The 244,235-nt window shown below is 49.6% G+C and overlaps 6 protein-coding genes across 7 annotated transcripts in view; 3 read left to right on the forward strand and 3 right to left on the reverse strand.

Annotated features, from left to right (window-relative positions):
* PSMB5 (proteasome 20S subunit beta 5) overlaps positions 1 to 2,014 on the reverse strand; it is a 14,958-nt gene extending 12,944 nt beyond the window's left edge. The window contains exon 1 of the mRNA XM_082299540.1: positions 1,778 to 2,014. Within this exon, the coding sequence (XP_082155666.1) occupies positions 1,778 to 2,008 (231 nt within the window). The 5' untranslated portion in view covers positions 2,009 to 2,014. The remainder of the gene's footprint in view (positions 1 to 1,777) is intronic.
* Positions 2,015 to 15,402: 13,388 nt separating this feature from the next.
* Positions 15,403 to 35,585, forward strand: LOC309583745 (dehydrogenase/reductase SDR family member 4-like). Of its 2 annotated transcripts, none has more exons than XM_082299536.1 (9): positions 15,403 to 15,558; positions 20,241 to 20,358; positions 23,429 to 23,488; positions 25,169 to 25,270; positions 26,866 to 26,936; positions 27,280 to 27,331; positions 32,178 to 32,324; positions 33,322 to 33,377; positions 35,413 to 35,585. In XM_082299536.1, the coding sequence occupies exons 1-9, from the start codon at positions 15,437 to 15,439 to the stop codon at positions 35,525 to 35,527; spliced, it is 843 nt and encodes a 280-aa protein (XP_082155662.1). In that variant the 5' UTR covers positions 15,403 to 15,436; the 3' UTR covers positions 35,528 to 35,585. The 2 variants fall into 2 exon arrangements, with proteins under 2 accessions (XP_082155662.1, XP_082155663.1); XM_082299537.1 differs by having other exon boundaries at positions 32,190 to 32,324.
* A 7,170-nt stretch (positions 35,586 to 42,755) lies between these two features.
* Positions 42,756 to 83,626, forward strand: MMP14 (matrix metallopeptidase 14; the record flags this gene model as incomplete). Its single annotated transcript, XM_082299484.1, has 11 exons — positions 42,756 to 42,830; positions 53,867 to 53,911; positions 54,614 to 54,762; positions 58,626 to 58,748; positions 59,531 to 59,841; positions 63,404 to 63,565; positions 65,928 to 66,070; positions 72,268 to 72,406; positions 80,695 to 80,845; positions 82,495 to 82,607; positions 83,277 to 83,626. The coding sequence occupies 11 exons, from the start codon at positions 42,756 to 42,758 to the stop codon at positions 83,624 to 83,626; spliced, it is 1,761 nt and encodes a 586-aa protein (XP_082155610.1).
* Positions 83,627 to 86,852: 3,226 nt separating this feature from the next.
* On the reverse strand, positions 86,853 to 93,205 carry MRPL52 (mitochondrial ribosomal protein L52). The gene is made up of 6 exons (XM_082299538.1): positions 92,955 to 93,205; positions 92,580 to 92,649; positions 91,570 to 91,622; positions 89,677 to 89,741; positions 88,824 to 88,945; positions 86,853 to 88,569 (listed from the first exon to the last, which is right to left on the reverse strand). Exons 1-5 carry the CDS (start codon positions 93,154 to 93,156, stop codon positions 88,838 to 88,840), a joined length of 498 nt encoding a protein of 165 aa, XP_082155664.1. The 5' UTR covers positions 93,157 to 93,205; the 3' UTR covers positions 86,853 to 88,569; positions 88,824 to 88,837.
* Positions 93,206 to 94,832: 1,627 nt separating this feature from the next.
* Positions 94,833 to 131,138, reverse strand: OXA1L (OXA1L mitochondrial inner membrane insertase). Its single transcript, XM_082299485.1, has 11 exons — positions 131,063 to 131,138; positions 130,876 to 130,959; positions 125,733 to 125,981; positions 123,578 to 123,722; positions 121,513 to 121,656; positions 112,330 to 112,415; positions 102,153 to 102,317; positions 100,867 to 100,971; positions 98,192 to 98,363; positions 95,086 to 95,166; positions 94,833 to 94,973 (listed from the first exon to the last, which is right to left on the reverse strand). The coding sequence occupies exons 1-11, from the start codon at positions 131,117 to 131,119 to the stop codon at positions 94,873 to 94,875; spliced, it is 1,389 nt and encodes a 462-aa protein (XP_082155611.1). The 5' UTR covers positions 131,120 to 131,138; the 3' UTR covers positions 94,833 to 94,872.
* A 322-nt stretch (positions 131,139 to 131,460) lies between these two features.
* RNF31 (ring finger protein 31) lies at positions 131,461 to 190,610 on the forward strand. The gene is made up of 21 exons (XM_082299474.1): positions 131,461 to 131,498; positions 132,100 to 132,147; positions 135,522 to 135,674; positions 140,261 to 140,419; positions 142,097 to 142,252; positions 142,572 to 142,625; positions 143,035 to 143,086; positions 145,433 to 145,566; positions 147,837 to 148,271; positions 149,630 to 149,905; positions 152,705 to 152,887; positions 156,754 to 156,984; positions 168,739 to 168,912; positions 172,143 to 172,241; positions 172,875 to 172,964; positions 179,725 to 179,839; positions 180,328 to 180,446; positions 183,733 to 183,846; positions 184,950 to 185,007; positions 188,326 to 188,422; positions 190,331 to 190,610. Exons 2-21 carry the CDS (start codon positions 132,103 to 132,105, stop codon positions 190,572 to 190,574), a joined length of 2,988 nt encoding a protein of 995 aa, XP_082155600.1. The 5' UTR covers positions 131,461 to 131,498; positions 132,100 to 132,102; the 3' UTR covers positions 190,575 to 190,610.
* Positions 190,611 to 244,235: the final 53,625 nt, after the last annotated feature.

Genomic DNA, 244,235 nt, shown 5'->3' on the forward strand with positions numbered 1-244,235 from the left:
ATGGGGAGGAATGGGGAAAAAATGGGGAGAAATGGGGGAGGAATGGGGAAAAAGTGGGGAAAAAATGGGGAAAAAATGGGGAAAAAGTGGGGAAAAAGTGGGGAAAAAAACCAGAAAAAAATGGGGAGGAATGGGGAAAAAATGGGGGAAAAAAACCAGAAAAAAATGGGGAGGAATGGGGAAAAAATGGGGGAAAAATGGTGAAAAAATGGGGAAAAAATGGGGAAAAAATGGTGAAAAAATGGTGAAAAAATGGGGAAAAAATGGGGAAAAAAGGTGAAAAAATGGGAAGAAATGGGGAAGAAATAGGGAAGAAATGGGGAAGAAATGGGGAAGAAATGGGGAAGAAATGGGGAAGAAATGGGGAAGAAATGGGGAAGAAATGGGGAAGAAATGGGGAAGAAATGGGGAAAAAATGGGGAAAAAATGGGGAAAAAATGGGGAAAAAATGGGGAAAAAATGGGGAGGGATGGGGGGAATGGGGGGGAAAAAATCCAGGAAAAAATGGGGAGGAATGGGGGAGAAATGGGGAAAAAATGGGGAAAAAAGGGGGGAAAATGGGGGAGGAATGGGGAAAATGGGGGAAAAAAACCAGGAAAAAATGGGGAGGAATGGGGAAAAAAAACCAGAAAAAATGGGGAGGAATGGGGGAAAAATGGGGGAAAATGGGGAAAAAAGGGGAGAAAAAGGGGGGAAAAAGGGGGGGAAAAGGGGGGGAAAAGGAAAAAATGGGAAAAAGGGGGAAAATGGGGGGAAAACCAGAAAAAATGAGAAAAAAAGAGGAGAAACGGGGTAAAAATGGGGGGAAACGGGGAAAAAAGGGACAAAATGGGGAAAAAGGGGGGGAAAGAGGGGGAAAGGGGGGAAAATGGGGAAAAAATGGGGAAAAATAGGGGGAAATGGGGGATAAATGGAGATTTTAGGGGGGAAATGGGGAAAAAGGGGGGAAAATGGGGTTAAAAGGGGGAAGAACGGGGAAAAAAGGGGGAAAATAGGGAAAAAAATGCAGGGAAGGGGGAAAATGGGGGAAATGGGGAAAAAACGGGGAAAAACACGAGAAAAACGGGGGGAAAACGGGGAAAAATAGGGAAAAATGGGGAAAAAATGGGGAAAAATGGGATTTTAGGGGGAAAATGGGGAGAAATGGGGGGAAATGGGGAGAAAAGGGGGGGAAATGGGGAAAAAAGGGAAAAATGGGGGGTTTAGAGGGGGAAATGGGGGAGAAATGGGGATTTTAGGGGGGGAAGAAGGGGAAATGGGGAAAAGTGGGGGGAAAAGGGGATTTTAGGAGCGAAATGGGGAAAATTTGGGGATTTTAGGGGGGAATGGGGGAAAAGAGAGGGAATATGTGGATTTTAGGGGGAGAAAAGGGGAGAACATGGGATCAAATTGGGAAAAAATGGGGTTTTAGGGGAAGAAATGGGATTTAGGGAGGAGAACATAGAGATAGAAAAAGAGAGAAAAAGAAGAAGAAATTTTAAAGTGCCTCACGCGCTTTTAGGGAGAGCCCCTCGGCCTCCGAGACTTCAGGATCCCCCCTAAAGGATTTGGGGTGTCCCAAGTGGGATTTTGGGGTCTCCCAAAGGCATTTTGGGCCGCTTTATTGGAATCCCGGGGTCCCCCAGCAGGTCCTGAGGACCCTCAATGGGATTCTGCCCCCTCCCAAATGGACTTGGAGGTCCCCCAACGGGATTTTAGGGTCCCAACCGGAACTTTGAGGCGCCCAGACGGGATTTTAGGGTCCCACACGGAATTTTGGGGGCGTTTTCCCCCTCACCTTAAAGGCCAGCGTGGTGGTACCGTGAAGCATCTCCAAGCCGGGCCCATCCGGCACTGCCTGAACGCCCCAAGGCGGAGCCGCCAGAACCCTCGGAGGACCCGGAGGATCCCGCAGGATTTCAGGGATCTCCGGGAAAGCCTCGGAGTCGTCGGGAAACGTTTTGGAGAGCGCCGAGAAGGGTTTGTGGAGCTCCGGGAGCTCGGAGCGGAGGACGCTGGCGAGCGCCATCTTGGATCCGGGCGGCTGAGGGAGGCGGCGCCCACAAAATGGCGGCGGCGACGGCGGCGCGGCGCCATCTTGGTTGAGGGCAAGGCGGGCGAAGGGCGCGGAACGGCGGCCGCGCGTGCGCAGAGCGGCGGAGGCGGAGGCGCGAAGGCGCGGGCGCCATTTTGGTTGAGGGCAGGGCGCCCAAAGGGCGCGAAATGGCGGCGGCGGCGCATGCGCGGGACGGGGCGCGAAAAGGGCGGGAAGGCGCGGGCGCCATTTTGGTTGAGGGCATGACTTGGGGATGGAGCTGGAGGGGGATTAAAGGCTTAAAATGAGGAGAAAAAAGGGGTTTTCGGTTAAATGCGAAGGCGGGAGTTCAAATAAATGAAGTTGCGAATCGGCGGGAAAGGGTTTGGGGGGAAAAAGGGGTTTTGGGGGGGGGTTCGTGAGGGGGTTTGGGGTGAAATTTCACAGGTTTGGAGCGGCCGGAGGAGAGGCCTGAGGAGATTTGAGGTGAAAAATGATTTGGGGGGATTTGGGGTTAAAAATGACATTTTGGGGAGTTTGTGAGGGGGTTTGGGGTTAAAAATGACATTTTGGGGAGTTTGTGAGGGGGTTTGGGGTTAAAAATGACATTTTGGGGAGTTTGTGAGGGGGTTTGGGGTAAAAATGACATTTTGGGGAGTTTGTGAGGGGATTTGGGGTCAAAAATGTCATTTTGGGGAGTTTGTGAGGGGGTTTGGGGTCAAAAATGACATTTTGGGGAGTTTGTGAGGGGATTTGGGGTCAAAAATGACATTTTGGGGAGTTTGTGAGGGGATTTGGGGTTAAAAATGACATTTTGGGGAGTTTGTGAGGCGATTTGGGTTTAAAAATGACATTTTGGGGAGTTTGTGAGGGGGTTTGGGGTTAAAAATGACATTTTGGGGAGTTTGTGAGGGGGTTTGGGGTCAAAAATGACATTTTGGGGAGTTTGTGAGGGGGTTTGGGGTTAAAAATGACATTTTGGGGAGTTTGTGAGGGAGTTTGGGGTTAAAAATGACATTTTGGAGGAGTTTGTGAGGGGGCTTGGGGTCAAAAATGACATTTTGGGGAGTTTGTGAGGGGGTTTGGGGTTAAAAATGTCATTTTGGGGAGTTTGTGAGGGGGTTTGGGGTTAAAAATGACATTTTGGGGAGTTTGTGAAGGGATGTGGGGTAAAAAATGACATTTTGGGGAGTTTGTGAGGGGGATTGGGGTTTAAAAGTGACATTTTGGGGAGTTTGTGAGGAGATTTGGGGTCAAAAATGACATTTTGGGGAGTTTGTGAGGGGATTTGGGGTTAAAAATGACATTTTGGGGAGTTTGTGAGGGGATTTGGGGTCAAAAATGACATTTTGGGGAGTTTGTGAGGGGATTTGGGGTAAAAAATGACATTTTGGGGAGTTTGTGAGGGGGCTTGGGGTTAAAAATGACATTTTGGGGAGTTTGTGAGGGGGTTTGGGGTTAAAAATGACATTTTGGGGAGTTTGTGAGGGGGATTGGGGTTAAAAATGACATTTTGGGGAGTTTGTGAGGGGGTTTGGGGTCAAAAATGACATTTTGGAGAGTTTGTGAGGGGGATTGGGGTCAAAAATGACATTTTGGGGAGTTTGTGAGGGGGTTTGGGGTTAAAAATGTCATTTTGGGGAGTTTGTGAGGCGATTTGGGTTTAAAAATGACATTTTGGGGAGTTTGTGAGGGGGTTTGGGGTTAAAAATGACATTTTGGGGAGTTTGTGAGGGGGTTTGGGGTCAAAAATGACATTTTGGGGAGTTTGTGAGGGGGTTTGGGGTCAAAAATGACATTTTGGGGAGTTTGTGAGGGGGTTTGGGGTTAAAAATGACATTTTGGGGAGTTTGTGAGGGGATTTGGGGTTAAAAATGACATTTTGGGGAGATTGTGAGGGGGCTTGGGGTTAAAAATGATATTTTGGGGAGTTTGTGAGGGGATTTGGGGTAAAAACGACATTTTGGGGAGTTTGTGAGGGGGATTGGGGTTAAAAAATGACATTTTGGGGAGTTTGTGAAGGGATTTGGGGTTAAAAATGACATTTTGGGGAGTTTGTGAGGGGATTTGAGGTAAAAAATGACATTTTGGGGAGTTTGTGAGGATATTTGGGGTCAAAAATGACATTTTGGGGAGTTTGTGAGGGGATTTGGGGTAAAAAATGACATTTTGGGGAGTTTGTGAGGCGATTTGGGGTAAAAAATGACATTTTGGGGAGTTTGTGAGGCGATTTGGGGTAAAAAATGACATTTTGGGGAGTTTGTGAGGGGGTTTGGGGTTAAAAATGACATTTTGGGGAGTTTGTGAGGGGATTTGGGGTAAAAAATGACATTTTGGGGAGTTTGTGAGGGGATTTGGGGTTTAAAAATGACATTTTGGGGAGTTTGTGAGGGGTTTTGGGGTCAAAAATGACATTTTGGGGAGTTTGTGAGGGGATTTGGGGTAAAAAATGTCATTTTGGGGAGATTGTGAGGGGGTTTGGGGTTAAAAATGACATTTTGGGGAGTTTCTGAGCGGGTTTAAGGTCAAAAATGACATTTTGGGGAGTTTGTGAAGGGATTTGGGGTAAAAAATGACATTTTGGAGGAGTTTGTGAGGGGATTTGGGGTTAAAAATGACATTTTGGGGAGTTTGTGAGGGGATTTGGGGTCAAAAATGACATTTTGGGGAGTTTGTGGGGGGATTGGGGTTAAAAATGACATTTTGGGGAGATTGTGAGGGGGCTTGGGGTTAAAAATGACATTTTGGGGAGATTGTGAGGGGGTTTGGGGTTAAAAATGACATTTTGGGGAGTTTGTGAGTGGATTTGGGGTCAAAAATGACATTTTGGGGAGTTTGTGAGGGGGTTTAAGGTCAAAAATGACATTTTGGGGAGTTTGTGAGGCGATTTGGGGTCAAAAATGACATTTTGGGGAGTTTGTGAGGCGATTTGGGGTAAAAAATGACAGTTTGGGGAGTTTGTGAGGGGATTTGGGGTAAAAAATGACATTTTGGGGAGTTTGTGAGGGGATTTGGGGTCAAAAATGACATTTTGGGGAGTTTGTGAGGGGATTTGGGGTCAAAAATGACATTTTGGGGAGTTTGTGAGGGGATTTGGGGTCAAAAATGACATTTTGGGGAGTTTGTGAGGGGGATTGGGGTCAAAAATGACATTTTGGGGAGTTTGTGAGGGGATTTGGGGTCAAAAATGACATTTTGGGGAGTTTGTGAGGGGGTTTGGGGTCAAAAATGACATTTTGGGGAGTTTGTGAGGGGGTTTGGGGTTAAAAATGACATTTTGGGGAGTTTGTGAGGGGATTTGGGGTAAAAACGACATTTTGGGGAGTTTGTGAGGGGATTTGGGGTCAAAAATGACATTTTGGGGAGTTTGTGAGGGGATTTGGGGTTTAAAAATGACATTTTGGGGAGTTTGTGAGGGGATTTGGGGTCAAAAATGACATTTTGGGGAGTTTGTGAGGGGGATTGGGGTCAAAAATGACATTTTGGGGAGTTTGTGAGGGGATTTGGGGTTAAAAATGACATTTTGGGGAGTTTGTGAGGCGATTTGGGTTTAAAAATGACATTTTGGGGAGTTTGTGAGGCGATTTGGGGTAAAAACGACATTTTGGGGAGTTTGTGAGGGGATTTGGGATTAAAAATGACATTTTGGGGAGTTTGTGAGTGGATTTGGGGTAAAAAATGACATTTTGGGGAGTTTGTGAGGGGATTGTGGTTTAAAAGTGACATTTTGGGGAGTTTGTGAGGGGATTTGTGGTTAAAAATGACATTTTGGGGAGTTTGTGAGGGGGATTTGGGGTCAAAAATGACATTTTGGGGAGTTTGTGAGGGGGATTGGGGTTTAAAAATGACATTTTGGGGAGTTTGTGAGGGGATTTGGGGTCAAAAATGACATTTTGGGGAGTTTGTGAGGGGGTTTGGGGTTAAAAATGACATTTTGGGGAGATTGTGAGGGGGTTTGGGGTTAAAAATGACATTTTGGGGAGTTTCTGAGCGGGTTTAAGGTCAAAAATGACATTTTGGGGAGTTTGTGAGGGGATTTGGGGTTAAAAATGACATTTTGGGGAGTTTGTCAGGGGGCTTGGGCTAAAAAATGACATTTTGGGGAGTTTGTGAGGGGATTTGGGGTCAAAAATGACATTTTGGGGAGTTTGTGAGGGGATTTGGGGTCAAAAATGACATTTTGGGGAGTTTGTGAGGGAATTTGGGGTAAAATATGACATTTTGGAGGAGTTTGTGAGGGGATTTGGGGTTAAAAATGACATTTTGGCGAGTTTGTGAAGCTATTTGAGGTAAAAAATGACATTTTGGGGAGTTTGTGAGGGGGATTTGGGGTCAAAAATGACGTTGTGGGGAGTTTGTGAGGGGGTTTGGGGTCAAAAATGACATTTTGGGGAGCTTGTGAGTGGATTTGGGGTTAAAAATGACATTTTGGGGAGTTTGTGAGGGGGATTGTGGTTTAAAAGTGATATTTTGGGGAGTTTGTGAGGGGATTTGGGGTCAAAAATGACATTTTGGGGAGTTTGTGAGGGAATTTGGGGTCAAAAATGACATTTTGGGGAGTTTGTGAGGGGATTTGGGGTTAAAAATGACATTTTGGGGAGTTTGTCAGGGGATTTGGGGTAAAAAATGACATTTTGGGGAGTTTGTGAGGGGATTTGGGGTTAAAAATGACATTTTGGGGAGTTTGTGAGGGGATTTGGAGTTAAAAATGACATTTTGGGGAGTTTGTGAGGGAGTTTGGGGTAAAAAATGACATTTTGGGGAGTTTGTGAGGGGGTTTGAGGTAAAAAATGACATTTTGGGGAGTTTGTGAGGGGGTTTGGGGTTAAAAATGACATTTTGGGGAGTTTGTGAGGCAATTTGGGGTCAAAAATGACATTTTGGGGAGTTTGTGAGGGGATTTGGGGTAAAAAATGATATTTTGGGGAGTTTGTGAGGGGATTTGGGGTCAAAAATGACATTTTGGGGAGATTGTGAGGGGGTTTGGGGTTAAAAATGACATTTTGGGGAGTTTCTGAGCGGGTTTAAGGTCAAAAATGACATTTTGGGGAGTTTGTGAAGGGATTTGGGGTAAAAAATGACATTTTGGAGGAGTTTGTGAGGGGATTTGGGGTTAAAAATGACATTTTGGGGAGTTTGTGAGGGGATTTGGGGTCAAAAATGACATTTTGGGGAGTTTGTGAGGGGGTTTGGGGTCAAAAATGACATTTTGGGGAGTTTGTGAGGGAATTTGGGGTCAAAAATGACATTTTGGGGAGTTTGTGAGGGGGTTTGGGGTAAAAAATGACATTTTGGGGAGTTTGTGAGGGGATTTGGGGTCAAAAATGACATTTTGGGGAGTTTGTGAGGGGATTGGGGTTAAAAATGACATTTTGGGGAGTTTGTGAGGCGGTTTGGGGTTAAAAATGACATTTTGGGGAGTTTGTGAGGGGGTTTGGGGTCAAAAAGGACATTTTGGGGAGTTTGTGAGTGGATTTGGGGTTAAAAATGACATTTTGGGGAGTTTCTGAGGCGGTTTGGGGTAAAAAATGACATTTTGGGGAGTTTGTGAGGGGATTTGGGGTAAAAAATGACATTTTGGGGAGTTTGTGAGGGGGATTGGGGTTTAAAAGTGACATTTTGGGGAGTTTGTGAGGGGATTTGGGTTAAAAAATGACATTTTGGGGAGTTTGTGAAGGGATGTGGGGTAAAAAATGACATTTTGGGGAGTTTGTGAGGGGATTTGGGTTTAAAAGTGACATTTTGGGGAGTTTGTGAGTGGATTTGGGGTCAAAAATGACATTTTGGGGAGTTTCTGAGGGGGATTGTGGTTTAAAAGTGACATTTTGGGGAGTTTGTGAGGGGGTTTGGGGTAAAAAATGACATTTTGGGGAGTTTGTGAGGGAGTTTGGGGTAAAAAATGACATTTTGGGGAGTTTGTGAGGGGGTTTGGGGTTAAAAATGACATTTTGGGGAGTTTGTGAGGCGATTTGGGGTTAAAAATGACATTTTGGGGAGTTTGTGAGGGGGATTGGGGTCAAAAATGACATTTTGGGGAGTTTGTGAGGGGGTTTGGGTTTAAAAGTGACATTTTGGGGAGTTTGTGAGGGGATTTGGGGTCAAAAATGACATTTTGGGGAGTTTGTGAGGCGATTTGGGGTAAAAATGACATTTTGGGGAGTTTGTGAGGGGGTTTGGGGTCAAAAATGACATTTTGGGGAGTTTGTGAGGGGATTTGGGGTCAAAAATGACATTTTGGGGAGTTTGTGAGGGGGTTTGGGGTAAAAAATGACATTTTGGGGAGTTTGTGAGGGGGATTTGAGGTCAAAAATGACATTTTGGGGAGTTTGTGAGGCGGTTTGGGGTTAAAAAGGACATTTTGGGGAGTTTGTGAGTGGATTTGGGGTTAAAAATGACATTTTGGGGAGTTTCTGAGGCGATTTGGGGTAAAAAATGACATTTTGGGGAGTTTGTGAGGGGGTTTGGGGTCAAAAATGACATTTTGGGGAGTTTGTGAGGGAGTTTGGGGTTAAAAATGACATTTTGGGGAGTTTGTGAGGGGATTTGGGGTTAAAAATGACATTTTGGGGAGTTTGTGAGGGGGATTGGGGTTTAAAAGTGACATTTTGGGGAGTTTGTGAGGGGATTTGGGTTAAAAAATGACATTTTGGGGAGTTTGTGAAGGGATGTGGGGTAAAAAATGACATTTTGGGGAGTTTGTGAGGGGATTTGGGTTTAAAAGTGACATTTTGGGGAGTTTGTGAGTGGATTTGGGGTCAAAAATGACATTTTGGGGAGTTTCTGAGGGGGATTGTGGTTTAAAAGTGACATTTTGGGGAGTTTGTGAGGGGGTTTGGGGTAAAAAATGACATTTTGGGGAGTTTGTGAGGGAGTTTGGGGTAAAAAATGACATTTTGGGGAGTTTGTGAGGGGGTTTGGGGTTAAAAATGACATTTTGGGGAGTTTGTGAGGCGATTTGGGGTTAAAAATGACATTTTGGGGAGTTTGTGAGGGGGATTGGGGTCAAAAATGACATTTTGGGGAGTTTGTGAGGGGGTTTGGGTTTAAAAGTGACATTTTGGGGAGTTTGTGAGGGGATTTGGGGTTAAAAATGACATTTTGGGGAGTTTGTGAGGGGGATTGGGGTTTAAAAGTGACATTTTGGGGAGTTTGTGAGGGGATTTGGGGTCAAAAATGACATTTTGGGGAGTTTGTGAGGCGATTTGGGGTAAAAAATGACATTTTGGGGAGTTTGTGAGGGGGTTTGGGGTCAAAAATGACATTTTGGGGAGTTTGTGAGTGGATTTGGGGTAAAAAATGACATTTTGGGGAGTTTGTGAGGGGATTTGGGGTTTAAAAATGACATTTTGGGGAGTTTCTGAGGGGGTTTGGGGTTAAAAATGACATTTTGGGGAGTTTGTGAGGGGATTTGGGGTCAAAAATGACATTTTGGGGAGTTTGTGAGGCGATTTGGGTTTAAAAATGACATTTTGGGGACTTTTTCAGGGGGTTTGTGGTTAAAAATGACATTTTGGGGAGTTTGTGAGGGGGTTTGGGGTCAAAAATGACATTTTGGGGAGTTTGTGAGGGGGTTTGGGGTTAAAAATGACATTTTGGGGAGTTTGTGAGGGGATTTGAGGTAAAAAATGACATTTTGGGGAGTTTGTGAGGGGATTTGGGGTAAAAAATGACATTTTGGGGAGTTTGTGAGGGGGTTTAAGGTCAAAAATGACATTTTGGGGAGTTTGTGAGGGGGTTTGGGGTTAAAAATGTCATTTTGGGGAGTTTGTGAGGGGGTTTGGGGTTAAAAATGACATTTTGGGGAGTTTGTGAGGGGGTTTGGGGTTAAAAATGACATTTTGGGGAGTTTGTGAGGGGATTTGGGGTTAAAAATGACATTTTGGGGAGTTTGTGAGGGGGATTGGGGTTTAAAAGTGACATTTTGGGGAGTTTGTGAGGGGATTTGGGGTCAAAAATGACATTTTGGGGAGTTTGTGAGGGGATTTGGGGTCAAAAATGACATTTTGGGGAGTTTGTGAGGGGATTTGGGGTCAAAAATGACATTTTGGGGAGTTTGTGAGGGGGTTTGGGGTCAAAAATGACATTTTGGGGAGTTTGTGAGGGGGTTTGGGGTCAAAAATGACATTTTGGGGAGTTTGTGAGGGGGTTTGGGGTCAAAAATGACATTTTGGGGAGTTTGTGAGGGGGTTTGGGGTCAAAAATGACATTTTGGGGAGTTTGTGAGGGGGTTTGGGGTCAAAAATGACATTTTGGGGAGTTTGTGAGGGGGATTGGGGTCAAAAATGACATTTTGGGGAGTTTGTGAGGGGGTTTGGGCTAAAAAATGACATTTTGGGGAGTTTGTGAGGGGATTTGGGGTTTAAAAGTGACATTTTGGGGAGTTTGTGAGGGGATTTGGGGTCAAAAATGACATTTTGGGGAGTTTGTGAGGGGATTTGGGGTCAAAAATGACATTTTGGGGAGTTTGTGAGGGGGTTTGGGGTAAAAAATGACATTTTGGGGAGTTTGTGAGGGGGATTTGAGGTCAAAAATGACATTTTGGGGAGTTTGTGAGGCGGTTTGGGGTTAAAAATGACATTTTGGGGAGTTTGTGAGGGGGTTTGGGGTCAAAAAGGACATTTTGGGGAGTTTGTGAGTGGATTTGGGGTTAAAAATGACATTTTGGGGAGTTTCTGAGGCGATTTGGGGTAAAAAATGACATTTTGGGGAGTTTGTGAGGGGATTTGGGGTTAAAAATGACATTTTGGGGAGTTTGTGAGGGGGATTGGGGTTTAAAAGTGACATTTTGGGGAGTTTGTGAGGGGATTTGGGGTCAAAAATGACATTTTGGGGAGTTTGTGAGGGGATTTGGGGTCAAAAATGACATTTTGGGGAGTTTGTGAGGGGATTTGGGGTAAAAAATGACATTTTGGGGAGTTTGTGAGGGGGTTTGGGGTCAAAAATGACATTTTGGGGAGTTTGTGAGGGGGTTTGGGGTCAAAAATGACATTTTGGGGAGTTTGTGAGGGGATTTGGGGTCAAAAATGACATTTTGGGGAGTTTGTGAGGGGGATTGGGGTCAAAAATGACATTTTGGGGAGTTTGTGAGGGGGTTTGGGCTAAAAAATGACATTTTGGGGAGTTTGTGAGGGGATTTGGGGTTTAAAAGTGACATTTTGGGGAGTTTGTGAGGGGATTTGGGGTCAAAAATGACATTTTGGGGAGTTTGTGAGGGGATTTGGGGTCAAAAATGACATTTTGGGGAGTTTGTGAGGGGGTTTGGGGTAAAAAATGACATTTTGGGGAGTTTGTGAGGGGGATTTGAGGTCAAAAATGACATTTTGGGGAGTTTGTGAGGCGGTTTGGGGTTAAAAATGACATTTTGGGGAGTTTGTGAGGGGGTTTGGGGTCAAAAAGGACATTTTGGGGAGTTTGTGAGTGGATTTGGGGTTAAAAATGACATTTTGGGGAGTTTCTGAGGCGATTTGGGGTAAAAAATGACATTTTGGGGAGTTTGTGAGGGGGTTTGGGGTCAAAAATGACATTTTGGGGAGTTTGTGAGGGAGTTTGGGGTCAAAAATGACATTTTGGGGAGTTTCTGAGGGGATTTGGGGTTAAAAATGACATTTTGGGGAGTTTGTGAGGGGGATTGGGGTTTAAAAGTGACATTTTGGGGAGTTTGTGAGGGGATTTGGGTTAAAAAATGACATTTTGGGGAGTTTGTGAAGGGATGTGGGGTAAAAAATGACATTTTGGGGAGTTTGTGAGGGGATTTGGGTTTAAAAGTGACATTTTGGGGAGTTTGTGAGTGGATTTGGGGTCAAAAATGACATTTTGGGGAGTTTCTGAGGGGGATTGTGGTTTAAAAGTGACATTTTGGGGAGTTTGTGAGGGGGTTTGGGGTAAAAAATGACATTTTGGGGAGTTTGTGAGGGAGTTTGGGGTAAAAAATGACATTTTGGGGAGTTTGTGAGGGGGTTTGGGGTTAAAAATGACATTTTGGGGAGTTTGTGAGGCGATTTGGGGTTAAAAATGACATTTTGGGGAGTTTGTGAGGGGGATTGGGGTCAAAAATGACATTTTGGGGAGTTTGTGAGGGGGTTTGGGTTTAAAAGTGACATTTTGGGGAGTTTGTGAGGGGATTTGGGGTTAAAAATGACATTTTGGGGAGTTTGTGAGGGGGATTGGGGTTTAAAAGTGACATTTTGGGGAGTTTGTGAGGGGATTTGAGGTAAAAAATGACATTTTGGGGAGTTTGTGAGGGGATTTGGGGTAAAAAATGACATTTTGGGGAGTTTGTGAGGGGATTTGGGGTCAAAAATGACATTTTGGGGAGTTTGTGAGGGGGTTTGGGGTCAAAAATGACATTTTGGGGAGTTTGTGAGGGGGTTTGGGGTCAAAAATGACATTTTGGGGAGTTTGTGAGGGGGTTTGGGGTTAAAAATGACATTTTGGGGAGTTTGTGAGTGGATTTGGGGTAAAAAATGACATTTTGTGGAAGTTTGTGAGGGGATTTGGGGTAAAAAATGACATTTTGGGGAGTTTGTGAGGGGATTTGAGGTAAAAAATGACATTTTGGGGAGTTTGAGGGGATTTGGGGTAAAAAATGACATTTTGGGGAGTTTGTGAGGGGGATTGGGGTCAAAAATGACATTTTGGGGAGTTTGTGAGGGAATTTGGGGTCAAAAATGACATTTTGGGGAGTTTGTGAGGGGATTTGGGGTTAAAAATGACATTTTGGGGAGTTTGTGAGGGGGTTTGGGGTAAAAAATGACATTTTGGGGAGTTTGTGAGGGGATTTGAGTTCAAAAATGACATTTTGGGGAGTTTGTGAGGGGATTTGGGGTTAAAAATGTCATTTTGGGGAGTTTGTGAGGGGATTTGGGTTAAAAAATGTCATTTGGGGGAGTTTGTGAGGGGATTTGAGGTCAAAAATGACATTTTGGGGAGTTTGTGAGGGGGATTGGGGTTAAAAATGACATTTTGGGGAGTTTGTGAAGGGATGTGGGGTAAAAAATGACATTTTGGGGAGTTTGTGAGGGAATTTGGGGTCAAAAATGAAATTTTGGGGAGTTTGTGAGGGGGATTGGGGTTTAAAAGTGACATTTTGGGGAGTTTGTGAGTGGATTTGGGGTCAAAAATGAAATTTTGGGGAGTTTGTGAGGGGGATTGGGGTTTAAAAGTGACATTTTGGGGAGTTTGTGAGTGGATTTGGGGTCAAAAATGAAATTTTGGGGAGTTTGTGAGGGGTTTGGGGTTAAAAATGACATTTTGGGGAGTTTGTGAGGGGGTTTGGGGTCAAAAATGATATTTTGGGGAGTTTGTGAGGGGGTTTGGGGTCAAAAATGACATTTTGGGGAGTTTGTGAGGGGGATTGGGGTTTAAAAGTGACATTTTGGGGAGTTTGTGAGTGGACTTGGGGTTAAAAATGACATTTTGGGGAGTTTGTGAAGGGATGTGGGGTAAAAAATGACATTTTGGGGAGTTTGTGAGGGGGATTGGGGTTTAAAAGTGACATTTTGAGGAGTTTGTGAGTGGATTTGGGGTCAAAAATGACATTTTGGGGAGTTTGTGAGGGGATTTGGGGTCAAAAATGACATTTTGGGGAGTTTTTCAGGGGGGTTGGGGTAAAAAATGACATTTTGGGGAGTTTGTGAGGGGATTTGGGGTCAAAAATGACATTTTGGGGAGTTTGTGAGGGGGTTTGGGGTCAAAAATAACATTTTGGGGAGTTTGTGAGGGGATTTGGGGTTAAAAATGACATTTTGGGGAGTTTGTGAGGGGATTGGGGTTAAAAATGACATTTTGGGGAGTTTGTGAGGGGGCTTGGGGTTAAAAATGACATTTTGGGGAGTTTGTGAAGGGATGTGGGGTAAAAAATGACATTTTGGGGAGTTTGTGAGGGGATTTGGGGTCAAAAATGACATTTTGGGGAGTTTGTGAAGGGATGTGGGGTAAAAAATGACATTTTGGGGAGTTTGTGAGGGGATTTGGGTTTAAAAGTGACATTTTGGGGAGTTTGTGAGGGGATTTGGGGTCAAAAATGACATTTTGGGGAGTTTGTGAGGCGATTTGGGGTAAAAAATGACATTTTGGGGAGTTTGTGAGGGGATTTGGGGTTAAAAATGACATTTTGGGGAGTTTGTGAGGGGGTTTGGGGTTAAAAATGACATTTTGGGGAGTTTCTGAGGGGATTTGGGGTAAAAAATGACATTTTGGGGAGTTTGTGAGGGGGCTTGGGGTTAAAAATGACATTTTGGGGAGTTTGTGAGGGGATTTGGGGTCAAAAATGACATTTTGGGGAGTTTGTGAGGGGGTTTGGGGTCAAAAATGACATTTTGGGGAGTTTGTGAGGGGATTTGGGGTCAAAAATGACATTTTGGGGAGTTTGTGAGGGGATTTGGGGTTAAAAATGACATTTTGGGGAGTTTGTGAGGGGATTTGGGGTCAAAAATGTCATTTTGGGGAGTTTGTGAGGGGATTCGAGGTCAAAAATGTCATTTTGGGGAGTTTGTGAGGGGATTTGGGGTCAAAAATGACATTTTGGGGAGTTTGTGAGGGGATTTGGGGTTAAAAATGACATTTTGGGGAGTTTGTGAGGGGGTTTGGGGTTTAAAAGTGACATTTTGGGGAGTTTGTGAGGGGGATTTGGGGTCAAAAATGACATTTTGGGGAGTTTGTGAGGGGGATTGGGGTTTAAAAATGACATTTTGGGGAGTTTGTGAGGGGATTTGGGGTCAAAAATGACATTTTGGGGAGTTTGTGAGGGGGATTTGGGGTCAAAAATGACATTTTGGGGAGTTTGTGAGGAGATTTGGGGTTAAAAATGACATTTTGGGGAGTTTGTGAGGGGGATTGGGGTTTAAAAGTTACATTTTGGGGAGTTTGTGAGGGGGTTTGGGGTCAAAAATGACATTTTGGGGAGTTTGTGAGGGGATTTGGTGTAAAAAATGACATTTTGGGGAGTTTGTGAGGGGGATTGGGGTTTAAAAGTGACATTTTGGGGAGTTTGTGAGGGGGATTGGGGTTTAAAAGTGACATTTTGGGGAGTTTGTGAGTGGATTTGGTGTCAAAAGTTACCTTCTCAGGCCCTTTTCGGACTCTTTCCCTCACGGACAGCGCGGGACTCTCCGAGCACCGGTAACACCAAAAACCTCTCCCAGTTCCCTCCCAGTCCCTCCCAGTTCCCTCCCAGTGACCCTCAGGCCCCTCCCAGTCCCTCCCAGTTCCCTCCCAGTGACCCCCAAGCCCCTCCCAGTCCCTCCCAGTTCCCTCCCAGTGACCCCCAAGCCCCTCCCAGTCCCTCCCAGTTCCCTCCCAGTGACCCCCAAGCCCCTCCCAGTCCCTCCCAGTTCCCTCCCAGTGACCCCCAAGCCCCTCCCAGTCCCTCCCAGTCCCTCCCAGTGCTCCCAGTGCGGGTCAAGGTCCGTCTGAGGGGCGCGGATGTTCCGCGGGGGAGGCTCCGGGCGGCTCCGGGCGTTTTTTGGGGGGTCCGCGATGAGTTCGGGAGGGTCCCCGAGAGCCCTGGAGGGGAAAGTGGCGCTGGTGACAGCGGGGACGGACGGGTGAGTGACCCCGAAACCGCCCGGATTCACCCCAAAACTCGAGCGCGGGGTCCGCCGCCAGGAGCGCCGATGTGAACCCGAAATAATCCCCCCCCGAAATCCCCTGGAATTAACCCCAAAACTGAGCCAAAATGAACTCAAATTAACCCAAAATTAACTCAAAATGATCACTGGGCTCGTAACTCTGCCGAAATCCCCTGGAATTAACCCCAAATTGAGCCAAATTAACTCAAATTAACCCAAATGAACCCAAAATAATCACTGGACTCCCAAACGCCCCGAAATCCCCTGGAATTAACCCCAAATTGAGCCAAATTAACTCAAACGAACCCAAAATAATCACTGGACTCCCAAACCCCCCGAAATCCCCTGGAATTAACCCCAAAACTGAGCCAAATTAACTCAAATTAACTCAAATGAACCCAAAATAATCACTGGACTCCCAAACGCCCCGAAATCCCCTGGAATTATCCCAAAATTGAGCCAATTTAACGCAAATTAACCCAAAATGAACCCAAATTAATCCAAATTAACCCCGAATGAACCCAAATTAATCCAAAAGTAACCCAAATTAACCCCAAAATGAACCCAAAATAACCCAAATGAACCCCAAATTATTGTAAAATTTACCCAAATTAATCCGAAATTAACCCCAAATTAACCCAAAGTAACCCAAAATAAACCCAAATTAATCCCAAATTAACCCCAAAATAACCCAAAATTAACCCAAATTAACCCAAAATGAACCCAAATTAATCCCAAATTAACCCCAAATTAACCCAAATTAACCCAAAGTATCCCAAAATGAACCCAAATTAGTCCCAAATTAACCCCAAAATTAACCCAAATTAACCCAAAGTAACCCAAAATGAACCCAAATTAACCCCAAATTAGCCCCAAATTAACCCAAATTAACCCCAAATGAACCCAAATGAACCCAAATTACCCCAAAACTAACCCAAAACAACTCAAAATATCCCAAATTCCCCCAAACCCTCCCCAGCCTCGCCCAAAATCTCCCCAAAATCCCCCCCCCCCCCTTCAGGTGCCCCCAGTTGCCCCCAGTTGCCCCAGTTGCCCCAGTTCCCCCAGTTGCCCCCAGTTGCCCCAGTTGCCCCAGTTGCCCCAGTTCCCCCAGTTGCCCCCAGTTCCCCCAGTTGCCCCAGTTGCCCCAGTTGCCCCAGCTGCCCCAGTTGCCCCAGTTGCCCCCCAGTTGCCCCAGTTGCCCCAGTTCCCCCAGTTGCCCCCCAGTTCCCCCAGTTGCCCCAGTTGCCCCAGTTGCCCCAGCTGCCCCAGTTGCCCCAGTTGCCCCAGTTCCCCCAGTTCCCCCAGTTGCCCCAGTTGCCCCAGTTGCCCCAGCTGCCCCAGTTCCCCCAGTTGCCCCCCAGTTGCCCCAGTTGCCCCAGTTCCCCCAGTTGCCCCAGTGCCCCCAGCTGCCCCAGTTCCCCCAGTTGCCCCCCAGTTGCCCCAGTTGCCCCAGTTCCCCCAGTTGCCCCCCAGTTCCCCCAGTTGCCCCAGTTGCCCCAGTTGCCCCAGCTGCCCCAGTTGCCCCAGTTGCCCCAGTTCCCCCAGTTGCCCCAGTTGCCCCAGTTGCCCCAGTTCCCCCAGTTGCCCCAGTTGCCCCAGCTGCCCCAGTTGCCCCAGTTGCCCCAGTTGCCCCAGTTCCCCCAGTTCCCCCAGCTGCCCCAGTTGCCCCAGTTCCCCCAGTTGCCCCCAGCTGCCCCAGTTGCCCCAGCTGCCCCAGTTGCCCCAGTTGCCCCAGTTGCCCCAGCTGCCCCAGTTCCCCCAGTTGCCCCAGTTGCCGCAGCTGCCCCAGTTGCCCCAGTTGCCCCAGTTGCCCCAGTTGCCCCCAGTTGCCCCAGTTGCCCCAGCTGCCCCAGTTCCCCCAGTTCCCCCAGTTGCCCCAGTTCCCCCAGTTCCCCCAGTTGCCCCAGTTCCCCCAGTTGCCCCAGCTGCCCCCAGCTGCCCCAGTTCCCCCAGTTCCCCCAGTTGCCCCAGTTCCCCCAGTTCCCCCAGTTGCCCCAGTTGCCCCCAGTTCCCCCAGCTGCCCCAGTTCCCCCAGTTCCCCCAGTTGCCCCAGTTGCCCCCAGTTCCCCCAGTTGCCCCAGTTCCCCCAGTTGCCCCAGCTGCCCCAGTTGCCCCAGCTGCCCCCAGCTGCCCCAGTTCCCCCAGTTCCCCCAGTTGCCCCAGTTCCCCCAGTTCCCCCAGTTGCCCCAGTTGCCCCCAGCTGCCCCAGTTCCCCCAGTTCCCCCAGTTCCCCCAGTTGCCCCAGTTCCCCCAGTTGCCCCAGTTGCCCCAGTTCCCCCAGCTGCCCCAGTTGCCCCAGTTGCCCCAGTTGCCCCAGTTGCCCCAGTTGCCCCAGTTCCCCCAGTTGCCCCCAGCTGCCCCCAGTTGCCCCAGTTCCCCCAGTTGCCCCAGTTGCCCCAGCTGCCCCAGTTGCCCCAGTTGCCCCAGCTGCCCCAGTTCCCCCAGTTCCCCCAGCTGCCCCAGTTGCCCCAGTTGCCCCCAGTTGCCCCAGTTGCCCCCAGTTGCCCCAGTTGCCCCAGTTGCCCCAGTTGCCCCAGTTGCCCCAGTTCCCCCAGTTGCCCCCAGCTGCCCCCAGTTCCCCCAGTTCCCCCAGTTGCCCCCAGTTCCCCCAGTTGCCCCCAGTTCCCCCAGTTGCCCCAGTTGCCCCAGTTCCCCCAGTTGCCCCAGTTCCCCCAGTTGCCCCAGTTGCCCCAGTTCCCCCAGTTGCCCCCAGCTGCCCCCAGTTCCCCCAGTTCCCCCAGTTGCCCCAGTTGCCCCAGCTGCCCCAGTTGCCCCAGTTGCCCCAGTTGCCCCAGCTGCCCCAGTTGCCCCAGTTGCCCCCGTTGCCCCCAGTTGCCCCAGTTGCCCCAGCTGCCCCAGTTGCCCCAGTTGCCCCAGTTGCCCCAGTTCCCCCAGTTGCCCCAGCTGCCCCAGTTGCCCCAGTTGCCCCAGTTGCCCCAGCTGCCCCAGTTGCCCCAGTTGCCCCAGTTGCCCCAGTTGCCCCAGTTCCCCCAGTTGCCCCCAGTTGCCCCCAGCTGCCCCCAGTTCCCCCAGTTCCCCCAGTTGCCCCAGTTGCCCCAGTTGCCCCCAGTTCCCCCAGTTGCCCCAGTTGCCCCAGTTGCCCCAGTTCCCCCAGTTCCCCCAGTTGCCCCAGTTGCCCCAGTTGCCCCCAGCTGCCCCCAGTTCCCCCAGTTCCCCCAGTTGCCCCAGTTGCCCCAGCTGCCCCAGTTGCCCCAGTTGCCCCAGTTGCCCCAGCTGCCCCAGTTGCCCCAGTTGCCCCCGTTGCCCCCAGTTGCCCCAGTTGCCCCAGCTGCCCCAGTTGCCCCAGTTGCCCCAGTTGCCCCAGCTGCCCCAGTTGCCCCAGTTGCCCCAGTTGCCCCAGCTGCCCCAGTTGCCCCAGTTGCCCCAGTTGCCCCAGTTGCCCCAGTTCCCCCAGCTGCCCCAGTTGCCCCAGTTCCCCCAGTTGCCCCAGCTGCCCCAGTTGCCCCAGTTGCCCCAGTTGCCCCCGTTGCCCCCAGTTGCCCCAGTTGCCCCAGTTGCCCCAGTTGCCCCAGTTCCCCCAGTTCCCCCAGTTCCCCCAGTTGCCCCAGTTGCCCCAGTTCCCCCAGTTGCCCCCCCAGTTGCCCCCAGCTGCCCCAGTTGCCCCAGTTGCCCCAGCTGCCCCAGTTCCCCCAGTTCCCCCAGTTGCCCCAGCTGCCCCAGTTGCCCCAGTTCCCCCAGCTGCCCCAGTTGCCCCAGTTGCCCCAGCTGCCCCAGTTGCCCCAGTTGCCCCAGCTGCCCCAGTTGCCCCAGCTGCCCCAGTTGCCCCAGTTGCCCCAGTTGCCCCCAGTTCCCCCAGTTGCCCCAGCTGCCCCAGTTGCCCCAGTTGCCCCCGTTGCCCCCAGTTGCCCCAGTTGCCCCAGTTGCCCCCAGCTGCCCCAGTTGCCCCAGTTGCCCCAGTTGCCCCAGCTGCCCCAGCTGCCCCAGTTGCCCCAGTTGCCCCAGTTGCCCCAGTTCCCCCAGTTGCCCCAGCTGCCCCAGCTGCCCCAGTTGCCCCCAGCTGCCCCAGTTGCCCCAGCTGCCCCAGCTGCCCCAGTTGCCCCAGTTGCCCCCCAGTTGCCCCAGTTGCCCCAGTTGCCCCCCAGCTGCCCCAGTTGCCCCCAGCTGCCCCAGTTGCCCCAGTTGCCCCCCAGTTGCCCCAGTTGCCCCAGTTGCCCCCCAGCTGCCCCAGTTGCCCCCAGCTGCCCCAGTTGCCCCAGTTGCCCCCCAGCTGCCCCAGTTGCCCCAGCTGCCCCAGTTGCCCCAGTTCCCCCAGTTGCCCCAGTTGCCCCAGTTGCCCCAGTTCCCCCAGTTGCCCCAGCTGCCCCAGCTGCCCCAGTTGCCCCAGTTGCCCCCCAGTTGCCCCAGCTGCCCCAGTTGCCCCAGTTCCCCCAGTTGCCCCCCAGTTGCCCCAGTTGCCCCCGTTGCCCCCAGTTGCCCCCAGTTGCCCCAGTTCCCCCAGTTGGCCCCGTTGCCCCCAGTTGCCCCAGCTGCCCCAGTTGCCCCAGTTGCCCCAGTTGCCCCAGTTGCCCCAGTTGCCCCAGTTCCCCCAGCTGCCCCAGTTGCCCCAGTTCCCCAGTTGCCCCAGTTGCCCCAGTTGCCCCAGTTGCCCCAGTTGCCCCAGTTGCCCCAGTTGCCCCAGTTGCCCACTCCCGCAGCATCGGGCTGGCCGTGGCCGCGGCTCTGGGCGGGGCCGGGGCCCGGGTGCTGCTGAGCTCCCGCCACGCCCCCAACGTGCAGAGAGCGCTGGAGCGCCTGAGGGAGCGCGGCCTGCAGGTGACAGCGCGGGGGAACGGGGGGTTCGGGGGATTTGGGGGGATTTGGGGGGATTTGGGGTCACCTGGGTGGGGTTTGGGGGGATTTTGGGGGGTTTGGGGGGATTTGGGGGGCATTTTGGGGGGATTTGGGGGGATTTTGGGGGGGTTTGAGGTCACCTGGGTGGGGTTTGGGGGAATTTTGGGGAGGTTTGGGGGGATTTGGGGGGGGGTTTGGGGGGATTTTGGGGGGGTTTGGGGGATTTGGGGGGGATTTTGGGGGGATTTGGGGGGATTTGGGGGGGGGTTTGGGGGAATTTTGGGGGGTTTGGGGTCACCTGGGTGGGGTTTTGGGAGATTTTGGGGGGGGGTTGGGGGGGTTTGGGTTCACCTGGGGGGGTTTGGGGGGATTTTGGGGAGGGTTGGGGGGATTTGGGGGGGGTTTTAGGGGATTTTGGGGAGGTTTGGGGTCTCCTGGGTGGGGTTTTGGGGGATTTTGGGGGGTTTGGGGTCACCTGGGGGGATTTGGGGGAAGTTTGGGGGGATTTTGGGGGGGTTTGGGGTCACCTGGGGGGGGTTTTGGGGGATTTTGGGGGGTTTGGGGTCACCTGGGGGAGGTTTGGGGGATTTTGGGGGATTTTGGGGGGGGTTTGGGGGGATTTTGGGGAGGTTTGGGGTCTCCTGGGTGGGGTTTGGGGGGATATTGGGGGCTTTGGGGTCACCTGGGGGGATTTGGGGGAAGTTTGGGGGGATTTTGGGGGGGTTTGGGGTCACCTGGGGGGTTTGGGGGAAGTTTGGGGGGATTTTGGGGAGGTTTGGGGTCACCTGAGTGGGGTTTGGGGGGATTTTGGGGGGATTTGGGGTGGCCTGGGGGGGGTTTGGGGGGATTTTGGGGGGGTTTGGGGGGATTTGGGGGGGGGTTTGGGGGGATTTTGGGGGGTTTGGGGTCACCTGGGGGGGGGTTGGGGGGGTTTGGGGGAATTTTGGGGGGTTTTGGGGGGATTTTGGGGGGGTTTGGGGTCACCTGGGGGGGGTTTGGGGGGATTTTGGGGAGGTTTGGGGTCTCCTGGGTGGGGTTTGGGGGGATATTGGGGGGATTTGGGGTCACCTGACTGGGGTTTGGGGGGATTTTGGGGAGGTTTGGGGTCTCCTGGGTGGGGTTTGGGGGGATATTGGGGGCTTTGGGGTCACCTGGGGGGGTTTGGGGGAAGTTTGGGGGGATTTTGGGGGGGTTTGGGGTCACCTGGGGGGGGTTTTGGGGGATTTTGGAGGGGTTTGGGGTCACCTGGGGGGTTTGGGGGAAGTTTGGGGGGATTTTGGGGAGGTTTGGGGTCACCTGAGTGGGGTTTTGGGGGATTTTGGGGGGATTTGGGGTGGCCTGGGGGGGCTTTGGGGGGATTTTGGGGGGGTTTGGGCACACCTGGGTGGGGTTTTGGGGGATTTTGGGGAGGTTTGGGGGATTTTGGGGGGTTTGGGGTCACCTGGGTGGGGTTTTGGGGGATTTTGGGGGGATTTGGGGGATTTTGGGGGGGCTTTGGGGGGATTTTGGGGGGTTTGGGGTCACCTGGGTGGGGTTTTGTGGGATTTTTGGGGGGGTTGGGGAGGCTTGGGGGGATCTTGGGGAGGTTTTGGGTCACCTGGGGGGGTTTGGGGGAAGTTTGGGGGGATTTTGGGGGATTTTGGGGTCACCTGGGTGGGGTTTGGGGGATTTTGGGGAGGTTTGGGGGGATTTTGGGGAGGTTTGGGGTCTCCTGGGTGGGGTTTGGGGGGATTTTGGGGAGGTTTTGGGGGATTTTGGGGAGGTTTGGGGGGATTTTGGGGGGTTTGGGGTCACCTGGGGGGGGGTTGGGGGGATTTTGGGGGGGTTTGGGGTCACCTGGGGGGGGGTTGGGGGGTTTTGGGGGGATTTTGGGGGGTTTTGGGGGGATTTTGGGGGGGTTTGGGGTCACCTGAGTGGGGTTTGGGGGGATTTTGGGGGGATTTGGGGTGGCCTGGGGGGGGTTTGGGGGGATTTTGGGGGGGTTTGGGGGAATTTGGAGGGGGTTTGGGGGGATTTTGGGGGCTTTGGGGTCACCTGGGGGGGTTTTGGGGTCTCCTGGGTGGGGTTTGGGGGGATTTTGGGGAGGTTTGGGGGGATTTTGGGGGAGTTTGGGGTCTCCTGGGGGAGGTTTGGGGGGATTTTGGGGAGGTTTGGGGGAATTTTGGGGAGGTTTGGGGGGATTTTGGGGGAGTTTGGGGTCTCCTGGGTGGGGTTTTGGGGGATTTTGGGGAGGTTTGGGGGGATTTTGGGGGGGTTTGGGGTCTCCTGGGGGAGGTTTGGGGGGATTTTGGGGCGGTTTGGGGGGATTTTGGGGGAGTTTGGGGTCACCTGGGGGAGGTTTGGGGGGATTTTGGGGAGGTTTGGGGGGATTTTGGGGGGTTTGGGGTCACCTGGGGGGGGGTTTGGGGGATTTTGGGGAGGTTTGGGGGGATTTTGGGGAGGTTTGGGGGGATTTTGGGGGGGTTTGGGGGGATTTTGGGGGGGGTTGGGGGGATTTTGGGGGGTTTGGGGTCACCTGGGGGGGGGTTGGGGGGGTTTGGGGGAATTTGGGGGGGGTTTTGGGGGGATTTTGGGGGGGTTTGGGGTCACCTGGGGGGGGGTTGGGGGGATTTTGGGGGGTTTGGGGTCACCTGGGGGAGGTTTGGGGGAAGTTTGGGTGGATTTTGGGGGGTTTTGGGGGGATTTTGGGGGGTTTGGGGGGATTTTGGGGGCGTTTGGGGTCACCTGGGGGAGGTTTGGGGGGATTTGGGGGGGGGTTGGGGTCACCTGAGTGGGGTTTGGGGGGATTTGGGGGGGGGTTGGGGTCACCTGAGTGGGGTTTTGGGCACACCTGGGCACACCTGGGGGGGTTTTGGGGGGGTTTTGGGGGGATTTTGGGGGGATTTTGGGGGTTTCTGGGCACACCCGGGCACACCTGGGGGGGTTTTGGGGGGATTTTGGGGGTTTTTGGGCACACCCGGGCACAGCTGGGGGGGTTTTGGGGGGGTTTTGGGGGGATTTTGGGGGTTTTTGGGCACACCCGGGCACAGCTGGGGGGTTTTTGGGCCCGCAGGTGAGCGGTGTCACGTGCCACGTGGGAAACGCCCGGAGCCGCCAGGAGATGGTGGAGGCGGTGAGGGGGGGCTGGGGGCACAGCTGGGCACAGCTGGGCACAGCTGGGGGCACCTGGGACACACCTGGGGGCACCTGGGCACAGCTGGGACACACCTGGGCACAGCTGGGCACACCTGGGACACACGTGGGCACAGCTGGGGGCACCTGGGCACACCTGGGACACACCTGGGCACAGCTGGGCACACCTGGGACACACCTGGGCACAGCTGGGCACAGCTGGGGGCACCTGGGCACAGCTGGGACACACCTGGGCACAGCTGGGACACACCTGGGCACACCTGGGACACACCTGGGCACAGCTGGGGGCATCTGGGCACACCTGGGGGCACCTGGGCACAGCTGGGGGCACCTGGGACACACCTGGGCACAGCTGGGCACAGCTGGGCACACCTGGGCACACCTGGGGGCACCTGGACACACCTGGGACACACCTGGGCACAGCTGGGGGCACCTGGGCACACCTGGGGGCACCTGGGCACAGCTGGGGGCACCTGGGCACAGCTGGGACACACCTGGGACACACCTGGGCACAGCTGGGCACAGCTGGGGGCACCTGGGCACACCTGGGACACACCTGGGACACACCTGGGCACAGCTGGGCACAGCTGGGGGCACCTGGGCACACCTGGGACACACCTGGGACACACCTGGGCACAGCTGGGCACACCTGGGCACAGCTGGGGGCACCTGGGCACAGCTGGGAGGGGTCTGGGGTGGATTTGGGCAGATTTTGGGTGGATTTGGGTGGATTTGGGTGGATTTGGGGTGGATTTGGGTGGATTTGGGGTGGATTTGGGGTGGATTTGGGTGGATTTTGGGTGGATTTGGGCAGATTTTGGGTGGATTTGGGCAGATTTGGGTGGATTTGGGTAGATTTTGGGTGGATTTGGGTGGATTTGGGCGGATTTTGGGTGGATTTGGGTGGATTTGGGGTGGATTTGGGTGGATTTGGGTGATTTTGTGTGGATTTGGGCAGATTTTGGGTGGGTTTGGGTGGATTTTGGGTGGATTTGGGCAGATTTTGGGTGGATTTAGGGTGGATTTGGATGGATTTTGGGTGGATTTGGGTGGTTTTCAGGCTGGATTCAGGAGGTTTTGGGCCGTATTTTGGGTGGATTTGGGGTGGATTTTGGGGCGGATTTGGCTGGATTTGGGTGGATTTTGAGTGAATTGGGGTGGATTTGGGTGGATTTGGGGGTTTTGGGGCAATTTTGGGGGGTTTGGGGGGTTTTTGGGGTGGATTCGGGGGGTTTTGGGGTGGATTTGGGTGGCTTTTTAGGGGGGGTTTTTGGGGCAGATTCGGGGGGTTTTGGGGTGGATTTGGATGGATTTTGAGTGAATTTGGGCATTTGGGGGGGTTTTGGGGGTTTTTGGGGTGGATTCGGGGGTTTTGGGGTGGCTTTGGGTAGATTTTGAGTGAATTGGGGTGGATTTGGGGGCTTTTTGGGGTGGATTCGGGGGGTTTTGGGGTGAATTGGGGGTTTTGGGGTGGCTTGGGGTGGATTTTGAGTGATTCGGGGTGGATTCGGGGGCTTTTTGGGGTGGATTCAGGGGTTTTTTCGGGTGGATTTGGGGCTTTTTAGGGGGGGTTCGGGGGGTGGATTTGGGGGTTTTTTGGGGTGAATTGGGAGCTTTTTGGGGGGCTTTTTTGGGGTTCACCTGCCCGCCCCCCCGCCAGGCGCTGGCCACGTACGGTGGCATCGACATCCTGGTGTCCAACGCCGCCGTCAACCCCCACTTCGGGCCCATCCTGGAGGCCGACGAGGCCACCTGGGACAAGGTGAGGCCACCTGGGACCAGGTGAGGCCACGCCCACCTGGCCACGCCCCCCCTGGCCACGCCCACCCCCCAAAATCCCCGCGGAATTCCCCCAATTTCCCGCCCTTTTCTCGCCCGTTTGGCCCCGAATCCGCTGCCATTTCAACGCTTTCGCCCCAAATCCCCCCCAAGTTTCCCAAATTCCCCTTTTTTTCCCCCAATTCTCCCTTTGCTTTCCCCAAATTGCCCCCAATTTCCCCCTTTTCCCCCAATTGCCCCCTTTTTTCCCCCTTTTTTCCCTAATTTTCCTCATTTTTCCCCTTTTTTCCAAAAATTTCCACCAATTTCCCCTTTTTTCCCCAAGTTTCCCCCTTTTTCCCCCTTTTTTCCCCAAATTCTCCCAATTTTCCCCTTTTTTCCCCAAATTCCCCCAATTTTCCCCCAAATTTTCCCCTTTTTTCCCCAAGTTCCCCCTTTATTCTGCAAGTTTCCCCTTTTTTCCCCCTTTTTCCCCCAAATTCCCCCAATTTCCCTATTTTTTCCCCAAATTTCCCTTTTTCCCCCCCAAAATTTCCCTTTTTCTTCCCAATTTTCCCCAAGTCCCCCAATTTTCACCTTTTTCCCCAAATTTCCCCCGAATTCCTCCCAAATTCCTCCAATCTTCCTCTTTTTCCCCAAATTCCTCCAATTTTCCCCTTTTTTCCCTAAATTCCCCCAATTTTTCCCTTTTTTCCCCAAATTTCCCTTTTTCCCCCATAATTTTCCCCAAATTTTCCAAGATTTCCTTTTTCCCCTGAAATTCCCCAAAATTCCGCTTTTTCTTCCCAATTTCCCCAAATTCCCCCAATTTACCCCCTTTTTTCCCCAAATTTCCACCAATTTCCCTCGTTTTTCCCCAATTTTCCCCTTTATTCCCCGTTTTTTCCCCAATTTTCCCCCCAAATCCCCCCATTTTCCCCAAATTCCTCTTTTCCCCCCAAATTTTCCCCAAATTTTCCAACATTTCCCTTTTTCCCCTGAAATTCCCCTTTTTCTTCCCAATTTCCCCCAAATCCCCCAAAATTTCCCCTTTTCCCCCATTTTTCCCCCCAAAATCCCCTGAAATCTCCCCTTTTCCCCCAAAATTTCCCCCAAATTTCCCCAAAACCCCCCAAAATTTCCCCTTTTCCCCCAATTTTTCCCCCAAATTTCCCCAAAACCCCCCAAAATTTCCCCTTTTCCCCCAATTTTTCCCCCAGATTTCCCCAAAACCCCCCAAAATTCCCCCTTTTCCCCCAATTTCTCCCCCAAATTTCCCCAAAACCCCCCAAAATTCCCCCTTTTCCCCCAAATTTTCCCCCAAATTTCCCCAAAACCCCCCAAAATTCCCCCTTTTCCGCCAAATTTTCCCCCAAATTTCCCCCAAATTCCCTCAGGACTCCCCGCCCCTTTAAGCCCCGCCCCCTTTAAGCCCCGCCCCTTTAAGCCCCGCCCCTCCCCTCCCCGGCAGCCATCTTGCTGGCGCTAAGCCCCGCCCCCTTTTAACCCTTCCCACCCCAACCCCGCCCCTTCCTGGCCACGCCCCCACTCGGCCACGCCCCCTTCGGGCCACGCCCACCTCTGGCCACGCCCCCTCAGGTGTTCCAGGTGAACGTGACGGCGGCGGCCATGTTGGTGCGGCTGGTGGTGCCCCACATGGAGCGCCGCGGGTGAGGGGGCGGGGCCTGTGGGGAGGGGGCGTGGCCTCAGGGGTGAGGGGCGGGGCCTGTGGGGAGGGGGCGGGGCCTGTGGGGAGGGGGCGGGCCTGAAAAGGGGTGGAGCCTGTGGAAGGGGGCGTGGCCTCAGGGGTGAGGGGTGGGGGCTGGAAAGGGGCGGGGTCTGTGGGGAGGGGGCGTGGCCTCCCTGATAAGATGGCGGGGCCTGGGGTGTGGGCGGGGCTTGGGGTGGGGTGAAGGGTGACATCATTGTGGGCGTGGTTTGGGGAGCGGGGTGGTGACGTCATTGTGGGCGTGTCCTGTGGTGGGCGGGGCTAAAGGGGCGGGGATCTTGTAGGGGCGGGGCCATCGTGCTGATGTCATCGATTGCTGGGTACCAGCCCATGGCGGTGAGACTGGGAGGGACTGGGAGGGACTGGGAGGGACTGGGAGGGAACTGGGAGGGACTGGGAGGGGACTGGGAGGGGACTGGGAGGGACTGGGAGGGACTGGGAGGGAACTGGGAGGGACTGGGAGGGGACTGGGAGGGACTGGGAGGGACTGGGAGGGAACTGGGAGGGACTGGGAGGGAACTGGGAGGGAACTGGGAGGGACTGGGAAGGACTGGGTCGAACTGGGTCATGCTGGGAGGGCACTGGGTTATGCTGGGATGAACTGGGTTATACTGGGGCGTGTCCTGTGCATGCTAATGAGGGTGCGTATGCTAATGAGGGGCGTGGCCAGGGGCTGGGCCCGTACAGTGTCAGTAAGGGGGCGTGTTCCGTGTATGCTAATGAGGGGCGTGGCCAGGGGCTGGGCCCGTACAGCGTCAGTAAGGGGGCGTGTCCCGTGTATGCTAATGAGGGGCGTGGCCAGGGGCTGGGCCCGTACAGTGTCAGTAAGGGGGCGTGTCCCGTGTATGCTAATGAGGGGCGTGGCCAGGGGCTGGGCCCCTACAGTGTCAGTAAGGGGGCGTGTCCCGTGTATGCTAATGAGGGGCGTGGCCAGGGGCTGGGCCCGTACAGTGTCAGTAAGGGGGCGTGTCCCGTGTATGCTAATGAGGCGCGTATGCTAATGAGGGGCGTGTCCAGGGGCTGGGCCCGTACAGTGTCAGTAAGGGGGCGTGTCCCGTGTATGCTAATGAGGGCGCGTATGCTAATGAGGGGCGTGGCCAGGGGCTGGGCCCGTACAGTGTCAGTAAGGGGCGTGTCCCGTGTATGCTAATGAGGCGCGTATGCTAATGAGGGGCGTGGCCAGGGGCTGGGCCCCTACAGTGTCAGTAAGGGGGCGTGTCCCGCGTATGCTAATGAGGCGCGTATGCTAATGAGGGGCGTGGCCAGGGGCTGGGCCCCTACAGTGTCAGCTAGGGGGCGTGTCCCGTGTATGCTAATGAGGCGCGTATGCTAATGAGGGGCGTGGCCAGGGGCTGGGCCCCTACAGTGTCAGTAAGGGGGCGTGTCCCGCGTATGCTAATGAGGGGCGTGGCCAGGGGCTGGGCCCGTACCGTGTCAGTAAGGGGGCGTGTCCCGTGTATGCTAATGAGGGTGTGTATGCTAATGAGGGGCGTGGCCAGGGTCTGGGCCCGTACAGTGTCAGTAAGGGGGCGTGTCCCGTGTATGCTAATGAGGCGCGTATGCTAATGAGGGGCGTGGCCAGGGGCTGGGCCCGTACAGTGTCAGTAAGGGGGCGTGTCCCGTGTATGCTAATGAGGCACGTATGCTAATGAGGGGCGTGGCCAGGGGCTGGGCCCGTACAGTGTCAGTAAGGGGGCGTGTCCCGTGTATGCTAATGAGGCACGTATGCTAATGAGGGGCGTGGCCAGGGGCTGGGCCCGTACAGTGTCAGTAAGGGGGCGTGTCCCGTGTATGCTAATGAGGCACGTATGCTAATGAGGGGCGTGGCCAGGGGCTGGGCCCGTACAGTGTCAGTAAGGGGGCGTGTCCCGTGTATGCTAATGAGGGGCGTGGCCAGGGGCTGGGCCCGTACAGTGTCAGTAAGGGGGCGTGTCCCGCGTATGCTAATGAGGGGCGTGGCCAGGGGCTGGGCCCGTACAGTGTCAGTAAGGGGGCGTGCCCCGTGTATGCTAATGAGGCGTGTATGCTAATGAGGGGCGTGGCCAGGGGCTGGGCCCCTACAGTGTCAGTAAGGGGCGTGTCCCGTGTATGCTAATGAGGCGCGTATGCTAATGAGGGGCGTGGCCAGGGGCTGGGCCCCTACAGTGTCAGTAAGGGGGCGTGTCCCGTGTATGCTAATGAGGGGCGTGGCCAGGGGCTGGGCCCGTACAGTGTCAGTAAGGGGGCGTGTCCCGTGTATGCTAATGAGGCGCGTATGCTAATGAGGGGCGTGGCCAGGGGCTGGGCCCCTACAGTGTCAGTAAGGGGGCGTGTCCCGTGTATGCTAATGAGGGGCGTGGCCAGGGGCTGGGCCCGTACAGTGTCAGTAAGGGGGCGTGTCCCATGTATGCTAATGAGGGTGTGTATGCTAATGAGGGGCGTGGCCAGGGTCTGGGCCCGTACAGTGTCAGTAAGGGGGCGTGTCCCGTGTATGCTAATGAGGCGCGTATGCTAATGAGGGGCGTGGCCAGGGGCTGGGCCCCTACAGTGTCAGTAAGGGGGCGTGTCCCGCGTATGATAATGAGGGTGCATATGCTAATGAGGGGCGTGGCCAGGGGCTGGGCCCGTACAGTGTCAGTAAGGGGGCGTGTCCCATGTATGCTAATGAGGGTGTGTATGCTAATGAGGGGCGTGGCCAGGGTCTGGGCCCGTACAGTGTCAGTAAGGGGGCGTGTCCCGTGTATGCTAATGAGGCGCGTATGCTAATGAGGGGCGTGGCCAGGGGCTGGGCCCCTACAGTGTCAGTAAGGGGGCGTGTCCCGCGTATGATAATGAGGGTGCATATGCTAATGAGGGGCGTGGCCAGGGGCTGGGCCCGTACAGTGTCAGTAAGGGGGCGTGTCCCGTGTATGCTAATGAGGCGCGTATGCTAATGAGGGGCGTGGCCAGGGGCTGGGCCCGTACAGTGTCAGTAAGGGGCGTGTCCCGTGTATGCTAATGAGGGGCGTGGCCAGGGGCTGGGCCCGTACAGTGTCAGTAAGGGGGCGTGTCCCGTGTATGCTAATGAGGGGCGTGGCCAGGGGCTGGGCCCCTACAGTGTCAGTGAGGGGGCGTGTCCCGTGTATGCTAATGAGGCGCGTATGCTAATGAGGGGCGTGGCCAGGGGCTGGGCCCCTACAGTGTCAGTAAGGGGGCGTGTCCCGCGTATGCTAATGAGGGGCGTGTCCAGGGGCTGGGCCCCTACAGTGTCAGTAAGGGGGCGTGTCCCGTGTATGCTAATGAGGCGCGTATGCTAATGAGGGGCGTGGCCAGGGGCTGGACCCGTACAGTGTCAGTAAGGGGGCGTGTCCCGTGTATGCTAATGAGGCGCGTATGCTAATGAGGGGCGTGGCCAGGGGCTGGGCCCCTACAGTGTCAGTAAGGGGGCGTGTCCCGTGTATGCTAATGAGGGCGCGTATGCTAATGAGGGGCGTGGCCAGGGGCTGGGCCCGTACAGTGTCGGTAAGGGGGTGTGTCCCGTGTATGCTAATGAGGGGCGTGGCCAGGGGCTGGGCCCGTACAGTGTCAGTAAGGGGGCGTGTCCCGTGTATGCTAATGAGGGGCGTATGCTAATGAGGGGCGTGGCCAGGGGCTGGGCCCCTACAGTGTCAGTAAGGGGGCGTGTCCCGTGTATGCTAATGAGGGGCGTGGCCAGGGGCTGGGCCCGTACAGTGTCAGTAAGGGGGCGTGTCCCGTGTATGCTAATGAGGGGCGTGGCCAGGGGCTGGGCCCGTACAGTGTCAGTGAGGGGGCGTGTCCCGTGTATGCTAATGAGGGGCGTGGCCAGGGGCTGGGCCCCTACAGTGTCAGTAAGGGGGCGTGTCCCGTGTATGCTAATGAGGGGCGTGGCCAGGGGCTGGGCCCCTACAGTGTCAGTAAGGGGCGTGTCCCGTGTATGCTAATGAGGCGCGTATGCTAATGAGGGGCGTGGCCAGGGGCTGGGCCCCTACAGTGTCAGTAAGGGGCGTGTCCCGTGTATGCTAATGAGGGGCGTGGCCAGGGGCTGGGCCCGTACAGTGTCAGTGAGGGGGCGTGTCCCGCGTATGCTAATGAGGCGCGTATGCTAATGAGGGGCGTGGCCAGGGGCTGGGCCCCTACAGTGTCAGTGAGGGGGCGTGTCCCGTGTATGCTAATGAGGCGCGTATGCTAATGAGGGGCGTGGCCAGGGGCTGGGCCCCTACAGTGTCAGTAAGGGGGCGTGTCCCGCGTATGCTAATGAGGGGCGTGTCCAGGGGCTGGGCCCCTACAGTGTCAGTAAGGGGGCGTGTCCCGTGTATGCTAATGAGGCGCGTATGCTAATGAGGGGCGTGGCCAGGGGCTGGACCCGTACAGTGTCAGTAAGGGGGCGTGTCCCGTGTATGCTAATGAGGGGCGTATGCTAATGAGGGGCGTGGCCAGGGGCTGGGCCCCTACAGTGTCCGTAAGGGGGCGTGTCCCGTGTATGCTAATGAGGGCGCGTATGCTAATGAGGGGCGTGGCCAGGGGCTGGGCCCGTACAGTGTCGGTAAGGGGGTGTGTCCCGTGTATGCTAATGAGGGGCGTGGCCAGGGGCTGGGCCCGTACAGTGTCAGTAAGGGGGCGTGTCCCGTGTATGCTAATGAGGGGCGTATGCTAATGAGGGGCGTGGCCAGGGGCTGGGCCCCTACAGTGTCAGTAAGGGGGCGTGTCCCGTGTATGCTAATGAGGGGCGTGGCCAGGGGCTGGGCCCGTACAGTGTCAGTAAGGGGGCGTGTCCCGTGTATGCTAATGAGGGGCGTGGCCAGGGGCTGGGCCCGTACAGTGTCAGTAAGGGGGCGTGTCCCGTGTATGCTAATGAGGGGCGTGGCCAGGGGCTGGGCCCCTACAGTGTCAGTGAGGGGGCGTGTCCCGTGTATGCTAATGAGGGGCGTGGCCAGGGGCTGGGCCCGTACAGTGTCAGTAAGGGGGCGTGTCCCGTGTATGCTAATGAGGCGCGTATGCTAATGAGGGGCGTGGCCAGGGGCTGGGCCCCTACAGTGTCAGTAAGGGGGCGTGTCCCGTGTATGCTAATGAGGGGCGTGGCCAGGGGCTGGGCCCGTACAGTGTCAGTGAGGGGGCGTGTCCCGTGTATGCTAATGAGGGGCGTGGCCAGGGGCTGGGCCCCTACAGTGTCAGTAAGGGGGCGTGTCCCGTGTATGCTAATGAGGGGCGTGGCCAGGGGCTGGGCCCCTACAGTGTCAGTAAGACGGCGCTGCTGGGCCTGGTGGCGGCGCTGAGCCCGGAGCTGCTCCCCCGCGGCGTCCGAATCAACGGAGTCGCCCCCGGACTGGTGAAGACCCGGTTCAGCCGGGCCGTGAGTACTGGGAGGGACTGGGATAAACTGGGAGGGGACTGGGAGGGGATTGGGAGGGAAAAAAGGGGGAAAAATGGGGAGAAAAGGGTTAAAAATGGGGGGGGAACGGGGGAAAAGGGGTTTGGGGGGGAGTGGGAGGGACTGGTTTATAATGGGAGGGACTGGGAGGAGATTGGTGGGGACTGGGAGGGACTGGGAGGGACTGGGAGGGACTGGGAGGGGATTGGGAGGGACTGGGAGGGACTGGGAGGGGATTGGGAGGGACTGGGAGGGACTGGGGGGGATTGGGAGGGAAAAAAGGGGGAAAAATGGGGAGAAAAGGGTTAAAAATGGGGGAGAAATGGGGAAAGAGGGGTTTGGGGGGGAGTGGGAGGGACTGGTTTATACTGGGAGGGACTGGGAGGAGATTGGTGGGGACTGGGAGGGACTGGGGGGGGATTGGCAGGGACTGGGATGGACTGAGAGGAACTGGGACGGCATTGGGAGGGACTGGGAGGGACTGGGACGGGACTGGGAGGAGATTGGTGGGGACTGGGAGGGGACTGGGAGGGAACTGGGAGGGGACTGGGAAGGACTGGGAGGGGACTGGGAGGGAACTGGGAGGGGATTGGGAGGGACTGGGAGGGAAGAAAGGGGGAAAAATGGGGAGAAAAGGGTTAAAAATGTGGGGGGAACGGGGAAAAAGGGGTTTGGGGGGGAGTGGGAGGGACTGGTTTATACTGGGAGGGACTGGGAGGAGATTGGTGGGGACTGGGAGGGACTGGGAGGGGACTGGGAGGGACTGGGATGGACTGGGAGGAACTGGGAGGAGATTGGTGGGGACTGGGAGGGGACTGGGAGGGACTGGGGGGGGATTGGCAGGGACTGGGATGGACTGGGAGGAACTGGGACGGCATTGGGAGGGACTGGGAGGGACTGGGAGGGGACTGGGGGGGGATTGGGAGGGACTGGGAGGAACTGGGAGGAACTGGGTTATACTGGTTTCCCCCCCCCGCAGCTGTGGGAGGACGAGGCCATGCGGGAGCAGGCACTGGGAGCACTGGGAGTGGAGAGGTGAGAGCCCAGTACAGACCAGTACGGACCAGTATAAACGTGGACAGACCAGTATAGACCAGTACAGAGCAGTATGGACCAGTATAAACCAGTACAATCTAGTACAGACCAGTAAGGACCAGTAGGGACCAGTATGCACCAGTACAGACTAGTACAGACCAGGGGGGACCAGTAGAAACCAGTATGGACCAATAGGGACCAGTACAGACCAGTATAGACCATTATTGGCCACTCCACACCAGTACAGCCCAGTACAGTCCAGTATACACCAGCACAGCCCAGTATAGACCAGTGCAGACCAGTACAGACCAATATAGACCAGTACAGCCCAGTACGGACCAGTATAGACCAGTACAGCCCAGTACGGACCAGTATAGACCAGTACACACCAGTACCCTCCCCTATCCTGTCCCAGTTCCCTCCCAGTTCCCTCCCAGTTCCCTCCCAGTCCCTCCCAGTCCCCTCCCAGTCCCTCCCAATCCCCTCCCAGTTCCCTCCCAGTCCCTCCCGATCCCTCCCAGTCCCTCCCAGTCCCCTCCCAGTTCATCCCAGTCCCTCCCAGTCCCCTCCCAGTCCCTCCCAGTTCCCTCCCAGTCCCTCCCAGTCCCCTCCCAGTCCCTCCCAGTCCCCTCCCAGTCCCTCCCAATCCCTCCCAGTCCCCTCCCAGTCCCTCCCAGTCCCTCCCAGTCCCCTCCCAGTCCCTCCCAGTCCCTCCCAGTCCCCTCCCAGTCCCTCCCAATCCCCTCCCAGTCCCTCCCAGTCCCTCCCAGTCCCCTCCCAGTCCCTCCCAATCCCCTCCCAGTCCCTCCCAGTCCCTCCCAGTCCCTCCCACTCCCACCCAGTTCCCTCCCAGTCCCTCCCAATCCCTCCCAATCCCCTCCCAGTTCCTCCCAGTCCCTCCCAGTTCCCTCCCAGTCCCTCCCAGTCCCTCCCAATCCCTCCCAATCCCCTCCCAGTCCCTCCCAGTTCCTCCCAATCCCTCCCAATCCCCTCCCAGTCCCTCCCAATCCCCTCCCAGTCCCTCCCAATCCCCCCCCAGTCCCTCCCAGTCCCTCCCAGTCCCCTCCCAGTCCCTCCCAGTCCCTCCCAGTCCCCTCCCAGTCCCTCCCAATCCCCTCCCAGTCCCTCCCAATCCCCCCCCAGTCCCTCCCAGTCCCTCCCAGTCCCCTCCCAGTCCCTCCCAGTCTCTCCCAATCCCCTCCCAATCCCCTCCCAGTCCCTCCCAGTCCCCTCCCAGTCCCTCCCAATCCCCTCCCAATCCCCTCCCAGTCCCTCCCAGTTCCCTCCCAGTCCCTCCCAATCCCTCCCAATCCCCTCCCAGTCCCTCCCAGTCCCTCCCAGTCCCCTCCCAGTCCCTCCCAGTTCCCTCCCAGTCCCTCCCAGTCCCTCCCAGTCCCTCCCAATCCCCTCCCAGTTCCCTCCCAGTTCCCTCCCAGTCCCTCCCCAGTTCCCTCCCAGTCCCTCCCAATCCCCTCCCAGTCCCTCCCAGTCCCTCCCAATCCCCTCCCAGTCCCTCCCAGTCCCTCCCAATCCCCTCCCAGTCCCCTCCCAGTTCCCTCCCAGTTCCCTCCCAGTCCCTCCCAGTCCCTCCCAGTCCCCTCCCAGTCCCTCCCAATCCCCTCCCAGTACAAACCAGTTCCCTCCCAGTTCCCTCCCAGTCCCTCCCAGTCCCTCCCAGTCCCCTCCCAGTCCCTCCCAGTCCCTCCCAATCCCTTCCCAATCCCCTCCCAGTCCCTCCCAGTCCCTCCCAATCCCCTCCCAGTCCCCTCCCAGTCCCTCCCAGTCCCTCCCAATCCCCTCCCAATCCCCTCCCAGTCGCTCCCAGTCGCTCCCAGTCGCTCCCAGTCCCTCCCAGTCCCTCCCAATCCCCTCCCAATCCCCTCCCAGTCGCTCCCAGTCGCTCCCAGTCCCTCCCAGTCCCTCCCAATCCCCTCCCAATCCCCTCCCAGTCCCTCCCAGTCCCTCCCAGTCCCTCCCAGTCCCTCCCAGTCCCTCCCAGTCGCTCCCAGTCGCTCCCAGTTGCCGCTCGTTGCAGACTGGGCTCCCCAGACGAGGTGGCCGCGGCCGTGCTGTTCCTGGTCTCCCCCCAGGCCTCCTTCGTGGCCGGGCAGACGCTGCTGGTGGCCGGAGGGGCCCGGCCGCGCCTCTGACCCCGCCCCCTCCGCCGCATGCAAATGAGATGCAAATTACACGCAAACAAGATGCAAATGAGAAGTGTCTAATATGCTAATGAGATGCGAAGGAGTCGGAAAGCAGCGAGCGGCTTTATCGGAGCGTCAGCGGCGGCGGAAAGCTGGGGGGGGACTGGGAGTTACTGGGAGGGACTGGGAAAGGACTGGGAGGGGATTTGGAGTTACTGGTTTGGACTGGTTTGGACTGGCTTGGGGTTTTTCATTACTGGTTTGGGGTTTGGGGGTTAGTGGGAGGGACTGGGAGGGGACTGGGATGAAGTGGGAGGGGACTGGGAGGGAACTGGGAGGGGATTTGGGCTTACTGGTTTGGACTGGTTTGGGCTTTTGCCTTACTGGTTTGGGGTTTCGGGGGACTGGGAGGGAACTGGGAGGGGATTTGGGCTTACTGGTTTGGACTGGTTTGGGCTTTTGCCTTACTGGTTTGGGGTTTCGGGTTACTGGGAGGGACTGGGAGGGAACTGGGAGCGACTGGGAGGGAACTGGGAGGGACTGGGAGGGAACTGGGAGGGGATTGGGAGGGACTGGGAGCGACTGGGAGGGAACTGGGAGCGACTGGGAGGGAACTGGGAGGGACTGGGAGGGAACTGGGAGGGGATTGGGAGGGACTGGGAGGGAACTGGGAGGGGATTGGAAGGGACTGGGAGGGAACTGGGAGGGAACTGGGAGGGGATTGGAAGGGACTGGGAGGGAACTGGGAGGGAACTGGGAGCGACTCGGAGGGAACTGGGAGGGGATTTGGCATTACCGGTTTGGACTGGTTTCGGCTTTTTTGTTACTGGTTTGGGGTTTGGGGTTACTGGGAGGGACTGGGATGAACTGGGATGAACTGGGAGGGGATTGGGAGGGACTGGGATGAGATTTGCAGTTACTGGTTTGGACTGGTTTGGACTGGTTCGGGGTTTTTCCTTACTGGTTTGGGGTTTGGGGTTACTGGGATGAACTGGGAGGGACTGGGATGAGGTTTGGGCTTACTGGTTTGGGATTTGGGCTTACTGGTTTGGACTGGTTTGGGCTTTTTTGTTACTGGTATGGGCTTTTTTGTTACTGGTTTGGACTGGTTTGGGCTTTTTTGTTACTGGTTTGGGATTTGGGCTTACTGGGAAGGGACTGGGGGTTACTGGGATGAACTGGGAGCGACTGGGAGATTTGGCTTTACTGGTTTGGACTGGTTTGGGCTTTTTTGTTACTGGTTTGGGGTTTGGGGTTACTGGGGTGAACTGGGAGGGAACTGGGAGGGGGTTCGAGGTTACTGGGCTGAACTGGTCTATACTGGGCTGAACTGGGATTGGGGGTGGGGCCCGGCCTTAAAGTGGCAGCGGCGCCTTCAAAGGGCAACGAAGCCCCGCCCCCCTCCCGCAAACCCCGCCCACTTCCGCCTCTAATCACCCCGGCCCTTAATTAGCGGCGCTAATTAACGAACCCCGAAAGCTCCGCTAATTCCTCCCCAAAATTCCCTCCGCCCAAAACAATTCCCCAAAAAATCCTCTCGGGACCCCCCCCCAAAAATCCCGAAAAAACCCTAAAAAAACCCCCAAAGAAACCACCCTCAAATCTGCCCCAAAAAAGTCCAAAATAACCCTAAAACCCCCCCCAAAATATCCCCGAAAAACCCAAAGAAAAACCAAAAAACCCCCAAAAAGAAACCTCCAAAAGAAACCCCCAAAAAACCCCCAAAAAACTCCCAGAAGAGCCTCCAAAAAGACCCTAAAAATCCCCAAAAGAACCCCAAAAAATCCCCAAAAGAACCCCAAAAGACCCCAAAAAAATCAATAAAACCCCCTAAAAATACCACCAAAAAAACTACCAAAAAATCCCAAAAATACCCCAAAAAACCCCAAAAATACCCCAAAGAAACCCCCCAAAACCCCCGAAAAATACCCAAAAAACTCCCAGAACCTCCAAAAAAACCCTAAAAATCCGCAAAAGAACCCCAAAAAATCCCAAAAGAGCCCCAAAAATCCCCAAAAGAACCCCAAAATACCCCAAAAAAATCAATAAACCCCCCTAAAAATACCACCAAAAATACTCCCAAAAACTGCCCAAAAAAACCCAAAAAATACTCCAAAGAAACCCCCAAAAAACCCCGAAAACCCCAAAAAACTCCCAGAAGAGCCTCCAAAAAGACCCTAAAAATCCCCAAAAGAACCCCAAAAAACCCCAAATAAATCAATAAAACCCCCTAAAAATACCACCAAAAAAACCCCCAAAAATACCCCAAAAAAAACCCAAAAAATACCCAAAAAAACCCCAAAAATACCCCAAAGAAACCCCCCAAAACCCCCGAAAAATACCCAAAAAACTCCCAGTACCTCCAAAAAAACCCCTAAAAATCCCCAAAAGAACCCCAAAAAATCCCAAAAGAGCCCCAAAAATCCCCAAAAGAACCCCAAAAGACCCCAAAAAAATCAATAAAACCCCCTAAAAATACCACCAAAAATACTCCCAAAAACTGCCCAAAAAACCCCTAAAAATCCCCAAAAGAACCCCAAAAAATCAAAAAAAACCCCGAAAAATACCACCAGAAAAACTCCCAAAAATATCCCAAAAAACCCCAAAAAATACCCCAAAAAAACCCCCAAAAATACCCCAAAGAAACCCCCAAAAGAAACCCCAAAAAACTCCCAGAAGAGCCTCCAAAAAGACCCAAAAAATCCCCAAAAGAACCCCAAAAATCCCCAAAAGAACCCCAAAAAAACCCCAAATAAATCAATAAAACCCCCTAAAAATACCACCAAAAAAACTACCAAAAAATCCCAAAAATACCCAAAAAAACCCCAAAAATACCCCAAAGAAACCCCCCAAAACCCCCGAAAAATACCCAAAAAACTGCCAGAACCTCCAAAAAAACCCTAAAAATCCCCAAAAGAACCCCAAAAAATCCCCAAAAGAACCCCAAAAAATCCCAAAAGAACCCCAAAAAATCCCAAAAGAACCCCAAAAAAACCCCAAATAAATCAATAAAACCCCCTAAAAATACCCCCAAAAAAACTCCCAAAAATATCCCAAAAAACCCCAAAAAAAGCACAAGAAACCCCAGAAAAAACCCCAAAAAAGCAAAAAAAACCCCAAAAAACTCCCAGAAGAGCCTCCAAAAAATCCCCAAAAGAACCCCAAAAATCCCAAAAGAACCCCAAAAACCCCAAAAAACTCCCAGAAGAGCCTCCAAAAAGACCCAAAAAATCCCCAAAAGAACCCCAAAAATCCCCAAAAGAGCCCTAAAAAAACCCCAAATAAATCAATAAAACCCCCTAAAAATACCCCCAAAAAACCTCCCAAAAATATCCCAAAAAACCCCAAAAAATACCCCAAAAAAACCCCCAAAAATACCCCAAAGAAACCCCCAAAAGAAACCTCAAAAAACTCCCAGAAGAGCCTCCAAAAAGACCCTAAAGATCCCCAAAAGAACCCCAAAAATCCCCAAAAGAACCCCAAAAAACCCCAAATAAATCAATAAAACCCCCTAAAAATACCACCAAAAAACCTCCCAAAAATATCCCCAAAAAACCCCAAAAATACCCCAAAAATCCCCAAAAGAACCCCAAAAAACCCCCAAAAATAATAAAAAAAAACCCTAAAAATACCACCAAAAAAACTCCCAAAAATATCCCAAAAAACCCCAAAAAAAGCACAAGAAACCCCAAAAAAGCCCAAAAAACCCCAAAAAACTCCCAGAAGAGCCTCCAAAAAGACCCTAAAAATCCCCAAAAGAACCCCAAAAAATCCCCAAAAGAACCCCAAAAAACCCCCAGAAATAATAAAAAAGCCCCCTAAAAATGCCACCAAAAAAACTCCAAAAATATCCCAAAAAACCCCAAAAAAAGCACAAGAAACCCCAAAAAACCCCCCAAAAAAGCCAAAAAAAACCCAAAAAACTCCCAGAAGAGTCTCCAAAAAAACCCTAAAAATCCCCAAAAGAACCCCAAAAAATCCCAAAAGAACCCCAAAAAATCCCAAAAAATCAATAAAAAAAACCCCTAAAAATACCACCAAAAAAACTCCCAAAAATATCCCAAAAAACCCCCCAAAAAGCACAAAAAACCCCAAAAAAGCCCAAAAAACCCCAAAAAACTCCCAGAAGAGCCTCCAAAAAGACCCTAAAAATCCCCAAAAGAACCCCAAAAAATCCCCAAAAGAATCCCAAAAAATCCCAAAAGAACCCCAAAAAATCCCCAAAAAATAAAAAAAAGCCTAAAAATACCACCAGAAAAACTCCCGAAAATATCCCAAAAAACCCCAAAAAAAGCACAAGAAACCCCCAAAAAATCCCCCCAAAATCCCCCAAAATCTCCAAAAACCCGAAAAAACCCCAAAAATATCCAGTAAAAGCCCCAAAAAAATCCAAAAATCCCCCACAAAACCCCAAAAATCCCCCAAAAATCATAAAAAAACTCAAAAAACCCCTCCCAAAACCCCCCAAAAAACAAAAAAAATCCAAAAAAAAAAAAAATCTCCAAAAAATCCCCCAAAAATCCCAAAAAAACTGGAAAAAAACCCAAAAAACCCAGAAAAAATAAAAAAAAAACCCAAAAGAACACAAAAAAAGCCCCAAAAATCCAGAAAAAAATCCCCAAAAAATCCCAAAAAACTCAAAAAAACTCCCAAAAAATCAAAAAAAATCCCCAAAAAAATCCCCAAAAAAACCCCAAAAAACCCAAAAAGCCCAGAAAAAATCCCAAAATATCAAAAAAAAAATCCAGGAAAAATCCCCCAAAAAACCCTCAAAAAATCTCCAAAAAATCCCCCCAAAACCCCCCAAAAATCCCAAAAAATTTCTGAAAAAAACCCAAAAAATCTCAAAAAAGCACCCCAAAGAAACCTCAAAAAATCCCCCAAAAAACCCCCAAAAATCCAGAAAAAATCCCAAATAATCCAGAACCCCCCCCCAAAAAATCCTAAAAAATCTCCAAAAAATGCCCCAAAAATCCAAAAAAACCCAGAAAAAGAATCCCCAAAGAAACCCCCCAAAAATCCCAAAAAGTCCTAAAAAAATCCCCAAAAAATCCCGACCCCCCCCAAAAATCCCCAAAAACCCCCCCAAAAAAAAAAAAAACCGAGAAAAAAACCCTCAAAAAATTCGTCAAAAATCCCAAAAAACCCTCAAAAAATCTCAAAAAAATCCCAAAAAACCCAAAAAAAATCTCCAAAAAATCCCAAAAAATCCCAAAAAAAATCCCAAAAAAATCCCCAAAAATCCCCAAAAAATCCCCAAAAAAATCCCCAAAAAGCCCCAAAAAATCCAAAAAAAACCGAGAAAAAAACCCTCAAAAAATCCGTCAAAAATCCCAAAAAACCCCAAAAAATCCCAAAAAAATCTCCAAAAAACCCCAAAAAAATCTCCAAAAAATCCCAAAAAATCCAAAAAATATCCCAAAAAAATCCCCCAAAAATCCAGAAAAAATCCCCAAAAAACCCCCCAAAATCCCCCAAAACCCCAAGAAATCAAAAAAAAACCGAGAAAAAAACCCTCAAAAAATCCGTCAAAAATCAAAAAAAACCCAAAAAAAATCTCCAAAAAATCCAAAAAATCCCCAAAACATCCAGAAAAAAAACCCAAAAAATCCCCAAAAAACCCCAAAAAATCAAAAAAAACCCGAGAAAAAACCCCTCCAAAAATCCGTCAAAAATCCCAAAAAAACCCCAAAAAAATCCCCAAAAAATCCCCAAAAAATCCCCAAAAATCCCCAAAAAATCCCCCAAAAATCCCAAAAAATCAAAAAAAAACCGAGAAAAAAACACTCAAAAAATCCGTCAAAAAACCCAAAAAACCCTCAAAAAATCCCAAAAAAATCCCGAAAAAATCCCGAAAAAATCCAGAAAAAAACCCCAAAAAATCAAAAAAAAACCGAGAAAAAACCCCTCCAAAAATCCGTCAAAAATCCCAAAAAAAACCCAAAAAAATCTCCAAAAAATCCCAAAAAACCCCCAAAAAATCCAAAAAAAATCCCCAAAAAATCCAGAAAAAATCCCCCCAAAAAAACAAAAAATCCCCCAAAAACCCCAAAAAAACCAAAAAAAAACCGAGAAAAAAACCTTCAAAAAATCCCCCAAAAATCCCCAAAAAATCCCAAAAATCTCAAAAAAATCCCAAAAAATCCAAAAAATATCCCAAAAAAATCCCCAAAAAATCCAGAAAAAATCCCCAAAAAATCCCCAAAACCCCCAAAAAATCCAAAAAAACCGAGAAAAAAACCCTCAAAAAATCCGTCAAAAAACCCAAAAACCCTCAAAAAATCCCAAAAAAATCCAGAAAAAAACCCCAAAAAATCTCCAAAAAACCCCAAAAAATCAAAAAAAAACCCGAGAAAAAACCCCTCCAAAAATCCGTCAAAAATCCCAAAAAAACCCCCAAAAAATCTCCAAAAAATCCCAAAAAATCCCCAAAAAATCCCAAAAAAATCCCCAAAAAATCCCCAAAAAAATCCCCAAAAATCCCCAAAAAATCCCCCAAAAATCCCAAAAAATCAAAAAAAAACCGAGAAAAAAACCCTCAAAAAATCCGTCAAAAATCCCATAAAACCCTCAAAAAATCCCCAAAAAACCCTCAAAAAATCCCCAAAAAACCCTCAAAAAATCCCCAAAAAACCCTCAAAAAATCCCCAAAAAATCCTCAAAAAATCCCCAAAAAATCCCCAAAAAACCCCAAAAAATCCCCAAAAATCCCAAAAAATCCCAAAAAATCCCCAAAAAACCCAAAAAATCCCCAAAAATCCCAAAAAATCCCCAAAAAATCCCCAAAAAATCCCCCAAAACCCCCAAAAAATCTAAAAAAAAACCCGAGAAAAAAACCCTTCCAAAAATCCGTCAAAAATCCCAAAAAATCCCAAAAAAATCTCCAAAAAACCCCAAAAAAATCCCCAAAAAATCCCAAAAAACCCTCAAAAAATCTCCAAAAAATCCAAAAAAATCCCCCAAAAATCCCAAAAAAATCCCCAAAAAACCCTCAAAAAATCCCCAAAAAATCCCCAAAAAACCCTCAAAAAATCCCCAAAAAATCCCAAAAAACTCTCAAAAAATCCCAAAAATCCCCAAAAAATCCCCAAAAAATCCCCTCTCCCCCCCCCCTTTGTGCCCCTCCCCCCCTTGGGGCCCCTCCCCCCCTCGGCCCCTCCCCCTTTTCCCTCCGCTCCTTTTTTCCCGTTTTTTCCGCCCTTTTCCTGCCCCGGAGCCGCGCGCGCCGCTCCCGGAGATGCTCCTGGGGCTCCTGATTTTGGGGGGGGTCCTGCCCCCCCCCGCCGCCCCCCAGCCCCGCTTCTCGCCCGAGGTGAGACCCCCAAAAACCCCCCAAAAACCCCCAAAAAAACCCCCCCAAAAAAAACCCCCAAAAAACCCCAAAAAAACCCCAAAAAAACCCCAAAAAAACCCCGCGGTTTTACCCCAAAATTCCGCTTCTCCCCCCCCCCCCCCCCCCCCCCCCGCCAAATTTGGGGTGGAATCGCCCAATTTTGGGACTCGACCCCCCCCTGGATTTTGGAGGGGTCGGGAGAGGGAAGCCCCAAAATTTGGGGGGGGGGGGGGACACCCCGATTTTGGGCTGAAATCCCCGAATTTTGGGATCAAATCGCCCGAGTTGGGCTGCGGAGCCCCGGATTTTGGGCTGAAATCTGCGGATTTTGGGCTGAAACGCCCAAATTTTGGCGCCGGACCCCCCCAAATTGGTTCGAGACCCCCAAATTTTGGGCTGAAACCCCCAAATTTTGGCGCTGGACCCCCACATTTTGAGCTGAAACCCCCGAATTTTGGCTCCGGACCCCCGAATTTGGCTGAAATCGCGAAATTTTGGCTTCCGACCTCCAAATTTTGGCTCCGGACCCCCAAATCTGGGCTGAAATCCCCAAATTTTGGCTCGGGACCCCCAAATTTGGGGCTGAAGTCCCCAAATTTTCACTCCGGATCCCCGAATTTTGGGCTGAAATCCCCAAATTTTGGGCTCAGATCGCCCAGTTTGAGCGCCGGACCCCCCAATTTTGGCTCGGGATCCCCAAATTTGGCCCCTGATCCCCAAATTTTGGGCTGAAATTCCCGAATTTTGACTTCGGACCCCCCAGTTTTGAGCAGAAATCCCCAAATTTTTACTTCCGACCCCCAAAAATTGGCTCGGGACCCCCAAATTTGAGCTGAAAACCCCGAATTTGGGCTCCGGACCCCCAAATTTGAGCTCGAGCCCCCCGGATTTGGGCTGAAACCCCCAAATTTTGGGCTCAAATCGCCCCATTTGGGCTCCGGAACCCCGAATTTGGGCTGAAATCCCCAAATTTTGGACCCGGACCCCCAAATTTGGGCTGAAATCCCCAAATTTTGACTCCGGACCCCCAAATTTTCGCTCGGGACCCCCAAATTTGGGGTGAAATCCCCAAAGTTTGCAGCCGGGACCCCAAATTTTGGCTCCGGACCCCCAAAAATTGGCTCGAGACCCCCAAATTTGGGCTGAAATCCCTCAATTTTGGCTCCGGACGCCCAAATTTTGGGCCGAAATCCCCGAATTTCGGACCCGGACCCCCAAATTTTTGGGCCGAAGTCTCCCAATTTTGGGCCGAAATCCCCAAAATTCACCTCGGGCTCCCCAAATTCGCCGCGGGCGGGTCCCAAATTCGGGGTCCGAGCCCAAATTTCGGGGCTGGGGGGGGGGGGGGGGCTCCTCTCCCCTCCCCCACCCCCGCCACGTCTCCCTCTCGCCCCTCCCCCACCCTTTTTTTTCCCTTTTTTCCGCTTTTTCCCGGTTTTTCTTTTTTTTTCGGGAATGGCGCCGAAACTTCCGCTTTTTCCGCATTTTTGCTCTCAAAAAAAAAACCCGGGGGGGGGGTGGGGGAGGGGCGAGACGTGGCCGCTCGTTCCCCTCCCCCCCATCCCCTTTTTCCCTTAAAAAATTCCCGGGTTTTTGGGGGGTTTTTCTCCAATTTTTGGGGTTTTTTTCTCTTTTAAAGAAATAAAGGGTGGGGGAGGGGCGGCCACGCCCAAAGTTTCCCAAAACAACCCAAAAAAAGCTCCCGGAAAAGCCCAAAATGACGAGGTCGGAGCCACGCTGGGGGTGGGGGAGGGGCAGCGAGGGGGGGAGGGGCCCCAAAATTGGATTCGGGAGCATCAAAATCGGCCCAAAAAAGGCCAAAATTGCCCCAAAAAGTGACCCCGAAATCCAGGCGGGACCCCCCAAAATCCAACCGGGACCCCCCAAAAATCCACCCCGGACCCCCCAAAATCCCTCCTGGAACCCCCAAACCCAACCCAGGACCCCCCAAAATCCACCCAGGACCCCCCAAAATCCACCCAGGACCCCCCAAAATCCACCCGGGGCCACCAAAATCCACCCAGGACCCCCAAAATCCATCCCAGGACCCCCCAAAATCCACCCAGGGCCACCAAAATCCAACCGGGGCCCCCAAAATCCACCCGGGACCCCCAAAATCCACCCAGGACCCCCCAAAATCCCCCCAGGACCCCCCAAAATCCACCCAGGACCCCCAAAATCCATCCCAGGACCCCCCAAAATCCACCCAGGACCCCCCAAAATCCACCCGGGACCCCCAAAATCCATCCCAGGACCCCCCAAAATCCCCCCGGGGTCACCAAAATCCACCCAGGACCCCCAAAATCCACCCAGGACTCCCCAAAATCCCCCCAGGACCCCCCAAAATCCACCCGGGACCCCCAAAATCCATCCCAGGACCCCCAAAATCCACCCAGGGCCACCAAAATCCAACCGGGGCCCCCAAAATCCCCCCAGGACCCCCCAAAATCCCCCCAGGACCCCCAAAATCCACCCAGGACCCCCAAAATCCACCCAGGACTCCCCAAAATCCCCCCAGGACCCCCAAAATTCACCCAGGACCCCCCAAAATCCCCCCAGGACCCCCCAAAATCCCCCCAGGACCCCCCAAAATCCACCCAGGACCCCCAAAATCCATCCCAGGACCCCCCAAAATCCCCCCAGGACCCCCAAAATCCATCCCAGGACCCCCCAAAATCCACCCAGGACCCCCCAAAATCCCCCCAGGACCCCCCAAAATCCACCCAGGACCCCCCAAAATCCACCCGGGACTCCCCAAAATCCACTCGGGACCCCCAAAATCCATCCCAGGACCCCCAAAATCTCCCCAGGACCCCCAAAATCCACCCAGGACTCCCCAAAGTCCCCCCAGGACCCCCCAAAATCCACCCGGGACCCCCAAAATCCATCCCAGGACCCCCCAAAATCCACCCGGGGCCACCAAAATCCACCCAGGACCCCCCAAAATCCACCCGGGGCCCCCAAAATCCCCCCAGGACCCCCCAAAATCCCCCCAGGACCCCCAAAATCCACCCAGGACCCCCCAAAATCCCCCCAGGACCCCCCAAAATCCACCCGGGGCCACCAAAATCCACCCAGGACTCCCCAAAATCCACCCAGGACTCCCCAAAATCCACCCAGGACTCCCCAAAATCCATCCCAGGACCCCCCAAAATCCACCCAGGACCCCCCAAAATCCATCCCAGGACCCCCCAAAATCCACCCAGGACCCCCCAAAATCCATCCCAGGACCCCCCAAAATCCACCCGGGGCCACCAAAATCCACCCAGGACTCCCCAAAATCCACCCAGGACTCCCCAAAATCCACCCAGGACTCCCCAAAATCCCCCCAGGACCCCCAAAATCCACCCAGGACTCCCCAAAATCCATCCCAGGACCCCCCAAAATCCACCCAGGACCCCCCAAAATCCATCCCAGGACCCCCCAAAATCCACCCGGGGCCACCAAAATCCACCCAGGACCCCCCAAAATCCATCCCAGGACCCCCAAAATCCACCCAGGACCCCCCAAAATCCCCCCAGGACCCCCAAAATCCACCCAGGACCCCCCAAAATCCACCCAGGACCCCCAAAATCCACCCAGGACCCCCGAAAATCCCCCCAGGAGCCCCAAAATCCATCGCAGGACCCCCCAAAATTCACCCGGGACCCCCCAAAATTCACCTGGGCCCCCCAAAATCCACTCGGGACCCCCAAACCCAACCCAGGACCCCCAAAATCCTCCCAAAAGATGCCAAAATCCATCCCAGGACCCCCCAAAATCCATCCTGGGACCCCCCAAAATCCCCCCCCTAAGATCCCAAATCCCACCCAGGACCCCCAAAACCCCTCCTGGAACCCCCAAAACTCATCCAGGACCCCCCAAAATCCACCTGGGATCCCCAAATCCCCCCAAAAGATCCCAAAATCCATCCCAGGACCCCCCAAACCTCACCTGGGACCCCCCAAATCCATCCCAGGATCCCCCAAAATCCACCCGGGACCCCCCAAATCCCCCCCTAAGTTCCCAAATCCCACCCGGGATCCCCCAAAATCCACCTGGGATCCCCAAAATCTTCCCAAAAGATCCCAAAATCCCCCCTGGCACCCCCAAATCCCCCTCAAAAATCCCCAAATCCAACCCGGGACCCCCCAAAATCCACCTGAGACCCCTCAAAACCCATCCAGGAGCCCCCAAAATCCACCTGGGATCCCCAAATCCCCCCCAAAAAATCCCAAAATCCACCTGGGACCCCCAAAATTCATCCAGGACCCCCCAAAATCCACCTGGAACCCCCAAATTCCCCCCGAAAGATCCCAAAATCCAACCCGGGATCCCCCAAAATCCACCTGGGAGCCCTCAAAACCCATCCAGGACCCCCCAAAATCCAAGTGGAACCCCCAAATCCCCCCGAAAAATCCCCAAATCCACCAGGGATCCCCCAAAATCCACCTGGGACCCCCAAGAATCCACCCCAGACCCCCCAAAATCCCCCCTGGTACCCCCAAATCCATCTCAAAAATCCCAAAATCCACCAGGGATCCCCCAAAATCCACCTGGGACCCCCAAAATTCATCCAGGACCCCCCAAAATCCACCTGGGACCTCCAAACCCCCCCAAAATATCCCAAAACTCATCCAGGATCCCCCAAAATCCACCTGGGACCTCCAAATCCCCCCGAAAAATCCCAAAATCCACCTGGGACCCCCAAAAACCCCCAAATCCCCCCCAAATCCAAGCAAAAACTGCGAATAAAGGAACAGAATCCAGACAAAAATTAAAAAAAACGGCAAAAGTGGAACTGAAAACGCAAAGAAACGGGAAAATCCCGAACACGGAGCGGGACCGGGTCGGAAGCGTCCAAAGGCACCAAAAACCCATCAGGAAACGCCCCCAAAAGGCAAAAAAAAAGCCAAAAACGCCCCAAAAGTGCCGAGAATCCCCCAAAACCCCCCCAAAATGCACCAGAAAGGGTCAAAAATGCAAAAAAAACCCCCAAAAAGGCCAAAAAATGCCCCAAAAGTGCTGAGAATCCACCCAAAACCCCCCAAAATGTACCAGAAAAGGTCAAAAATGCAAAAAAAAAGAGGCAAAAAAAGCGCCAAAAATGCCCCAAAAATGCCCCAAAAATGCCGAATCCCCTGAAAAACCCCAAAAATGCACCAGAAAGGGTCAAAAATGAAAAAAAAAACCAAAAAGGGCAAAAAATGCCCCAAAAGTGCCGAGAATCCGCCCAAAAACCCAAAAAATGCACCAGAAAGGGTCAAAAATGAAAAAAATAACCCAAAAAGGCAAAAGAAAAGCCAAAAACGCCCCAAAAGTGCCGAGAATCCCCCCCAAAACCCCAAAAATGCATCAGAAAGGGTCAAAAATGAAAAAAAAAAACCAAAAAGGCAAAAAAAAAAGCCAAAACCGCCCCAAAAGTGCCGAGAATCCCCTGAAAAACCCCAAAAATGCACAGGAAAGGGTAAAAAATGTCCCAAAAAGGTAAAAAACCCAAAAAAACCCCCAAAAATGCCCCAAAAGATCCGAGAATCCCCCACAAAAAACCCCAAAAATACCCCAAAAGGGTTAAAAAATGCAAAAGAAGCCCCCCAAAAATGTAAAAAAACCCCAAAATGCCCCAAAAGCCCCAAAAGTGCCAAGAATCCCCCAAGAAAAACCCCAAAAATGCCCCAAAAGGGTCAAAAATGAAAAAAAAAAACCCCAAAATGTAAAAAAAATCCCAAAAACTCCCCAAAAATCATAAAAAAAACAAAAAAGGGGGGAAACTGAAAAAAACCTCCCAAAACTGTAAAAAATCCCCAAAAATCCCCCCAAAAATCCCCCCAAAACATAAAAACCTCCAAAAAAAACCCCCTGCAAATCCCCCAAAACTGTAAAACCCTAAAAAAATCCCCCCAAAATCCCCAAAACCATAAAAAACCTCCAAAAAATCCCTAAAATCTGTAAAAAAACCCCCAAACCCCAAAAACCATTAAAAAACCCCTAAAAAATGCGTAGAAAAACCAAAAAAATCCCCAAAAATGTGGGAAAAATCCCCAGAAACCGTAAAAAAAAGGCCCCAAAAACGTGTCAAAAAAACCCCTAAAAAATCCCTCAAAAACCGTAAGAAAAAACCCAAAAAAACCCCCAAAACTGTGAAAAACTATTAAAAAATCCCCCAAAACTGTAAATAAACCCAAGAAACCAAAAAAAACCCCAAAATGTGGGAAAAAATCCCTAAAAAACCCCCAAAAAAGTGAATAACCCCCCCCCCAAAACTGCTAAAAAGCCCCAAAAAACTGCTAAAAAGGCAAAAAAAAACCCTCAAAAAATGTTAAAAAACCTTAAAATTAAGCCCCAAACCCCTAAAAAACCCCCAAAAACATAAAAAAACCTAAAACCCCCCCAAGTCTCCCAAAAAATGTGTTCAAAACCCCCCAAAATCCCCAAAAACTGTAAAAAACACCCCCCAAAATGCAAAAAAAATCAAAAAAAATCTCCAAAAAACGTAAAAAAAGGTCAGAAACCAAAAAAAAAAACCCCATAACACCCAAAAAACCCCAAACCACCCCAAATTCGCCCTTCCCCCGTTGCAGGCGTGGCTGCAGCAGCACGGGCGTGGCCCCAAAAACCCCCAAAATCCCCAAAAATCCCCCCAAAACCCCCCCAAACTGTAAAAAACCCCAAAAAAGCAAAAAAACCCCAAAAAAGCAAAAAAAACCCCACCCCCCGCAAAAAATGCAAATAAAAAACCCGAAAAAATCCCCAAAAATGAGGAAAAAAAATCCTGAAAAAAACCCCAAAAATGTGAAAGAAAAACCTGAAAAAACCCAAAAATGCAAATAAAAAACCCCAAAATAACCCCGAAAATGCGGAAAAAATCCCGAAAAAACCCCAAAAACTGCAAAAAAAATCCCGAAAAAAAACCCCCAAGAAAGCGAACAAAAATCCGAAAAAAACCCCCAAAAATGCGAAAAAAAAATGCAAAAATAAACCCCAACAATGAAAAAAAAACCACCCTAAAAAATGTGAAAAAACCACCAAAAACTGCTAAAAAGGCGAAAAAAAGCCCTCAAAAAATGTAAAAAAACCTTCAAATGAAGCCCAAAATCCCTAAAAACCCCAAAAACATAAAAACCCCCCAAAGCCCCCAAACCTGTGTTCAAAAACCCCCAAAACTGTAAACAAACCCCCCCAAAAATACAAAAAAAATCCCTAAAAAATCCCCAAAAAATCAGCAAAAAATCTCCCAAAACCGTAAAAAAAGCGGCAAAAAATCCCCAAAAATCCCCAAAAATCCCCCAAAATCCCCAAAAGCCCCAAAAAGCCCCAAACCGGCCCAAACTGGCCCGTTGCAGGCGTGGCTGCAGCAGTACGGGTACCTCCCCCCCGGGGACCTGCGGGCGCGGCCCCAAAAATCCCCAATAAAAAACCCAAAAACGGTAAAAACCCCCAAAAAACCGAAAAAACCCCTCCAAAAATGCAAAAAAAAAATCCTGAAAATCCCCCAAAAATGTGAATAAAAAACCCGAAAAAATCCCCAAAAATGAGGGGAAAAAATCCTGAAAAAATCCCCCAAAATGCGGAAAAAAACCCCGAAAAAACCCCAAAAACGTCAAATAAAATACCGCAAAATAACCCCAAAAATGCGGAAAAAATCCAAAAAAAACCCCAAAAACTGCAAAAAAAATCCCGAAAAAAACCACAAAAAAACGAATAAAAAACCCGAAATAAACCCCAAAAATACAAAAAAAACACCCTAAAAAATGTGAGAAAACCACCAAAAACTGCTAAAAAGGCAAAAAAAAGCCCTCAAAAAATGTAAAAAAACCTTAAAATCAAGCCCAAAATCCCTAAAAACCCCCAAAAACATAAAAACCCCCCAAAGCCCCCAAACCTGTGTTCAAAAACCCCCAAAACTGTAAACAAACCCCCCCCAAAAATACAAAAAAAATCCCCAAAAAATCAGCAAAAAATCAGCAAAAAATCTCCCAAAACCGTAAAAAAAGCGGCAAAAAATCCCCAAAAATCCCCCAAAATCCCCAAAAGCCCCAAAAAGCCCCAAACCGGCCCAAACTGGCCCGTTGCAGGCGTGGCTGCAGCAGTACGGGTACCTCCCCCCCGGGGACCTGCGGGCGCGGCCCCAAAAATCCCCAATAAAAAACCCAAAAACGGTAAAAAACCCAAAAAAACCGAAAAAAACCCCTCCAAAAATGCAAAAAAAAAATCCTGAAAATCCCCCAAAAAAATGTGAATAAAAAACCCGAAAAAATCCCCAAAAATGAGGGGAAAAAATCCTGAAAAAAGCCCCAAAAATATGAAAAAAACACCCCAAAAAAATCCAAAAACGTCAAATAAAAAACACAAAATAATCCCCAAAATGTGGAAAAAATCCCGAAAAAAACCCAAAAACTGCAAAAAAAATCCCGAAAAAAACCCCCAAGAAAGCGAATAAGAATTCAAAAAAAAACCCCAAAAATGCGAAAAAAATGCAAAAATAAACCCCAACAATGAAAAAAAAAGCCACCCTAAAAAATGTGAAAAAAACCACCAAAAACTGCTAAAAAGGCGAAAAAAAGCCCTCAAAAAATGTAAAAAACCTTAAAATCAAGCCCAAAATCCCTAAAAAACCCCAAAAAACATAAAAACCCCCCAAAGCCCCCAAACCTGTGTTCAAAAACCCCCAAAACTGTAAACAAACCCCCCAAAAATACAAAAAAATCCCTAAAAAATCCCCAAAAAATCAGCAAAAAATCTCCCAAAACCGTAAAAAAAGCGGCAAAAAATCCCCCAAAATTCCCAAAAATCCCCAAAAGCCCCAAAAAGCCCCAAACCGGCCCAAACTGGCCCGTTGCAGGCGTGGCTGCAGCAGTACGGGTACCTCCCCCCCGGGGACCTGCGGGCGCGGCCCCAAAAATCCCCAATAAAAAACCCAAAAACGGTAAAAAACCCCCAAAAACAGAAAAAACCCCTCCAAAAATGCAAAAAAAAAATCCTGAAAATCCCCCAAAAATGTGAATAAAAAACCCGAAAAAATCCCCAAAAATGAGGGGAAAAAATCCGGAAAAAATCCCCTAAAATGCGGAAAAAAACCCCGAAAAAAACCCAAAAACGTCAAATAAAAAACCGCAAAATAACCCCAAAAATGCGGAAAAAATCCCAAAAAAACCCCAAAAACTGCAAAAAAAATCCCGAAAAAAACCACAAAAACCTGAATAAAAAACCCGAAAAAAACCCCAAAAATACAAAAAAAACACCCTAAAAAATGTGAGAAAACCACCAAAAACTGCTAAAAAGGCGAAAAAAAGCCCTCAAAAAATGTAAAAAAACCTTAAAATCAAGCCCAAAATCCCTAAAACCCCCAAAAAGCATAAAAACCCCCCAAAGCCCCCAAACCTGTGTTCAAAAACCCCCAAAACTGTAAACAAACCCCCCAAAAATACAAAAAAAATCCCTAAAAAATCCCCAAAAAATCAGCAAAAAATCTCCCAAAACCGTAAAAAAAGCGGCAAAAAATCCCCCAAAATCCCCCAAAATCCCCAAAAGCCCCAAAAAGCCCCAAACCGGCCCAAACTGGCCCGTTGCAGGCGTGGCTGCAGCAGTACGGGTACCTCCCCCCCGGGGACCTGCGGGCGCGGCCCCAAAAATCCCCAATAAAAAACCCAAAAACGGTAAAAAACCCCAAAAAACAGAAAAAACCCCTCCAAAAATGCAAAAAAAAAATCCTGAAAATCCCCCAAAAACGTGAATAAAAAACCCGAAAAAATCCCCAAAAATGAGGGGAAAAAAATCCTGAAAAAATCCCCCAAAATGCGGAAAAAAACCCCGAAAAAACCCCAAAAACGTCAAATAAAATACCGCAAAATAACCCCAAAAATGCGAAAAAAATCCAAAAAAAACCCCAAAAACTGCAAAAAAAATCCCGAAAAAAACCACAAAAAAACGAATAAAAAACCCGAAATAAACCCCAAAAATACAAAAAAAACACCCTAAAAAATGTGAAAAAACCACCAAAAACTGCTAAAAAGGCGAAAAAAAGCCCTCAAAAAATGTAAAAAAACCTTAAAATCAAGCCCAAAATCCCTAAAAACCCCCAAAAAGCATAAAAACCCCCCAAAGCCCCCAAACCTGTGTTCAAAAACCCCCAAAACTGTAAACAAACCCCCCAAAAATACAAAAAAAATCCCTAAAAAATCCCCAAAAAATCAGCAAAAAATCTCCCAAAACCGTAAAAAAAGCGGCAAAAAATCCCCCAAAATCCCCCAAAATCCCCAAAAGCCCCAAAAAGCCCCAAACCGGCCCAAACTGGCCCGTTGCAGGCGTGGCTGCAGCAGTACGGGTACCTCCCCCCCGGGGACCTGCGGGCGCGGCCCCAAAAATCCCCAATAAAAAACCCAAAAACGGTAAAAAACCCCAAAAAACAGAAAAAACCCCTCCAAAAATGCAAAAAAAAAATCCTGAAAATCCCCCAAAAACGTGAATAAAAAACCCGAAAAAATCCCCAAAAATGAGGGGAAAAAAATCCTGAAAAAATCCCCCAAAATGCGGAAAAAAACCCCGAAAAAACCCCAAAAACGTCAAATAAAATACCGCAAAATAACCCCAAAAATGCGAAAAAAATCCAAAAAAAACCCCAAAAACTGCAAAAAAAATCCCGAAAAAAACCACAAAAAAACGAATAAAAAACCCGAAATAAACCCCAAAAATACAAAAAAAACACCCTAAAAAATGTGAAAAAACCACCAAAAACTGCTAAAAAGGCGAAAAAAAGCCCTCAAAAAATGTAAAAAAACCTTAAAATCAAGCCCAAAATCCCTAAAAACCCCCAAAAACATAAAAACCCCCCAAAGCCCCCAAACCTGTGTTCAAAAACCCCCAAAACTGTAAACAAACCCCCCCAAAAATACAAAAAAAATCCCCAAAAAATCCCCAAAAAATCAGCAAAAAATCTCCCAAAACCGTAAAAAAAGCCGCAAAAAATCCCCAAAAATCCCCCAAAATCCCCAAAAGCCCCAAAAAGCCCCAAACCGGCCCAAACTGGCCCGTTGCAGGCGTGGCTGCAGCAGTACGGGTACCTCCCCCCCGGGGACCTGCGGGCGCGGCCCCAAAAATCCCCAATAAAAAACCCAAAAACGGTAAAAAACCCCAAAAAACCGAAAAAACCCCTCCAAAAATGCAAAAAAAAAAATCCTGAAAATCCCCCAAAAATGTGAATAAAAAACCCGAAAAAATCCCCAAAAATGAGCGGAAAAAATCCTGAAAAAATCCCCTAAAATGCGGAAAAAAACCCCAAAAAAACCCCAAAAACGTCAAATAAAAAAACGCAAAATAACCCCAAAAATGCGAAAAAAATCCCAAAAAAACCCCAAAAACTGCAAAAAAAATCCCGAAAAAAACCCCCAAAAAAGCGAAAAAAATGCAAAAATAAACCCCAACAATGAAAAAAAAAGCCACCCTAAAAAAATGTGAGAAAACCAACAAAAACTGCTAAAAAGGCAAAAAAAAGCCCTCAAAAAATGTAAAAAAACCTTAAAATCAAGCCCAAAATCCCTAAAAACCCCCCAAAAACATAAAAACCCCCCAAAGCCCCCAAACCTGTGTTCAAAAACCCCCAAAACTGTAAACAAACCCCCCAAAAAATACAAAAAAAATCCCTAAAAAATCCCCAAAAAATCAGCAAAAAATCAGCAAAAAATCTCCCAAAACCGTAAAAAAAGCGGCAAAAAATCCCCAAAAATCCCCCAAAATCCCCAAAAGCCCCAAAAAGCCCCAAACCGGCCCAAACTGGCCCGTTGCAGGCGTGGCTGCAGCAGTACGGGTACCTCCCCCCCGGGGACCTGCGGGCGCGGCCCCGCGCGGCCCCGGCCTCGCTGGCGGCGGCCTTGGCGGCCATGCAGAGCTTCTACGGCCTCCGCGTCACCGGCACGGCCGACGCCGACACCATCCGGTGAGGAGCCACTTTGGGGGCACTGGGAGCCATTTTGGGGGCACTGGGAGCCAGTTTGGGGTCACTGGGAGCCGGTTTGGGGGAACTGGGAGCCACTTTGGGGGCACTGGGAGCCATTTTGGGGGCACTGGGAGCCATTTTGGGGGCACTGGGAGCCATTTCGGGGGCACTGGGAGCCATTTTGGGGTCAATGGGAGCCATTTTGGGGGCACTGGGAGCCACTTTGGGGGCACTGGGAGCCATTTTGGGGGCACTGGGAGCCATTTTGGGGTCAATGGGAGCCATTTTGGGGGCACTGGGAGCCACTTGGGGTCCCTGGGAGCCATTTTGGGGTCAATGGGAGCCATTTTGGGGGCACTGGGAGCCATTTTGGGGGCACTGGGAGCCGGTTTGGGGTCAATGGGAGCCATTTTGGGGTCAATGGGAGCCATTTTGGGGTCACTGGGAGCCGGTTTGGGGGCACTGGGAGCCATTTTGGGGTCAATGGGAGCCATTTTGGGGTCACTGGGAGCCATTTTAGGGTCAATGGGAGCCATTTTGGGGTCAATGGGAGCCATTTTGGGGTCAATGGGAGCCATTTTGGGGGCACTGGGAGCCATTTTGGGGTCAATGGGAGCCATTTTGGGGGCACTGGGAGCCATTTTGGGGGCACTGGGAGCCATTTCGGGGGCACTGGGAGCCATTTTGGGGTCAATGGGATCCATTTTGGGGTCAATGGGAGCCATTTTGGGGGCACTGGGAGCCGGTTTGGGGGCACTGGGAGCCATTTTGGGGGCACTGGGAGCCATTTTAGGGTCAATGGGAGCCATTTTGGGGTCAATGGGAGCCATTTTGGGGGCACTGGGAGCCATTTTTGGGGGCACTGGGAGCCATTTTAGGGTCACTGGGAGCCATTTTGGGGGCACTGGGAGCCATTTTGGGGGCACTGGGAGCCATTTTGGGGTCAATGGGATCCATTTTGGGGTCAATGGGAGCCATTTTGGGGGCACTGGGAGCCATTTTGAGGGCACTGGGAGCCATTTTGAGGGCACTGGGAGCCGTTTTGGGGGCACTGGGAGCCATTTTGGGGGCACTGGGAGCCATTTTGGGGTCAATAGGAGCCATTTTGGGGGCACTGGGAGCCATTTTGGGGGCACTGGGAGCCATTTTGGGGGCACTGGGAGCCATTTTGGGGTCAATGGGAGCCATTTTGGGGTCAATAGGAGCCATTTTGGGGTCACTGGGAGCCATTTTGGGGGCACTGGGAGCCAATTTGGGGGCACTGGGAGCCATTTTGGGGTCCCTGGGAGCCATTTTGGGGTCAATGGGAGCCGCTTTGGGGGCACTGGGAGCCATTTTGGGGTCACTGGGAGCCGCTTTGGGGGCACTGGGAGCCATTTTGGGGGCACTGGGAGCCGCTTTGGGGTCACTGGGAGCCATTTTGGGGGCACTGGGAGCCATTTTGGGGGCACTGGGAGCCATTTTGGGGGCACTGGGAGCCGTTTTGGGGGCACTGGGAGCCATTTTGGGGGCACTGGGAGCCATTTTGGGGTCAATGGGAGCCGCTTTGGGGGCACTGGGAGCCATTTTGGGGGCACTGGGAGCCATTTTGGGGGCACTGGGAGCCATTTTGGGGTCAATGGGAGCCATTTTGGGGTCACTGGGAGCCATTTTGGGGGCACTGGGAGCCACTTTGGGGGCACTGGGAGCCATTTTGGGGTCAATGGGAGCCATTTTGGGGGCACTGGGAGCCATTTTGGGGGCACTGGGAGCCGTTTTGGGGGCACTGGGAGCCATTTTGGGGTCACTGGGAGCCATTTTGGGGGCACTGGGAGCCGCTTTGGGGGCACTGGGAGCCATTTTGGGGGCACTGGGAGCCATTTTGGGGTCAATGGGAGCCATTTTGGGGGCACTGGGAGCCATTTTGGGGGCACTGGGAGCCATTTTGGGGTCAATGGGAGCCATTTTGGGGGCACTGGGAGCCATTTTGAGGGCACTGGGAGCCATTTTGAGGGCACTGGGAGCCGTTTTGGGGGCACTGGGAGCCATTTTGGGGGCACTGGGAGCCATTCTGGGGTCAATGGGAGCCATTTTGGGGGCACTGGGAGCCATTTTGGGGGCACTGGGAGCCATTTTGGGGTTTTTGGGAGCCATTTTGGGGGCACTGGGAGCCACTTTGGGGTCAATGGGAGCCATTTTGGGGGCACTGGGAGCCATTTTGGGGGCACTGGGAGCCATTTTGGGGTCAATGGGAGCCATTTTGGGGTCAATGGGAGCCATTTTGGGGGCGCTGGGAGCCGTTTTGGGGGCACTGGGAGCCATTTTGGGGGCACTGGGAGCCATTTTGGGGTCAATGGGAGCCACTTTGGGGGCACTGGGAGCCACTTTGGGGGCACTGGGAGCCATTTCGGGGGCACTGGGAGCTGTTTTGGGGGCACTGGGAGCCATTTTGGGGGCACTGGGAGCCATTTTGGGGACAATGGGAGCCATTTTGGGGGCACTGGGAGCCACTTTGGGGGCACTGGGAGCCATTTTGGGGTCAATGGGAGCCTTTTTGGGGGCACTGGGAGCCATTTTGGGGTCAATGGGAGCCATTTTGGGGGCACTGGGAGCCGCTTTGGGGGCACTGGGAGCCATTTTGGGGGCACTGGGAGCCGCTTTGGGGTCAATGGGAGCCGTTTTGGGGTCACTGGGAGTCAGTTTGGGGTCAATGGGAGCCATTTTGGGGGCACTGGGAGCCATTTCGGGGGCACTGGGAGCCATTTTGGGGGCACTGGGAGCCGCTTTGGGGGCACTGGGAGCCATTTTGGGGTCACTGGGAGCCGGTTTGGGGGCACTGGGAGCCATTTTGGGGGCACTGGGAGCCATTTTGGGGGCACTGGGAGCCATTTTGGGGTCACTGGGAGCCATTTTGGGGGCACTGGGAGCCATTTTGGGGTCACTGGGAGCCATTTTGGGGTCAATGGGAGCCATTTTGGGGGCACTGGGAGCCATTTTGGGGGCACTGGGAGCCATTTTGGGGGCACTGGGAGCCATTTTGGGGTCACTGGGAGCCATTTTGGGGGCACTGGGAGCCATTTTGGGGGCACTGGGAGCCATTTTGGGGTCAATGGGAGCCATTTTGGGGGCACTGGGAGCCATTTTGGGGGCACTGGGAGCCATTTTGGGGGCACTGGGAGCCACTTTGGGGGCACTGGGAGCCACTTTGGGGTCAATGGGAGCCATTTCGGGGGCACTGGGAGCCATTTTGGGGGCACTGGGAGCCATTTTGGGGGCACTGGGAGCCGGTTTGGGGTCAATGGGAGCCATTTTGGGGTCAATGGGAGCCATTTTGGGGGCACTGGGAGCCATTTTGGGGTCAATGTTTGGTTTTTGGGGTTTTTGGGAGCCATTTTGGGGTCAGGGTTGGGTTTTTGGGGCGTTTCTGGAGGGTTCGAAGGGGTTAAAAAATGCCCACAAGGGAGGGGGAAGAGGGAAGGAAAGGATTTGGGGTTACTGGTTTATACTGGGATGGACTGGGAGGGACTGGGAGGGAACTGGAATGAACTGGGACGAACTGGGATGAACTGGGAGGGCACTGGGAGGGAACTGGGATGAACTGGGATGGACTGGGAGGGAACTGGGAGGGGACTGGGATGGACTGGGATGAACTGGGATGGACTGGTAGGGAGCCGGGATGAACTGGGATGAACTGGGATGAACTGGGAAGGGATTCGGGGCTCTTCAGAGGGCACCGGACACACCGGGACAGCGCCGTGCCTTACTGGTTTCTACTGGGACCTTACTGGTTTGTACTGGTTTGGCCTGGGGGATGGCTCTGGGCTGCACTGGGCTGAACTGGGCTGAACTGGGATGAACTGGGAGTGACTGGGAGCCCCCCCCAGGGCCATGCGCCGCCCCAGGTGTGGAGTCCCCGACAAGTTCGGGGCGCAGGTGAAGGCCCAGGTGAGGCGGCGCCGCTTCGCCCTGCAAGGACTGCGCTGGGAGCAGCCCGAGATCACCTTCAGGTGGGACTGGGAGCACTGGGAGGCACTGGGAGGGACTGGGAGGGAACTGGGAGGGGATTGGGAGGGACTGGGAGGAATTCGGAGGGAACTGGGAGGGACTGGGAGGGAAATGGGAGGGACTGGGAGGGACTGGGAGGGGATTGGGAGGGACTGGGAGGGGATTGGGAGGGACTGGGAGGGAACCGGGAAGGACTGGGAGGGACTGGGAGGGACTGGGAGGGGATTGGGAGGGACTGGGAGGGAACTGGGAGGGACTGGGAGGGACTGGGGTCATCTGGGCTGACTGGACAACCTTGATGACCCCCTTGGGTGACTTTGGACTACCATGGGTGACTCCCTTGGGTGACCACCTTGGGGTTACCTGTGACCACCATGGGTGACTTTGGACCACTTTGGGTGACCACCTTGGGTGACCACCTTGGGTGACTTTGGACCACCTTGGGTGACCCCCGTGCGTGACCACCTCGGGTGACCCCTTGGGTGCCCACCTTAGGCTTACCTGGTGACCACCTTGGGCGACTTTGACCCCCCTTTGACTAACTTTGGACCACCTCGGGTGACCCCTTGGGTGCCCACCTTGGGTGACCACCTTGGGGTTACCTGTGACCACCATGGGTGACTTTGGACCACTTTGGGTGACCACCTTGGGTGACCACCTCGGGTGACTTTGGACCACCTTGGGTGACCCCTTGGGTGACCCCTTGGGTGCCCACCTTGGGTGACCACCTCAGATGCCCGCCACGCTTGCCCCCCCCTGACCGCCCCATCCCCCTCCCCCGCAGCATCCAGAACTACACGCCCAAGGTCGGCGAAGCGGCCACCGTGGCCGCCATCCGCCGAGCCTTCTCGGTGTGGGCGGCGGCCGCGCCCGCCCTGCGCTTCCGCGAGGTCCCGTACGGCGCCATCCGCGCCGGCGCCGCGCCCCAGGCCGACATCATGGTGCTCTTCGCCGAGGGTTTCCACGGCGACGCCACGCCCTTCGATGGCCAAGGTGGCTTCTTGGCCCACGCCTACTTCCCGGGGCCCCACATCGGTGGCGACACCCACTTCGATGGCGCCGAGCCCTGGACCCACCGCAGCGACGACCTCAGCGGTGAGCCTGCCGGGACCTGCGGTGGGGCGGAGAGAGAGGGGCGAGGGCATCGGAGCTGCCAGGACCTGGGTATGGTCAGAACGTTGGGTATGGAGCTGCCAGGACCTGGGTATGGTCAGAACGTTGGGTTTGGAGCTGCCAGGACCTGGGTATGGTCATAAAGTTGGGTTTGGAGCTGCCAGGACCTGGGTATGGTCAGAAAGTTGGGTTTGGAGCTGCCAGGACCTGGGTATGGTCAGAACATTGGGTATGGAGCTGCCAGGACCTGGGTATGGTCAGAACGTTGGGTTTGGAGCTGCCAGGACCTGGGTATGGTCATAAAGTTGGGTTTGGAGCTGCCAGGAGCTGGGTATGGTCATGACGTTGGGTTTGGAGCTGCCAGGACCTGGGTATGGTCAGAAAGTTGGGTATGGAGCTGCCAGGACCTGGGTATGGTCAGAAAGTTGGGTTTGGAGCTGCCAGGACCTGGGTATGGTCAGAAAGTTGGGTTTGGAGCTGCCAGGACCCAAATGTGGTCATTGGGATTGGGGTTGGAGCTGCCAGGAGCTGGGTATGGTCAGAAAGTTGGGTTTGGAGCTGCCAGGACCTGGGTATGGTCAGAAAGTTGGGTATGGAGCTGCCAGGACCTGGGTATGGTCAGAAAGTTGGGTTTGGAGCTGCCAGGACCTGGGTATGGTCAGAACGTTGGGTTTGGAGCTGCCAGGACCCAACCAAAGTCATTGAGAGATTTTTTGAGCTTCCAGGACCTGATTTTGGTCATAAAGTTGGGTTTGGAGCTGCCAGGACCTGGTTATGGCCGTTGGAGTGATTTTAGAGCTTCCAGGACCCAACTGTGGTCATTGGGATTGGGGTTGGAGCTGCCAGGACCTGGGTATGGTCATAACGTTGGGTTTGGAGCTGCCAGGACCCAAATGTGGTCGTTGGGATTGGGGTTGGAGCTCCAGGACCTGGGTATGGTCAGAAAGTTGGGTTTGAAGCTGCCAGGACCCAACCAAAGTCATTGAGAGATTTTTTGAGCTTCCAGGACCTGATTTTGGTCATAAAGTTGGGTTTGGAGCTGCCAGGACCTGGGTATGGTCGTTGGAGTGATTTTAGAGCTTCCAGGACCCAACTGTGGTCGTTGGGATTGGGGTTGGAGCTGCCAGGACCTGGGTATGGTCATAACGTTGGGTTTGGAGCTGCCAGGACCCAAATGTGGTCGTTGGGATTGGGGTTGGAGCTGCCAGGACCTGGGTATGGTCAGAAAGTTGGGTTTGGAGCTGCCAGGACCCAACCAAAGTCATTGAGAGATTTTTTGAGCTTCCAGGACCTGATTTTGGTCATAAAGTTGGGTTTGGAGCTGCCAGGACCTGGTTATGGTCGTTGGAGTGATTTTAGATCTTCCAGGACCCAACTGTGGTCATTGGGATTGAGTTTGGAGCTGCCAGGACCTGGGTATGGTCATAAAGTTGGGTTTGTAGCTGCCAGGACCTGATTTTGGTCATAAAGTTGGGTTTGTAGCTGCCAGGACCTGATTTTGGTCATAAAGTTGGGTTTGCAGCTGCCAGGACCTGGCTGGGGTCATTGGGATTGAGTTTGGAGCTTCCAGGACCCGACCGAACTCACGGAGTTTGGGTTTGGAGCTGCCAGGACCTGGCTGTGCTCGTTGGAGAGATTTTTGAGCTTCCAGGAGCCGATTTTGGTCATAAAGTCGGGTTTTGACCTTCCAGGACCTGTTTGGGGTTGTGCAGTTGGGTTTCGACCTTCCAGGACCCAACTGAGGGACTCTGACATCTTCCATTGACCCAACCTTGACCTTCCATGACCCAGCCTTGACCTTGGGGCTCTTCCATTGACCTCCCATGACCTCCAAAAGTCTCCATTGACCTTCCATGACCTTGGGGCTCTTCCATTGACCTCCCATGACATTGAAAACCTTCTATTGACCTTCCATGACCTTGGGGCTCTTCCATTGACCTCCCATGACCTCCAAAGGTCTCCATTGACCTTCCATGACCTTGGGGCTCTTCCATTGACCTTCCATGACCTTGGGGCTCTTCCATTGACCTTCCATGACCTCCAAGGGTCCCCATTGACCTTCCATGACCTTGGGGCTCTTCCTTTGACCTTCCATGACCTTGAGGGTCTCCATTGACCTCCCATGATCTTGGGGCTCTTCCATTGACCTTCCATGACCTCCAAGGGTCCCCATTGACCTTCCATGACCTTGGAGCCCTTCCATTGACCTTCCATGACCTTGGGGCTCTTCCATGACATTCCATGACCTTCCATGACCTCCGAGGGTCTCCATTGACCTTCCATGACCTCGGGGCTCTTCCAATGACCCCCCATGACCTCGGGGCTCTTCCATTGACCATCCATGACCTTGAGAACCTTCTATTGACCTTCCATGACCTTGGGGCTCTTCCGTTGCCCTCCAATGACCTCCAAGGGTCCCCATTGCCCTTCCATGACCTTGGGGCTCTTCCTTTGACCTTGAGAACCTTCTATTGACCTTCCATGACCTTGGGGCTATTCCATTGACCTTCCATTGACCTCCCATGACCTTGGGGCTCTTCCACTGACCTTCCATTGACCTTCCATGACCTTGGGGCTCTTCCGTTGACTTCCATGACCTCCAAAGGTCGCCATTGACCTTCCATGACCTTGGGGCTCTTCCATTGACCTTCCATTGACCTTCCATGACCTTGAGAACCTTCCATTGACCTCCCATGACCTTGGGGCTCTTCCACTGACCTTCCATTGACCTTCCATGACCTTGGGGCTCTTCCATTGACCTCCCATGACCTCCAAGGGTCCCCATTGACTTTCCATGACCTTGAGGCTCTTCCACTGACCTTCCATGACCTTGAGAACCTTCCATTGACCTTTAATGACCTTGGGGCTCTCCCATTGACCTTCCATGACCTTGGGGCTTTTCCATTGACCTTCCATGACCTTGAAAACCTTCCATTGACCTTCCATGACCTTGGGGCTCTCCCATTGACCTCCCATGACCTCCAAGGGTCTCCATTGGCCTTCCATGCCCTTGAAGCCCTTCCATTGACCTTCCATGACCTTGGTGCTCTTCCATTGTCCTTCCATTGACCTTCCATGACCTTGAGGACCTTCCATTGACCTTCCATGACCTTGGGGCTCTTCCATTGACCTTCTATTGACCTTCCATGACCTCCAAGGGTCCCCATTGACCTTCCATGACCTCCAAAGGTCTCCATTGACCTCCCATGATCTTGGGGCTCTTCCATTGACCTCCCATGACCTCCAAAGGTCTCCATTGACCTTCCATGACCTTGGGGCTCTTCCATTGACCTTCCATGACCTCCAAAGGTCTCCATTGACCTTCCATGACCTTGGGGCTCTTCCATTGACCTTCCATGACCTCCAAAGGTCTCCATTGACCTTCCATGACCTTGGGGCTCTTCCATTGCCCTTCCACACCCTCCAAGGGTCTCCATTGACCTTCCATGACCTCGGGGCTCTTCCATTGACTTTCCATGACCTTGAGGCTCTTCCATTGCCCTTCCACACCCTCCAAGGGTCTCCTCCACCCCTCCCCCCGCAGGGAACGACCTCTTCCTGGTGGCCGTGCACGAGCTGGGCCACGCCCTGGGCCTGGAACATTCCAGCGACCCCTCGGCCATCATGGCGCCCTTCTACCAATGGATGGACACCGAGGCCTTCGAGCTGCCCGACGACGACCGGCGCGGCATCCAGCAGCTCTACGGTGACCGTTCCCCTGCCAGGACCCGAACTCGGGGGGGCCACGCCCCAAAACCCCCACATCGGAGGCGGCCGCGCCCAAAAATCGACGAAATCGGGGTGAAATCGGCCCAAAATCGCTCCGAAATTGGCCCCAAAATCGCTCCGAAATTGGCCCCAAAATCGCTCCAAAAGTGGCCCCAAAATCGCTCCAAAAGTGGCCCCAAATTGGCCCAAATTCCCTGTGGAAACGGGCCCAAAATGGCCTCAAAATCCCCAAAAAAGTTGGTTTGATTTCCCCCAAATTTAACCCAAAATTGGCCCGAATTCCCCCCTGAGCTTCCCCCCAAAATTGTTCCGAAATTGGCTCGAAATCGCCCCAAAATTCGCCCAAATCGTTGTGAGAACTCTGCCCCCAGAGCAGCCCCAAACTGCACCAAAATGGCCCCAAAATTGGCCCAAATTCTCCTCAAAACGGCCCCAAAACGGCCCTGAAATTGGCTCCGAAATCGCTCCAAAAGTGGCCCAAAATTGGCTCAAATTCCCCCCAAATTGCCCCAAAAAATTGGCCCCAAATTGGCCCAAACTCCCTCTGAAAATAGACCCAAAATTGCCTCAAAATCACCCCAAAATTTGGTTCAAAATCCCCCAAATTTACCTTAAAATTGGCCCAAATTTCTCCTGAACTTCTCCCCCAAATTGTCCTGGAATTGGCTCCAATTTCCCCAAATCGCCCCAAAATTGTTCAAAATCACCCAAAAATTCGCCCAAATCATTGCGAGAAAACCTCCCCCAAACCGGCCCCAAACTGCACAAAAATGGCCCCAAATTGGCCCAAATTCCCCTCAAATCGCCCCAAAAATCGGCCCCAAATTGGCTCCAAAAATCGACCCAAAATTGCCTCAAAATCAACCCAAAATTTGGTTCAAAATCCCGCAAAATTTTGCCCCAAAATTGACTCCAAATCGGCCCAAATTCCTCCCCCAAAATCGACTCAAAATGGGCCCAAAATTGGCCTAAAAATTGACCCGAAATCGCCCCAAAATCGGCTCCAGATTGGCCCAAATTCCCCCCAAATTTGGCTCCAAAATTACCCCAAAATTGCTCCAAATTCCCCCCAAATTTCACCCCAAAATCAGCTCCAATTCCACCCAAATCCCCCCCAAATTCCCCCAAATCTCCCAAATTTCCCCCAAATCCCCCCCAAAATTCCCTAAAATCCACCCCAAACCCCCCAACTCCCCCAAATTCCCTAAAATCCACCCCAACCCCCCCCAATCCCCCCAAATTCCCCAAAATTTCCCCCAAATCCCCCCCAAATTCCCAAAAATCCACCCAAAAATCCCTACATCCCCCCCAAAATTCCCAAAATTCCCCCCAAAATTCCCTAAAATCCACCCCAAACCCCCCCAATCCCCCCAAATTCCCCAAAATTTCCCCCAAATCCCCCCCAATCCCCCCATTTTTCCCCCGAAATCCCCCAATTTCCCCCAAATCCCCCCAAATTCTCAAAATTCCCCCCAAATCCCCCCAAATTCCCTTCAAACTCCCCGAAATTCCCAAAATCCCCCCCAAATCCCCCCCAAATTCCCCCCAATTTTCCCCCGAAATTCCCCAATTTCCCCCCAAATTCTCAAAATTCCCCCCAAAATCCCCCCCAAATCCCCCAATTTCCCCCAAAATCCCCCCCAAATCCTCCAATTTCCCCCCAAATCCCCCGAAATTCCCCAAATCCCCCCCAAAACCCCCCCAAATCCTCCCCAAATTCCCAAAATTCCTCCCAAATCCCCCCAAATCCCCCAATTTCCCCCCAAATCCCCCCAAATTCCCAAAATTCCTCCCAAATCCCCCCCAATTCCCCCCAATTCCCCCCAATTTTCCCCCGAAATTCCCCAATTTCCCCCAAATCCCCCCAAAATCCCCCCAATTCCCGCCGAAATTCCCCAAATTCCCCCCAAACCCCCCCCAAATTCCCCAAATCCCCCCCAAATTCCCCCCAATTCCCCCCATATCCCCCCAAATTCCCAAAATTCCCCCCAAAATCCCCCCCAAATCCCCCAATTTCCCCCAAATCCCCCCAAATCCCCCCCAATTCCCCCCAAAATTCCCCAAATCCCCCCCAAATCCCCCCCAAATCCTCCCCAAATTCCCAAAATTCCCCCCAAATTCCCCCCAAATCCCCCCAACCCCCCCAAATTCCCAAAATTCCCCCCAAAATCCCCCCCAAATTCCCCCAATTCCCCCCCAAATCCTCCCCAAATTCCCAAAATTCCCTCCCAATTCCCCCCAAAATTCCCCAAATCCCCCCCAAATCCCCCCAAATTCCCCCAAATCCCCCAAATTCCCCCCAAATTCCTGACGGATTTTTTGGAATTTCCCCCCCCCAGGCTCCAGCTCGGGCCCCACCCGCCCCTCCCCCACCCCGCGGACCCCGCCCCTCCCCCCCCCGGGCCCCCCCTACGGCCCCCGGATCTGCGACGGCGGCTTCGACACGGTGGCCATGCTGCGGGGGGAGATGTTCGTCTTCAAGGTGCGGCATTCCGGGCTTTTTCCGGGAATTCCGGGGATCATTTGGGAATTTTTTGGGAATTTTTTGGGAATTTTTTGGGAATTTTTTCGATTTTTTTTGCATTTTTAAAAAATTTTTCTCGGATTTTTTGCTGTTGTTTTACTGACCTTCCAGGACCTTTTGGGACAGCTTGGAAGGGGGAGGTGCAGGATTTGGAGTTATGGGAATTTTAGGGAATTTTGGGCGAGTTTCTGGGAATTTTTGGGATTTTTTGGGAATTTTTTGGGAATTTTTTGGGAATTTTTTCGATTTTTTTTCGATTTTTTTTAAATTTTTCTCGGATTTTTTGTTGTTGTTTTACTGACCTTCCAGGACCTTTTGGGACAGCTTGGAAGGGGGAGGTGCAGGATTTGGAGTTATGGGAATTTTAGGGAATTTTGGGCGAGTTTCTGGGAATTCTTGGGATTTTTTGGGGAAATTTTGGGATTTTTTTGGGAAATTTTTCGATTTTTTTTGCATTTTTAAAAAAATTTTTCTCGGATTTTTTGTTGTTGTTTTACTGACCTTCCAGGACCTTTTGGGACAGCTTGGAAGGGGGAGGTGCAGGATTTGGAGTTATGGGAATTTTAGGGAATTTTGGGCGAGTTTCTGGGAATTCTTGGGATTTTTTTGGGAATTTTTTGGGAATTTTTTGGGAATTTTTTCGATTTTTTTTGCGTTTTTTAAAAATTTTTCTCGGATTTTTTGTTGTTGTTTTACTGACCTTCCAGGACCTTTTGGGACAGCTTGGAAGGGGGAGGTGCAGGATTTGGAGTTGTGGGAATTTTAGGGAATTTTGGGCGAGTTTCTGGGAATTCTTGGGATTTTTTTGGGAAATTTTGGGGGATTTTCGGGAATTTTTTCGATTTTTTTTGCGTTTTTTTAAATTTTTCTCGGATTTTTTGTTGTTGTTTTACTGACCTTCCAGGACCTTTTGGGACAGCTTGGAAGGGGGAGGTGCAGGATTTGGAGTTGTGGGAATTTTAGGGAATTTGGGGCGAGTTTCTGGGAATTCTTGGGATTTTTTGGGGGAATTTTGGGAATTTTCAGGAATTTTTTTGATTTTTTTTGCGTTTTTTAAAAATTTTTCTCGGATTTTTTGTTGTTGTTTTACTGACCTTCCAGGACCTTTTGGGACAGCTTGGAAGGGGGAGGTGCAGGATTTGGAGTTATGGGAATTTTAGGGAATTTTGGGCGAGTTTCTGGGAATTTTGGGATTTTTTGGGGAAATTTTGGGAATTTTGGGGAATTTTTTCGATTTTTTTTTGCTTTTTTTTTTCATTTTTCTCTGATTTTTTTTTTTTTTTGTGACCTTCCAGGACCTTTTGGGACAGTTGTTGGCGGGACTTGAGGGATTTGGAGTTTTGGAGAATTTTAGGGAATTTTGGGGATTTTTTGGGGAATTTTTGGCATCTTTTTAAAAATTTTTTTGTACTTTTTTGGGAATTTTTCCGAATTTTTTTGCTTTTTTTTGTATTTTTCTTCAATTTTTTTTTTTTTACCTTCCAGGACCTTTTGGGACAGTTTGGAGGTGAGGATTGCAGGATTTGGAGTTTAGGGGATTTTAGGGAATTTTCTTGGGAATTTTAGGGGTTTTTTTTTTGGAATTTTTCAGGAATTTTTGGGGAATGTTTTCAATTTTTTTTTGCTTTTTTTTTGCATTTTTCTTCTTCTTTTTTTTTTGTTTTGTGACCTTCCAGGACCTTTGGGGCCGGGTTGGGGGCAGAATTTGCAGGATTTGGAGTTTTGGGGAATTTTAGGGAATTTTGCAGAGTTTTCAGGGAATTTTTGGGATTTTTTTTTTAATTTTTCAGGAATTCTTTTGATTTTTTTGCTTTTTTTCCTGCATTTTTCGCTGACTTTTTTTGGTGACCTTCCAGGAAGGTGGGAGTTGCAGGATTTGGAGTTTTGGGGAACTTTCTGGAATTATCGGGATTTTTTGTGGAATTTTCGGAATTTTTTTCAATTTTTCTCGCTTTTTTTTTTACCTTTTATTCCGATTTTTTGGTGACCGTCCAGGACCTTTGGAAGGGTTCCTGTGCCCTTTCAGGACCTTTTTTTGGGTTATTTTCAGAGGGTTTTGGGGCATTTTGGTTGGGGGGGTTGAGGGCTTGGAGGATCCTGACATTTTGGGGGATTTTTCGCAATTTTTGGGGAACTTTTTGGGAATTTTTCCCATTTTTTCCCCAATTCTTCCCCATTTTTCCCCATTTTTTGGTCGATTTTTTTCCCAATTTTCACCATTTCTGACCCAATTTTCCCCATTTTTCCCCCATTTCTTATTTGGGAATCCCCTCCCCCTCTCCCCCCACCCTCCCCTGGACATCCCCAAATTTTCCCATTTTTTCCCCATTTTTTCCCCAATTTTTGGCTCAATTTCCACCATTTTTCATTCAATTTTCCCCATTTTTGGTCAATTCCCCCAATTTTCACCATTTCTGACCCAAATTTCCCCATTTTCCCTCCATTTTTTTTTTGGGAATCCCCTCCCCCTCTCCCCCCACCCTCCCCTGGACATCCCCAATTTTTCCCAATTTTTCCCCATTTTTTCCCCAATTTTTGGCTCAATTTCCACCATTTTTCATTCAATTTTCCCCATTTTTGGTCAATTCCCCCCAATTTTCACCATTTCTGACCCAATTTTCCCCATTTTCCCTCCAATTTTTTTTTGGGAATCCCCTCCCCCTCTCCCCCCACCCTCCCCTGGACATCCCCAATTTTTCCCAATTTTTCCCCATTTTTCGTTCAATTTTCCCCATTTTTCATTCAATTTCCCCCATTTTTGGTCAATTCCCCCCAATTTTCACCATTTTTGATCGATTTCCCCCATTTTCCCCCCATTTTTTTATTTGGGAATCCCCTCCCCCTCTGCCCCCACCCTCCCCTGGACATCCCCAGATTTTCCCAATTTTTCCCCATTTTTTCCCCATTTTTCATTCAATTTCCACCATTTTTGGTCAATTCCCCCAATTTTCACCATTTCTGACCCAAATTTCACCATTTTCCCCCCATTTTTTATTTGGGAATCCCCTCCCCCTCTCCCCCCACCCTCCCCTGGACATCCCCAATTTTTCCCAATTTTTCCCCATTTTTTCCCCATTTTTCATTCACTTTTCCCCATTTTTCATTCAATTTTCCCCATTTTTGGTCAATTCCCCCAATTTTCACCATTTCTGACCCAATTTTCCCCATTTTCCCTCCATTTTTTTATTTGGGAATCCCCTCCCCCTCTCCCCCCACCCTCCCCTGGACATCCCCAATTTTTCCCATTTTTTCCCCATTTTTTCCCCAATTTTTGGCTCAATTTTCCCCATTTTTCATTCAATTTTCCCCATTTTTGGTCAATTCCCCCAATTTTCACCATTTCTGACCCAAATTTTCCCCATTTTTTTCCCATTTTTTTGGGGGAATCCCCTCCCCCTCTCCCCCCACCCTCCCCTGGACATCCCCAATTTTTCCCATTTTTTCCCCATTTTTTGCTCAATTTCCCCCCATTTTTCATTCAATTTTCCCCATTTTTGGTCAATTCCCCCAATTTTCACCATTTCTGACCCAAATTTCCCCATTTTCCCTCCATTTTTTTATTTGGGAATCCCCTCCCCCTCTCCCCCCACCCTCCCCTGGACATCCCCAATTTTTCCCAATTTTTCCCGTTTTTTCCCCCAATTTTCGTTCAATTTTCCCCATTTTTCATTCAATTTTCCCCATTTTTGGTCAATTCCCCCAATTTTCACCATTTCTGACCCAATTTTCCCCATTTTTCCCCCATTTTTTATTTGGGAATCCCCTCCCCCTCTCCCCCCACCCTCCCCTGGACATCCCCAAATTTTCCCATTTTTTCCCAATTTTTCGTTCAATTTTCCCCCATTTTTAGTTCAATTTTCCCCATTTTTGGTCAATTCCCCCAATTTTCACCATTTCTGACCCAAATTTCCCCCCCATTTTTTTTTTGGGAATCCCCTCCCCCTCTCCCCCCAGCCTCCCCTGGACATCCCCAATTTTTCCCATTTTTTCCCCATTTTTTCCCCAATTTTTGGCTCAATTTCCACCATTTTTCATTCAATTTCCCCCATTTTTGGTCAATTCCCCCAATTTTCACCATTTCTGACCCAAATTTTCCCCCTTTTTCCCCCTTTTTTTTGGGGAATCCCCTCCCCCTCTCCCCCCAGCCTCCCCTGGACATCCCCAATTTTTCCCATTTTTTCCCCATTTTTTGCTCAATTTCCCCCCATTTTTCATTCAATTTTCACCATTTTTGGTCAATTCCCCCAATTTTCACCATTTCTGACCCAATTTTCCCCATTTTCCCTCCATTTTTTTTTTGTGAATCCCCTCCCCCTCTCCCCCCACCCTCCCCTGGACATCCCCAAATTTTCCCAATTTTTCCCCATTTTTCGTTCAATTTTCCCCATTTTTCATTCAATTTTCCCCATTTTTGGTCAATTCCCCCAATTTTCACCATTTCTGACCCAATTTTCCCCATTTTTCCCCCATTTTTTATTTGGGAATCCCCTCCCCCTCTCCCCCCAGCCTCCCCTGGACATCCCCAATTTTTCCCATTTTTTCCCCATTTTTTGCTCAATTTCCCCCCATTTTTCATTCAATTTTCCCCATTTTTGGTCAATTCCCCCCAATTTTCACCATTTCTGACCCAATTTTCCCCATTTTTCCCCCATTTTTTTTTTTGGGAATCCCCTCCCCCTCTCCCCCCACCCTCCCCTGGACATCCCCAATTTTTCCCCATTTTTTCCCCAATTTTTGGCTCAATTTCCTCCATTTTTCATTCAATTTTCCCCATTTTTGGTCAATTCCCCCAATTTTCACCATTTCTGACCCAATTTTCCCCATTTTCCCTCCATTTTTTTTTTGGGAATCCCCTCCCCCTCTCCCTCCACCCTCCCCTGGACATCCCCAATTTTTCCCCATTTTTTCCCCATTTTTCGTTCAATTTTCCCCATTTTTCATTCAATTTTCCCCATTTTTGGTCAATTCCCCCAATTTTCACCATTTCTGACCCAAATTTTCCCCATTTTCCCTCCATTTTTTTTTTGGGAATCCCCTCCCCCTCTCCCTCCACCCTCCCCTGGACATCCCCAATTTTTCCCCATTTTTCGTTCAATTTTCCCCATTTTTCATTCAATTTCCCCCATTTTTGGTCAATTCCCCCCAATTTTCACCATTTTTGATCGATTTCCCCCATTTCCCCCCATTTCTTTATTTGGGAATCCCCTCCCCCTCTCCCCCCAGCCTCCCCTGGACATCCCCAATTTTTCCCCATTTTTTCCCCATTTTTCGTTCACTTTTCCCCCATTTTTCATTCAATTTTCCCCATTTTTGGTCAATTCCCCCAATTTTCACCATTTCTGATCCAAATTTCCCCATTTTTCCCCCATTTCTTATTTGGGAATCCCCTCCCCCTCTCCCTCCACCCTCCCCTGGACATCCCCAAATTTTCCCCATTTTTTCCCCATTTTTCGTTCACTTTTCCCCCATTTTTCATTCAATTTTCCCCATTTTTGGTCAATTCCCCCAATTTTCACCATTTCTGACCCAATTTTCCCCATTTTTCCCCCATTTTTTATTTGGGAATCCCCTCCCCCTCTCCCCCCACCCTCCCCTGGACATCCCCAAATTTTCCCATTTTTTCCCCATTTTTTCCCCAATTTTTGGCTCAATTTCCACCATTTTTCATTCAATTTTCCCCATTTTTGGTCAATTCCCCCAATTTTCACCATTTCTGACCCAATTTTCCCCATTTCCCCCCCATTTTTTATTTGGGAATCCCCTCCCCCTCTCCCCCACCCTCCCCTGGACATCCCCAGATTTTCCCATTTTTCCCAATTTTTCGTTCAATTTCTCCCCATTTTTGGCTCAATTTTCCCCATTTTTCATTCAATTTTCACCATTTTTGGTCAATTCCCCCAATTTTCACCATTTCTGACCCAAATTTCCCCATTTTCCCCCCATTTCTTTATTTGGGAATCCCCTCCCCCTCTCCCCCCCACCCCTCAACTTCCCCCAATCCCCTTTTTCCCCCTTTTCCCCCCCATTTTTCCCCGTTTCCCCTCACTCTTCCCACCCCTCGATTTTCGCCGTTTTTCCGCCGTTTCCCAACGGATTTCCCCCGCGTTTTTTTTGCCTTTTTTCCCGGGAATTCACCCCAAATTTTCTCCCGCCAGGAGCGCTGGTTCTGGCGGCTCCGGGGGGGTCGGGTGATGCCCGGGTACCCCCTCCCCATCGGGCACTTCTGGGCCGGGCTCCCCGCGGGCATCGACGCCGCCTACGAGAGGAGCGACGGCAAATTCGTCTTCTTCAAAGGTGGCCCCGGAATTCCGGGGAATTCCGGGAATTTTGGGCGGGGTCGATCCGGAATTCTTGGGATTTAATTGGGATTTGTTGGGGTTTTATTGGGATTTATTGGGGTTTATTGGGATTTATTGGGGTTTATTGGGATTTTATTGGGGTTTATTGGGATTTATTGGGATTTTATTGGGATTTATTGGGATTTATTGGGGTTTATTGGGATTTATTGGGGTTTTCTTGGGATTTATTGTGATTTATTGGGATTTTATTGGGATTTAATTGATTTTATTGGGATTTATTGGGATTTATTGGGGTTTATTGGGATTTAATTGGGATTTATTGGGATTTATCGGGATTTATTGGGGTTTATTGGGATTCATTGGGATTGATTGGGATTTTATTGGGATTTAATTGGGATTTTATTGGGATTTATTGGGATTTATTGGGGTTTATTTGGATTTATTTGGATTTATTGGGGTTTATTGGGATTTATTGGGATTTATTGGGATTTATTGGGGTTTTATTGGGATTTTATTGGGATTTACTGGGATTGATTGGGATTTATTGGGATTTATTGGGGTTTTAATGGGATTTAATTGATTTTATTGGGATTTATTGGGATTTATTGGATTTATTGGGATTTTATTGGATTTATTGGGATTTATTGAGATTTAATTGAGATTTAATTGATTTTATTGGGATTTATTGGGATTTATTGGGGTTTATTTGGATTTATTAGGATTTATTGGGGTTTATTGGGATTTGTTGGGATTTTATTGGGATTTTATTGGGATTTAATTGGGGTTTAATTGGATTTATTGGGATTTATTGGGGTTTATTGGGGTTTATTGGGATAGATTGGGATTTTATTGAGAGTTAATTGATTTTATTGGATTTATTTTGATTTTATTGGGATTTATTAAGATTTATTGGGGTTTTATTGGGATTTGATTTCATTGGGATTTATTGGAATTTATTGGGGTTTTATTGGGATTTTATTGAGATTTAATTGATTTTATTGGGATTTATTGGGATTTTATTGGGATTTATTGGGATTTATTTGGATTTATTGGGATTTATTGGAATTTATTAGGATTTATTGTGATTTATTGGGGTTTATTGGGATTGATTGGGATTTATTGGGATTTTATTGATGTTTTATTGGGATTTATTGGGATTTATTGGGGTTTTCTTGGGATTTTATTGGGATTTATTTGGATTTATTGGGGTTTATTGGGATTTATTTGGATTTATTGGGGTTTATTGGGATTTATTGGGATTTATTTGGATTTATTGGGGTTTATTGGGATTTATTTGGATTTATTGGGATTTTATTGGATTTATTGGGATTTATTGGGATTTATTGGGATTTATTGGGATTTATTGGGATTTTATTGGGATTTGATTTCATTGGGATTTATTGGGATTTAATTGATTTTATTGGGATTTATTGGGATTTATTGGGGTTTATTGGGATTTAATTGGGATTTATTGGGATTTATTGGGATTTATTGGGATTTATTGGGATTTAACTGGGATTTAATTGGGATTTATTGGGATTTATTGGGATTTTATTGGGATTTATTGGGATTTTATTGGGATTTTATTGGGATTTAATTGGGATTTATTGGGATTGATTGGGATTTTATTGGGATTTATTGGGATTTATTGGGATTTATTGGGATTTATTGGGATTTCTTGGGATTTTATTGGATTTATTGGGATTTATTTGGATTTATTTGGATTTATTGGGATTTCTTGGGGTTTTCTTGGGATTTATTGGGATTTCTTGGGGTTTTAATGGGATTTAATTGATTTTATTGGGATTTATTGGGATTTTATTGGATTTATTGGGATTTTATTGAGATTTAATTGAGATTTAATTGATTTTATTGGGATTGATTGGGATTTTATTGGGATTTATTGGGATTTATTGGGATTTATTGGGATTTATTGGGGTTTATTGGGATTTAATTGGGGTTTATTGGGATTTATTGGGGTTTATTGGGATTTATTGGGATTGATTGGGATTTTATTGGGATTTATTGGATTTATTGGAATTTATTGGGATTTGTTGGGATTTTATTGGGATTTATTGGGATTTATTGGGGTTTATTGGGGTTTATTGGGATTTTATTGGGATTTATTGGGATTTATTGGGATTTATTGGGGTTTATTGGGATTGATTTGGATTGATTGGGATTTTATTGGGATTTATTGGGGTTTATTGGGATTTATTGGGATTTATTGGATTTATTGGAATAGATTGGGATTTTATTGGGATTTATTGGGGTTTATTGGGATTTATTGGGATTTTATTGGGATTTCTTGGGATTTCTTGGGATTTAATGGATTTTATTGGGATTTTTTGGGGTTTATTGGGATTTATTGGGATTTATTGGGGTTTAATGGGATTTATTGGGATTTATTGGGGTTTATTGGGATTTATTGGGGTTTATTGGGGTTTTATTGGGATTGATTGGGATTTCTTGGGATTTCTTGGGGTTTATTGGGATTTATTGGGATTTATTGGGGTTTATTGGGATTTATTGGGATTTTATTGGATTTATTGGGATTTATTGAGATTTAATTGAGATTTAATTGATTTTATTGGGATTTATTGGGATTTTATTGGGATTTTATTGGGATTTATTGGGATTGATTGGGATTTATTGGGATTTATTGGGATTTATTGGGATTTATTGGGATTTATTGGGATTGATTGGGATTTATTGGGATTTATTGGGGTTTTAATGGGATTTAATTGATTTTATTGGGATTTATTGGGATTTGATTGGGATTTTATTGGGATTTTATTGGGATTGATTGGGGTTTTATTGGGATTTATTGGGATTTTATTGGATTTATTGGGATTTATTGGGATTTATTTGGATTTATTGGGATTTCTTGGGGTTTTCTTGGGATTTATTGGGGTTTTATTGGGATTTATTGGGATTTCTTGGGATTTTAATGGGATTTAATTGATTTTATTGGGATTTATTGGGATTTTATTGGAATTTATTGGGATTTATTGGGATTTATTGGGGTTTATTGGGGTTTATTGGGATTTATTGGGATTGATTGGGATTTTATTGGGATTTAATTGGGATTTATTGGGGTTTATTGGGATTAATTGGGGTTTATTAGGGTTTTATTGGATTTATTGGGATTTATTGGGATTTATGGGGATTTATTGGGGTTTATTGGGATTTATTGGGTTTTATTGGGATTTTATTGGGATTTATTGGGATTTAATTGGGATTTATTGGGGTTTATTGGGATTTAATTGGGATTGATTGGGATTTATTGGGATTTTATTGGGATTTTATTCGGATTTATTGGGATTTATTGGGGTTTTATTGGGATTGATTGGGATTTATTGGGATTTTATTGGATTTATTGGGATTTATTGGGATTTATTGGGGTTTAATGGGATTTAATTGGGATTTATTGGGATTGATTGGGATTTATTGGGATTTTATTGGGATTTAATTGGGATTTATTGGGATTTTAATGGGATTTAATTGATTTTATTGGGATTTATTGGGATTTATTGGGATTTATTGGGATTTTACTGGGATTTAATTGGGATTTATTGGGATTTATTGGGGTTTATTGGGATTTATTGGGATTTATTGGGATTTCTTGGGGTTTTCTTGGGATTTATTGGGATTTCTTGGGGTTTTAATGGGATTTAATTGATTTTATTGGGATTTATTGGGATTTTATTGGGATTTAATTGGGATTTATTGGGATTTAATTGGATTTATTGGGATTTATTGGGATTTATTGGGATTTAATTGGATTTATTGGGATTTATTGGGATTTATTGGGATTTATTGGGATTTATTGGGATTTTATTGGATTTTATTGGGATTTATTGGGGTTTATTGGGATTTATTGGGGTTTTCTTGGGATTTATTGTGATTTATTGGGATTTTATTGGGATTTAATTGATTTTATTGGGATTTATTGGGATTTTATTGGGATTGATTGGGATTTTATTGGGATTTATTGGGATTTATTGGGATTTATTGGGATTTATTCGGATTTATTGGGGTTTATTGGGATTTAATTGGGGTTTATAGGGATTTATTGGGGTTTATTGGGATTTAATTGGGGTTTATAGGGATTTATTGGGGTTTATTGGGATTTGTTGGGATTTATTGGATTTATTGGGATTTATTGGGATTTATTGGGGTTTATTGGGATTGATTGGGATTGATTGGGATTTTATTGGGATTTATTGGGTTTTATTGGGGTTTATTGGGATTTATTGGGGTTTTCTTGGGATTTATTGGGATTTCTTGGGGTTTTAATGGGATTTAATTGATTTTATTGGGATTTAATTGATTTTATTGGGATTTATTGGGATTTATTGGGATTTATTGGGATTTATTGGGGTTTTATTGGGATTTATTGGGATTTTAATGGGATTTATTGGGGTTTATTGGGATTTATTGGGATTTAGTGGGATTTATTGGGATTTATTGGGACTTTATTGGATTTATTGGGATTTATTGGGATTTTATTGGATTTATTGGGATTTATTGGGATTTCTTGGGGTTTTATTGGGATTTATTGGGATTTATTGGGATTTTAATGGGATTTAATTGATTTTATTGGGGTTTATCGGGATTTATTGGGGTTTATTGGGATTCATTGGGATTTTATTGGGATTTATTGGGATTTATTGGGATTTTATTGGGATTTATTGGGATTTATTGGGGTTTAATGGGATTTATTGGGATTTTAATGGGATTTAATTGATTTTATTGGGATTGATTGGGATTTTATTGGGATTTATTGAGGTTTATTGGGATTTATTGGGGTTTTCTTGGGATTTATTGTGATTTATTGGGATTTTATTGGGATTTAATTGATTTTATTGGGATTTATTGGGATTTAATGGGATTTATTGGGATTTTATTGGGATTTATTGGGATTTATTGGGATTTATTGGGGTTTATTGGGATTTAATTGGGGTTTATTGGGATTTATTGGGGTTTATTGGGATTTATTGGGATTTATTGGAATTTATTGGGATTTATTGGGATTTATTGGGATTTATTGGGGTTTATTGGGATTTATTGGGGTTTATTTGGATTTATTGGGATTTATTGGGGTTTATTGGGATTTTATTGGGATTTATTGGGATTTATTGGGATTTATTGGGATTTAATTGATTTTTTTGGGATTTATTGGGATTTAATTGATTTTATTGGGATTTATTGGGATTTAATTGGGATTTATTGGGATTTATTGGGGTTTATTGGGATTTATTGGGATTTATTGGGGTTTATTGGGATTTTATTGGGATTTATTGGGGTTTATTGGGGTTTTATTGGGATTTAATTGGGGTTTATTGGGATTTATTGGGATTTATTGGGATTTAATTGGGATTTAATGAATATTTGGGGGATTTTTGGGGGTGATTTTGGGTGAATTTCAGGCTGATTCCGGGTCAATTTCAGGGTGAATTTTTGGGCAATTTGGGGTCAGTTTTGGGCTGATTTGGGGTGAATTTCGGGGTGATTTTTTTTGCCAATTTCAGGTTGATTTTGGGCTGATTTTGGGGCGATTTTGGGGCAATTTTTTGGGTTATTTCGGGTCAATTTTGGGCTGATTTTGGATGAATTTGGGGTGAATTTGGGTGAATTTTGGGGTGATTTTTTGGGTGATTTCGGGTCAATTTCAGGGTGAATTTTTGGGTGATTTCAGCTCAATTTTGGGCTGATTTGGGGCGAATTCTTGGGTGATTTTTTTGGGTGATTTCGGGTCAATATTGAGCTGATTTGGGGTCAATTTTGGGTGAATTTTTGGGTGATTTCGGGGCGATTTTGGGCTGAAGTTTTTTGTGATTTTGGGCTGAATTGGGGTGAATTTTAGGGTGAATTTTTGGGTGATTTGGGGCTGATTTGGGGTGAATTTTTGGGCTGATTTTGGGTCAATTCCAGGGTGAATTCCGGGGCGATCTTTTGGGCGATTTCGGGTCAATACTGAGCTGATTTGGGTCAATTTTGGGGTGAAGTTTTGGGTGATTTCAGGTCGATTTTGGGCTGAATTGGGGTGAATTTTTGGGTGAATTTTTGGGCTGATTTTGGGTCAATTCCAGGGTGAATTCCGGGGCGATCTTTTGGGCGATTTCGGGTCAATACTGAGCTGATTTGGGTCAATTTTGGGGTGAAGTTTTGGGTGATTTCGGGGCGATTTTGGGCTGAATTGGGGTGAATTTTTGGGGTGAAGTTTTGGGTGATTTCGGGTCGATTTTGGGCTGAATTGGGGTGAATTTTTGGGCTGATTTTGGGTCAATTCCAGGGTGAATTCCGGGGCGATCTTTTGGGCGATTTCGGGTCAATACTGAGCTGATTTGGGTCAATTTCAGGGTGAAGTTTTGGGTGATTTCGGGTCGATTTTGGGCTGAATTGGGGTGAATTTTTGGGTGATTTCAGGCCGATTTGGGGTGAATTTTTGGGCTGATTTTGGGTCAATTCCAGGGTGAATTACGGGGTGATCTTTTGGGCGATTTCGGGTCAATACTCAGCTGATTTGGGTCAATTTTGGGGTGAAGTTTTGGGTGATTTCAGGTCGATTTTGGGCTGAATTGGGGTGAATTTTTGGGTGAAATTTTGGGTGATTTCAGGCCGATTTGGGGCTGATTTGGGGTGAATTTTTGGCTGATTTTGGGTCAATTCCAGGGTGAATTCCGGGGCGATCTTTTGGGCGATTTCGGGTCAATACTGAGCTGATTTGGGTCAATTTTGGGGTGAAGTTTTGGGTGATTTCGGGTCGATTTTGGGCTGAATTGGGGTGAATTTTTGGGTGATTTCAGGCCGATTTTGGGCTGAATTGGGGTGAATTTTTGGGTGAATTTTGGGTCTGATTTTGGGTCAATTCCAGGGTGAATTCCGGGGCGATCTTTTGGGCGATTTCGGGTCAATACTGAGCTGATTTGGGTCAATTTTGGGGTGAAGTTTTGGGTGATTTCGGGTCGATTTTGGGCTGAATTGGGGTGAATTTTTGGGTGAATTTTTGGGTGATTTCAGGCCGATTTGGGGTGAATTTTTGGGCTGATTTTGGGTCAATTCCAGGGTGAATTACGGGGTGATCTTTTGGGCGATTTCGGGTCAATACTCAGCTGATTTGGGTCAATTTTGGGGTGAAGTTTTGGGTGATTTCGGGTCGATTTTGGGCTGATTTGGGGTGATTTTTTGGGCTGATTTTGGGTCAATTCCAGGGTGAATTCCGGGGCGATCTTTTGGGCGATTTCGGGTCAACACTGAGCTGATTTGGGTCAATTTTGGGGTGAAGTTTTGGGTGATTTCGGGGCGATTTTGGGCTGAATTGGGGTGAATTTTTGGGTGAAATTTTGGGTGATTTCAGGCCGATTTGGGGCTGATTTGGGGTGAATTTTTGGGCTGATTTTGGGTCAATTCCAGGGTGAATTCCGGGCCGATCTTTTGGGCGATTTCGGGTCAATACTGAGCTGATTTGGGTCAATTTTGGGGTGAAGTTTTGGGTGATTTCAGGTCGATTTTGGGCTGAATTGGGGTGAATTTTTGGGTGAATTTTTGGGCTGATTTTGGGTCAATTCCAGGGTGAATTCCGGGGCGATCTTTTGGGCGATTTCGGGTCAATACTGAGCTGATTTGGGTCAATTTTGGGGTGAAGTTTTGGGTGATTTCGGGTCGATTTCAGGCTGAATTGGGGTGAATTTTTGGGTGATTTCAGGCCGATTTGGGGCTGATTTGGGGTGAATTTGTGCCCGATTTCGGGTCAATACTGAGCTGATTTGGGTCAATTTTGGGGTGAAGTTTTGGGTGATTTCGGGTCGATTTTGGGCTGAATTGGGGTGAATTTTTGGGTGAAATTTTGGGTGATTTCAGGCCGATTTGGGGCTGATTTGGGGTGAATTTTTGGGCTGATTTTGGGTCAATTCCAGGGTGAATTCCGGGGCGATCTTTTGGGCGATTTCGGGTCAATACTGAGCTGATTTGGGTCAATTTTGGGGTGAAGTTTTGGGTGATTTCGGGTCAATTTTGGGCTGAATTGGGGTGAATTTTTGGGTGATTTCAGGCCAATTTGGGGCTGATTTGGGGTGAATTTTTGGGCTGATTTCGGGTCAATACTGAGCTGATTTGCGTCGATTTCGTGGTCAAGTTTTGGGTGATTTCGCGTCGATTCGGGGTGAATTTTGGGCTGATTGGGGCTGAATTCCAGGGCGTTTCCGGCTGCTTTTTTTTTCGCCGCCGCCCCTTCCATGTGGTTTTTGACCGATTCCGGCTGGTTTTGCCCCATTCCAGGCTCCCGGCACTGGGTGTTTGACGAGGGGGTCCTGGCCCCCGGCTACCCCCGGCCCCTGGCCGAGCTGGGCCGCGGCGTCCCCAAGGACCGGCTGGACGCGGCGCTGCTCTGGTTGCCCAGTGGCCACACCTACCTCTTCCGGGGGGACAAGTGCGTCTTTAGGGACCTTCCAGGACCTGCCCGGACCTGCCGGGACCTTGGGGGATTTCTCGGGAATTTTTGGAGCTTTTTTCTTGCACCTTCCAGGACCTTTCGGGACTTCCTCAGCTTCTTCTGGCACCTTTCAGCACCTTCTCTGAACCTTCCAGGACCTTCCTGGGCTCTTTCGGGACCTTTGGGGATTTTTCGGGATTTTTCTGGGACCTTTCAGGAGCTTTTTTCTGCCACTTTCGGGGCTTTTTAATGCACCTTCCAGGACCTGTCTGGACTTTGATGAGACCTTCCAGGACCTGCCAGGACTTTTGGGAATTTTTTGGAGTTTCTGGGACTTCTTTTTCCCAGCGTTTCGGTCCTTTTTATGCACCTTCCAGGACCTCTCTGGCACCTCCTTGGGCTCTTCTGGGATCTTCCAGGACCTTTCTTCACCTTTCAGGACCTTTCGGGAATTTCTGGGAGCTTTTTACCGGGAATTTTGAGGGGGCTTTCTATGCACCTTCCAGGACCTGCCTGGACTTTCTTGGGACCTTTTAGGAACTTCTGGGGGGTTTTTTTAGGCATCTTCCAGGACCCTTGGGGACTCAGGGGCTTCTCTTGCCTCTTTTGGGCTCTTTGGGGACTTCTTGGCACCTTCCAGGACCTTTCTGGGAGCTCTTTTAGCCCTTCTAGGACCTTTCACCCCCCCCCCCCAGCACTCCCCAAATCCCCCCAAATCCTCCCCAAATCCACCCAAAATCCCCCCAAATCCTCCCCAAACCTCCTAAAATCCCCCCCAAATCCCCCAAACTCCTCCAAATTCCACCCCAAATCCCCCAAATCCCCACAAAATTCCCCCCACAAAATCCCCCAAATCCCCCCACACCCTCCCGAAATCTTGCAAAATCCCCCCCAAATCCCTATTTGTCCACCCAAAATCCCCCCAAAATCCCCCAAAACCGCCCAAAATCCCCCAAAATCCTCCCAACCCCACCCCAAATCCCCTCAAATTCCACCCAAAATGCCCAAAATGCCCCCAATTCCCCCCAAAATCCACCCAGATCCCCCAAATCCGTCCAAAATTCCCCCCAAATCCACCAAAATCCCCCCCAAATCCTCCAAAATCCACTCTAGATCCCCCCAAAACCCCCAAATCCCCCCAAAATCCCCCAAAATCCCACCGAAGTCCCCCCAAAACCCCAAAATCCACCCAAAATCCCCAAATCTCCCCCAAAGTCCCCCCAAAATCCCCCCAACCCCTCCCAAAACCCCAAAATCATCCCCAAATCCATCCCAAATCCCCCCCAAAATTCCCCCCAAAACCCCCAAATCCCCCCAAATCTCCCCCAAAGTCCCCCCAAAACCCCAAAATCCACCCAAAATCCCCCCCAAATCCCCAAATCTCCCCCGAAGTCCCCTCAAAACCCCCCCAAAACCCCCAAATCCCCCCCAAATCCCCAAATGTCCCCCAAAGTCCCCTCAAAATCCCCCCAAACCCCAAAATCCCCCCCAAATCCATCCCAAATCCCCCCCAAATCCCCCCAAAACCCCCAAATCCCCCCAAATCTCCCCCAAAGTCCCCCCAAAACCCCAAAATCCACCCAAAATCCCCCCCCAATCCCCCCAAATCCATCCCAAATCCCCCAAAATCCCCTCCCCCCCCCCAGGTATTACCGCTTCAACGAGGCCCGGGGGGCCGTGGACCCCGAGTACCCCAAGAGCATCGAGGTCTGGGGGGTCCCCCCGGGCCCCCGCGGCGCCTTCATGGGCCCCGATGACGGTGAGAGACCCCAAAAACCCCAAATCCACCCCAAAACGCCCCCAAATGCCCCAAAATCCCCGCGGGAATCGGCCCAAATTTGGGCGTTTTAAAGGATGGGAAAGGGTTGGGTCCTCCCGGCCAGCAGGGGGCGCTGTTGAGGGGGGTTGGGAGGGGGCGGGGCTGGTTTGGGGCCACGCCCATCACTGCCAGTTGTTCCCAGTATGGACCAGTAAGGCCCCAATGGCCTCCCAGTGCCCTCCCAGTCCATCCCAGTTCCCTCCCAGTCCCCCCCAGTTCTCTCCAAGTCCATCCCAGTTCATCCCAGTTCCCTCCCAGTGCCCCCCCGTCCCTCCCAATGAAGCCCGAAGCGCATCCCAGTAAGAACCAGCAGCTCCCAGTTCAGCCCAGTAAGGCCTAAAGACCATCCCAGTCCTTCCCAGTAACCCCAAAGCAGTCCAAACCAGTAACACCCAATCCCCTCCCAGTCCCTCCCAGTAACCCCAGACACCAAACCACTCCAAACCAGTATAAACCAGTAACCTCCAATCCTGTCCCAGCTGCTCCCAGCCCCCTCCCAGTGCCCTCCCAGTAACCCCAACCCCCAAACCAGTAACCCCCAACCCCAAACCAGCCCGAAACACCCCAAACCAGTATAAACCAGTCCAAACCAGTACCCCCCCCCCACAGCCTACACCTACTTCTACCGCTCCCACCTGTACTGGAAGTTCGACAACGCCGCCCTGCGGGTGCTTCCGGGCTACCCCAAATCCGCGCTCCGCGATTGGCTGCACTGCCCGGAGGGGGCGGGGCCGGCCCCGCCCACTTCCGCCACGCCCGGAAGTGACGACGGCAACGACGGCGACGTCATCGTGATCGCGGTGGGGGCGGGGCCCGGGGCGGTGGCGGCGCCGCTGGCGCTGCTGGGCGTGGCCGCGGCCGCCGTGGGCGTGGCCGCGCTGTGCCGGCGCGGGGGGAGGGGAGGCCACGCCCACCGGCACCTGCGCAGGTGCCAGCGCTCGCTGCTGCCCCGCGTGTAGCCACGCCCAGCGCCGGGACACGCCCCCGAGGATGGACACGCCCCCCTGAGTGACGTGGACACGCCCCCCTGATGATGGACACGCCCCACTGAGTGACGTGGACACGCCCCTTGAATATGGACACGCCCCCTGAGTGACGTGGACACGCCCCCGATGATGGACATGCCCCCTGATGATGGACACGCCCCCTGAGTGACATGGACACGCCCCCCGAGTGACGTGGACACGCCCCCGATGATGGACACGCCCCACTGAGTGACGTGGACACGCCCCTGATGGACACGCCCCTTGATGATGGACACGCCCCCCTGAGTGATGTGGACACGCCCCCGATGATGGACACGCCCCTTGAATATGGACACGCCCCCCGATGATGGACACGCCCCCTGAGTGACGTGGACACGCCCTCAATGATGGACACGCCCCCTGAGTGATGTGGACACGCCCCCTGATGATGGACACGCCCCTTGAATATGGACACGCCCCCTGAGTGACGTGGACACGCCCCTTGAATATGGACAAGGACACGCCCCCCTGAATATGGACACGCCCCCGAATATGGACACGCCCCCTGATGGTGGACACGCCCCCTGAATATAGACACGCCCCCCTGAGTGACGTGGACACGCCCCTTGAATATGGACACGCCCCCCTGAATATGGACACGCCCCCTGAGTGACGTGGACACGCCCCTTGAATATGGACACGCCCCTTGAGTATGGACACGCCCCCTGATGATGGACACGCCCCCTGAGTGACGTGGACACGCCCCCCCGATGATGGACACGCCCCACTGAGTGACGTGGACACGCCCCTGATGGACACGCCCCACTGAGTGACGTGGACACGCCCCCCTGATGATGGACACGCCCCCGATGATGGACACGCCCCCAATGATGGACACGCCCCCCTGATGATGGACACGCCCCCTGAGTGACGTGGACACGCCCTCAATGATGGACACGCCAACGAGGATGGACACGCCCCCCGATGATTGACACGCCCCCTGAGTGACGTGGACACGCCCCTTGAATATGGACACGCCCCCCTTGAATATGGACACGCCACCCCCGACGTGGCCACGCCCCCTGAGTGACGTGGACACGCCCCCGATGATGGACAGACCCCCCTGAGAGACATGGACACGCCCCCCTGATGATGGACACGCCCCCTGACGTGGACACGCCCCTTGAATATGGACACGGCCCCTGATGACGGAGACGCCCCTTGAATATGGACACGCCCCCCTGAATATGGACACGCCCCCTGAGTGATGCGAACACGCCCCCCTCATTATGGACACGCCCCAGAGGATGGACACGCCCCCTGATGATGGACACGCCCCCTGAGTGACGTGGACACGCCCCCGAGGATGGACACGCCCCCTGAGTGACGTGGACACGCCCCTTGAATATGGACACGCCCCCCGATGATGGACACGCCCCCTGATGACGGACACGCCCCTTGAATATGGACACCCCCCCCTGAATATGGACACGCCCCCCTGAGTGACGTGGACACGCCCCCTGATGACGGACACGCCCCCTGATGACGGACACGCCCCCTGATGACGGACACGCCCCCTGATGATGGACACGCCCCCCTGAGAGACATGGACACGCCCCCTGAGTGATGTGGACACGCCCCCCTGATGATGGACACGCCCCCTGATGTCGGACACGCCCCTTGAATATGGACACGCCCCCTGAGTGACGTGGACACGCCCCCCTCATTATGGACACGCCCCCGATGATGGACACGCCCCCGAGGATGGACACGCCTCCGACGATGGACACGCCCCCTGAGTGACGTGGACACGCCCCCTGAATATGGACACGCCCCCTGAGTGACGTGGACACGCCCCCCTGATGATGGACACGCCCCACTGAGTGACGTGGACACGCCCCTTGAATATGGACACGCCCCCTGAGTGATGTGGACACGCCCCCCTCATTATGGACATGCCCCCGGGGATGGACACGCCTCCTGATGATGGACACGCCTCCGACGATGGACACGCCCCCTGAGTGACGTGGACACGCCCCCCATTATGGACACGCCCCCCGAGCGACGTGGACACGCCCCCCGATGATGGACACGCCTTCGACGATGGACACGCCCCCTGAGTGACATGGACACATCCCCCATTATGGACACGCCCCCTGATGATGGACACGCCCCCTGAGTGATGTGGACACGCCCCCGACGATGGACACGCCTCCCGATGACGGACACGCCCCACTGAGTGACGTGGACACGCCCCCTCAATATGGACACGCCCCCTGAGTGATGCGAACACGCCCCCCTCATTATGGACACGCCCCAGAGGATGGACACGCCCCCTGATGATGGACACGCCCCCTGAGTGACGTGGACACGCCCCCGAGGATGGACACGCCCCCTGAGTGACGTGGACACGCCCCTTGAATATGGACACGCCCCCCGATGATGGACACGCCCCCTGATGACGGACACGCCCCTTGAATATGGACACACCCCCCTGAGTGACGTGGACACGCCCCCTGATGACGGACACGCCCCCCTGAGAGACATGGACACGCCCCCTGAGTGATGTGGACACGCCCCCCTGATGTCGGACACGCCCCTTGAATATGGACACGCCCCCTGAGTGACGTGGACACGCCCCCCTCATGGACACGCCCCCGATGATAGACACGCCCCCGAGGATGGCCACGCCCCCTGAGTGACGTGGACACGCCCCCTGATGATGGACTCGCCCACTCTCTGACCACGCCCCTCTCCATGGCCACGCCCCCTTGAGTGACCCGGACAAGCCCCCCACATCCATGGACACGCCCCTTTCACTGGCCACGCCCCTTTGGCCACGCCCACTGACTCGCCGGCCACGCCCACTGCACTTCCCGACCACGCCCCTTCCCGTGGCCACGCCCCCACACCTGACCACGCCCCCTTCCCCTCAGGCCACGCCCCTTTCCAACGGATGGTGCTCCACGCTCAGCCCCGCCCCCTCCCCAGGCATGGCCGCTGATTGGCCGATGGGGGTGTGGTTATGCAAATGAGGGGGCGGGGCCCACCCGGGACATTTCCCCCCCTTTTTTTTTTTTTGTTGTTTTTAGGATTTTTTCGGGAATTTTTCGGGGCTGTTTCGTTTTTTTTTTTTTTTCCCGGGGGTGCAATTCCCGCTTTTTTCGCTTTCCCGCCCTCCAAAACCTCCGAAAATTCCCAGTTTTTCACCCCAAAAAAATTCCCGGTTTTTTTCCTCCACAAAAATTCCCATTTTTCCCCCCAAATCCCGAATTTTCCCCCAAATTCCCATTTCCCTCCCAAAATGCATCAAATTTCTCCCAAATTCCTAGGATTTGGCCCAAAATTCCCATTTTTCTGCCAAAATTCACGAAATCTCCTCAAAATTCCCATTTTTTCCCTCCAAATTCCCATTTGTCCCCAAAAATGAACAAGATTTCCCCCAAAATTCCTGAATTTTGCCCAAAAAGGTCCTTAAATTTCCCCAAAATTCCCAAAATTCCCCCAAAATCCCCATTATTCCCCCGAAATTCCCAACTGACCCCGTAAAATTCCCCAAATTCCCAAGATTTTCCTACAAATTTTCCCTAAAATTCCCATTTCCCACAAAACCTGTCAAATTTCCCTAAAGTTCCCATTTTTCCCCACAAAATTCCCAAATTCTCCCCAAAATTCCCATTTTTTCTGCAAAATTCCCTAAATTTCCCCCAAATTCCCATTTCCCCCCGAAATTCCGAAGGTTTTCCCCAAAACTCCCATTTTTCCTCCAAAATCCCCCAAATTTCCCCCAAATTTTTATTTTCTTCTCCAAATTCCCGTTTTTCTCTATAAAATCCCCTAAAATCTCCATTTTTACCGTAACATTCCCCAAAATTCCCATCTTTTCCCCAAAAATTCCCAAATTTCCCCCTTAATCCGCATTTCCCCCCCCGATTTCCCCCCCAATTTCCCCAAAATTCCCGTTTTTCCCCCCGAAATTCCCGCTTTCCCCTCCCCCACCCGTGGGAAATTTTTTTTGGTTCGTTTTTGGTTCATTTTGATTTTTCCCGGGAAATTTTTGGGGAATTTTCGGGGCTTTTTGGGGGCGGGGGGGGAGGGGCGGGACCCCCCCCGATCCCGCGGGACGGGAGGGGGGGGAGGGGGGGGAGGGGCCTGGCCTTGGCCACGCCCACGCGGGGGGGGGAGGGGCGGGGATTAATAATTAATGAGCGGTGATTAATAAAGGAGAGGAATGGACTGGGAGGAACTGGTTTGTACTGGGAGGGACTTGGAGGGGACTGGGAGGGATTGGGAGGGACTGGGAGGGAACTGGGAGGGACTGGGAGGGGATTGGGAGGGACTGGGAGGGACTGGGAGGGACTGGGAGGGGATTGGGAGGGACTGGGAGGGACTGGTTTGTACTGGGAGGGGACTGGGAGGGACTGGGAGGGAACTGGGAGGGACTGGGAGGGACTGGGAAGGACTGGGAGGGACTGGAAGGGGCCTGGGAGGGAACTGGGAGGAACTGGGAGGGGATTGGGAGGGACTGGGAGGGGATTTGGGGTTACTGGTTTATACTGGGAGGAAACTGGGAGGGACTGGGAACACTGGGAGCACTGGGAGGGTCACTGGTCCATACTGGGAGGTCACTGGAAGTTACTGGGATGAACTGGGAATTCCCTGGGGGAACTACTGGGCCATACTGGGAGGGACTGGGAGGGAACTGGGAGGGACTGGGAGGAGTGGGGTCAACCTGGAGTGGCCTTAAAGGGGCAATGGCACCTCCCAGTCCCTCCCAGTATAAACCAGTAACCCCAAATCCCCTCCCAATCCCATCCCAATCCCATCCCAGTCCCTCCCAGTCCCTCCCAGTCCATCCCAGTCCCTCCCAGTCCATCCCAGTTCAAGCCCAGCTCCATTAACGCTCTTTAATGGGGGAGGGGGCGGGGCCGAGCCACCTGTGGGGGGAGGGGGGAGGGGTTAAACCACGCCCACAAAGCCTCCCAGTCCAAACCAGTCCCTCCCAGTTCCATCCCAGTCCCTCCCAGTTCCATCCCAGTCCCTCCCAGTTCCTTCCCAGTCCCTCCCAGTTCCCTCCCAGTCCCCTCCCAGTCCCTCCCAGTTCCCTCCCAGTCCCTCCCAGTCCCCTCCCAGTCCCTCCCAGTCCCTCCCAATCCCTCCCAGTCCATCCCAGTCCCCCCTAATCCCTCACCTCTCTGCACTGGTTTATACTGGTTTATACTGGGAGCCGTTGGGGGTCGCGGCCCCTCCCCCACCGGGGCCCTTCCGGAGCTTCGCGGCCTCCAGGGAGCGGCCGAGGGACAGCGCCCGCAACTGGGATGAACTGGGAGTTACTGGTTTGTACTGGTTTGGGACCTGGGGTTACTGGGAGGGACTGGGAGGGACTGGGAGGGAACTGGGAGGGACTGGGAGGGAACTGGGAGGGAACTGGGAGGGGATTTGGGGTTACTGGTTTATACTGGTTTGGGGTCTGGGGTTACTGGGAGTGGACTGGGATGGGGTTTGGTGTTACTGGGAGGGGATTGGGAGGGACTGGGAGAGACTGGGAGGGGACTGGGAAGGGACTGGGAAGGACTGGGAGAGACTGGGAGGGGACTGGGAAGGAACTGGGAGTTACTGGGAGGAAGTTCGGGCCTATTGGGAGTTACTGGTTCGTGGTATTTCCTTACTGGTTTATACTGGTTTGGGGTCTGGGGTAACTGGGGGTCCCTGGGATGGAGTTCGGACCTTACTGGGAGTTACTGGGAGTTACTGAGAGAGGCTTTGGGGTTACTGGTTTGTACTGGTTCGGGGTTTTTCCTTACTGGTTTATACTGGTTTGGGGTCTGGGGTTACTGGGGGTCCCTGGGATGGAGTTTGGGCCTTACTGGGATGAACTGGGAGTTACTGGGAGGGGCTTTGGGGTTACTGGTTTGTACTGGTTCGGGGTTTTTCCTTACTGGTTTGGGGTCTGGGGTTACTGGTTTGTACTGGTTTGTACTAGGAGGGGTCCCCGGCCCACCCTGGTCCGTACTGGTCCATACTGGTCCATACTGGTCACTCACCACCAGCTCCTCGTTCTCGCGGCGCCTCCGGAGCTGCCCCCGCCAGGGGGGGGAGGGGCGCCCGTCTGGGGGAGGGGCGGGGCCAGGGAGGGGGCGGGGTCAGAGAGGGGGCGGGGCCTCCCCAGATCCCCAAATTTCCCCCCAAAATCCCCAAGTTTTCCCCCCAAAATTCCCAAAACTCCCAAAAAGCCCCCAAATTCTCAAATTTTCCCCAAAATTCCCATTTTTCCCCCCAAATTCCCCCTTTTCCCCCAAAATCCCCAATTTTTCCCCCAAAAAATTCCCAAAGAGCCCCAAAATTCCCAAAGATTCCACAAAAATTCCCCCAAATTCCCCAAGTTTCCCCCAGAATTCCTGGTTTTTCCCCAAAAATTCCCGTTCTTTCCCCAAATTCCCATTTTTTCCCCAAAAATTCCCTTTTCCCCCTCAAAATCCCAATTTCTCCCCCTGAAATTCCCGGGTTTCCCCCAAAATTTCTATTTTTCCCCCCAAATTCCCCCTTTCCCCCCCCAAATTCCCAAATTTTCCCCAAAAATCCCATTTTTTCCCCTCAAAATTCCCATTTTTCCCCCCCAAATTCCCATTTCCCCCCAAAATTCCCATTGTTTCCCCTAAAATTCCCATTTTTTCCCCAAAATTCCCAAGTTTTCCCCAAAAAATCCCATTTTTTCTCCAAAACTTCCATTTTTTCCCCCAAAATTCCCTTTTTTCCCTCAAAATCGCGATTTTTCCCTCAAAATTCCTTTTTCCCCCCAAATTCCCCATTTTTCCCCCAAATTTCCCCTTTCCACCCAAAATGCCCAAATTTTCCCAAAAATTCCCATTTTTTCCTCCAAAATTCCAATTTTTTCCCCAGAATTTCCCATTTATCCCTCAAAATCCCTATTTTTCTCTCAAAACTCACATTTTTATCCCTCAAAATCCCCCCTTTTTCCCCAAATTCCCATTTTTTCCCCCAAAATTCCCTTTTTTCCTCAAAATCCCGATTTTTACCCCCAAATCTCCCTTTTTTCCCCCCAAATTCCCCTTTTTCCCCCAAATTTCCCATTTTTCCCCCCCAAACCCCACCTGGGACCCCCCAAAATTCCCAAATTTCCCCCAGAATTCCCATTTTTCCCCCCAAATTCCCACTTTTCCTCCCCCAAATCCCCTTTTTCCCCTTAAACCCCCCATAATTTTGGCCAAAAATTCCCTTTTTTTCCCCAAATTCCCCCTTTCCACCCAAAATTCCCAAATTTCCCCCCAAAAATCCCATTTTTTTCTCCAAAATTCCCATTTTTTCCCCAAAAATTCCCTTTTTCCCCTCAAAATCCCGATTTCTCCCTCAAAATTCCCGTTTCTCCCTCAAAATCCCATTTTTTCCCAGAATTCCCACTTTTTCCTCCCAAATTCCCACTTTTTCCCCAAAGTTCCCATTTTTCCCCCCAAAATCCCCTTTTTTTCCTCAAAATTCCGATTTTTCCCCACGAAATTCCCGGTTTCCCCCAGAATTCCCATTTTTCTCCCTCAAAATTTCTCCTTTTCCCCGAAAATTCCCGTTTTCCCCAAAAATTCCCATTTTTCCCCTAAATTTCCATTTTTCCCCCCAAAAATCCCGCTTTTTCCTCCAAAATTCCCCTTTTTTCTCAAAATCCTGATTTTTCCCCCCAAATCTCCCTTTTTTTCCCCAAAACTCCCCCTTTTTCCCCCCCAAACCCCACCTGGGACCCCCCAAAATTCCCAAATTTTCCCCAAATTCCCATTTTTCCGCCCAAAATTCCCATTTCCCCCCCAAACCCCCTTTTTTTTTCCTTGAAACCCCCCAAATTTTGCCCAAAAATTCCCATTTTTCCCCCCAAATTCCCAAATTCCTCCCCCAGATCCCCCAATTTTCCCAAAATCGCCGTTTTTTACCTGAAAAGCTCCAATCTGGGAGGTCCCGGATGGGGCTCGGGGAGAGCCCCAGGCTGCGGGAAACCCCAAAATTGGGCAATTTCAGCCCAAAATTCCAGCCGGGATCCCCAAATTTGGGGGGGAAACCCCCAAAATTGGGCAAAAATCCCAAAAATTCAGGAAAAATCCCAAAATTGGGGAACAAAATCCCAAAAATTGGGGAAAAATCACAAAATTGGGGGAAGAAATGCCCAAATTTGGGATTTTCAGCCCAAAATTCCACCCCAAATGATCCCAAATCCACCCGGGATCCCCAAAATTGGGGAAAGATCCAAAAATTTGGGGAAAAATCCCCAAATTTGAGAAAAAATCCCCAAATTCAGGAAAAAAACCCCAAAATTGGGCAGTTTCAGCCCAAAATTCCACCCTAGATCCCCAAATTTGGGGGAAAATCCCAAAAATTGGGGAAAAAAATCCCCAAATTTGGGATTTTCAGCCCAAAATTCCACCCCAAATGATCTCAAATCCACCCGGGATCCCCAAATTTGGGGAAAACCCCCAAAATTTAGTGAAAAATCCCAAAATTCGGGGGAACCCCCCCAAAATTTGGGAATTTCAACCCAAAATTCCCCCCTGGATCCCCCAAATTTAAGGAAAAACCCCCAAATTTAAGGAAAAAGTCCCCAAGTTTAACTAAAAAGTCCCCAAATTTAAGGAAAAATCCCCAAATTTAAAAAAAAAATCCCCAAATTTAAAGAAAAAACCCCCAAATTTAAGAAAAAAATCCCCGAATTTAAAGAAAAATGTCTAAATTTAAGGAAAAATCCCCAAAATTAAAAAGATACCCTCCATATTTAAGGAAAAAACCCCAAATTTAAGGAAAAATCCCCAAATTTAAGGAAAAAATCTCCAGATTTTTTTTAAAAAATCCCCAAATTTCAGGAAAAACCTCCCCAAATCTCAGGAAATTCCCGCCAAATCCCCCCACCCAGAAGAGGCCCCGCCCCCAAGCTCCGCCCCCTTTCACTCACGCCTCTCGCCATTGGCCAATCCGCTGCGGGGGGCGGGGCAGGGGGCGGGGCCAACGCGCCTGGCGCTCCGCTAGGGGGCGGCAACGTCCGTCAAAGCCCCGCCCACTTCCAACAAAGCCCCTCCCACTCCCCCAACCCAAACCCCGCCCACTCCCCAACCCAAACCCCGCCCACTCCTCACCCAAGCCCCGCCCACTCCCCAACCCAAACCCCGCCCACTCCTCACCCAAGCCCCGCCCACCGCCGCTTAAAAACCGCGCTAAAGCCACGCCCACCCCTCCAGGCCACGCCCACCGACCCCTCCCCCCCTTAAGATCCCCCCCCAGCCCCTCCCCCACCCCTCAGGGCCCCCCCCGAGGCCTCCTCAGGACGCACCGAGCCGGAGGATCCTGCGCGCCGCCATGTTGGCTCCCGCCGGAAGTGACGCGGGCAGCGCCCGCGGGTCACGAGACGCGGAACTTCCGGTTTGTGCGGAAGGACAGCGGGGGAGGCGCCATTTTGTACGGCAGAACGGCGGGGCGGCGCCATGTTGGCGCGGGCGTGGTGACGTCACATCCGCCCAGCGGGGCGCCGCCATGTTGGGCGGATCCAAGCGGAGCCGCGGCGCCGTTGCCGAGGCAACGGGAGTGAAAAGGAAGGGGAGGATTTCCCCCAAAATCCCACAAAAAAGCCCCAAAATCGCGGGATTTCCCCTCCATTCCCACAAAAAACCCCGCAAATCCCAGGATTTTCCCACAAACAAGCCCCAAAATCCCGGGATTTCTCCCCAAATTCCCAGGATTTCCCCTCAATTCCTACCAAAAACCCGCAAAATTCCAGGATTTCCTCCCAAAAAGCCCCAAAATCCCGGGATTCCCCTCAATTCCCCCCCCAGAAAGCCCCAAAATCCCCGGATTTCCACCCCAAAAGCCCCAAAATCCCAGAATTTCCCCCCAAAAAGCCCAAAGCCCCCAGGATTTCTTCCTAAAAAGCCCCAAAATCCCAGGATTTCGCCCCAAAACCCCGGGATTTTTCCTCAATCCCCACAAAAACCCCCCCAAAATTCCAGAATTTCCCCCCAAAAGCCCCAAAATCCCAGGATTTCGCCCCAAATCCCAGGATTTTCCCTCAATTCCCACAAAAAATCCCCAAAATCCCAGATCCCCCCCCAAAACCCCGGGATTTTCCCTCAATTCCCACAAAAAAACCCCAAAATCCCAGAATTTCCCCCCCAAAAACCCGGGATTTTCCCTCAATTCCCACAAAAAAACCCCAAAATCCCAGAATCTCCCCCCCAAAATCCCGGGATTTCCCCTCACTTCCCACAAAAAAACCCCAAAATCCCAGAATTTCCCCCCCAAAAACCCGGGATTTTCCCTCTATTCCCACAATAAAACCCCAAAATCCCAGAATTTCCCCCCAAAACCCCGAGATTTTCCCTCAATTCCCACAAAAAACCCCAAAATCCCAGAATTTCCCCCCAAAACCCCGGGATTTTCCCTCAATTCCCACAAAAAACCCCCCAAAATCCCAGAATTTCCCCCCAAAACCCCGGGATTTTCCCTCAATTCCCACAAAAAAAACCCCAAAATCCCAGAATTTCCCCCCAAAACCCCGGGATTTTCCCTCAATTCCCACAAAAAAAACCCCAAAATCCCAGAATTTCCCCCCAAAACCCCGGGATTTTCCCTCAATTCCCACAAAAAACCCCCAAAATCCCAGAATTTCCCCCCAAAATCCCGGGATTTCCCCCCAATTCCGGCACTTCTCGGCCCCTTCTGCCGCGGAACCCGCGCCGCCATCTTGGCGCATGCGCCGCCGCCATCTTGTACGGCACCACCCCCAGCGCGCCGCCATCTTGTACGGCAAAACCCCCCGCGCGCCGCCATCTTGACGCACGACGTCGCCGCCATCTTGACGCACGCCGCCGCCATATTGTACGGCACCACCCACAGCGCGCCGCCATCTTGTACGGCAAAACCCCCGCGCGCCGCCATCTTGACGCACGACGTCGCCGCCATCTTGTACGGCACCACCCACAGCGCGCCGCCATCTTGTACGGCAAAACCCCCCGCGCGCCGCCATCTTGACGCACGACGTCGCCGCCATCTTGTACGGCACCACCCTCAGCGCGCCGCCATCTTGTACGGCAAAACCCCCGCGCGCCGCCATCTTGCGCGGCCCTCAGCAGCGCGCCGCCATCTTGGACGGCGGCCCTGCGCGGCCAAACCACCTCAGAACACCCCCCCAAATAATGAGTCGGGGGTCTCCGAGCGCGCGGATTTTATTCCTTGGGGTCCCCCCTCCCCCCCCCTCAGCCCAACGTGTCCTTCCAGGGCCTTTTGGGGGGCTCTGAGGGCGCCGCCGCCCTGGGGGGGCTCAAGGGGTTTTGAGCGAAGGTTTGGCGGAGAGGACCTGGAAGAAACCAACCAAAAAGGTGAAAAAAGGGATTTTGGGGAGTCCCTGAGGGGTCCTCGCAGCTCGGAGGGGGTTATTTTTGGGGGGATTTTCGGGGGTTTTGGGTCACCTTTGGCCGCCAGGTCGAGGTGGTTCTTGAGGCGCCACTGGCGCTGCTGGGCCTCGTGCGTGGCCTGCGCCTCTCGCCACTCTGGGGGCCCAAAACGGGCGAGGGGAGCCCCAAAATGGGCGAGGGGAGCCCCAAAATGGGCGAGGGGAGCCCCAAAATGGGCGAGGGGAGAGCCGAAGTCAGCGCGGGAGCCTCCGGAAGGGGTCGGGGTAGCCCCGAAATTGCCCCAAATGTACCCAAAACGGTGCCGGAGCGTGGTAAAATAGCCCCCAAGTCCCAGCAAATCCCTGATTTGCACCCCAAAATGCCCCCAAATCGCCGGATTTCCCCAAAAAATCCCCCCAAATCCCTGATTTCCACCCCAAAATCCCCCCAAGTCCCCGGATTTCTCCCCAAAATGCCTGATTTCCACCCCAAAATCCCTGGATTTAGCCCCAAAATGCCACAAAATCCCCGGATTTAACCCCAAAATCCCCAGATTTACCCCCAGAATTCCCGCATTTAACCCCAAATCCCTGGATTTCCCCCCAAAATCCCTGATTTCCACCCCAAAATCCTGTGATTTCACCCCAAAATGCCACAAAATCCCCGGATTTCCACCCCAAAATCCTGGGATTTACCCCCAAATCCCTTATTTCCTCTCCAAAATGCCCCAAAATCCCAGGATTTAGTCCCAAAATGCCAGGATTTAACCCCAAAATCCCTGATTTCCACCCCAAAATCCCCAGATTTACCCCCAAAATCCCAGGATTTACCCCCAAAATCCCAGGATTTCCACCCCAAAATCCCCCCAAGTCCCCAGATTTCCCCCCAAATTCCTGATTTCCATCCCAAAACCCCAGGATCTCACCCCAAAATGCCCCCCAAATCCCTGATTTCCACCCCAAAATCCCACGATTTAGCCCCAAAATGCCACAACCCCCCCGGATTTAACCCCAAAATCCCCAGATTTACCCCCAGAATCCCCGCATTTAACCCCAAATCCCTGGATTTCCCCACAAAATCCCTGATTTCCACCCCAAAATCCTGTGATTTCGCCCAAAAATGCCACAAAATCCCCGGATTTACCCCCAAATCCCTTATTTCCTCTCCAAAATGCCCCAAAATCCCCAGATTTAGCCCCAAAATCCCAGGATTTCCCCCCAAAATCCCTGATTTCCACCCCAAAATCCCGGGATTTATCCCCAAATCCCTGATTTCCACCCCAAAATCCCCCCAAGTCCCCGGATTTCCCCCCAAATTCCTGATTTCCATCCCAAAACCCCAGGATTTCACCCCAAAATCACCCAAAATCCCAGGATTTTCCCCCAAAATCCTGAGATTTACTCCCAAATCCCTGATTTCCTCCCGAAAATCTCCCAAAATCCGCAGATGTATCCCCAAAATCCCTGATTTCCACCCCAAAATCCCAGGATTTCCCCCCCAAATCCTGGGATTTACCCCCAAAATCCCAGGATTTAACCCCAAATCTCCAGATTTACCCCCAAAATGCCAGGATTTATCCCCAAATCCCTGATTTCCAACCCAAAATCCAAAGATTTACCCCCAAAATCCCTGATTTCCACCCCAAAGTCACCCAAAATCCCAGGATTTCACCCCAAAATGCCCCACAATGCCTGGATTTACCCCCAAAATCCCTGATTTCCTCCCCAAAATTCTGGGATTTAGCCTCAAATCCTCCCCAAATCTCGGGATTTCCACTCCAAAATCCCCCCAAGTCCCCGGATTTCCCCCCAAATTCCTGATTTCCATCCCAAAACCCCAGGATTTCACCCCAAAATGCCCCCCAAATCCGATTTCCACCCCAAAATCCTGTGATTTCACCCCAAAATGCCACAAAATCCCCGGATTTCCACCCCAAAATCCTGGGATTTACCCCCAAATCCCTGATTTCCACCCCAAAATCCCCAGATTTACCCCCAAAATCCCTGGATTTTGCCCCAAATCCCTGATTTCCACCCTAGATCCCCCCAAATCCTTGGATTTACCCCCAAAAAGCCCCAAAATCCCAGGATTTTGCCCCATTTCCCACAAAAAAGCCCCAAAATCCCAGGATTTTCCCCTATTTCCCACAAAAAACCCCCCAAAAAAGCCCCAAAATCCCGGGATTTCACCCCATTTCCCACAAAAAAAACCCCAAAAAGCCCCAAAATCCCGGGATTTCCCATTTCCCACAAAATGCCCCAAAATCCCGAGATTTCGCCCCATTTCCCACAAAAAAAACCCCAAAGAAGCCCCAAAATCCCAGAATTCCCCCCCCCAAAAAGCCCCAAAATCCCGGGATTTCGCCCCATTTCCCACAAAACCCCCCCAAAAAAGCCCCAAAATCCCGGGATTTCGCCCCATTTACCACAAAAAAAACCCCCAAATCCTCCCCAAAAGCCCCAAAATCCGGGGATTTTGCCCCATTTCCCACAAAAAACCCCCCAAAAAAGCCCCAAAATCGCGGGATTTCCCCCCATTTCCCACAAAAAACGCCCCAAAAAAGCCCCAAAATCCCGGGATTTCGCCCCATTTCCCACAAAACCCCCCCAAAAAAGCCCCAAAATCGCGGGATTTCCCCCCATTTCCCACAAAACCCCCCCAAAAAAGCCCCAAAATCCCGGGATTTCGCCCCATTTACCACAAAAAAACCCCCCAAATCCTCCCCAAAAGCCCCAAAATCCGGGGATTTTGCCCCATTTCCCACAAAAAACCCCCCAAAAAAGCCCCAAAATCGCGGGATTTCCCCCCATTTCCCACAAAAAACGCCCCAAAAAAGCCCCAAAATCGCGGGATTTCCCACAAAAATCTCAGGATTTTGCCCCATTTCCCACAAAAAAACCCCAAAATCCCCCCCAAAAGCCCCAAAATCCGGGGATTTCGCCCCATTTCCCACAAAAAAACCCCCAAAAACGCGGGATTTAGCCCCATTTCCCACCAAAACCACCCAAAAAGCCCCAAAATCCCAGGATTTCGCCCCATTTCCCACAAAACCCCCCCCAAAAGCCCCAAAATCGCGGGATTTCGCCCCATTTCCCACAACCCCCCCCCCAAAAGCCCCAAAATCCCGGGATTTCCCCCCAAAAAGCCCCAAAATCGCGGGATTTCGCCCCATTTCCCTCACCCTCCTTCAGCTGCCTCAGGATCCCGCCTTTTTTCGTGGGGGCGGGGCCAGAGCCGGGGGGCGGGGCCGGGGGCGGGGCCACGCCCAGTCTGGCGCGGAGGGCGGGGATTCGCAGCAGCCCCATCTGCAATAGGCTGAAGCTGTTGGACGTCAGCCAATAGGTGAAGACGGCCTGCGAAGGAGCAGCCAATCAGCAACGAGGACACGCCCACAAGGGGCGGGGTTAAGCGGCGAACCCGGAAGTGGGGGGGGGTGGGGGAAAACGGTGGTGATTTTTGGGGGGAAATTCGGGGATTTTGGGGAAAACGGCGGGAATTTGGGGAGGGAGGCTCTGATTGGAGGGGGGGCCCCCCCCAAATTTGGAGGCCACGCCCATAAAAGGGGCAGAGCCACGCCCACTTTTGAAGCTCCGCCCCATTTCCGGGACGGAAAGTTCCATTTCCTGAGGCCACGCCCCCTTTTGGAAGCCACTCCCACCTCGATTTAAAGAGGCCACGCCCCCTTTTAAAGAGCCCGCGGTTGTTTCTTAGCGTGGCCACGCCCACTCTTAAAGGGGACACGCCCCTCTTAAAGCGACAGCAGTGATTTTAAATGGCCACACCCCTTATTTAAACAGGCCACGCCCACTCTTAAAGGAACCACGCCCCCTCAAAGTGACCACCCCCCCTTTTAAAGTGGCCACGCCTACTTTTAAAGTGGCCACATGCCATTTAAAGGGACCACACCCCTTTTAAAGTGGCCACACATCTTTTTAAAGTGACCACACCCCCTTTAAAGTGACCACACCCCTTTTAAAGTGACCATGCCCCTTTTTAAAGTGGCCACGCCCCCTTTAAAGTGGCCACACCTCTTTCAAAGCGACCACGCCTTTTTAAGTGGCCCCGCCCTGTCTTAAAGTGACCACGCTGGCTTTTAAAGTGACCACACCCCTTTTAAAGTGACCATGCCTTTTTAAAGTGACCACGCCCCCTTTTAAAGGGCCCACACCCCTTTTAATGTAACCACACACCCTTTCAATATGACCCCACCAATTTTAAAGTGACCACGCCCCCATTTAAAGTGGTCACACACATTTTAAAGGGACCACACCCCTTTTAAAAGTGGCCACACCCTTTTAAAGTGGCCACGCCCACTTTTAAAGTGGTCACACACCATTTAAAGGATCCACGCCCCTTTTAAAGGGACCACACCCGGTGTAAAGTAACCACACCTCTTTTAAAGTGACCATTCCCCTTTTTAAAGTGACCGTGCCCCTTTTAAAGTGGCCACACCCTTCTTAAAGTGGCCACACCCTTTTTAAAGTGGCCACACCTCTTTTAAAGTGACCATTCCCCTTTTTAAAGTGACCATGCCCCTTTTAAAGTGGCCACACCCTTTTTAAAGTGGCCACACCTCTTTTAAAGTGACCGTTCCCCTTTTAAAGTGGCCACCCCCTTTTTAAAGTGGCCACGCCCCCTTTAAAGTGCCCCCACCCCTTTTTAAAGTGACCACACCCTTTTAAAGTGACCATGCCCTTTTAAGAAAGACCACACCCCTTTTAAAATGACCACACTCCTTTTTAAAGTGACCATGTCCTTTTAAAGTGACCACGGCCTTTTAAGAGGAACCACACCCCTTTTAAAGTGACCATGCACTCTTTTAAAGCGACCCCACCAATTTTAAAGTGACCACACCCCCTTTTAAAGTGGTCACCCACCTTTTAAAAGGACCACACCCCTTTTAAAGGGACCACGCCCCTTTTAAAAGCGGCCACACCCTTGTAAAGTGGCCACACATCATTTAAAGGATCCACGCCACTTTTAAAGGGACCACGCCCATTTTAAAGTAACCACACCTCTTTGAAATAACCACACCCACTTTTAAAGTGACCGTGCCCCTTTTAAAGTCCCCACACCCTTCTGAAGTGACCACGACCCTTTTAAAGTGACCATGCACCATTTAAAGGGACCACACCCACTTTAAAGTAACCACACCTCTTATAAATAACCACACCCTCTTTTAAAGTGACCACGCCCCCTTTTAAAGCGACCACGCACCATTTAAAGTGACCATGCCTGCTTTTGAAGTGGCCACGCCCCTTTTAAAGTGATCACACCCCCTTTTAAAGTGGCCACACCCATTTAACATGGCCACACCCCTTTTAAAGGGACCACGCCCACTTTAAAAATGACCATGCCCTATTTAAAGTGACCACACTCCTTTTAAAGCGGCCACACCCCTTTTAAAGTGACCACGCCCATTTTAAAAATGACCATGCCCCATTTAAAGTGACCACGCCTCTTTTAAAGCGGCCACACCCTTTTTAAAGTGGCCACACCCCTTTAAAAGTGGCCACACCTTTTAAAGAGACCCCACCCCCTTTTAAAGAGACCAGACCCCCTCTTAAAGGCACCACACCCTTTTGAAGTATCCACGCCCCTTTTAAAGTGGCCACACCCCTTTAAAAGTGGCCACACCCTTTTGAAGTAACCCCACCCCCTTTTAAAGCGACCACACGCCCTTTTAAAATGACCCCACTCCCTCTTAAAGGGACCACACCCCATTTAAAGCGACCACACCCTTTTTAAGGTGGTCACGTCTCTTTTTAAAGCGACCACACCCCCTCTTAAAGTGACCACACCCCCTCTTAAAGTGGCCCCGCCCCTTTTCCCCACCAGGCCCCGCCCCCGACTCACGGTGGGGAAGTGGAGGATGAAGGGCAGGAAGAAGAGGGGGAGGAGCCTCAGGATTTGACGGACAGGCCCCGCCCCCGGCGCTGACACGCCCGTCTCCGCCCCCAGCTGTGGGCAGGGCAGATGCCAATTAACCACCCCCCCTCATTTGCATACAGATTCCCCACCCCCTTTCCCCGATAGTTCTGGCAGAACTTCCCGAAATCTCCATTTTTCCCTCCAAAATCACCATTTTTCCTTAAAATCACCATTTTTTCCCCTTAACCCCCCATTTTTTACCCCAAATCCCCGTTTTTCCCTCCAAAATCCCCATTTTTTCCCTAACATCCCCATTTTGCTCCCCAAATTACCCATTTTTTGCACAAAATCCCCATTTTTCACCTCAAATCCCAATATTTTTCCCCAAAATTCCCATTTTTTCCCCCCAAAACCCCCATTTTTCTCCCAAATCCCCCAAATTTCCCCCCAAACCCCCATATTTCCCCCCAAATCCCCATTTTTCACCCAAAAATTCCCATTTTTCCCCCCCAAACCCCCAAATTTCCCCCCAAACCCCCATTTTTCCCCCCAAAATCCCCATTTTTCCCCCAAACCATCCATTTCTCCCACCAAAATCCCCATTTTCCCCCCAAACCCCTATTTTTTCCCCCAAAATTCCCATTTCCCCCCCCCAACCCCCATTTTTCCCCTCAACATCCCCAATTTTCCCCCCAAACCCCCATTTTCCCTCCAAATCCCCATTTTTCACCCCAAAATTCCCATTTACCCTCACAAAAACCCCAAATTTCTACCCCCAAACCCCCATTTTTCCCCTTAAATTCCCATTTTTCCCCTCCAAATCCCATTTTGTCCCCAAATCCCCATTTTTCCCCCCAAAACCCCCAAATTTCCACCCAACCCCCCATTTTCCCCCCCAAATCCCCATTTTTCACCCCAAAATTCCCATTTGCCCCCACAAAACCCCCGAATTTCCCCCCAAACCCCCATTCTTCCCCCAAAATCCCCATTTTTCCCCCCAAACCCCCATTTTCCATGACAAAATTCCCGTTTTTCCTCTCCACAACCCCCATTTTTCTCCCAAATCCCCATTTTTTCCCCAAATCCCCATTTTTCCCCCCAAAACCCCCAAATTTCCCCCCAAACCCCCATTTCCCCCCCTCAACCCCCCATTTCCCCCCCCAAACCCCCCATTTTTCCCCCCAAATTCCCCGTTTCCCCCACCAAAACCCCCGATTTTTTTCCCCCCCCGCCATCTTTTTGCCCAAAATCGCCCTTTTTAGCCCCAAAACCTCGAGCACGAGCCAGGTGGAGGCGGTGACCAGCACGGGCAGGACGTAGAAGGGGTCGGGGGCGGCCAAATCGGGGAACCAGCCCAGCCCCCCCCGCAGAAACCCCGGCACCGGCGCCGCCGCCATCCCCTGCAGGGCCAGGAAGAAGGACACAAAAAGGGGGGTCTGGGACCCCCCAAAAATTAGAGAGAATTTCGGAAAGTTTGGGGAAAAAAAAGGGAATTTTTTGGGATTTTTTGGGGATTTTTTTGGGATTTTTTTGGGATTTTTTTGGATTTTTTAGGAATTTTTGGGGATTTTTTGACTTCTTTTTGCATTTTTTTTTGGATTTTTAACGGGGATTTTTGAGGTCTGGAACTCCCCAAAGTAAAGGAAAATTTTGGGAAAATTTGGGAAAAACACAAGAATTTTTAGGATTTTTTTGGGATTTTTTTAGAATTTTTTAAAGTTTTTGTTAGGATTTTTAAATGGGATTTTTGGGGTTGGCAACTCCCCAAAATTAGGGAAAAATGCAGGAAAATTTGGGAAAAATCCAGGAATTTTGTAGGATTTTTTGGGGGATTTTTTGGGAATTTTTTAGCATTTTTGAAACACTTTTTAAAGGGATTTTTGGGAGATTTTGGGCACCTGGAACCAGCCCAGCGCCGGCGCCGCCGCCATCCCCTGCAGGGCCAGGAAGAAGGACACGAAAAGGGGGGTCTGGGACCCCCCCAAAAATTAGAGGGAATTTCGGAAAGTTTGGGGGAAAAAAAGGGAATTTTTTGGGATTTTTTGGGGATTTTTTTGGGATTTTTTTGGGATTTTTCTGGATTTTTTAGGAATTTTTGGGGATTTTTTGACTTCTTTTTGCATTTTTTTTTGGATTTTTAACGGGGATTTTTGAGGTCTGGAACTCCCCAAAGTAAAGGAAAATTTTGGGAAAATTTGGGAAAAACACAAGAATTTTTAGGATTTTTTTGGGATTTTTTTAGAATTTTTTAAAGTTTTTGTTAGGATTTTTAAATGGGATTTTTGGGGTTGGCGACTCCCCAAAATTAGGGAAAAATCCAAGAAAATTTGGGAAAAATCCAGGAATTTTGTAGGATTTTTTGGGAATTTTTTAGCATTTTTGAAACACTTTTTAAAGGGATTTTTGGGAGATTTTGGGCACCTGGAACCAGCCCAGCGCCGGCGCCGCCGCCATCCCCTGCAGGGCCAGGAAGAAGGACACGAAAAGGGGGGTCTGGGACCCCCCAAAAATTAGAGAGAATTTCGGAAAGTTTGGGGGAAAAAAAGGGAATTTTTTGGGATTTTTTGGGGATTTTTTTGGGATTTTTTTGATTTTTTTTCGATTTTTTCAGGATTTTTTTTGCGTTTTTATAGGATTTTTAAAAGAGATTTTTGGGGCCTGGAAATCCCCAAAACCAGGGAAAATTTTGGGAAAATTTGGGAAAAATCCAGGAATTTTTAGGATTTTTTTCAGATTATTTTAGGATTTTTTCAGAATTTTTGGGGTTTTTTGGGGATTTTTTAAGGGGATTGGGGGATTTTGGGGTCTAGGATGACCCCAAAATTAGGGAAAAATCTAGCAAAGTTTGGGGAAAAAAAATGCAATTTTTCGGACTTTTTAAGGATTTTTTCAGGATTTTTTTTAGGATTTTTTGGGGATTTTTTTTGGATTTTTTTTGAATTTTTTTAGGATTTTTTTTGCATTTTTTCATATTTTTAAAAGGGATTTCTGGGGTCTGGGACTCCCCAGAATTAGGGAAAATTTTAAGAAATTTTGGGAAAAGACCTGGAAGTTTTAGAGTTTTTCTGGGGATTTTTTTGGGAATTTTTTTAGCACTTTGAAATGGGATTTTTCTGGTCGGCGACTCCCCAAAATTAGGGAAAATTATAGGGAAGTTTGGAAAAAAACCTGGGGTTTTTTAGGATTTTTTGGGGGATTCTTTCAGGATTATTTTTGCTTTTTTTTTGGATTTTTTAAATGGGATTTTTGGGATCTGTGACTCCATAAAATTACAGAAAACTTTCCAGAAATATGGGAAAAACACGGGGATTCTTAGCATTTTTTTGAGAATTTTTGGGGATTTTTTGGGATTTTATTTTAGGATTTTTAAATGGGATTTTTGGGGTTGGCGACTCCCCAAAATTAGGGAAAAATCCAGGAAAATTTGGGAAAAATTCAGGAATTTTGTAGGATTTTTTGGGGGATTTTTTAGGAATTTTTTAGCATTTTTGAAACACTTTTTAAAGGGATTTTTGGGAGATTTTGGGCACCTGGAACCAGCCCAGCGCCGGCGCCGCCGCCATCCCCTGCAGGGCCAGGAAGAAGGACACGAAAAGGGGGGTCTGGGACCCCCCCCAAAAATTAGAGAGAATTTCGGAAAGTTTGGGGGAAAAAAAGGGAATTTTTTGGGATTTTTTGGGGATTTTTTTGGGATTTTTTTGGGATTTTTTTTGATTTTTTAGGAATTTTTGGGGATTTTTAGACTTCTTTTTGCATTTTTTTTTGGATTTTTAACGGGGATTTTTGAGGTCTGGAACTCCCCAAAGTAAAGGAAAATTTTGAGAAAATTTGGGAAAAATCCAAGAATTTTTAGGATTTTTTTGGGATTTTTTTAGAATTTTTTAAAGTTTTTGTTAGGATTTTTTTTTAGGATTTTTGGGGTTGGCGACTCCCCAAAATTAGGGAAAAATCCAGGAAAATTTGGGAAAAATCCAGGAATTTTGTAGGATTTTTTGGGGGATTTTTTGGGAATTTTTTAGCATTTTTGAAACACTTTTTAAAGGGATTTTTGGGAGATTTTGGGCACCTGGAACCAGCCCAGCGCCGGCGCCATCCCCTGCAGGGCCAGGAAGAAGGACACGAAAAGGGGGGTCTGGGACCCCCCCAAAAATTAGAGAGAATTTCGGAAAGTTTGGGGGAAAAAAAGGGAATTTTTTGGGATTTTTTGGGGATTTTTTTGGGATTTTTTTGATTTTTTTTCGATTTTTTCAGGATTTTTTTTGCGTTTTTATAGGATTTTTAAAAGAGATTTTTGGGGCCTGGAAATCCCCAAAACCAGGGAAAATTTTGGGAAAATTTGGGAAAAATCCAGGAATTTTTAGGATTTTTTTCAGATTATTTTAGGATTTTTTCAGAATTTTTGGTGTTTTTTGGGGATTTTTTAAGGGGATTGGGGGATTTTGGGGTCTAGGATGACCCCAAAATTAGGGAAAAATTTAGCAAAGTTTGGGGAAAAAAACCGCAATTTTTCGGACTTTTTAAGGATTTTTTCAGGATTTTTTTTTAGGATTTTTTGGGGATTTTTTTTGAATTTTTTTAGGATTTTTTTTGCATTTTTTTTTATTTTTAAAAGGCATTTCTGGGGTCTGGGACTCCCCAGAATTAGGGAAAATTTTAAGAAATTTTGGGAAAAGACCTGGAAGTTTTAGAGTTTTTCTGGGGATTTTTTTGGGAATTTTTTTAGCACTTTGAAATGGGATTTTTCTGGTCGGCGACTCCCCAAAATTAGGGAAAATTATAGGGAAGTTTGGAAAAAAACCTGGGTTTTTTTAGGATTTTTTGGGGGATTCTTTCAGGATTATTTTTGCATTTTTTTTGGATTTTTTAAATGGGATTTTTGGGATCTGTGACTCCATAAAATTACAGAAAACTTTCCAGAAATATGGGAAAAACACGGGAATTCTTAGCATTTTTTTGAGAATTTTTGGGGATTTTTTGGGATTTTTTTTTGGGATTTTTAAATGGGATTTTTGGGGTCGGCGACTCCCCAAAATTAGGGAAAAATGCAGGAAAATTTGGGAAAAATCCAGGAATTTTGTAGGATTTTTTGGGGGATTTTTTGGGAATTTTTTAGCATTTTTGAAACACTTTTTAAAGGGATTTTTGGGAGATTTTGGGCACCTGGAACCAGCCCAGCGCCGGCGCCGCCGCCATCCCCTGCAGGGCCAGGAAGAAGGACACGAAAAGGGGGGTCTGGGACCCCCCAAAAATTAGAGAGAATTTCGGAAAGTTTGGGGGAAAAAAAAGGAATTTTTTGGGATTTTTTGGGGATTTTTTTCAGATTTTTTTTGGATTTTTTTGGGATTTTTTAGGAATTTTTGGGGATTTTTAGACTTCTTTTTGCATTTTTTTTTGGATTTTTAACGGGGATTTTTGAGGTCTGGAACTCCCCAAAGTAAAGGAAAATTTTGAGAAAATTTGGGAAAAATCCAAGAATTTTTAGCATTTTCTTTGGATTTTTTTAGAATTTTTTAAAGTTTTTGTTAGGATTTTTAAATGGGATTTTTGGGGTTAGCGACTCCCCAAAATTAGGGAAAAATGCAGGAAAATTTGGGAAAAATCCAGGAATTTTGTAGGATTTTTTGGGGGATTTTTTGGGAATTTTTTAGCATTTTTGAAACACTTTTTAAAGGGATTTTTGGGGGATTTTGGGCACCTGGAACCAGCCCAGCACCGGCGCTGCCGCCATCCCCTGCAGGGCCAGGAAGAAGGACACGAAAAGGGGGGTCTGGGACCCCCCCAAAAATTAGAGGGAATTTCGGAAAGTTTGGGGGAAAAAAAGGGAATTTTTTGGGGTTTTTTTGGGATTTTTTTTCAATTTTTTAGGGATTTTTTGGGGATTTTTTTTGATTTTTTTACGATTTTTAAATGGGATTTTTGGGGTCGGCGACTCCCCAAAATTAGGGAAAAATCCAGGAAAATTTGGGAAAAATCCAGGAATTTTGTAGGATTTTTTGGGGGATTTTTTGGGAATTTTTTAGCATTTTTGAAACACTTTTTAAAGGGATTTTTGGGGGATTTTGGGCACCTGGAACAAGCCCAGCGCCGCCGCCATCCCCTGCAGGGCCAGGAAGAAGGACACGAAAAGGGGGGTCTGGGACCCCCCCAAAAATTAGAGGGAATTTTGGAAAGTTTGGGGGGAAAAAAGGGAATTTTTTGGGATTTTTTGGGGATTTTTTTTCAATTTTTTAGGGATTTTTTTGGATTTTTTGGGGATTTTTTTTGATTTTTTAGGATTTTTAAATGGGATTTTTGGGGTCGGCGACTCCCCAAAATTAGGGAAAAATCCAGGAAAATTTGGGAAAAATCCAGGAATTTTGTAGGATTTTTTGGGGGATTTTTTGGGAATTTTTTAGCATTTTTGAAACACTTTTTAAAGGGATTTTTGGGGGATTTTGGGCACCTGGAACCAGCCCAGCGCCGGCGCTGCCGCCATCCCCTGCAGGGCCAGGAAGAAGGACACGAAAAGGGGGGTCTGGGACCCCCCAAAAATTAGAGGGAATTTCGGAAAGTTTGGGGGAAAAAAAGGGAATTTTTTGGGATTTTTTGGGGATTTTTTTGGGATTTTTTTGGGATTTTTTTGGATTTTTTGGGGATTTTTTTTGATTTTTTAGGATTTTTAAATGGGATTTTTGGGGTTGGCGACTCCCCAAAATTAGGGAAAAATGCAGGAAAATTTGGGAAAAATGCAGGAATTTTGTAGGATTTTTTGGGGGATTTTTTGGGAATTTTTTAGCATTTTTGAAACACTTTTTAAAGGGATTTTTGGGGGATTTTGGGCACCTGGAACCAGCCCAGCGCCGGCGCTGCCGCCATCCCCTGCAGGGCCAGGAAGAAGGACACGAAAAGGGGGGTCTGGGACCCCCCCAAAAATTAGAGGGAATTTCGGAAAGTTTGGGGGAAAAAAAGGGAATTTTTTGGGATTTTTTGGGGATTTTTTTGGGATTTTTTTGGGATTTTTCTGGATTTTTTAGGAATTTTTGGGGATTTTTTGACTTCTTTTTGCATTTTTTTTTGGATTTTTAACGGGGATTTTTGAGGTCTGGAACTCCCCAAAGTAAAGGAAAATTTTGGGAAAATTTGGGAAAAACACAAGAATTTTTAGGATTTTTTTGGGATTTTTTTAGAATTTTTTAAAGTTTTTGTTAGGATTTTTAAATGGGATTTTTGGGGTTGGCGACTCCCCAAAATTAGGGAAAAATCCAAGAAAATTTGGGAAAAATCCAGGAATTTTGTAGGATTTTTTGGGAATTTTTTAGCATTTTTGAAACACTTTTTAAAGGGATTTTTGGGAGATTTTGGGCACCTGGAACCAGCCCAGCGCCGGCGCCGCCGCCATCCCCTGCAGGGCCAGGAAGAAGGACACGAAAAGGGGGGTCTGGGACCCCCCAAAAATTAGAGAGAATTTCGGAAAGTTTGGGGGAAAAAAAGGGAATTTTTTGGGATTTTTTGGGGATTTTTTTGGGATTTTTTTGATTTTTTTTCGATTTTTTCAGGATTTTTTTTGCGTTTTTATAGGATTTTTAAAAGAGATTTTTGGGGCCTGGAAATCCCCAAAACCAGGGAAAATTTTGGGAAAATTTGGGAAAAATCCAGGAATTTTTAGGATTTTTTTCAGATTATTTTAGGATTTTTTCAGAATTTTTGGGGTTTTTTGGGGATTTTTTAAGGGGATTGGGGGATTTTGGGGTCTAGGATGACCCCAAAATTAGGGAAAAATCTAGCAAAGTTTGGGGAAAAAAAATGCAATTTTTCGGACTTTTTAAGGATTTTTTCAGGATTTTTTTTAGGATTTTTTGGGGATTTTTTTTGGATTTTTTTTGAATTTTTTTAGGATTTTTTTTGCATTTTTTCATATTTTTAAAAGGGATTTCTGGGGTCTGGGACTCCCCAGAATTAGGGAAAATTTTAAGAAATTTTGGGAAAAGACCTGGAAGTTTTAGAGTTTTTCTGGGGATTTTTTTGGGAATTTTTTTAGCACTTTGAAATGGGATTTTTCTGGTCGGCGACTCCCCAAAATTAGGGAAAATTATAGGGAAGTTTGGAAAAAAACCTGGGGTTTTTTAGGATTTTTTGGGGGATTCTTTCAGGATTATTTTTGCTTTTTTTTTGGATTTTTTAAATGGGATTTTTGGGATCTGTGACTCCATAAAATTACAGAAAACTTTCCAGAAATATGGGAAAAACACGGGGATTCTTAGCATTTTTTTGAGAATTTTTGGGGATTTTTTGGGATTTTATTTTAGGATTTTTAAATGGGATTTTTGGGGTTGGCGACTCCCCAAAATTAGGGAAAAATCCAGGAAAATTTGGGAAAAATTCAGGAATTTTGTAGGATTTTTTGGGGGATTTTTTAGGAATTTTTTAGCATTTTTGAAACACTTTTTAAAGGGATTTTTGGGAGATTTTGGGCACCTGGAACCAGCCCAGCGCCGGCGCCGCCGCCATCCCCTGCAGGGCCAGGAAGAAGGACACGAAAAGGGGGGTCTGGGACCCCCCCCAAAAATTAGAGAGAATTTCGGAAAGTTTGGGGGAAAAAAAGGGAATTTTTTGGGATTTTTTGGGGATTTTTTTGGGATTTTTTTGGGATTTTTTTTGATTTTTTAGGAATTTTTGGGGATTTTTAGACTTCTTTTTGCATTTTTTTTTGGATTTTTAACGGGGATTTTTGAGGTCTGGAACTCCCCAAAGTAAAGGAAAATTTTGAGAAAATTTGGGAAAAATCCAAGAATTTTTAGGATTTTTTTGGGATTTTTTTAGAATTTTTTAAAGTTTTTGTTAGGATTTTTTTTTAGGATTTTTGGGGTTGGCGACTCCCCAAAATTAGGGAAAAATCCAGGAAAATTTGGGAAAAATCCAGGAATTTTGTAGGATTTTTTGGGGGATTTTTTGGGAATTTTTTAGCATTTTTGAAACACTTTTTAAAGGGATTTTTGGGAGATTTTGGGCACCTGGAACCAGCCCAGCGCCGGCGCCATCCCCTGCAGGGCCAGGAAGAAGGACACGAAAAGGGGGGTCTGGGACCCCCCCAAAAATTAGAGAGAATTTCGGAAAGTTTGGGGGAAAAAAAGGGAATTTTTTGGGATTTTTTGGGGATTTTTTTGGGATTTTTTTGATTTTTTTTCGATTTTTTCAGGATTTTTTTTGCGTTTTTATAGGATTTTTAAAAGAGATTTTTGGGGCCTGGAAATCCCCAAAACCAGGGAAAATTTTGGGAAAATTTGGGAAAAATCCAGGAATTTTTAGGATTTTTTTCAGATTATTTTAGGATTTTTTCAGAATTTTTGGTGTTTTTTGGGGATTTTTTAAGGGGATTGGGGGATTTTGGGGTCTAGGATGACCCCAAAATTAGGGAAAAATTTAGCAAAGTTTGGGGAAAAAAACCGCAATTTTTCGGACTTTTTAAGGATTTTTTCAGGATTTTTTTTTAGGATTTTTTGGGGATTTTTTTTGAATTTTTTTAGGATTTTTTTTGCATTTTTTTTTATTTTTAAAAGGCATTTCTGGGGTCTGGGACTCCCCAGAATTAGGGAAAATTTTAAGAAATTTTGGGAAAAGACCTGGAAGTTTTAGAGTTTTTCTGGGGATTTTTTTGGGAATTTTTTTAGCACTTTGAAATGGGATTTTTCTGGTCGGCGACTCCCCAAAATTAGGGAAAATTATAGGGAAGTTTGGAAAAAAACCTGGGGTTTTTTAGGATTTTTTGGGGGATTCTTTCAGGATTATTTTTGCTTTTTTTTTGGATTTTTTAAATGGGATTTTTGGGATCTGTGACTCCATAAAATTACAGAAAACTTTCCAGAAATATGGGAAAAACACGGGAATTCTTAGCATTTTTTTGAGAATTTTTGGGGATTTTTTTTTAGGATTTTTAAATGGGACTTTTGGGGTCGGCGACTCCCCAAAATTAGGGAGAAATCCAGGAAAATTTGGGAAAAATACAGGAATTTTGTAGGATTTTTTGGGGGATTTTTTCAAAATTTTTGGGATAGTTTTGTGATTTTTTTCGGGTTTTTTTGGGATTTTTAAAGGGGATTTTTGGGGGATTTTGGGGTCTACGATGACCCCAAAATTAGGCAAAAATCTAGCAAAGTTTGGGAAAAAAAATGCAATTTCTATGACTTATTCTGAAATCTTTTCAGGAATTTTTTGGGATTTTTTTTGGATTTTGGGGGATTTTTTTGGGATTTTTTTTCGATTTTTTGGGGGGTGTTTTTGCATTTTTTTTAGGATTTTTAAATGGGAGTTTTGGGGTTGGCGACTCCCCAAAATTAGGAAGAAATCCAGGAAAATTTGGGAAAAATCCAGGAATTTTTTAGAAATTTCTGGGGATTTTTTGGGATTTTTTTTAGGATTTTTAAATGGGATTTTTGGAGTCGGCGACTCCCCAAAATTAGGGAAAAATCCAGGAATTTTTTAGGATTTTTTTGGGGAATTTTGGGGATTTTTAAAGAGCATTTTTACGGTGTGGGACTCCCCAAAATTAAACAAAAATCCCAGAAAGCTGGATTTTTTTGGGAAGTTTTTGAGGATTTTTTGGGCAATTTTTCAGGATTTCTCCCAGAATTTTTTTAGGAATTTTCTTGGAGGACTTTTTTGGATTTTTTTTCAGAATTTTTTAAGGAATGCTTCAGGAATTTTTTGGGGATTTTTTGGGGAATTTGTAGGATTTTTTTCGGGATTCTTTGAGAAATTTTTAGCATTTTTTTGGGGAAGTTTTCGGGGATTCATTGGGGGATTTTTTAGGCATTTTTCGTGATTTCTTCCAGAACTTTTTAACGAATTTTTTTTCAGAATTTTTTAGGAACGTTTTGGGAATTTTTTAGGGATTTTTTTGGGGAATTTTTCAGATTTTTTGCGGAATATTTAGGATTTTTTTGGGGAATTTTTTGGATTTTTTTAGGAAGTTTTTGGGGATTTTTTTGGGAATTTTTCGGTATTTCTTCCAGAATTCTTTACAAATTTTTGGGGGGACTCTTTTGGATTTATTTTTCACAATTTTTTAGGAACATTTTGGGAATTTTTCAGGAATGTTTTGGGAATCCTTAGGAAAATGTTTAACATTTTTCTGGGGAATTTTTAGGATTTTTAGAGGCTTTTTTGGGGGGAATTTTTAGGATTTTTTGGGGAAGTTTTTGGGGATTTTTTGGGGATTTTTGGAGAAATGTTTAGGATTTTTTGGGGGAATATTTAGGATTTTTTGGAGGAGTTTCTTGGGGAATTTTTAGCATTTTTTTGCGAAGTTTTCAGGGATTTTTGGGGGGATTTTTTGGGAATTTTTCAGGATTTCTTCCGGGACTTTTTACAAATTTTTTTGGGACTTTTTTAGATTTGTTGTCAGAATTTTTGAGGAATGTTTTGGGAAGATTTTGGGGGTTTTTGGGGGGATCTTTCGGGGCATTCCCAAACCTGCACCAGGGGCACCAGGAAACCCCGGAGCGGGTTCACGTTGTGGCGCCGCTGATACTCCGCCAGCTCCGCGTAGGCCACGGCCACTGAGGGGTTAAAAAGGGGCGTGGTCAGCACGGAGGGGGTGTGGCCAACAAGCCACGCCCACCCATGACAAGCCACGCCCTCACATCCACCAAAAACCAGCCAAAAAACGACAAAACCACCCCAAAGTTAAAAATGGGCTACGGCCCCTTTAAGAGGAGGCCACGCCCACAATGAAGCCACACCCATATAAGGTGAGATGGGGAGGCCATGCCCCCTTTTCATGCAAATCAGGGGTGGTTTGGGCCCCAAAATTGGCCACGCCCCATTTTTTCCTGATTTTTCCCCATTTCATCTCCCATTTTCCCCCCTTTTTTCCCCATTTTCCCCCCACTTTTCACCATTTTTTCCCCATTTTTCCCCTATTTTAATCTTGTTTTTCCCCCATTCTTTCCCCATTTTTCCCCCTATTTTTCCCCTGTTTATCCCCATTTTTTTCTCTATTTATTCCCCATTTTCCCCCCTTTTTCCCCATTTTTCTCCCATTTTTTCCCTGGGTTTTCCCCATTTTTTCCCCGTTTTATCCCCATTTTTCCACCTTCTATCCAAATTTTCCCCCGTTTTAGCCCTGTTTTTTCTCTATTTTTTCCCCATTTTTTCCCATTTTCCTCATTTTTCCCCATTTTTCCCCCCAGTTTTTCCATTTTTTCCCTTTTTTTCCCCATTTTTTGCCCATTTTTTCCCCATTCCCCCCTTTCTTTATCCCCGTTTTATCCCCATTTTCCCCCGTTTTTCCCCCATTTTATCCCCATTTTCCCCCATTTTTTCCCCATTCTATCCCCCATTTTTTCTGCCTTTTATCCAATTTTTTCCCCGTTCTTCCCTTTTCCCCATTTTTTCCCCATTTTTTTCCCTGTTTTATCCCCGTTTTTTCTCTATTTTTTCCCCATTTTTTCCCCATTTCTCCCCTATTTTCCCTCCATTTTTTTCCCATTCTTCCCCATTTTTCCCCATTCTTTTCGGATTTTTCCCCATTTTTTCCTGGTTTTCCCCATTTTTCTCAATTTTTTCCCCATTTTCCCTCCCATTTTTTCCCCATTTCCCCCTTTTTTTATCCCCGATTTTTTCCCCATTTTCCCCCATTTTCTCCCCATTTTTCCCCCATTTTTTCCCCATTTTATCCCCATTCTTCCCCCCTTTCTTCCCCATTTTCTCCCCGTTTTTCCCCCATTTCCCCCATTTTTTCTATCTTTTATGCAATTTTTCCCCCGGTTTTCCCCATTTTTTCTCTATTTTTTGCCCATTCTTTCCCCCATTTTATCCAATTTTTCCCCGCTTTTTCTCCCATTTTTCCCCCATTTTTTCCCCATTTTATCCGCCTTTTATCCAGTTTTTTCTCCGTTCTTCCCCATTTTTTCCCTGTTTTATCCTCATTTTTTCTGCATTTTTCTCCCATTTTTTTCCCCATTTCTCCCCCATTTTCCCTCCATTTTTGTCCCATTTCTACCCTATTTTCCCTCCATTTTTTCCCCATTCTTCCCCATTTATTCCCCATTTATCCCCATTTTTCACCTTTTTTCCCCATTTTTTCCCCGTTTTATCCCCCATTTTTTCCACCTTTTATCCAATTTTTCCCCGTTTTTCCCCATTTTTTCCCCGTTTTTCCCCCATTTTATCCCCATTTTTCCCCATTTTTTCCCTGTTTTATCCCCATCTTTTCCCCCTTTTATCCAATTTTTCCCGTTTTTCCCCATTCTTTCTCTATTTTTTGCCCATTTAATCCCCGTTTCTCTCCATTTCTTCCCCACTTTATCCCCATTTTTTTCCACCTTTTATCCAATTTTTCCCCGTTTTTTCCCCATTTTCTCCCCTTTTTCCCGTTCTATCCCCATTTTATCCCCAGTTTTTCACCTTTTTTCCCCATTTTTTCCCTGTTTTATCCCCCATTTTTTCCACCTTTTAGCCAATTTTTCCCCATTTTTCCTCATTTTTTTCCCCGTTTTTCCCCCATTTTATTCCCATTTTTCCCCGGTTTTTCCCCATTTTTTCCCTGTTTTATCCCCATCTTTTCCCCCTTTTATCCAATTTTTCCCGTTTTTCCCCATTCTTTCTCTATTTTTTGCCCATTTTTTGCCCATTTAATCCCCGTTTCTCTCCATTTCTTCCCCACTTTATCCCCATTTTTTTCCACCTTTTATCCAATATTTCCCCGGTTTTTCCCCATTTTCCCCCCTTTTTCCCGTTCTATCCCCATTTTATCCCCAGTTTTTCACCTTTTTTCCCCATTTTTTCCCCGTTTTATCCCCCATTTTTTTCACCTTTTAGCCAATTTTTCCCCGTTTTTCCCCATTTTTTCCCCCGTTTTTCCCCCATTTTATCCCCATTTTTCCCCATTTTATCCCCATTTTTTCCCTGTTTTATCCCCATCTTTTCCCTCTTTTATCCAATTTTTCTCGTTTTTCCCCATTCTTTCTCTATTTTTTGCCCATTTTTTGCCCATTTAATCCCCGTTTCTCTCCATTTCTTCCCCACTTTATCCCCATTTTTTTCCACCTTTTATCCAATTTTTCCCCGGTTTTTCCCCATTTCCCCCCCTTTTTCCCGTTCTATCCCCATTTTATCCCCAGTTTTTCACCTTTTTTCCCCATTTTTTCCCCCATTTTTTCCGCCTTTTAGCCAATTTTTCCCCCATTTTCCCCCAGTTTTTCCCCAGTTTTTCTCCATTTCTTTCTTGGTTTTTGTCCATTTATTCCCCATTTTTTTCTTGTTTTTCCCCCATTTTTTCCCGTTCTTTTCTCCATTTATTCCCCATTTTTTCCTGATTTTTCCCCCGGTTTTTCTCCATTTTTTCCCTGTTTTTTCCCCATTTTCCCCCCTTTTTCCCGTTCTATCCCCATTTTATCCCCAGTTTTTCACCTTTTTTCCCCATTTTTTCCCTGTTTTATCCCCCATTTTTTCCACCTTTTAGCCAATTTTTCCCCGTTTTTCCCCATTTTTTTCCCCGTTTTTCCCCCATTTTATCCCCATTTTTCCCCATTTTTTCCCTGTTTTATCCCCATCTTTTCCACCTTTTATCCAATTTTTCTCGTTTTTCCCCATTCTTTCTCTATTTTTTGCCCATTTTTTGCCCATTTAATCCCCGTTTCTCTCCATTTCTTCCCCACTTTATCCCCATTTTTTTCGCCCGGTTTTTCTCCATTTTTTCCCCGGTTTTTCCCCATTTCCCCCCTTTTTCCCGTTCTATCCCCATTTTTCCCCAGTTTTTCTCCTTTTTTCCCCATTTTTTCCCTGTTTTATCCCCCATTTTTTCCACCTTTTATCCAATTTTTCCCCGTTTTTCCCCATTTTTTCCCCGTTTTTCCCCCATTTTATCCCCATTTTTCCCCATTTTTTCCCTGTTTTATCCCCATCTTTTCCCCCTTTTATCCAATTTTTCCTGTTTTTCCCCATTCTTTCTCTATTTTTTGCCCATTTTTTGCCCATTTAATCCCCGTTTCTCTCCATTTCTTCCCCACTTTATCCCCATTTTTTTCCACCTTTTATCCAATATTTCCCCGTTTTTTCCCCATTTTCCCCCCTTTTTCCCGTTCTATCCCCATTTTATCCCCAGTTTTTCATCTTTTTTCCCCATTTTTTCCCCGTTTTATCCCCCATTTTTTTCACCTTTTAGCCAATTTTTTCCCCATTTCCCCCCATTTTTTCCCCAGTTTTTCTCCATTTTTCCCTCGGTTTTTCTCCATTTTTTCCCCATTTTTTCCCCATTTTAACCCCTTCCATTCCCGTTTTGTCCCTGTTTTTCCCACGTTTTTCCCCATTTTATCCCCATTTTCCCCCATTTTATCCCCATTCTTTCCCCCGTTTTTCATCGGTATTGCCCCATTTTTCCTCCATTTTCTTGCCCCATTTTTCCTTGGTTTTCCCCGTTTTCCCCCATTTTCATCCCCATTTTTTCCCCACTTTTTCTCCATTTCCCCCCTTTCTTTATCCCCGTTTTTTCCCCATTTTTATCCCCATTTTATCCCCCTTTTAACCAATTTTTCCCCCGGTTTTTCTCTATTTTTCCCCATTTATCGCTGGTTTTGCCCATTTTTCCCCATTTTTTCCCCATTTTTCCCCATTTTTGCCCGGTTTTGCCCCGTACCGTGGCGGGGCTCGGTGCCGCGCCGTGCCTGCGCCAGGCGCTGCGAGAGGCGCTGCAGCTGCGGGAGGAGCCGCCTCAGCCCATCTCATCCCCCTTTTTATCCCCACTTTTAGTCTCTTTTCTTTCTCCATTTTATCCCATTTTTTTCTCCATTTATTCCTCATTTTTTTCTTGTTTTTCCCCCATTTTTTCCCGTTTTTTTCTCCATTTATTCCCCATTTTTTCCTGATTTTTCCCCATTTTATCTCCCGTTTTTCCCCTGGTTTTTCTCCATTTTTTCCCCGGTTTTTCCCCATTTCCCCCCTTTTTCCCGTTCTATCCCCATTTTTCCCCAGTTTTTCTCCTTTTTTCCCCATTTCTTCCCTGTTTTATCCCCCATTTTTTCCACCTTTTATCCAATTTTTCCCCGTTTTTCCCCATTTTTTTCCCCGTTTTTCCCCCATTTTTCCCCATTTTCCCCCCACTTTATCCCCATTTTTTCCGTGTTTTATCCCCATCTTTTCCCCCTTTTATCCAATTTTTCTCGTTTTTCCCCATTTTCTCTATTTTTTGCCCATTTTTTGCCCATTTAATCCCCATTTCTCTCCATTTCTTCCCCACTTTATCCCCATTTTTTCCCCCCGGTTTTTCTCCATTTTTTCCCCGTTTTTTCCCCATTTCCCCCCCTTTTTCCCGTTCTATCCCCATTTTATCCCCAGTTTTTCACCTTTTTTCCCCATTTTTTCCCCGTTTTATCCCCCATTTTTTCCGCCTTTTAGCCAATTTTTCCCCCATTTCCCCCCAGTTTTTCCCCAGTTTTTCTCCATTTTTCCCTCGGTTTTTCTCCATTTTTCCCCCATTTTTTCCCCATTTTAACCCCTTCCATTCCCGTTTTGTCCCTGTTTTTCCCACGTTTTTCCCCATTTTATCCCCATTTTCCCCCATTTTATCCCCATTCTTTCCCCAGTTTTTCATTGGTGTTGCCCCATTTTTCCTCCATTTTCTTGCCCCATTTTTCCTTGGTTTTTCCCGTTTTCCCCCATTTTCATCCCCATTTTTTCCCCACTTTTTCTCCATTTCCCCCCTTTCTTTATCCTCATTTTTTCCCCATTTTTATCCCCATTTTATCCACCTTTTAACCAATTTTTCCTCTGGTTTTTCTCTATTTTTCCCCATTTATCGCTGGTTTTGCCCGTTTTTCCCCATTTTTCCCCATTTTTGCCCATTTTTGCCCGTTTTTGCCCCGTACCGTGGCGGGGCTCGGTGCCGTGCCTGCGCCAGGCGCTGCGAGAGGCGCTGCAGCTGCGGGAGGTGCCGCCTCAGCCCATCTCATCCCCCTTTTTATCCCCATTTATCGCTGTTTTTCCCCATTTTTCCTCATTTTTGCCCGTTTTTGCCCAGTTTTGCCCCGTACCGTGGCGGGGCTCGGTGCCGTGCCTGCGCCAGGCGCTGCGAGAGGCGCTGCAGCTGCGGGAGGTGCCGCCTCAGCCCATCTCATCCCCCTTTTTATCCCCATTTATCGCTGTTTTTCCCCATTTTTCCCCATTTTTGCCCGTTTTTGCCCGGTTTTGCCCCGTACCGTGGCGGGGCTCGGTGCCGCGCCGTGCCTGCGCCAGGCGCTGCGAGAGGCGCTGCAGCTGCGGGAGGTGCCGCCTCAGCCCATCTCATCCCCCTTTTTATCCCCACTTTTAGTCTCTTTTCTTTCTCCATTTTATCCCATTTTTTTCTCCATTTATTCCTCATTTTTTTCTTGTTTTTCCCCCATTTTTTCCCGTTTTTTTCTCCATTTATTCCCCATTTTTTCCTGATTTTTCCCCATTTTATCTCCCGTTTTTCCCCCGGTTTTTCTCCATTTTTTCCCTGTTTTTTCCCCATTTCCCCCCCTTTTTCCCGTTCTATCCCCATTTTATCCCCAGTTTTTCACCTTTTTTCCCCATTTTTTCCCCGTTTTATCCCCCATTTTTTCCGCCTTTTAGCCAATTTTTCCCCCATTTCCCCCCATTTTTTCCCCAGTTTTTCTCCATTTTTCCCTCGGTTTTTCTCCATTTTTCCCCCATTTTTTCCCCATTTTAACCCCTTCCATTCCCGTTTTGTCCCTGTTTTTCCCACGTTTTTCCCCATTTTATCCCCATTTCCCCCCATTTTATCCCCATTCTTTCCCCAGTTTTTCATCGGTGTTGCCCCATTTTTCCTCCATTTTCTTGCCCCATTTTTCCTTGGTTTTCCCCGTTTTCCCCCATTTTCATCCCCATTTTTTCCCCACTTTTTCTCCATTTCCCCCCTTTCTTTATCCCCATTTTTTCCCCATTTTTATCCCCATTTTATCCACCTTTTAACCAATTTTTCCCCCGGTTTTCTCTCTATTTTTCCCCATTTATCGCTGTTTTTGCCCGTTTTTGCCCGGTTTTGCCCGGTTTTGCCCCGTACCGTGGCGGGGCTCGGTGCTGTGCCTGCGCCAGGCGCTGCGAGAGGCGCTGCAGCTGCGGGAGGAGCCGCCTCAGCCCATCTCATCCCCCTTTTTATCCCCACTTTTAGTCTCTTTTCTTTCTCCCTTTTATCCCATTTTTTTCTCCATTTATTCCTCATTTTTTTCTTGTTTTTCCCCCATTTTTTCCCGTTTTTTTCTCCATTTATTCCCCATTTTTTCCTGATTTTTCCCCATTTTATCTCCCGTTTTTCCCCCGGTTTTTCTCCATTTTTTCCCCGGTTTTTCCCCATTTCCCCCCCTTTTTCCCGTTCTATCCCCATTTTATCCCCAGTTTTTCACCTTTTTTCCCCATTTTTTCCCCGTTTTATCCCCCATTTTTTCCACCTTTTATCCAATTTTTCCCCGTTTTTCCCCATTTTTTCCCCGTTTTTCCCCCATTTTATCCCCATTTTTCCCCATTTTTTCCCTGTTTTATCCCCATCTTTTCCCCCTTTTATCCAATTTTTCCTGTTTTTCCCCATTCTTTCTCTATTTTTTGCCCATTTTTTGCCCATTTAATCCCCGTTTCTCTCCATTTCTTCCCCACTTTATCCCCATTTTTTTCCACCTTTTATCCAATATTTCCCCGTTTTTTCCCCATTTTCTCCCCTTTTTCCCGCTCTATCCCCATTTTATCCCCAGTTTTTCACCTTTTTTCCCCATTTTTTCCCCGTTTTATCCCCCATTTTTTCCGCCTTTTAGCCAATTTTTCCCCCATTTCCCCCAGTTTTTCCCCAGTTTTTCTCCATTTTTCCCTCGATTTTTCTCCATTTTTCCCCCATTTTTTCCCCATTTTAACCCCTTCCATTCCCATTTTGTCCCTGTTTTTCCCACGTTTTTCCCCATTTTATCCCCATTTTCCCCCATTTTATCCCCATTCTTTCCCCCGTTTTTCATTGGTGTTGCCCCATTTTTCCTCCATTTTCTTGCCCCATTTTTCCTTGGTTTTCCCCGTTTTCCCCCATTTTCATCCCGATTTTTTCCCCACTTTTTCTCCATTTCCCCCCTTTCTTTATCCCCGTTTTTCCCCATTTTTATCCCTATTTTATCCACCTTTTAACCAATTTTTCCCCCGGTTTTTCTCTATTTTTCCCCATTTATCGCTGTTTTTGCCCATTTTTGCCCGTTTTTGCCCATTTTTGCCCGGTTTTGCCCCGTACCGTGGCGGGGCTCGGTGCCGTGCCTGCGCCAGGCGCTGCGAGAGGCGCTGCAGCTGCGGGAGGAGCCGCCTCAGCCCATCTCATCCCCCTTTTTATCCCCACTTTTAGTCTCTTTTCTTTCTCCATTTTATCCCATTTTTTTCTCCATTTATTCCTCATTTTTTTCTTGTTTTTCCCCCATTTTTTCCCGTTTTTTTCTCCATTTATTCCCCATTTTTTCCTGATTTTTCCCCATTTTATCTCCCGTTTTTCCCCCGGTTTTTCTCCATTTTTTCCCCGGTTTTTCCCCATTTCCCCCCCTTTTCCCGTTCTATCCCCATTTTATCCCCATTTTTTCATCTTTTTTCCCCATTTTTTCCCCGTTTTATCCCCCATTTTTTCCGCCTTTTAGCCAATTTTTCCCCCATTTCCCCCCATTTTTTCCCCAGTTTTTCTCCATTTTTCCCTCGGTTTTTCTCCATTTTTTCCCCATTTTTTCCCCATTTTAACCCCTTCCATTCCCATTTTGTCCCTGTTTTTCCCACGTTTTTCCCCATTTTATCCCCATTTTCCCCCATTTTATCCCCATTCTTTCCCCCGTTTTTCATTGGTGTTGCCCCATTTTTCCTCCATTTTCTTGCCCCATTTTTCCTTGGTTTTCCCCGTTTTCCCCCATTTTCATCCCGATTTTTTCCCCACTTTTTCTCCATTTCCCCCCTTTCTTTATCCCCGTTTTTCCCCATTTTTATCCCTATTTTATCCACCTTTTAACCAATTTTTCCCCCGGTTTTTCTCTATTTTTCCCCATTTATCGCTGTTTTTGCCCATTTTTGCCCGTTTTTGCCCATTTTTGCCCGTTTTTGCCCGGTTTTGCCCCGTACCGTGGCGGGGCTCGGTGCCGCGCCGTGCCTGCGCCAGGCGCTGCGAGAGGCGCTGCAGCTGCGGGAGGTGCCGCCTCAGCCCATCTCATCCCCCTTTTTATCCCCATTTATCGCTGTTTTTCCCCCATTTATCGCTGTTTTTGCCCATTTTTTGCCCGTTTTTGCCCGTTTTTGCCCGGTTTTGCCCCGTACCGTGGCGGGGCTCGGTGCCGCGCCGTGCCTGTGCCAGGCGCTGCGAGAGGCGCTGCAGCTGCGGGAGGAGCCGCCTCAGCCCATCTCATCCCCCTTTTTATCCCCATTTATCGCTGTTTTTGCCCATTTTTGCCCACTTTTGCCCGTTTTTCCCCGGTTTTGCCCCGTACCGTGGCGGGGCTCGGTGCCGCGCCGTGCCTGCGCCAGGCGCTGCGAGAGGCGCTGCAGCTGCGGGAGGAGCCGCCTCAGCCCATCTCATTCCCCTTTTTATCCCCATTTATCGCTGTTTTTGCCCGTTTTTCCCTATTTTTCCCCATTTTTGCCCATTTTTGCCCGTTTTTGCCCGGTTTTGCCCCGTACCGTGGCGGGGCTCGGTGCCGCGCCGTGCCTGCGCCAGGCGCTGCGAGAGGCGCTGCAGCTGCGGGAGGTGCCGGCTCAGCCGGGCGGCCTCGCGCTGGCCCCGCACCACCAGCGGCAGCAGCAGCGTCCGAGCGCCCACCGTGCCTGCAAAGAGAGCGAAAAAGTCCCCAAAGTGCCCCAATTCACCCCAAAATTCTCCTGGGGAGGAGGGAGAGGGGAACGGGGAAAAAAATCCCCGCTGAAATCCGGCCGGGAACGGTGAAATTCTATCAGAAAGCGCGGTTTTTGTAACGTGAAATCGGCAAAATTCCCCCCAAAAGCCTGAAGTCCCACTCGAAAATCACAATTTTCCCCTCAAATGCACCAAAATTTTCCCCAAAAGCCCCAAATCCCACCCGAAAATCACAATTTTCCCCTCAAATGCACCAAAATTTCCCCCCAAAGCCCCGAATTCTCTCCCCGAAATCCCAATTTCCCCCCCCAAACCTCCAAACCCCCCTAAACTCCCCAAATTTCCCTAATTCCCCCCAAAACCCCCAATTCTTTCCCCAAAACCCCCAAATTTCCCCCCAAATCCCCCCAAAACCCCAAATTCTTCCGTCAAAACTCCAAATTTCCCCCCCAAAACCCCAAATCCTGCCCCCAAAGCTCCCAAATTTCCCCAATTCCCGCCCAAATTCCGCCCCAAAACCCCAAATTCTTTCCCCGAAACTCCCCCCAAAATCCCAATTTTTCCTCCCCAAAACCCCAATTTTCCCCCCAAAAGCCCCAAATCCTCCCCCAAAACCCCAATTCACCCCCAAAAATCCCAATTTCTCCTCCCCAAAACCCCAATTTTCCCCCCAAAATCACAATTTTCCCCCAAAACCACCAAATTTCCCACCTAAAAGCCCAAATTTTCCCCCAAAACCCCAAACTGCCCCCCAAAATCAGAATTTTCCCCTTAAAAGCCACCAAAATTCCCCCCAAAAGCCCAAATCCCCCCCACATTTACCCCCAAAATCTCCATTTTCCCCCCAAAAACCCCAAATTTCCCTCCCAAATCCCCATTTTTCCCCCAAAATCCCCAAATTTTCCCCCCAAACCCGCATTTCTCCCCCAAATTTTCCCAAAATCCCCATTTTTCCCCCCAAAACCCCCAAATTTCCCCAAAAATCTCCATTTTCTCCTCCCAAAATCCCCATTTCTCCCCCCAAAACCCCCATTTTCCCCCCAAATTTCCCCAAAAATCTCCATTTTCTCCTCCCAAAATCCCCATTTTTCCTCCCTAAACCCCCAAATTTCCTCCAAAACCACATTTTTCTCCCCCAAATTTCCCCAAAAATCCCCAAATTTCCCCCCATTTTCCCCCCCAAAATCCCCATTTCTCCCCCAAAACCCCCAAAATTTTCCCCCCAAATCCCCACATTTCCCCCAAATTTTCCCAAAAATCACCAAATTTCCCCCCATTTTTCCCCCCAAAATCTCCATTTTTCTCCCCCAAATTTTCTCAAAAATCCCCAAATTTCCCCCCATTCTCCCCCCCAAAATCCCCCCATTTCCCCTCAAAATCCCCATTTTTCCCCCCAAAAACCCCAAATTTCCCCCCCAAAATCCACATTTTTCCCCCAAAATCCCCACATTTCCCCTCAAAATCCCCATTTCTCCTCCCAAAATCCCCACATTTCTCCCAAAATCTCCCATTTTCCCCCCAAAACCCCCAAATTTCCCCAAAAATCCCCACATTTCCCCCAAAATCCAAATTTCCCCCCTCAAAATCCCCACATTTCCCCCCAAAATCCCCATTTTTCCCCCCAAACCCCCCAAATTTCCCCCAAAATCCCCATTTCTCCCCCAAATTTTCCCAAAATCCCCATCTTTCCCCCAAAATCGCCCCAAAAATCTCCATTTTCTCCCCCCAAAATCCCCATTTTCTCCCCCCAAAACCCCCATTTCCCCCCCAAATTTCCCCCCCAAACCCCCCATTTCCTCCCCCCAACTTCCCCCTTTCTCCCCTCAAACCCCCTTTCCCCCCAATTTGCCCAAAGTGCCCCTTTTTCCCCCCAAAACCCCCTCTCCCCCGCACCTGCGGCGATGGCCGCCCACCAGGGCATTCCCAGCTCCAGGTGCAGCCATTCCAGAAGGTTCTGGATCAGCCCCACCGGGCTGGAGCCCCCCAGGCCCAGCTCCTGCAGCCGCGCCTCCCCCAAAATCCCCGCTTTTGCCCCCAAAATCCCCCCTTTCACCCCAAAGCCCCACCTTTACCCCAAAATCCTCACATTTCCCCAAAAATCCCCACTTTTTCCCCTCAAATTTCCCCAAAATCCTCATTTTTCTCCCCAAAATCCTCATTTTTCTCCCCAAAATCCCAATTTCTCCCGCCAAAATCCCCACATTTCCCCCCAAATCTCCAAATTTCCCCCAAAACCCTCATTTTTCCCCCAAAATACCCAAATTTCCCCTCAAAACCCCATTTCTCCTCCCAAAACCCCCACATTTCCCCCCCAAAGAACCCCATTTTTTTCCCCCAAATTTTCCCCCAAAATCCCCATTTCTCCCCCCAAATCCCCATTTTTTCCCCCAATATCCCCAAATTTCCCCCAAAATACCCAAATTTTCCTCCAAAATCTCCACATTTCCCCCAAAATCCCCATTTCTCCTCCCAAAATCCCCACATTTCCCCCCAAAATCCCCATTTTTCCCCCCAAACCCCCCAAATTTTCCCCCAAAGACCCCATTTTCCCCCCAAAACCCCGATTTTTCCCCCAAAGTTTCCCAAAAATCACCAAATTTCCCCCCATTTTTCCCCCCAAAATCCCCATTTCTCCCCCAAATTTTCCCAAAATCCCCATTTTCCCCCCCAAACCCCCCAAATTTCCCCCAAAATCCCCATTTTTCCCCCAAATTTTCCCAAAATCCCCATCTTTCCCCCAAAATCGCCCCAAAAATCTCCATTTTCTCCCCCCAAAATCCCCATTTTCTCCCCCCAAAACCCCCATTTCCCCCCCAAACCCCCCATTTCCTCCCCCCACCTTCCCCCTTTCTCCCCTCAAACCCCCTTTCCCCCCAATTTGCCCAAAGTGCCCCTTTTTCCCCCCAAAACCCCCTCTCCCCCGCACCTGCGGCGATGGCCGCCCACCAGGGCATTCCCAGCTCCAGGTGCAGCCATTCCAGAAGGTTCTGGATCAGCCCCACCGGGCTGGAGCCCCCCAGGCCCAGCTCCTGCAGCCGCGCCTCCCCCAAAATCCCCGCTTTTGCCCCCAAAATCCCCCCTTTCACCCCAAAGCCCCACCTTTACCCCAAAATCCTCACATTTCCCCAAAAATCCCCATTTTCTTCCCTCAAATTTCCCCAAAATCCTCATTTTTCTCCCCCAAATCCTCATTTTTCTCCCCAAAATCCTCATTTCTCCCGCCAAAATCCCCATTTTTTCCCCCCAAATCTCCAAATTTCCCCCAAAACCCTCATTTTTCCCCCAAAATACCCAAATTTCCCCTCAAAACCCCATTTCTCCTCCCAAAATCCCCACATTTCCCCCAAAAATCCCCCTTTTCCCCCAAAATCCCCAAATTTCCCCCCCAAGAACCCCATTTTTCCCCCCAAATCCCCCCCAAAACCCCCAAATTTCCCCCCCAAAGAACCCCATTTTTTTCACCCAAATTTTCCCCCAAAATCCCCATTTCTCCCCCCAAATCCCCATTTTTTCCCCCAATATCCCCAAATTTTCCCCAAAAATCACCAAATTTCCCCCCATTTTTCCCCCCAAAATCCCCATTTTTCCTCCAAAAACCCCAAATTTCCCCCCAAAATCCCCATTTCTCCCCCCAAAACCCCCAAAAATCCCCAAATTTCCCCCAAAAATCCCCATTTTCCCCCCAAAATCCCCAAATTTCCCCCCCCAAGAACCCCATTTTTCCCCCAAGCCCCCCCAAATTTTCCCCCAAGATCCCCATTTTTCCCCAAAATTTCCCCCCAAACCCCCATTTCTCCCCCAAATTTTCCCCCAAAATCCTCATTTTTCCCCCAAGTTTCCCCCAAAACCCCCATTTTTCCCCCAAATTTTCCCAAAAATCCCCAAATTTCCCCCCATTCTCCCCCCCAAAACCCCCAAATTCCCCCCAAAATCCCCATTTCTCCCCCCAAAATCCCCATTTCCCCCCCAAATTTCCTCCCCAACCCCCCCATTTCCTCCCCCCAACTTCCCCCTTTCTCCCCTCAAACCCCCTTTCCCCCCAATTTGCCCAAAGTGCCCCTTTTTCCCCCCAAAACCCCCTCTCCCCCGCACCTGCGGCGATGGCCGCCCACCAGGGCATTCCCAGCTCCAGGTGCAGCCATTCCAGAAGGTTCTGGATCAGCCCCACCGGGCTGGAGCCCCCCAGGCCCAGCTCCTGCAGCCGCGCCTCCCCCAAAATCCCCGCTTTTGCCCCCAAAATCCCCTCGGCACCCCCGAATTCGGGGGGATCCAGAGCTGGGGGAGGAGCGGGGGGGGGCTGCAAAAAGAAAAAAAAAAAACGGGGTTAAAAGAAGGGGAAATGGGGAAAAAAAACCCCTCAAATTTGGGGTGAAAGTTGTGAGGGTTGGAGGTGAAATGAAGGAAGGGTGGGGTGCGAATTGAGAGAAAAACGCCCAAAATTTGACCCCAAACCAACCAAAATTTGACACAAAAATAGCCAAATTCGACTCAAAACCTCCTAAAATTTGATTTTGGATCCAAATTTGACCCCAAACCCCCAAAATTCAGCCCAAAACCATCAAAGTTCAACTCAAAAGCTCCTAAAATTTGATCCCGGAGCCAAATTTGACCCCAAACCCACCAACATTTGACCCCAAAATCCTCAAAATTCAACTCAAAACCACCAAAGTTTGATCTTGGATCCAAATTTGACCCCAATCCCTCAAAATCCCCCAAATTCAACTCAAAACCCCCAAAATCTGACCCCAAAATCCCCAAAATTCGACTCAACCCCCCCCAAATTTGATTCCAGATCCAAATTTGACTCAAAACCCCCAAAATTTGACCCAAAAATCCCCAAAATTTGACCCGAAAACCCCCAAAATTCAGCTCAGAACCACCAAACTTTGATCTTGGATCCAAATTCGACTCAAAACCTCCTAAAATTTGATCCTGGATCCAAATTTGACCCCAAACCCCCAAAATTCGGCCCAAACCCATCAAAGTTCAACTCAAAACTGCCTAAAATTTGATCCCGGATCCAAATTTGACCCCAAACCACCAACATTTGACCCCAAAATCCTCAAAATTCAACTCAAAACCACCAAAATTTGATCTTGGATACAAATTTGACCCCAATCCCTCAAAATCCCCCAAATTCAACTCAAAACCCCCAAAATTTGACCCCAAAATTCAACTCAAATCCCCCCAAATTTGATCCCAGATCCAAATTTGACTCAAAACCCCCAAAATTTGACCCAAAAATCCCCAAAATTTGACTTGAAAACCCCCAAAATTCGGCTCAGAACCACCAAACTTTGATCTTGGATCCAAATTCGACTCAAAACCTCCTAAAATTTGATCCTGGATCCAAATTTGACCCCAAACCCCCAAAATTCAGCCCAAAACCATCAAAGTTCAACTCAAAACTGCCTAAAATCTGATCCCGGATCCAAATTTGACCCCAAACCACCAACATTTGACCCCAAAATCCTCAAAATTCAACTCAAAACCACCAAAATTTGATCTTGGATACAAATTTGACCCCAATCCCTCAAAATCCCCCAAATTCAACTCAAAACCCCCAAAATTTGACCCCAAAATTCGACTCAAATCCCCCCAAATTTGATCCCAGATCCAAATTTGACTCAAAACCCCCAAAATTTGACCCAAAAATCCCCAAAATTTGACCCGAAAACCCCCAAAATTCAGCTCAGAACCACCAAACTTTGATCTTGGATCCAAATTCGACTCAAAACCTCCTAAAATTTGATCCTGGATCCAAATTTGACCCCAAACCCCCAAAATTCGGCCCAAAACCATCAAAGTTTAACTCAAAAGCGCCTAAAATTTGATCCCGGATCCAAATTTGACCCCAAACCACCAACATTTGACCCCAAAATCCTCAAAATTCAACTCAAAACCACCAAAATTTGATCTTGGATACAAATTTGACCCCAATCCCTCAAAATCCCCCAAATTCAACTCAAAACCCCCAAAATCTGACCCCAAAATCCCCAAAATTCGACTCAAACCCCCCCCAATTTGATCCCAGATCCAAATTTGACTCAAAACCCCCAAAATTTGACCCAAAAATCCCCAAAATTTGACCCGAAAACCCCCAAAATTCAGCTCAGAACCACCAAACTTTGATCTTGGATCCAAATTCGACTCAAAACCTCCTAAAATTTGATCCTGGATCCAAATTTGACCCCAAACCCCCAAAATTCGGCCCAAAACCATCAAAGTTCAACTCAAAACTGCCTAAAATTTGATCCCGGATCCAAATTTGACCCCAAACCACCAACATTTGACCCCAAAATCCTCAAAATTCAACTCAAAACCACCAAAGTTTGATCTTGGATCCAAATTTGACCCCAATCCCTCAAAATCCCCCAAATTCAACTCAAAACCCCCAAAATCTGACCCCAAAATCCCCAAAATTCGACTCAACCCCCCCCAAATTTGATCCCAGATCCAAATTTGACTCAAAACCCCCAAAATTTGACCCAAAAATCCCCAAAATTTGACCTGAAAACCCCCAAAATTCAGCTCAGAACCACCAAACTTTGATCTTGGATCCAAATTCGACTCAAAACCTCCAAAAATTTGATCCCGGAGCCAAATTTGACCCAAAACCCCCAAAATTTGACCCCAAAATTTGACTCAAAACCACCAAAGTTTGATCTTGGATCCAAATTTGACCCCAAACCCCCAAAATTTAACTCAAAACCACCAAAATTCGACTCAACCCCCCCCAAAATTTGATCCCAGATCCAAATTTGCCTCAAAACCCCCAAAATTTGACCCAAAAATCCCCAAAATTCGACTCTAAACCACCAAAAATTCATCTTGGATCCAAATTTGACCCCAAAACCCCAAAAATTTGACCCCAAAATCTCCTAAATTTGACTTGAACCCACCAAAGTTTGATCTTGGATCCAAATTTGACCCGTAACTCCCCAAATTTGACCCCAAAACCACCAAAATTTGACCCAAAATCCCCCAAAATTCGACTCGAACCCACCAAATTTTGATTTTGGATCCAAATTTGACCCCAAAACCTCAAAATGTGACCCCAAACCCCCAAAATTTGACTCAACCTCCCCCAAATTTGACCCCAAACGCAAATTTGACTTAAATCCCCCCAAATTTGATCCCAAAACCTCAAATTTGACCCCAAAATTCAACTCAAAACCTCCTAAAATTTGATCTCAGATCAAAATTTGACCCCAAACCCACAAAATTTGACTCAAATTCCCCCAAAATTCGATCCTGGATCAAAAATTGAGCCAAAACTCCCAAAATTCGACTCAAAACCCCCAAATTTGACCCCAAACCCCCCAATTTTGACCCAAAACCCCCAAATTCGACTCCACCTCCCTCAAATTTGACCCCAGACCCAAATTTGACCACAAACCCCCAAAATCTGACCCCAAACCACCAAATTTGACCCCAAAATTTGACTAAAAACCCCCAAAATTTGATCTCGGATCCAAATTTGACCCAAACCCCCCAAAATTCGACTCAACCCCCCCAAATTTGACCCCAAAACCACCAAAATTCAACTCAAAACCCCCCAAAATTTGATCTCAGACCCAAATTTGACCCAAAAATCCCCAAAATTTGACACAATCCCCTCGTACCGGACCCAAAACCCCCCAAATTTGACTCAAATCCCCCAAAATTTGACCCCAAACCCCCCAAATTCGACTCAAAACCACCAAACTTAGACCCAAACCCCAAATTTGACCCCAAAATTCAACTCAAAACCTCCTAAAATTTGATCTCAGATCGAAAACTGACCCCAAACCCCCAAAATTTGACTCAAAACCCCCCAAATTCAATCCTGGATCAAAAATTGAGCCAAAACCCCCAAAATTTGACTCAACCCCCCCAAATTTGACCACAAACCCCGAAATTTGACACAAAACCCCCCAAAATTCCATCTCAGATCCAAATCTGACACAAAAATCCCCAAAATTTGACCCAATCCCCCCAAATTCCACTCAAACTCCCCCAAATTAAACCACAAAACCCCCCCAAATTTGACCCCAAAATTTGACTCAAAGCGTCCTAAAATTTGATCTCAGATCAAAAATTGACCCCAAACCCCCAAAATTTGACCCAAGAACCCCCAAAATTTGACTCAAATTCCCCCAAATTCGATCCTGGATCAAAAATTGAGCCAAAAGCCCCAAAATTTAACCCCAAACCCCCAAATTTGACCACAACCCCCCCAATTTTGACCGAAACCCCCAAAATTCGACTCAACCTCCCCCAAATTTGACCGCAGACCCAAATTTGACCCCAACCCCCCCAAATTTGACCCCAAAATTTGATTAGAAACCCCTAAAATTTGATCTCAGATCCAAATTGGACCCAAAACCCCCAAAATTTGACTCAAACCCCCCAAATTCAACTCAAAACCCCCCAAATTTGACCCCAAAACCTCACATTTGACCCCAAAATTCGACTCAAAGCCTCCTAAAATTTGATCTCAGATCGAAAATTGACCCTAAACCCCCAAAATTTGACTCAAATCCCCCCAAACTCAATCCTGGATTAAAAATTGAGCAAAAATCCCCAAAATTTGACCCCAACCCCCCAAATTTGACCCCAAACCCCCCAATTTTGACCCAAACCCCCCAAATTCGACTCAACCTCTCCCAAATTTGACCCCAGACCCAAATTTGACTCCAACCCCCCCCAAATTTGACCCCAGAACCCCAAATTTGACCCCAAAATCTAACTAGATACTCCCAAAATTTGATCTCAGATCCAAGTTGGACGCAAAACCCCCAAAATTTGACCGAAATCCCCCCAAATTCAACTCAAAACCCCCAAATTGGACCCCAAACCCCCCAAATTTAACCCAAAACCCCCCGAGCTTGACCTGACCCAAATTTAACTCCCAAAACCCGCCCAGAACCCCCCCAAAATTCGCCCCTCCGTGACCCCAACCCCAAATTTAACCCCCCAAGACCCCCAAATTTGACACCGGCCCCCCCAAACTCATCCCCGGCCCCCCCAAAAATGCCGATTTTAAACCCCCAGACTCAAATCGGGAGCCCCAAATTTGACCCCCAGACGCCCCCAAATCTCAGCCCAACCCCCTCAATGTGACCCCAACCCCCTCAAAGTCACCCCCAAACCCCTCGATTTCCACCCAAACCCCCTCAAATTCCTTTTTCCCGCCCCTTTCCCCTCACCTGCGCTCCGCCGCTCGCCACCCCCCTCACGGCCGGGCGCAGCGCGGGGGGGGCTCCGCAGCACCACACGGGACCCCGAAACCTCTGTGGAGAAAAACGGGGGGCGCTTGTGACGTCAAGACCACCTCCTTGACGTCATAGCCTCCCCCGCCCCCAAAAACCCCGAATTTTCCCCCAAATCCCCCACCTGAGCCCTCAGGGCGCGGAGCAGCGGCCGCAGCCGCGGGGTCGCCGCCGCCATCATGGCGGCCTGAGGGGATGAGGGGAAGAAGGGCGGGGCTTAAACCCTGGGGGGGCGGGGCCGCCAAAAGCGCGGCTTCTGATTGGTCAGCTGAGAGCGGCGCATGCGCTCTGAGGGAAAGGCGGGAAGCGCCATTTTACCTGAGGGCAACCCTCACTGGGGCGTGGCCAGAGGGGGAGGCGGGAAATGAATCCACCAATAGGAGAGCGGGGTTTGGGGTTGGCGCATGCGCAGAAGCGCGGGGGGAAAAGCGCGCGAAACGCCATGTTGGGTGAGGGCAACAGTGAGGGCGTGACGTCACTGGCGGGAAACCACGCCCACTTCTTCCCCCCCTTCCCCCTCAGGACTCGCCGCCATTTTGGAGCCGCCGCCGCTCCCTGAGGTAACACCGGGGGGTGACCACGCCTCAAATTTGGGGGGGGGGGGACTGAGGAGGCATCAAAACCCCGGAAACACCCCCAAAATCCTCCCAAATTTGGGGGGGAGGTTAAGGGGCTCCACATCCTCAAGCTCACCCAGAGACTCCCCGCAATGTCCCCCCGAATTTGGGGGGGTGGGGGGGTGGGGGGTGGTTTAAGGGGCCGCAGAGTGTGGAAACACCTTCAAAATCGGGTGTATCGAAACCCCCCCAAAAGTGCCCGAAGTTTTGGGGGTCTGAAGGGGAGCCGGGACCCTCAAAACGCCCCCCAAAATCTCCCTGAATTTGGGAGGGTTTAAGGGGATCCAGACCCTCAAAACACCCCCGAATTTTGGGTCCAAAGAGGTCCCAAAAGCGCCCTGAATTTGGGGGGGTCTGAAGAGGCCTTGAGACACCCAAAAGACCCCCAAAATTGGGGTGAAAACCCACCCAGAGACACCCCCCCCCCCCAAATTCCCCCTCACCCCAATTTTGGAGGTCCCAGGTACCTCCAGACCCCAAATTTCCCCCAAATCTCCCCAAATTTCCCTCAAATCTCCCCAAATTTTCTCTTTCTCCCCCTCAGGTGATGCCAGACACCCCCAAAGCCCCCCCAGATTTGGGGTCTCTCCAGGTGAGCCCCCCCCTTAAACCCAAAATCCCCCCAAATCCCTCCCAGACCTCCCAAATCCTCCCCAAAATTCCCCAAATCTCCCTCACATCGCCCCCAAATTCTCCAAATCCACAAAATCCCTCCTGAAATCCCCCCAAATTGTTCCAAAATTGCATCAAATCCACTCAAAATGACCCTAAATTAAACCAAAACCCCCCAAAATCCCAATTTTTGGGGGACTTGGGGTCCCCAAAATCTGGATGCCCCAAACCTCCCAAAATAGCCCCAATACTGCTTTGAATTCCCCCAAAATCTCAGAAAATTCCCCCCAAATCACATCCAACTCTCCCAAATGCTCCTCCAGATTCGTCTAACCCCCAAAATCCCCCCAAATCCACACAAAATCCACAAAAAGCCAACAAAATCTGCCCAAAATCCCTCCAAATGCACCCAAATCAACCCAAAATTACCCCAAATCCACCCAAAATCACTTCAAATCCGCCCAAATCCACCTGAAATCCATCCAAAATCCCTCAAACCCACCCAAAATCCACCCAAATTTCCACAAAATCCACCCAAATCCACTCAAAATCACCTCAAATCCACCCAAAATGCCCCCAAATCCACCCAAAATCCATCCAAAAGCCACAAAAATCCAACAAAATCCACCCAAAATCTCCCCCAAATCCCCCAAACCCACCCAAAATCACCTCAAACCCACCCAAAATCCACCAAAATTTCCACAAAATCCATCCAAAATCCCCCAAACCCACCTAAATCCACCCAAAATCACCTCAAACCCACCCAAATTCACCAAAATCCACGCAAATCCACCCAAATCAACCCTGAACTCACTCAAAATCCCTCTAAATTCACTCAAAACCCACCCAAACGAACCCAAATCTGCCCAAAATCACCTCAAATCCACCCAAATTCACCAAAATCGCCTCAAATCCACCCAAACCCACCCGAATCCACCCAAATTTGCACAGAATCCACCCAAATCCAAACAAATTCACCCAAATCCAAACAAATTCACCCAAATCCAAACAAATCCACCCAAAATCCACCCAAATCCGCCCAAAATGCACCCAAATCCACCAAAAATCACCGAAAATCAACCCATATCCACCCAAAATCCCCCAGATCCACCCAAACCCACCCCAAATCCACCCAAAATCCCCCAAATTCACCAAATTCCACCAAAATCACCTCAAACCCACCCAAAATCCTCCCCAAATCCCTCAAACCCACCTCAAATCCACCCAAAATCGCCTCAAATCCACCCAAATCCACCCAAATTCACTCACATCCACCCAAAATCCACCCAAAATTCAACCAAAATCCATCCAAATTCATCTCAAATCCACCCAAATTCACCCAAAATCCATCCAAATTCATCTCAAATCCACCCAAATTCACCCAAATCCACCCCAAATCCACCCAAATTCACCCGAATCCACCCAAAATCCACCCAAATCCACCCAAATTCACCCGAATCCACCCAAAATCCACCCAAAATTCAACCAAACCCAGCCAAAATCCACCCAAATTCACCCAAAACCCACCCAAATTTCCACAAAATCCACCCGAATCCACCCAAAATCCACCCAAATTTCCCCAAATTCACCAAAATCACCAAAATCCACCCAAAATCCCCTGAAATTTGCCCCCTGAGCAGGCGCTGCGGAGCTCCCTGGAGGCAGAAAAATCCCCAGAATTCACCCAAAATCCACCCAAAATCACCTCAAACCCACCCAAAATCCACCCAAATTTCTACAAAATCCACCCAAACCCACCCAAACCACCCAAATTTCCACAAAATCAACCCAAACTCCCCAAAATCCACCAAAATCGCCTCAAATCCACCCAAAATCCCCTCAAATTCACCCCCTGGGCAGGCGCTGCGGGGCTCCCTGGAGGCAGCAAAAATCCCCCAAACCCACCCCAAATCCACCCCAAATTCACCCAAACCCACCCAAAATCTATCCAAAATCACCTCAAATCCACCCAAATTTCCCCAAAATTCACCAAAATCCACCAAAATCAACTCAAATCCACCCAAAATCCCCTCAAGTTCACCCCCAGGGCAGGTGCTGCGGAGCTCCCTGGAGGCAGAAAAATCCCCAACATCCACCCAAAATCCACCCAAAATCACCTCAAATCCACCCAAATTTCCACCAAATCCACCCCAAATCCACCCAAACCACCCAAATTTCCACAAAATCCACCCAAATTCCCCAAAATCCACCAAAATCGCCTCAAATCCACCCAAAATCCCCTCAAATCCACCCAAATTTCCACCAAATCCACCCCAAATCCACCCAAATTTCCACAAAATCCACCCAAATCCCCAAAATTCACAAAAATCCACAAAAATCGCCTCAAATCCACCCAAAATCCCCTCAAGTTCACCCCCTGGGCAGGCGCTGCGGGGCTCCCTGGAGGCAGCAAAAATCCCCCAAACCCACCCCAAATCCACCCCAAATTCACCCAAACCCACCCAAAATCTATCCAAAATCACCTCAAATCCACCCAAATTTCCCCAAAATTCACCAAAATCCACCAAAATCAACTCAAATCCACCCAAAATCCCCTCAAGTTCACCCCCAGGGCAGGTGCTGCGGAGCTCCCTGGAGGCAGAAAAATCCCCAACATCCACCCAAAATCCACCCAAAATCACCTCAAATCCACCCAAATTTCCACCAAATCCACCCCAAATCCACCCAAACCACCCAAATTTCCACAAAATCCACCCAAATCCCCAAAATTCACAAAAATCCACAAAAATCGCCTCAAATCCACCCAAAATCCCCTCAAATTCACCCCCTGTGCAGGCGCTGCGGGGCTCCCTGGAGGCAGCAAAATCCCCAACATCCACCCAAAATCCACCCAAAATCACCTCAAATCCACCCAAATTTCCACCAAATCCACCCAAATCCCCAAAATTCCCCAAATCCACCAAAATCGCCTCAAATCCACCCAAAATCCCCTCAAGTTCACCCCCAGGGCAGGTGCTGCGGAGCTCCCTGGAGGCAGAAAAATCCCCAACATCCACCCAAAATCCACCCAAAATCACCTCAAATCCACCCAAATTTCCACCAAATCCACCCCAAATCCACCCAAACCACCCAAATTTCCACAAAATCCACCCAAATCCCCCAAAATCCACCAAAATCGCCTCAAATCCACCCAAAATCCCCTCAAATCCGCCCCCTGGGCAGGCGCTGCGGGGCTCCCTGGAAGCAGCAAAAATCCCCCCAAAATCCCCCAAAAATCCCCCAAACCCACCCCAAATCCACCCAAAACCCACCCAAATTTCCACCAAATCATCCAAAATGCCCCCAAATGGCCCAAAATGCCCCGAACTGACCCCAAACCCGCCGGCCGCGCAGGCGCTGCGGAGCTCCCTGGAGGCCGCGCTGCTCCGCGCCCCCGGCCAGGCCGAGCCCCCCGAGCTGGAGCCGCTGCTGCGGCTGCCGCTGCCCCCGGGCCGCAAGCTGAGGCGGCTGGACGGGCCGCGCCTGCTCCGCGACAACCTGGAATGGGTGAGAATCCGCGCCTTTCGGGAAAAAACGGGGACTTCTGGGTTTTTACGGGGATTTGAGATCGATTTTAGTGATTTTTGGGGGGTTTTGGGGGTTTTTTTGGGGGCTTTTGAGGTGGTTTTGAGGAGGTTTTTGAGGGGATTCTGAGGCGATTCTGAGGAGGTTCTGAGGGGATTGTGAGGGGATTTTGTTGCATTTGAGGTGATTTTGAGGCGATTTTCAGGGATTTTTGGGGATTTGGGAATTTTGAGGGATTTTGGTTCAGTTTGGGATCAATTTTAGCGATTTTTGGGCTTTTGGGGTGATTTTTTGGGGGATTTTGAGGGATTTTGAAGGGTTTTTGAGGGGGTTTCTGAAGGGATTGTGAGGGGATTGTGAGGAGATTTTGTTGCATTTGAGGAGATCTTGAGATGATTTTGAGGCGATTTTCAGGGCTTTTTGGGGATTTGGGAATTTTGAGGGATTTTGGTTCAGTTTGGGATCAATTTTAGCGATTTTTGGGCTTTTGGGGTGATTTTCTAGGTGATTTTGGGGGGATTTTGAGGCGATTTGGAGGAGATTCTGAGGGGATTCTGAGGAGATCTTGAGGCATTTTGAGGCGATTTTGAGGGATTTTTGGGGATTTGGGAATTTTGAGGTATTTTGGTTCAGTTTGGGATCAATTTTAGCTATTTTTGGGGTTTTTTTAGGCGATTTTTTTGGGAATTTTAGGGGATTCTGAAGGGATTTTGAGGGGGGGGGTTGAGAGGATTTTGAGGTGATTCTGAAGGAATTGTGAGGGGATTTTGTTGCATTTGAGGAGATTTTGAGGCGATTTTGAGGAGATTTTCAGGGATTTTGAGGGATTTGGGAATTTTGGGGCGATTTGGAGGGATTTCGGTTGAGTTTGGGCTGGATTTGAGCGGTTTTTGGGGAGGTTTTGGGCGGATTTGGGGAGGGATCCCGCGGCTGCCGCTGCCCCCGGGCCGCAAGCTGAGGCGGCTGGACGGGCCGCGCCTGCTCCGCGACAACCTGGAATGGGTGAGAATCCGCGCCTTTCGGGAAAAAACGGGGACTTCTGGGTTTTTACGGGGATTTGGGATCGATTTTAGTGATTTTTGGGGTTTTTTGGGGTTTTTTTGGGGGCTTTTGGGGTGGTTTTGAGGAGGTTTTTGAGGGGATTCTGAGGGGATTCTGAGGAGGTTCTGAGGGGATTGTGAGGTGATTTTGTTGCATTTGAGGTGATTTTGAGGCGATTTTCAGGGCTTTTTGGGGATTTGGGAATTTTGAGGTATTTTGGTTCAGTTTGGGATCAATTTTAGCGATTTTTGGGCTTTTGGGGTGATTTTTTTTGGGATTTTGAGTGATTTTGAGGGGTTTTTGAGGGGGTTTCTGAAGGGATTGTGAGGGGATTGTGAGGAGATTTTGTTGCATTTGAGGAGATCTTGAGGTGATTTTGAGGCGTTTTTCAGGGCTTTTTGGGGATTTGAGAATTTTGAGGGATTTTGGTTCAGTTTGGGATCAATTTGAGCGATTTTTGGGCTTTTTGGGTGATTTTCTAGGTGATTTTGGGGGGATTTTGAGGCGATTTGGAGGAGATTCTGAGGGGATTCTGAGGAGATTCTGAAGGGATTCTGAGGGGATTCTGAGGAGGTTCTGAGGGGATTCTGAGGAGATCTTGAGGCATTTTGAGGCGATTTTGAGGGATTTTTGGGAATTTTGGAATTTTGAGGGATTTTGGTTCAGTTTGGGATCAATTTTAGCGATTTTTGGGGTTTTTTTAGGCGATTTTTTTGGGAATTTTAGGGGATTCTGAAGGGATTTTGAGGGGGGGGGTTGAGAGGATTTTGAGGTGATTCTGAAGGAATTGTGAGGGGATTTTGTTGCATTTGAGGAGATTTTGAGGCGATTTTGAGGAGATTTTCAGGGATTTTGAGGGATTTGGGAATTTTGGGGCGATTTGGAGGGATTTCGGTTGAGTTTGGGCTGGATTTGAGCGGTTTTTGGGGAGGTTTTGGGCGGATTTGGGGAGGGATCCCGCGGCTGCCGCTGCCCCCGGGCCGCAAGCTGAGGCGGCTGGACGGGCCGCGCCTGCTCCGCGACAACCTGGAATGGGTGAGAATCCGCGCCTTTCGGGAAAAAACGGGGACTTCTGGGTTTTTACGGGGATTTGGGATCGATTTTAGTGATTTTTGGGGGGTTTTGGGGGGCTTTTGAGGTGGTTTTGAGGAGGTTTTTGAGGGGATTCTGAGGGGATTCTGAGGAGATTCTGAGGGGGTTCTGAGGGGATTCTGAGGAGATCTTGAGGCATTTTGAGGCGATTTTGAGGGATTTTTGGGAATTTGGGAATTTTGAGGGATTTTGGTTCAGTTTGGGATCAATTTTAGCTATTTTTGGGGTTTTTTTAGGCGATTTTTTTGGGAATTTTAGGGGATTCTGAAGGGATTTTGAGGGGGGGGGTTGAGAGGATTTTGAGGTGATTCTGAAGGAATTGTGAGGGGATTTTGTTGCAATTGAGGAGATTTTGAGGCGATTTTGAGGAGATTTTCAGGGATTTTGAGGGATTTGGGAATTTTGGGGCGATTTGGAGGGATTTCGGTTGAGTTTGGGCTGGATTTGAGCGGGTTTTGGGGAGGTTTTGGGCGGATTTGGGGAGGGATCCCGCGGCTGCCGCTGCCCCCGGGCCGCAAGCTGAGGCGGCTGGACGGGCCGCGCCTGCTCCGCGACAACCTGGAATGGGTGAGAATCCGCGCCTTTCGGGAAAAAACGGGGACTTCTGGGTTTTTATGGGGATTTGAGATCGATTTTAGTGAGTTTTGGGGTTTTTTGGGGGTTCTTTTGAGGTGGTTTTGAGGAGGTTTTTGAGGGGATTCTGAGGAGGTTCTGAGGGGATTGTGAGGTGATTTTGTTGCATTTGAGGTGATTTTGAGGCGATTTTCAGGGATTTTTGGGGATTTGGGAATTTTGAGGGATTTTGGTTCAGTTTGGGATCAATTTGAGTGATTTTTGGGCTTTTTGGGTGATTTTTTTGGGTTTTTTTGGGTGGTTTGAGGGGTTTTCTGAGAGGATTCTGAAGGGATTCTGAGGAGATTGTGAGGAGATTCTGAGGCGATTTTGTTGCATTTGAGGAGATTTTGAGGCGATTTTGAGGAGATTTTCAGGGATTTCTGAATTTTGAGGGATTTGGGTTCAGTTTGGGATTAATTTGAGTGATTTTTGGTGTTTTTTCGGTGATTTTATGGGGGATTTTGAGTGCTTTTGAGGGGGTTTTTGAGGGGATTGTGAGAGGATTCTGAGGGGATTGTGAGGGGATTTTATTGCATTTGAGGAGATTTTGAGGCGGTTTTTGAGGAGATTTTTGGGGATTTCTGAATGTTGAGGGATTTTGGTTCAGTTTGGGATAAATTTGAATGATTTTTGGTGGTTTTTGGGTGATTTTATCGGGGATTTTGAGTTCTTTTGAGGGGATTCTGAGGGGATTTTGTTGCATTTCAGGAGATTTTGAGGCGGTTTTTGAGGAGATTTTTGGGGATTTTTGGGGATTTCTGAATGTTGAGGGATTTTGGTTCAGTTTGGGATCAGTCTTAGTGATTTTTGGGGGTTTTTGGGTGATTTTAGGGGGTTTTGGGGTGATTTTGAGCAGTTTTGAGGCGATTTTGACGACATTTTCAGGGTTTTCCAGGCGTTTGGGAATGCGGGGAGATTTCATTTCAATTTGGGGTCAATTTGAGCAGTTTTGGGGCCATTTTGAGGGGATTTTCTGCAATTCTGGAGGGGTTGGGGTGGTTTTGAGGGGGTTTTGGGGGGATTTGGGAATTTTGGGGCATTTTGGTTCAATTTGGGGTCAATTTCATGGATTTTAGGGATTTGGGGGGGATTTTGGGGTGTTTGGGGTGTCAACTTTTTCCCATTTTTCTCTATTTTGGGTGATTTTTCCTCAAATCCCGCCTGGGTTTTTTTTGGAATTTCACCAAATTTTCCCCAATTTGTATGTGTTTTTTTGGGGAATTTGGGGCACTTTTTACCCAATCCCAAATTTCCTCCCCTCCCAAACTCCAGGAACGCCCCAAAATCCCAAATTTCCCTTGATTTTGTTCCCATTTTGGTTGATTTTTCCTCAAATCCCACTCGTTTTTCCTCAGAATTTCTCCCAAATTGCTCCAAAATTTCTGCAATTTTCATGGGGTTTTTTTTGGGAATTTGGGGCACTTTTCAACCAATCCCAAATTTCCTCCCCTCCCAAACTCCAGGAACGCCCCAAAATCCCAAATTTCCCTCGATTTTATTCCCATTTCGGCTGATTTTTCCTCAAATCCCACCCATTTTTTTTTTAAATTTCGCCAAAATTGCGGCAAAATTTCCCCAATTTTTGTGGATTTTTTTTTTTTTGGGAATTCCGGGCACTTTTCAACCAATCCCAAATTTCCTCCCCTCCCAAACTCCAGGAACACCCCAGACCCCCAAATTCCCCTCGATTTTATTCCCGTTTCGGCTGATTTTCCCTCCAAATCCCTGTTTTTTCTCCGAATCCCGCCAAATTTACCTCGATTTTGCTCGGGTTTTTTTCGGGATCGCCCCGGAACCTGCCGGAATTCCCGTTTTTCCAGGATCCCGAGGGGCCCCCGCGGGGCCTGGCCGCGCTGCGCACGGCTCTGAGCATCCTGGAGAAGTACGGCCGCAACCTGCTGAGCCCGCGCCCGCCGCGCCACTGGCGAACCGTGCGCTTCGGCAACCCCGTCTTCCGCAGCACCGTCGGCGCCATCCAGGTCTGGAGGCCTTCAATTCCATCTTTTTCCCAAAATTCCCACTTCTTTCCCCAAAAAAATCCCAGATTTTTTACCAAAAATCCGCCCCAAAATCCCCCCGGGGCCCCGGCCCCGGCTGCGCCCCCTCAGACAGGCCACGCCCCCTGACCAAAGCCACGCCCACTGCTCGGGCACTGTCAATCATCCCAAGCCACGCCCACTGCTCAATTCATGTCAGTCATCCCAAGCCACGCCCCCTGACCAAAGCCACGCCCACTACTCAAGCACTGTCAATCATCCCAAGCCACGCCCCCCACAAAGCCACGCCCACTACACCTCCCAGTCCCTCCCAGTTCCCTCCCAATCCCCTCCCAGTCCCTCCCAATCCCCTCCCAGTTCCCTCCCAGTCCCCTCCCAGTCCCTCCCAGTTCATCCCAGTCCCCTCACACTCCCTCCCAGTCCCTCCCACTCCCTCCCAATCCCTCCCAGTCCCTCACAGTCCATCCCAGTCCCTCCCAGTCCATCCCAGTCCCTCCCAGTCACTCCCAATCCCCTCCCAGTGCCTCCCAATCCCCTCCCAGTTCCCTCCCAGTCCCTCCCAGTCACTCCCAGTCCCTCCCAGTTCCCCCCCAGTCCCTCCCAGTCCCTCCCAGTCACTCCCAATCCCCTCCCAGTCCCTCCCAGTTCCCTCCCAGTCCCTCCCAGTCCCCTCACAGTCCCCTCACAGTCCCTCCCAGTCCCTCCCAGTTTCCTCCCAGTCCCTCCCAGTCCCTCCCAGTCCCCTCCCAGTCCCTCCCAGTTCCCTCCCAGTCCCTCCCAGTCCCTCCCAGTTCCCTCCCAGTCCCTCCCAGTCCCTCCCAGTTCCTCCCAGTCCCCTCACAGTCCCCTCACAGTCCCCTCACAGTCCCTCCCAGTTCCCTCCCAGTTCCCTCCCAGTCCCCTCCCAGTCCCTCCCAGTTCCCTCCCAGTCCCTCCCAGTTCCCTCCCAGTTCCTCCCAGTCCCCTCACAGTCCCTCCCAGTCCCTCCCAGTCCCTCCCAGTTCCCTCCCAGTCCCTCCCAGTCACTTCCCAGTCCCTCCCAGTTCCCTCCCAGTTCCCTCCCAGTTCCCTCCCAGTTCCCTCCCAGTTCCTCCCAGTTCCCTCCCAGTCCCTCCCAGTCCCTCCCAGTCCTTCCCAGTCCCCTCCCAATCCCCTCCCAGTCCCTCCCAGTCCCTCCCAGTTCCCTCCCAGTCCCTCCCAGTCCCTCCCAGTCCCCTCCCAGTCCCCTCCCAGTTCCCTCCCAGTCCCTCCCAGTCCCTCCCAGTCCCCTCACAGTCCCTCCCAGTTCCCTCCCAGTCCCTCCCAGTTCCCTCCCAGTCCCTCCCAGTCCCTCCCAGTCCCTCCCAGTTCCCTCCCAGTCTCCTCCGAGTTCCCTCCCAGTCCCTCCCAGTCCCTCCCAATCCCCTCCCAATCCCTCCCAATCCCCTCCCAGTCCCTCCCAGTCCCTCCCAGTCCCCTCCCAGTTCCCTCCCAATCCCCTCCCAGTCCCTCCCAGTCCCCTCCCAGTCCCTCCCAGTCCCTCCCAGTCCCTCCCAATCCCCTCCCAGTCCCTCCCAGTCCCCTCCCAGTTCCCTCCCAGTCCCTCCCAGTCCCTCCCAATCCCCCCCAATCCCCTCCCAGTCCCTCCCAGTGCCTCCCAGTACCCCCAGTATCCCGCAGGGTGGCCGCTCCGTGCTCCGTCTCCTCGGTTACACGCACGAGTCGGGGGAGGGGCTGAGTTTCCCTCCCCCCCCCGCGGGCCCGCAGCGCCCCCTGGTGGCCGCGGTCACGGCCGAGGTGCTGCTGCTGCGCGCCGAGCTCGACCTGCTGCTGCAGGTACTGGTTTGTACTGGGAGGGACTGGGAGGGGATTGGGAGGGACTGGGAGGGACTGGGAGGGGATTGGGAGGGACTGGGAGGGACTGGGGGGAACTGGGAGGGACTGGGAGGGGACTGGGAGGGGACTGGGAGGGAACTGGGAGGGACTGGGAGGGGCTTTTGGGGATACCGGGAGGCACTGGGAGCGTTCTGGTCTTTACTGGTTTATACTGGGGATTACCGGATTTGTACTGGGAGGGTACTGGGAGGGTCACTGGTCCGTACTGGTTTGTACTGGTCCATACTGGGAGCCTGTGACTCCTCCCTTCTCCTTCCAGAACCGACACCCGAACCCCCAGTTCTTCACCGAGATCTTACTGGGAGGGGATGAGGTGAGACTGGTTTATACTGGGAGGGACTGGGAGGGGATTGGGAGGAACTGGGAGGGACTGGGAGGGGATTGGGAGGAACTGGGAGGGACTGGGAGGGACTGGGAGGGAACTGGGAGGGATCTGGGAGGGAGTGTGAGGGGATTGGGAGGAACTGGGAGGGACTGGGAGGGAACTGGGAGGGATTGGGAGGGAACTGGGAGAGACTGGGAGGGGATTGGGAGGGACTGGGAGGGAACTGGGAGGGACTGGGAGAGAACTGGGATGGACTGGGAGGGAACTGGGAGGGACTGGGAGGGGATTGGGGGGGACTGGGAGGGACTGGGAGGGAACTGGGAGGGACTGGGAGGGGTCAAACTGGTCCATACTGGTTCGAACTGGTTTGAACTGGAGGCTGTTTGGCGCCCCCTAGTGGCCGCTGGCGTCGGACGCGCTGCCGGCAGCGGGCGAGGTCCTCCCGGCCGGTAGGGGGCGCTGTCACGGGAGGGGCCCGGGGGGATTTTGGGGGGAATTTGGGGGATTTTGGGGAATTTGGGGAATTTTGGGGGATTTGGGGGGATTTTGGTGAATTTGGGGGGTCCTGGGTGGGGTTTGGGGGGGGATGGAGGGGGAGGGGTGGGGAAAAAAGGGGAATTTGGGGGGAAAATGGGAGTTTTGGTTAAGAAATGGGAATTTTGGCGAAATACTGGGAATTTTAGGAAAAAAAATGAGAATTTTGGGGAAAAAATGGGAATTTTGGTTAAAAGCGGGGGAATTTTGGTTTAGAAAACGGCAATGTTGCGGGGGAAAAATGGGAATTTTGGCTTAAAAATGGGAATTTTGGTTAAAAACTGGGGAGTTTTGGTTGAAAAAATGACAATTTTGGGGAAAAAAGGGAATTTTGGTTAAAATTGGGAATTTTGCTTTAAAAAGCGGGATTTTTGGTTAAAAACTGGGGAATTTAGGTTTAAAAAATGTCAGTTTTGGGGGGAAATGGGAATTCTGGTTTAAAAATGGCAATTTTGGTTAAAAACTGGGGATTTTGGTTTTAAAAACGGGAATGTTGGGGGAAAAGGGGAATTTGGGGGGAAAAATGGGAATTTTGGTTTAAAAAATGGGAGTTTTGGTTAAAAACCGGGGAATTTTGGTTTAAAAACCAGAAATTTTGGAGAAAAACTGGGAATTTTGGTTTAAAAATGGTAATTTTGGTTAAAAACTGGGGAATTCCGGTTAAAAACTGAGGAATTTTGGTTTAAAAATAACAATCTTGAGGGAAAAAGGAATTTTGGTTAAAATTGGGAATTTTGGTCTAAAAAATTGGGGTTTTGGTTAAGAACTGGGGAATTTTGATTTGAAAAATGTCAATTTTTGGAGGAAAATGGGAATTTTGGTTAAAAACTGGCAATTTTGGTTAAAACATGGGGAACTTTGGTTTAAAGACGGCAATTTTGGGGGAAAAGGGGAATTTTGGGGGAAAATGGCAATTTTGGTTTAAAAATGGAATTTTGGGGGGAAAAAATAGGCATTTTGGTTTAGAAATGGGAATTTTGGTTAAAAACTGGGGAATTTTGGTTTGAAAATGGCAATTTTGGGAAAAAAGGAGAATTTTGGTGTTAAAAATAGGAATTTTGGTGTTAAAAATGGGAATTTTGGGAAAAAACTGGGGAATTTTTGTTTAAACAATGGCAATTTTGGGGAAAAACCCGGGAATTTTGGTTTAAAAACTGGGAATTTTGGTTTAAAAATGGCAATGTTGGTTAAAAAAATGAGAATTTTGGTTTAAATAAATGGGAATTTTGGTTAAAAATCTGGGAGTTTTCGTTTAAAAAAAGGCAGTTTTGGGGAAAAACTGGGAATTTGGGGGAAAAAGGGGAATTTTGGTGTTAAATATGGTAATTTTGGGGAAAAAATTGAATTTGGGGGGAAAAAGGGGAGTTCTGGTTGAAAAATGGGAATTTAGGTTAAAAACTGGGGAATTTTGCTTTACAAAAAATGGGAATTTTGTTTAAAACCTGGAGAATTTTGGTTTTAAAACCAGCAATTTTGGGGAAAAACCCGGGAATTTTGGTTAAAAACACGGCAATTTTTTGTTTAAAAAAATGGCAACTTTGGTGAAAAACTGAGGAATTTTGCTTTAAAAACTGGCAGTTCTGGGGGAAAACCTGGGAATTTTGGTTCAAAACCGGGCAATTTTGGGGAAAAAACTGGGAATTTTGGGTAAAAACCGGGGAATTTTGGTTTAAAAACGGCAATTTTGGTTTAAAAAATGAGAATTCTGTTTTGAAAAAATGGGAATTTTGGTTAAAAACATGGGAGTTTTCGTTTAAAAGCAATTTTGGGGAAAAACTGGGAATTTGGGGGAAAAAGGGGAAATTTGGTGTTAAAAATGGCAATTTTGGGGAAAAAACTGGGAGTTTTGGTTGAAAAACTGGGAATTCTGGTTTAAAACCGGCAATTTTGGTTAAAAAAATGATGATTTTGTTTTAAAAAAATGAGAATTTTGGTGAAAAACCTGGGAGTTTTCGTTTAAAAATCGGCAATTTCGGTGAAAAACCTGGGAGTTTTCGTTTAAAAACGGCGATTTTGCTTCAAAACCTAAGAATTTTGGTTTGAAGAAACGGCAATTTCGGTTAAAACAATGCCGGTTAAAAAAATGGCAATTTTGGGGAAAACGTTGGGAATGTTGCTTTAAAAACCGGCAATTTTGGTTAAAAAAAGACCATTTCGGTTAAAAAATAGCAATTTTGGTTAAAACCCCGGGGATTTTGGTTTTAAAAAGGGGGATTTTGGGCAAAGGCGGGCTGGCTTTGATGTCCCCTCCCCCCCCCCAGGCGGCGCCGCCCCCCCCGAGGAGGGGGTGGGGGAGGGGCGGGGCTGGAGCTGCCGCAGCTGCACCTTCCGGAACCCCTCCCCCCACGTGCTGTGCCAGGTGTGCGAGCGCCCCCGCCTGGCCCGGAGGCCTCTGGTGAGAGCCCGGCCTTTGGGGCGAAAAAGGGGCATTTCGGGCAAAAATGGGCATTTGGGGGGGAATGGGGGAGTTTGGGGGAAAAAGGGGGGATTTTGGGGGGAAGAATGGGGATTTGGGGGGAAAATGGGGATTTTGGGGGAAAAAAGGGGATTTTGGGGGGGAAAAGGGGATTTTGGGGGAAAAATGGGGATTTTGGGGGAAAAATGGGGATTTGGGGGGAAGAATGGGGAATTTGGGGGGAAAAAGGGGATTTTGGGGGAAAAATGGGGATTTGGGGGGGAAATGGGGGAATTTGGGGGGAAAATGGGGATTTGGGGGGGGGAATGGGGGAATTTGGGGGGAAAATGGGGATTTTGGGGGAAAAATGGGGATTTTGGGGGAAAAATGGGGATTTGGGGGGGAAATTGGGGAATTGGGGAAAAAAGGGTGGGATTTGGGGGGAAAATGGGGAATTTGGGGGGAAAAGGGGGATTTGGGGGGGAAATGGGGAGATTTTGGGGGGAAAATGGGGATTTGGGGGGAAGAATGGGGAATTTGGGGGGAAAAAGGGGATTTTGGGGGAAAAATGGGGATTTGGGGGGGAAATGGGGGATTTGGGGGGGAAATGGGGATTTTGGGGGAAAAATGGGGATTTGGGGGGGATTTTGGGGGAATTTGGGAAAAAAAGGGTGGGATTTGGGGGGAAGAATGGGGAATTTTGGGGGAAAAAGGGGATTTTGGGGGAAAAATGGGGATTTTGGGGGGGAAATGGGGGAATTGGGGGGAAAAATGGGGATTTGGGGGGGGGAATGGGGGAATTTGGGGGGAAAATGGGGATTTTGGGGGAAAAATGGGGATTTTGGGGGAAAAATGGGGATTTGGGGGGGAAATTGGGGAATTGGGGAAAAAAAGGGTGGGATTTGGGGGGAAAAAGGGGATTTTGGGGGGAAAATGGGGGATTTGGGGCAAAAAAATGGGGATTTGGAGGAAGAATGGTGATTTTGGGGAAAAAAGGTTGGGATTTGGGGGGGAAATGGGGGAGTTTGGGCAAAAAATGGGGATTTGGGGGGAAGAATGGGGAATTTGGGGGGGGAAATGGGGATTTGGGGGGGAAAAAGGGATATTTTGGGCAAAAATGGGCGTCTTGGAGGAAAAAAGGGGTATTTTGGGAAAAAAAGGGTGGGATTTGGGGGAAAATGAGCATTTTGGGGGGAAAATGGGGATTTTGGGAGGAAAAAGGGGATTTTGGGCAAAAAAGGATTCTGGGGGCAAAAATGGGGGATTATGGGGGATTTTGGGGGGAAAATGGGGGATTTGGGGCAAAAAAATAGGGATTTGGAGGAAGAATGGTGATTTTGGGGAAAAAAGGGTGGGATTTGGGGGGAAAATGGAGATTTTTTGGGGAAAAAAGATTTTGGGAAAAAAAGGGGGGGATTTTGGTGGAAGAATGTGGAATTTGGGGGGAAAAAGGGGATTTGGGGCAAAAATGGGTGGGATTTGGGGGGGAAATGGGGATTTTGGGCAAGAAATGGGGAAATTGGGGGGAAAAAGGGGTATTTTGGGAAAAAATGGGGATCTTGGAGGAAAAAAGGGGCACTTCAGGAAAAATGGGTCGGATTTGGGGGGAAAATGGGGATTTTGGGGGACAAAAGGGGATTTTGGGCAAAAAAAGAGAGGATTTTGGGGGCAAAAATGGGGGATTATGGGGGATTTTGGGGGAAAAATGGGGATTTGGGGAAAGAAATGGGGAATTTTGGAGGAGAAAGGGGGATTTGGGGGGAAAAAATGGGGATTGTGGAGGAAATGGGGAATTTGGGGGAAAAAATAGGGATTTTGGGTAAAAATGGGCAATTTTGGAGGAGGAAGAGGGATTTTGGGGGAAAAATGGGGATTGTGGGGGAAATGGGGAATTTGGGGGAAAAATGAGAGAGTTTGGGAAAGAAATGGGGACTTTGGGGGGAAAAATGGGGAATTCTGGCCAAAAGGGGGAGTTTGGGGAAAAAGGGGGGGTTTGGGAAAGAAATGGGGATTTTGGGGGAAAAATTTGGGGAATTTGGGGAGGAAAAATGGGGATTTGGGGTATAAAAGGCGAGTTTGGGCGGGAAAAGGGGATTTTGGGTGGAAAAAGGCAATTTTGAGCTCAAAATACACTTTTTAGCGGAAAAAACAGGGATTTTGGGGAGAAACCCAGGAATTTTGGGGGGAAGACAGGATTTGGTGAGAAAATACAAATTTTGGGTGGAAAAAAGACCATTTTGGGGCTCTCACTTGGATTTGGGCCCCTCCAGCCCCACCCGGAGCCCGCCCAGGCCTGGCCCTGCCCCCGCTGCACCTTCCTGAACCCCGGCCCCGCCCCCACCTGTGAGGCCTGCGGGGAGGCCCCGCCCCCTGCCGCTGACGTCACTTCCTCTGAGGCCACGCCCCCTCCCGCTGCTGTTCCATCTACTTCCGGGTTGGAACAACCAACTTCCGGTTCTGGCCACGCCCCTTCCGGGTTGGAACCGCCCGCTTCCTGTTCTGGCCCCACCCCTTCTGGGTTGGATCCACCCACTTCCGGTTCTGGCCACACCCCTTCTGGGCTGGATGATGTCACTTCCGGGTTTGACTCCGCCCCTTCCGGTGTTGGGGTTTCAACTTCCGGGTGTGGCCCCGCCCCTTCCCGTGATGCTTTGCGGCAGCGGAAGATGCTGGAGGAAGGGCGCCGCCTGGTGGCGCTCGTGAGGGTGAGGAGATGTCGGGGGTGGGGAAGGAATTTGGGAAGTTTTGGGGGTTTTTGGGGGTTTTTGGAATATTTGGGGATTTGGGGGGATTTCGGGGATTTTTTTGAGTTTTTGGGGAATTTTTTGGGGATTTTTGGGGAATTTTTGGGGGAATTTTTTGGGAATTTTTGGGGAATTTTTGGGGGAATTTTTTGGGAATTTTTTGGGAATTTTTGGGGATTTTTGGGGTTTTTTTTGGGGAATTTTTGGGGGATTTTTTTTGGAATTTTGGGGGATGTTTTTGGGAGTTTTGGGGAGCTTTGGGGAATTTGGGGGGATTTTTGGGGATATTTTGTGTTTTTTGGTGTTTTTTGGGATTTTTTGGGGATTTTTAGGTATTTTGGGTGAATTTTAGGAGTCTTGGGAATTGGGAATTTTGGGAATTTTGGGAATTTTTGTGAATTTTTGAAAATTTGGGGGGATTTTTTTGAATTATCGAAATTTTTGGCTGATTTTTGGGAATTTCTGCAAATTCTGAGGAATTTTGGGGAATGTTGAGGGCATTTAGGGGGAAATTTTGGTAATATTTGGGAATTTTGGGGAATTTTTGTGGAAATTTTGGTGAATTCTGTGAATTTCAGACAACTTGAACTGGAAATTTTTGGGAAACTTTTTGATTTTTAAGTAACTTCCAGGACTTCCATTTCTTTGAGGTGATTCCCATGAATCCCAGAAAGTCACAAAAATTCCCAAAATTCCAAAAAATTCTCCTTCAAAATTCCCAGAAATTCCCCAAAATTCCCAAAAATCCCTCAAAACTTTCTAAAACTCACAAAAATTCACAAAAATCCCCAAAAATCCCCCGAAATTTTACAAAGTTCCCAGAAGTTCAGCAAAACTCAGAAAAATTCACAAAAATCCCCAAAAGTCCCCCAAAATTTTACAAAGTTCGCAGAAGTTCAGCAAAACTCACAAAAATTCACAAAAATTCACAAAAATTCACAAAAGTTCATAAAAATTCACAAAAACACCCCAATTTTTTCCAAAAGTCACAAAAGTTCACGAAAACTCACAAAAATTGACAAAAATTCGTAAGAACCCATAAAAATACAGAAAAACGCGTAGAAATTCCCTGAAGTTTTCCAAAATTCACAAAAACTCAACAAAATTCACAGAAACGCACAAAAATCCCCCCGACTTTTCAGAATTCACAAAAATACGCAAAAAGTCTTAAAAATTCCCCAAAAATCCCCCAAATTCCCCAAATTTGGGGGATTTTTTTGGGAATTCCGAGAATTTTCCCGTAATTCCCCTCATTTTTCTCTTTTTTTGTTCCCCAACTCCCGCTTTTCCCCTCCCCCACCCTCCCCTCCCCCCCCCAGGCCGCCGAATCCCAGGGCCTCCCTCCAGAATCCCTCAGCCCCTCCCTCCTCGCCCCTCCCCCCCCCGGCTCCTCCCCCACCTCTCCCGAATCCCAAATCCGGCACTTCCGGAGCCGCCTCGGGGGGGTCCTCAAGGCCCTGCAGGGGGCGGAGCCTGACGGGGGCGGGGCCTCGCTGGGGCCTTTCTCATTGGCTGAAGCCGCCTGGGCGTGGCTGGAGGGGGAGGGGAATCTGGACCGAGCTCGCCGCGCTCTGATTGGCCGCAGGAAGCAGCAGGTAAAGGGGGAGGGGCTGCAGGGGCGGGGTTCAAGATGGCGGAGTTTGGGGGTGGAGCTTTGGGTTTGGGGGCGGGGCTTCAAAATTTGGGGCCGGGGCTTCAAAATTTGGGCTCAAAATGGCGGAAATTGGGGGCGGGGCTTCAGAGCTGGATCCAAAATGGCGGAAATTGGGGCGGGGCTTCAAGATTTTGGGCTCAAAATGGCGGAAATTGGTGGCGGGGCTTCAAAATTTAAATTCAAAATGGCGGAAATTGGGGGCGGGGCTTCAGAGCTGGATTCAAAATGGTGGAAATTGGGGGCGGGGCTTCAGAATTTGGGGGCGGGGCTTCAAAATTTTGGGCTCAAAATGGTGGAAATTGGCGGGGCTTCAGATTTGAATTCAAAATGGCGGAAATTGGGGGCGTGGCCTAAAATTTTGGGCTCAAAATGGCGGAATTTGGGGACGTGGCTGAAAAGTTGGGGTAAAAATTGTGGAATTTGGGGGCGGGGCTTCAAAATTTTGGGCTCAAAATGGCGGAAATTGGGGGCGGGGCTTCAGATTTTGGGGCGGGGCTTCAAAATGTGGGTTGAAAATGGCGGAAATTGGGGGCGTGGCCTAAAATTTTGAGCTCAAAATGGTGGAAATTGGGGCGGGCTTCAAAACTTGGATTCAAAATGGCGGAACTTGGGGGCGGGGCTTCAAAATTTTGGGCTCAAAATGGCGGAAATTGGCGGGGCTTCAGATTTGAATTCAAAATGGCGGAAATTGGGGGCGTGGTGTAAAATTTTGGGCTCAAGATGGCGGAATTTGGGGGCGTGGCTGAAAAGTTGGGGTAAAAATGGTGGAATTTGGGGGCGGGGCTTCAGCATTGTGGGGCGGGGCTTCAGAATTTGGGGGCGGGGCTTCAGAATTTTGGGGTCAAAATGGCGGAAATTGGGGGCGGGGCTTCAGAGCTGGATTCAAAATGGCGGAAATTGGGGCGGGGCTTCAGAATTTGGGGGCGGGGCTTCAACATTTTGGGCTCAAAATGGCGGAACTTGGGGGCGGGGCTTCAGATTTGAATTCAAAATGGCGGAAATTGGGGGCGTGGCCTAAAATTTTGGGCTCAAAATGGCGGAATTTGGGGGCGTGGCTGAAAAGTTGGGGTAAAAATGGTGGAATTTGGGGGCGGAGTTTCAAAATTTTGGGCTCAAAATGGCGGAATTGGGGGCGGGGCTTCAGATTTTGGGGTGGGGCTTCAAAATGTGGGTTGAAAATGTCGGAAATTGGGGGCGTGGCCTAAAATTTTGAGCTCAAAATGGTGGAAATTGGGGTGGGCTTCAAAAGTTGGATTCAAAATGGTGGAAATTGGGGGCGGGGCTTCAAAATTTTGGGCTCAAAATGGCGGAAATTGGCGGGGCTTCAGATTTGAATTCAAAATGGCGGAAATTGGGGGCGTGGCCTAAGTATTTGAGCTCAAAATGGCGGAACTTGGGGGCGTGGCTGAAAAGTTGGGGTAAAAATGGTGGAATTTGGGGGCGGGGCTTCAAAATTGGGGCTCAAAATGGTGGAATTGGGGGCGGGGCTTCAGATTTTGGGGTGGGGCTTCAAAATGTGGGTTGAAAATGGCGGAAATTGGGGGCGTGGCCTAAAATTTTGAGCTCAAAATGGTGGAAATTGGGGCGGGCTTCAAAAGTTGGATTCAAAATGGTGGAAATTGGGGGCGGGGCTTCAAAATTGGGGCTCAAAATGGCGGAATTGGGGGCGGGGCTTCAGATTTTGGGGTGGGGCTTCAAAATGTGGGTTGAAAATGGCGGAAATTGGGGGCGTGGCCTAAAATTTTGAGCTCAAAATGGTGGAAATTGGGGTGGGCTTCAAAACTTGGATTCAAAATGGCGGAACTTGGGGGCGGGGCTTCAAAATTTGGGCTCAAAATGGGGGAATTTGGGGGCGGGGCTTCAAAAGTTGGATTCAAAATGGCGGAAGTTATGGGCGGGGCTTCAGATTTGAATTCAAAATGGTGAAATTTGGGGGTGTGGCCTGAAATTTGGGGTCAAAATGGCGGAATTTGGGGGCGGGGCTTCAAAATTTGGGGTCAAAATGGCGGAATTTGGGGGTGGGGCTTCAAAATTTGGGGTCAAAATGGCGGAATTGGGTTCGGGGCTTAGGTTTTGGGCTCAAAATGGCGGAAATGGGGGCGGGGCTTCAGAATTTGGGGGCGGGGCTTCAACATTTTGAGCTCAAAATGGCGGAATTTGGGGCGGGGCTTCAGAATTTGGGGGCGGGGTTTCGGTTTTGGGCTCAAAATGGCGGAAATTGGGGGCGGGGCTTCAAAAATAGGCGTTTTTAGTGGTTTGTACTGGTTTATAGTGGTTTGTGCTGGTCCAAACTGGGCTAAGCCAGTCTAAACCACTTAAACCAGTCCAGACCTGTCTGTACTGGTCCATACTGGTCCAAACTGGTTCAAACTGGTCCAAACTGGTCCAAACTGGTTCAAACCGGTCCATTTTAGGCCGTTTTTCACCCCAAAATGCCATTTTTTACTGGTTTATACTGGTTCATACTGGTTCAATCCGCTCCAAACCAGTCGAGACCACTCCAAACCAGTTCATACTGGGTTATACTGGTCCGTACTGGTCCGTACTGGTCTGAACTGGTCCAAACCGGTCCATTTTAGGCTGTTTTCCACCCCAAAATGCCATTTTTTATTGGTTTATACTGGTTTGCACTGGTCCAAACCACTCCAAACCAGTCGAGACCACTCCAAACCAGTTCATACTGGGTTATACTGGTCTGTACTGGTCCGTACTGGTCTGAACTGGTCCATACTGGTCCCAGTTGCAGCTCCTGGCCACCCTGGGCTTCCCCGACCGGGCCTCGGCGGCGGCGGCGCTGCAGCGGCACGGCGGCGGCCACTGGGGGGCGCTGTGCGAGCTGCAGCGGCTGCGGCTCCGCCCCCTCAGCTTACGTCACTTCCGGGGGGAGGAGCCAGGGCTGGACTTCAACAGGGCCGACCAGCAGGTAACTGGGAGGGACTGGGAGGGACTGGGAGGGGACTGGGATGGGACTGGGATGGACTGGGAGGGACTGGGAGGGAACTGGGATGGACTGGGAGGGACTGGGAGGGGTTTGGGGGGGAACTGGGAGGGATTGGGGGGGACTGGGAGGGACTGGGAGGGGACTGGGAGGGACTGGGAGGGGATTGGGAGGGACTGGGAGGGGACTGGGAGGGACTGGGAGGGAACTGGGATGGACTGGGAGGGACTGGGAGGGGTTTGGGAGGGACTGGGAGGGGATTGGGGGGGACTGGGAGGGACTGGGAGGGGATTGGGGGGGACTGGGAGGGACTGGGAGGGGTTTGGGGGGGAACTGGGAGGGACTGGGAGGGGACTGGGAGGGACTGGGAGGGGACTGGGAGGGACTGGGATGGACTGGGAGGGGATTGGGAGGGACTGGGAGGGAACTGGGATGGACTGGGAGGGACTGGGAGGGGTTTGGGAGGGACTGGGAGGGGATTGGGAGGGGACTGGGAGGGACTGGGAGGGACTGGGAGGGAACTGGGAGGGGATTGGGAGGGACTGGGAGGGACTGGGATGAACTGGGAGAGAGTTTAGGGTCACTGGGAGTGGATTTGGGGTCACTGGGAGGAGATGTGGGGTCACTGGTTGTTACTGGTTTGGGATTTTTCCCTTAGTGGTTTATACTGGTTTGGGGTTTTTGGTTACTGGTCTATACTGGTTTGTACTGGTTTGGGGTCTGGGGTGACTGGGATGAACTGGGAGTGACTGGGAGTGCATTTGGGGTTACTGGGAGTGCATTTGGGGTCACTGGGAGTGCACTTGGGCCTACTGGGAGTCACTGGTTTGGGGTTTTTGCCTTACTGGTTCATACTGGTTTGGGGTTTTCTTTTACTGGTTCATACTGGTTCATACTGGTGTCTCCCGCAGGCCCTGGTGCGGCAGGTCCTGGCCACGTTGCCCGTGGCCAGCTGGGGCCGGGCCTCGCTGGTGGCCGGGCTGGGGGGGGGGGGGAGGGTGTTACTGGTTTGTACTGGTTTATACTGGTTTATAGTGGTTTGGGGTCTGGGGTTACTGGGATGAACTGGGATGAACTGGGAGGGAGTTTGGGGTCACTGGGAGTGGATTTGGGTGTACTGGGAGTCACTGGTTTGGGGTTTTTCCCTTACTGGTTTGGGGTTTTTTGTTACTGGTTTGTACTGGTTTATACTGGTTTGGGGTCTGGGGTTACTGGGATGAACTGGGACGAACTGGGATGAACTGGGAGAGGATTTGGGGTCACTGGGATGAACTGGGATGGGTTCCAGGCTTACCGGTTTGGTGTTTTTTTCTTACTGGTTTGTACTGGTTTATACTGGTTTATAGTGGTTTGAGGTTTGTGGTTACTGGGATGAACTAGGAGTGGGTTTGGGGTCATTAGGAGTGGGTTTGGGCCTACTGGGAGTCACTGGTTTGGGGTTTTTGCTTTACTGGTTTATACTGGTTTGGGGTTTTTGGTTACTGGTTCATAGTGGTTCCTACTGGTCTGGGGTCTGGGGTTACTGGGAGGGACTGGGATGAACTGGGAGAGAGTTTAGGGTCACTGGGAGTGGGTTTGGGGTTACTGGGAGGAGATGTGGGGTCATTGGTTGTTACTGGCTTGGGATTTTTCCGTTACTGGTTTATACTGGTTTGGGGTTTTTGGTTACTGGTTCATACTGGTTTGTACTGGTTTGGGGTCTGGGGTGACTGGGATGAACTGGGAGTGACTGGGAGTGCATTTGGGGTTACTGGGAGTGCATTTGGGGTCACTGGGAGTGCATTTGGGCCTACTGGGAGTCACTGGTTTGGGGTTTTTCCCTTACTGGTTCATACTGGTTTGGGGTTTTCCTTTACTGGTTCATACTGGTTCATACTGGTGTCCCCCGCAGGCCCTGGTGCGGCAGGTCCTGGCCACGTTGCCCGTGGCCAGCTGGGGCTGGGCCTCGCTGGTGGCCGGGCTGGGGGGGGGGGGGAGGGTGTTACTGGTTTGTACTGGTTTATACTGGTTTATAGTGGTTTGGGGTCTGGAGTTACTGGGATGAACTGGGATGAACTGGGAGGGAGTTTGGGGTCACTGGGAGTGGATTTGGGTGTACTGGGAGTCACTGGTTTGGGGTTTTTCCCTTACTGGTTTGGGGTTTTTTGTTACTGGTTTGTACTGGTTTATACTGGTTTGGGGTCTGGGGTTACTGGGATGAACTGGGACGAACTGGGATGAACTGGGAGAGGATTTGGGGTCACTGGGATGAACTGGGATGGGTTCCAGGCTTACCGGTTTGGTGTTTTTTTCTTACTGGTTTGTACTGGTTTATACTGGTTTATACTGGTTTGGGGTTTGTGGTTACTGGGATGAACTAGGAGTGGATTTGGGGTCATTAGGAGTGGGTTTGGGCCTACTGGGAGTCACTGGTTTGGGGTTTTTGCTTTACTGGTTTATACTGGTTTGGGGTTTTTGGTTACTGGTTCATAGTGGTTCCTACTGGTCTGGGGTCTGGGGTTACTGGGAGGGACTGGGATGAACTGGGAGAGAGTTTAGGGTCACTGGGAGTGGGTTTGGGGTCACTGGGAGGAGATGTGGGGTCATTGGTTGTTACTGGTTTGGGATTTTTCCGTTACTGGTTTATACTGGTTTGGGGTTTTTGGTTACTGGTCTATACTGGTTTGTACTGGTTTGGGGTCTGGGGTGACTGGGATGAACTGGGAGTGACTGGGAGTGCATTTGGGGTTACTGGGAGTGCATTTGGGGTCACTGGGAGTGCATTTGGGCCTACTGGGAGTCACTGGTTTGGGGTTTTTGCCTTACTGGTTCATACTGGTTTGGGGTTTTCTTTTACTGGTTCATACTGGTTCATACTGGTGTCTCCCGCAGGCCCTGGTGCGGCAGGTCCTGGCCACGTTGCCCGTGGCCAGCTGGGGCTGGGCCTCGCTGGTGGCCGGGCTGGGGGGGGGGGGGAGGGTGTTACTGGTTTGTACTGGTTTATACTGGTTTATAGTGGTTTGGGGTCTGGGGTTACTGGGATGAACTGGGATGAACTGGGAGGGAGTTTGGGGTCACTGGGAGTGGATTTGGGTGTACTGGGAGTCACTGGTTTGGGGTTTTTCCCTTACTGGTTTGGGGTTTTTTGTTACTGGTTTGTACTGGTTTATACTGGTTTGGGGTCTGGGGTTACTGGGATGAACTGGGACGAACTGGGATGAACTGGGAGAGGATTTGGGGTCATTGGGATGAACTGGGATGGGTTTCAGGCTTACCGGTTTGGAGTTCTTTCTTTATTGGTTTATACTGGTTTATACTGGTTTATACTGGTTTGAGGTTTGTGGTTACTGGGATGAACTGGGAGTGGGTTTGGGGTCACTGGGAGTGGGTTTGGGCCTACTGGGAGTCACTGGTTTGGGGTTTTTGTTTTACTGGTTTATACTGGTTTGGGGTTTTTGGTTACTGGTTCATAGTGGTTCCTACTGGTCTGGGGTCTGGGGTTACTGGGATGGACTGGGATGAACTGGGAGAGAGTTTAGGGTCACTGGGAGTGGATTTGGGGTCACTGGGAGGAGATGTGGGGTCACTGGTTGTTACTGGTTTGGGATTTTTCCCTTACTGGTTTATACTGGTGTGGGGTTTTTGGTTACTGGTTTGTACTGGTTTGTACTGGTTTGGGGTCTGGGGTGACTGGGATGAACTGGGAGTGACTGGGAGTGCATTCGGGGTTACTGGGAGTGCATTTGGGGTCACTGGGAGTGCATTTGGGCCTACTGGGAGTCACTGGTTTGGGGTTTTTCCCTTACTGGTTCATACTGGTTTGGGGTTTTCCTTTACTGGTTCATACTGGTTCATACTGGTGTCCCCCGCAGGCCCTGGTGCGGCAGGTCCTGGCCACGTTGCCCGTGGCCAGCTGGGGCCGGGCCTCGCTGGTGGCCGGGCTGGGCCGCGAGCTGGGCCTGGGGCTGGTGAGCGATCCCAGTAAGGAGCCGTTACTGGGAGAACTGGTGGAGGCCGTGGGGTCCTGCCCGGACCGGGCTGTGCTGCGCAGACGCCTGCGCTGCGAGTGCGCCGTGTGCGGCTGGGGGCTGCCCCGGCAACTGGTGCGTACTGGGAGGGACTGGGAGGGACTGGGAGGGACTGGGATGAACTGGTTTGAACTGGAGGGATTGGGGTGGACTGGGATGAACTGGGAGGGACTGGGAGGGACTGGGAGGGGATTGGGAGGGGATTGGGAGGGACTGGGAGGGAACTGGGAGGGACTGGGAGGGACTGGGAGGGGATTGGGAGGGGACTGGGAGGGATTGGGAGGGGACTGGGAGGGACTGGGAGGGGACTGGGAGGGGATTGGGAGGGGATTGGGAGGGACTGGGAGGGACTGGGAGGGGATTGGGAGGGACTGGGATGGACTGGGAGGGGATTGGGAGGGACTGGGAGGGACTGGGAGGGACTGGGAGGGACTGGGAGGGGATTGGGAGGGACTGGGAGGGGATTGGGAGAGACGGGGAGGGACTGGGAGGGACTGGGAGGGATTGGGAGGGACTGGAAGGGACTGGGAGGGACTGGGAGGGGAGTGGGAGGGACTGGGAGGGACTGGGAGGGACTGGGATGAACTGGGAGGGACTGGGAGGGACTGGGAGGGAACTGGGAGGGAACTGGGAGGGACTGGAAGGGACTGGGAGGGACTGGGAGGGGATTGGGAGAGACGGGGAGGGACTGGGAGGGAACTGGGAGGGACTGGGAGGGGATTGGGAGGGGATTGGGAGGGACTGGGAGGGACTGGGAGGGACTGGGAGGGAACTGGGGTCAAATTGAGATCAAACTGGGAGGGACTGGGAGGAGATACAGCTGCTACTGGTTTATACTGGGGGGGATTGGGAGGGACTCGTTTGAACTGGGAGGGACTGGGAGGGGATTGGGAAGGAACTGGGAGGGAACTGGAATCAAACTGGGAGGAACTGGGAGGGACTGGCGGGGGATTGTGAGGGACTGGGAGGGATTTGGGAGGGACTGGGAGGGACTGGGATCAAACTGGGAGGGACTGGGAGGACTGGGAGGGACTGGGAGTGTGCTTGGGGTTTGTACTGGGAGGGAGTTACGGGTTTATATGGGTTCATACTGGTTTGTACTGGTTTGTGGTTAGTGGGACTGACTGAGATGGAGCTTACTGGGGTGAACTGGGAGTGGGTCTGGGGTTACTGGGATGAACTGGGATGAACTGGGATGAACTGGGATGAACTGGTTTGTACTGGTTTGGTGCTTTAATGGCCGTGGTTCCACTGGGATTTCAGTGCCTTGTACTGGTTTGTACTGGTTTATACTGGTCTGTACTGGTTTGTGCTTAGTGGGAGTGACTGGGGTGAACGAGGAGCTTACTGGGGTGAACTGGGAGCGGGTCTGGGGTTACTGGGATGAACTGGGATGAACTGGTTTGTACTGGTTTGGTGCTTTAATGGCGGCTGTGGTTCCACTGGGATTTCAGTGTCTTACACTGTTCTGTACTGGTTTGTACTGGTCTGTACTGGTCTGTACTGGTTTGTGCTTAGTGGGAGTGACTGGAGGCTTACTGGGAGATAATCTCGGGTCACTGGGCTGAACTGGGATGAACTGGTGTGTACTGGTTTGGACTGGTTTGGTGTTTCAATGGCCGCAATTCCCTCCGCGGCCACCTGGGGGCAGCAGCTGCAATGGGTTTTACACCTCACTGCTTATACTGGTTTCTACTGGTTTGTACCGGTTTATACTGGTCCGTACTGGTTTATACTGGTTCATACTGGTCTGTACTGGTGCAGATGCAGTGGCTGCCGGGCTGCTCGTGCCCGCTGTGCCCCGAGTGCTTCCGGCTGCACTGGGGGGCCAGGAGCGGCTTCCTGGGATGAACTGGGATGAACTGGTTTGGGGCTCGGGGTTACTGGGGTGAACTGGGATGAACTGGGATGAACTGGGAGCTTACTGGGATGAACTGGGAGCTTACTGGGGTGAACTGGGAGCGGGTTTGGGGTTACTGGGATGAACTGGGATGAACTGGTTTTTACTGGTTTGGTGCTTTAATGGCAGCTGTGGTTCCACTGGGATTTTAGTGCCTTGTACTGGTCTGTACTGGTTTGTACTGGTCTGTACTGGTTTGTACTGGTTTTTTCTTACGGGGAGTGACTGGAGGCTTACTGGGAGATAATTTCGGGTCACTGGGCTGAACTGGGCTGAACTGGTGTGTACTGGTTTGTACTGGTTTGGTGTTTCAATGGCCGCAATTCCCTCCGCGGCCACCTGGGGGCAGCAGCTGCAATGGGTTTTACACCTCACTGCTTATACTGGTTTCTACTGGTTTGTACCGGTTTATACTGGTCCGTACTGGTTTATACTGGTTCATACTGGTCTGTACTGGTGCAGATGCAGTGGCTGCCGGGCTGCTCGTGCCCGCTGTGCCCCGAGTGCTTCCGGCTGCACTGGGGGGCCAGGAGCGGCTTCCTGGGATGAACTGGGATGAACTGGTTTGGGGCTCGGGGTTACTGGGATGAACTGGGATGAACTGGGAGCTTACTGGGATGAACTGGGAGCTTACTGGGGTGAACTGGGAGCGGGTTTGGGGTTACTGGGATGAACTGGGATGAACTGGTTTGTACTGGTTTGGTGCTTTAATGGCAGCTGTGGTTCCATTGGGATTTCAGTGCCTTGTACTGTTCTGTACTGGTTTGTACTGGTCTGTACTGGTCTGTACTGGTTTGTGCTTATTGGGAGTGACTGGAGGCTTACTGGGAGATAATCTCGGGTCACTGGGATGAACTGGGATGAACTGGTGTGTACTGGTTTGTACTGGTTTGGTGTTTCAATGGCCGCAATTCCCTCCGCGGCCACCTGGGGGCAGCAGCTGCAATGGGTTTTACACCTCACTGCTTATACTGGTTTCTACTGGTTTGTACCGGTTTATACTGGTCCGTACTGGTTTATACTGGTTCATACTGGTCTGTACTGGTGCAGATGCAGTGGCTGCCGGGCTGCTCGTGCCCGCTGTGCCCCGAGTGCTTCCGGCTGCACTGGGGGGCCAGGAGCGGCTTCCTGGGATGAACTGGGATGAACTGGGAGCTTACTGGGATGAACTGGGAGCTTACTGGGGTGAACTGGGAGCGGGTTTGGGGTTACTGGGATGAACTGGGATGAACTGGTTTGTACTGGTTTGGTGCTTTAATGGCGGCTGTGGTTCCACTGGGATTTCGGTGTCTTACACTGTTCTGTACTGGTTTGTACTGGTCTGTACTGGTTTGTACTGGTTTCTTCTTACTGGGAGTGACTGGAGGCTTACTGGGAGATAATTTCGGGTCACTGGGCTGAACTGGGCTGAACTGGTGTGTACTGGTTTGTACTGGTTTGGTGTTTCAATGGCCGCAATTCCCTCCGCGGCCACCTGGGGGCAGCAGCTGCAATGGGTTTTACACCTCCCTGGTTTGTACTGGTTTCTACTGGTTTGTACCGGTTTATACTGGTCCGTACTGGTTTATACTGGTTCATACTGGTCTGTACTGGTGCAGATGCAGTGGCTGCCAGGCTGCTCGTGCCCGCTGTGCCCCGAGTGCTTCCGGCTGCACTGGGGGGCCAGGAGCGGCTACTGGGATGAACTGGGATGAACTGGTTTGGGGCTCGGGGTTACTGGGGTGAACTGGGAGCTTACTGGGATGAACTGGGAGCTTACTGGGATGAACTGGGAGTGGGTTTGGGCTTACTGGGATGAACTGGGATGAACTGGTTTGTACTGGTTTGGTGCTTTAATGGCAGCTGTGGTTCCACTGGGATTTCGGTGTCTTACACTGTTCTGTACTGGTTTGTACTGGTCTGTACTGGTCTGTACTGGTTTCTTCTTACTGGGAGTGACTGGAGGCTTACTGGGAGGTAATCTCGGGTCACTGGGCTGAACTGGGCTGAACTGGTGTGTACTGGTTTGTACTGGTTTGGTGTTTCAATGGCCGCAATTCCCTCCGCGGCCACCTGGGGGCAGCAGCTGCAATGGGTTTTACACCTCACTGCTTATACTGGTTTCTACTGGTTTGTACCGGTTTATACTGGTCGGTACTGGTCCATACTGGTTTATACTGGTCTGTACTGGTGCAGATGCAGTGGCTGCCGGGCTGCTCGTGCCCGCTGTGCCCCGAGTGCTTCCGGCTGCACTGGGGGGCCAGGAGCGGCTACTGGGATGAACTGGGATGAACTGGTTTGGGGCTCGGGGTTACTGGGGTGAACTGGGAGCTTACTGGGATGAACTGGGAGCTTACTGGGATGAACTGGGAGCTTACTGGGGTGAACTGGGAGCGGGTTTGGGGTTACTGGGATGAACTGGGATGAACTGGTTTTTACTGGTTTGGTGCTTTAATGGCAGCTGTGGTTCCACTGGGATTTTAGTGCCTTGTACTGGTCTGTACTGGTTTGTACTGGTCTGTACTGGTTTGTGCTTAGTGGGAGTGACTGGAGGCTTACTGGGAGATAATTTCGGGTCACTGGGCTGAACTGGGCTGAACTGGTGTGTACTGGTTTGTACTGGTTTGGTGTTTCAATGGCCGCAATTCCCTCCGCGGCCACCTGGGGGCAGCAGCTGCAATGGGTTTTACACCTCACTGTTTATACTGGTTTCTACTGGTTTGTACCGGTTTATACTGGTCCGTACCGGTTTATACTGGTTTATACTGGTCTGTACTGGTGCAGATGCAGTGGCTGCCGGGCTGCTCGTGCCCGCTGTGCCCCGAGTGCTTCCAGCTGCACTGGGGGGCCAGGAGCGGCTTCCTGGGATGAACTGGGATGAACTGGTTTGGGGCTCGGGGTTACTGGGGTGAACTGGGATGAACTGGGATGAACTGGGTGCTTACTGGGATGAACTGGGAGCTTACTGGGGTGAACTGGGAGCGGGTTTGGGGTTACTGGGATGAACTGGGATGAACTGGTTTTTACTGGTTTGGTGCTTTAATGGCAGCTGTGGTTCCACTGGGATTTTAGTGCCTTGTACTGGTTTGTACTGCTTTGTACTGGTCTGTACTGGTTTGTACTGGTTTGTGCTTAGTGGGAGTGACTGGAGGCTTACTGGGAGATAATCTCGGGTCACTGGGCTGAACTGGGCTGAACTGGTGTGTACTGGTTTGTACTGGTTTGGTGTTTCAATGGCCGCAATTCCCTCCGCGGCCACCTGGGGGCAGCAGCTGCAATGGGTTTTACACCTCACTGCTTATACTGGTTTCTACTGGTTTGTACCGGTTTATACTGGTCGGTACTGGTTTATACTGGTTTATACTGGTCTGTACTGGTGCAGATGCAGTGGCTGCCGGGCTGCTCGTGCCCGCTGTGCCCCGAGTGCTTCCGGCTGCACTGGGGGGCCAGGAGCGGCTTCCTGGGATGAACTGGGATGAACTGGTTTGGGGCTCGGGGTTACTGGGGTGAACTGGGATGAACTGGGATGAACTGGGTGCTTACTGGGGTGAACTGGGAGCTTACTGGGATGAACTGGGAGCGGGTTTGGGGTTACTGGGATGAACTGGGATGAACTGGTTTGTATTGGTTTGGTGCTTTAATGGCAGCTGTGGTTCCACTGGGATTTTAGTGCCTTGTACTGGTTTGTACTGGTTTGTACTGGTCTGTACTGGTTTGTACTGGTTTCTTCTTACTGGGAGTGACTGGAGGCTTACTGGGAGATAATTTCGGGTCACTGGGCTGAACTGGGCTGAACTGGGATGAACTGGTGTGTACTGGTTTGTACTGGTTTGGTGCTTCAATGGCCGCAATTCCCTCCGCGGCCACCTGGGGGCAGCAGCTGCAATGGGTTTTACACCTCACTGCTTAAACTGGTTTCTACTGGTTTGTACCGGTTTATACTGGTCCGTACTGGTTTATGCTGGTTTATACTGGTCTGTACTGGTGCAGATGCAGTGGCTGCCGGGCTGCTCGTGCCCGCTGTGCCCCGAGTGCTTCCGGCTGCACTGGGGGGCCAGGAGCGGCTTCCTGGGATGAACTGGGATGAATCGGTTTGGGGCTCGGGGTTACTGGGGTGAACTGGGATGAACTGGGATGAACTGGGAGCTTACTGGGATGAACTGGGAGCTTACTGGAGTGAACTGGGAGCGGGTTTGGGGTTACTGGGATGAACTGGTTTGTACTGGTTTGGTGCTTTAAGGGCAGCTGTGGTTCCACTGGGATTTTAGTGCCTTGTACTGGTCTGTACTGGTTTGTACTGGTCTGTACTGGTTTGTACTGGTTTCTTCTTACTGGGAGTGACTGGAGGCTTACTGGGAGATAATTTCGGGTCACTGGGCTGAACTGGGATGAACTGGTGTGTACTGGTTTGTACTGGTTTGGTGTTTCAATGGCCGCAATTCCCTCCGCGGCCACCTGGGGGCAGCAGCTGCAATGGGTTTTACACCTCACTGCTTATACTGGTTTCTACTGGTTTGTACCGGTTTATACTGGTCCGTACTGGTTTATACTGGTTTATACTGGTCTGTACTGGTGCAGATGCAGTGGCTGCCGGGCTGCTCGTGCCCGCTGTGCCCCGAGTGCTTCCGGCTGCACTGGGGGGCCAGGAGCGGCTTCCTGGGATGAACTGGGATGAACTGGTTTGGGGCTCGGGGTTACTGGGGTGAACTGGGATGAACTGGGATGAACTGGGAGCTTACTGGGGTGAACTGGGAGCTTACTGGGATGAACTGGGAGCGGGTTTGGGGTTACTGGGATGAACTGGGATGAACTGGTTTGTACTGGTTTGGTGCTTTAATGGCAGCTGTGGTTCCACTGGGATTTTAGTGCCTTGTACTGGTCTGTACTGGTTTGTACTGGTCTGTACTGGTTTGTACTGGTTTCTTCTTACTGGGAGTGACTGGAGGCTTACTGGGAGATAATCTCGGGTCACTGGGCTGAACTGGGCTGAACTGGTGTGTACTGGTTTGTACTGGTTTGGTGTTTCAATGGCCGCAATTCCCTCCGCGGCCACCTGGGGGCAGCAGCTGCAATGGGTTTTACACCTCAGTGGTTTGTACTGGTTTCTACTGGTTTGTACCGGTTTATACTGGTCCGTAGTGGTTTATACTGGTTCATACTGGTCTGTACTGGTGCAGATGCAGTGGCTGCCGGGCTGCTCGTGCCCGCTGTGCCCCGAGTGCTTCCGGCTGCACTGGGGGGCCAGGAGCGGCTTCCTGGGATGAACTGGGATGAACTGGTTTGGGGCTCGGGGTTACTGGGGTGAACTGGGATGAACTGGGATGAACTGGGTGCTTACTGGGGTGAACTGGGAGCTTACTGGGATGAACTGGGAGCGGGTTTGGGGTTACTGGGATGAACTGGGATGAACTGGTTTGTACTGGTTTGGTGCTTTAATGGCAGCTGTGGTTCCACTGGGATTTTAGTGCCTTGTACTGGTCTGTACTGGTTTGTACTGGTCTGTACTGGTTTGTACTGGTTTTTTCTTACTGGGAGTGACTGGAGGCTTACTGGGAGATAATTTCGGGTCACTGGGCTGAACTGGGATGAACTGGTGTGTACTGGTTTGGACTGGTTTGGTGTTTCAATGGCCGCAATTCCCTCCGCGGCCACCTGGGGGCAGCAGCTGCAATGGGTTTTACACCTCACTGGTTTGTACTGGTTTCTACTGGTTTGTACCGGTTTATACTGGTCCGTACTGGTTTATACTGGTTCATACTGGTCTGTACTGGTGCAGATGCAGTGGCTGCCGGGCTGCTCGTGCCCGCTGTGCCCCGAGTGCTTCCGGCTGCACTGGGGGGCCAGGAGCGGCTTCCTGGGATGAACTGGGATGAACTGGTTTGGGGCTCGGGGTTACTGGGGTGAACTGGGATGAACTGGGATGAACTGGGAGCTTACTGGGATGAACTGGGAGCTTACTGGGGTGAACTGGGAGCGGGTTTGGGGTTACTGGGATGAACTGGGATGAACTGGTTTTTACTGGTTTGGTGCTTTAATGGCAGCTGTGGTTCCACTGGGATTTTAGTGCCTTGTACTGGTCTGTACTGGTTTGTACTGGTCTGTACTGGTCTGTACTGGTTTGTGCTTAGTGGGAGTGACTGGAGGCTTACTGGGAGATAATCTCGGGTCACTGGGCTGAACTGGGCTGAACTGGTGTGTACTGGTTTGTACTGGTTTGGTGTTTCAATGGCCGCAATTCCCTCCGCGGCCACCTGGGGGCAGCAGCTGCAATGGGTTTTACACCTCACTGCTTATACTGGTTTCTACTGGTTTGTACCGGTTTATACTGGTCTGTAGTGGTTTATACTGGTTCATACTGGTCTGTACTGGTGCAGATGCAGTGGCTGCCGGGCTGCTCGTGCCCGCTGTGCCCCGAGTGCTTCCGGCTGCACTGGGGGGCCAGGAGCGGCTTCCTGGGATGAACTGGGATGAACTGGTTTGGGGCTCGGGGTTACTGGGGTGAACTGGGATGAACTGGGATGAACTGGGAGCTTACTGGGATGAACTGGGAGCTTACTGGGATGAACTGGGAGTGGGTTTGGGGTTACTGGGATGAACTGGGATGAACTGGTTTGTACTGGTTTGGTGCTTTAATGGCAGCTGTGGTTCCACTGGGATTTCGGTGTCTTACACTGTTCTGTCCTGGTTTGTGCTGGTCTGTACTGGTTTGTACTGGTTTCTTCTTACTGGGAGTGACTGGAGGCTTACTGGGAGATAATTTCGGGTCACTGGGCTGAACTGGGATGAACTGGTGTGTACTGGTTTGTACTGGTTTGGTGTTTCAATGGCCGCAATTCCCTCCGCGGCCACCTGGGGGCAGCAGCTGCAATGGGTTTTACACCTCACTGCTTATACTGGTTTGTACTGGTTTGTACCGGTTTATACTGGTCCGTAGCGGTTTATACTGGTTTATACTGGTCTGTACTGGTGCAGATGCAGTGGCTGCCGGGCTGCTCGTGCCCGCTGTGCCCCGAGTGCTTCCGGCTGCACTGGGGGGCCAGGAGCGGCTACTGGGATGAACTGGGATGAACTGGTTTGGGGCTCGGGGTTACTGGGGTGAACTGGGATGAACTGGGATGAACTGGGAGCTTACTGGGATGAACTGGGAGCTTACTGGGGTGAACTGGGAGCGGGTTTGGGGTTACTGGGATGAACTGGGATGAACTGGTTTTTACTGGTTTGGTGCTTTAATGGCAGCTGTGGTTCCACTGGGATTTTAGTGCCTTGTACTGGTCTGTACTGGTTTGTACTGGTCTGTACTGGTTTGTACTGGTTTTTTCTTACGGGGAGTGACTGGAGGCTTACTGGGAGATAATTTCGGGTCACTGGGCTGAACTGGGATGAACTGGTGTGTACTGGTTTGTACTGGTTTGGTGTTTCAATGGCCGCAATTCCCTCCGCGGCCACCTGGGGGCAGCAGCTGCAATGGGTTTTACACCTCCCTGGTTTGTACTGGTTTCTACTGGTTTGTACCGGTTTATACTGGTCGGTACTGGTTTATACTGGTTTATACTGGTCTGTACTGGTGCAGATGCAGTGGCTGCCGGGCTGCTCGTGCCCGCTGTGCCCCGAGTGCTTCCGGCTGCACTGGGGGGCCAGGAGCGGCTTCCTGGGATGAACTGGGATGAACTGGTTTGGGGCTCGGGGTTACTGGGGTGAACTGGGATGAACTGGGATGAACTGGGTGCTTACTGGGGTGAACTGGGAGCGGGTTTGGGGTTACTGGGATGAACTGGGATGAACTGGTTTGTACTGGTTTGGTGCTTTAATGGCAGCTGTGGTTCCACTGGGATTTTAGTGCCTTGTACTGGTTTGTACTGCTTTGTACTGGTCTGTACTGGTTTGTACTGGTTTGTGCTTAGTGGGAGTGACTGGAGGCTTACTGGGAGATAATTTCGGGTCACTGGGCTGAACTGGGATGAACTGGGCTGAACTGGTGTGTACTGGTTTGTACTGGTTTGGTGCTTCAATGGCCGCAATTCCCTCCGCGGCCACCTGGGGGCAGCAGCTGCAATGGGTTTTACACCTCACTGGTTTGTACTGGTTTGTACTGGTTTGTACCGGTTTATACTGGTCCGTACCGGTTTATACTGGTTTATACTGGTCTGTACTGGTGCAGATGCAGTGGCTGCCGGGCTGCTCGTGCCCGCTGTGCCCCGAGTGCTTCCGGCTGCACTGGGGGGCCAGGAGCGGCTTCCTGGGATGAACTGGGATGAACTGGTTTGGGGCTCGGGGTTACTGGGGTGAACTGGGATGAACTGGGATGAACTGGGATGAACTGGGAGCTTACTGGGATGAACTGGGAGCGGGTTTGGGGTTACTGGGATGAACTGGGATGAACTGGTTTGTCCTGGTTTGGTGCTTTAATGGCGGCTGTGGTTCCACTGGGATTTCGGTGTCTTACACTGTTCTGTACTGGTTTGTACTGGTCTGTACTGGTTTGTATTGGTTTCTTCTTACTGGGAGTGATTGGAGGCTTACTGGGAGATAATCTCGGGTCATTGGGCTGAACTGGGCTGAACTGGTGTGTACTGGTTTGTACTGGTTTGGTGTTTCAATGGCCGCAATTCCCTCCGCGGCCACCTGGGGGCAGCAGCTGCAATGGGTTTTACACCTCACTGCTTATACTGGTTTCTACTGGTTTGTACCGGTTTATACTGGTCGGTACTGGTTTATACTGGTTCATACTGGTCTGTACTGGTGCAGATGCAGTGGCTGCCGGGCTGCTCGTGCCCGCTGTGCCCCGAGTGCTTCCGGCTGCACTGGGGGGCCAGGAGCGGCTTCCTGGGATGAACTGGGATGAACTGGTTTGGGGCTCGGGGTTACTGGGGTGAACTGGGATGAACTGGGATGAACTGGGTGCTTACTGGGATGAACTGGGAGCTTACTGGGGTGAACTGGGAGCGGGTTTGGGGTTACTGGGATGAACTGGGATGAACTGGTTTTTACTGGTTTGGTGCTTTAATGGCAGCTGTGGTTCCACTGGGATTTTAGTGCCTTGTACTGGTCTGTACTGGTCTGTACTGGTCTGTACTGGTTTGTGCTTAGTGGGAGTGACTGGAGGCTTACTGGGAGATAATCTCGGGTCACTGGGCTGAACTGGGCTGAACTGGTGTGTACTGGTTTGTACTGGTTTGGTGCTTCAATGGCCGCAATTCCCTCCGCGGCCACCTGGGGGCAGCAGCTGCAATGGGTTTTACACCTCACTGCTTATACTGGTTTCTACTGGTTTGTACCGGTTTATACTGGTCTGTAGTGGTTTATACTGGTTCATACTGGTCTGTACTGGTGCAGATGCAGTGGCTGCCGGGCTGCTCGTGCCCGCTGTGTCCCGAGTGCTTCCGGCTGCACTGGGGGGCCAGGAGCGGCTACTGGGATGAACTGGGATGAACTGGTTTGGGGCTCGGGGTTACTGGGGTGAACTGGGATGAACTGGGATGAACTGGGAGCTTACTGGGATGAACTGGGAGCTTACTGGAGTGAACTGGGAGCGGGTTTGGGGTTACTGGGATGAACTGGGATGAACTGGTTTGTACTGGTTTGGTGCTTTAATGGCGGCTGTGGTTCCACTGGGATTTCAGTGTCTTACACTGTTCTGTCCTGGTTTGTGCTGGTCTGTACTGGTTTGTGCTGGTCTGTACTGGTTTGTACTGGTTTCTTCTTACTGGGAGTGACTGGAGGCTTACTGGGAGATAATTTCGGGTCACTGGGCTGAACTGGGATGAACTGGTGTGTACTGGTTTGGACTGGTTTGGTGTTTCAATGGCCGCAATTCCCTCCGCGGCCACCTGGGGGCAGCAGCTGCAATGGGTTTTACACCTCACTGCTTATACTGGTTTCTACTGGTTTGTACCGGTTTATACTGGTCGGTACTGGTTTATACTGGTTCATACTGGTCTGTACTGGTGCAGATGCAGTGGCTGCCGGGCTGCTCGTGCCCGCTGTGCCCCGAGTGCTTCCGGCTGCACTTCACCGTGGGCGTCCGCGAGCGCGGCGTGGCCGCCCTGGGCTGCCCCAGCTGCGGCCGGCCCGACCTGCGCGACGAGGCCCAGCGCCTCTGCTACTGGTCCACGCTGGAGCCCCGGGTAACTGGGAGCACTGGGTTGTACTGGGAGGGCACTGGGAGGGGTTAAAGGGCGAAAAAACGGGGGAAAACGGGGAAAAAATGGAGGAGAAAGGGTTAAAAATGGAGGAGAAAGGGTTAAAAATGGAGGAGAAAGGGTTAAAAAAAGGGTTAAATTGGTGTTTGGGGTTACTGGTTTGGACTGGTTTGGACTGGGAGGGGACTGGTTTGGACTGGGAGGGGACTGGGATGAACTGGGATGAACTGGGAGGGAGATAAAGGGTTAAAAATGGAGAAAAAAGGGTTAAATTGGGGTTAAATTGGGGTTTGGGGTTACTGGTTTGGACTGGTTTGGACTGGGAGGGGACTGGGAGGGACTGGGAGGGGACTAGGATGAACTGGGATGAACTGGGAGGGAGATAAAGGGTTAAAAATGGAGAAAAAAGGGTTAAATTGGGGTTAAATTGGGGTTTGGGGTTACTGGTTTGGACTGGTTTGGACTGGGAGGGGACTGGGAGGGACTGGGAGGGGACTAGGATGAACTGGGATGAACTGGGAGGGAGATAAAGGGTTAAAAATGGAGAAAAAAGGGTTAAATTGGGGTTAAATTGGGGTTTGGGGTTACTGGTTTGGACTGGTTTGGACTGGGAGTGGACTGGTTTGGACTGGGAGGGGACTGGGATGAACTGGGATGAACTGGGAGGGAGATAAAGGGTTAAAAATGGAGAAAAAAAGGGTTAAATTGGGGTTAAATTGGGGTTTGGGGTTACTGGTTTGGACTGGTTTGGACTGGGAGGGGACTGGGAGGGAGTGGGAGGGGACGGGGATGAACTGGGATGAACTGGGAGGGAGATAAAGGGTTAAAAATGGAGAAAAAAAGGGTTAAATTGGGGTTAAATTGGGGTTTGGGGTTACTGGTTTGGACTGGTTTATACTGGGAGGGGACTGGGAGGGACTGGGAGGGGACTGGGATGAACTGGGATGAACTGGGATGGACTGGGAGGGAGATAAAGGGTTAAAAATGGAGAAAAAAGGGTTAAATTGGGGTTAAATTGGGGTTTGGGGTTAGTGGTTTGGACTGGTTTATACTGGGAGGGGACTGGGAGGGACTGGGAGGGGTTGAAGGGCGAAAAAACGGGGAAAAAAGGGTTAAAAATGGGGAAAAAATGGGGTGGAAAGGGTTAAAAATGGGGAGAAAGGGTTAAAAATGGGGGGAAATGGGGGAAAACGGGGGTTGGGGGTTACTGGTTTGTACTGGTTTATACTGGGAGGGGACTGGGAAGAGTTAGAGGGAGATTGGGAGCAACTGGGATGAACTGGGAGCAACTGGGAGGGAGTTAAGGGGTTAAAAAGGTGAAAATTGGAGGGAAAAGCGTCAAAAAAGGGGGGAAATGGGGGTTTGGGGTTACTGGTTTGTACTGGTTTGTACTGGGAGGGGACTGGGAGGGACTGGGAGGGGACTGGGAGGGGACTGGGATGAACTGAGATGGACTGGGAGGGAGATAAAGGGTTAAAAATGGAGAAAAAAGGGTTAAATTGGGGTTAAATTGGGGTTTGGGGTTACTGGTTTGGACTGGTTTATACTGGGAGGGGACTGGGAGGGAGTGGGAGGGGACTGGGATGAACTGGGATGAACTGGGAGGGAGATAAAGGGTTAAAAATGGAGAAAAAAGGGTTAAATTGGGGTTAAATTGGGGTTTGGGGTTACTGGTTTGGACTGGTTTATACTGGGAGGGGACTGGGAGGGAGTGGGAGGGGACTGGGATGAACTGGGATGAACTGGGAGGGAGATAAAGGGTTAAAAATGGAGAAAAAAGGGTTAAATTGGGGTTAAATTGGGGTTTGGGGTTACTGGTTTGGACTGGTTTATACTGGGAGGGGACTGGGAGGGAGTGGGAGGGGACTGGGATGAACTGGGATGAACTGGGAGGGAGATAAAGGGTTAAAAATGGAGAAAAAAGGGTTAAATTGGGGTTAAATTGGGGTTTGGGGTTACTGGTTTGGACTGGTTTGGACTGGGAGGGGACTGGTTTGGACTGGGAGGGGACTGGGATGAACTGGGATGAACTGGGAGGGAGATAAAGGGTTAAAAATGGAGAAAAAAGGGTTAAATTGGGGTTAAATTGGGGTTTGGGGTTACTGGTTTGGACTGGTTTGGACTGGTTTGGACTGGTGTGGACGAGGCCCAGCGCCTCTGCTACTGGTCCACGCTGGAGCCCCGGGTAACTGGGAGCACTGGGTTGTACTGGGAGGGCACTGGGAGGGGTTAAAGGGCGAAAAAACGGGGGAAAACGGGGAAAAAATGGAGGAGAAAGGGTTAAAAATGGAGGAGAAAGGGTTAAAAATGGAGGAGAAAGGGTTAAAAATGGAGGAGAAAGGGTTAAAAAAAGGGTTAAATTGGGGTTTGGGGTTACTGGTTTGGACTGGTTTATACTGGGAGGGGACTGGGAGGGACTGGGAGGGGACTGGGATGAACTGGGAGGGACTGGGAGGGAGATAAAGGGTTAAAAATGGAGAAAAAAGGGTTAAATTGGGGTTAAATTGGGGTTTGGGGTTACTGGTTTGGACTGGTTTGGACTGGGAGGGGACTGGGAGGGACTGGGAGGGGACTGGGATGAACTGGGAGGGACTGGGAGGGGACTGGGATGAACTGGGATGAACTGGGAGGGAGTTAAAGGATTAAAAATGGAGAAAAAAGTGTTAAATTGGGGTTTGGGGTTACTGGTTTGTACTGGTTTGTACTGGGAGGGGACTGGGAGGGATTGGGGGGTTACTGGGAGCAACTGGGATGAACTGGGAGCAACTGGGAGGGACTGGGAGGGAGTTAAAGGGTTAAAAATGGAGGGGAAATGGGGGTTTGGGGTTACTGGTTTGTACTGGTTTGTACTGGTTTATACTGGGAGGGGGTTTGGGGTTACTGGGAGCAACTGGGACGGGGACTGGGATGAACTGGGAGGGACTGGGAGGGGATGAAAGGGGGGAAAAAGTTGATTTGGGGTTACCGGTTTATACTGGTTTATACTGGTTTATACTGGTTTTTACTGGTTTATACTGGGACGGCACTGGGAGCCACTGGGAACCCCCAGTTTACCCTTTTCCCCTTACTGGTTTATACTGGTTTGGTGGTTTTTTTCTTTACTGGTTCGTACTGGGAGGGAGTTCCAGGTTTATATTGGTTTATATTGGTCTATACTGGTTTATACTGGTCTATACTGGCTTATACTGGTTTATACTGGTTTATACTGGGAGCAGCTGCGGCGCTGCCTGGACCCCGACACCTTCGGCCTCGTGACCCGGAAGTTGACGGAGCTGGAGCTGCTCAGGGACCCCCAGTTCCTGTGGTGCCCTCACGTACTGGTTTATACTGGTTTATACTGGGAGGGGGCCGGGAGGGCACTGGGAGGGACTGGGAGGGGGTTTGGGGTTACTGGTTTATACTGGGAGGCACTGGGAGGGACTGGGAGGGACTGGGATGAACTCGGAGGGTGTTTGGGGCTTACTGGTTTATACTGGTTTGCCATTTTTCTTTACTGGTTTCTTATTGGTTCCATACTGGGAGTTACGGGTTTGAACTGGGAGTTACTGGTTTGAACTGGGAGGACACTGGGAGGGACTGGGACGCACTGGGAGGGCACTGGGATGAACTGGGAGCGCGTTTGGGGCTTACTGGTTTATACTGGTTTGCCCTTTTTCCTTACTGGTTTCTTATTGGTTCCATACTGGGAGTTACTGGTTTGAACTGGGAGGACACTGGGAGGGACTGGGAGGCACTGGGAGGGCACTGGGAGGGACTGGGAGGGCACTGGGATGAACTGGGAGCGCGTTTGGATCTTACTGGTTTATACTGGTTTGCCCTTTTTCCTTACTGGTTTCTTATTGGTTCTTACTGGTTTCTTACTGGGAGTTACTGGTTTGAACTGGGAGTTACTGGTTCATACTGGGAGGCTCCCAGTACCCCCCCCGACCCCTCCCCCCCTCTCCCAGTGCTCCTTCGGGTTCATCTTCGAGGGCGAGCGGGGCCCGGCCCAGTGCCCCCAGTGCCACCAGTGCTGCTGCCCCCGCTGCCAGCTGCCGGTACTGGTTTATACTGGTTTATACTGGTTTGGACTGGTTTGGGCTGGGAGGGGCTCTGGGGGGACTGGGAGGGACTGGGAGGGACTGGGAGGGGTGAAAAGGGGGGTTTGGGGTTACTGGTTGGGGGTTTGGGGTTACTGGTTTGTACTGGTTTGGACTGGTTTATACTGGTTTGTACTGGTTTGGAGTTTGGGGTTACTGGTTTATACTGGATTGGGGTTACTGGTTTGTACTGGTTTGGGGTTACTGGTTTATACTGGATTGGGGTTACTGGTTTGTACTGGTTTGGGGTTACTGGTTTGTACTGGTTTGGAGTTTGGGGTTACTGGTTTGGGGTTTGGGGTTACTAGTTTGTACTGGTTTATACTGGTTTATACTGGTTTGTACTGGTTTGGGCTTTGGGGTTACTGGGAGGGACTGGGAGGGGTTACTGGTTTATACTGGTTTGGGGTTTGGGGTTACTGGTTTGTACTGGTTTGGACTGGTTTATACTGGTTTGTACTGGTTTGGAGTTTGGGGTTACTGGTTTATACTGGTTTGGGGTTACTGGTTTGTACTGGTTTGGGGTTTGGGGTTACTGGTTTGGGGTTTGGGGTTACTGGTTTGTACTGGTTTGTACTGGTTTGGGGTTACTGGTTTGTACTGGTTTGGGGTTCGGGGTTACTGGTTTGGGGTTTGGGGTTACTGGTTTGTACTGGTTTGGAGTTTGGGGTTACTGGTTTGTGCTGGTTTGGGGTTACTGGGAGGGACTGGGAGGGGTTACTGGTTTGTACTGGTTTGGGGTTACTGGTTTATACTGGATTGGGGTTACTGGGAGGGACTGGGAGGGGTTACTGGTTTGTACTGGTTTGGAGTTTGGGGTTACTGGTTTGGGGTTTGGGGTTACTAGTTTGTACTGGTTTATACTGGTTTATACTGGTTTGTACTGGTTTGGGCTTTGGGGTTACTGGGAGGGACTGGGAGGGGTTACTGGTTTATACTGGTTTGGGGTTTGGGGTTACTGGTTTGTACTGGTTTGGACTGGTTTATACTGGTTTGTACTGGTTTGGAGTTTGGGGTTACTGGTTTATACTGGTTTGGGGTTACTGGTTTGTACTGGTTTGGAGTTTGGGGTTACTGGTTTGGGGTTTGGGGTTACTAGTTTGTACTGGTTTATACTGGTTTATACTGGTTTGTACTGGTTTGGGCTTTGGGGTTACTGGGAGGGACTGGGAGGGGTTACTGGTTTATACTGGTTTGGGGTTTGGGGTTACTGGTTTGTACTGGTTTGGACTGGTTTATACTGGTTTGTACTGGTTTGGGGTTTGGGGTTACTGGGAGGGACTGGGAGGGGTTACTGGTTTATAGTGGTTTGGGGTTTGGGGTTACTGGTTTGTACTGGTTTGGACTGGTTTATACTGGTTTGTACTGGTTTGGAGTTTGGGGTTACTGGTTTATACTGGTTTGGGGTTACTGGTTTGTACTGGTTTGGGGTTTGGGGTTACTGGTTTGGGGTTTGGGGTTACTGGTTTGTACTGGTTTGTACTGGTTTGGGGTTACTGGTTTGTACTGGTTTGGGGTTCGGGGTTACTGGTTTGGGGTTTGGGGTTACTGGTTTGTACTGGTTTGGAGTTTGGGGTTACTGGTTTGTACTGGTTTGGGGTTACTGGGAGGGACTGGGAGGGGTTACTGGTTTATACTGGTTTGGGGTTATTGGTTTGTACTGGTTTGGACTGGTTTGGACTGGTTTGGACTGGTTTGGGCTTTGGGGTTACTGGTTTGTACTGGTTTGGGGTTACTGGTTTATACTGGATTGGGGTTACTGGGAGGGACTGGGAGGGGTTACTGGTTTATACTGGTTTGGGGTTTGGGGTTACTGGTTTGTACTGGTTTGGACTGGTTTATACTGGTTTGTACTGGTTTGGAGTTTGGGGTTACTGGTTTATACTGGTTTGGGGTTACTGGTTTGTACTGGTTTGGGGTTTGGGGTTACTGGTTTGGGGTTTGGGGTTACTGGTTTGTACTGGTTTGTACTGGTTTGGGGTTACTGGTTTGTACTGGTTTGTACTGGTTTGGGGTTACTGGTTTGTACTGGTTTGGGGTTCGGGGTTACTGGTTTGGGGTTTGGGGTTACTGGTTTGTACTGGTTTGGAGTTTGGGGTTACTGGTTTGTACTGGTTTAGGGTTACTGGGAGGGACTGGGAGGGGTTACTGGTTTATACTGGTTTGGGGTTTGGGGTTACTGGTTTGTACTGGTTTATACTGGTTTGTACTGGTTTGGGCTTTGGGGTTACTGGTTTGGGGTTTGGGGTTACTGGTTTGTACTGGTTTGTACTGGTTTGGGCTTTGGGGTTACTGGTTTGGGCTTTGGGGTTATTGGTTTGTACTGGTTTGGGGTTTGGGGTTACTGGGAGGGACTGGGAGGGGTTACTGGTTTATACTGGTTTAGGGTTTGGGGTTACTGGTTTGTACTGGTTTGGGCTTTGGGGTTACTGGTTTGGAGTTTGGGGTTACTGGTTTGTACTGGTTTGGGGTTCGGGGTTACTGGTTTGTACTGGTTTATAGTGGTTTGGGGTTGGGGGTTACTGGTTTAGGGTTTGGGGTTACTGGGATTAACTGGGAGGCACTGGGAGGGGTAAAATCGGGGGTTTGGGGTTACTGGTTTGTACTGGTTTGTACTGGTTTGGGGTCTGGGGTTACTGGGAGGCACTGGGAGGGGTGAAAAGGGGGGGTTGGGGTTACTGGTTTGTACTGGGAATTTTTGGGGTAAATTCTGGCAGTTTTGGGGCTGCTTTGGGGTGAATCGGGGCCATTTCGGGCTCTGTTTTGGGGTGAATCAGGCCGGATTTGGGCTCTGTTTCGGGCTCTATTTTGGGGTGAATCAGGCCGGATTTGGGCTCTGTTTCGGGCTCTATTTTGGGGTGAATCAGGCCGGATTTGGGCTCTGTTTCGGGCTCTATTTTGGGGTGAATCAGGCCGGATTTGGGCTCTGTTTCGGGCTCTATTTTGGGGTGAATCAGGCCGGATTTGGGCTCTGTTTCGGGCTCTATTTTGGGGTGAATCAGGCCGGATTTGGGCTCTGTTTCGGGCTCTATTTTGGGGTGAATCAGGCCGGATTTGGGCTCTGTTTCGGGCTCTATTTTGGGGTGAATCAGGCCGGATTTGGGCTCTGTTTTGGGCTCTATTTTGGGGTGAATCAGGCCGGATTTGGGCTCTGTTTCGGGCTCTATTTTGGGGTGAATCAGGCCGGATTTGGGCTCTGTTTCGGGCTCTATTTTGGGGTGAATCAGGCCGGATTTGGGCTCTGTTTCGGGCTCTATTTTGGGGTGAATCAGGCCGGATTTGGGCTCTGTTTCGGGCTCTATTTTGGGGTGAATCAGGCCGGATTTGGGCTCTGTTTCGGGCTCTATTTTGGGGTGAATCAGGCCGGATTTGGGCTCTGTTTCGGGCTCTATTTTGGGGTGAATCAGGCCGGATTTGGGCTCTGTTTCGGGCTCTATTTTGGGGTGAATCAGGCCGGATTTGGGCTCTGTTTCGGGCTCTATTTTGGGGTGAATCAGGCCGGATTTGGGCTCTGTTTCGGGCTCTATTTTGGGGTGAATCAGGCCGGATTTGGGCTCTGTTTCGGGCTCTATTTTGGGGTGAATCAGGCCGGATTTGGGCTCTGTTTCGGGCTCTATTTTGGGGTGAATCAGGCCGGATTTGGGCTCTGTTTCGGGCTCTATTTTGGGGTGAATCGGGGCCGTTTCGGGGCTGTTTTGGGCTTTGTTTTGGGGCTATTTCGGGTCTGGTTTGGGCTCTATTTTGGGGTGAATCAGGGCAGTTTTGGGACTGTTGTTGGGGCTATTTTGGGTCTATTTTTGGCTCTATTTTGGGGCATTTTCGGGTCTGTTTCGGGCTGTATTTTGGGGTGAATCGGGGCCGTTTTGGGGCTGGTTTTGGGGCAGTTTTGGGCTCTGTTTTTGGCTCTGTTTCGGGCTCTGTTTCGGGCTCTATTTTGGGGTGAATCAGGCCGGATTTGGGCTCTGTTTCAGGCTCTATTTTGGGGTGAATCAGGCCGGATTTGGGCTCTGTTTCGGGCTCTATTTTGGGGTGAATCAGGCCGGATTTGGGCTCTGTTTCGGGCTCTATTTTGGGGTGAATCAGGCCGGATTTGGGCTCTGTCTCGGGCTCTATTTTGGGGTGAATCAGGCCGGATTTGGGCTCTGTTTCGGGCTCTATTTTGGGGTGAATCAGGCCGGATTTGGGCTCTGTTTCGGGCTCTATTTTGGGGTGAATCAGGCCGGATTTGGGCTCTGTTTCGGGCTCTATTTTGGGGTGAATCAGGCCGGATTTGGGCTCTGTTTCGGGCTCTATTTTGGGGTGAATCAGGCCGGATTTGGGCTCTGTTTCAGGCTCTATTTTGGGGTGAATCGGGGCCGTTTCGGGGCTGCTTTGGGCTTTGTTTTGGGGCTATTTCAGGTCTGGTTTGGGCTCTATTTTGGGGTGAATCAGGGCAGTTTTGGGACTGTTGTTGGGGCTATTTTGGGTCTATTTTTGGCTCTATTTTGGGGCATTTTCGGGTCTGTTTCGGGCTGTATTTTGGGGTGAATCGGGGCCGTTTTGGGGCTGGTTTTGGGGCAGTTTTGGGCTCTGTTTTTGGCTCTGTTTCGGGCTCTATTTTGGGTTCTATTTTGGGGTGAATCGGGGCCGTTTTGGGCTCTGTTTTGGGGTGAATCGGGGCCATTTCGGGCTCTGTTTTGGGGCAGTTTTTGGCTCTGTTTCGGGCTCTATTTTGGGGTGAATCAGGGCAGTTTTGGGACTGTTGTTGGGGCTATTTTGGGTCTATTTTTGGCTCTATTTTGGGGCATTTTCGGGTCTGTTTCGGGCTGTATTTTGGGGTGAATCGGGGCCGTTTTGGGGCTGGTTTTGGAGCAGTTTTGGGCTCTGTTTTTGGCTCTGTTTCGGGCTCTATTTTGGGGTGAATCAGGCCGGATTTGGGCTCTGTTTCGGGCTCTATTTTGGGGTGAATCAGGCCGGATTTGGGCTCTGTTTCGGGCTCTATTTTGGGGTGAATCAGGCCGGATTTGGGCTCTGTTTCGGGCTCTATTTTGGGGTGAATCAGGCCGGATTTGGGCTCTGTTTCGGGCTCTATTTTGGGGTGAATCAGGCCGGATTTGGGCTCTGTTTCGGGCTCTATTTTGGGGTGAATCAGGCTGGATTTGGGCTCTGTTTTGGGCTCTATTTTGGGGTGAATCAGGCTGGATTTGGGCTCTGTTTCGGGCTCTATTTTGGGGTGAATCAGGCCGGATTTGGGCTCTGTTTCGGGCTCTATTTTGGGGTGAATCAGGCCGGATTTGGGCTCTGTTTCGGGCTCTATTTTGGGGTGAATCAGGCCGGATTTGGGCTCTGTTTCGGGCTCTATTTTGGGGTGAATCAGGCCGGATTTGGGCTCTGTTTCAGGCTCTATTTTGGGGTGAATCGGGGCCGTTTCGGGGCTGCTTTGGGCTTTGTTTTGGGGCTATTTCAGGTCTGGTTTGGGCTCTATTTTGGGGTGAATCAGGGCAGTTTTGGGACTGTTGTTGGGGCTATTTTGGGTCTATTTTTGGCTCTATTTTGGGGCATTTTCGGGTCTGTTTCGGGCTGTATTTTGGGGTGAATCGGGGCCGTTTTGGGGCTGGTTTTGGGGCAGTTTTGGGCTCTGTTTTTGGCTCTGTTTCGGGCTCTATTTTGGGGTGAATCAGGCCGGATTTGGGCTCTGTTTCGGGCTCTATTTTGGGGTGAATCAGGCCGGATTTGGGCTCTGTTTCGGGCTCTATTTTGGGGTGAATCAGGCCGGATTTGGGCTCTGTTTCGGGCTCTATTTTGGGGTGAATCAGGCCGGATTTGGGCTCTGTTTCGGGCTCTATTTTGGGGTGAATCAGGCCGGATTTGGGCTCTGTTTCGGGCTCTATTTTGGGGTGAATCAGGCCGGATTTGGGCTCTGTTTCGGGCTCTATTTTGGGGTGAATCAGGCCGGATTTGGGCTCTGTTTCCGGCTCTATTTTGGGGTGAATCAGGCCGGATTTGGGCTCTGTTTCGGGCTCTATTTTGGGGTGAATCAGGCCGGATTTGGGCTCTGTTTCGGGCTCTATTTTGGGGTGAATCAGGCCGGATTTGGGCTCTGTTTCGGGCTCTGTTTTGGGGTGAATCAGGCCGGATTTGGGCTCTGTTTCGGGCTCTATTTTGGGGTGAATCAGGCCGGATTTGGGCTCTGTTTCGGGCTCTATTTTGGGGTGAATCGGGGCCGTTTCGGGGCTGTTTTGGGCTTTGTTTTGGGGCTATTTCGGGTCTGTTTCGGGCTCTATTTTGGGGTGAATCAGGGCAGTTTTGGGACTGTTGTTGGGGCTATTTTGGGTCTATTTTTGGCTCTATTTTGGGGCATTTTCGGGTCTGTTTCGGGCTGTATTTTGGGGTGAATCGGGGCCGTTTTGGGGCTGGTTTTGGGGCAGTTTTGGGCTCTGTTTTTGGCTCTGTTTTGGGTTCTATTTTGGGGTGAATCAGGCCGGATTTGGGCTCTGTTTTGGGGTGAATCGGGGCCATTTCGGGCTCTGTTTTGGGGCAGTTTTGGGCTCTGTTTTTGGCTCTGTTTCGGGCTCTGTTTTGGGTTCTATTTTGGGGTGAATCGGGGCCGTTTTGGGCTCTGTTTTGGGGTGAATCGGGGCCATTTCGGGCTCTGTTTTGGGGCAGTTTTTGGCTGTGTTTCGGGCTCTATTTTGGGGTGAATCAGGCCGGATTTGGGCCCTCTCTGCCCCCTCCCCAGTGGGACCCCCAGCACGGGGCTCTCTCCTGCGCCGAGTTCGGGGCCTGGATCCGCTCCAGGGACCCCCCGGGACCCCCCCCGGGACTCGGAGCCTTCCTGGGAGAGCTCGGAATCGGTGAGGGCGGAAAATGGGGCAAAAAGCGGGGAAATTGGGAAAAAACGGGGGGGAAGGGGGGGAAATGGGGAAAAACGGGGGGAAATGGGGGAAAAACGGGGGGAAAATGGGGGGAAATGGGGGGGGAAAGGGGGAAAAATAGGAGAAAGGGGAATGGGGGAAATGGGGAAAAAATGGGGAAAAGGGGGGGAAAAATGAGGAAAAATGGGGGAAAAATGGGGGGAAAATGGGAAAAAAGGGGGGAAATGGGGGGAAATTGGGAAAAGTGGGGGGAAATGGGGAAAATCGGGAAAAATGGGGAAAACGGAAAAAACCGGGAAAAAGGAAAAAAGGGGAGGAAAAATGGGTGATTTTGGGTCCATTTTGGGTCATTTTGGGTCCATTTTGCTCCATTTTTGCTCAATTTTTGCTCCGTTTCGGGTCAGTTTTGGGTGATTTTGGTTCATTTTGGGTCAATTTCGCTCCCTTTGCCCCTCCCCCGCTCCCAGTTTGCCCCCAGTGCTCCCAGTGCTTCGCGCTGGCTCGGGGCGGCTGCCTCCACTTCCAGTGCTCCCAGTGCCGGCACCAGTTCTGTGCTGGCTGCGGCGCCCAGTTCCACCGGCCCGAGGTGACTGGGAGGGACTGGGAGGGACTGGGAGGGACTGGGAGGGGATTGGGAGGGACTGGGAGGGACTGGGAGGGACTGGGAGGGACTGGGAGGGGATTGGGAGGGACTGGTTTGGACTGGGAGGGACTGGGAGGGACTGGGAGGGGATTGGGAGGGACTGGGAGGGACTGGGAGGGACTGGGAGGGGACTGGGAGGGACTGGGAGGGACTGGGAGGGGATTGGGAGGGACTGGGAGGGGACTGGGAGGGACTGGGAGGGACTGGGAGGGAACTGGGAGGGACTGGGAGGGAGTGGGAGGGGATTGGGAGGGACTGGGAGGGACTGGGAGGGAACTGGGAGGGACTGGGAGGGGACTGGGAGGGACTGGGAGGGGATTGGGAGGGACTGGGAGGGGATTGGGAGGGACTGGGAGGGACTGGGAGGGACTGGGAGGGGACTGGGAGGGGACTGGGAGGGACTGGGAGGGACTGGGAGGGGACTGGGAGGGACTGGGAGGGGATTGGGAGGGACTGGGAGGGGATTGGGAGGGACTGGGAGGGACTGGGAGGGACTGGGAGGGGATTGGGAGGGACTGGGAGGGACTGGGAGGGATCTGGGAGGGACTGGGAGGGAACTGGGAGGGACTGGGAGGGGACTGGGAGTTACTGGGGTGTCACTGGGCCGTACTGGGATGGACTGGGACAAACTGGGAAGGGGTTTTAGTGTTACTGGGAGTTACTGGGAGGGACTGGTTTGTACTGGTTTGGACTGGGAGGGAACTGGGAGGGAATGGGAGGGGACTGGGAGGGCACTGGGAACACTGGGAGGTCACTGGAAGTTACTGGGATGAACTGGGAATTCCCTGGGGGAGTTACTGGGCCATACTGGGAGGGACTGGGAGGGACTGGGAGGGGATTCGGGGTTACTGGGAGTGACTGGTTTGGGGTTTGAGGGTTACTGGGATGAACTGGGATGAACTGGGAGTTACTGGGGTGTCACTGGGCCGGACTGGGAGGGACTGGGAGGGGATTTGGGTGGACTTTGGGTCATTTTGGGCCAAATTTGGGTCAATTTTGACCATTTTGGGGTCATTTCGGTCAATTGGGGCCAATTTTGGGTCAATTTAGAACAATTTTGGGGCATTTCCTTCCAATTTTGGGTCAATTTTGTCCAATTTTGGCCAATTTTGGGTCAATTTGGGCCAATTTTGGCTCAATTCACACCAATTTTGGGTCAATTTGGTTCCATTTTGGCCAATTTGGGGTCGATTTCCACCAATTTTGGGTCATTTGGGCCAATTTGGGGTCAATTTTGTCCAATTTCAGCTCAATTCACGCCAATTTTGGCTAATTTGGGGTCAATTTTGGTCAATTTTGGTCAATTTTGGCCCCTTTGGGCCAATTTTGGGTCAATTTGGACCATTTTGGGTCATTTTGGTCAATTTGGGCCAATCTTGGGTAATTTCAGGCCGCTCTTGGCCAATTTTGGGTCAATTTTGACCATTTTTGGGTCCTTTCATGCCAATTTTGGGTCAATTTTGGGTCAATTTTGGGTCATTTTGGGTCAATTTTGGGTGAATTTATGCAAATTTTGGCCGATTTTGGGTCAAGTTACACCAATTTTGGTCAATTTTGGGTCATTTTGGGTCAATTTTGTCCAATTCAGGGCCAATTTGGGGTCGATTTTGACCGTTTTTGGGTCAATTTTGGGTCAAGTTTGGGTCAATTTTGAGCCAATTTTGGGTCAATAATGTCCAATTTTGGGTCAATTTATGCAAATTTTGGCCAATTTTGGGTCATTTGGGGTCAATTTTGGGCCAATATCTGTCAATTTTTAGCCAATTTTGGGTCAATTTACGCAAATTTTGGCCAATTTTGGGTCAATTTTGACCAATTTTGGTCAATTTTGTCCATTTTTGGGTTATTTCGGTCCATTTTAGGTCAATTTTGGCTGATTTTGGGTCAAGTTACCCCAATTTGGGTCCATTTGGGGTCATTTTGGGTCAATTTTGTCCAATTTAGGGCCAATTTGGGGTCAATTTTGGTCGATTTTGGCCAGTTTTGGGTCAATTTGTGCCAAGTTTGGGTCAATTTCCACCAAGTTTGGGTGAATTTCTGCCAATTTTGGGTCAATTTACACCAATTCTGTCCAATTTTGGGTAATTTACACCAATTTGGGTCAAGTTTGGGTCAATTTTGGGTCGATTTTGGCCATTTTTGGGTCAATCTTTGCCAAGTTTTGTTCAATTTCTGCCAATTTGGGGTTAATTTTGGCCAATTTTGAGTCAATTTGCACCGATTTTATCCAATTTTGTGCCAATTTTGGCCAATTTTGGGTCATTTTGCGCCAATTTTGGCCAATTTTGGGTCAATTTGGGGTCAATTTTGGGCCAATTTCTGTCAATTTTGGGTCAATTTACACCAACTTGGGTCAATTTTGGGTCAATTTTGGGTCAATTTTGGGTCAATTTCCCTCAATTTAGAGTCAATTTTGGCCATTTTTGCGCCAATTTTGGCCAATTTTGGGTCATTTTCGGTCAATTTTGTGCAATTTAGGGCCAATTGTGGGTCAATTTTGGCCAATTTTGTGCCAATTTTGGGTCAATTTTGGCCAATTTTGGGTCAATTTGGTCCAATTTTGCACCAACTTCGGCCAATTTTGGATCATTTTGGGTCAATTTTGGGTCACTTTCAGTCAATTTTGGCCATTTTTGCGCCAATTTTGGCCGATTTTGGGTCATTTGGGGTCAATTTTGGGCCACTTTTGGTCAATTCTGGCCAATTTTGGGTCAAGTTACACCAATTTGGGTCCATTTTGGGTCATTTTGGGTCAATGTTGTGCAATTTAGGGCCAATTTTGTCCAATTTTGGGGCAATTTTGGGTCATTTAGGGTTAATTTTGGGCCACTTTCAGTCAATTTTGGTCCGGTTTTGGGTTAATTTACACCAATTTTGGCCAATTTTGGTCAATTTGGGTCAATTGTGTCCAATTTTGCACCAACTTTGGCCAATTTTGGACCATTTTGGGTCAATTTGGGCCAATTTTGGGCCCATTTTGACCATTTGTGGGTCATTTCCGTCAATTTTGGGTCAATTTACACCAATTGGGGTCCATTTTGGGTCATTTTGGGTCAATGTTGTGCAATTTAGGGCCTATTTTGGGTCGATTTGGGCCAATTTTGGGTCGATTTTGGCCATTTTGGGGTCGATTTTGCCCAATTTTGTGCCAATTTTGAGCCAATTTTGGGTCAATTTGGGGTCATTTTTTCTCCTTTTCCCGCCCCTCCCCCTCCCGCCCCTCCCCCAGAGCTGCCCCTCCCCCCAGTGCCCCCTGCGGGGGTCCCTGCACGGGCACCACCCCCGGGACTGCCTCTTCTACCTGCGGGACTGGGAGCCCCAGCGGCTGCAGCAGCTGCTACTGGTGAGCACTGGGAGCGACTGGGAGCGACTGGGAGGGACTGGGAGGGACTGGGAGGGACTGGGAGGGGATTGGGAGGGACTGGGAGGGGATTGGGAGGGGACTGGGAGGGACTGGGATGGAACTGGGAGGGACTGGGAGGGATTGGGAGGGACTGGGAGGGACTGGGAGGGGATTGGGAGGGACTGGGAGGGACTGGGAGGGACTGGGAGGGACTGGGAGGGGATTGGGAGGGACTGGGAGGGACTGGGAGGGAACTGGGAGGGACTGGGAGGGGATTGGGAGGGGACTGGGAGGGACTGGGATGGAACTGGGAGGGACTGGGAGGGATTGGGAGGGACTGGGAGGGACTGGGAGGGACTGGGAGGAACTGGGAGGGACTGGGAGGGGATTGGGAGGGACTGGGAGGGACTGGGAGGGGACTGGGAGCGACTGGGAGGGACTGGGAGGGGCTGGGAGGGGATTGGGAGGGACTGGGAGGGACTGGGAGGGACTGGGAGCGACTGGGAGGGACTGGGAGGGACTGGGAGGGGATTGGGAGCGACTGGGAGGGACTGGGAGGGACTGGGAGGGGATTGGGAGGGACTGGGAGGGACTGGGAGGGGACTGGGAGGGACTGGGAGGGGATTGGGAGGGAACTGGGAGGGGATTGGGAGGGACTGGGATGGAACTGGGACATTACTGGTTCATACTGGGAGCCACTGGGAGGGGATTTGGGGCAGGCAAAGGGGCAGAAATGGGGAAAAACCGCAGGTTTCGATACTGGTTTGTACTGGTTTCGTACTGGGAGGGACTGGAAGGTCACTGGGCTGGGATTTGGGGGGAATTTGGGGCAGGCAAAGGGTCCAAAATGGGGAAAAAAAGGCGGTTTTGATACTGGTTTGTACTGGGAGGGACTGGGAGGGAGGTCCAGGGTTACTGGGATGAACTGGGATGGGGTCGGCTCTTACTGGGAGTTACTGGGAGGGACTGGGAGGGCGCTGGGAGGGGGTTTGGGGTTACTGGTTTGTACTGGTTTGGGGGTTGGGGTTACTGGGAGGGGATTCTGGGGTCACTGGGAGGTCACTGGTCCGAACTGGTCCTTACTGGGATCTCTCCTGCTCCAGGCTGGGAACGTCCCCTTCGAGACGGAGCCGCCCCCTGACGCCCCCCCCAACCCCAGTGGTGAGACTGGGATGGACTGGGAGGGGACTGGGAGGGACTGGGAGGGACTGGGAGGGACTGGGAGGGACTGGGAGGGACTGGGAGGGATTGGGAGGGACTGGGAGGGGATTGGGAGGGACTGGGAGGGACTGGGAGGGACTGGGAGGGACTGGGAGGGATTGGGAGGGACTGGGAGGGGATTGGGAGGGACTGGGAGGGATTGGGAGGGACTGGGAGGGGATTGGGAGGGACTGGGAGGGAACTGGGAGGGACTGGGAGGGACTGGGAGGGGACTGGGAGGGACTGGGAGGGAACTGGGAGGGACTGGGAGGGACTGGGAGGGGACTGGGAGGGACTGGGAGGGACTGGGAGGGGACTGGTTTGGACTGGTTTGGACTGGGAGGCCCCAAACCCCACCTGGGATCCCCCAAATTCCCATTTGTTCCCCAAAATTCCCGTTTTTCCCCCTAAAACCCCCAGGTTTTTCCCCAAATCCCTTTTTTTCTCCCCATTTTTTCCCAAAATCCCCGTTTTTCCCAAAATCTCCATTTTTTTCTCCCAAGTTTTTCCCTCGAATCCCCAAATTTTACCCCCTAAATTCCCCATTTTTCCTCCTTAAAATCCCCAGGTTTTTTCCCCAAATCCTCATTTTCCACCCAAAAATCCCCTTTTTTTCCCAAAATCCCCAATTTTTCCCCCCAAAATCCCCAATTTTTGCTCTAAATCCCCAATTTTTTCCCCAAAATCCCTGATTTTTCTCCTGTTTTTTTCCAAAATCCCCATTTTTCCCAAAATCTCAATTTTTTCCCTCCAAGTTTTTCCCAAAATCCCCAAGTTTTGCTGTAAATCCCCAATTTTCTCCCCAAAATCTCCATTTTTCTCCCGATTATTTCTCAAAATCCCCCATTTTCTCCCCAAAATCCCCAATTTTCCCCCCAAAATTCCCGATTTTTCTCCCAATTTTTTCCCCAAAATCCCCATTTTTTCCCCATAAAATCCCCAATTTTCTCCCCAAAATCCCCGATTTTTCTCCCCATTTTTTTCCAAAATCCCCGTTTTTCCCAAAATCTCCATTTTTTCCTCCCAAGTTTTTCCCTCGAATCCCCAAATTTTACCCCCTGAATTCCCCATTTTTCCTCCTTAAAACCCCCAAATCTCTTTTTTTCTCCAAATCTTTTCCCTCAAATCCCCAATTTTTCCCCCAAAATCCCCAATTTTTCTCCCAATTTTTCCCCAAATTCCCCAATTTTTTTCCCCAAAATCCCCGCTTTTTCTCCCGATTTTTGCCAAAATCCCCATTTTTCCCAAAATGTCTTTTTTTGCCCCAAATCCCCAATTTTTCTCCAAATTTTTCCCTAAATCCCCAATTTTTCCCCAAAATCTCCATTTTTCTCCCCAATTTTTTCCCTAAACCTCCAATTTTTGCCCAAAATCCCCAATTTTCCCCCCAAACCCCCAATTTTTGCCTCAAATCCCCAATTTTTCACCCAAATCTCCAATTTTTGCCCCAAATCCCCAATTTTCCCCCAAACCCCCAATTTTTGCCCCAAATCCCCAATTTTTGCCCTAAATCCCCAATTTTTGCCCCAAATCCCCAATTTTTACCCCAAATCCCCAATTTTCCTCCCAATTTTCCCCCAAATCCCCCATTTTTGCCCCAAATCCCCAACTTTTCACCCAAAATCCCCAATTTTCCCCCCAAATCCCCAATTTTTCACCCAAAATCCCCAATTTTCCCCCAAATCCCCAATTTTCCTCCCAATTGTCCCCCAAACCCCCAATTTTTGCCCCAAATCCCCAATTTTTGCCCCAAATCCCCCATTTTTGCCCCAAATCCCCAATTTTTGCCCCAAATCCCCAATTTTCCCCAAATCCCCAATTTTCCTCCCAATTTTCGCCCCAAATCCCCAATTTTTGCCCCAAATCCCCAATTTTTGCCCTAAATCCCCAATTCTCCTCCTAATTTTCCCCCAAATCCCCCATTTTTGCCCCAAATCCCCATTTTTTCACCCAAAATCCCAATTTTTCACCCAAAATCCCCAATTTCCCCCCCAAATCCCCAATTTTCGCCCCAAATCCCCAATTTTCCCCAAATCCCCAATTTTTGCCCCCAAATCCCCAATTTTTCCCCCAAATCCCCAATTTTCCCCCCAAATCCCCAATTTTCCTCCCAATTTTCCCCCCAATCCCCAATTTTTGCCCCAAATCCCCAATTTTCCCCCAAATCCCCAATTTTCCTCCCAATTTTCCCCCAAATCCCCAATTTTTCCCCCAAATCCCCAATTTTCCTCCCAATTTTCCCCCAAATCCCCAATTTTTGCCCCAAATCCCCAATTTTTCTCCCAATTTCCCCCCAAATCCCCAATTTTTCACCCAAAATCCCCAATTTTTGCCCCAAATCCCCAATTTTTCACCCAAAATCCCCAATTTTCCCCCCAAATCCCCAATTTTCCCCCCAAATCCCCAATTTTTGCCCCAAATCCCCAATTTTTGCCCCAAATCTCCAATTTTCCCCCCAAATCCCCAATTTTTGCCCCAAATCCCCAATTTTCCCCCCAAATCCCCAATTTTTGCCCTAAATCCCCAATTTTTGCCCCAAATCCCCAATTTTCCCCCCAAATCCCCAATTTTTGCCCCAAATCCCCAATTTTTCACCCAAAATCCCCAATTTTCCCCCCAAATCCCCAATTTTCCCCCAAATCCCCAATTTTTGCCCCAAATCCCCAATTTTTCTCCCAATTTTCCCCCCAAATCCCCAATTTTTGCCCCAAATCCCCAATTTTTGCCCTAAATCCCCAATTTTTGCCCCAAATCCCCAATTTTCCCCAAATCCCCAATTTTCCTCCCAATTTTCCCCCAAACCCCCAATTTTTGCCCCAAATCCCCAATTTTTGCCCCAAATCCCCAATTTTTGCCCCGAATCCCCAATTTTCCTCCCAATTTTTGCCCCAAATCCCCAATTTTTCTCCCAATTTTCCCCCAAATCCCCAATTTTTCACCCAAAATCTCCAATTTTTCCCCCAAATCCCCAATTTTCACCCAAAATCCCCAATTTTCCCCCCAAACCCCCAATTTTTGCCCCAAATCCCCAATTTTCCCCCAAATCCCCAATTTTCCTCCCAATTCTCCCCCAAATCCCCAATTTTCCTCCCAATTTTCCCCCCAAATCCCCCATTTTCGCCCCAAATCCCCAATTCTCCCCCAAATCCCCCATTTCCCCCCAAAATCCCCCATTTTTTCCCCTTAAATCCCCTTAAATCCCCCAAATCCCCGAATTTCTCCCCGAATTTCCCCGATTTGCCCGATTTGCCCCTTTCTCAGCCCAAATCTCCCCCCCAGGCCGCTGCCCGGTGCCGGAGCAGAAGGAGGTCGGGGTCACTCTGAGGGACGAACCCTGCGGCCGCAGCGCCCCCCCCGGCCACGCCGGCCTCTGCCGGTCAGTCAGGGTCACTCGGGGTCACTCGGGGTCAGGGGTCACTCAGGGGTCACTCAGGGGTCACTCAGGGTCACTCAGGGTCACTCAGGGGTCACTCAGGGTCAGTCAGGGTCACTCAGGGTCACTCAGGGGTCACTCAGGGTCACTCAGGGTCACTCAGGGGTCACTCAGGGTCACTCAGGGGTCACTCAGGGTCAGTCAGGGTCACTCAGGGTCACTCAGGGGTCACTCAGGGTCACTCAGGGGTCACTCAGGGTCACTCAGGGTCAGTCAGGGTCACTCAGGGGTCAGTCAGGGTCACTCAGGGTCACTCAGGGTCACTCAGGGGTCACTCAGGGTCAGTCAGGGTCACTCAGGGTCACTCAGGGTCACTCAGGGGTCACTCAGGGTCACTCAGGGTCACTCAGGGGTCACTCAGGGGTCACTCAGGGTCACTCAGGGTCACTCAGGGGTCACTCAGGGGTCACTCAGGGTCACTCAGGGGTCACTCAGGGGTCACTCAGGGGTCACTCAGGGTCACTCGGGGTCAGTCAGGGTCACTCAGGGGTCACTCAGGGGTCACTCAGGGTCACTCAGGGTCACTCAGGGGTCACTCAGGGTCAGTCAGGGTCACTCAGGGTCACTCAGGGCTCACTCAGGGTCACTCAGGGGTCACTCAGGGTCAGTCGGGGGTCACTCAGGGGTCACTCAGGGTCAGTCAGGGGTCAGTCAGGGGTCAGTCAGGGGTCACTCAGGGTCACTCAGGGTTACTCAGGGGTCAGTCAGGGTCAGTCAGGGTCAGTCAGGGTCACTCAGGGGTCACTCAGGGTCACTCCGGGTCACTCAGGGTCACTCAGAGGTCACTGGTCACTCACTGGTCACTCAGGGTCACTCAGGGGCTATCAGAGGTCACTCAGGGGCTATCGGTCACTCAGTGGTCACTCAGGGCTCACTGGTCACTCAGAGGTCACTCAGGGGCTATCAGTGGTCACTCAGCGGTCAGTCAGGGTCACTCAGGGTCACTCAGGGTCACTCAGGGGTCACTCAGGGTCACTCAGGGTCACTCAGGGTCACTCAGGTGTCACTCAGGGGTCACTCAGGCTCACTCAGGGGTCACTCAGGGGTCACTCAGGCTCACTCAGGGGTCACTCAGGGGTCAGTCAGGGTCACTCAGGGTCACTCCGGGATCACTCAGGGTCACTCAGGGGCACTCAGGGGTCACTCAGGGGTCACTCGGGGTCACTCAGGGGTCAGTCAGGGGTCACTCAGGGCTCACTCAGGGCTCACTCAGGGTCACTCAGGGTCACTCGGGGTCAGTCAGGGTCACTCGGAGTCACTCAGGGTCACTCAGGGTCACTCAGGGGTCACTCAGGGTCACTCAGGGTCAGTCAGGGGTCACTCAGGGTCAGTCAGGGGTCACTCCGGGATCACTCAGGGTCACTCAGGGGTCACTCAGGGCTCACTGGTCACTCAGGGTCACTCAGGGGCTATCAGTGGTCACTCAGGGTCACTCAGGGGCTATCAGTGGTCACTCAGCGGTCACTCAGGGTCACTCAGGGTCACTGTGCGGTCACTCTCCCAGCCCCCACTACAGCGAGTACCTGGTGTCACTCAGGGGTCACTCAGGGGTCAGCGCTCACTCATTGGTCACTCAGGGCTCACTGGTCACTCAGGGTCACTCAGGGTCACTCAGGGTCACTCAGGGGCTATCAGTGGTCACTCAGTGGTCACTCAGCGGTCACTCTGGGTCACTGTGCGGTCACTCTCCCAGCCCCCACTACAGCGAGTACCTGGTGTCACTCAGGGGTCACTCAGGGGTCAGCGCTCACTCATTGGTCACTCAGGGCTCACTGGTCACTCAGGGTCACTCAGGGTCACTCAGTGGTCACTCAGCGGTCACTCAGGGTCACTGTGCGGTCACTCTCCCAGCCCCCACTACAGCGAGTACCTGGTGTCGCTCATCAACCGGCACGGGCTGGACCCCGCGCGTCTCTATGGCCGCGCCGAGCTGCGCGCCGCCGCAGAGCGACACCTGCCGGCCGGGAGGACCCGGCGCCGCCCCGGCGAGAGCGAGGCCGAGCTCGAGGCGCGACTGCGCCACCTGCTGGAGGAGGAGGCGCCCGTCAGGCCCCGCCCCCCGGGGCCGCTGCGGACACGCCCCCTATGCAAATGAGATGGGCGGGTCGTTTGAGGGGGGTTTTGGGTCACTTTGGGGTCATTTTGTGGGGTTATTTTGAGGGGTTTTGGGTCTTTTTGGGGTTTTTTTGAGGGCGTTTTGGGGTGGTTTGGGGTGGTTTTAGGGGTTTTTTGGGGGGTCTGGGGTCACTCAGGGGTCATTTATGGGTCAGTTTGGGGGTCTGGGGTCACTTTGGGGCAGTTTGGGGTCATTCTGTGGGGTTATTTTGGGGGGTTTTGGGGTTTTTTGGGGTTTTTTTGAGGGCGTTTTGGGGTGGTTTTAGGGGTTTTTTGGGGGGTCTGGGGTCACTCGGGGGTCATTTATGGGTCAGTTTGGGGGTCTGGGGTCACTTTGGGGCAGTTTGGGGTCACTCAGGGGCCACTGAGGGGTCACTTTGAGGGGATTTGGGGCTTTTTGGGGTTTTTTTGGGTGGATTTTGAGTCTTTTTGGGGATTTTTGAGGGCGTTTTGGGTGGGTTTGGGGTGGTTTTAGGGGTCAGTTTGGGGGTCTGAGGTCACTCAGGGTCACTCAGGGTCACTCAGGGGTCACTGCTGCTGGAGGAGGAGGCGCCCGTCAGGCCCCGCCCCCCGGGGCCGCTGCGGACACGCCCCCTATGCAAATGAGATGGGCGGGTCATTTGAGGGGGGGGTTGGGGTCATTTTGTGGGGTTTTGGGTCTTTTTGGGGTCATTTTGTGGGGTTATTTTGAGGGGTTTTGGGTCTTTTTGGGGTTTTTTTGAGGGCGTTTTGGGGTGGTTTGGGGTGGTTTTAGGGGTTTTTTGGTGGGTCTGGGGTCAGTTTGGGGTCATTTATGGGTCAGTTTGGGAGTCTGGGGTCACTTTGGGGCAGTTTGGGGTCATTCTGTGGGGTTATTTTGAGGGGTTTTGGGGTTTTTTGGGTTTTTTTTGAGGGCGTTTTGGGGTCATTTTGGGTGGGTTTGGGGTGGTTTTAGGGGTCAGTTTGGGGGTCTGGGGTCACTCGGGGGTCATTTATGGGTCAGTTTGGGGGTCTGGGGTCACTCAGGGTCACTCAGGGTCATTCAGGGGCCACTGAGGGGTCACTTTGAGGGGATTTGGGGCTTTTTGGGGTTTTTTTGGGTGGATTTTGAGTCTTTTTGGGGGTTTTTGAGGGCGTTTTGGGTGGGTTTGGGGTGGTTTTAGGGGTCGTTTTGGGGGTCTGAGGTCACTTTGGGGTCATTTATGGGTCATTTGGGGTCACTCAGGGGTCACTCAGGGGTCACTGCTGCTGGAGGAGGAGGCGCCCGTCAGGCCCCGCCCCCCGGGGCCGCTGCGGACACGCCCCCTATGCAAATGAGATGGGCGGGTCGTTTGAGGGGGGGTTTGGGGTTATTTTGTGGGGTTTTGGGGTTTTTTGGGGTTTTTTTTGAGGGCGTTTGGGGTCATTTTGGGTGGGTTTGGGGTGGTTTTAGGGGTCAGTTTGGGGGTCTGGGGTCACTCTGGGGTCACTCAGGGGTCATTTATGGGTCAGTTTGGGGGTCTGGGGTCACTTTGGGGCAGTTTGGGGTCACTCAGGGGCCACTGAGGGGTCACTTTGAGGGGATTTGGGGTTGTTTTGGGGTCTTTTTGGGTGGGTTTGGGGTCATTTTGGGTTTTTTTTGAGGGCGTTTTGGGTGGGTTTGGGGTGGTTTTAGGGGTCAGTTTGGGGGTCTGAGGTCACTCAGGGGTCATTCAGGGTCACTCAGGGGTCACTCAGGGGTCACTGCTGCTGGAGGAGGAGGCGCCTGTCAGGCCCCGCCCCCCGGGGCCGCTGCGGACACGCCCCCTATGCAAATGAGATGGGCGGGTCATTTGAGGGGGGTTTGGGGTTATTCTGTGGGGTTTTGGGTCTTTTTGGGGTCATTTTGTAGGGTTATTTTGTGGGGTTTTGGGGCTTTTTGGGGTTTTTTTTGAGGGCGTTTTGGGGTCATTTTGGGTGGGTTTGGGGTGGTTTTAGGGTTTTTTGGGGGGTCTGGGGTCACTTTGGGGTCATTTATGGGTCAGTTTGGGGGTCTGGGGTCACTCAGGGTCACTCAGGGTCACTCAGGGTCACTCAGGGGCCACTGAGGGGTCACTTTGAGGGGATTTGGGGTTGTTTTGGGGTCTTTTTGGGTGGGTTTGGGTCATTTTGGGTTTTTTTTGAGGGCGTTTTGGTCATTTTGGAAGGAGTTTGGGGGTCTGGGGTCACTCAGGGGTCACTTGGGGTCATTTTGGGGGTTTGGGGTCACTCTGGGGTCACTCAGGCAGCCGCTATGCAAATGAGCTTCCATAGAAGGCAAAAATGACCAAAAAAGGAGAAAATGACCAAAAATGGGGAAAAATCCGCGTTTAAAGAGGGGGAAGGGGCGGGGATGAAGCGCTTTATGCAAATTAGGGCCGGAATGGTGATCGATTTATGCAAATGAAGCTTGTACGGGGTGGGACCACGCCCCTTTTTATGCAAATAAAGCTGTGCAGTCACTGCCTGGAGAGTCACGCCTCTTATGCTAATGAGCCCCAAAATCCCCCAAATTCACCCCGAAATGCCCCAAATTCAGCCCAAAATCCATCCGGGAGCCCCAAAATCCCCCAAATTCAGCCCAAAATCCACCCAGGAGCCCCAAAATTCACCCCAAAATCCCCCAAATTCAGCCCAAAATTCACCTGGAAACACCAAAATCCCCCAAATTCCCCTCAAAATCCACACGGGAGCCCCAAAGTCCCCCAAATTCCCCCCAAAATTCACCCAGGAGCCCCAAAATGCACAAAATTCACCCCCAAATCCCCCAAATTCCCCCCCAAATCCACCTGGGAGCCCCAAAATCCCCCAAATTCAGCCCAAAATTCACCTGGGAACCCCAAAATGCCCAAAATTCAGCCCAAAATCCACCTGGGAACTCCAAAATCCCCAAAATTCAGCCCAAAATTCAACTGGGAACCCCAAAATCCACAAAATTCACCCCAAAATCCCCCAAATTCCCCCCCCCAATCCACCTGGGAGCCCCAAAATCCCCCAAATTCAGCCCAGAATTCACCTGGAAATCCCAAATTCCCCCCAAAACCTCACCTGGACCCCCCAAACCCAACCCGGGACCCCCCAAAACCCCTCAAATCCCCCCCAAAACCCCTCAAAATCCCCCAAATTCACCCCAAAATCTGCCAAATTCAGCCCAAAATCCACCTGGGAACCCCAAAATCCCCCAAATTCACCCCAAAATGCCCCAAATTCACCCCAAAATCCACCTGGGAACCCCAAAATCCCCCAAATCCACCCCAAAACCCCACCCGGACCCCCCAAACCCGACCCGGGACCCCCCAAAACCCCTCAAGGATCCCCAAATCCCCCCAAAATCCCCCCAAATTTCCCCCAAAACCCTTCAAATCTCCCCAAAACCCCTCAAATTCCCCCAAACCCCCTCAAATCCCCCCAAAATTCCCCCAAATTCCCCCCAAAACCCCTCAAATCCCCGCAAAAAAACCCTCAAATCCCCCCAAAATCCCTCAAATCCCCCCAAATTCCCCCCAAAACCTCTCAAGGACCCCCAAATTCCCCTCAAATTCCCCCAAATTTCCCCCCAAACCCCTCAAATCTCCCCAAAACCCCTCAAATCCCCCCAAATTCCCCCAAATCCCCCCAAAACCCCTCAAATTCTCCCCCCAAATCCCTCAAATCCCCCCAAAAACCCCTCAAATGCCCCCAAAACCCCTCAAATTTCCCTCAAAACCCCTCAAATCCCCCCAAAACCCCTCAAATCTCCCCAAAACCCCTCAAATCCCCCCAAAACCCCTCAAATCCCCCCAAAACCCCTCAAATCCCCGCAAAAAACCCCTCAAATCCCCCCAAAACCCCTCAAATCCCCCCAAATTCCCCCCAAAACCTCTCAAGGACCCCCAAATTCCCCTCAAATTCCCCCAAATTTCCCCCCAAACCCCTCAAATCCCCCCCAAACCCCTCAAATTCTCCCCCAATTTCCCCCAAATCCCCCCAAAAACCCTCAAATTCCCCCCAAAACCCCTCAAATCCCCCCAAAAACCCCTCAAATTCTCCCCCAATTTCCCTCAAATTCCCCCAAAACCCGCCCGGGACCCCCCAAACCTCCCGCGCTCTCTCCCGGCCGCCATTTTCCTCCTCCCTCACCACCTTCCTCCCCTCCCGCCCGCCGCGCTCTGATTGGCCGAGCGCCGTGAGGCACCCGGCTCTCCCATTGGCTGGGCGCTTCCCGCCTCTTCCCAAGCTCTTCGTCGATTGGTCAGCGCCTGTCACCGAGGGGAGAGAAGCGCGCTGATTGGTTGGACGGGAAAAAGGCGGGAAAAAGAGGGGTGGGGAAAAGGGACGGCGCTCCTGAGGCGAGCGGCCCGGTGATTGGCTGAGAGGAGGGAAAGGGGGCGGGGCGACCGAGGTTATATAAGGGGCGGCGCGGCGCTGTCGGGCTCAGTCCGGCGGTGGCGGTGCTCGAGGCGCGGTGTTTCCGGCGGTGGCGGCGGCGGCGGTTTAATCGATTAATTTCTCCATTTAATTAACTTAATTAACTTAATTACTTGCGGGGGCTGGCGCCGGTCATTTAAGGCGCTAATTAAGGCGCTAATTAGCGCCGCGGAGGGTTTGGTGGAGGCGATTCGGGACTGGTTGAAACTCGGAAATCCGGGGAGGGGCGTGAGGGTTCAAAGGCGGTTTTAATTTAATTTAATCCCTCATTTAATTCCTTAAGTAGTTTAATTAGTTGATTGGTTAATTAGTTTTACTCGCGGGGCTTCGCCGCGCTTTTTGTTATTTTTTTTTTGAGGCGCCTCAGGCGTTTCCTGAGGGGTTTTAGGGCTAAAATCGCTTTTAAAACTTGTTTTTAGCCCAAATTGACCCGAATTGCCTCACATTTATTCAACCTTAAGCAATTTTTACCTGGGGATTTTTAATTTTAATTAAATTCAGGCCGTTTTGTCCCACTTTGGGGCCAAATTTCTGTTCGAAGTTCTTTAATTCCTTCGATTCCCGCTTAAATTAATGAACTTAGACCCAATTAAACTTCTAAATTAATTAAAACTCTTTCAATTTATTGATATTTAAATCAAACCGTTCGTTCGCTCCAAAATTTATTCACTTTTGGTGCTTTTTGAGGCGGTTTGGGGTCTCTTTTGGAGGCATTTTCTCGCTTTTTGTGCCGCTTTTGGTTGAAATAATTTAAATGCTGCAATAACTTATTCTAATTTATTGTAATTTATTCATATTTATTCACATTTATTGAATTTAACGGATTTTATTGTTATTTAGAGGAGTTTCGGATCAGTTTTTTTAGGTCCAAAATCCCCTTTTTTCAGGGTTTTCTATTAATTGTTAGCTCAAGCAGAATTAATTTAATTAAACATCTATTTATTAAGTATTTATTGAATTCATTAAGTATTAATTAAAAGGAGTTCTAAGCACTTAAAACCGAATTTTAATTAAATTTTAAAAGGTTGTTTTTTGAGGGCTTTTCTGAGGCATTTTTGGGGTCAAACCCCCCCTTTTCCCTAAATAATTGAAAAAACTCCTCCTTTAATTTATTAATTAAATTTATTAATTTTAATTAAGCTTATTAATTTAATGAAATTTACTAGTTTTAATTAAGTTTATTGACTTTAACTAAATTTATTAATTTTAATTCAATTTTGAGCAGTTTGGGGCTCTTTTAAAAACCGCTTCACTAATACCTCACAACTTAAAATTAAATTTTAACTCAGTTTTAATTAATTTTTCATTTATTTCTGGACTTTTCCCGAGGCATCTTAAACCCAAAAAATTTAAATACAATTTAAATATTATTTTAATTTATCGATTTACATTAACTTTATTGACGTTTTAAGAAGGTTTTGGTTAAATTGTTGAGTTCTTTTGCCTTTCAAACGACGCTTTTAATTCCTAATTTAATTTATGCAAATAGACGTTGGTTTATGCAAATTTATGTAGATTTATGCAAATTTATCGTAATTTTATGCAGATTTAGGACTCCATTTTGAGCCCATTTCCCCTCATTTCTGACACTTCCAATTTGCCCAAAATCGCCTCCCGCAACCAAAATTCTCCAAAATTTTTTTGGGGGTGGAAAAACAACAACAACAACAAAACCCCCAACCAAATTAATTCAAATTTATTCAAATTTATTCAAATTTATTCCAATCGAGTCCGAGGCCCGGAGCCGCTTCCGGAATGTTCTACTACCCCGAGGTGCTGCGGCGCCGCAGCGGCTGCTTCGGCACCATCTGGTGAGGCCATTTTGGGGCCAATTCCGGCCCTTTTGGGGCATTTTGGGGCATTTCAGGTGGATTTTGGGGCATTTTGGGTGGATTTTGGGGCATGGTGGGTGGATTTTGGGGCATTTCGGGTGGATTTTGGGGTGGATTTTGGGTCATTTTGGGTGGATTTTGGAGCATTTCGGGTGGATTTTGGGGCATGTTCGGTGGATTTTGGGTAGATTTTAGGTGGATTTTGGGGCATTTTGGGTGGATTTTGGGTCATTTGGGGCATTTCAGGGCATTTTGGGGTATTTCGGGTGGATTTGGGGCAGTTTGGGTGGATTTGGGGGCGTTTTGGGGCATTTTGGGGCATTTCAGGTGAATTTGGGGCATTTTGCGTGGATTTTGGGGCATTTGGGGTGGATTTTGGGGCACTTTGGGTGGATTTTGGGTGGATTTGGGTGGATTTTGGGGCATTTTGCGTGGATTTTGGGGCATTTTGGGTCATTTCAGGTGGATTTTGGGGCATTTTGGGTGGATTTTGGGGCATTTCGGGTGGATTTTGGGGTGGATTTTGGAGCATTTTGGGTGGATTTTGGGGCATTTTGGGTGGATTTTGGAGCATTTTGGGTGGATTTTGGGGCATGTTCGGTGGATTTTGGGTAGATTTTAGGTGGATTTTGGGGCATTTTGGGCATTTCAGGGCATTTTGGGTGGATTTGGGGGCATTTTGGGGCATTTTGGGTGGATTTGGGGCATTTTGGGGCATTTCGGGTGGATTTTGGGTCATTTTGGGGCATTTTGAGGTAGATTTTAGGTGGATTTTGGGGCATTTGGGGTGGATTTTGGGTAGATTTGGGTGGATTTTGGGGCATTTTGCGTGGATTTTGGGGCATTTTGGGTCATTTCATGTGGATTTTGGGGCATTTCGGGTGGATTTTGGGGTGGATTTTTGGAGGGATTTTGGGTGGATTTTGGGGCATTTTGGGTTATTTTGGGCCGTTTCAGGCGGATTTTAAAGCATTTTGGGTGGATTTGGGGGTATTTCAGGTGCATTTCGGGGCATTTTGGGGCATTTCAGGTGGATTTTGGGGCATTTCGGGTGGATTTTGGGGCATCTTCGGTGGATTTTGGGTAGATTTTAGGTGGATTTTGGGCATTTTGGCTGGGTTTTGGGTGGATTTTGGGCATTTCGGGGCATTTTGGGGCATTTTGGGTGGATTTGGGGCAGTTTGGGTGGATTTTGGGGCGTTTTGGGCCATTTTGGGGCATTTCAGGTGAATTTGGGGCATTTTCGGTGGATTTTGGGGTAGATTTTAGGTGGATTTTGGGGTAGATTTTAGGTGGATTTGGAGCATTTTGGGGCATTTCGGGTGGATTTTGGGGCAGTTTTGGTGGATTTTGGAGCATTTTGGGTGGATTTTGAAGCATTTTGGGTGGATTTTGGGTCATTTTGGGTGGATTTTGGGTAGATTTTAGGTGGATTTTGGGGCATTTTGGCTGGGTTTTGGGTGGATTTTGGGCATTTCGGGGCATTTTGGGGCATTTTGGGTGGATTTGGGGCAGTTTGGGTGGATTTTGGGGCGTTTCGGGTGGATTTGGGGCATTTCGGGGCATTTTGGGGCATTTCGGGTGGATTTGGGGTCATTTTGGGGCATTTTGGGTGGATTTTGGGGCATTTTGGGGTAGATTTTAGGTGGATTTCGGCTCATTTTGGGTGGATTTTGGGTAGATTTGGGTGGATTTTGGGGCATTTTGCGTGGATTTTGGGGCATTTTGGGGCATTTCATGTGGATTTTGGGGCATTTCGGGTGGATTTTGGGTGGATTTTTGGAGGGATTTTGGGTGGATTTTGGGGCATTTTGGGTTATTTTGGGCCGTTTCAGGCGGATTTTAAAGCATTTTGGGTGGATTTGGGGGTATTTCAGGTGCATTTCGGGGCATTTTGGGGCATTTCAGGTGGATTTTGGGTCATTTTGGGGCATTTCAGGTGGATTTTGGGGCATTTCGGGTGGATTTTGGGGCAGTTTTGGTGGATTTTGGAGCATTTTGGGTGGATTTTGAAGCATTTTGGGTGGATTTTGGGGCATTTCAGGTGGATTTTGGGTAGATTTTAGGTGGATTTTGGGGCATTTTGGCTGGGTTTTGGGTGGATTTTGGGCATTTCGGGGCATTTTGGGGCATTTTGGGTGGATTTGGGGCAGTTTGGGTGGATTTTGGGGCGTTTCGGGTGGATTTGGGGCATTTCGGGGCATTTTGGGGCATTTCGGGTGGATTTGGGGTCATTTTGGGGCATTTTGGGTGGATTTGGGGGCGTTTTGGGGCATTTTGGGGCATTTCAGGTGAATTTTGGAGCATTTTGGGGTAGATTTTAGGTGGATTTTGGGGCATTTGGGGTGGATTTTGGGGCAGATTTTCGGTGGATTTTGGGGCACTTTGGGTGGATTTTGGGTGGATTTGCGTGGATTTTGGGGCATTTTGGGTCATTTCAGGTGAATTTTGGGGCATTTCGGGTGGATTTTGGAGCATTTCGGGTGGATTTTGGGGTGGATTTTGGGTCATTTTGGGTGGATTTTGGAGCATGTTCGGTGGACTTTGGGTAGATTTTAGGTGGATTTTGGGGCACTTTGGGTGGATTTTGGGTGGATTTGCGTGGATTTTGGGGCATTTTGGGTCATTTCAGGTGGATTTTGGGGCATTTTGGGTGGATTTTGGAGCATTTCGGGTGGATTTTGGGGTGGATTTTGGGTCATTTTGGGTGGATTTTGGGGCATTTCGGGTGGATTTTGGGGCATGTTCGGTGGATTTTGGGTAGATTTTAGGTGGATTTTGGGGCATTTTGGGTGGATTTTGGGGCATTTTGGGCATTTCAGGGCATTTTGGGGCATTTCGGGTGGATTTGGGGCAGTTTGGGTGGATTTGGGGGCGTTTTGGGGCATTTTGGGGCATTTCAGGTGAATTTGGGGCATTTTGCGTGGATTTTGGGGCACTTTGGGTGGATTTTGGGTGGACTTGGGTGGATTTTGGGGCATTTTGCGTGGATTTTGGGGCATTTTGGGTCATTTCAGGTGGATTTTGGGGCATGTTCGGTGGATTTTGGGGTGGATTTTGGGTCATTTTGGGTGGATTTTGGGGCATTTCGGGTGGATTTTGGGGTGGATTTTGGGTCATTTTGGGTGGATTTTGGGGCATTTCGGGTGGATTTTGGGGTGGATTTTGGGTCATTTTGGGTGGATTTTGGGGCATTTCGGGTGGATTTTGGGGCATGTTCGGTGGATTTTGGGTGGATTTGGGTGGATTTTGGGGCATTTTGCGTGGATTTTGGGGCATTTTGGGTCATTTCAGGTGGATTTTGGGGCATTTCGGGTGGATTTTGGGGTGGATTTTGGAGCATTTTGGGTGGATTTTGGAGCATTTTGGGTGGATTTTGGGGCATGTTCGGTGGATTTTGGGTAGATTTTAGGTTGATTTTGGGGCATTTTGGGCATTTCAGGGCATTTTGGGGCATTTCGGGTGGATTTGGGGCAGTTTGGGTGGATTTGGGGGCGTTTTGGGGCATTTTGGGGCATTTCAGGTGAATTTGGGGCATTTTCGGTGGATTTTGGGGTAGATTTTAGGTGGATTTTGGGGTAGATTTTAGGTGGATTTTGGGTCATTTTGGGGCATTTTGGGTGGATTTTGGGGCATTTTGGGTGGATTTTGGGTGATTTTGGGGCATTTTGGGTGGATTTTGGGTGGATTTTGGGGCATTTTGGGTGGATTTTGGGTCATTGGGTCATTTTGGGTGGATTTTGGGGCATTTGGGGTGGATTTTGGGGTAGATTTTAGGTGGATTTTGGGTCATTTTGGGGCATTTCAGGTGGATTTTGGGGCATTTTGGGTGGATTTTGGGGCATTTTGGGTGGATTTTGGGGCATTTGGGGTGGATTTTGGGGTAGATTTTAGGTGGATTTGGGGCATTTTGGGGCAGTTTCGGTGGATTTCGGGGCAGTTTCGGTGGATTTGGGGGCATTTCAGGTGGATTTTGGGTAGATTTTAGGTGGATTTTGGGGCATTTTGGCTGGGTTTTGGGTCATTTTGGGCATTTCGGGGCATTTTGGGGCATTTCGGGTGGATTTGGGGCAGTTTGGGTGGATTTGGGGGCGTTTTGGGGCATTTTGGGGCATTTCAGGTGAATTTGGGGCATTTTGCGTGGATTTTGGGGCATTTGGGGTGGATTTTGGGGCACTTTGGGTGGATTTTGGGTGGACTTGGGTGGATTTTGGGGCATTTTGCGTGGATTTTGGGGCATTTTGGGTCATTTCAGGTGGATTTTGGGGCATTTTGGGTGGATTTTGGGGCATTTCGGGTGGATTTTGGGGTGGATTTTGGGTCATTTTGGGTGGATTTTGGAGCATTTTGGGTGGATTTTGGAGCATTTTGGGTGGATTTTGGGGCATGTTCGGTGGATTTTGGGTAGATTTTAGGTGGATTTTGGGGCATTTTGGGCATTTCAGGGCATTTTGGGGCATTTCGGGTGGATTTGGGGGCATTTTGGGGCATTTTGGGTGGATTTGGGGCATTTTGGGGCATTTTGCGTGGATTTTGGGTCATTTTGGGGCATTTTGAGGTAGATTTTAGGTGGATTTTGGGGCAGTTTGGGTGGATTTTGGGTAGATTTGGGTGGATTTTGGGGCATTTTGCGTGGATTTTGGGGCATTTTGGGTCATTTCATGTGGATTTTGGGGCATTTCGTGTGGATTTTGGGGTGGATTTTTGGAGGGATTTTGGGTGGATTTTGGGGCATTTTGGGTTATTTTGGGCCGTTTCAGGCGGATTTTAAAGCATTTTGGGTGGATTTGGGGGTATTTCAGGTGCATTTCGGGTCATTTTGGGGCATTTCAGGTGGATTTTGGGGCATTTCGGGTGGATTTTGGGGCAGTTTTGGTGGATTTTGGAGCATTTTGGGTGGATTTTGAAGCATTTTGGGTGGATTTTGGGGCATTTCAGGTGGATTTTGGGTAGATTTTAGGTGGATTTTGGGGCATTTTGGCTGGGTTTTGGGTGGATTTTGGGCATTTTGGGGCATTTTGGGGCATTTCGGGTGGATTTGGGGCAGTTTGGGTGGATTTGGGGGCGTTTTGGGGCATTTTGGGGCATTTCAGGTGAATTTGGGGCATTTTGCGTGGATTTTGGGGCATTTGGGGTGGATTTTGGGGCATTTTGGGTGGATTTGGGTGGATTTTGGGGCATTTTGCGTGGATTTTGGGGCATTTTGGGGCATTTCAGGTGGATTTTGGGGCATTTCGGGTGGATTTTGGGGTGGATTTTGGGTCATTTTGGGTGGATTTTGGAGCATTTCGGGTGGATTTTGGGGCATGTTCGGTGGATTTTGGGTAGATTTTAGGTCGATTTTGGGGCATTTTGGGCATTTCAGGGCATTTTGGGGCATTTCGGGTGGATTTGGGGGCATTTTGGGGCATTTTGGGTGGATTTTGGGCATTTTGGGGCATTTTGCGTGGATTTTGGGTCATTTTGGGGCATTTTGGGGTAGATTTTAGGTGGATTTTGGGGCATGTTCGGTGGATTTTGGGGCAGTTTGGGTGGATTTTGGGTGGATTTGGGTGGATTTTGGGGCATTTTGCGTGGATTTTGGGGCATTTTGGGTGGATTTTGGGGCATTTTGGGTGGATTTTGGAGCATTTTGGGTGGATTTTGGGGCATGTTCGGTGGATTTTGGGTAGATTTTAGGTGGATTTTGGGGCATTTTGGGCATTTCAGGGCATTTTGGGGCATTTCGGGTGGATTTGGGGGCATTTTGGGGCATTTTGGGTGGATTTGGGGCATTTTGGGGCATTTCGGGTGGATTTTGGGTCATTTTGGGGCATTTTGAGGTAGATTTTAGGTGGATTTTGGGGCAGTTTGGGTGGATTTTGGGTAGATTTGGGTGGATTTTGGGGTATTTTGCGTGGATTTTGGGGCATTTTGGGTCATTTCATGTGGATTTTGGGGCATTTCGGGTGGATTTTGGGGTGGATTTTTGGAGGGATTTTGGGTGGATTTTGGGGCATTTTGGGTTATTTTGGGCCGTTTCAGGCGGATTTTAAAGCATTTTGGGTGGATTTGGGGGTATTTCAGGTGCATTTCGGGTCATTTTGGGGCATTTCAGGTGGATTTTGGGGCATTTCGGGTGGATTTTGGGGCAGTTTTGGTGGATTTTGGAGCATTTTGGGTGGATTTTGAAGCATTTTGGGTGGATTTTGGGGCATTTCAGGTGGATTTTGGGTAGATTTTAGGTGGATTTTGGGGCATTTTGGCTGGGTTTTGGGTGGATTTTGGGCATTTTGGGGCATTTTGGGGCATTTCGGGTGGATTTGGGGCAGTTTGGGTGGATTTGGGGGCGTTTTGGGGCATTTTGGGGCATTTCAGGTGAATTTGGGGCATTTTGCGTGGATTTTGGGGCATTTGGGGTGGATTTTGGGGCACTTTGGGTGGATTTGGGTGCATTTTGGGGCATTTTGCGTGGATTTTGGGGCATTTTGGGGCATTTCAGGTGGATTTTGGGGCATTTCGGGTGGATTTTGGGGCATGTTCGGTGGATTTTGGGGCATTTTGGGTGGATTTTGGGGTGGATTTTGGGTCATTTTGGGTGGATTTTGGAGCATTTTGGGTGGATTTTGGGGCATGTTCGGTGGATTTTGGGTAGATTTTAGGTCGATTTTGGGGCATTTTGGGCATTTCAGGGCATTTTGGGGCATTTCGGGTGGATTTGGGGGCATTTTGGGGCATTTTGGGTGGATTTGGGGCATTTTGGGGCATTTTGCGTGGATTTTGGGTCATTTTGGGGCATTTTGGGGTAGATTTTAGGTGGATTTTGGGGCATGTTCGGTGGATTTTGGGGCATTTCGGGTGGATTTTGGGGCATTTCGGGTGGATTTTGGGGCATGTTCGGTGGATTTTGGGTAGATTTTAGGTGGATTTTGGCTCATTTTGGGTGGATTTTGGGTCATTTGGGGCATTTCAGGGCATTTTGGGGCATTTCGGGTGGATTTGGGGGCATTTTGGGGCATTTTGGGTGGATTTTGGGCATTTTGGGGCATTTTGCGTGGATTTTGGGGCATTTTGGGGTAGATTTTAGGTGGATTTTGGGGCATTTGGGGTGGATTTTGGGTGGATTTGGGTGGATTTTGGGGCATTTTGCGTGGATTTTGGGGCATTTTGGGTGGATTTTGGGTGGATTTGGGTGGATTTTGGGGCATTTTGCGTGGATTTTGGGGCATTTTGGGGCATTTTGGGTGGATTTTGGGGCATTTTGGGTGGATTTTGGGGCATGTTCGGTGGATTTTGGGGCATTTCGGGTGGATTTTGGGGCATTTTGGGGTAGATTTTAGGTGGATTTTGGGGCATTTGGGGTGGATTTTGGGGCACTTTGGGTGGATTTTGGGTGGATTTGGGTGGATTTTGGGGCATTTTGCGTGGATTTGGGGCATTTTGGGTGGATTTTGGGGCATTTTGGGTGGATTTTGGGGTGGATTTTGGGTCATTTTGGGTGGATTTTGGGGCATTTCGGGTGGATTTTGGGGTGGATTTTGGGTCATTTTGGGTGGATTTTGGAGCATTTCGGGTGGATTTTGGGGCATGTTCGGTGGATTTTGGGTAGATTTTAGGTGGATTTTGGCTCATTTTGGGTGGATTTTGGGTCATTTGGGGCATTTCAGGGCATTTTGGGGCATTTCGGGTGGATTTGGGGGCATTTTGGGGCATTTTGGGTGGATTTTGGGGCATTTTGGGGTAGATTTTAGGTGGATTTTGGGGCATTTGGGGTGGATTTTGGGGCACTTTGGGTGGATTTTGGGTGGATTTGGGTGGAGTTTGTGTTATTTTGTGTTACTTTGGGTCATTTTGGGGCATTTTGGGTGGATTCCGGGTGGACTTTTGGGCATTTTAGGTGGATTTGAGTCATTTTGGGTCATTTTGCGTGGATTTGGGGTGCATTTTTGGTCATTTCAGGTGGATTTTGGGTGGATTTTGGGGCGCTTCAGGTGGATTTTGAGTAATTTGGGGTAGATTTTGGATCATTTCAGGGTGATTTGGGTCCATTTGGGTGGATTTTGGGGCATTTGGGGTGGATTCTGGGGCATTTTAGGTGAATTTTGGGTCATTTTGGGTCATTTCAGATGGATTTCAGGTCGACTTTGGGTCATTTTGAGTCATTTCGGGTGGATTTGAGGGCGTTTTGGGTGCATTTTGGGTCATTTCTGGTGGATTTTGGGTCATTTCTGGTGGATTTTGGGGCATTTCAGGTGGATTTTGGGGCATTTCAGGTGGATTTTCGGGCATTTGGGGTCGATTTTGGTGGATTTGGGGCATTTTGGGGCATTTTGGGTGCATTTTTAGTCATTTCAGATGGAGTTTGGGTGGGTTTTGCGTCATTTCAGGTGGATTTTGGGTCATTTGGGGTGGACTTTGGGTTATTTTGGGTGGATTTGGGTGGATTTTGGGACATTTTGGGGCATTTCGGGGGAGTTGGGTGGATTTTGGGCATTTTAGGTGAATTTGGGGCATTTTGGGTAATTCTGGGTGGATTTTGGGGCATTTAAGGTGGATTTGGGTCTATTTGGGTGGATTTTGGGTGCATTTTGGGTGGATTTTGAGTTATTTTGGGTCATTTTGGGGTAGATTTTAGGTGGATTTTGGGTGGATTTTGGGGCATTTGGGGTCGATTTTGGGGACATTTTAGGTAGATTTGGGTTGGGTGGATTTCGGGGTGGATTTTGGGGCATTTTGAGTCATTTGGGTGGATTTTGGGTGCATTTTTGGTCATTTCAGGTAGATTTTGGGGCATTTCGGGTGAGTTTGGGTGGATTTGGGGGCATTTGGGGTGGTCTTGGTGGATTTGGGGACATTTTAGGTGGATTTGGGTCATTTTGGGTGGATTTTGGGGCATTCCGGGTGGATTTGGGTCATTTTGGGTCATTTCAGGTGGATTTTGGGTCTATATTGGGTGGATTTTGGGTCTATTTCGGTGGATTTTGGGGCATTTGGGGTGGATTTTGGGGCATTTCAGGTGGATTTTGAGGTTTTTTGGGTCATTTTGGGGTAGATTTTGGATGGCTTTTGGGTCATTTTGCGTGGATTTTGGGGCATTTTGGGTGGATTTGGCTCATTTTGGGGCATTTCAGGTGGATTTTGGGGCATTTTAGGTGAATTTTGGTCTCTTTGGGTGGATTTTGGGTGGATTTGGGGGCAGTTTGGGTAATTTTGGGTGGATTTTTGGTCACTTTAGGTGAGTTTCTGTCTATTTGGGTGAATTTCGGGTCTTTCCGGGTAGATTTTGGGTCATTTTATGTGAATTTTGGTCATTTTGGGTGAATTTTGTGTCATTTTGGGTGGATTTTGTGTCAATTTGGGTCTCTTTGGGTGGATTTTGGGTCATTCCGGGTGATTTTGGGGCATTTTGGGTCATTTTCAGGTGGATTTTGGGTTATTTTGGGTGCATTTTGGGTCTATTTGGGTGGATTTTGTGTCATTTCAGGTGGATTTTGTGTCATTCCGGGTGGATTTTGGATCATTCCGGGTGGATTTTGGGTCATTTTAGATGAATTTTGTCATTTTTGGGTGGATTTTGTGTCATTTCGGGTGGATTTTGGGGCATTTCAGGTGGATTTTGGGGCATTTTGGCCCATTTTGGGGGGATTTTGGGTCATTTTGTTGGAATTTTCCAGGCTGGCTGCCACCTGCCACTCGCGGCTGCTGCGCCGGGAGTACCTGAGTGTGAACGTGCCCCACACCTGGTAAGGACCCAAAAACCCCTGATCCCACCCCAAAAACCCCAAAACCCACCCCAAAATCCTCGATTTCACCTCAAAAAACCCCAAATTCCCCTCAAAAAACCCAAAAAGCCCCAAATTCACCCCAGAAATCCAAAATGGCGGCCTGAGGCGGGGCTGGCTGTCCCTGAGGGGAACCCCCAAAAAAACCCAAAAACTGCCCCAAAATCACCTCAAACCGAGCCCAAAACAACCCCAAATCCCTCAAAATCACCCCAAAATCCTCGATATCACCTCAAAAAACCCCAATTTCCTCTCAAAAAACCCAAAAAGCCCCAAATTCACCCCAAAAATCCAAACTGCCGGCCTGAGGTGGGGCTGGCTGTTCCTGAGGGGAACCCCCAAAAAAAACCCCAAAAACTGCCCCAAAATCACCTCAAAACAACCCCAAACCCCCAAAATCCCTCAAAATCACCCCAAAAAACCCCAAAATCCTCGATATCACCTCAAAAAACCCCAAATTCCCCTCAAAAAACCCAAAAAACCCCAAATTCACCCCAAAAATCCAAACTGCCGGCCTGAGGTGGGGCTGGCTGTTCCTGAGGGGAACCCCCAAAAAAACCCAAAACCGCCCCAAAATCACCTCCAACCGAGCCCAAAACAACCCCAAATCCCTCAAAATCACCCCAAAATCCTCGATATCACCTCAAAAAACCCCAATTTCCTCTCAAAAAACCCAAAAAGCCCCAAATTCACCCCAAAAATCCAAACTGCCGACCTGAGGTGGGGCTGGCTGTTCCTGAGGGGAACCCCCAAAAAAACCCCAAAAACTGCCCCAAAATCACCTCAAAACAACCCGAACCCCCCAAAATCCCTCAAAATCACCCCAAAAAACCCCAAAATCCTCAATTTCACCTCAAAAAACCCCAAATTCCCCTCAGAAAACCCAAAAAACCCCAAATTCACCCCAGAAATCCAAAATGGCGGCCTGAGGGCGGGGCTGGCTGTCCCTGAGGGGAACCTCCAAAAAAACCCCAAAAACTGCCCCAAAATCACCTCAAAACAACCCCAACCCCCCAAAATCCCTCAAAATCACCCCCCAAAACCCCAAAATCCTCAATTTCACCCCAAAAAAATCCCAATTTCCTCTCAAAAAACCCAAAAAGCCCCAAATTCACCCCAAAAATCCAAACTGCCGGCCTGAGGTGGGGCTGGCTGTTCCTGAGGGGAACCCCCAAAAAAACCCCAAAAACTGCCCCAAAATCACCTCAAAACAACCCCAACCCCCCAAAATCCCTCAAAATCACCCCAAAAAACCCCAAAATCCTCAATTTCACCTCAAAAAACCCCAAATTCCCCTCAAAAAACCCAAAAAGCCCCAAATTCACCCCAGAAATCCAAAATGGCTGCCTGAGGCGGGGCTGGCTGTTCCTGAGGGGAACCCCCAAAAAAACCCCAAAAACTGCCCCAAAATCACCTCAAAACAACCCCAACCCCCCAAAATCCCTCAAAATCACCCCAAAAAACCCCAAAATCCTCAATTTCACCTCAAAAAACCCCAAATTCCCCTCAGAAAACCCAAAAAACCCCAAATTCACCCCAGAAATCCAAAATGGCGGCCTGAGGGCGGGGCTGGCTGTCCCTGAGGGGAACCTCCAAAAAAACCCCAAAAACTGCCCCAAAATCACCTCAAAACAACCCCAACCCCCCAAAATCCCTCAAAATCACCCCCCAAAACCCCAAAATCCTCAATTTCACCCCCAAAAAATCCCAATTTCCTCTCAAAAAACCCAAAAAACCCCAAATTCACCCCAAAAATCCAAAATGGCGGCCTGAGGTGGGGCTGGCTGTTCCTGAGGGGAACCCCCAAAAAAACCCCAAAAACTGCCCCAAAATCACCTCAAAACAACCCCAACCCCCCAAAATCCCTCAAAATCACCCCCAAAAAAACCCAAAATCCTCAATTTCACCTCAAAAAACCTCAAATTCCCCTCAGAAAAACCCAAAAAACCCCAAATTCACCCCAAAAATCCAAACTGCCGGCCTGAGGTGGGGCTGGCTGTCCCTGAGGGGAACCCCCAAAAAAACCCAAAACCGCCCCAAAATCACCTCAAACCGAGCCCAAAACAACCCCAAATCCCTCAAAATCACCCCAAAATCCTCGATATCACCTCAAAAAACCCCAAATTCCCCTCAGAAAACCCAAAAAACCCCAAATTCACCCCAGAAATCCAAAATGGCGGCCTGAGGGCGGGGCTGGCTGTCCCTGAGGGGAACCCCCAAAAAAACCCAAAACCGCCCCAAAATCACCTCCAACCGAGCCCAAAACAACCCCAAATCCCTCAAAATCACCCCAAAATCCTCGATATCACCTCAAAAAACCCCAATTTCCTCTCAAAAAACCCAAAAAGCCCCAAATTCACCCCAAAAATCCAATCTGCCGACCTGAGGTGGGGCTGGCTGTTCCTGAGGGGAACCCCCAAAAAAACCCCAAAAACTGCCCCAAAATCACCTCAAAACAACCCCAACCCCCCAAAATCCCTCAAAATCACCCCAAAAAACCCCAAAATCCTCAATTTCACCTCAAAAAACCCCAAATTCCCCTCAGAAAACCCAAAAAGCCCCAAATTCACTCCAGAAATCCAAAATGGCTGCCTGAGGTGGGGCTGGCTGTCCCTGAGGGGAACCCCAAAAAAACCCCAAAAACCACCCCAAAACCACCTCAAACGATCCCAAAATCCCTCCAAATCACCCCAAAAAAAATGCAAATCCTTGATTTGAGCTCAAAAAACCCCAAATTCCCCTCAAAAAACCCAAAAAGCCCCAAATTCCCCCCAAAAATCCAACATGGCGGCCTGAGAGGACTCCCCCAAAAACCACCCCAAAACACCTCAAACCGAGCCCAAAACCCCTCCAAATCACCCCAAAAAACCCCAAAACCCTCAAAAACCCCAATTTCCTCTCAAAAAACCCAAAAAAGCCCCAAATTCCCCCCAAAAATCCAAAATGGCCGCCTGAGAGGACTCCCCCAAAACCCCCCAAAAACCACCCCCAAACCACCCCAAACCGACCCCAACCCCCTCCAAACCACCCCAAAACCCCCAAACCCCTCAATTTCACCCCAAATCCCCCTCCAAAAACCCCCAAAAACCCCCAAACTCCCCCTCCAAAAACCCCCAAAACCCCCCGAATTCACCCCAAACCGGCCACTTCCTGGTTACCCTTGGCCCCGCCCAGCGCCGCCGTGACCTCGTTCGTGATTGGCCGAGGCGGTTGGGAAGTCCCGCCCCCTCCCGCCGGGGCCCCGCCCCCTCGCTGCTCCCTCTACCTGGGGGCGTTGCTGCAGTTGGGTCTCGCGAGAGTTTACGGGAGGCAGTGCCGCAGCCTGCTCGGTAGGGGGCGCCAGCCGCGAGATTATGCTAATGAGCCCAGGTGGGGCGGGGTTATGGTAATGAGGGGTGAGGGAATGGGGGGGAGGGGGGATTTTGGGTGGATTTTGGGGGATTTTGGGGAAGTTTTGGGGGGATTTTGGGGGATTTCGGGTGGGTTTGGGGGGATTTTGGGAATTTGGGGGAGATTTTGGGGGGATTTGGGGGGATTTTGGGGCGATTTTTGGAGGTTTTGGGTGGATTTTGGGGGGATTTGGGGAGATTTGAGGGATTTGGGGTGGATTTTGGGGGTTTTGGAGGGGATTTGAGGAAGTTGGGGGGGATTTGGGGGGAAAATGGGGTTTTTGGGGAACTTGGGGTGGATTTGGGGGATTTTGGGGGGATTTGGGTGGATTTTGGGGCGGTTTGGAGGAATTTTGGGAGTTTTTGGGGGGATTCGGGGGGATTTTGGGTGGATTTGGGATGATTTTAGGCGGATTTTGGGGGGATTTGGGGAATTTTGGGGGGGATTTGGGGGGATTTTGGGAGATTTTGGGGGATTTTTGGTGGGTTTGGGTGGATTTTGGGGGGATTTGGGATTTTGGGGCATTTTGGGGGGTTTTGGGGTGGATTTTGAGCTGAATTTTTGGGGGATTTTGGGGCATTTTGGAGGGATTTGGGTTGGATTTTGGGTGAATTTTGGGAGGATTTGGGTGATTTTGGGTGGATTTTGGGGGCATTTTGGGATTTGGGAATATTTGGGGGGAATTTGGGGACGTTTTGGGAGATTTTGGGTGGATTTGGGAGGATTTCGGGCATTTTTGGGATGAATTTGGGTCACTTGGGTGGATTTGGGGGGGATTTGGGGGCTTTGGGGGCATTTTTGGGATGTTTTTGGGTGGATTTGGGTGGTTTTGGGTGAGTTTGAGGGATTTTGGGTGGATTTGGGCCGATTTTGGGTGGATTTTGGGGGATTTTGGGGCCCGTGGGAGGCAGTGCCCCAGCCTGGCCGCTAGGGGGCGCTAAGGGCGGGTTCATGCTAATGAGGAGGCGTGGTTATGCAAATGAGGAGTGGGGTTATGTAAATGAAGGGGGTGGGGCTTGTGGGAGAGTTTGGGGTGGATTCGGGGGAATTTGGGGTTTTTTTGGGGGTGATTTTGGGAGATTTTGGGGGGATTTTGGGGAGATTTGGGGGGATTTTAGAGGATTTGGGGCATTTGGGGTGGATTTGGGGCCATTTTGGGCCATTTTGGGGTCATTTTGGGCCATTTTGGGTCATTTTGAGCCATTTTTGGGTCGTTTCCATCTCCAATTTCCAGAGAAAATTCCGCTGCTCCTGGAGCCGGTTTTGGGTCATTTTGGGGCTGTTTTGGGTCATTTTGGGCCGTTTTTTCCTGGGATTTGAGGGTTTTGGGACAATTCAGGCTCTCCCCATCCATTCCTGTGGGGTTTGGGGTGGATTTTGGGTCATTTTGGGCCATTTTTGGGTCGTTTCCATCTCCAATTTCCAGAGAAAATTCCGCTGCTCCCGGAGCCATTTTTGGGTCATTTTGGGGCCGTTTTGGGTCATTTGGGGGCCGTTTTTTCCTGGGATTTCAGGGTTTTGGGATAATTCAGGCTCTCCCCATCCATTCCTGTGGGGTTTGGGGTGGATTTTGGGCCATTTTGGGTCGTTTTTGGGGGTTTTTTTCAGAGGATGCCGCGATGATCCTGGAGCGGCTGCACCGCGTGCGGCGCCCCCTGGTGGACATCGACATCACCCCCCCCCGCAGGTGCCAAAAACCCCCAAAATTCACCCAAAATCCACCCCAAAATCCCCCAAAATCCACCCAAATCCACCCCATAAACCCCCAAACCCTCCCAGATCCCCCAAAATCCACCCCAAAAGCCCCCAAAATCCACCCAAATCCCCCCCAAATCTCCTCCAAAATCCCCCAAATCCCCCCCCAAATCCTCGAAAATCCCCCCAAAATCCCCCCAAACCTCCCCAAATCCCCCCTAAATCCCCCCCAAATGCCCCCCAAAATTCCCCAAAAACCCTCCCAAACTCCCCCAAATCCCCCCAAAATACCCCCAAATCCCCCCAAATCCCCCAAACCCCCCCAAACTCTCCCCAACCCCCCCCAAATCCCCAAAATCCCCCAAACCCCCCCAAAATCCCCCAATCCCCCCCTAAATCCCCAAAATCCCCCAAATCCTCCCCAAAATCCCCCAAAACCCCCCCAAATCCCCCCAAAATCCCCCAAAATTCCCCCAAAATCTCCCCAAACCTCCCCAATTCCCCCCAAATCCCCCCAAAATCCCCCAAAATCCACCCAAATCCTTCCAAATTCCACTCAAATTCAACCTAAAATCTCCCCCAAATCCACCCCAAAATCCACCAAACCCCCCCAAACTCCCCAAACTCTCCCTAAATCCCCCCAAAATCCACCCAAATCCCCTCCAAATCCCCCCAAATACTCCCAAAATCCCCCAAACCTCCCCAAAATCCCCCAAATCCCCCCAAACTCCCCCATATCCCCCCAAATCCCCCAAACCCCTGAAACCTCCCCAAATCCCCCCAAAATCCCCATTTTTCCCCCCAAAATCCCCCAAATCCCTCCCAAATCCCCCAAAATCCACCCAAATCCTTCCAAATTCCACTCAAATTCAACCTAAAATCCCCCCCAAAATCCCCCCAAAATCCCTCAAAATCCACCCAAATCCCCCAAATCTCCCCCAAATCCCGCAAACCCCTCAAACCTCCCCAAATCCACCCCAAATCCCCCCAAAATCCCCATTTTTCCCCCAAAATCCCCCAAATCCCTCCTAAATTCCCCCAAACTCCCCCAAACCTCCCCAAAATCCCCCAAAATCCACCCAAATCCTTCCAAATTCCACTCAAATTCAACCTAAAATCTCCCCCCAAATCCCCCCCAAAATTCCCCAAACCCCCCCTAAATCCCCCCAAATCCTCCAAACCCCTGAAACCTCCCAAAATCCCCCCAAAATCCCCCCAAAATCCCCATTTTTCCTCACAAAATCCTTCCAAATCCCTCCCAAATCCCCCCAAACCCCCCAAAATCCCCCAAACCTCCCCAAAATCCCCCAAATCCCCCAAACCCCTGAAACCTCCCCAAATCCCCCCAAAATCCCCATTTTTCCCCCCAAAATCCCCCAAATCCCTCCCAAATCCCTCCAAACCCCCCCAAAATCCCCCCAAATCCCCCCAAATCCCCCAAATCCTTCCAAATTCCACTCAAATTCAACCTAAAATCCCCCCAAATCCCCCCAAACCTCCCCAAAATCCCCCCAAAATCCCCCAAAATCTCTCCCCAAATCCCCCAAATCCCCCCAAATCCACCCAAATCCTTCCAAATTCCACTCAAATTCAACCTAAAATCTCCCAAATCCCCCCAAACCTCCCCAAAATCCCCAAAATCCCCCAAACTCCCCCTAAATCCCCCAAAATCCCTCCAAAATCCCCCAAAATCCACCCAAATCCTTCCAAATTCCACTCAAATTCAACCTAAAATCCCCCCAAAATCCCCCAAACCCCCCCAAAATCCCCCCCAAAATCCCCCCAAATCCCCCCAAAATCCCCCCAAACCCCCCCAAAATCCCCCAAATCCCCCCCAAACCTCCCCAAACTCTCCCCAAATCCCCCAAACCCCTGAAACCTCCCCAAATCCCCCCAAAATCCCCATTTTTCCCCCCAAACTCCCCCAAATCCCTCCCAAATCCCCCCAAATCCCCCCAAAATCCCCCAAAATCCACCCAAATCCTTCCAAATTCCACTCAAATTCGACCTAAAATCCCCCCCAAAATCCCCCAAACCTCCCCAAAATCCCCCAAATCCCCCCAAAATCCCCCAAATCCCCCCAAATCCCCCCAAAATCCCCCCAAATCCACCCAAATCCTTCCAAATTCCACTCAAATTCAACCTAAAATCTCCCAAATCCCCCCAAACCTCCCCAAAATCCCCCAAACTCCCCCTAAATCCCCCAAAATCCCTCCAAAATCCCCCCAAATCCACCCAAATCCTTCCAAATTCCACTCAAATTCGACCTAAAATCCCCCCCAAAATCCCCCAAACCTCCCCAAAATCCCCCAAATCCCCCCAAAATCCCCCAAATCCCCCCAAATCCCCCCAAAATCCCCCAAAATCCACCCAAATCCTTCCAAATTCCACTCAAATTCAACCTAAAATCTCCCCCAAATCCACCCCACAATCCCCCAAACACCCCCAAAGTCCCCAAAATCCCCCCAAATCCCCCAAACCCCTCAAACCTCCCCAAATCCACCCAAAATCCCCCCAAAATCCCCATTTTCCCCCCCAAAATCCTTCCAAATCCCTCCCAAATCGCCCCAAATCCCCCCAAAATCCCCATTTTTCCCCCCAAACTCCCCCAAATCCCCCCCAAATCCCCCCAAATCCACCCAAATCCTTCCAAATTCCACTCAAATTCAACCTAAAATCCCCCCCAAATCCCCCCAAAATCCCCCAAAATCTCTCCCCAAAATCCCCCAAACTCCCCCAAACCTCCCCAAAATCCCCCAAAATCCCCCAAATCCCCCAAATCCCCCAAAATCCCCAAAATCCCCCAAATCCCCCAAAATCCCCAAATCCCCCAAACTCCCCCAAACCTCCCCAAATCCCCCCAAACCTCCCCAAACTCCCCCAAAATCCCCAAAATCCCCCAAAATCCCCCAAATCCCCCAGGGCGCTGCTGCTGCTGCCGGATTCCCGCGCTCTCATGGAGGAGCTCGAGGCCGCTCCCGACCCCTTCTTCGGGGTCATGGGGGTGGAGCTGCCCCCGGTACCCAAAACCCCCCAAAATCCCCCCAAAACCACCCCCAATTCACCCCAAATCCCCCCTTTCCCCCAATTTCCTGGGTTTTCCCTCTTTTTTTTAGCATTTATCCCGATTTTTCCCCGTTTTTCCCCTTTTTTTTACAGTTTTTTCCAAATTTTTCCCAATTTCCCCCAATTTTTCCCCATTTTCCCCCAGTTTCCCCCAATTTCTCCCCAGTTTCCTCCCCAATTTTCCCAATTTTTCCCCATTTTTCCCCATTTTTCCCCCATTTTTCCCCCATCTTTTTCCCCCAAATTTTCCCCATTTCCCCCCAAATTCTCCCCATTTTCCCCCATTTTTTTCCCCAAATTTTCCCTTTTTCCTCCCATATTTCCCCATTTTTCCCTTTTTTTCCCCATTTTTCCCCCAAATCACCCCAAATTCCCCCTTTTCCCCAATTTCCCCAATTTCCCGGGTTTTTTCTCTGTTTTTTAGCATTTATCCCGATTTTTCCTCGTTTTTCCCCTTTTTTTTCCAATTTTTTCCCATTTTCCCCCAGTTTCCCCCAATTTCTCCCCAGTTTCCTCCCCAATTTTCCCAATTTTTCCCCATGTTTTCCCCCAAATTTCCCCAATTTCCCCCATTTTCCCCCCATCTTTTTCCCCCAAATTTTCCCCATTTCCCCCCAAATTCTCCCCATTTTCCCCCAATTTTTTCCCCAAATTTTCCCTTTTTCCTCCCATTTTTCCCCATTTCCCCCACATTTTTCCCCATTTTTCCCCCAATTCACCCCAAATCCCCCCTTTCCCCCAATTTCCCCCAATTTCCTGGGTTTTCCCTCTTTTTTTTAGCATTTATCCCGATTTTTCCCCGTTTTTCCCCTTTTTTTTACAGTTTTTTCCCAATTTTTCCCAATTTCCCCCAATTTTTCCCCATTTTCCCCCAGTTTCCCCCAATTTCTCCCCAGTTTCCTCCCCAATTTTCCCAATTTTTCCCCAAATTTTCCCTTTTTCCTCCCATTTTTCCCCATTTTTTCCCCATTTTTTCCCCATTTTTCCCCAATTTTTCCCCCATTTTCCCCCATTTTTTCCCCAAATTTTCCCTTTTTCCTCCCATTTTTCCCCATTTTTCCCTTTTTTTCCCCATTTTTCCCCCAATTCACCCCAAATTCCCCCTTTTCCCCAATTTCCCCAATTTCCTGGGGTTTTCCTCTTTTTTTCAGCATTTATCCCGATTTTTCCCTGTTTTTCCCCTTTTTTTTACAGTTTTTTCCCCATTTTCCCCACTCTCTCCCAAATTTTTCCCCATTTCTGCCAATTTTTCCAATTTTCCCCCATTTTTTACTGATTTTTCCCCAATTCTTGACATTTTTCCCCAATTTTTCCCATTTTTTTCCCCAATTTTTCCCATTTTTTTCCCCAAATTTTCCCTTTTTCCCCCAAATTTTCCCTATTCCCCCCCAAATTCTCCCAATTTTTCCCCGTTTTCCCCCCATTTTTCTCCATTTCCCCCAATTTTCCCCAATTTCTCCCCATTCCCCCCCAATTTCTCCCCCTTTTTCCCATTTTTTCCTTTTCCCCCCCAATTTCTCCCCATTTTCCCCCATTTTTCCCAATTTCCCCCCAATTTTTTTCCATTTTCCCCCAAATTCTCCCCAATTTTCCCTTTTTCCCCCATTTTTCCCCATTTTTTCTCCCAATTTTCCCCCCATTTCTTCCCCCCTTTTCCCAATTTCCCCCATTTTCCCCATTTTTTCCCCATTTCCCCCCAATTTTCCCCATTTCTTCCCATTCCCCCAATTTCTCCCCGATTTTCCTGATTTTTCCCTTTTTTCTCCCAAATTTTCCCAATTTCTCCCCCATTTTTTCCCTCTTTTTCCCTTTTTTCCCTCAAATTCTTCCCATTTTCCCCAATTTCTCCCCATTTCTCTCCATTTTTCCCCGTTTTCCCCTTTTCCCCCCAATCTCTCCCCATTTTCCCCAATTTCTCCCCAAATTCCCCCAATTTTCCCCCAATTTCCCCCATTTCTTCCCCAATTTTCCCCATTTTTTTCTGTTTTCCCCCAAATTTTCCCCTAAATTCTCCCCAATTTTCTCTTTTTCCCCTCTTTTCCCCCAAATTTTCCCTTTTTCCCCCCAATTTTCCCCATTTCTCCCCATTTTCTCCCATTTCCCCCAGTTTTTCCCCATTTTCCCCATTTCTTCCCCAATTTTCCCTCATTTCCCCATTTTTATTCCATTTCTCCCCATTTTTCCCCATTTTTTCTTTTTTCCCTCAAATTCTTCCCATTTTCCCCCCATTTCCCCCATTTTTCCCCATTTTCCCCCAATTTTCCCTTTTTTCCCCCAAATTTTCCCCAATTTCCCCCCATTTTCCCCATTTCTTCCCCTATTTCCCCCAAATTTCCCCAATTTTCCCAATTTCCCCCATTCTTCCCCATTTTCCCCCCATTTCTCCCCCATTTCCCCCCGTTTTTTCCCCATTTCCCCCATTTTTCCCCATTTCCCCCGTTTTTTCCCGTTTTCCCCGGTTCTCACCCCATTTTTTCCCGTTTTCCCCCTTCTTCCCTCTGTTTTTTCCCGTTTTTCCCCTTTTTTCCCATTTTTTCCCGTTTTCCCCCGTTTTTTCCCGTTTTTCCCCCGTTTTTTCCCGTTTTCCCCCATTCTCACCCCATTTTCCCCCTTTTTCCCTCCGTTTTTTCCCATTTTTCCCCGTTTTCCCCCCTTTTTCCCATTTTTTCCCCCGTTTTTTCCCGTTTTCCCCCATTCTCACCCCGTTTTTCCCCTTTTTTCCCCCATTTTTTCCCGTTTTTCCCCCGTTTTTTCCTGTTTTCCCTGGTTCTCACCCCATTTTTCCCCGTTTTCCCCTGTTTTCCCCCGTTTTTTCCTGTTTTCCCCATTTTTCCCCCATTTTCCCCTGTTTCCCCCGTTCTCACCCCGTTTTCCCAGTTTTTCCCCGTTTTTTCCCATTTTCCCCGGTTTTCACCCCGTTTTTCCCCGTTTTCCCCCAGTTTTTCCCCGTTTTTTCCCGTTTTCCCCGGTTTTCACCCCATTTTTCCCATTTTTCCCCATTTTTTCCCGTTTTCCCCCCGTTTTTCCCGTTTTCCCCCGTTTTTCCCGTTTTTCCCCTATTTTTTCCCATTTTTCCCCGTTTTTTCCCGTTTTCCCCCATTCTCACCCCATTTTTTCCCGTTTTCCCCCCGTTTTTTCCTGTTTTCCCTGGTTCTCACCCCATTTTTCCCCATTTTCCCCTGTTTTTCCCCGTTTTTTCCCGTTTTCCCCGTTTTTCCCCCGTTTTCCCGTTTCCCCCGTTCTCACCCCGTTTTCCCAGTTTTTCCCCGTTTTTTCCCGTTTTCCCCGGTTCTCACCCCGTTTTTCCCCCATTTTCCCCCATTTTTACCCCGTTTTTTTCCGTTTTCTCCGGTTTTCACCCCATTTTTCCCATTTTCCCCCATTTTCCCCCGTTTTTCCCCCGTTTTTTCCCATTTTCCCCGGTTTTCACCCCATTTTTCCCAGCCCGAGGCGCTGCTGCCGCTGCTCGAGGAGGAGCTCGAGGCCCCCCCAGGTCTGAACTGGGCCCCCAAAACCACCCAAAATTCACCCAAAAACACCCCAAAATCACCTGAAATGACCCAAAACCAGACAAAAACACCCAAAACCACCCCAAACCACCCAAACCCACCCAAATTTCACCTGAAATTACCCCAAAATGACCCAAAATTGACACCAAAATTCCCCGAAACACCCAAAAACCACCCAAAATTCACCTGAAATTACCCAACAACACCCAAAACACCCAAAATTCACCCAAAAATCCCCCAAAATCACCCAAAATTCACCCAAAGCCACCCAAAAGTCACCGGAAATTACCCAAAACCACCCAAAATTCACCTGAAATCACCCAAAACCACCCAAATTTCACCCCAAAATTCCCAAAAAACACCCAAACCCACCCAAAATTCACGCAAAAATTCCCAAAACCACCCAAAATGACTCCAAATTGACCCAAAAATCCCCCCAAAATCCCCAAAATTCACCCCAAAATGCCCCAAATCCACCCAAAAATCCCCAAAATGACCCAAAATTGACACAAAAATGCCCCAAATCGACCCAAATCCACCCAAAATCCACCCAAACCCCCCAAATCCACCCCAAATGTCCCCAAATCCACCCAAAATTGACCCAAAAATCCCCCAAAATTCCCCCAAATGACCCAAAATTCCCCCAAATTGACCCAAAACCCCCCAAAATTCCCCCAAATTGACCCAAAATTCCCCAAATTTCTCCCCAAAAGGACCCAAAACCCCCCAAATGACCCAAAATTGCCCCAAATGACCCAAAATTCCCCCCCAAATTCCCCAGAATTCCCCAAATTTCTCCCCAAAATCCCCCAAAATTCCCCAAATCCACCCAAAAATCCCCCAAATGGACCCAAAAAATCCCCAAAATTCCCCAAAATGCCCCAAAATTCCCCAAAATTGCCTGAAATTTCTCCAAAATGACCCAAAATGCCCCAAATTTCTCCCCAAAATTCCCCAAAACGTCCCCAAAATTGACCCAAAATGCCCCAAATTTCCCCAAATCCCCGAATTCCCCAAATTTCTCCTCTAAATTCCCCAAATTTCTCCAAAATGCCCCAAAATTCCCCAAAATTCCCGAAATTTCTCCCCCAAATTCCCCAAAAAGTCCCCAAAATCCCCCAAATTGACCCAAAATGCCCCAAAATTCCCCAAAATTGCCTGAAATTTCTCCAAAATGACCCAAAATGCCCCAAATTTCTCCCCCAAATTCCCCAAAACGTCCCCAAAATTGACCCAAAATGCCCCAAATTTCCCAAATTTCTCCTCCAAATTCCCCAAATTTCTCCAAAATGCCCCAAAATTCCCCAAAATTCCCGAAATTTCTCCCCCAAATTCCCCAAAAAGTCCCCAAAATCCCCCAAATTGACCCAAAATGCCCCAAAATTCCCCAAAATTGCCTGAAATTTCTCCAAAATGACCCAAAATGCCCCAAATTTCTCCCCAAAATTCCCCAAAAAGTCCCCCAAATCCCCCAAAATGCCCCAAAATGCCCCAAATTTCCCCAAATCCCCAAATTCCTCAAATTTCTCCTCCAAATTCCCCAAATTTCTCCAAAATGTCCCCAAATTCTCCAAAATTCCCAAAATTTCTCCCCCAAAATCCCCCAAATTGACCCAAAATGCCCCAAAATTCCCCAAATTTCTCCCCAAAATTCCCCCCCAAAAATCCCCAAAATTCCCCAAAAATCCCCAAAGATCTCCAAAATTCCCCCAAAAAACCTCCAATTTCCCCAAATTTCCCCCAAACTCCCCCAAATTGCCCGAAATTGCCCAAAATTGCCCCAAAATGAGCCCGGGCTGTGGTGCTGTCGCAGGGCGCCCCCTGGTGGCCGCGCCCGAGGCCATCACCCTGCGCGAGCCGGAGGCCGCCCCTCCCCCCCCCCCGCCCGAGGAGGTGAAAATGGGGAAAAAACGCGCGGATTTGGGCAAAAACGGGGGTTTGGGGGGAAAAATGGGGAATTTGGGGGAAAAAACGGGAATTTGGGCAAAGAAAAATGGGGAATTTTGGGGTAAAGACGGGAATTTGGGGGAAAAAATGAGAATTTGGGCAAAGGAAAATGGGGATTTGGGGGGGGGAAAAATCTGGGAGTTTGGGCAAAAAAAATGGGGAATTTTGGGGAAAAAAAAGGGAATTTTGGGCAAAAAGAAATGGGAATTGTGGAGGAAATAAAAGGGGATTTGGGGGGAAAAAATTTTGGGAATTTGGGGGGAAAAACCGGGAATTTGGGCAAATAAAAAAAGGGAATTTAGGAGAAAAAAACCCGGTAATTTGGGGAAAAAAATGGGAATTTGGGCAAAAAAATCTGGGAATTTGGGGAAAAAAAATCCGGGAATTTGGGCAAAAATAAAAGGGGTTGGGGGGGAAAGGGGGATTTGGGGGAAAAAATGGGAATTTGGGGGGAAAAATGGGGAATTTTGGGGAAAAAAAGGGAATTTTGGGGAAAAAATGAGAATTTGGGCAAAGGAAAATGGGGATTTGGGGGGGGAAAAAAATCTGGGAGTTTGGGCAAAAAAAATGGGGAATTTTGGGGAAAAAAATGGGAATTTTGGGCAAAAAGAAATGGGAATTGTGGAGGAAAAAAAAGGGGATTTGGGGGAAAAAATGGGAATTTGGGTAAAGGAAAATGGGGATTTGGGGGGGAAAAAAATCTGGGAGTTTGGGCAAAAAAAATGGGGAATTTTGGGGAAAAAAAAGGGAATTTTGGGCAAAAAGAAATGGGAATTGTGGAGGAAATAAAAGGGGATTTGGGGGAAAAAAATGGGAATTTGAGAAAAAAAGGGAATTTAGGGGAAAAAACCCCGGTAATTTGGGGGAAAAAAATGGGAATTTGGGCAAAAAAATCTGGGAATTTGGGCAAAAATAAAAGGGGTTGGGGGGGAAAGGGGGATTTGGGGGAAAAAATGGGGATTTGGGGAAAAAGAAATGGGAATTTGGGGGGAAAAAAAGGAAATTTGGGAAAAAAAGAAAAGGGAATTTTGGGGGAAAAATCCGGGAATTTGGGGGAAAAAAGAAATGGGAATTTGGGGGGAAAAAAAGGAAATTTGGGAAAAAAAGAAAAGGGAATTTTGGGGGAAAAAATCTGGGAATTTGGGGAAAAGAAATGGGAATTTTGGAGAAAAAATAAGGGGATTTGGGGGGGGGGAAAATTTGGGGAATTTGGGGGGAAAAACCGGGAATTTGGGCAAATAAAAAAAGGTTATTTAGGAGAAAAAACCCCGGTAATTTGGGGGAAAAAAATGGGAATTTGGGCAAAAAAATCTGGGAATTTGGGCAAAAATGAAAGGGGTTGGGGGGAAAGGGGGATTTGGGGAGGAAAATGGGGATTTGGGGAAAAAATGGGAATTTTGGGAAAAATCTGGGAATTTGGGGGAAAAAAAGAGAATTTGGGCAAAGGAAAATGGGGATTTGGGGGGGAAAAAATTTGGGAGTTTGGGCAAAAAAAATGGGGAATTTTGGGGAAAAAATTGGGAATTTTGGGCAAAAAGAAATGGGAATTGTGGAGGAAATAAAAGGGGATTTGGGGAAAAAGAGATCTGGGAATTTGGGGCGAAAAAACGGTAATTTGGGCAAAAAAAAAAAGGGAATTTAGGGGGAAAAACCCGGTAATTTGGGGGAAAAAACCGGGGATTTGGGCAAAAAAATCCGGGAATTTGGGCAAAAATAAAAGGGGTTGGGGGGGAAAGGGGGATTTGGGGGAAAAAATGGGGATTTGGGGAAAAATCTGGGAATTTGGGGAAAAAATGGGGAATTTTGGGGAAAAGACGGGAATTTTGGGGGAAAAAATGAGAATTTGGGCAAAGGAAAATGGGGATTTGGGGGGGAAAAAATCTGGGAGTTTGGGCAAAAAGAATGGGGAATTTTGGGGAAAAAAAAGGGAATTTTGGGCAAAAAGAAATGGGAATTGTGGAGGAAATAAAAGGGGATTTGGGGGAAAAAATTTTGGGAATTTGGGGGGAAAAACCGGTAATTTGGGCAAAAAAAAAAGGGAATTTAGGGGGAAAAACCCGGTAATTTGGGGGAAAAATTCGGGGATTTGGGCAAAAAAATCCGGGAATTTGGGGAAAAAAAATCCGGGAATTTGGGCAAAAATAAAAGGGGTTGGGGGGAAAGGGGGATTTGGGGGGAAAAATGGGGATTTGGGGAAAAAATGGGGATTTGGGGGAAAAATGGGAATTTGGGGAAAATAAAACCCCGGGAATTTGGGAAAAAAAAGAAGGGAATTTGGGGAAAAAACGGGAATTTTGGGGAAAAAAGAAGGGAATTTGGGCAAAAAAATGGGGATTTGGGGGAAAAATAAAGGGGGTGGGGGGGAAGGGGGATTTGGGGGAAAAAAAGGGGAATTTTTTGGGGAAAAAAAGGGGATTTGGGGAAAAAAACCACGGGAATTTTGGGCAAAAAGAAATGGGAATTTGGGGAAAAAATGGGAAATTTGGGGAAAAATCCGGGAATTTGGGGGGAAAAAGAAATGGGAATTTGGGCAAAATAAAACCCCGGGAATTTGGGCAAAAAAAAAGGGGATTTGGGGGAAAAAAAAGGAAATTTGGGAAAAAAAGAAAAGGGAATTTGGGGGGGAAAAATCTGGGAATTTGGGCAGAAAAAAAGGGGATTTGGGGGAAAAATAAAGGGGGTGGGGGGCAAAGGGGATTTTGGGGAAAAATGCGGGAATTTTGGGCAAAAAGAAATGGGAATTTGGGGGGAAAAATAAGGGGATTTGGGGAAAAAAATCTGGGAGTTTGGGGAAAAAAATGGGAATTTGAGAAAAAAAGAAAAGGGAATTTTGGGGAAAAAAATGGGGAAAAATCTGGGAATTTGGGGGGGAAAAAAGGGAATTTGGGGAAGAAAATGGGAATTTGGGCAAAATAAAACCCCGGGAATTTGGGAAAAGAAATGGGAATTTTGGGGTAAAAAAATAAATACGGGAATTTAGGGAAAAAAAAGAGAATTTGGGGGAAAAAGAGAAGGGAATTTGGGGGGAAAAAATAAGAATTTGGGGAAAATAAAACCCCGGGAATTTGGGCAAAAGAAATGGGGATTTGGGGGAAAAAACCGGGAATTCTGGGCAAAAAGAAATGGGAATTTTGGAGAAAAAATAAGGGGATTTGGGGGGAAAAATGGGAATTTGGGGGGAAAAAAAGAGGGAATTTAGGGGAAAAAAACCCCGGTAATTTGGGGAACAAAAATGGGAATTTGGGCAAAAAAATCTGGGAATTTGGGGAAAAAAAATCCGGGAATTTGGGCAAAAATAAAAGGGGTTGGGGGGGAAAGGGGGATTTGGGGGGAAAAATGGGGATTTGGGGAAAAAATGGGAATTTGGGGAAAATAAAACCCCGGGAATTTGGGGGGAAAAAAATATGGGGATTTGGGGGAAAACCCGGGAATTTTGGGCAAAAAGAAATGGGAATTTGGGGAAAAAATGGGAATTTTGGGGGAAAAGAATCCGGGAATTTGGGGGGAAAAAAGGGGATTTGGGGAAAAAAAATCTGGGAATTTGGACAAAAAAAAAGAAGAGATTTTGGGGGGGGGAAATGGGAATTTGGGGGGAAAAAAAGGGAATTTGGGAAAAAAGGAAAAGGGAATTTGGGGGAAAAAATGGGAGTTTGGGGGGAAAAAAAGGGAATTTGGACAAAAAGAAATACAGGAATTTGGGGAAAAAATCCGGGAATTTTGGGCAAAAAGAAATGGGAATTTGGGGGGAAAAAGGGGGAATTTGGGAAAAAAAACCCACCGGATTTTGGGGAAAATACCGGGAATTTTGGGCAAAAAATGGGAATTTGGGAAAAGAAGAACAGGGAATTTGGGGGAAAAAATCTGGGGATTTGGGGCAGAAAAACGGGAATTTGGGCAAAAAACCAGGAATTTGGGCAAAAAAAAAAAGGCAAAAATCTGGGAATTTTGGGCAAAACGGAATGGGAATTTGGGGAAAAAACCCCGGGAATTTGGGGGGGAAACGGGGATTTGGGGGAATTTGGGGACTTTTGGGTCAATTTTGGGGATTTTTTGGGTCAAATTTGGGAATTGGGTGGGTTTTGGGTGAATTTGGGTCATTTTGGGGCATTTTGGGTGGATTTGGATGGATTTGGGTGGATCCTGGGGCATTTTGGTCATTTTGGGGTTTTTTGGGTGGATTTTGGGTGATTTGGGTGGATTTGGGCGCATTTTGGTCATTTTGGGGGGTTTTGGGTGGATTTGGGTGGATTTTGGGGCATTTTGGGTGAATTTGGGTTATTTGGGGGGGATTTGGGTGGATTTTGGGCCATTTTGGGGGATTTTGAGTGAATTTTGAGGCATTTTGGGTGGATTTTGGGGCATTTTGGGTCAATTTTGGGTGAACTTGGGTGAATTTGGGTGGGTTTTGGGTGGATTTTGGGGCATTTTGCGTGAATTTTGGGTGAATTTGGGTGATTTTGGGTCGATTTGGGGGCATTTTGGTCATTTTGGGGGGTTTTGGGTGAATTTGGGTGGATTTTGGGGGATTTTGGGTCGATGTTGGGTGGATTTGGGGTGGATTTTGGGTGATGCTGGGTGAATTTTGGGGGATTTTGGTGGATTTTGGGTCAAATTTGGGTGAATTTGGGTGGTTTTGGGTGATGTTGGGTGGATTTTGGGTGGATTTTGGGTGGATTTTGGGGCATTTTGGGTGAATTTGGGTGGATTTTGGATGTATTTGGGTGGATTTGGGTGGATTTTAGGCATTTTGTGTGGATTTGGGGTGGATTTGGGGGGATTTTGGGTCTGTTTTGGGTGAATTGAGGTGATTTTGGCTGGGTTTGGGCCATTTTGGGTGGATTCGAGTGATTTGGGGTGGATTTTTGGGGGGATTTTGGGGCATTTTGGGTCCCCCCAGGTGGAGCTGCCTGAGGTGACCCCGCGGGAGCTGCAGCTGCTGCTGGAGGCCGAAGGTCAGAGGTCACCCAGGGGTCACTCGGGGTCACTCAGGGGTCACTCGGGGTCACTCAGGGGTCACTCAGGGGTCATTTAGGGTCACTCGGGGTCACTCAGGGTCATTTTTGGGTCATTTTGGGCCATTTTTGTTCCCTTTTTGGTAATTTTTGGGTCACTTTGGGTGGATTTTGGGTCACTTTGGGTCATTTTGGGTGGATTTTGGGCCATTTTTGCTCATTTTTGGGTCACTTTGGGTGCATTTGGAGCCGTTTTGGGTCATTTTTGGTCCCTTTTTGGACATTTTTGGGTGGATTTTGGGTCTTTTTGGGTGGATTTTGGGTCATTTAGGGGCCATTTTTGGGCGACTTTTGGTCCCTTTTTGGTCATTTCGGGTCACTTTGGGTGAATTTGGGGTCATTTTGTGTCATTTTTGGCTGTTTTGGGTTATTTTTGGGTGGATTTTGGGTCATTTTGTGCCATTTTGAGTCATTCTTGGGTGGATTTTGGGTCATTTCGGGTCATTTTTTGGGCATTTTTGGTAATTTTTGGTTCATTTTGGGTCATTTGGGGCCATTTTTGGGTCATTTCTGGGTGGATTTTGGGTCATTTTAAGTCATTTTTGTGCTGTTTTGGGTCATCTTTTGGCCATTTTGGTTCATTTTGGGTCGCTTTGGGTGGATTTTGGGTCATTTCGGGGTAATTTTTGGGTGACTTTTGGTTCATTTTGGTTCATTTTGGGGAATTATTGGCTATTTTGGGCCATTTTGGGGGGCACTTGGAGTCATTTTTTGGCCATTTTGCGCCATTTTTGGGTGGATTTTGGGTCGTTTCAGGTCGTTTTCGTTCATTTTTAGTCATTTTTGCCATTTTGGGTCATTTTTGGTTCATTTTGGGCCATTTTTGGGTCACTTTGGGTGGATTTGGAGCTGTTCTGGGCCATTTTGTGTCATTTTTGTGCCATTTTGGGTCATTTTGGGTCATTTTTTGTTCATTTTGGGCCATTTTGAGTGGATTTGGGGTCATTTTTTGGTATTTTTTTGGTTCATTTTGGGTCATTTCGGCCATTTTGGGTTGTTTTGGGTCATTTTTGGGCCATTTGGGCCATTTTTGGGTCACTTTGGGTGGATTTTGGGCCATTTCAGGCCGTATTTGGGTCATTTTGGGCCATTTTTGGGTCAGTTTGAGTGGATTTGGGGTAATTTTGGATCATTTTTGGGTCACTTTGAGTGGATTTTGGGTCATTTCGGGCCCTTTTTGGGTCATTTTGGGCCATTTTTGGGTCACTTTGAGTGGATTTTGGGCCATTTCGGGCCGTTTTTGGGTCATTTTGGGCCGTTTTTGGGTCACTTTGAGTGGATTTTGGGCCATTTCGGGCCGTTTTTGGGTCATTTTGGGCCGTTTTTGGGTCACTTTGAGTGGATTTTGGGCCATTTCGGGCCGTTTTTGGGTCATTTTGGGCCGTTTTTGGGTCACTTTGAGTGGATTTTGGGCCATTTCGGGCCGTTTTTGGGTCATTTTGGGCCGTTTTTGGGTCACTTTGAGTGGATTTTGGGCCATTTCGGGCCGTTTTTGGGTCATTTTGGGCCATTTTTGGGTCATTTTGAGTGGATTTTGGGCCATTTCGGGCCGGTTTTGGGTCATTTTGGGCCGTTTTTGGGTCACTTTGAGTGGATTTTGGGCCATTTCAGGCCGTTTTTGGGTCATTTTGGGGCCATTTTGGGTCACTTTGAGTGGATTTTGGGCCATTTCAGGCCGTATTTGGGTCATTTTGGGCCATTTTTGGGTCACTTTGAGTGGATTTTGGGCCATTTCGGGCCGTTTTTGGGTCATTTTGGGCCATTTTTGGGTCACTTTGAGTGGATTTTGGGCCATTTCGGGCCGTTTTTGGGTCATTTTGGGCCGTTTTTGGGTCACTTTGAGTGGATTTTGGGCCATTTTGGGCCGTTTTTGGGTCATTTTGGGCCGTTTTTGGGTCACTTTGAGTGGATTTTGGGCCATTTCGGGCCGTTTTTGGGTCATTTTGGGCCGTTTTTGGGTCAGTTTGAGTGGATTTTGGGCCATTTCAGGCCGGTTTTGGGTCATTTTGGGGCCATTTTGGGTCACTTTGAGTGGATTTTGGGCCATTTCAGGCCGTATTTGGGTCATTTTGGGCCGTTTTTGGGTCACTTTGAGTGGATTTTGGGCCATTTCGGGCCGGTTTTGGGTCATTTTGGGCCATTTTTGGGTCACTTTGAGTGGATTTTGGGCCATTTCAGGCCGTTTTTGGGTCATTTTGGGCCATTTTTGGGTCACTTTGAGTGGATTTTGGGCCATTTTGGGCCGTTTTTGGGTCACTTTGAGTGGATTTTGGGCCATTTTGGGCCGTTTTTGGGTCATTTTGGGCCGTTTTTGGGTCACTTTGAGTGGATTTTGGGCCATTTCAGGCCGTTTTTGGGTCATTTTGGGCCGTTTTTGGGTCACTTTGAGTGGATTTTGGGCCATTTCGGGCCGTTTTTGGGTCATTTTGGGCCGTTTTTGGGTCACTTTGAGTGGATTTTGGGCCATTTCGGGCCGTTTTTGGGTCATTTTGGGCCGTTTTTGGGTCACTTTGAGTGGATTTTGGGCCATTTCGGGCCGGTTTTGGGTCATTTTGGGCCGTTTTTGGGTCACTTTGAGTGGATTTTGGGCCATTTTGGGCCGTTTTTGGGTCATTTTGGGCCGTTTTTGGGTCACTTTGAGTGGATTTTGGGCCATTTCGGGCCGGTTTTGGGTCATTTTGGGCCGTTTTTGGGTCACTTTGAGTGGATTTTGGGCCATTTCGGGCCGTTTTTGGGTCATTTTGGGCCGTTTTTGGGTCACTTTGAGTGGATTTTGGGCCATTTCGGGCCGTTTTTGGGTCATTTTGGGCCGTTTTTGGGTCACTTTGCTCTCCCCTCCCCCCAGCGGAGGCGCCGGAGCTGGAGCTGGAGCTGCCCCTCCCCCCCCGTGAGAAAGGCGGGAATTTGGGGGGAAAAAGCGGGAATTTGGGAAAAAACGGGAATTGGGGGGGGGGTTGGGGGGAATTTGGGGAAAAATGGGGGAATTTTGAGGCAAAATTCGGGAAATTGGAGATTTGGGGGCGTTTGGGGGGAATTTGGGGGAAAAATGGGGGAATTTGGGGAATTTTAGGGCAAATTTTGGGAAAACTTGGGGAATTTGGGAAATAATTGGGAATTTTGGGGGAAGAATTGGGGAAATTTGGGAAGTTTTGGGGAAATCTTGGGAGAAAATGGGGAAAATTGGGAGTTTTGGGGAAAATTTGGGGGAATTTTGGGAGAAAATTGGGACTTCTGGGGGAAATTGGGGAGTTTTGGGTGGAATTTGGGAAATTCTGGAATTCTGGGGGAAATGTGGAAATTTGGGGTGGAAATTTGGGGGGGAATTTTGGGAATTCGGGGGAATTTGGGGGGATTTGGGGGGAATTTGGGGAATTTCGGGTGGAAATTTGGGAATTTCGGGTGGAATTTGGGGAATTTCTGGAATTCTGGGTGGAATGTTGGGAATTTTGGGGGGAAATTTGGGAATTTTGAGTGGAATTTGGGGGGATTTTGGGAAAATTTGGGAATTTTGGGGAAATTTGGGGAATTTTGGGTGGAAATTTGGGAAATCTGGAATTTTGGGGGTAAATCGGGAATTTTGGGGGGAAATTTGGGGAATTTGGAGGAATTTTTGAGGAAATTTGGGAAAAAGTGAAAAAATGTGGGAATTTGGAGGGAATTTGGGGGGAAATTTCAGGAATTTGGGTGGAATTTTCTGGAATTTTGGGGAATTTTGGGGGGAATTTGGAATTTTGGGTGGAATTTTGGGTGGAAATTTTGGGGACGTTTCGGGTGGAATTTTAGGTGGAATTTTGGGTGGAAATTTTGGGGACGTTTCGGGTGGAATTTTGGGTGGAATTTTGGGTGGAAATTTTGGGGACGTTTCGGGTGGAATTTTAGGTGGAATTTTGGGAGAAATTTGTGGGATTTTGGGGGGAATTTTTCTGGAATTTTGGGGGGAATTTTGGTGGGAACTTTGGGGGAATTCTCCGGAAATCTTTGGAATTCTCTGGAATGCCCGGGAATTCTGGGGAATTTTGGGGGAATTTTGGGGGAATTCTCTGGGATTTGGGGTGGAATTCTCGGGAATTTTGGGGGAATTCTCTGGGATTTGGGGTGGAATTCTCGGGAATTTTGGGGGAATTCTCTGGGATTTGGGGTGGAATTCTCGGGAATTTTGGGGGAATTCTCTGGGATTTGGGGTGGAATTCTCTGGAATTTTGGGGGGAATTCTCGGGAATTTGGGGTCGGGTTTTTGGGGAATTTTTGGGGGAATTCTCTGGAATTTGGGGTGGAATTTCGGGGAATTTTTGGGGGGAATTCTCTGGAATTCTCTGGAATTTCGGGTGGGAATTTTTGGGGGGAATTCTCTGGAATTCTCTGGAATTTCGGGTGGGAATTTTTGGGGGGAATTCTCTGGAATTTGGGGTTTTTGGGGAATTTGGGGGGGGGGAATTCTCTGGAACTCTCCGCAAGTTTTGGGGGGAATTCTGGGGAATTTGGGGGAATTTTCCCCGCCTTCCCAATTCCCGCCCTCCCCCGCAGGCCCCGCCCCCCCCCCGGAGCTGCCGCCGCCCCTCCCCCCTGCCCCCCCCGCCCCCCCCCGGCGCCGCCCCCCCCCCCTGCGGGACCCCCAGACCCAAATCCCGCCCGGGCGGCTCCGGCTGCGCCTGCGGCGGCCCCGGCTCGGCTGCGGCCCCAGGGTGAGAAACCGGAGAGCCCCGGACCCACAGATCCCCCCCTGCCCCACAGATCCGGGTCTGACCCATAGATCCGCCCCACAGATCCACCCCTGCCCCATTGATCCGGGTCTGACCCATAGATCCCACAGATCCCCCCCTGCCCCACAGATCCCCCCCTGCCCCACAGATCCGGGTCTGACCCACAGATCCACCCCACAGATCCACCCCTGCCCCACAGATCCGGGTCTGACCCATAGATCCGCCCCATAGATCCAGCCCTGCCCCAAAGATCCGGGTCTGACCCATAGATCCACCCCATAGATCCAGCCCTGCCCCATAGATCTGCCCCATAGATCCCACAGATCCCCCCCTGCCCCATAGATCCCCCCCTGCCCCATAGATCCGCCCCATAGATCCCACAGATCCACCCCTGCCCCACAGATCCCCCCCTGCCCCATAGATCCGCCCCACAGATCCCATAGATCCCCCCCTGCCCCATAGATCCACCCCACAGATCCCCCCCTGCCCCATAGATCCGGGTCTGACCCAGAGATCCACCCCATAGATCCACCCCTGCCCCATAGATCTGCCCCATAGATCCCACAGATCCAGCCCTGCCCCATAGATCCCCCCCTGCCCCATAGATCCGGGTCTGACCCATAGATCTGACCCAGAGATCCACCCCTGACCCACAGATCCACCCCTGCCCCATAGATCCGGGTCTGACCCACAGATCCTGACCCACAGATCCCCCTGCCCTATAGATCCTGACCCAGAGACCCCTGACCCACAGATCCACCCCAGAGACCCCACAGATCCAGCCCTGCCCCATAGATCCCAACCCAGCCCCACAGATCCCCCCCAGCCCCACAGATCCCCCCCTGCCCCACATCTCCGCCCCACAGGAGCTGCAGGAGCCGCCCCACAGAAGGCGCCGCCCCCCAAGTGAGCTCCTGAGCACCCCCGGCCACGGTGAGAGCCCGGCCCTGCCCCACAGATCCCATCCCAGCCCCACAGATCCCATCCCAGCCCCACAGATCCCATCCCAGCCCCACAGATCCCAACTCTGCCCCACAGATCCCAGTTCAGCCCCACAGATCCCTCCCTGCCCCACAGATCCCAGTTCAGCCCCACAGATCCCATCCCAGCCCCACAGATCCCAATCCCAGCCCCACAGATCCCATCCCAGCCCCACAGATCCCAGTTCAGCCCCACAGATCCCTCCCAGCCCCACAGATCCCAGTTCAGCCCCACAGATCCCTCCCTGCCCCACAGATCCCAGTTCAGCCCCACAGATCCCATCCCAGCCCCACAGATCCCATCCCAGCCCCACAGATCCCAATCCCTGCCCCACAGATCCCAGTTCAGCCCCACAGATCCCAGTTCAGCCCCACAGATCCCAATCCCAGCCCCACGGATCCCATCCCAGCCCCACAGATCCCATCCCAGCCCCACAGATCCCAGTTCAGCCCCACAGATCCCATCCCAGCCCCACAGATCCCATCCCAGCCCCACAGATCCCATCCCAGCCCCACAGATCCCAGTTCAGCCCCACAGATCCCATCCCAGCCCCACAGATCCCAGTTCAGCCCCCACTGATCCCATCCCAGCCCCACAGATCCCTCCCAGCCCCACAGATCCCATCCCAGCCCCACAGATCCCAGTTCAGCCCCACAGATCCCATCCCAGCCCCACAGATCCCAATCCCAGCCCCACAGATCCGTCCCAGCCCCACAGATCCCAGTTCTGCCCCACAGATCCCATCCCAGCCCCACAGATCCCAGTTCTGCCCCACAGATCCCTCCCAGCCCCACAGATCCCAGTTCAGCCCCACACATCCCAGTTCAGCCCCACAGATCCCAGTTCCAGCCCCACAGATCCCAGTTCAGCCCCACAGATCCCAGCCCTGCCCCACAGATCCCTCCCAGCCCCACAGATCCCTCCCTGCCCCACAGATCCCATCCCAGCCCCACAGATCCCTCCCAGCCCCACAGATCCCAGTTCAGCCCCACAGATCCCATCCCAGCCCCACAGATCCCAGTTCAGCCCCACAGATCCCTCCCTGCCCCACAGATCCCATCCCAGCCCCACAGATCCCTCCCTGCCCCACAGATCCCAGTTCAGCCCCACAGATCCCAGTTCAGCCCCACAGATCCCTCCCTGCCCCACAGATCCCTCCCTGCCCCACACCTCTCCCGTCTCTCCCCAGCCCCGCTGCCCCCCGAGCTCGCTGAGCTTTGGGGTCGCTGTTTCCGGCCCCTCCCCCGGCCCCGGCCGCCGGCGCCGCCCCCGGAGCTGCCCAGCGAGGTGGAGGTGGGGCTGCCCCATAGATCCTGACCCACAGATCCCCCCTGCCCCATAGATCCTGACCCATAGATCCTGACCCACAGATCCCCCCTGCCCCATAGATCCTGACCCACAGATCCCCCCTGCCCCATAGATCCTGACCCACAGATCCCCCCTGCCCCATAGATCCTGACCTATAGATCCCCCCTGCCCCATAGATCCTGACCCACAGATCCATCCCTGCCCCATAGATCCTGACCTATAGATCCTGACCTATAGATCCCCCCTGCCCCATAGATCCTGACCTATAGATCCCCCTGCCCCATAGATCCTGACCTATAGATCCCTCTGCCCCATAGATCCTGACCCACAGATCCATCCCTGCCCCATAGATCCTGACCTATAGATCCTGACCTATAGATCCCCCCTGCCCCATAGATCCTGACCCACAGATCCATCCCTGCCCCATAGATCCTGACCTATAGATCCTGACCTATAGATCCCCCCTGCCCCATAGATCTGAGCCACAGATCCATCCCTGCCCCATAGATCTGAGCCACGGATCCCCCCTGCCCCATAGATCCCCCCTGCCCCATAGATCTGCCCTGCCCCATAGATCCATCCCTGCCCCATAGATCCATCCCTGCCCCATAGATCTGACCCACAGATACCCCCTGCCCCATAGATCAGCCCTGCCCCATAGATCCCTTCTGACCCACGGATACCCCCTGCCCCATAGATCCATCCCTGCCCCATAAATCCATCCCTGCCCCACAGATCCTGACTCATGGATCCATCCCTGCCCCATAGATCTGCCCTGCCCCATAGATCTGCCCTGCCCCATAGATCCATCCCTGCCCCATAGATCTGCCCTGCCCCATAGATCCATCCCTGCCCCATAGATCTGACCCGTAGATCCTGACCTATAGATCTGCCCTGCCCCATAGATCCTGCCCTGCCCCATAGATCCTGACCTGCCCCATAGATCTGACCCAGAGATTCTGCCCCATAGATCCTGACCCATGGATATCTCTGACCCATAGATCCATCCCTGCCCCACAGATCCTGACTCATGGATACAGCCTGCCCCATAGAGCCTGCCCCATAGATCCGCCCTGCCCCATAAATCCTGACCTATAGATCCTGACCTATAGATTCCCCTCTGCCCCATAGATCTGACCCACGGATCCATCCCTGCCCCATAGATCCTGACCCATGGATATCTCTGCCCCATAGATCAGCCCTGCCTCATAGATCTGCCCCATAGATCTGGCCCATAGATCCTGACCTATAGATCCCTCCTGACCCATAGATCTGCCCCATAGATCCTGACCTGCCCCATAGATCTGACCCAGAGATCTGCCCCATAGATCCCCCCTGCCCCATAGATCCACCCCTGCCCCATAGATCCCTCCTGCCCCACAGACCCCAAATTCTGCCCCCAAATCCCCCCAATTTCCCTCCCAAATCCCCCCCAAATTCCGCCCTAAAAACGCCCAAATCCTCCCCGAAAATCCCCAAATTTGGACCCAAAAATCCCCAAATTCTGCCCCCGAAATCCCCAAATTCTGCCCCCAAAATCCCCAAATTCTGCCCCCAAAATCCCCAAATTCTGCCCCCGAAATCCCCAAATTCCACCCCGAAAATCCCCAAATTCTGCCCCCAAAAACCCCAAATTTGGACCCAAAATCCCCAAATTCTGCCCCCAAAATCCCCAAATTTGGACCCAAAATCCCCAAATTCTGCCCCCGAAATCCCCAAATTCTGCCCCCAAAAACCCCAAATTCTGCCCCCAAAATCCCCCAAATTCTGCCCCGAAAATCCCCAAATTCTGCCCCAAAAACCCCAAATTCTGCCCCGAAAATCCCCAAATTTGGACCCAAAATCCCCAAATTCTGCCCCGAAATCCCCAAATTCTGCCCCAAAATCCCCCAAATTCTGCCCCCGAAATCCCCACATTCTGCCCCCAAAATCCCCAAATTCTGCCCCGAAAATCCCCAAATTCTGCCCCAAAATCCCCAAATTCTGCCCCCAAAATCCCCAAATTCTGCCCCAAAATCCCCAAATTCTGCCCCCAAAATCCCCAAATTCTGCCCCGAAAATCCCCAAATTCTGCCCCGAAAATCCCCAAATTCTGCCCCCAAAATCCCCAAATTCTGCCCCAAAATCCCCAAATTCTGCCCCGAAAATCCCCAAATTTTGCCCCGAAAATCCCCAAATTCTGCCCCCAAAAACCCCAAATTCTGCCCCCAAAATCCCCAAATTCTGCCCCCAAAGTCCCCAAATTCTGCCCCCAAAATCCCCAAATTTGGACCCAAAAATCCCCAAATTCTGCCCCCAAAATCCCCAAATTCTGCCCCCAAAATCCCCAAATTCTGCCCCAAAATCCCCCAGATTCTGCCCCAAAAATCCCCAAATTCTGCCCCAAAAATCCCCAAATTCTGCCCCCAAAATCCCCCAAATTCTGCCCCCAAAATCCCCAAATTCTGCCCCCAAAATCCCCAAATTCTGCCCCCAAAACCCCCAAATTCTGCCCCCAAAATCCCCAAATTCTGCCCCCAAAATCCCCAAATTCTGCCCCGAAAATCCCCAAATTCTGCCCCCAAAATCCCCAAATTCTGCCCCGAAATCCCCAAATTCTGCCCCCAAAAACCCCAAATTCTGCCCCCAAAATCCCCAAATTCTGCCCCCAAAATCCCCAAATTCTGCCCCAAAATCCCCAAATTCTGCCCCAAAATCCCCAAATTCTGCCCCCAAAATCCCCAAATTCTGCCCCGAAAATCCCCAAATTCTGCCCCCAAAACCCCCAAATTTGGACCCAAAATCCCCAAATTCTGCCCCAAAATCCCCAAATTCTGCCCCCAAAATCCCCAAATTTGGACCCAAAATCCCCAAATTTTGCCCCCAATTCCTCAAAATTCTCCCCAAAATCCCCGAATTCCGCCCTCAAAATCCCAAATTTTGCCCCAAAATTCCCCAAATTGCCCCCAAAATCCCCAAATTCTGGCCCCAAATTCCCCTGATTTTGCCCAAATTCCCCAGATTTGGCCCCAAAATCCCCAATTTTGCCCTTGAAATCCCCAATTTTCTGCCAAAAATCCCATATTTTGCCCAAAATCCCCCGAATTTCTCCCAAATTTCCCCATTTCTCCCAAATCTTCCCCGTTTCTCCCCAAAATTCCCCAAAATTACCCCAAATTCCCCTCAATTTCCTCAAAATTCCCATTTTCCCCAAATTTTGCCCCAAATTCCCCAAATTTTGAGCAAAAATCCCAAATTTTGCTCCAAAATTCCCCAATTTCCCCCCAAAATCCCCAAATTCCAACCCCAAGTCCCGGTTTTGCCAAAATTCCTGAGATTTTGCCTCAAAATCCCCCATTTTCCTCCAAAATTCCAAAATTTTGCCCCAAATTCACCAGATTTTGTCCAAAATCCCAAAAATTCCTTGGAAAATCCCCAATTTTGCCCCAAAAAAAATCCCAATTTTTCCTCTGAAAATGGCAAATTTTTCCCCAAAATCCCCAAATTTTGCCCCAGATCCCAATTTTGCCCAAATTCCCGAGATTTGGCCCGAAAATCCCAAACTTTGCCCCAAAATTTTAAATTTTGTCCCAAAAATTCCAAACTTTGCTCCAAAAATCCCAAATTTTGACCCAAAATCCCCAATTTTGCCCCAAATCCCAATTTTGCCCAAATTCCCGGGATTTGGCCCCAAATCCCCTCCCCTTTCCCGCCCCTCCCCCCCCCAGGTGCTGCGGGAGGCGCCGGAGCCGAGCCTGGTCCCGCCCATCTCCGGTGAGGAAAAATGGGGCCAAAAACAGCGATTTTGGGCAATTCGGGAATTCCGGGGCGGAAAAGGGGAATTTAGGGGGAAATTTGGGGAATTTTGGGGGAAATTTGGGGAATTTTGGGGGAAATTTGGAGCCATTTTGGGGAATTTTGGGAAAATTTGGGGAATTTGCGGGGAATTTGGAGGAAAATTTGGGCAATTTTAGGGTTTTTTGGGGGATTTTGGGGAATTTTGGGGAAATTTAGGGGAAATTTGGGGGATTTGGGGTCCATTTTGGGGAATTTTGGATTTTGGGATAAATTTGAATTTTGGGTGGAGTTTGGGGAATTTTGGGGATAAATTTGGGGATTTTGGGAGGAATTTGGGGAATTTTGGGTGGAATTGGGGGGATTTGGGGAATTCTGGGTGGAATTCGGTTTTTTTGGGGAAGTTTGGGGGGAAAATTTGGGAAATTTTGGATTTGGGGGGAAAATTGGGGAATTTTGGGGGGAATTTCGGGAATTTTGGATGAAATTCGGGGGATTTTGAGGAATTTTGGGAGAAATTTGAGGACTTTAGGGTGGAATTTGGGGGAATTCTGGGTGGAATTCGGGGTATTTTTGGGGAATTTTGGGTGAAATTTGGGGGATTTTGGTAAAATTTTGCGCATTGTGGGGGGAATTTGGGAATTTTGGGGGGAATTTGGGGGATTTTGGGGCTGACCCGGAGCTGACCCCGCCCCTCCCCCCCCAGAGCTTTCCCTGGAGCCGCTGGAGGAGGAGCCGAGGTCGGGAAAGGGGGCGGGGCCTCGACCGGAAGTGGGCGGGGTCTAACCCGGAAGTGGCATGAGGGGGTGGGACCGGAAGTGGGGAGGAATTCTGGGAAATTTGGGAGGAATTAGAGGGGAAAATGGGGGAAAACCAAAATGGCGGCCGGAAGTGGGTGGGGCTAAACCCGGAAGTGAATGCGGGAGAACCCGGAAGTGAATGATGGAAATCCGGAAGTGAGGGTCGAAAACCCGGAAGTGAGTGTGGGGAAACAGGAAGGGAATGCGGAAAAAACCGGAAGTGAGTGTGGAAAAAACCGGAAGTGAATGTAGGAGAACCCGGAAGTGAGTGTGGGAAAACAGGAAGGGAAGGCGGAAAAAACCGGAAGTGAGTGTGGAAAAAAACGGAAGTGAATGTAGGAGAACCCGGAAGTGACTGGAAAAACCCGGAAGTGAATGTGGAAAAACCCGGAAGTGAATGTGGAAAAAACTGGATGTGAGTGTGGGAAAACCGGAAGTGAGTGTGCGAAAACCGGAAGTGCGTGTGGCAAACCCGGAAGTGATTCGGAAAAGCCAAAAATCGAGTCGGGAAACACCGGAAAGGGCGTGGTTATAACCGGAAGTGGGCGGGGTTTATCCCGGAAGTGGCTCGGGGTGGGGGCTTGAGGAGTGGGCGGGGCTCCGGGAGGTGGGCGTGGCCTGTGACGTTGCCGCCCCTCCCCCCCAGCCTCCCTCCCCCTCCGGCCCCGCCCCCCGAGGTTCTCCCGGAGCTTCCGGAGGCGCCGCCCGTCGACCTCAGGAGGTGGGGCCGGGAATTTGGGGGGAATTCGGGGGGATTTGGGGAATTTTGGGCAATTCCGAGGGTTTGAGGGGGATTGGGCGGGACGTTGGGGGAATTTTGTGGGGGTTTTTCAGGAATTTTGGACTGGTTTGGAGGGAAATGGTGGTGGAATTTTTTTAGGGTTTTTGAGGAATTTTTGGGGATTTTTTTGGGAAATTTTTGGAGTTTTTAGGAAATTTTTTGGGAGGTTTTGGGGGAGTCTCAAGGAGTTTTTTGGGAATTTTTGGGGAATTTTTTGGGGAGTTTTCTGGGGAATTTTTTGGGATCTTTGTGGAATTTTTGGGGAATTCTTTCGGGAAATCTTTTGGAATTTTTAGGAAATTTTTTTGGGCATTTTTGGGGGGATTTTCAAGGAGTTTTTTGGGGATTTTTGGGGGGATTTTGTGGGGAATTTTCTGGGGAATTTTTTGAGATTTTTGGGGAATTTTTGGGGAAATTTTTGGGGGGATTTTCAAGGAGTTTTTTGGGGATTTTTGGGGGATTTTGTGGGGAATTTTCTGGGGAATTTTTTGAGATTTTTGGGGAATTTTTGGGGAATTTTTTGGGAAATTTTTTGGAAGTTTTAGGGAATTTTTTGGGCATTTTTTGGGGGATTTTCAAGGACTTTTTTGGGAATTTTTTGGGGAATTTTTTGGGATTTTTGTGGAATTTTGGAGGATTTTTTTGCGGATTTTTGGGGAATTTTTTTGGAATTCCCACCTGGGAATGTTGGTGGAATTTTTTGGGGATTTTTGTGGAATTTTTGGGGGAATTTCGGACAGAATTTGTTGCGGAATTTTGAGGAGAGTTCAGGGAATTTTTGTGGATTTTTGGGGTAATTTCGGAATTTCTCCAGAATTTTTGTTGGAATTTCTCAGGAATTCTTGATGAAATTTTCGGGAATTTCTCAGGAATTTTTTCAGGAATTTCTCTGGAATTATTTGGAATTCCTCAGGAATTTTTTTGGAGTTTTTCATGAATTTTTTAGGAATTTCTCCGGAATTTTTTGTGCAATTTCTCTGGAACTTTTTTGGAATTGCTCGGGAATTTTTTTGGAATTTCTCCAGAATTTTTTTGTGGAACTTCTCCGGAATTTTTGGGGAATTTTAGATGAATTCTTCAGGAATTTCTCAGGAATTTTTTTGGGAATCTTGGATGATTTTTTGTGGAATGTCTCAGGAATTTCTCGGGAATTTTTTCCGGAATTTCTCGGGAATGTTTTGGGACTTTTTGATGAATTTTTCAGGAATTTCTCCAGAATTTTTCAAGAATTTTTCGGGATTTTTGGGGGGAATTTTGGATGATTTTTTGTGGAATTTCTCAGGATTTTTTTGAGGAATTTTTCAGGAATTTCTCAGGAATTTCTCGGGAATTTTTGGGGCATTTCTCCGGAATTTTTTTGTGGAACTTCTCAGGAATTTTTTGGGAATTCCGAGATGAATTTTTTTAGGAATTTTTCAGGAATTTTTTCGGAAATTTCGGATGATATTTTGTGGAATTCTCCGGAATTTTTTGCGGAATCTCGCAGGAATTTCGGGTGAATTTTTTGTGGAACTTCGCAGGAATTTATGGGGAATTTTCCATGAAGTTTTCAGGAATTTCTCAGGAATTTTTGAGGAATCTCGCAGGAATTTCTCCGGAATTTTTGGGGGAATTTTTTGTGGAATTTCTCCAGAATTTTTGGGGGAATTTCTCCGGAATTTCTCGGGAATTTTTTTGTGGAATTCCTCCGGACTTTCCCGGGAATTCCCAATTCCCGCCTCTTCCCGCCCCTCCCCCCCTCAGGCTGCTCCTGGACCACGCCCAGGCCCCGGGGGGGGCGGAGCTCGGCGCCATCTTGGACCCGGCCTGGCCCCGCCCCCTCGTGGCCCGGACCTTCGCCCTCTGCCTGGGTCAGCCTTGGCCACGCCCCCTCCCCTCTAAGCCACGCCCCTCCCCTCTAAGCCACGCCCCTCTCCTCTAAGCCACGCCCCTTCCCCTCTAAGCCACGCCCCTCCCCTCTAAGCCACGCCCTTCCCCTCTAAGCCACGCCCCTCCCCTCTAAGCCACGCTCCTCCCCTCTAAGCCACGCCCATTCCCCTCTCAGCCACGCCCCTTTCCCTCTCAGCCACGCCCCTCCCATCTAAGCCACGCCCCTTCCCCTCTAAGCCACGCTCCTCCTCTCTAAGCCACGCCCCCTCCCCTCTAAGCCACGCCCCCTTCTCCCTAAGCCACGCCCACTTTCGGGGGAGTTTCAGGGATTTTTTTGAGGAATTTTTTGGGAATTTTGGGGGGAAATTTTTTGGATTTTGAGGGAATTTTCTGGGATTTTTTGGGGGCAATTTTTGGGATTTTGGGAGAATTTTCAGGGATTTTGGGGGGAATTTTCGGGAATTTTTGGGGAATTTTGATGGGAATTTGGGGGAGTTTTTTGGGATTTTGGGGGGAATATTTTGGGATTTTGGGGGGATTTTGGGGGAAATTTTCTGGGATTTTTTGGGGAATTTTCAGGGATTTTGGGAGAATTTTGGGGTTAATTTTTGAGGGAATTTTCTGGGATTTTGGGGGAATTTTCTGGGATTTTGGGGGAATATTTTGGGATTTTTGGGGGGAATTTTCTGGGATTTTTTGGGGAATTTTCAGGGATTTTGGGAGAATTTTGGGGTTAATTTTTGAGGGAATTTTCTGGGATTTTGGGGAATTTTTCAGGGAATCTTGAGGGGAAATTTTGGGGGAATTTTCCGGGATTTTGGGAGAATTTTGGGGTCATTTTTGAGAGAGTTTTCAGGGGGTTTGGGGGAACTTTTGGGGATTTTGGGGGAATTTTTTGGGACTTTTGGGGGAATTTGGGGAGAATTTTTTGGGATTTTGGGGGAAGTTTTGGGGGAATTTTCTGGGATTTTGGGAAACTTCTGGAGGCGTTTTTAGGGATTTGGGGGAATTTTGATGGGAATTTTCAGGGATTGTGGGAAAATCTTGGGGGGAAATTTTGGGGATTTTGGGTAAATTTTTGGGGGCATTTTCAGGGATTTTGGGCGAAAATTTTGGGGGAAAATATTGGGGATTTTGGGAGAATTTTATGCTCATTTTTGGGAGAATTTTCAGGGAAATTTTCAGAGATTTTGGGGGAATTTTGATGGGAATTTTGGGGGGTTTGGGAAAAATTTGGGGGAGTTTTCAGGGATTTTGGGGAAAATTGGGGGGAATTTTTGGGATTTTGGGGGGAATTTTTGGGGAATTTTGATGGGAATTTGGGGGGAATTTTTTGGGATTTTGGGGGGAATATTTTGGGATTTTTGGGGAATTTTGGGGGGAATTTTCTGGGATCTTTTGGGGGAAATTTCGAGATTCGGGGAGAATTTTGGGGTTAATTTTTGAGGGAATTCTCTGGGATTTTGGGGGAATTTTCAGGGAATCTTGAGAGGAAATTTTGGGGGAATTTTTTGGGATTTGGGAAGAATTTTCAGTTCATTTTTGAGGGAGTTTTCAGGGGATTTTGGGGGAAATTTTCGGGGATTTTGGGGGAATTTTGATGGGAATTTTGGGGGATTTTGGGAAAAATTTGGGGGAATATTCCAGGTTTTTGGGGAAATTTGGGGAGAATTTTTTTGGGATTTTGGGGGAATTTTCTGGGATTTGGGGGGAAAATTTGGGGGGAATTTCGGGGAATTCGGGGGAAATTTTGGGGGGAATTTTCTGGGATTTTGGGAAAATCTTGGGAAGAAATTTTGGGAGAATTTTTTGGGATTTTGGGAGAATTTTTGGTTCATTTTTGAGGGAGTTTTCAGGGGATTTTGGGTGGAATTTTCGGGAATTTGGGGGGAATTTTCGGGAATCTTGGGGGAATTTTGATGGGAATTTTGGGGGAAATTTCTGGGATTTTTTGGGGGATTTTTCATGGGAATTTTGGGGGGAAATTTCAGGGAATTTGGGGGGATTTTGGGGAGAATTGTTTGGGATTTTGGGGAAATTTGGGGGGGGGAATTTTCTGGGGAATTTTGATGGGAATTTTCAGGGAAGTTCGGGAAATTTTTGGGGCATTTGGGGGAAATTTTTGGGGATTTTGGGGGAATTTTCAGGGATTTTTGGGGGGAATTTTTGGGGGCTTTGGGGGAATTCGGGGGGAATTTTTTTGGAAATTGGGGAATTTTTGGGGGAATTTGGGGAATTCTTGGAGGAATTTTCAGGGATTTTGGGGGGATTCGGGGGGAAGCTTTTGGGATTTTGGGGGAATTTTGGGTTCATTTTTGAGGGGATTTTCTGGGGGAATTTTTGGGGATTTTGGGGGAATTTTGGGTTCAATTTTTTGGGGAATTTTTATGGGAATTTTCTGGGATTTTTTGGGGGAATTTTGATGGGAATTTTGGGGGATTTTGGGAAAATTTTGGGGGAATTTTCTGGGATTTGGGGGGAATTTTGGTGGGAATTTTTTGGGATTTTTTGGGGAAATTTGGGGCGGATTTTTGGGAACTTTGGGGGAATTTTCTGGGGAATTTTTATGGGAGTTTTCAGGCATTTTGGGGGAATTTTCAGGGAATTTTGTGGAATTGTTGGGGAATTTGGGGGGAATTTTGCTGGGAATTTTCTGGGATTTTGGTGGGAATTTTTTGGGATTTTGGGAGAATTTGGGGTTAATTTTTGAGAGAATTTTTTGGGGTTTTTGGTGGGAATTTTGGGGGATTTTGGGGGAAATTTCAGGGAATTTGGGGAGGTTTGGGGGAAATTTTGGAGGGAATTTGAGGGGATTTAGGGGAATTTTCGTGAGAATTTTCTGGAATTTGGGGGGAATTTTCAGGGATTTTGGGGGGAGTTTGGAGGGAATTTTTTGGGTTTTGGGGGAACTTCTGAGGGAATTTTTTGGGAACTTTTGGGGGAAATTTCAGGGATTTTGGGGGACTTTTTGGGGGAATTTTCAGGGGTTTTAGGTTCATTTTTGAGGGGATTTTTTCGGATTTTTTTGGGGAATTTTCAGGGATTTTGCGGAAATTTCATGGAATTTGGGGGGATGTAGGGGAAAATTTTGGGGGAATTGTTGGGGATTTTGGGAAAATCTTGGGGGAATTTTGGGGGAATTTTTGGGATTTTGGGAGAGTTTTGGGGGGAATTTTGGAGGGAATTTTCAGGGATTTTGAGGGAATTTTGGGGCGGAATTTCAGGGAATTTGGGAGAATTTGGGGTTCATTTTTGGGGAGAATTTCCTGGGGTTTGGGGCAGAATTTTCAGGAGAATTTTCTGGGATTTTGGGGGAAGTTTTTCGGGGGGAATTTTCAGGGAAATCCCGGGAATTTTGGGGCCATTCCAGCACTTCCCCTCCCCTTCCTGCCCAAGCCCCGCCCCTTTGCCCATATTTGGCTCAAGCCCCGCCCCCCCACAGAGCTCTGCGCCTCCCATTGGCTGCGCCTGGAGCAGCCCCACCCCTACGGACCAATCCGGATCAAGCTCCGCCCAGAGCGCCAATAAACCACGCCCACTTTACCTTATATGGAGTCCCGAGTCTTTTCCTGGGAATTCCGGGGGGATTTTGGGTGGAATTTGGGGAGTTTTGGGTCAATCCGGGCCGTTTTGGGGTCGTTTTGGCCCCTTTGGAGCCGGTTTGGGTCATTTGGGGGCATTTTGAGGTGATTCAGGGTCAATTTGGGTCAATTCAGGCTTTTTGGGGTCATTTTTGGGTCACTTTGGGGTCAGTTTGGGCTCTTTTGGGTCATTTTGAGCAATTTTGGGTCAACTTTGGGCATTTTTGGTCCTTTTTTGGGTCACTTTGGGCCATTTTGGGTCAGTTTTGGGCATTTTTGGTCCTTTTTTGGGTCAGTTTGGGTCAATTTTGGTCACTTTGGGGGCACTTATGGCCAATTTTGGGTCATTTTGGGCCATTTTTGGGCCACTTCGGGTGGATTTTAAGCCATTTTGGGTCATTTGGTGTCAATTTTGGGCCATTTTTACTGATTTTTGGTACTTTGGACCCTTTTTGGTTCATTTTGCACAATTTTGGGTCAATTTTGGTCACTTTGGGGGCACTTATGGCCAATTTTGGGCCATTTTGGGTCCATTTTGAGACGTTTTTGGTCCCTTTTTGGGTCATTTTGGGCCATTTTGGTTCATTTAAGCTCATTTTGAGCCATTTTTAGTAATTTTTGCTCCATTTGGGCCCTTTTTCGTCATTTTTGGGTAATTTTGGGCCATTTTGGGTCAATTTTGGTCACCTTGGGGGCACTTACGGCCAATTTTGGGTCATTTTGGGCCATTTTGGGGGTTATTTTTAAGTGATTTTGGGCCATTTTTGGCCATTTGGGGTCATTTTTGGCCATTTTGGGCCATGTATGGCTATTTTGGATCATTTTTGGGTCATTTTGGGTCACTTTGGGTGGATTTTGAGCCATTTTGGGTCATTTTGAGCCGATTTTGGTCACTTTGGGGGCACTTACGGCCAATTTTTGGCCGTTTTGGGTCATTTTGGGGGCTATTTTTGGTTAATTTTAGGTCATTTTGAGCCATTTTTAGTAATTTTTGGTCAATTTGGACCCTTTTTGGTCATTTTGGGGTCACTTTAGGGTCATTTTGGGCCCTTTCGGGTCGTTTTTGGGCATTTCAAGAATTTTCCTGCTATTTGGGGGATTTTTGAGGGAATTTTTTGGGAATTACAGGGATTTTTGGGAAGGTTTTGAGAGGAATTTTGGCTTCGGTTTTGGGGGGATTTTCCTGGAATTTTGGGGGGGATTTTGGGGCGATTTCAGGGGATTTTGGGTCCTTTATGAGAGGGATTTCGGG

Source organism: Coloeus monedula, assembly GCF_965178545.1.
Source record: "Coloeus monedula genome assembly, chromosome: 32".
NCBI lineage: Eukaryota > Metazoa > Chordata > Aves > Passeriformes > Corvidae > Coloeus > Coloeus monedula.

What these genes read in the sequence shown, in the direction of transcription:
- LOC309583745 (XM_082299536.1), top strand. Translation starts at nt 15,437, where the DNA reads ATGTTCCGCGGGGGAGGCTCCGGGCGGCTCCGGGCGTTTTTTGGGGGG. An exon ending in GCCAGGAGATGGTGGAGGCG is followed by an intron (nt 23,489 to 25,168) that starts GTGAGGGGGGGC and finishes CCCCCCCGCCAG; the next exon opens with GCGCTGGCCACGTACGGTGG. An exon ending in CTGGGTACCAGCCCATGGCG is followed by an intron (nt 27,332 to 32,177) that starts GTGAGACTGGGA and finishes TATGCTAATGAG; the next exon opens with GGGCGTGGCCAGGGGCTGGG.
- MRPL52 (XM_082299538.1), bottom strand. Translation starts at nt 93,156, where the DNA reads ATGGCGGCGCCCCGCTGGGCGGATGTGACGTCACCACGCCCGCGCCAA. An exon ending in GCGCAGGATCCTCCGGCTCG is followed by an intron (nt 92,650 to 92,954) that starts GTGCGTCCTGAG and finishes GCCGCCCCCTAG; the next exon opens with CGGAGCGCCAGGCGCGTTGG. An exon ending in CCCAGATTGGAGCTTTTCAG is followed by an intron (nt 89,742 to 91,569) that starts GTAAAAAACGGC and finishes CCCCTCCCCCAG; the next exon opens with ACGGGCGCCCCTCCCCCCCC.
- OXA1L (XM_082299485.1), bottom strand. Translation starts at nt 131,119, where the DNA reads ATGATGGCGGCGGCGACCCCGCGGCTGCGGCCGCTGCTCCGCGCCCTG. An exon ending in CGGCACCGAGCCCCGCCACG is followed by an intron (nt 112,416 to 121,512) that starts GTACGGGGCAAA and finishes TTAACCCCTCAG; the next exon opens with TGGCCGTGGCCTACGCGGAG. An exon ending in CCACCTGGCTCGTGCTCGAG is followed by an intron (nt 100,972 to 102,152) that starts GTTTTGGGGCTA and finishes CCCTGCCCACAG; the next exon opens with CTGGGGGCGGAGACGGGCGT.
- RNF31 (XM_082299474.1), top strand. Translation starts at nt 132,103, where the DNA reads ATGCCAGACACCCCCAAAGCCCCCCCAGATTTGGGGTCTCTCCAG. An exon ending in GCCTGGCCCGGAGGCCTCTG is followed by an intron (nt 145,567 to 147,836) that starts GTGAGAGCCCGG and finishes GGGCCCCTCCAG; the next exon opens with CCCCACCCGGAGCCCGCCCA. An exon ending in CCCAGTTCCACCGGCCCGAG is followed by an intron (nt 180,447 to 183,732) that starts GTGACTGGGAGG and finishes CCCCTCCCCCAG; the next exon opens with AGCTGCCCCTCCCCCCAGTG.